The sequence below is a fragment of the Chenopodium album genome, chromosome 24, assembly GCF_948465745.1.
Source record: "Chenopodium album chromosome 24, dcCheAlbu1.1, whole genome shotgun sequence".
NCBI lineage: Eukaryota > Viridiplantae > Streptophyta > Magnoliopsida > Caryophyllales > Amaranthaceae > Chenopodium > Chenopodium album.
Window position 1 is genome coordinate 7,829,667 of NC_137857.1, and position 271,849 is coordinate 8,101,515.

At 33.6% G+C, this 271,849-nt stretch overlaps 34 protein-coding genes, 1 long non-coding RNA gene, 1 other non-coding gene and 2 pseudogenes across 41 annotated transcripts; 27 read left to right on the forward strand and 11 right to left on the reverse strand.

The window, feature by feature from the left end:
• Positions 1-28,342: 28,342 nt before the first annotated feature.
• LOC145612893 (small nucleolar RNA R71) lies at positions 28,343-28,449 on the reverse strand. Its single transcript, XR_014106803.1, has one exon. It is a non-coding gene; the product is annotated as a small nucleolar RNA R71 (small nucleolar RNA).
• Positions 28,450-28,459: 10 nt separating this feature from the next.
• LOC145610491 (uncharacterized) lies at positions 28,460-30,238 on the forward strand. Its single transcript, XM_081665819.1, has one exon. The coding sequence runs from the start codon at positions 28,460-28,462 to the stop codon at positions 30,236-30,238; it is 1,779 nt and encodes a 592-aa protein (XP_081521945.1).
• Positions 30,239-41,439: 11,201 nt separating this feature from the next.
• Positions 41,440-47,326, forward strand: LOC145611307 (vanillin synthase, chloroplastic-like). The gene is made up of 8 exons (XM_081666627.1): positions 41,440-41,706; positions 41,801-41,922; positions 43,964-44,079; positions 44,436-44,509; positions 44,585-44,849; positions 45,504-45,635; positions 46,116-46,251; positions 46,964-47,326. The coding sequence occupies exons 1-8, from the start codon at positions 41,492-41,494 to the stop codon at positions 47,002-47,004; spliced, it is 1,101 nt and encodes a 366-aa protein (XP_081522753.1). The 5' UTR covers positions 41,440-41,491; the 3' UTR covers positions 47,005-47,326.
• A 3,508-nt stretch (positions 47,327-50,834) lies between these two features.
• Positions 50,835-64,022, forward strand: LOC145610292 (protein FIP1-like). The gene is made up of 14 exons (XM_081665615.1): positions 50,835-50,984; positions 51,761-51,852; positions 52,411-52,515; positions 56,033-56,082; positions 56,752-56,818; positions 57,347-57,419; positions 59,859-59,914; positions 60,428-60,524; positions 60,662-60,743; positions 60,862-60,924; positions 62,082-62,141; positions 62,890-62,982; positions 63,350-63,412; positions 63,502-64,022. Exons 1-14 carry the CDS (start codon positions 50,935-50,937, stop codon positions 63,619-63,621), a joined length of 1,071 nt encoding a protein of 356 aa, XP_081521741.1. The 5' UTR covers positions 50,835-50,934; the 3' UTR covers positions 63,622-64,022.
• A 535-nt stretch (positions 64,023-64,557) lies between these two features.
• LOC145611517 (uncharacterized) lies at positions 64,558-73,097 on the reverse strand. The gene is made up of 15 exons (XM_081666856.1): positions 72,309-73,097; positions 70,664-70,918; positions 70,433-70,557; positions 69,912-70,122; positions 69,566-69,691; positions 69,221-69,477; positions 68,338-68,445; positions 67,701-67,842; positions 67,458-67,620; positions 66,674-66,831; positions 66,009-66,332; positions 65,816-65,890; positions 65,588-65,660; positions 65,307-65,464; positions 64,558-64,897 (listed from the first exon to the last, which is right to left on the reverse strand). The coding sequence occupies exons 1-15, from the start codon at positions 72,573-72,575 to the stop codon at positions 64,748-64,750; spliced, it is 2,592 nt and encodes an 863-aa protein (XP_081522982.1). The 5' UTR covers positions 72,576-73,097; the 3' UTR covers positions 64,558-64,747.
• Positions 73,098-73,654: 557 nt separating this feature from the next.
• LOC145612428 (uncharacterized) lies at positions 73,655-76,651 on the forward strand. The gene is made up of 5 exons (XM_081667801.1): positions 73,655-73,837; positions 73,911-74,067; positions 75,648-75,800; positions 76,008-76,183; positions 76,295-76,651. The coding sequence occupies exons 2-5, from the start codon at positions 73,927-73,929 to the stop codon at positions 76,401-76,403; spliced, it is 579 nt and encodes a 192-aa protein (XP_081523927.1). The 5' UTR covers positions 73,655-73,837; positions 73,911-73,926; the 3' UTR covers positions 76,404-76,651.
• Positions 76,652-79,479: 2,828 nt separating this feature from the next.
• LOC145610492 (uncharacterized) lies at positions 79,480-80,118 on the forward strand. The gene has a single exon (XM_081665820.1). The coding sequence runs from the start codon at positions 79,480-79,482 to the stop codon at positions 80,116-80,118; it is 639 nt and encodes a 212-aa protein (XP_081521946.1).
• A 2,894-nt stretch (positions 80,119-83,012) lies between these two features.
• On the forward strand, positions 83,013-85,658 carry LOC145612044 (GCN5-related N-acetyltransferase 6, chloroplastic-like). 2 transcript variants are annotated; one of them, XR_014106518.1, is made up of 9 exons: positions 83,013-83,259; positions 83,463-83,673; positions 83,782-83,834; positions 84,270-84,306; positions 84,409-84,474; positions 84,593-84,697; positions 84,785-84,983; positions 85,083-85,159; positions 85,335-85,394. XR_014106518.1 is itself a non-coding variant. In XM_081667422.1 (9 exons), exons 1-9 carry the CDS (start codon positions 83,153-83,155, stop codon positions 85,398-85,400), a joined length of 876 nt encoding a protein of 291 aa, XP_081523548.1. In that variant the 5' UTR covers positions 83,013-83,152; the 3' UTR covers positions 85,401-85,658. The 2 variants fall into 2 exon arrangements, 1 of the variants encoding a protein (XP_081523548.1); XM_081667422.1 differs by having other exon boundaries at positions 84,785-84,938; positions 85,335-85,658.
• A 79-nt stretch (positions 85,659-85,737) lies between these two features.
• Positions 85,738-91,077, reverse strand: LOC145612043 (uncharacterized). Its single transcript, XM_081667421.1, has 6 exons — positions 89,436-91,077; positions 88,227-88,654; positions 87,899-88,060; positions 87,060-87,135; positions 86,814-86,969; positions 85,738-86,171 (listed from the first exon to the last, which is right to left on the reverse strand). The coding sequence occupies exons 1-6, from the start codon at positions 90,936-90,938 to the stop codon at positions 86,031-86,033; spliced, it is 2,466 nt and encodes an 821-aa protein (XP_081523547.1). The 5' UTR covers positions 90,939-91,077; the 3' UTR covers positions 85,738-86,030.
• A 9,580-nt stretch (positions 91,078-100,657) lies between these two features.
• Positions 100,658-102,127, reverse strand: LOC145612259 (uncharacterized). The gene is made up of 3 exons (XR_014106562.1): positions 101,738-102,127; positions 101,581-101,640; positions 100,658-101,210 (listed from the first exon to the last, which is right to left on the reverse strand). It is a non-coding gene; the product is annotated as an uncharacterized LOC145612259 (long non-coding RNA).
• A 5,559-nt stretch (positions 102,128-107,686) lies between these two features.
• Positions 107,687-113,748, forward strand: LOC145611521 (O-fucosyltransferase 35-like). The gene is made up of 9 exons (XM_081666863.1): positions 107,687-108,382; positions 110,170-110,331; positions 110,410-110,482; positions 110,627-110,697; positions 110,791-110,879; positions 111,437-111,569; positions 111,774-112,006; positions 112,142-112,618; positions 112,978-113,748. The coding sequence occupies exons 1-9, from the start codon at positions 107,855-107,857 to the stop codon at positions 113,174-113,176; spliced, it is 1,965 nt and encodes a 654-aa protein (XP_081522989.1). The 5' UTR covers positions 107,687-107,854; the 3' UTR covers positions 113,177-113,748.
• A 6,852-nt stretch (positions 113,749-120,600) lies between these two features.
• Positions 120,601-121,921, forward strand: LOC145611649 (uncharacterized). The gene has a single exon (XM_081666995.1). It carries the CDS (start codon positions 120,865-120,867, stop codon positions 121,462-121,464), a length of 600 nt encoding a protein of 199 aa, XP_081523121.1. The 5' UTR covers positions 120,601-120,864; the 3' UTR covers positions 121,465-121,921.
• Positions 121,922-134,149: 12,228 nt separating this feature from the next.
• Positions 134,150-139,028, reverse strand: LOC145611812 (MOB kinase activator-like 1A). The gene is made up of 7 exons (XM_081667180.1): positions 138,781-139,028; positions 137,609-137,657; positions 137,419-137,527; positions 136,810-136,903; positions 135,572-135,705; positions 135,299-135,462; positions 134,150-134,562 (listed from the first exon to the last, which is right to left on the reverse strand). Exons 1-7 carry the CDS (start codon positions 138,804-138,806, stop codon positions 134,491-134,493), a joined length of 648 nt encoding a protein of 215 aa, XP_081523306.1. The 5' UTR covers positions 138,807-139,028; the 3' UTR covers positions 134,150-134,490.
• A 3,958-nt stretch (positions 139,029-142,986) lies between these two features.
• Positions 142,987-143,520, forward strand: LOC145610493 (STS14 protein-like). Its single transcript, XM_081665821.1, has one exon. It carries the CDS (start codon positions 142,987-142,989, stop codon positions 143,518-143,520), a length of 534 nt encoding a protein of 177 aa, XP_081521947.1.
• Positions 143,521-151,543: 8,023 nt separating this feature from the next.
• On the forward strand, positions 151,544-152,232 carry LOC145610494 (auxin-binding protein ABP19a-like). The gene has a single exon (XM_081665822.1). It carries the CDS (start codon positions 151,600-151,602, stop codon positions 152,230-152,232), a length of 633 nt encoding a protein of 210 aa, XP_081521948.1. The 5' UTR covers positions 151,544-151,599.
• Positions 152,233-156,169: 3,937 nt separating this feature from the next.
• Positions 156,170-156,969, forward strand: LOC145610495 (germin-like protein subfamily 1 member 17 pseudogene; annotated as a pseudogene).
• A 425-nt stretch (positions 156,970-157,394) lies between these two features.
• On the reverse strand, positions 157,395-162,006 carry LOC145611852 (uncharacterized). Of its 3 annotated transcripts, XR_014106477.1 has the most exons (5): positions 161,861-162,006; positions 161,709-161,773; positions 159,847-160,927; positions 157,789-158,413; positions 157,395-157,604 (listed from the first exon to the last, which is right to left on the reverse strand). XR_014106477.1 is itself a non-coding variant. In XM_081667233.1 (4 exons), exons 3-4 carry the CDS (start codon positions 160,774-160,776, stop codon positions 157,931-157,933), a joined length of 1,413 nt encoding a protein of 470 aa, XP_081523359.1. In that variant the 5' UTR covers positions 160,777-160,927; positions 161,716-161,773; positions 161,861-162,006; the 3' UTR covers positions 157,395-157,930. The 3 variants fall into 3 exon arrangements, 2 of the variants coding, with proteins under 2 accessions (XP_081523359.1, XP_081523358.1); XM_081667233.1 differs by having other exon boundaries at positions 157,395-158,413; positions 161,716-161,773; XM_081667232.1 differs by having other exon boundaries at positions 157,395-158,413.
• Positions 162,007-167,645: 5,639 nt separating this feature from the next.
• Positions 167,646-168,456, reverse strand: LOC145611764 (auxin-binding protein ABP19a-like). The gene has a single exon (XM_081667125.1). It carries the CDS (start codon positions 168,408-168,410, stop codon positions 167,784-167,786), a length of 627 nt encoding a protein of 208 aa, XP_081523251.1. The 5' UTR covers positions 168,411-168,456; the 3' UTR covers positions 167,646-167,783.
• Positions 168,457-170,898: 2,442 nt separating this feature from the next.
• LOC145611480 (auxin-binding protein ABP19a-like) lies at positions 170,899-171,783 on the forward strand. Its single transcript, XM_081666810.1, has one exon. It carries the CDS (start codon positions 170,913-170,915, stop codon positions 171,537-171,539), a length of 627 nt encoding a protein of 208 aa, XP_081522936.1. The 5' UTR covers positions 170,899-170,912; the 3' UTR covers positions 171,540-171,783.
• Positions 171,784-174,627: 2,844 nt separating this feature from the next.
• LOC145612112 (auxin-binding protein ABP19a-like) lies at positions 174,628-175,396 on the forward strand. The gene has a single exon (XM_081667482.1). The coding sequence runs from the start codon at positions 174,640-174,642 to the stop codon at positions 175,264-175,266; it is 627 nt and encodes a 208-aa protein (XP_081523608.1). The 5' UTR covers positions 174,628-174,639; the 3' UTR covers positions 175,267-175,396.
• A 2,637-nt stretch (positions 175,397-178,033) lies between these two features.
• Positions 178,034-178,920, forward strand: LOC145612666 (germin-like protein subfamily 3 member 3). The gene has a single exon (XM_081667988.1). It carries the CDS (start codon positions 178,138-178,140, stop codon positions 178,762-178,764), a length of 627 nt encoding a protein of 208 aa, XP_081524114.1. The 5' UTR covers positions 178,034-178,137; the 3' UTR covers positions 178,765-178,920.
• A 1,795-nt stretch (positions 178,921-180,715) lies between these two features.
• LOC145611877 (germin-like protein subfamily 3 member 3) lies at positions 180,716-181,599 on the forward strand. Its single transcript, XM_081667257.1, has one exon. The coding sequence runs from the start codon at positions 180,809-180,811 to the stop codon at positions 181,433-181,435; it is 627 nt and encodes a 208-aa protein (XP_081523383.1). The 5' UTR covers positions 180,716-180,808; the 3' UTR covers positions 181,436-181,599.
• Positions 181,600-184,146: 2,547 nt separating this feature from the next.
• Positions 184,147-184,964, forward strand: LOC145612412 (germin-like protein subfamily 3 member 3). Its single transcript, XM_081667787.1, has one exon. It carries the CDS (start codon positions 184,222-184,224, stop codon positions 184,846-184,848), a length of 627 nt encoding a protein of 208 aa, XP_081523913.1. The 5' UTR covers positions 184,147-184,221; the 3' UTR covers positions 184,849-184,964.
• Positions 184,965-189,493: 4,529 nt separating this feature from the next.
• LOC145611603 (auxin-binding protein ABP19a-like) lies at positions 189,494-190,120 on the forward strand. The gene has a single exon (XM_081666945.1). It carries the CDS (start codon positions 189,494-189,496, stop codon positions 190,118-190,120), a length of 627 nt encoding a protein of 208 aa, XP_081523071.1.
• A 4,361-nt stretch (positions 190,121-194,481) lies between these two features.
• LOC145612614 (germin-like protein subfamily 3 member 3) lies at positions 194,482-195,267 on the forward strand. Its single transcript, XM_081667951.1, has one exon. It carries the CDS (start codon positions 194,482-194,484, stop codon positions 195,109-195,111), a length of 630 nt encoding a protein of 209 aa, XP_081524077.1. The 3' UTR covers positions 195,112-195,267.
• Positions 195,268-202,635: 7,368 nt separating this feature from the next.
• LOC145612602 (auxin-binding protein ABP19a-like) lies at positions 202,636-203,262 on the forward strand. Its single transcript, XM_081667941.1, has one exon. The coding sequence runs from the start codon at positions 202,636-202,638 to the stop codon at positions 203,260-203,262; it is 627 nt and encodes a 208-aa protein (XP_081524067.1).
• A 925-nt stretch (positions 203,263-204,187) lies between these two features.
• Positions 204,188-205,627, reverse strand: LOC145612479 (MLP-like protein 43). Its single transcript, XM_081667843.1, has 2 exons — positions 205,342-205,627; positions 204,188-204,700 (listed from the first exon to the last, which is right to left on the reverse strand). Exons 1-2 carry the CDS (start codon positions 205,529-205,531, stop codon positions 204,423-204,425), a joined length of 468 nt encoding a protein of 155 aa, XP_081523969.1. The 5' UTR covers positions 205,532-205,627; the 3' UTR covers positions 204,188-204,422.
• A 5,640-nt stretch (positions 205,628-211,267) lies between these two features.
• LOC145612592 (auxin-binding protein ABP19a-like) lies at positions 211,268-212,080 on the forward strand. Its single transcript, XM_081667934.1, has one exon. The coding sequence runs from the start codon at positions 211,336-211,338 to the stop codon at positions 211,960-211,962; it is 627 nt and encodes a 208-aa protein (XP_081524060.1). The 5' UTR covers positions 211,268-211,335; the 3' UTR covers positions 211,963-212,080.
• Positions 212,081-218,045: 5,965 nt separating this feature from the next.
• On the forward strand, positions 218,046-218,702 carry LOC145612298 (germin-like protein subfamily 3 member 3). Its single transcript, XM_081667667.1, has one exon. The coding sequence runs from the start codon at positions 218,076-218,078 to the stop codon at positions 218,700-218,702; it is 627 nt and encodes a 208-aa protein (XP_081523793.1). The 5' UTR covers positions 218,046-218,075.
• Positions 218,703-223,299: 4,597 nt separating this feature from the next.
• Positions 223,300-227,232, forward strand: LOC145610496 (uncharacterized). Its single transcript, XM_081665823.1, has 7 exons — positions 223,300-224,703; positions 224,788-225,033; positions 225,274-225,278; positions 225,407-225,781; positions 225,842-226,064; positions 226,351-226,930; positions 227,003-227,232. The coding sequence occupies exons 1-7, from the start codon at positions 223,300-223,302 to the stop codon at positions 227,230-227,232; spliced, it is 3,063 nt and encodes a 1,020-aa protein (XP_081521949.1).
• Positions 227,233-235,396: 8,164 nt separating this feature from the next.
• On the forward strand, positions 235,397-236,216 carry LOC145611601 (auxin-binding protein ABP19a-like). Its single transcript, XM_081666944.1, has one exon. The coding sequence runs from the start codon at positions 235,414-235,416 to the stop codon at positions 236,038-236,040; it is 627 nt and encodes a 208-aa protein (XP_081523070.1). The 5' UTR covers positions 235,397-235,413; the 3' UTR covers positions 236,041-236,216.
• A 952-nt stretch (positions 236,217-237,168) lies between these two features.
• Positions 237,169-238,382, reverse strand: LOC145612556 (auxin-binding protein ABP19a-like; annotated as a pseudogene).
• A 782-nt stretch (positions 238,383-239,164) lies between these two features.
• LOC145611995 (uncharacterized) lies at positions 239,165-245,820 on the forward strand. Of its 3 annotated transcripts, none has more exons than XM_081667375.1 (13): positions 239,165-239,290; positions 240,119-240,179; positions 240,300-240,776; positions 240,859-240,942; positions 241,065-241,748; positions 241,838-241,975; positions 242,390-242,494; positions 242,569-243,206; positions 243,293-243,476; positions 244,625-244,717; positions 244,823-245,131; positions 245,215-245,287; positions 245,383-245,820. In XM_081667375.1, exons 5-11 carry the CDS (start codon positions 241,149-241,151, stop codon positions 245,051-245,053), a joined length of 1,989 nt encoding a protein of 662 aa, XP_081523501.1. In that variant the 5' UTR covers positions 239,165-239,290; positions 240,119-240,179; positions 240,300-240,776; positions 240,859-240,942; positions 241,065-241,148; the 3' UTR covers positions 245,054-245,131; positions 245,215-245,287; positions 245,383-245,820. The 3 variants fall into 3 exon arrangements, with proteins under 3 accessions (XP_081523501.1, XP_081523503.1, XP_081523502.1); XM_081667377.1 differs by having other exon boundaries at positions 245,029-245,131; XM_081667376.1 differs by lacking the exon at positions 242,390-242,494.
• Positions 245,821-250,908: 5,088 nt separating this feature from the next.
• On the reverse strand, positions 250,909-251,700 carry LOC145610497 (DNA repair protein XRCC3 homolog). The gene has a single exon (XM_081665824.1). It carries the CDS (start codon positions 251,698-251,700, stop codon positions 250,909-250,911), a length of 792 nt encoding a protein of 263 aa, XP_081521950.1.
• Positions 251,701-254,425: 2,725 nt separating this feature from the next.
• On the reverse strand, positions 254,426-256,009 carry LOC145610498 (protein FAR-RED IMPAIRED RESPONSE 1-like). Its single transcript, XM_081665825.1, has 3 exons — positions 255,986-256,009; positions 254,799-255,797; positions 254,426-254,680 (listed from the first exon to the last, which is right to left on the reverse strand). Exons 1-3 carry the CDS (start codon positions 256,007-256,009, stop codon positions 254,426-254,428), a joined length of 1,278 nt encoding a protein of 425 aa, XP_081521951.1.
• Positions 256,010-257,830: 1,821 nt separating this feature from the next.
• LOC145612292 (auxin-binding protein ABP19a-like) lies at positions 257,831-258,676 on the forward strand. Its single transcript, XM_081667665.1, has one exon. It carries the CDS (start codon positions 257,881-257,883, stop codon positions 258,505-258,507), a length of 627 nt encoding a protein of 208 aa, XP_081523791.1. The 5' UTR covers positions 257,831-257,880; the 3' UTR covers positions 258,508-258,676.
• A 1,716-nt stretch (positions 258,677-260,392) lies between these two features.
• LOC145612278 (germin-like protein subfamily 3 member 3) lies at positions 260,393-261,019 on the forward strand. Its single transcript, XM_081667654.1, has one exon. It carries the CDS (start codon positions 260,393-260,395, stop codon positions 261,017-261,019), a length of 627 nt encoding a protein of 208 aa, XP_081523780.1.
• Positions 261,020-269,140: 8,121 nt separating this feature from the next.
• LOC145610499 (uncharacterized) lies at positions 269,141-269,680 on the forward strand. Its single transcript, XM_081665826.1, has one exon. It carries the CDS (start codon positions 269,141-269,143, stop codon positions 269,678-269,680), a length of 540 nt encoding a protein of 179 aa, XP_081521952.1.
• Positions 269,681-271,849: the final 2,169 nt, after the last annotated feature.

Here is a 271,849-nt window from a genome sequence, read left to right on the forward strand (position 1 = left end):
TGGCAAAATTAGGATTGCTATTTATAGGCAATCAAGGTAAGTATGAGTAGCAATTAAGAAAAGAATTGCAAATACTTTGCCAATATCCAGAAATCTAACAGTACATAGCCCATACTGAAGTATGGCTCCAACAGTAACATAGTACATTCTATATTTGCCTAATTTCATTCTGTAGATTTCAGTTTTGGGTATCCTATTCTTTTATTGATTTATTTTATCTAAAGAAGAAATGAATTTTGAGGGGAGTTAGGTTTTTTCTTTTTCTTTTTTGCTCTTTTTATCTGTTTTTCGGTGTAGTTGCAAATTATGATGTGATATTGCTAGTCAACTTCGAAACAGTAATAGATATGGGGTGGGAAGGTTTGGTGAGATACATGACTGATATCAATTTTTACATATAAGTTTTATCTTTTTAAAACTGGTTTTCCTCGTTAAATCTGAAATTATGTTGAAAACCATTTCCTTACATTGTTAGACAATATGGAGAGTTTTAAAATCTGAAATTATATTATAAAAATTGCTTCTCCTTTTTATTTTTTATTGTGGTTGTAAATTAGCAAGTACAAGATGTAATGTACTACAAAGGAAGTAAGGAAGAAAGTAATAGTATTTTTGACCATATGTTATTATTACTTCTATAGTAAGTAAGGACTCTTTGTCAAACTCTTTGTCACATGTCCTATGAAGTACAAATAATAGTAATAACATGGTTTCGTATATTTCGCGTGGCTACAGTTAATAGTAAGATTCTTTGTCGAACCTTTTATCATTTCAACTTATGAATGAAGCTTATTATACATTCTATATATAAAGAGTAGACGGGCACTTGAGAGAGCATATCATCTAGCATTCTAATTTTAAATTTAACTTTTCTAAAAATGGTACGTGTAGGGTGCACCGATTTTAGTTTATCCATTTAAGATTTAAAAATGTCAACAATTTTTTTTATAATGTGTGTCAAATCTAATGACTCTCGTTTTCTGTTTGAAGGCTTATGATGATGCCATCATGAAGTGGATACTAAAAATTGAAGACGATAATAAAGACATGGCGGTATGTATTACCACCTAGTCCTATTAATACTTATTCACATATCTATATGCTTTTGTTTCTAACTTGTTAATTGGGTGGTGTGATTCAGGAGATTCCTGTTGTTTTCTATCATATACTATGGAATCAGTGTGGACCAGGTAAAATCTTTCGAGGTTGTGATGGTCCATCATGGGATATTGTTATTAGAAGGAATAAATGTGGAAATATGATTACTGGAATGTATGTTGAAGGAGGCTGGAAAGAATTCATCTCTGATAATGATATTGAGGTTGGAGACACTTTGATAATGTATTATAAAGGTGAATGCACATTTTATACTCAGATTTTCTCTTGCCATGGTCATGATAAGACCCAATTAGGGATTCCAGTAACACAGACAATAGTCACTCGTAGAAGACTTCCTCTAAATGATGCAGAAATGGAAATGCATTTGAACCAAATGCAACAAGAACTCTCAGAGGCATCATTTACTTATATCTTCAATGCTCGGTGTATTCACCAAGGAGTTATAGTAAGTTTCGAATTTGACAGTCTACATGTATATTTATATGCACTATGATTAAATATAAGTAAGGTTATTGATAAATGGCTAATCAGCTAATCTTATGATTGGATCTTCCTGCCATAGATTGTTCCGATAGAGTTTGCTGCAATGCATTTTTGGACAGCAGATCCATGTACAGTTGTTCTCTTGCGTCATAGAAGGTATCAATGGTGTGCTGAGTTACATGTGGTTCGAGAAAGAGGCAGGATCATATCATGCACCTTATGCAATGGCGTGAACTCATTCTACGAACATGCAAGTGTTGTGATCGGGTTAGGTGCTTTAGTGGTTTATCGACCAGGATATCCACTTCTGTTTGAAGTAATGCTTGGACCAGGATAGTTTTCTCCATGAGCTGCTTTGTTTTGCATGTCATCTTGTTGAAGCCCTATAAATAAGTTGTTACTTTACGCAGTTAAGCAACTGCTAATATAACCACTTCGGATTTGTTGCAAAGTTTATAACCTTGCATATTTAGTGTTTGGTACTATTGGTTAAGAAGCAACTGGCTAGATTATTTATGTAAGAAACTTTTGTTGCAGTTTTCATATTCCTGTAATAAACAATGTAAGGAAATTGTCATGTATTATAAAAGATGTTGCAGTTCTCTTTATCACCTGCATAAATAATTAAATGGACTTTTAACAGGTATCCTTGTTGCATGTAAATCAGGCTAGCTAGGCTGGACAAATATATGTAAACACTTCCAAATGAGGGATACATAGGCTCATATTTAAACCACATTTGTCCTGTAACTCAAATCCTAACCTATACATGTAGCCATTAAGTGCTTGTGTTATACATCACGCTAAACGGAAGAATTCTATACAGAGCACCTATTTATATCTAGAACTTACATTAGCAATGATGAATGGAATACATAGATGAGCATACATAATTTGAAACTCCGAATGTTAACAAATTCTCAAGGGAAGATCAAATACTCTGCACTGACATACAAGGAGACAGTCTGTGCATAGACATTTTTAAATAATCAAGCTGCTTAAATGATCACAACGCTTAATTCTGCCAATAACTTGCATTTCCAGTGCAGCAGTATATAATTTGTATTTAGGCAAGGCACCAGCCAACTTGTCCAGACTGCTGTAAAGTACAATCAGCATGGACATATGACTGCTCATAACTGTCATATATGTATATTGGTAACAAGCTGTTTGAAATGTGGTGAGCACTTATGGATGCAAACTTTACCTGGAACTACTGCCATTTAGACTCCCACTGTAAATGCTTTACCCACATATGTATTATATAAGTAAGACTATATATAGTTCTTTGCCAAACAGCTATGCATTTAGTATTGGGAAAGAGGTAATAGTACAGTGTTCTATATAGGCATTATAATGTATTTTAGAATAGTTTTAAAGAAATGTTTACATAATGTGCATCTCTTTGTTCATTCCATGTAATTATTGCCTGATATAACTATGTATATGCACTTAAATTGAGCATCAATTGTTTGAGACCAAATCTGGTTGTAAACAATTAAATAACAGCATGTATAGTTTGGCCTAATATTGCTAGCTTCTTTCCAGCTATAGCATAATAATCCAAAACACATTGTTGATATATTATCGATAGATGTTTTGCTCAGACTATCTAAGGGCACTTGGAATCTCAACTGACATACAGGAGTACTGATACAACTTCCTGCCACCTAAATGATTCCATAATTCAGAATATGCAAACAGAATCCTGCAAACATTAAGGCTATAGTCATATCCAATAAGCGATGCCATGCTTAGTTGCACTGGCAGGTGCATTATATATTAAGCTATATATATAGATTCCTTAGGCCTTTCGATATGAAATGGCATCCATATCTGACACTATGAATAGGTTCACGCATGCATAACTACAGATTTAGAAATTAAAGGGATCTACCTAACAAGAAACAGGCATCTAATATCATCACTTATAAGATCTATATATAAAAGGAATAGGCAGCAAATGAATTACTCCCATAACAACTCTACTCTATTCATGATTTTGCAACCCCTAAAAAAAACAGAAGAAGCTGTAAAAATTTTAAAAAAGAAAAACAACAGAAGCGAAAAATCAAATATCATAATTGAAGACATAAATTGCGGATATTCTACTGCAGGAAGTAAGAAAATGACTACAAATGTCCCAAGTTATATCACTGAATATCGAACATGCTACAGAAATGCTCTGGTAAATTACTAATCCTTTTCAATACTCTAAATATATGAAGCCTATTTCCTGTATGCAGTGGCATGTACCTGTTTCGGTTCTTGTGTATATGTTCTTTTATCTAAAGTGTAGATATACATGATCATCTTTTAACTATGCATTTGTATATGATTATATCTATGTCTGCGACATACTTATCTGCCTATATTTTTACTCGATAACTGATTGATTACTGCATTATTTCTTTCTTCTTATAGCCCCTGCCAGCCAGTTGGAAGCCTTTTCCGGTCCTGTATGTATTCAACGCTATGATGGAGGCCCAATGTGGGAGGTGGAAATTTTAGGCGCTGATTTCCCTGAAACATGAGCTGTGTTTATGTACACTGGATGGGAGAAATTTGTATCTGACAATCAAGTGATGCAGGGTGATATTTTAAATGTACGCTACATGGGCCGTGCAATGTTCCACATCCAAGTGCTAACTATTTCAGATGATAATACTGACACTTAAATGTGCACCAGATGAAGATCATACAAGGCAGAATAAGCATGGCCATAATGCACTTGAAGTGTGATCTTGCTTCGATTATGAGAGTGCATTACAAGTAGTTTCAGTGTATAAGTGTCTCTTATTTCTCTTTTTTTTTGTTTTTTTGTTTTTTTTTTTTTTTGTGTTCTCTTTTTTGTGTTTATCTTCTTTCTTTTTTTCCCCCCCTTTTCGGGTGTGTCTTTGCCTTGCTTGTGGCTCTGTTGATGTTGTCTTTCCTAAGCTAGATGTCTATGTTTCCGTTCAGGCAAGTAACAAGCAGCTTTAAAATTTACAGTTTCCAGCTAAGTACAATACCATCTCTACTGATGTGCTCCTTGCTCAGTTTTATGGCAATTAGTAATGCTATTGCTTTGGTGTACCTATTCAGCACTATTCTTAGTATATAAGCCTGAATATTCACAACAACTGCTAAGAGATTGATTATATGCTGTGCATAGTCTTCCTAACAACCTGAACACATATAATGAGTACATTTAGAACCACAATTTTCCAATCATAACTGTAACCGTTTATACATTTGAAGATACCAAAAAACCACATTAAAAAAAAAAAAAAAAACCAAACAAACACATAAAACAAGAGACAGCCAGAGCATAATGCATATCCTCATTTTTTAAGTTTACAAAAACAAAGGCTGCTTCCTAACAATTTCCTCTCAAAAGTTATTGGTTACCTGGATTTCTCTGCATTGTCTCTAGTAATGCCTGCTTGCCTTAGGACTTCATAAGCTACTACATTTTTAACAGTGTTCGGTGGATATTGTTCTGGAGGCTTAGCATAAAAAACAGTAACATCTTTTGCCTTCTTGGCTCTGGACAAAGCAACATATAGTTGCCCATGAGAAAAACATGGTCGTGGAAGATGAATGGATACTTGATTAAGAGTCTGACCTTGAGATTTATTAATTGTCATTGCAAAACTTAACTTAATAGGGAACTGCTTCCTTTCAAACTGGAAAGGGTAATTCATAGACCCAGATGGACGGAGATTAATCCTATGTATGAAGACATGATCTCCTTTGTACTGTCCAGTAGCTATTACACACTGAATGACATTTGGGAAGAATCGTTTACAGGTAAGACGTGTACCATTGCACAAACCTGACGAAGGAAGCAGGTTCCTTAGCAAGATAACTGGACAGTTTTCCTTGAGCACAAGCTCATGAGGGCTCATTCCACCCGGACACAAGCTGTTCATGAACTCTGTAGGGTATATATTGCATGAATCATTCAACATAGTGTCAAAACTCTTGTATTTGACAGATCTACCCTGAAATTGCTCTATCATAAAGGCATTAATGGAATCCACTTCATCATTTAACGGTGTCAAGATTGCCCGATTGATAAAACAGTCAGCAGAAAGATTGCCCTGCTTCATTTCAGGGAACGTTGTTCTAAGCAGTTCAGAAGCTAAATCCCCTTCTTTGTCACAAAACTGTGCAATCTGAGCTGGTAAATGTATATAAGCAGATTCCGAATCCTGCAGCTCACCATTCCCCAAGGCTAGTAAGAATCTAGAGTAAGATAAATCCTCTCGAGCTCTAATGTTTTCTACCAACCTGTATTTAATGAATTTAGGCCACAAATATGAAGTCACAATACTGGTCTCTACTGCCTCCTTCATTGACCTGTGAGGTACAACTGGCAACACTTGCCTGAAATCACCTCCAAACACAACAACCTTACCTCCAAACATAGTCTTATTATCACATATATCTTGCAGTAGTAAGTCCAAAGATTCAATATTATTTTTTTTAGCCATCGAAGCTTCATCCCAGATTATCAATGCAGTTTCCTTCAATAACGCTGCCAGACTCCCTTGTTTAGGAACATCACAGGCCAATGAAGCATCACTATCAAGTGGGATTTTAAACCTTGAATGGGCTGTGCGCCCTGAAGGTATATTAGCTGCAGCAATACCCGATGTTGCTGTTGGCAAAACAATCTTGTTCATGAGTCTAACCTCTGCATATAAAGCATTGTATAAAAATGTTTTACCAGTCCCTCCTGGACCATCAATAAAAAAAGCTCCTGGTTTCCCTTCAGTGACATATTGCAAAATACATGAAAATGCAGCATTTTGTTCAGAATTGAGCTTGGACCGACATGAAAGGCACTCTTCTGGGATAGGAGCGTCAAGAGCATCAATTATATCTTTTGTTCTCCTAAACTCAGTATCAGCCTCAGCATTTAAATGCTCTAAACCAAACGCTGACAATGATTTGCCCATAGCTTCAAGATATCCCTCAATCGATCGCACAGTTAACTGGTGAATCTTTAACACATTGGTAGCATGTTTATGGCTGAAATCCTCGGACAAAAAGGGGTAGAACTTAAGCCATAAAGCAGAAGGATCAGCTGTCTGACAAAAAATAAGCACTGTGGCAAATAATCGTCGTAAAGCATCAGGCATCTGCACCTCTGAAGCCTCAGACAATGTTAAGTCTGCAATATCATCATTTTCTATTAAACCTAACTTCAAGGCTGCATCATGAAAAGTAGGATATACATGGCCATTCACAGTTCGAAGGTCCTCAAACGAAGTTGGACCCCTGACATTCAGTAGCAGAAGGCGTAAGAAAAAACGCTCCCCTTCTGCAGGATATACAAATGCCAACCGACCAACAGAAAATCTATCTAAAACTCTTTCTTTCCATTGCTTACTACTTGCTTCCCATCTGTAATGCTCACAAAATTCACCATACAGGTGCCCCGTGCCTCCTTCAGTGGCTGCATTAACTGCAAAAAATTCAGTCAGCTGAGTACATGACCGTTTAGAATTAGCAACAACAGCTTGTAATCTCTCATGCGGATGCAAATGCACAGTTTGCGCATTTGGCAAATGCACTTGCAATGGTAGAACTGGAGGATGCATTTCAAATAAATCGAAACTAAATATTCTCCAAGCAGCTTCACAGGGTGATACCCATCTGCCCGACTGGAATTGCTTGATTTCATCAACAGAAGTATCCTTTCCAGGCACTATATTGAATGACACTCTATCATGGCCCTTATATACATACTTATATAAATATTTCACTGCTCTAATCGTAGAGCAGACTTCGACATTTAAGTGGCAATCAAACAGTGCTAAAAGGTAAGGATTATATGGAATAACCCATTGGTTATCAAGATACGTGCCACATATCTTTACCATTTCTCCGGTATCACGCCTCCTGTAGATAGGATAACCATCTTTATTGTTAGTAGTTTCATCAGAAAACTGTTTTGGATAATTATTTTTACAGACTAATGTACCAGCCTTATTACGCATACATGGACACTCTGGATTTAATACGCCACAAGGACCATGCATCATATGTGCCAAAACAGTTTTACGTAGACTGTTTTTACCTATAGATGGTATTTCAGCGCACACAAACTTATCATAATCAGCAGGACATTTCATTTTCCACTCTGATTTCAGTATAATTAAGAAATGAGCATGTGGTAGCCCTCTTTTTTGGAACTCAACTACGTACACCATTGCAGAGACTTCACTAAAGATTTGTTTTTCCATTATTTCCTTCTTTAAAAGTAATAATTTGGCTCTGAAAATCCTGGCTACTAAATCAGGACGGTCCTGTGCTGTTTCACCAGGAGCTAATTCAGCCTTTATTTCAGGCCAGTTAGCATTACAAGTAATAGTTACAAAGAAATCAGGCTTTCCATATCGCTGAACCAGAGCCATGGCATTGAGGTACCGCTTCTTCATATCTCGAGGTCCTCCGATAAATGTCGGGGGTAAAATCACCCTACGGCCTACATTTTGAGCAACAGTCTCTCCGTAGTCTAATGAATCTAAAATACCCTGATATAATTCAGCCCGTATACTCTGTTGATTATTTCGAAAATAATCCAAACGAGTGTTTTCAATCTTGACATACATGTCAACTATATATTGCTGAAAACATCTACCAGCTCTCAACAACAGGTTTCCAGGGCGAATCTGCAGCTTGTAAGCGTAGTACTCCCTTGCAGAGATGAACTTATCTGCTCTAGTGTTCTTTCTAGATGCTCCTGCACGATAAAAACATTTACAGTTATTCATTACCCATTAACCAAACAGGATACAATAACACAAACTAAATATTATATTTTGGCTTCTCTAAAGCAAACTTACTCTTATCCTCCTCATCAAGCAAATTCTCAGCAGTATGTACAGCACAAGACATTATAGGGTCTGGCAATGAAACAGTTTGTCTTGCTGTTCTATGAGATTGTTTCTTTAAGCCCTGAGTCCAACCACATTCTCCACGAGGGAATAATAAAGGATATTGCAATGGATCATAACAACCATAGTTATGATATATCCTATGAGACTCTTCACCTTTTCCAGAAACTAAGATATGAGGACCTAAGCTATGACTGGACGATGCATCTTCTGGCCATATTACAGCAACATCATCCACAGCAGGAGCGTTGTAAACACGCTGATCCAGCACTGTACTCTGATTCAGTACAATCTTTGTGTCTACAGTGAGTTGCCTTTCCCTAAGTGACCGAAAGAACACTGCATATGGATTCTTCTGAGACACACGCATGAGAATATCAATCATATCTTGCCTCACTTCTGTAAAACATTTAAGTCTATTTTTGCCCTCATTCTGTCCATCATAGAAGTACAACTGCAAATATCTGGGGGCACTATTATCAGGCAATAAATTTGGAACAAAATGATACATCTGTCCATGCATCTTAAATACATATATGCCTTTATATGTTCCTGCATCAAACTTCCCTCCTAAAGAACTAAATGCAAATAAGTTATTGTAAAGTCTAGCATAAGTTCGGAAGTGAACTGCATCTTCATCTCTTGAGGTGAACAATCGCTTAAGTTCTGGAGGGTATTCATTTGTTGCAATTTTGATATCTCCATCACCACAACAGAATTTCAAAGTTTCAAAAGCAAACTTTTTTGCACCACATTTCACACACCATGCAGGAGACGGCAATTTCAGAGGTGCAATTGGAAGTGACTGACCAGACATAGCAGCAGGAATGACTACATGAACACAAATTCCATACATCTGAATAAACAAACCATCCTCAAAAAACACAGCAATGACAAATACATATTTCTATGAAAAGTAGCTTCTCAGTAACTTACACTGTGGCTTAGGTTTTGGCTGAGATTTCCTTTTCTTGTGCACTGAACTACTACATAAAAAGAAAACAGCATTACAACCAGTATCATTTTAAAAAACCTACAACACCGGTTAAAAGACCATCTACCTCTTTGGTTGTAGCTGCACCATTTCATCAAGACTACGCTTTTTTTTAGTTACACGTGATCGTGGTAGTTTCTTAGGTCCGTGCTGTTCACTGAATTCAGTGAAAGTATGGCAATAGAAACCAAGCGAATCAGTCATATGGTTTGACAACACAAACAAGTTATATGTTCTATGGAAATACTGATAAGTACCTTAAGGATGCCTCGGCTACTTCATTGCCACACATAATAGGGACACAATCTGACTGTATTCTGCAAACAAACCTATGCACATTACAAAATATCACAACTTCAGGAAATTGATCCCTGTCAATATATAAGCATACCTATCAGATTGCACCTCCATGGCTCCATTCAGTAATCGATTTCGTCTTGAAATGCGTGACATAGAAGATTGTCCGGCTTGTTGTTCACTTGTAATTAACCTTTGAAAAAATTCAGTTTAGTATTCAACGCACACCCTAGTCCCAAAAAAGCCTTATATACAATTGGCAGAAATGCATAAAAATATACCCATGTTTGTCTAATTTAGACGCCTGTTTGGAAGCCTTTTTCATTCTGTCGTGACTTTTACGTGATAAACACGGAATACCATACTGACGATCTACGAAGTTCAAAATACATATCTTTACTAAAAAAGGTAAAAAGCATTACATGTACATACTAATAATTGCACTAACGAAACCTAATTGCACTATACAATACAATTCATATCACTATGTATATACGAAGTCAGTAATACCCATAAATAAAGACACCACCAATATCTACTAACTTCCAGTTGCAATAATAAAGACACCGATATTTTGCTTCATAATATATACGCTCGAAATCTGCATCCCAAGAACAATAATATACATTTAATTTAATTTGTAGATAACCAGTTTTCTCAGCAAGCACTAAACAGGAGCAACACATCACTGTTGAACAACATATATGATCCAACATATTAATCACAGCTAACATTAATAATATAACTTTAAATATAACAATTCATCACACATAGAGAAATACTACATAGACATTTAAAACCATAGTTTCATTACAACAAAAGAAGCAGCAACTCTATATATGCTGCTCTAATTACCTTACAATATAAACATATGAGCAGCTCTCTGCCTCCATCCTAACAACATCGGGAACAAAACAACAGTCCCAATACCCTAACAGCAATTTCTATACAAATTGTTATAAAACCAAAGGGAATCATCAGCTGCTTTTAAACAGACACAACAAAAGGACACAAAAACCATCATCCCCTGCAGCTATACATAACTAACTAAGCCTACTCAGAACCACAAAACAACTGCCCTAATTCCAGCAAGCTAGATACTGCCTGTCCCGAAGTGCTTGCCTCTAATTCTTGTTCATGCGCCACTTGCAGTAGTTTCTTACGCTTAGCTGGAATAACCGACGGAGTGCTCCTAACAGGAACAAGGGCAGCCTTATCAACTGGAGATGCATTTTCCTCATGAACTATAGGCAATGCAGTAGGAGCTTGTGGAGAACCATGTTCCAATCTGTGAAGATGTGCCTTTAGAAGTAAGTACTTCTCTCTTAGCAAGTAGCACTCTCTGCTCATCTTTGCTGTAGCTCCATAGTTAGCATCAACAATCTCAAGGTTATACTTACAAGCTAAGTAAAACACCGCCTTCTTCGAAACCCTTTGTTCAGCAACGCTTACTGAAGCACAAAACTCACTAAAAATGCATTCCATTCCACTATTACTTCGGGGACAGCTAATCATAACCCACGAGACAAAGCCATGACCCTCAACCCAAGTTGTTTCAATTGTTGTTACAGACGCACCAGTTTTCCGCACAACAATCACCAACACTTGTGCAAAATCAATGGATACATGCACATTGTTCACACCCAAGCCATGCCCAGAGCTCTCCCCTGTAACTGGCTTAGGAGATTTCCCTTTATCTTGCAATAATTCAGCACACCTATTTCTAAACAGCTTCAGACACAATTCATGAAGCCTAAGCTGATCATATGTAAAGTCAGATACCTTAACACCATAAAGAAACATCAGTTTTTTCACAGCCTTATGAGCTGCCCTTTCACGGGATTCCTGAACTGTAGTTGCATCACCACCAAAGAAGGTTAAACGTGATCGATTATTTGCCCTCACAACTTGGACCCAGGCATTATTCCTAGCACTATCAATGAGACCATAAACTGGTGCAGGGAACTGAAGCCAAGCAGTTATCTGCTGCAAAAGAGGCTCAAAAGGAATGTAAACCTTACTGGGTCTTGCAGCCATAACCTGTAATGGCAACATCCATATTTAGACATACAATCACTGCATTGCCATTACAACAGACATTCCCCCAAGGACATTTAAATAAATACCAGCACCGTGCTGGACACTACATCCAAAGCATATGGACCAAAAAACAACTCAGCATCAATGTTATAAAAAAAGACGATACACAGGGTAGGCTATGTACCATTGTGCTACTTAAACCAAACTATAGACATGACACAGAACAACCATAAACAATCTCTTGCTCTATGGACTTTTCTCAGCTGACTTTTATATATACTCTACGGAAAAAGACCTATATACTAAAAAGAAGAAAGGCCTACTCTCATCTAAAAAGTAATCTTGAATACCCAAACAACACATAACCCATAAATTTTTAAAAAGAATAAAAGCCAAATGTAATACATTCCAAGCAACAAAACATAAAGCATTAAAACCAGAATACCAGCAGTGTAACAAACCACACAAATAAAGACATACATATTTTAATTCAAAAGCAAGTAAGCATAATAGAAATGTAAGAACAAATATATTAAGGAGCACACCACCTGGAAAACGACAAGCCCCCAACACTGACAAGGAAATCCACAATGCTTCCAACGTGCCTGAACAACCCACCAAGGAACAAAATCAATCACAGCTACATTTCAAAAAGGAGAAAAATCCCAAAAAGAAGAGAAAAAATTTTAAACAACAAAAGCTTAAAGGCAACATACAAATAAACACTAAATAGTAACCGCACAAGCATAGCTACACTTCATCACGAACAAATAATGAAAATATATCCCATATTTTAACAATCTACAAGAAACAGACTAACTAACTGATAAAAGAAGCACAGAACTAACAAAACACAACACCTCTAAACAGAGCCAAATTTAACTGCTAATCCATGCCTAACAATATACACCATCATACACATACAATGCAAAAAAAACAATTCTTTCAGCCAAATTTAACTGCTCAATTCTCATATAACAAATTAAAAGAAGATTTCTCTTTAAAAAAAACAGAATACAGATCACCAATCTATAATACCAAGATTCTTTCAGCCAAATATAATTGCTCAATTCTCATATAAAAGGAACAAAAAATTTTGCTCAAATAGGCCACAAATAAAAGGGGAAATAAATCAAAATGAAACAAAATAAACAGTATAAGCTGCACTTACAAAGATTAAGCGAATGAATACAGGCACTCCACAATCCTACACACAAACCACAGATAAAAGGGCATTTTTATATATACAAAGGAGAAATAAACCAAGCTAATAACCTCAATATCACCGACTTAAGGAATGGGAACAGTGAAACAGTAGAACAAAGTACAATAGCTCAAGAGTAAACTACCTGCTCCCACTCACAATGCATGCACTACACCTTAAGCCTAATTACTGTAATAATCAAATTAATTGAAACGCATATCATAATGTAACTAATCGTGCATTACTGAGAGCACAAATCAAATACGACTGTACCATCAACAACATAAACAAACATTCAACTCCTAATGAACAATTAACAGGAAAATTTTCTGGAAAAAGGAAAAAAAAAAAAACAAAACAAAACAAAAACATGGCCGTACCTGTCAGTCAGACTCGACAGCACACCAAAACCCACCCATGCAAGTAAAAGGAAAACCACCTATGCAAGAAAACACGGTCAACACAAGCTTGGGCAGAATTGGAAAGTTTTTACAATCAAGGGCAAGAGTGTAAATGCTCCAGTTTTTACTATTCATAAGGAATTACTGTTACTAAGCTACAGTAACTTCCCACTTGAACTTTTATATGGTTTATAGATTTTATTATGAAAGTCAAAAAAAAAAAAAAAAAAAAGTAACCTATAATTGGAATTACATTACACGAACGCAAACACTACTTATCTTTCTACTTCATAGTTCACACCATACACTCAAACTCAAAGGGGTTTTAGCTAGTTTATAGGTTTAGTTCAAAATATCTATACATTTTTCAACCAAAATGAACAACTTATAGCAATATAGGTAGTTGATGTACGTGATACGGAGTATATTGGATTCATAGAGGTGTTGATTATTGGGCGGTCAGTATTGAAACTAGTAGCGATGTCGATCGATGGCTTTGTATTGAGATATTATCGTATATTAGGAGATTTAATAGAATATTTCCTTATATTTATCTTTTATATTTTAGTTAATTCCTGATATCTTTATAACTCTATATATTCCCAATTATTTTCAATGAGAAGGCAAGCAATTCTACTCTAATTATTTTCAACTTCTCTCTAACTTATCATGGTATCAAGAGCAGGTTAATTTTTTTTTTTTTTTTCCCTTCAAAATCACAACCATGGCCGGTGGTGAGACACCACCTTCGTCCCCTTTACCTATAATTGTGGGTAATGCAAAAATTCATGAAAATCATCTATATCGTCAATTTGATGATACTTGTTGGATTATAAATATCGGAGCTACTCATCATGTTACCGGCAATAAATCTTGGTTATTTGACACTCGTTATATTGAATGTCCCGTTGGATTGCCGAATGGTGAAAGTGTTTTTGCTACTTTGGAAGGATCGGTCAAATTATCCGATCAAATAACTATCTCTGGAGTCCTTTTGGTGCCACATCTTAATTTTAATTTACTTTCCGTTACACAACTCAGTGATCAATTAAATGTTGTTGTTCAATTTAACTCATATATGTGTGCTATACAGGACCGACTGAAGCAGCTGATTGGAACGGGAATTAGGCGAGATGGACTATATTATTTCTTTGGCAGGCCGAATATGGTGCAACGGGTGTCTGTGGTTGAAACAACGTCAGATTTGGAGCTTTGGCATAGAAGAATGGGGCATCCTTCGGAGAAAATAGTTAAGTTACTTCCGCACATTAGCAGTAAAAGTAGTTTAAATAAAGGTTGTGAAGTATGTTTTCGTGCTAAGCATCCTAGAGACAAATTTCCCTTGAGTGAAAATAAAACATCTAGAATTTTTGAGAAAGTGCATTGTGATTTATGGGGTCCATATCGACATGTTTCTTCGTGTGGGGCTCGTTATTTTTTAACTATTGTTGATGATTATTCAAGAGCTGTGTGGATTTATTTGTTGATTGATAAAACAGAAGTTTTTCAGATGTTTATGGCGTTTGTTGCTATGGTTGAAAGGCAATTTAATCAAACAATTAAAATTGTTCAAAGTGATAATGGAACCGAATTTAATTGTTTGATTGATTTTTTCACTGCTACTGGCATTATTTTCCAAAGCTCTTGTGTAGGAACCCCTCAACAAAATGGTAGAGTAGAACGAAAACACAAACATATTCTTAATGTTGCGAGAGCCTTGAGATTCCAAGCTAAATTACCTATTTATTTTTGGGGTGAATGTGTTTTGGCCGCAGCTCACTTAATAAACCGAACTCCCACACCTCTTCTCCAAAACAAAACCCCATTCGAAATTCTTTTCAATAAACCTCCTTCTTTTGATGATATTCGTACCTTTGGATGCTTGTGTTTTTCTCATAATCAAAAGACTAAGGGGGATAAGTTTGCCAGTCGGAGTAGAAAGTGTGTATTTTTGGGGTATCCGTTTGGGAAGAAGGGATGGAGGTTATATGATCTTGAAACTAAAGAATTTTTTGTGTCTCGTGATGTTAAATTTGTGGAAGAAATTTTTCCTTTTGGTTGTCCGGATGATGTTAATATTGCTTTGGAAGTACATGATGTGCCGGAAGACATTCACTTTGATTTTGCGGAATATGAATTTGAGGATGCACAGGTTGATTTAAATGGTGATTATAATGGTCTACATACGGCAGGGGGGCTCATGGAGCTGCCCACCCCACTGTCGAGGCCACTCAAGGCCCTGCTCAAGGTACAGAAGGCCACTCCGCGACCAGGGTGCGGGAGAGCTTCCCAGGCCGCGACCTGGCCGCGGAGCAGCCTGTCGCAGCACCTCAAACAGGGCACTTCGCGACCAGGCTGCGGGATAACTCCCCAAGCCACGACCTGGCCGCGGAGGAGTCTGCCGAGGCTGTTTCTTCGACCAGCACAGGTACACAGCCGCAGCCACACACCGATGCCGCCTCTTCTCCATCCGTAGCCCAGCAGTCTGATATGGAGCGCGGGTTTCGAGAAAAATATTGGTCTGTTTTGCTCCGTGATTATGTTACCCACTCGTTTTTGCCAATAGTCCGTCTCCGTCTTCCAATCAGTCTTCAGGTACTCCTTATCCTTTAGCACACTATAAACATTGTGACAAATTTTCTGTGAATTATCGGAAGTTTATTCCAGCTGTTGTTCAAACTAAAGATCCGACAAATTTCAAAGAAGCTATGCAATATGAGGGATGGCGTAAGTCCATGAATGAAGAAATTCGAGCTTTAGAGAACAATGGTACTTGGACTTTGGAGCCTCTTCCCCCGGGTAAAAAGGCTCTAGGAAGTCAATGGGTCTATAAGACCAAGTTTCTTGCTAATGGTGAAGTTGAGCGTCTAAAATCTCGTTTGGTGGTATATGGGAACCATCAGAAAGAAGGTGTAGATTATGATGAGACATTTGCTCCGGTTGCTAAGATGACAACGGTTCGTACTGTTCTTGCTATTGCGGCCGCCAAGAATTGGGAAATTCACCAAATGGACGTTCATAATGCGTTTCTTCATGGTGACTTGGATGAAGAAGTTTACATGAAATTACCACCCGGTTTTCAGATTTTGGATCCTTCTTTGGTTTGCAGATTGAAAAGGTCTCTCTATGGTTTGAAGCAAGCACCTCGATGTTGGTTTGCTAAACTCACCAAAGCCTTAAAACAGTATGGTTTTAAACAATCTTACTCTGATTATTCTTTATTCACTCATACTACTCGTGATACTCAGATTACAGTTTTAGTGTATGTTGATGATTTGATTATTTCTGGGAACGATTCCGCTGCATTGACTGTTTTTAAGGCCTACTTATGTGACTGTTTTAAGATGAAGGATCTAGGTCCTTTGAAATATTTTTTGGGGATTGAAGTGGCTCGTAGCTCTGCAGGTTTATTCTTGTGTCAGCGAAAATATACTCTGGATATTATTTCTGAGACAGGCTTGTTAGGAGCAAAGCCTAGTGGTTTTCCAATGGAGCAAAATCACAAATTGGGATTGGCCACCGGCGAATTTCTTTCTGATCTAGAGTCCTATAGACGGCTTGTTGGTCGATTGATTTATCTTACTGTCACACGCCCTGACTTGGCGTATTTAGTTCATATTTTGACTCAGTTTATGCAGCAACCTCGTAGTGAACACTAGGATGCTGCAATGAGGGTAGTTCGATACTTGAAAGGGACTCCTGGACAGGGTATTTTATTAAGCTCTGATTGTGATTTAACTCTGCAGGGTTGGTGTGATTCAGATTGGGCTGCTTGTCCTCTTACTCGACGTTCTTTATCTGGTTGGCTAGTTTTTCTTGGAAAATATCCTATTTCATGGAAAACTAAGAAGCAACCAACAGTTTCTTTCTCTTCTTCGGAGGCCGAGTATAGGTCCATGTCTTCGTGTTCTAAAGAGCTAAAATGGGTGAAGGCTTTGTTATTGAGTCTTGGCGTGCAACATCCAAAGGCAATTAAGTTATTTTGTGATAATGAGGCAGCTCTGCACATTGCAAAGAATCCGGTTTTTCATGAACGTACAAAGCACATGAGATCGATTGTAACTTTGTTCGTGATGCTATTACTGAGGGGTGGCTATCTACTTCTCATGTTTCGACATCTTCACAGCTTGCTGACATTTTTACAAAGGTACTTGGGAAAGCACAATTTGATTATCTTCTCTCCAAGTTGGGCATTTTTGATCCCCATGCTCCAACTTGAGGGGGGGGGGGGGTATTGAGATATTATCGTATATTAGGAGATTTGATAGAATATTTCCTTATATTTATCTTTTATATTTTAGTTAATTCCTGATATCTTTGTAACTCTATATATTCCCAATTATTTTCAATGAGAAGGCAAGCAATTCTACTCTAATTATTTTCTACTTCTCTCTAACTTATCACTTTGTCTAATTAATAATTGTAACATGTTGGAATATGTCCCGAATCACTTTACCCCTATGAACGTATTGATTTATAGCATATGGTACACATCATATATGATTTTGTTTTAGGGTCTGTTCTCTTGAGCTTATTTTCAGTTCAGTTCATTTCAGCTCAGTTACTAATTTCCTTCTTTTATAAAATATTCAATTCAGTTCATTTTAGCTCAGTTACTAATTTCCTTCTTTCATAAAATATTCAATCCAGTTCAGTTCAGCTCTATTTAGTAAATGGGAACAGACCCTTAGGAGGAGCAAATAATCTTTATATACTCCATCTGTTTTTGGAGCTTGACTTACTTTTCATTTACACGGTTTTCATTGAACATCTTTGACCATAAATAGCTTCGGTTATGTATAAGTGAAAATTATAAAAATTTGATATTTGAAAATTTTATAATTAAGGGGGATATAATAAAATCCGCTAATTTATTTCTAGTGTAAAGTCATACAATGTAGTTAAAGTCATTTTATTTTGACCATGTGTATAGCAAGTGAGCCGAACTTTCAGAAATGGAGGTATTACATGTTTTGACCTATCTAGCTAATAAATGTATAATTATTTTTATTTTTACTTTGTTAATCTTTATTGCATGCAACATATATAGTAGAATGACCTAAATTTGTTGTAATTTTGTTTAAATTTACGAAAGTACTCCATTATATGAAGTATAATTTATGAATGTGTAGGATCTTTATTTTAATTTATGGTGAAATAATCTATAAATCAGGATTTGTATGTGGGTCTGTGGGATGATGTATCCACTCAATACATTTTACGAGTAGTATGTAAAAAAGTTCACATTAACCACTTTGATTAGACTCACATGATATGAGATATTTTTTGCCATCTAATTACTTTAAACGTTAGTACAATAATCTTTCATCAGTTCCGTTTTATCTCATTTAAAATTGTTATTTTAAAAGAGAAACTTTAACCACGAATATTATTGACTTGACTCATCCATGTGTGACATAAATGTACCATGTAAGCACACTCAAAGGGCTTCTACTATTAGCTTTTTCAAAATATATAAACATTTTCAACAAAAAAATGAGCAACATATCGAGTTATAGGTAGATAATGTACATGATACGATGTAATTGGTCAATGAAGCTAGTAGAGAGATGTCGGTAACTCATCTAATCAATTAAATTTAGTTGCTTGTAACATGGTATGTCTTGTATCGTTTTGATTGCTTCTTTCTAGCAAAGTAAATTTACTTGATTTTCTGTTTGGACCTATTTTTATTGTTGTAGCATATAAGATATAACTTTCTACTTAGTTACCTATCCTAATTATCTACTATGTAATCCCTCAAGATTTTAGATATACTTCTTCCTCGATTTTTTTTTTTTTTTTTTTTTTTTTTTTTTTTTACTTGCAACAGTTTGACTTTAACACTATTCCTATGTTTCACTTTGACTAGCTTTGATGATTTTTAGTTAAGCAAAAATATAGTCATGTGGGATCTTATTGGATTCGTATCGATTTATACTATTTTAATATAATATGTTTACATATTGGTAATTAAATATATTAACGATTGAAATAATGCATCGACAAGCGTGAAAATAGAAGTGTTGCAAGTTTTTTTTTATTTTTTAATTTTTTTTTAAGTATTGCAAGTTTTAAAAAATAGAAAAAGTATATAATTAATGTGTTGAAACTCCAAAAAAATTGAATAAATTAAGTTTTAATTATTTATTTAAAATTTTGATTTTGTCATACAATTTTATAAAGATAGATACCTATGTAGAAAACATATTTAATACTCGCATATATATCATAACCATAACCATAACCATAACCATATACTAGTATTTGTTCTAATGTTATGAAAGTTGTAAAAGTTGATACAATCTTTCAATTGAAAGTGGGAGACCATGATTTGGATGTGGGATGAAAATAATAACCACTCAATGCAAAATATCTTAGTTGACCAGAAAACTTCACATTAGCCACATTGATATGACTCATTTGGGTATGAAGTGGGATAAATGTACAATCTAAGTTCTATATTAGGCAAGTATAATACTTCAATTTGTTTCCTTTTTAGTTTGTTTGAAATCCTTTACTAGAAAAGATTCTTTATTAAAAAAAAAAGAAAGAAAAAAAAATGTTGATCATAAATATTTATCAGTTAATTTTATAAGTACTTATGTAAATTTTTATTAAATTTATTCGTCTTAGTTAATATACAATTTTAAAATATTAACTTTTATAATTCAATTATAACATGTAATTAGGGGTGTCAATCGGTTTTGCGGTTCGGTTTTTGGTTCGGTTTATCGGTTTTCGGTTTACAACGGATCGGTTTTTAACGGGTTGGAATTATTATCGGGTTAGTTCGGATCGGTTTTAAATAATTTCGGGTCGGTTCAGTTAGGTTTGTTTTTATTACAATTTCTTTTCGGGTCGGATTCTAATCGGGTTGGGTTATAACTGGTTCGGGTCATAATCGGTTCGGGTTAAAGTCGGTCGGTTTAAAAACGGTGTTTGTCTGTTTAAAGCGGGTTATGGGTCAAAACATATCGGGTCCTAATCGGGTCGGGTTGCAATCGGTTCAGGTCATAATTGGCTCGAGTTGAACTTAGTCGGTTTGACAACTAGTTTTGCCAGTTTTGAATGGGTTACGTTAACGTATATATCCTAGTATATCCTCAACATTCTATAATTAGTTATTCCAATAGCTTTAATTAAGTCCCTTTTCTGTATAAAGATTTTCAGGATCAAATAATAATAACAAATCTAGAGTTAGCTTTTAGATTTTTTTAATACAATATAGTGTTCGGCTTTAAGTTACAGGTTGTAAACGATTTGGGTTTGTCGGGTTTTAGTCGGGTTTAATCGGTTTCGGTTTACAATGGGTCGGGTTGCTATCGGGTTCGAAAGTACTCGGTTCGGATTGTTCTTGGTTTCGGGTTGTATCAGTTCGGCTTGATAATGGGTACGGTTCATTAACGGTTCTCAAACATTCGGATCGGTTCAGTTTCAGGTTTTAAAAAAACGGGTCGGGTCGGTTTATGGTTTTAAAATAACAGGTTCATAGCGGTTCGGTTCCTTTTCGGAACAGTTCGAAACGGTTTGGATTCACCAGTTCGGGTCGGTTTTTGACAGCTCTACATGTAATCTATAATATTCGTGCACAAAGACATGCAAACACTCACATAAAACACACAAAAAGAACGAGGGAGTATCATATATGCTAGCAACATTTTCTTCTTGCAAATTTATTAGGCAGTGTGCATTTGAGTGAACAATAATTGAGAGCTAATAATCAAAGAATTGCATGTACCAATAACCAATGTACATGGTGTTGGTGTCACTAATAATTTACGTACCAATAATTATAGACTTCTAACACTTTTATTTATTTTTATTTTTTTTTACAAATATATATTATTTCCACTCGTATTTTGTTTAGTCAGAATAACTACGATTGTATATTTAAAACTAAAAATCTAAAATGTGGGTCCAAAATCGAAAGAGGGCCATTAGGTGGGGTAGAAGTCCAACATTATGTAAATAAATTAGCCATCTTTGTTGGTTTTTTTTGGGCAAAGGTCAGCGCAGAAGATTCCTAGCTAACCTTAGCTATATTTACCACTTGATTTTAATCATGCATTTTTAATTTATATAAAATTTATCATCAATAATAAAAACCATAGTTTAACAATAATAATAACATTAACATAATGCAATTTGAGGGTACTAAGAACTAGCTAGGTGACATCTTGTCAGCTGTCATAAAATAATGCACATTTATTTATAATTTTACTCTTTCCATTTTCTTGCCATACATTACATCAAAGTCAATATAAGAACTACTGACGACGGCGTCAAAGCAAATCATGCTACTTTACTATTACGAAGTACATAGATTGGATGCATTATTGGGTTGAATTGTACGTCTAACATCACCACACGCATGGTTGGATCAATTGGTCGAGGGAATTGTTTTAAATTACTTATCAGAGGTCTCGAGTTTGAACATTAGAAATGGGACGACTTAAATGTTGAGTATGCCCTTAATAATTGTGGTATATTTAACTTGAATTCAAATTCGTTCTATTGAAGCTCGTATACAGAATGTGTTTTATGTGCATGTGTGAGTACATTGTACATTGTGACATTGGATTGGTAAAGAAGAGAAGATAGTGACCAACTATAGCTTAATGAGTTGACTCATTCATTGTATCAGTATATGATTTCGGGATGAAAATCTTTCTTGATTTGTAAGTTTAGCAAATCAAAACTCTTATCCATTTGTATGTGTTCAAATTATTCTCTAATGCGATTGGGTATATATGTATCCAACCTATTAAAATTTAAGAATTATGATGAGTGTGGTAAGCTCAAATATATGATCACTTGACTAAATAATTAAGGAAGGAAAAACAATCAAGAAATTCGGCAAACACCACCTTGGCACCTCTTTATTTATGTCAAAATAGAAGTGAAAAGTAACAAACATTAAGGCTTCACGAAAAAGAACCTCATTTCAGATTTTCAGCCTCTCATATAGTCATATAATATAATATTTCGTGTATATATAATTTCATGCATGATAAAATATTGGCCTAATTTACGTCACATCATTCATATTTATATCACATTTTGGATAGAGAATTTTATATTAAACAAAATCATAAGATTAAACAATTTAATACTAGTATATATGATAATGACAAAATTTACAATGGGTAGTTACCTTAGATCGCGGGCAAGAATTGCAAATTTACAAGCTAGCATGCATCACAATGGATCAATATGATATATTGGTAGTCACAAACGGAACTAAAGAGTATCGCAAATTTACAAATTAATAATTAATAAGATTAAATTCACTATAACGAGCTAAAAATTTAATTTTGCGTCATGAATAATAACCATACCCTTGAAATTTTAATCAATTAATAATCATGTAAGTTAGATGACATTCACAGTACAAAATAAACATATATGATTCCCTTTATCCAACAATAAGTGAATTACGGAGTAATTCTTTAAATGAATATATACATCTATATTGAATACATACATCTATATTACTCCTTCCGTGTTTTTTTAAATGATACACTTTCTATTTCCGGTCGTTTTTTTTAAGTGATACACTTCCTTTTTTGGCAAAAAAATACATTAAAATATTATATCTCTCTCTTCTCATGATCCCCACACAAACCCACTACTACTTTTTTATTATATCTTTCCTCTCACATTCATTACTTTTCAATAAACTATTAACCCCACTATTCTTTCTTTAATAATTTTTTAATACTCCACTACCCCACTTACCTCTTATTTTATTTAAGTCAATTAAATCGCCTAAAATTAGAGTTAAGTATAAAACAAGGGACTCAATTCTTGCAAAATGTGGGGAAAGGGGACTCTATTTATTTTATAGAGAGAAAAGGGACTGGGCTAGAATGGGTTTGGGTTTTCGATGGGTTCTAATTAAATAAGGGAAAGAATTGAGTCCCCTTGGTTAAAGAATTGAGTCCCCTTGGTTAAATAATTGAGTCAATTTGGTCAACTAAAAAAAAGGAGTATGCACTACAAGAAAACACGCAAATTTCCGATGATTTTTAAAAAATTCCGATGGATCACGCCGTTGGAAATTTCCGACGGCCTTTAAAAGCATCGGAAATCGTATTTCCTAGGGCTTTTCCCATGGCTTAAGCCATCGGAAGTTTCCGATGGATTTAAAAGGCATAGGAAATTTCCTATGGTTTTAAAAGCCATAGGAAATTTCCGATGGTCTAAAACCGTCGGAAAATAAAACATTTCCGATGGTTTTTAAGACCATCGGAAATTTCCGATGGCTTTTGTTAAAAAAAGCCGTTGGAAATGATAAAACATAAGAAACAAAAAAAAAAACCCTAACGCTACTCTCCTCTTTAACAGATAGCCGCCCCCTCCCTTTTAACTCTCATTTACCTTTCTCTCTCCTCTCTTTTCCACTCACTCTCCTCATTTCCCCCCTTCTCATTCTGCTCCCCTTCATCTTTTTCACACTTCTTTTCTTTTCTCTATCCTCTTCTTTTCAATTATGTTCTTTTTCTTGTTTATCTCACTATGATAGACCAAATTTGCAGTTCATAAATCGTTTATAGCAAATATTACAAGAAAACAAGTAATTGGTGGGTTTTTTTTAGGTTTTTTGGTCAAGTTCAACCATGAAAATTCCAGATCTGGAATAAACTATTAACCCCACTATTCTTTCTTTAATAGTTTTTTAATACTCCACTACCCCACTTACCTCTTATTTTATTTAAGTCAATTAAATCGCCTAAAATTATGTGTCGGTCAAAGTGTATCACTTAAAAAAACACGGAGGGAGTATATTACTTCACATCCATCTTACTAATCCCCCAAAAAAAAATAAAAAAAATAAATAAAAAATCATAATTACTATTTTGATATATAAGAGGTCCACACCGATTTTGGTTGTGTGCTTATAAATTTATAATACATGTGAGTATGTGACTATATGACACACCGATTTTTATAATACAAGTGACACAATTACTAGGTCTTGCAAGTGGGTTTCTAATTTCTATCTCACAATAGTGTAAAATCGACGTGGTGCAACAACATAAAGAATGAATATAACTAACTTCTTGATAATATGATTGAATTTTGAGCACTGGGCAATCCTTAAAAATTTAATCTATATACAACATAAAGCATGAATATAACTTATTAACTTCTTAACATGATTGAATTTTGAGTCTTGGGCAATACTTAATAATTTAAATTTACTATAAATATAACTAATCAACAATAATTAGGCCATGCAAGAAAGTTTCAAGCTCACTTTAGTGTAAAATCAACATAATAGAGCTACGTGCATGAACTTAATTAACTAGTCGATGATATATTATTTAAAATTGACGAAGAAGGGGGATGAATCTTACTTTTGAAAAGCATGCATGCATAAAAATTCAATATTATGTTACAAATACGCACACTTGATGTATGCGTATTACTGTATTAGAGTAGTTTTGTTTAGTTAAACTTTCATCTAATTTAACTAACTTTAAGTATAGTGGCTAGCTAGGTGATACATACGTAGTACTTGCGTCATATTACAAATTTTTATTTTCAAACATGGCAATTTATAAAGAAAATGAATCTACATCAGTTATAATAATTTATTATTATTTTTTTTCTTTTGTGTGTCCGAATTGAATAATCATAAAAGGACATATGATACATGAAAAATGATATTCGATCCTTACATGAACTTAATTGAAATTTAAAATAATGTGATGAATAGTTAAAATAAACGACAAATACATAAATTTATTTGAAAATTTTGCTTCTCTCAATAATTAGAAGGAAAATCTGAAATAAAAAAATAATGTTAATCTCTTCGCCATCCCATATACAGAGTAACTATTTCATGATGTTGTCTTTATTGAATTGAATTGATTACCTTGAATAATTATTGTACCCTCGCATATCTAAGAAATTAGGAACATCTTATCAACTAGTTATATGTACTTAATTTTCTTTATCTAATTTAACTATTCTTTATCCCATTCTTTTCTCTATCTGATACACTCCATTTCCATTTATTTATTTATTTTTTTTTAAAATTTGTTGTAGACATGGAGGGAGTACGTATTTAAGACAATCAAATGAGTATGTAGGAGATGAGTTGCTCTAAGATAAAGTAAATACCAAGCTAATTTGATATAATATACTTTCTCTATTTCATTTTAGTTAATACACGTACTTTTTAGCACATGTATGATTCAGCTCAAACATTAATATATAGCTTCACTTATCAATATAATAGGCAAATATTTCAAAATGTTGATATTTGTAAAACATACATTGGGATAAATATATCAATTTAGCAAAACTTGAAATAACTTTTTTTTTTTTTTAAGTATGACAAAAATGAATTATATGAAGTAGTAGTTTATGTAAATAGTGATAAAGCCAAAAAACGTGTAAACTAATAAGAAACATTATAGATCTAAGAAGTGCATATTGGTATTTTATGTACAAATATTACTCAGCGGCTTGACCACTATGACCAGGGCAAAGGTAGCAGTATTGGCCCGGAGTCAAATTACCTAAGCACTGATTTCGTAAATTCTAAAAAATTTCTGATAAGTTTAATTTTAAGATTTTATTTTTTACCTTATTATTATTATTATTTATTTTTATGGTCTGTCATTTAATGGGTTCCCTTTACAATTCGACCCTTTAATTAAATGTATAGTTTATGTAACTTTAGAGCTTGCTAGTTAATTAAATATATTATAATTAAGAGAGAAAACGTTGAACCGATTCTTTATAATAAAGCCAAAACTCTATCTACATATACAAATTTATTTATAAGATAATAATTCCCAAAGTAGGTTATACTAATTTCTAGCAAAAATCTTACAAAAATGTTATTGGACTTTTCAATAGACATCATGTACACGAAAATGTGTTAGCTTACACACATAAGACTTAGACTTACGTGAGTAGCTTAGTAATTTACTAATTTATAGTTAGAATTTGGATACGTCGACCTCATGCATGAACTAATTAAGTTGTCATTTTGGTCACTAGAATATTTGAATTTAAGCAAGGTGGTTAATATAAATGTACTAATTTTCTCATATGTATTTAGTAGTAGGTATTGAAAAAGAAAATTCATAAATTATAATTTTGTCAAATTGATCAAACCATAGAGTTAGCAGCCCTCTTTCAGAGTAGGTCTAAATCTTTCAACATTAGATAACAAACTAAGGAGAAAATGATCTCTCCTTTTTTTTTTTTCGTTATTTGTTTTTGTAGATGAGGACAAAATAGAAGGATCCAATTTAATGGTCATATATGTGAAGATAGATTGAGTTACAAGCAAACCAAAATAATACTTATGTAAATGTATTGACTAGATGATAGATCATTCTAGTCGAAGAGGTATCAGGTTAAATTGTGACTTTAAATCTACTAGGGTTGACTTTAAATGCATATATCTCTCAAACTATAAGTGATTTTGAGGTGATTTAAATTGAAGGTGATTTCTTGTTTCAAGAGCTTTCCAACGATAGGTTATATGCCCAATTCAGATAAGAAACGAGAAAGTTACGGTCGTTTTTACGAAGACCTGATGAAGTTGGAACGATGTTGACAAAGTGCTCGACATAGCACGTCCGTGCCCAAATCCGTGCCTAGACCAGTTGGGCGGTTTTTTTGGAGACGTGCCTGGACAAGTTGGGCAGTTTTTTGGATCTGTTTTAAGCTTAATTGTTTTAGGGATAATTTCCTAAAATTATATCTTTTCTACGACTACTATATGAGTATACTTGGGGAACAATGTTAGGGTTTATTAAGGTTTCTTGAGTTATAAAAGGACCCTTTAATTAATCAATTAGTTCATACCTTTTGCGCCATTAGATTTAGGATTCCTTGTATTATTCTCTCGTTCTTTCTACATTACAATGAAGAAGCTCTCAAATCCCCCACACGTGGATATATAGGTCTAATTTGACCGAACCACGTAAATCCTTGTGTTCTTTGTTCATCTTCTTTATTGTTTTTCTCGTTCTTATTTTCATTGACTTGTTTCGCATTAATCAAACACAAATTACACCCTTATTTCCTAACAATCACTTTTAAGGCCGGACATAATTTAATCATTACGTTTACTTCAATTTTCGAAATGCAAAGTATGTGCATAAATAACACAATTTAATATACATAATGGTTTATACATACTCTTAGTTAGTTTCTATCTATTCCTTTTTGTTTTACATATTTGAAATTTTTTAATACATAAAACCCAACATAAGAAAAACAATACAAAAAATAAACAAAAGGGTAATTTAATCAAATTTTGGCGCCGTTGCCGGGGAATAACGGTTTCATTCTAGTTATTCGTGATTCGTTTTTACTAAGCATTTATTTTGTTGCTTCGGCTATTGTTCCTTGTTTCTTTGATCTTCCGTTTTAGTTTCTTTGTTGCATGCAAACTCGAAGTTTAGGTTCAGATGATTTAACACCTTTTGATTCTGAGATCGAAGCTATTGCAAGAAGACGAAGAGGTAAAAGGAGGAAAAATCGAAATACAAGAGACATGGTTGATCCAGTAACAAAATCTCTTTTGGAGTATGGTATTCCGGATACAACAACCGGATTCCTCTCTAGTATTGTTAGACCACCTGTCACCGCTCAGAGTTTTGAGTTGAAACCCCAATTCATACAATTCATTTCCAATGACTCTTTTGCTGGCTTACCGAATGATTGCCCTGTGACTCACATTGATAGTTTCTTGGAGAAGTGTGACACTATGAAGCTCAATGGTGTCACTGATGATGCTATTAGACTACGCCTCTTCCCTTTTTCACTAAGGGATAGGGCAAGGGAGTGGCTACGAGATGAAGGTATTGGTTCTTTTGATACGTGGGACAAGCTTGCCAAGGCCTTTCTAGTCAAATTCTTGGGGCAAGAGAAAACCGCAAAATTAAGGAATGAGCTATCTACTTTCCATCAATCCAATGACGAATCCCTATATGAGGCATGGAGAAGATTTAAATGATTGCAAAGACAATGCCCTCACCATGGTATTCCAGAGTGGATGTTGATCCAAACGTTCTATAATGGTTTGACCAATGAGTTTCGCATATGCATTGATGCTGCGTCTGGAGGTTCCATCATGACTAAGAACCCAACCGATGCGAAGGATTTGATTGAGAAGATGGCGGCTAATGATAATTACCATCCAAGGGGACGAAACGCTATCAACATAGGTAATAAACATGATGTTGATGCTCTAACCATGTTGACTAGTTCTGTGCAGGCACTAACTCATAAAGTCAATCAACTCCAAGCTGAGTCCCCTCGACCCTCGATGGAAACTTGTCAGATGTGTGGATTGCAAGGCCATACTGCACGGGAGTGTCAACCCAATTATGATGGAATGACGATTGAGCAAGCTAATGCTATTTATACCACGACCTCCACAAGGCCATTTAATGAAGGGTGGAGAAATCATCAAGGGTTCTCATACAAGAACACTAAAGCTATAGCGAATCCTCCATCACCACCCGCTTTTCAAGCAAGGGCACCTATCAATCATCATCCCATGCACCAACCACCACCTCAATCTTCAAATATTGAGTCCATTATGGAGACTTTTGCTACTTCCCAACAACAACAACAAGAGCTTATTTCAAAGCAATTTGAGTTACAAGCAAAGCAGAATGAATATTTTGAAAACTCAATCCAACTGCTCGTTGCTCAAAATAAGAGGATAGAAACTCATATTTCTCAATTATCACAACAAGTGAGTCATCTATCAACTCTTCAAGATCAAGCAAAAGTCCAAACAAAACAATACAATGCAATTTTCGTGAAGAGAGATGAGTTGACTACGGGGGGATTAGAGGAGAAAGTGTGCAATCCAGAGTCGAAAACTAAAATACGTGAGAATGAAGGTCCCAAATATGTTGCTCCACATGCCTATGAGGAACCGATGCCTTTCCCGCAAAGGTTATCAAAAGTCGTGCTCGATAAGCATTTTGGGAAGTATTATGAGACTCTTAAGAAGGTATATGCTACCATTCCTTTTTCCGATCTTGTAATTCAAATGCATCAATTTGCAAATTTTGTGAAAGGAATTCTAGATCATGATCATAATGATAAGAAATTAGAAAGTTTGGTAGGAAAGGAGAAATGTCCTGATCCTCTACATGATAGCTTACCACCTAAATTGCATGATCCTGGTAGTTTTACTATCCCTTGCATGATAAACGAAACATATTTTGATAGGGTCTTGTGTGATCTAGGTGCTAGTGTTAACTTAATGCCTTCTTCAGTGTATGACAAATTAGGTTTGAAAAACCTTAAACCCTCTCCTATATCTCTTCATATGGCTGATAGAACTGTTAGACTCCCTAAGGGTGTAGTTGAAGATGTATTAGTTGGGATTGGTGAACTTGTTTTTCCTGTTGACTTTGTTGTAATGGATATGAAAGAAGACCATAAGATCCCGATTATCTTTGGCCGCCCTTTTCTTGCTACAAGTCAAGCTTTAATAGATGTTCCCAAGGGACAAGTGACCATTAGGGCTCAGGATAAACAAGTTGTGTTTAAGCTTTTCAATGACCATAATTTTACTTTTGACGGTGGTACTTGTTTGAGAATTGATGCTACTAACCCTTTGGTTGATAATTGTGTTTCTAATAGAAATCTTGTGAGAAAAAAGGGCGATATTCTAGCACATGGGTTTAGCTACCTGAAAATGAGTTCGAATACAAATCACGTTAACTTCAATTTGAAGGAGCCATATAGAGGTGAACCCAAAAACAGACAGGATCGTGGAGTATTCTCTCTGCGTGGTGGTGACCCAGGTTGAGCTACTAAAGGAGGTCGAGCTTATGACCTTATAAACAAGCGCTTTTGGGAGGCAATCCAATTTTCTAACCCTTAATTAGTTTTCTTTTAATCTTTTAGCTAATTGTTCTAGTTTTAGCTTGATGTCTAGGATTAAAGTTTTCCTTTTTATTTATTTATTTTTTTATTACTCCTTAGTTGTTATTATTTTTTTTATTTTTTTTTATTTTAGTGTCCTTGTTCTTCTGCATTTGTTTTATTCTCTAGGATTTTCGTTTTCTGCAGTTTGGTAGTCTTAGTGCCATTTTCTTGTATTATTTTGGTATGTTAGGTAGGTTCTATGTACTACCATAGTGTAGTATTTTCCCCTATTATATTTATTCATGATATATTTTGCATTGTGGACATTGCAATATTCAAGTGTGGGGGAGGGTTTTATTCACTATATTTATCAGGCTTTAGTAATTTATAGTGTCACCTTGAATTTCCATTCCAATATGTGAAATAAGTGATTCTCAAAAGAGAAGAACATTTTCCACTATTTTTCATGAATTGATTGACATTGGCTTGAGTAATTCGATAAGAGCGTAAATCCTTTCGATGACAATTGTTTGTGGTAAGATGGTTTCGCTTTCCTCTTGTGCGATAAGTACCTTTTGGAGGGCCACGAACCTCGTAAGACTCAAATCGAATACCCTCCTTCTTGATCGCCCTAATTGAGACTTGCATTTTAGCTTCCTGAGATCGATTACCGAATTGCTTGGGAAATATGATTGAGGCATATTTTTGTTATTTAGAGCTTTCAGAGTCATCTTTAGGAATTTTTCTTTATATGTTACATCCTTCTCTTGATAGCCCCTTTGAGCCTTATTTCTTTCTTGACTACCCTTGTGTTACAACATTATGGTTCCGTAATGCATTGTTTGGATAAGAAGAGTATTTTGTTAAGGCATGTTGATTTGTATGATGAGCTATTCGAAGGAAGGTGGTATGAAAAAAAAAAGAAAAAACAAGGAAGGTTGTATGAAAAAAAAGAAAAAATAAAGTGAATAAAGATATGATATAAAAAAAATGAAAAAAATGAAAAAATGAAAAGAAAAAAAAAGAGTATTGAAAAATGATGATGAGAAATAAAGAAGGGTAAATGTTAATGTTGAATCAATGGAGTTGACAAGGAAGAGCAATGCGTTCATTGTTGGAAATTTGTTGTTTTTAATCTCATGGTTGATATTTCATGATTTCGTGCATATCACATTCAAGGGTGTTATGTATGAGTTTTTGTTGGATTGATTTTAAGCACCACATTCCCAAATTTATATCTCTGTCACCCTATCACCCAAGCTTACCCTTTAAAAGTCCTCTTGATTTTCCTTGCAAATTGGTCACTAAAACGGTGGAGGGCAAGATTTTGTGCAAGTCTTGACGAAGGTCATCAAATCGAAGTGAGGCATTGAGCTAATATGGTTGAGCATCCTTAGGGAAGGTTTAAGCTTGAGGAAAGGAAGTGGCAAGATTGGTTGGTTATTGAAGGGTGCTACAATTTATCGTTTCATCTATGTCATTGATTTGTGATGCATAAATTGAGTTTTGAATTAAAATGATTTTGATTTTCAATTTAATCACTTGGTTGAACATTTTGGTTTGGAAGTTCTTGGTTCGGCTTTGTAGGTATGCCTTTTGAAAACCTTCACGAGACCAAACTCGTCCACTAGGGTAGCCTAGGGGTTTAAAGGCCTTGTTGCACATGCTAAGTGCAATCGTGATTCCTACGACAGTGAGTATTAGGATTTATTGCTTTCTAGGTTAGTTTTGTTTTCTTTCCTCGAGGACGAGTAAAGGTTAAGTGTGGGGGAATTTGATAACACATTTATATACTCATTGTTATATGTTATATTTGAGTGTTTCTATCATATTTTCTCTATATATTTAATCTTTTAGAGCTACATTTCTTTATATTTCGATGTTGCTCTCCTCGTGCTCTCTTTCTTTATTTTGTAGGATTTACGCGTAAAAGAGCACCTTTGCAAGCTAAGTGAGCTAGGAGCGTGTAGGAGATTATGAGCCCAACATCATATGGTCATATTCCAAGCTTGAAGTTGTTTTCGAAGGAGTTTTGTGTAGAAATTGCCTAGCCTTGGCCTGGTCGTGGCTTGTTGCATTAAGCTTTGGCCTGGTCGTGGCTCCTCCTTTTATGCCCAAGAGAAGCCTACCAAGATCAGTAGACACCACGGGTTGGTCGTGGCAAAGTCCTAGCAGCTTTGGGTAACCCGTGGCTATCACCTGACGAAGCATCGAAGCCAAGTTTGAGGCGGTTTGGAAGACCTATTTTAGGAAACTTCTTAACTTATTCCTAGGGATATAAATAGGCTTTGGTTAGGCATATTAGATCACTTTTTGGACTCGTTAAATTGAGTTGAAGAATTCTACAATTCCCTTCAATTTTAGATTTACTTTGTTCAAGATTCTATCTTCAATTCCATTAATTCAAGTATTTCTTCTTTCCTATATTATTATGTCTTTTGATTATTTTGTTAATTTAATTATGAGTGAGTAGATTTATATTCTAGGGTTAGGTTGAACCCTAGTTATGAGTAATGCATGATTTCCCCCAATTCCTTATTTAATTAGATTAATTGCTTTGCTTATTGAATTGTGCTAATTTATCAATGTTAGGTTAGACGTAATTTGATATTGATTGAACCAAGTATCTTATTTATCAATGGAAGTTGAGATTAGATGGTTTGATTAAATTCAATAAGGGCATGAAATTCTCCATGGAAATGGGTAGGATGGATTGCTAGGATTGAATGGATATTGAGTTTAATGTCTCTAAATTGCATGATACCATGGAAATAGGTTTGATTGGATTTTAGAGAAGCCATAAATACTCGGAAGGGGTTTATTGGTATTTTCAAGGGCACGTCCTTCCTTTGAGTATTATTATTTTGATTAATTGGGGTAGGGATTTATCTTTGCATTATTCATACTAGTGGTGATACTTAACTCTGGATGTTTTTATTAATCGAATTATTTCATCTTGATTCTTCTTGTTTATTTTGTTTAGAATTAGATTAGTTGAATTTCACTATTGATTGGTTACTTGCTTAGTAGTTACTTGAGTCTAATTAATTAGTTGAACCATAGTCTCTTGGGATCCGATCCTTACTTGCCCGTCTACATAGTAGTGGTCTTGTTAGGTTATTTTTGTTAGGTACGCGACACGCCTATCAATAAGTCAAAGTTCGATCTTATAAATTAGAACAAAAACGACAATTGATTATAAAAAAAAAAATGGTGGGGCTTGTGAGTGTGTGGTTAGGGTTAATTTTCATCTACACAATGGATGACTCAAAGGATGAAGAGTTGCACTATAGATGACATAATGTAAGTGTTTTCTTATTAATTTTCACATTAAGACTTTTTGCATGAAAAGCTCATGCCTAATTGACTATATGATGACAAATATTACAATTAAACAATATTGTAAACTTAACATTGACACTAAGTTTCTAACTAATCAAAAATAATTTAAACTCCTCATCACTAGGTTAATCCCTCATTTTTCACAAACATTTTAAAATATTAATTTCTTAATTAATATTTGCAATTACATATACGTGTTGATGCTATTTCTAGATGTATTTACAAGATTACTTGTTGTCTTAATGTTGTTATGGAGAAATTTCTTAGGAAAAATTAATGAAGGTACGTAGTCAGTAGTCACGTGTTTACAATTAAAGAAAATGGAAAACATTAGTCCTCTAATTCTAACTTGCCACATAGCATATGAACATTGTTAAACAATAGTGCATATGAGTAGGACTTAATGTATATCTTTTAAGAGAAATTATAGTTTGCAAAATTCTAACTCTAGCTTATGAAATAAAAATTCTATAAATAGTATGTAGTCACCATATAACTCTATTTCACTTCAAAGACTACAAGCCGTATCCTACTAAACTTTGGTTTTGTTTGGTTTAACTTATTTTGTTTAAAATTATACTTCGTATTATTTAAACTTTTATTGCATAAACTCAAATTGTCTCAACTTATACGAAGAGTTACACAAATTTTCTGAACTTATATTATAATTCAAAAATTATACTCGTACAATTATATATTGCTTCCTCCGTTTTTTAGTTGACATCATTTGACTTGGGTACTATTCACAAGCTGCACACTTTGACTAATTTTTGTAATTGTTAGCTACGATAAAAGATAATCATGTGGGATCTTGTTTGAATCGTATCAAATGTATATTTTATAATATTCACTTTTTATAATTTTACAATATCGATAATTAGAGATATTAATCGTTAATAAAATAGCACACTGACAAGAGTGATAATCAAAAGGTGTCAATTAAAAAAACGGAAGTAGTATATCAAGTTATATATTCATAGTGACCAAATTAAACTTGTATATGAATGCATCAGAAGACTTGTAACTTTATTCGTACTTGTTTTCTCTAATTCTATTTGAAACTTTATTATCTGAAATATATTAAGATAAATTAAGATGAATAAAGTTAGAACATAAAGACCTCTTGTAGGTTATAACCGAGCTTTATATAGCTTCATATACGATATACAAGATGAATATGGCCAGCGGGTGAGCGGGCTAGGTAAATTAGGCGAGTCACATCGAGCTCGTCTCATAATTAGCTATGAAGCACGAAGCAGCTGAACCACCCCACTACCCCAGTATAGTACTGGATCAGTCCATGAAGTAGTCAACTAGGTCTAGAAGATTGTAAAAAGGTAGATAAAATCGCAATATAAGGCTAGAGTACTCGGGTTAATTGGTAGAGTCCATTTTGAGTTAGGTTGGTAGCATGAAGTTCGACTCACCCACCCACTAGATGGATCGAGGCGAAGAGTTTTAGAAGCTTATTGTTATGTCATGGACTCATGGGCCGCCCAAAGGCTAGGTCAACCCTAAGTTTAACTAAGCATCTTGGCCACCTCTACAACCTCAAGTAAAAAGTTTTCTATAATGAGACAACGGTCGTTATAAGACCTTTTTTATTTATTTATTTTTTTAACGTTAATTTATTTAAGCACCAAACACCCAAACTATTGTTTAGGATGCAACGCGTGTTATTATTGAGTAATTTTGACATTCAAACTGAGACAATTCTGGTAATTAAAGGGTAATTATGACATGAGTTGCGCTTTAATCTATAGTTAGAGATGTACCAGATAGGGCAGCTACTAATTAAAGTTTGGGGTGCTGGATGCACCTAGGTATAATTCATGGTGTGATGACTTATTTTTACATATATTTTTTTTTTGGGATATTAGATCATGTACAATGTATGTCTATATTAGCTTGATGTATTTAGTATGTATTCATTCCCTAGGCTCTTGTGTATTTCCTAGGATGATTGTAATTGTATATAACCTATGCTATGCAATGAGAATAGCCACGGATTACAATCCTACATGGGAGAATATATTTATCATTAATAGTAAGATATGAGAAGATATTGTAACCCTAAAATTAAAGATCTTGTCTCACATATGAGAAGAAAGACCCACAATTGCACTAATTAAAGATGGGTAAAAGACTTTGTATCGTCATTATACTTAAGCTTACGTTTTTTGGAAAGGAAATTTTATCAATAACTACCAATTAAATCACGTATTTTGAAAACAACTACCTATTAAAAAAGTTTTTTAAAAGAACTACCATAAAGTTATAAAAAGTTTAAGTAGCACTACCATTCTAACAATTTTGACTAGAATCTCTGGTATTTGAGTCTCATTTTTTATCACTTTTTACCTTTATAAAGGGTAATTTAGTCAATTTAGATGATGATTTTATGAGGTAAAGGTAAAAAGTGGAACCTACATGCCAAATATTCTACTTGGAATTATTAGAGTGGTAGTGCTACTTAAACTTTTTACAACTTTGTAGTAGTTCTTTTAAAAAAAATTTTTAATAGGTACTTGTTTTCAAAACACGCGCTTTAATTGATAGTTCTTGACAAAATTTCCTTTTGAAAATTTTAGATTATAGATCATAGCTTACGTATAATTTGCAAAAAGTTCTAATAACGATTTAAGTATGTATGATGTATCATATGATTGATATGAAAACAACAGTAGCAGCCACTACGTAGAGATATTTTTACTATGAATATTCTACACAACTTTCACACAATAATCATAATTAGTTGGAACCGTAATTATCAAGGTAAGTCAAAAGTTTTGGATGAACTACTAAGTGTATCAAATTATCAAACCACAATGCAACCACCATATCTTATCAATGGAATTTAACCAAACTTACTTAGAAAATTCTTTTTTAGATATGAAAAACGTTCCTTTCATACTTTTCTACGTTAGGAAAGAATGCCTGCAGTACACACTTATACACTATACTACTATAGTACGTGTTTTTTGAGCTTATGGTTTTCAAATTCTCCGACACAACATGTCAAGAAGAGATGAGTATACAGCGGAATGGGACGGACGACCATCTTAAAAGCCCGGTCCAGCTCGATAAAAGCTAATTGTACTCAATTTAGCGACTAATATCTTTTTTTAAAGAGTACTTGCAACAATTTGATATTTTCACTATTTATACATTAACTTTGGCTGCATTTTCATATGAACACATAGAAATGAAATGTTATTGTGACATACGTATATTATTATGGGTTTGGTCTTAATATTTTTTTTTTAATTGATAATACTTGTAAGTTAAGAAATCAGATGTTAATTCGTAATTGTACTCCAGAGTACATATTACCATATATATTTATAATTAAACTTGTGCATTGACAAGTGTGGCGAACAACCTACTACATAAAACAAAAGGAGTCCATACAACAAATTTAAAAATATTTTTGGTAGGGAAAACTGTTATCATTATTATGCCGTGACAGCTAAGGAATTCCTTAACAAAATTATAAGGATACATGGAATTATGCCACAATTCCATTTGGATTTTAAAGTATGGTTAATTGGTTATCCTAAAATATTAGTGTAAGCTACTTTCAAAATTTTAGTTTGGGGCCAAAATTCAGTGTGTAAATCCAGCATCATCCTCAGTTCTCTGTCGGCCCAATTATATAATCCAACGACGTCGTTGAGAAAAATAAATAAAATAAAATTGGGCGGCATAATGTGGTCCAATGAAAGCAATACTAGCCCAAAGTATGATTTAATTTGCTAATTGTAGACCTTATAAAATGATACTGGACTTTTTGGAGGCATTTTATAGGATCCTCTTAAGATGACAGATTCTGCCATTCTGGGTTGTTTTACAAGAATCGGAACTAAAATTACAGCTTGCTGCATCATTCTTACAAAACTACGATAAAAATTACTACTACTATTTTATTATATCTTTCCTCTCACATTTATTACTTTTCAATAAAATGTTAACCCCATTATTTTTTTTTTTACAATTTTTTAATACTCCAATTACCCCATTTACCTCTTATTTTATGTAAGTCAATTAAATTATCTAAACTATGTGCCGGTTAAATTGTAACACTTAAAAAAACACGAAGGGAGTACGTGATTTAATACTCATATGAAGTATTTTATTGTAACCAAAAGAATAATTTTTACAGGGTTATTTGATTGTAATCGAAAGTCTTGCTAAGTTTTGTAATTCTAAGTAATTCTTAAGGGTCTGTTCTCATATGTTTATTTTCAATTCAGTTCAATTCAGTTCAGCTTCAGTTCAGTTCAGTTCAGTTCAGCTCCTAATTTCCTTCTCTTATAAAATATTCATTTCGGTTCAGTTTAGCTCAGTTCAGTTCAGTTTAGCTGAGTTAGTCAATGAGAACAGGCCCTAAAAGAAACAAAGATTATGACTTCCTCGTAAAAAACTAAAAGTTTCTAGAGAGTTCAAAAATAAAAGCTAGGTCGTAGAGAAAAATAAGAAGCGGTTTTCATAACTTCTTCTTATGACGCGTTCATTCACTTACAAAGTTACAAGTATAATTCACTTTCTCACTTACAAAGTTACAAGTATAATTTACTTTCTTATGATACCACAAACAATGGCCACAAATGGGGATCCTATACACTAACACCCCTCTACCCCGGCACTCATATAAAAGTTATAAGGCTTAGATTTCTTATCGAACCAAGTTGTCTCAGGTCATGTGGAGTTTTAGTCATATAAGGTAGTTCTACTTAAGAAAACTTTAATAATATAAACGATGGTGAGAATTGGGTTGTGGTGACAACACTTGCTTATGTGTTTTCTTAGGGTGTGTTTTGTTTACCTAAACTTAGGGCCTGATCATATTTACTAAACTGAGCTGAACTGAACTGAACTGAACTGAACTGATTGGAGCTGAACTGAACTGAACTGATTGGAACTGAACTGAACTGAATTGAGCTGAAATGAATATTTTATGTGAGAGGGAAATTAAGAGCTGAACTGAACTGAACTGATTGGAACTGAACTGAACTGAACTGAACTGATTGGAGCTGAACTGAACTGAACTGAAATTAAGTAAATGTGAACAGGCCCTTATATGAACTTAACAACTTTGATTTTAATTTTGATGCTAAATGTACACATGATTGGATATCTTATTAGCCAAAATTATTCATGATTAGCCAAGAATTTTTATTTTTTATTTTTAATAAAAAAAATGTATTGAACTATCTCCTTAAAAAAAAAGTGAACTGAACAAATCTTTAGTAATTTGATTGTCATTATATCTACATTATATGGATTTTTTTTTTCATCAAATTTACCTCATCATATCTATGTAACCTCGTACGTTTTAGAAATTGCCTTAAAAGAGACTCAAAATAGATTCATCATTAACTAAAAGTTAAAAAAACAATTGCGTAGAAGGATGAAATACTCTTACTTAAATTAGTATGAAATTTCAATTATAGTGTAATTTAAAACACTAAAATGAAAGATTTGATAAGAAAAGTTGATGGTGATGGGCAGGCGAATTTGGACTTCAAAAATGTTGCTACTTTAAAGTTTGTAACTAAACCACTAAGCACGAATCCTCAATTCCTGATCACAGTAATTAAGCATACCAAAAAAAATTAAAAAAAAAAAAAAAAAAAAAAATCAATGCCAAAATTTATGAATATTAATGAAGCAATAATCAAAAATCATCCTGCAAAAATATCTCCATGTCAATCCAATAGAGTTGGACATTGTATTTGTGTATATGATGGCTTTGTCTCTTCCAAGATTCGTGTACTTGATTTTCTATCATTTATCAACGAAAATTTGCTAGGGAGTATATACTTGTATTTGACAAATTTAAGGTGAATCTTGGATAATAAGGAAAGGGATGTATCAAAGAGAACAATTTCTAGTGAGAGACCTATTACCATTAAATGGTGTATCGTATTATATTTTTATAATGAAATTCATTATGTACCGCAATTTTTCTCTGTTAGTAAAATTCTCTCTCTAAAAATTCTATTTATCTCTCTAAAATACTCTTTTGTATTTCTAAAAATTCAAAAAACTGAAATATAGAGAATTATACACAAATCAAAAGAGATTAATATATATGATAAATGATCAACAAATCTCCTTAAATTAAAGAGCGAATATTTCAAATAGCTAATTTTAGTTCTTTTTAAAAAGCAACTGAATCATTCGGATGACACCCTAATGCATAGTACGTAGAATTTTCAATACTCCCTCCGTCCCTAAATTACATTCCTCCTTTCTATTTTTGGTATTCCAAAATTACATTCCTCCTTTCTATCTTTGGTAAGTTTTTTTAGTAAATCAACTCTCTTTTTTTGTTTTATATTTAATGCTTTCTCACTCATCCTTACCTAATTTCACTCATAATCCTTGTGCCAAATTACAATGAATATGATTGGTTAAAAATTTTCAATTAGGAGCATGTGATTTGTCCTTTTTTTTTTCAAAGGATTGATGACATATCATGAGTAATAACTATTCTATCTTTGTACTTCCCATTGCATTATCTAATTATTGTTATTTGTCTTATTCTTTTCTCCTTAATTCCCGTGTAAATTTCCAAAGAGGAATGTAATTTAGGGACGGGGGGAGTAGTTAGGTACACCTAAGAATACTTTCAGATCAACTCGTTTAATAAATTTATGAGGAAACCCTTTGGTTCACCATTTTAGAGATAGTGCATTCGGGCACTTTTAAAAATATTTTCCCCAGGTGAAAAGCGATTAATGTGTGATAGGGTGATATGTAAAATTTAGAATTTTCTTCAAAATTTAGATTGAAATAAAAATATAGATAATTTACTAGATTAGTCTATTTATTCATTATTTAAGGAATCTTTATTTATTATTTAGTAGTTTTTTACATTTAGATAAATAGACTTCCATTTCTTCTTCAAAAAAAAAAAAAGATAAATAGACTTCCAAAAATGAGGCTAGTGAAACACGAATACCTCAAGTTTATGAAGTCAATCAATGTGTTTGTTGTTAATCTTGTTATCATTCTCCTTTATGTTCACTTCCATCTTGCTTACTGTATTATCCTTCTCTAGACATCGCCATTGTTATTGGTGCACCGCCAAAGTGTATTTCATTAGCTATCAACATTTCGTCATCTTATATCTTGCCTATACGCAACTCAATTCTGTTGTAATTAAACAACCACATTTTCTCTCCCATCATATGACCTTTCTCTATTGTGGCTGAAGCCACTGTTTTGCCAATGACGATTAAAAAAGTATGTTGCTTCAAAATCTCATGAATGTAGAATTTTAAGGATGGATTATAAGTAATATCGAAATACCATTACATCATCTCATAGCTCGTCATATACACAACTCATCTCTCTTCGACTAAACAACCCGCCTTATTCTCTTCCTTCATACAACCTTTCTCTACAGTCGCTACCTCCAACTATTCGTTACATTACCTAAAAAAAGTATGCCGTTTCACAATCTCATTAAAGCAGAATCTTAAAAAATAACGTAAGATCTCCATAAAATAATTCCAAATAACCCAACCAAAATCCCATCTCAATACTTTCCAAATTCCAAACCAACAAAGCTCACAAAAAAAAAACCATCACTATCTTGCTCACATCAGTATCTATGTCACCTTAACAGATCATTATTTCCCCCATAATATAGGATAATAAAAAAACAAGAATCTTTTAAATTATCTAAACCCATTTAAAAAATAAAATAAAACCCCCATTTTTCTCAAAAAGAATAAAAAAATAATTTTCTAAAAAAACCCAATAATTGCTGTTTTTCCAACCCCTTTAAATTTCAACCCCCATTTCATTTCATCTCATCTCATTTTTCTTCTCAAAAACAACAATGGCTGCTTCTGCTTCTACTCCAACTTTCTCTCTCCTACTACTAGTAGCAGCAGCCATAATCTCCTGCTTCGCAACCACAACCTTATCATCGACCTTCACTGATGAAAATCCCATCAGATTAGTATCAGACGGTTTACAAGACATTGAATCTTCCATTTTCTCTCTCCTCGGTAACAGTCGTCATGCTCTCTCCTTCGCTCGATTCATCCACAGGTTTTTTAAATTTAATGTTAATTTTTTTTGATTGATTGATTGATTGTTTGAACTTTTAAGTGGAAATTTTGATGAATTTTTGATGATTTTTTAGGCATGGGAAGAGGTACGAGACTGCTCATGAGATGTTAACGAGATTTGAAATTTATCGGGAGAATTTGAAGTTGATCAGATCGTCTAATAAGAAGGCGCTTTCATATAAACTTCATGTTAATCGTAAGTTCATGATTTACATTTTTTTTGTATTGTTATTTTACTATCTTTGTGTTTTCTTGTGTTTGGAAATTTTGCTTAATTTAATCTGAATTGTACTCTATATGGTCGGAATGAGTTACGAGGGCAATATAATCTGAATTATTGAATTGTGTTATTATTAATATATGGATGTCCACTAGCTTAGCTGATTAAAGTATCGGGTGTAAGAGTATTAATGACTAATACAGATCGAATGGCGAATGCTGTCACCATTTTTTTTTAATATTAATATCTTTGTGTTTTATTATGTTTGGAATTTTATTTAATCTGAATTATATTATTTTCATGGTTGGAATGAGTCACGAGGGCAATATAATATGAAAGTATTGAATTATGTGATACTAAAGGCCTGTTCTCTTTAGATTATTTTCCGTTCAGTTCAATTCAGTTCTTAATTTCCTTCTCTCATAAAATATTCAGTTCAGTTTGGTTCAGCTCTAATAAGTTTAGTTCAACTCACCTCAGTTCAGTCAATCAGAACAAGCCCTACTAATAATGTGTGGATGTCGACTAGTTAAGTTGATTATAGTGTCGGGTGTGAGAGTACCAATAACTAATAGTCTAATACAGATCGAATGCTGTCACCATCTTTTGTGGCTCTATCTATGTACAAATTCTTACACTACATGAGAGTAGCTTTGTAATAACTAGATATAATCTGCATCTTACAATAAAAAATACACTTTATGTTTTTATTAAATTTAGCTTATATTATCATAACCTTTTCTTTGTTAAATTTAGCTTATTTTACATGTCAATACAACTTGGGGCTTATAATTGTTAAAGTGTTTTGAAGTAATTTTCTTTGAACTTATGTTTTTATTGAAGAGGTTGCCATAATTAAGCATTTGAGCATGTGTTCCTTGTGGGTTTACTAGACTTAAAATCAACTCATGTGTCATGTCAATACAAATCTTTAAGTATAATCCAAGGCTAAGTTGGGATAAATTTCTTACTATGCCATCATCTATTGTCTAACATAATATTTAAGCATCTATTAGGCATCTATTGTCATATCGATACGTAGTAAATGTTTTTATACATTTAGGCTGTATTTTCCTTACCTGACCTTGTCCGAACTTATTGAAACTTGTTGCTGTGAATTGAACTTGAGTAACATTATAAGAACTTATTGCAGTTGTTGTTCTTGTGAATCGAGCTTGGGTAGTTCAAGACATTGTTCAATCACAAAAAAAAAAAAAAAAAAAAAAAAAAAAAGATCATAGGAATATAGGTTTAGTCTTTTAATAAGTCTGAATAAGCTCATTCAAAGATTACCAAGTTCAACTAACAACTAAATAAGCTCATTCAAAGATTACCAATCTCAATTAACAACTAAATATAAGTTGAGATATGGGCTATAAACTTTGACAAGCTGTCTATTAAAGTTAAAACCTTGGACTCTTCTCTTCAGCTGATGTTTTCTGAATTGAAGTGTTTTTTTTTTTTTTTTTTTTTTTTTTTTTTTTTTTTTTTAAAAATCTTGAACTGATTTAAATGTCATTCCAGTGACTGAGTAACTTCATTTCCATCACTTCTTTGAAATTGCTTCACCTAGCTGAATAAAAGCAGTTGATTCCTATCACCTTGAGCTTTAGCATTGAGGTGCACTTTATTATATGCTGGGAATATATTTAATAGCACAAAATTGCTATAGAATTAACATTATAATGCATACGAGTTTCACCAACCATTGTGCCTCTTAAACAAGTTGCCAAATTTTCTTATCGCAATCTTAATTATAATGAGGATGCCAATAATGGTTTAGATGAGTTCTTGAACTTTTATTTACTTCTGTCTTTTTAAACATCACATCATAATTAGCAGTAAAAGGCACTGGATTCCGGAATATTCCTCGTGTTTATACATGGAAATATACATACATTGTAAATGTTTGGTTGATATTGATAGAATGAGTCCTCTAACTATCTATTTTATTTGCAACACATCCAGCTGTTAAACTGACAAACTATTGACCAGCATTTCATATTCTGTTACCTAGAATTTGCTGATTGGACGTGGGAAGAGTTTCAAAGGCATAGATTGGGAGCAGCTCAAAATTGCTCTGCCACCCTCAAGGGAAGTCACAAGTTGACTCATGCTGTTGCTCCTCCATCGGTATACTCTTATTGAAAAACACTTTACCTATTCCCAATATCCCCAAACATATGATTTCATTTTTGTTTTGTTGCCTGTAAATGCTGTAAAGCCTGTAATTACCATTTTAGCAAGATTGAATGGACTACACTGTTATCCCTACGTCTCTCACAAAATTCTTTATTATGAAGTTATGAACCTGTTATCATTAGGCTCGATGCACACAATTTGGCCTCTCCCAAACTTATTATTTTGTTGTCATTTTCTTTCCATTTTGTAAGAATGGGTGTATTCGTAATAGAAATGATATTGTAATCCCACCATTGACGGTCTGTTCTGAGAATCTCATGTCAGTTCAATCCCTTGTGAATTTGCAGCAAGACTGGAGAGCTAAGGGCATTGTTAGCCCAGTCAAAAATCAAGGCCACTGTGGATCTTGCTGGACATTCAGGTCTGCTTATCTTTATATATCTATATGTTTGTATGGTATTCATACCATGTATACTAACTTTTTATGCCGTCTCAGTACTACTGGAGCTTTGGAGGCAGCTTATGCACAGGCATTTGGGAAGAATGTCTCCTTATCCGAGCAACAGCTTGTTGATTGTGCTGGTGCATTCAACAATTTTGGTTGCAATGGCGGTTTGCCTTCACAGGCTTTTGAATATATCAAGTACAATGGGGGCCTGGATACTGAAGAGGCTTATCCATACACAGGAAAGGACGGTGAATGTAAATTCTCAGCCCAAAATGTTGGTGTGCAAGTCCATGGTTCCGTTAATATCACCCTTGTAAGTCACTAAAAATCTTGGCTGTTGTTGCATTATGATTATTGATTCACAGATATAGAGTGACACTATAATTAACAATCATATTAATAATAATCATATAATCTTGGTTCCCTCAAATGAAAAAAAAAAAAAAATCATATTTTCTCAGAGTTCAAACGGAATCAACAATATGTAATTTTTCTGCTTTTTTGTTAGCTTCATATTATAGCGTTTATTTTTTAATTTTTAATATTAATTATTTTTTAATAGAGCTGATTTGGTAACCCATGACCCCATGTTTCATATTATCGGAAGAATCCATGTTAGGATGCTCTACAATAGTAAAGTATACAAATAAAGATATAAATTCCTAAATTGCAGTAGTAAAGTTTACATAGTGAGAGGGCACTGTAAATTATCTGAATATGCTCACAAATGAATGTGAACTAGTTAGCAAAGTCACTGGAAATGTCTCACAAATGAACATGCGAACAAAGATGTGAAAGATGCATGCCATAGTTGGTTAAATGGAATGCTCATTGTGTGTGTGTTATGTTTTATTTGATGTACATGTACCCACTTCTACTACAGTCTATTTTGGCATGCATATTATACTATCTTGCCCCCCTTACCAAGCAATCTCTCTTACTTTATCAACCTTTTTGGCATGTGTAGGGAGCAGAAGATGAACTCAAGGATGCTGTGGCATTTGTCCGTCCTGTGAGTGTCGCATTTGAGGTTGTTGATGGATTCAGGTTCTATAAGGAGGGAGTTTACACCAGTACAACTTGTGGCAGCGCTCCCATGGTGAGTTTTAAGATCAATGCATAACCCTAGGGTGTAGGCTATCATAATTTATGAGATACATATAATTAATTATGCTCAAAAATTTTTGGGTACTTAAAAAAACAAAATTCCTTTTTGGGCAAGTAGGAGCTTCTGCATGTCATTAACCTACAATCGATCATTAGTTGTGAAAGCTACATTCACTAGTTCTTTCTATTCTACTCTCTTCATCTCCAGTTGCCGCCCAAAAAAAAATAAAAAATGAAACATATGAATTCTTTGTGTTGTCGAAAATTAAAAGATCTTCCTCTAGAAAGTAGTAAATTTTTAAAAGCAGAATGTAAGAACGAAAGCTACAAGGAAAGAACAAAATTGACATAGAATATCCCATCCATATGTTACGTAACGCGTACAAATTTTTTTTGAGGCTTGAATGTATTCGATGCTTAGTATCACATTTTCTCATAATGTTGCACTCATCTAATATTGTCTGCTTGGCAGGATGTAAACCATGCTGTTCTTGCTGTTGGGTATGGGGTGGAAGATGGGGTCCCATACTGGATTATCAAGAATTCATGGGGAGAAGATTGGGGTGACAAAGGATACTTCAAGATGGAGATGGGCAAAAACATGTGTGGTAAGTTAAATAAGCTGACCATGACTTTTGTGAAAGAATCTATACTCATAGTCATACTATAAAAATTCTCGTCCTGAACTTTTGCTATGATGGATACGTGTGTAGTACTTCATAGTGTGTTTGGATGAAGGAACTGGAGCGATGGAAAAGGGAGGATGAGTGAGGGATTGGTGTTCCTTATTTGGATATGATATCGGGATAGGGAAGGAATTCCCTTCCGCCTTTAATAAATTAAATCTTAGAAAGATTTGAAGGGAAAGGAAGTATACTGATAAGGGGTGGGAAAGAGAATTAAGGGAAAGGGAGGTTAGGATTGTGCTCCAGTTGGGAAGGAGGCCTAGAAAAGATCAGGCTGCTCCGGATGACCGGAAGCCTCTGAGGTCAGCTGAACAGGCTGATAATTGGTGGAAACGCGGTGGGTGAACTGTATAGAGTCAAAAAATATAAAGTCCAGGATTCTTGCAAGTGAAATCCATACTTGTAAAAGTGAGGATCCAGGCCGCTTTAACCAGGTTATCTAAAGGACGTTAGTCTCCAACGCAGATAGATCACTCCAATATTATCCTGCCCTATTTTATCTTGCTCTCCTCTCCACCCACTTGTCTCCATACCCCCTTATTCAAACACACAGTAAATTTTTATGTTCATATTGAGTTTCTAGCCCTTGTTATTTGTGACTTGACTGGGATTAACTTCCTTTAACATGTTACAGGTGTTGCTACATGTGCATCATATCCCATTGTATCAGCATGAAGCTCCTTTAAAAAAGCATGAAGAATGATTCCAAATTGTGCTATCTTTTGGTTTCAAAGTTCGAGGACGTTGCTACAACCAGATTGCTTATACATAGCTGATGATATTAGGCTGTGTTGCTTGTAAATCATTGTCATTTCCTTTGAAGCAACTCTGTATAAAATATTTATAACTCTGATATAAGAAGATTAAGAACTCTCCAAAAGCATACATAGAATAGTGGGATATGGGATGTACCAAATTGGTGAGTCTCAAAAAAGTACTTGTGTTGTATCTGTTCAGAGTTGGTAATAATAAATTAAGCTCATTTGATACAAGGTAATTAAGTGAAGTAGTAAAGGTAACGTACAATTATATTTTATTAAACTAAAATTATTTTTGTTGAACTGAAATATTACTGAACCAAAATTGTTTTTTTACTGAATATTATTTTTCTAGAGTCTGTGGCTTATTTTACTTTACATAGAATGATTTGTAAGAATGCCAATGAGGCCATGACAGATAAACTCTTCAATTAACAAGTTTTCACGGGACATGTTATCGTGACACGGTGGACCACTGTGTGACGCAGGAAATATTTGGAGTACGGGGGAAGAAAGCGCGTGAAGGGTTTACGCGGTAAGAACACAGGATTGCCCCGTGTCACAGCAGGGGCACCGTGTCATGGGGAATCCCACCGTCAGACGGGGCAGGTTACCGTGACACGGTGGACAGATCCCGTGACGCGGGATTCTGTAATCCACTTTTCCGTCTAAATTCACTTTTAACCCTAATTTCGTTTAGCATTTTTAGTGCCGATTGATAATTTCGGGCCAGTTCTGATTTTTTATTTATTAATTGGGCTAAAATAATAAATGAAATAAATAAAATAAAAAGGTTTGGGCCAAAATAAAAAGAAACTATTTTAACATATTTGGACTATTTTCAACAAAATTTCCCAAAAAAATACAATCTTATCTTAAAACCAAATTAAAGTATATATAGGTATGACACGTAAGTATCACATTATAAGCTCCCTAACAACCTCCCCGGTGAAAAATAGGATTATGTTAAATCACATCCTATATCAACTAAGTTTCCATTTTTTAAACCATAAACTAGAATTTAAAAAAAAAAAAAAGAACCCTAATTAGTTGGCTTGTGAAATCTAATTAGTGTTCAATGCTTCATGTGTTCATATTAGCTATTTAGTTAGTAATTGACTTGTTCCTTTTACTGCTGCTACACTGTGATGGTTAATCTTTCATATACATAATTTACCACCCAAAAAGGGGTCCTGTTTTGAAATTATCACCCATTAAAAACTTTATTTTAAATAACCACCCATTAAATTAAAAAACATTTCAGATTACCACCTTTTTTAATTTTCCGGTGTAATATCCGTTTGAGGGCCCCACATAACGGCTATTAACGGCTAATTTGACTCAATTGACTGCGTTCCTCCCCGATTTCTCTTGTTTATATATTCTCCAACTTCAATTCACAAATTAGGTTTCGTGGAAGTAACTAATTGGGTGTTTTTGTTATTTTTCTGGTAATTGGAGTGATGTTGTCCAAATTTGTTGAATGATTGTTTATTAGGTTGAATAATTGTATCATATTTGTATCAACAACATACATATACAAAATTCAATTGAATAGGGTCAAAATTGCTTACCTCAGTAGTCGCCATTGACATCAGCAATTGTCAGGAGCTTCAAGTTCACGCTTTTGGTCCCCAGAACAGTTCAAGAAGGCGACTTTAGCAGTACATGCAAGTACACCCAACGCATTCAATTTGCAGGAAAAAAAGTGAAGAAATAGGGTTTTGATTCAATTGTATAGGAGTGGTTGAGAATTTGACAGAGAAATAAAGGAAGAAAGAGGGAAAATTGATGAATTTTGAAGAATTCAATGAGGAAATTGGAGAGAGAAGCCGTATTTTGTGTTTAATGGAAGAGTAGAGTGTTAGGTCGAAGAAAAGAAGAAAAAAAAGAAGGGAAGTAAATAAGGTGGGGCCCACAACCGGAAATTACACCGGAAAATAAAAAAAGGTGGTAATCTGAAATGTTTTTTTTAATTTAGTGGGTGGTTATTTAAAATAAAGTTTTTAATGGGTGGTAATTTCAAAACAGGACCCCTTTTTGGATGGTAATTTACAAATTTTCCTAATTTCAACGGAGGGGAAAATTATGGAAATCCAATGGATTGGATGAACTTCGACACCAATAGTAGCTGTACAATCAAAACACACTCAAGTCTCAATCATCAAAATATTCACCTCTATTATCAGATAGCAACAATTAACAAAACTTTTGTTCATATTTCTTCTCAAATTCACCAAGCTAGAAGATGTCTTTCTAACAAATGTAATCTTTCCCACCACATCCAATCATATTTGACCCAAATCACAAACTGATTAAAACAATCAACCCAAAAACAATTATAATTGCAAAATTAAACCCACATAAAATACCCACATATATCTAACCAAAATCACACCCAAAATATTCAAAGAAAAAAAAAAATAACCAAACCTTAAAACATAATTTCCTAGGAATTTAGATACGAAGTGCTTCGTGTAGTGTATTAATTGTCACAAAGTTATAAACTAAAACGGAATAGGATAGGAAACTTATCTATGCGGCTATGTCAACAGAGGAAAGGAGAATATGATGGAAAAAGATGTGAATAGAGAGAGGAAATAGAATGAAGAGACATTATTGAGGCTTGACACTGGGAGAAGATGAATCAGTAAAAAAACATAGAGGAGAAAGGAAGGAGGTCAAAGACATCAAAATATAAAATAGGGGTATAAATGTAAATAAACATTTTTAGGGTTAAAATGGTCTTCACACTATTCATAAGAGTTTTCTTCCACTTTTTATTGAGGCTTGAGACTGTTGAAAGGAGAAGATGGATCAGAAAAAAACTTAGAGGAGAAAGGAAGGAGGTCAAAGGCATCAAAATATAATATAGGGGTATAAATGTAAATAAAACATTTTTAGAGTTAATATGGTCTTCACACTATTCATAAGAGTTTTCTTCCACTTTTTTTATAAGGTAGGGATATGATACCATGCCTTTATTGCTAAACTAGTAATTAAATTTATTCTTAAACTGACGATTAAATTTGTTCATTTTCTTCAATTCAGAGATTGAGATTAATGTCGAATGTGAATCGGATAATGTATTTTTTGAAGAGATATCTGCTGGAGTTAATCTTATGTTGTGGACTCTATGTGTATCTTACTTAAATACTCTATGAAGTCAATTAGATAAATTGAAACATTTTTAAAGCGATTGGTGATAAACTACCTTTAATTCACCATTCTACTTTATTTATATTTTTACTTTATTTATTTATTATTATTTTTTTGGTGAAAATATTTTTACTTTATTTAATCAGTATATGTTTACGTTTTGTATTATTCATAATTGAATTAGGTCTCCGATATACATTGCATATCTTTAATATTTTTTTAATTTATTTGTTATATAGCTATACAATTAATGTATAATTTGTTTTGGACTTACCGTGTATGGCATGGGTCCTAAACTAATCCTAAACTAGTCTTATGACTCTTATATGAAATTACCTAATCTAAACATCTCGATTACTCTATTGCCATCTCTACCAAATACAAAAATCTCTAACGGATTTTCTAAAATTACATGAATCAATTTGACCCAAGCCAAATTAACCAAAAAAAAAATTGACCCAAGCCAAATCCGACCCCAACGAGCCAAATGCAAATGCAATAATGCTAGAGTGGGGGGATATGAGCAAGGGAGAGAAGTACACAACACATGCGCAAAAATCCAACGTTAAAACACCTGAGTACGACACACATTTACTGGATTTACAGACTTTACAATTTATAATTTCATCATCTTTTGTTTCATACTTTCATCGATTATTGTCTCAGATTTCTAAATCTAATCTAAATCATGTCAATCGCTCGAAATTCTTCCTCTCCTACTGCCGCCGAAGAACACCTGTAATTTTCTCTCTCTTCTCCTTTTCAATTACTGTAATGATCAATTCAATTATGTTGATTTCGATCCATTTTATGCTTTTATTTTCATGTGATTTGTGTTGTGTAGTGTTTTGTTGATTTTTAGGTTTAATTTTCCAATTTTTGGTCCTAATTTTGGTTGATTTTGCTTCGACGCGCTTGAATTTGTCGGTTTAGTTGTGTTTTAGTGCAAATTTGGATGAAAGTAGATTGTGCTACTGTAAATTTTGTAGAATTTGTTGTGATATAGATGTTGAAACAATGATTATTAGTGAAATTAAATATTTGAGTGCGGCCGAGTTGTCGAAAACCTCGGTTCCTTGTTAATTTAGTTGTAAGGAGGTTGATGGTTGCTTGTTGGTGAAGTGAATTTTATGCTTTAAAATGTTATACTTCCAAGTGAAGGATTGGCAATTTTTGCAAGTTATGAAGGTTGTAGCATGGAATGTGGATGAAATTAGTCTTTGTTAGTTGTTGAAATTGGAGCTTTGGGCAGTGTATTTACCTTGTTTGAAACCAAATGGAAATGCTTTTGGTGATTATATCAGGTCATATTGGTGATTAATTTGCAAGTGGGAGTATTTTTGGATATACTTACACATCGTCCGAATTCATACATATATGACACTTGTGGTTTGATCGTCTCTACACTAAATTGGTTCCATGGCTACATGTTTTATTGTTTTTATGTTTGAAAATCTTGATCCCTTGGATAAAATATGTTTTCTTCTCTCTGACATTGGTCCGTCTCTTGTCAGATTCTTGGATATACTGAATGATGCTCCATTAGCTGCACATCGGAAGCCCACCAAAATCTATGGGAGTATAGTCTATTGTTTTTTATTGGCAAGTGAACTTTAAATGTGAATATTGTAATTTCATCTTTCTAATGCAGATGTATTCTACAGTCTACAAAGGCATTCTTCAGTTTGTTTGTGTAAAATTAATAATAAACCTCATATTAGAATTACTATAGGAAGGTATAACTAAATTTAGAAACGCATGTCTGCTTGTTTTAGACATTAGTTCATGTGAAACTTATTGTAATGGATACTATGCAATATGCATGCCTTTAAAGTACTAATTGAGATTTTTCCATTGTATCAAAAGTATTTTGTTCATGAATTTGCAAATTAATTAATGGGAGTCCTGATACTGTGATGAAAATATTTCACACCACTAAAGTTATTTACAGATTCATTATCTATGCAAAGAAGCTCTGAATTTTGTATGATCTAAAATTCAGAAACTGAAAATTTAAGGAAACCTAATTGCACACTTACTGTTTCAGATTTGTCCTATTGACAATTTCTAAATGTTTGTTTTGTTTTATTTTTTATTTTTTATTTTTTTTTATCAAGGATATAGTTTGTCTAGTCTAATCTTACATTCCTTTTAATTTAGGCAGGTTATGCCATAGTAGGAGTAGGAGCCCCATGGATTTTTCAACCTCTTGAGGCCTGGATCTCACCACTTCTTTGCAGCTGCAATGTTATTCTTCTATTGATCACAGGTTCATCCAAGTAAACGTCTTTCATACAGGACAATATATGTCATGTTGTGAATTGTATGTGAATTTGTTTATCTTATAGTTTCTTTTGGCTACTTGCATATTTCTTTTTTTGGTGGGTCTAGTAGCTGCTGTCAAGAACATCCATAAGTTTTATCTTTAAGTACATGTTGGATGAGTGAACAAGGACAAAAGTCCGCTACTTGATTCTCTACTTCCTCCTTAAGACGGAACCCTCTTAGTTCTATATCCTTTGAAAATCCTCTTAGATTTAATATTGGTGCATATTCTTGTTGATTTGGAATTGTTATAAGGCTATTGCATTAGCAGGCTTTAGAACGGCCAAAGATGATAGCGTAACTGGCCTTTTCTCCTCTGTTCTGTGCTGATGGCACTGTGTTCTGTGCCCTTCCCACTGAAAGAAATTAGGAAAGGATTGAAGATTTATTAGAATTTTGCTAGTAATAGAATTAGCTTGTGTCCACATCACCAGCTATTGTGATAAGTAAAAGACAATATGAGACATTTTGTGGCATAGACGAGGGCTTTGTTGTGTTAATTTACCAGAGTTTTCAGTGTTGTATCCACAAAGAGTTCTCTTTCAATTCTCATGTAACTCTTTAGGACAAAGTGAGTTGGAGTTTTGCTAATACATCGTGCAAGAGAACATGTGATGGATGGATTTTTTCAGATATCAATATAAAACGTGAAAATCTAACATGGGTTTTGACCTTTTGGATAATGATCAGGATTGATTATTGGAAGCTGTTTTGGCTGGGTTATAATCTAAACTCCATAAATGGGTTTTGGGTAACGATCAGGGTTTGATCTATCTTTTAGAGAAACTGTGGGGAATGCAGTTGTGAATTAGAATGGGAATAGAAGTATAAGAACCTAACTCTCTCAAGATAACTTAATGTGTTTTGTCTGCAGGACTGAACCACTGTTCGAAAGATTGAGTAGTGATAAAGTACTAGCTTCAGTTTACTTTATAACTTAAAGTCTGTTATGTGCTAAAGGGGCTGAAATTGTCAGTCTGGAGTCTTTGTGTTGAAGAGGTCGACCTAGGGGAGAATGACAAGATGATATTGTTGCATGATAGGATTGGCTCCATTTCAGTTATGAATTTTTTTTTTTTGTAATTTTTGATAGAAATTGGCTCTCCATGCTAGTAAAAATTTGAAAGATGAAGGCTCCTTCTAAAGCATTCTTTTGCTTGGGCTGCATTGAAAGAGAAGATTCCAATTAAGGATGTTATTAAGAGAACGAAATGTTTTCCTCGCAAACCTTCGTAGTTTGTGTTTAAGGAGAAAGACTTATCGTTGGCCTTGTTTGTGATTATATGTGGAGGATATTCTTGTAGCTTGGAAAAGAAAGATAAGAAAGGCTGGCTTGCTGAAGAGTGGTAGATGGTTCTTATGGCTATATGGTGGTTTAGAAGGAAAACAGTTAAATGGATTTGTTTAGTTGGAGTCAAATGTTAAGTTTTGAGCTACACTTGACATTTTATATTTTGTAGATAAGGGCATGAATTTGTTGTCAACCCTACTATTATATACTACTAGATTAAGTCCCGTGCCATGCACGGTTTTTACAAAATTTGACAACAGATTATAATGTTGATTCAAATTCTACCAAAAAAAATCCTCATATTTTAGAATGAAATTTAAAAAGTTTGAATTTTAAGTGATACCCGAATCTGAATTAGCCTAACCGGGTGGAACACCTTAAAAAAGTAAAAGATATTGAATAATATTTTATAAAATAAAAGGTATGGAAAGTATGTAAATATATTTTTTTGGAAGTTAATCACAATTATATGATTTGGTGAATATTTATTTAAGAGAGTGAATCACAATTATATGATTTGGTGAATATTTATTTAAGAGAGTGAATCACAATTATATGATTTGGTGAATATTTATTTAAGAGAGTGAATCACAATTATATAGAGAAATGAATATATTTTGGGAAATTATCAATGATACCCTCCAGGTTTTGACTTTTATCAATGATACACCTCATTAAACTTTCATTATCAGCGGTACCCCTAAACTTTTCCCTAAATTACTACAGTAATCATAACGTTAAGTAAACGTTAATTACCATTAGTTGACAGCGATTTTGGGCTGACTTGGCTTGACTAAAATGCCCCCCACTCAACAAGACCCCCTCCAAGCCCAACTAATAGCATTAAATACAAAATTTTTTATCGTTCATCTTCTTTAAAAAAGTTAGTGCTTACTTTTGTTGTGAATTTTGTTTTTTTTTTGTTTAAATTGTTAGGTTTAAGTTAATGTATGCATCTTTGCATTATTTGTTGGATTTTCTGTACAATTTGTAAATGTTGTTAGATTTTGCTCTGAATTATGCTCGATTTCCATATGATCAAGTTTGCATACTAAATTTTGTATTTTGTTAGATATAAATATACATTTTAGTAGGAAATTGTGTTTGTGTTTGCATGGAACAGTTTTACTTCTTAAATGTTGAACCTAGGTTTGAATTTGTATTGTTCTTGAGTATGTGATGTTTTGGTGTGGTTAAATTAAGGTAATTTAATTTGATTTTGCAGAATGTATGAGAAGGTTCTGTTTTGATTTAAGTATAAGGTGCATACTATTGACATTGATGTGGACCCTGATATTTGTAACCTCATGGATTTAATTATAAAATTTGAAGATAGGTTACAAAAAAAGGGAGTAGTTATATTAAACTCTATTTTTGCTTATGCTTATATTGGTAAACACTGGCCAATAAATGATGATGGTGGGTTACTAAGAATGTTTAGAACATTCCCAAATGCCGAATTTTATGAGATTTTAATTAGGACATTCCCAGAAGAAGCCATTGAAGTGTAAGAGTTGAAAGAATTCTGAAAGAGAAAGGAAGAGATGACATAATACATGGGAAATGAAAAAAAGAAAAAAAAAAGTTGGGAGATTAAATGAAAGGAGGGAAACTGAAAGGGAATTTTGGAGGGAGCTTAAATGGTAGGGGCATTTGAGTATTTTCACCTTCCCAACCCATTAAACAAGTCAAAACACCCAACTTAACGTTTCCTTAACGTTGTGCTTACTGTAGCAATTTAGGAAAAAGTTTAGGGGTACCGCTGATAAAGAAAGTTTAATGAAGTGTATCATTGATAAAAGTCAAAACCTGGAGGGTATCATTGATAATTTTCCATATATTTTTTTTAGGAAGTGAAAAAAAAAAATGTTTTGGAGGGAAAAAAACAGCACCAGGAAGTGGCACATGTCATTCCCGGTGTCTGTTTTAGTATTATTTTATTGATTGATTGATGGATGCCTTGTCTTTCTAATGGAATCTTTGTTATCTAATAACAAATCCTTATTTGAGCTATTTATGGCGATAAAACATTATCTATATTTCTGTTATCTTTAATAAGTCTTGGTTGGTGTTAACTATGTGAATTCTGTTTTTTGGCTTTGGGCCTCATAGTTATGGATTACAGAAAATGCTTCTTTGTTGATATAAATCCCTTTGATTGTCTGTGCAGGGATCTTTCAACAATATCTGGTGTACCAAGTACAGAAAATACGATTGCAGGTAATAGAACGATATATTACCATTTTCTGTACTATAACAGCACTTTCTGGTATTGAGATTGTAGAACCTTATCAGCTTTCACTTTCTTGTATTGAAATCCTTGTCAATTTCCACTACTCTCTGTCAAAGAAATGCACTGTCCACTTCAAAGGAGTAGGAAGAGTCTCTATAAGTTACACCTAATTGTCCTGCTCTTCATACATGCTGTGAAGATAGGCCATTTAGTTATCTTTCAATTTCAAGGGCTTATGGACATTACTTCTTGGTGATTGATTTTCGGGGCTGGCTGAAAAAACCTCTTTGAAGTTGTACTGAGTACTGATTTTCCCCTTATCCCACCATCTTGTTAGAGGTATTGGGTTATGATATGATGTGATTTGATTTTGTACGCCTGTCAAACAAATAATGGAGTGATATGGTGAATTGATATATAACTAACTGAGCGACTTTTCTATATAATTTTTTGTTTCAGTTTATGTTAAGTTGTGAATAAGATTATAAGAACATCTGCATTCTTTTGTAGAAACCTGATTTGTGAATCCAAACATCTGAATTCTTTTGTGCAGAGTTAATGTTTCCCTTTACTAATCAGTAAATTTTTTAGCATCTTATGCCAATATTTCTGATTTCAATGGTTGACTTCTTTGTATTGTGATCTAATTACATTAGGGTTACTACAAGCTTAGTCAGAGGTTGAAGCATATTGTTCGCCTTCCATTCGCCACCATTTCATATGGTATGTGTATAAGTATAGTATTTTCTTCCTAAATCATCTTATAAGTTATCATCATCCTTTGACATGCATTTTTGGATCAGAATTTGATATGTCTTGACAATTCCAACAACACTACTATGTCAGCTTGTACTCCTTGAAAGATATGCCTGCATGTATCATGCTTTAGTTAACACTCTTATTAAAATAAAAACAGTTTAACTATTTGATATTATCTGAACCACATTCACAATGCTTTAAAAAAATTGAATTGAGAAAAATATATGAGAGGGAAGGAGGGGGTATTATGAATTCTGATGTATGAAATAGAACATGAACTTTGCTTGTGGAGATATTTTGCCTTTGCTGCTAAGTGCATGTATGAATTTTCTGATAGTGTTGAAATCTCTAAATTTGTTCACGGGGCATAAATGACTAGTGCATACTGTTAGACCTGTGCTCAACATTAACTTTTTGTTTTGTGCTGTCTTGTTTCATTTGTTCTATCTTTATGCAAGGTATTCAACCTATTTCTTGATAATTCTTCAACAGGGACTGCTGGAATGCTTCTTCTTGTGGTTTGGGAACCCAAAATTAGCTTTTTGTCGTCCTCTGCAACACTAAGGTATTTACTTCTCTTCAACTTCATGCTTATATTTTTGGACTTCAATCTTTGCACATGTCAGTTTTTCCCTCAAGTCCCCTCCAAAATAGGGAACATTTTTAGAGCTACAAAGATCTGTCGCCAATTGTGATATGTGGAGCATATATATAATGGGAAATTTGTGGTTTCCTTGTTTGTGCTAACTTTTAGGTTATTGTTGTTGTTGATCAAAGGGGCAGCAAAGCTGATTATATGGCAAATGATGCCAGTTGGTAGTGTTGTGGATTGTGAGATGCAATCAGGAATCAGGATATTGTGAAAGTGTAGAGTACAGACTGTGGCTCCAAATTTAATATGTGAATCAAATTGCTGAGTGAATAGATATTTTTTCAACCGTTGTCCATTGGCATAATTATTAGAAATCTTCCATGAAGTAGATACATTATGTACTGACTGGCAAGCATATCTGATGGACTGATGCTACATTGCTACTATGTGGATAACCAAAATTCTTGGGCATCTTAAATAAGGTAAGCGATGGTGCAGATGCAAATTGTACCTGCCTGATATAGGCCATAACCTTTCTGCATCATAGTGTTCGATTTCTTAATGAGTTTCCTTCTTGGTTGACACCCTTGTTCAATGTTAAGTGTTCATTGAGCTCTTTTGTTTGATACCCTTAACAATAGGTGGCTTGAGTTCTCATACTTTTATAGTTTTACCTTTTTGTTTTGCTGAATAAGAGATATGATGGCAAGATGATGCCTAGAGTTTGTTTTAGTGCTGCCCATATCAAGAGGTATCAGAATTTATTTCTTGGGATGCTTCCTAGTGCAAATCTGGTTGGGTGAATGGAGCCGAAAAATTGTAACCAATATTTATGGTTATTGAAAGTCAACCTCCAAGGATAAACATCAATCATTCATCAAACTTTATGGATAAACCCAGTCATGTTACTTGCTATCTTTGTTTCATCTCAAGTGCCTATTTTGAGTACTTGACTCTCTAAAATGGGCATGGACATTCAAGCCTTCATTTTGAATCAAAAACTATGCAAAATTCTCACCAACTGCCAAGTCTGATAACTAGATATGTAACGAACTATCGCACTAGCATCTGAGTCCAAGTAATATTGGTGTGCACATTAAAAGGTGTATAGTGGATAAGTGGTTTAGCCAAATAAGTAGATTTTTTTTTTCTCTGTTTAAAAAGACTAGTTAATTAAAGTGAAGTTGCTTTTTGCAGTCCCATTATCAAGTTACAGACTGAACACAGTTACAGCCTCTCTAGGGAATTTTTATTCTAAATTTCAATAAATTAAGTGCTAAGCTTGTAGGTAAGAAACATGCCCATCAAGTGCAGCAATATATATCCATGTGGACCTTTTCACTAGAATATGGGAAGGTTGGTTGTATGCAACTTTATTTCTGAAATGATAATGAGTCACCACATGTTGGATTTATATATATTCTTCATATTCCTTCTATCTGTGCATGCCATTTATGCATGTTGCCAGTTTATGTGAATACACTAGATTATTATTTATTAGTTAAAAACAGAAAATATACCAATCTTCAAAATGGGGGTTGATTTCACCAAAAGTTATATGTGCGATATGCCTATTTCATATTTGGCAGTCAGGATTTGAACTCTTATTTGAGTGTATTGTCTGTTGGTATGCGTCTATGATTAGCTTAGTCAGGTTGCTTGGCTGAGGGCTGGGATCCCCGTCCCCAAGTTCCTTGGTCCTTCACCAATTTGGAGTCTTTTTTTTTTTCCTTTTTGACTTAACTCCATTCATCTTCAGAGATAGCTTTTTTTGATTTTTGGTTTAGTCTAGATCTTTAATTTTGCATTACTCTCTCAACATAGTAAATCAGACTCAAGCAATAGGTGAAAACCCAAAATAGAACCATATAATTGACCACCAGTACTATTACTGCCGTAACAACTATTTCCTCTATTATTTTACTTGCAACACAACCTGAAGGCAGTCAGGCACGCACTTTCTGCAATTTTATCAAAATAATTTTAATAACGGGAATAGGGAAGTTTTATATATTGTGTGTATATGAGTAATTTTTTTTTAATCAATTTGCCTGTTTGCATTAACTTATTTGTTCAAATTCAAATCAAGCATGATGAAGACCTAAATTTTACTAGAACATATACTCATCAGAAGAAAGGTTTGGGGCTTACCACCTCTTATTATACCAGTGGTAGCTTCTCAATACTACAAAAGAAAAGGAAAGGAAAGGGAATTTATCTGGAAACATTTAATAACTGCTCCATCAATTAATATGGATAATGTCCGGATGACCTTGGTTTTGATTGAGAAATTAAATTGAGTTTTTTATTTATTTGTTTTTTGTTAATGTATTTTTTTTTTTTTTTCATTATCATTAATATCAAATTATTTATCATATCATGGCTTTCTTGTTTTATGTGTCATGTTTGCAGGATCGTCATGCTGATTGAAGTAGTAATTGCTGGATCCTTTATGGCTGCTTACATTAGTAAGTTTCCTTTTTCTTGATTTCTCAACATCTCTTGTTGTAGGAACTGGCAGGCTTACTTTAATTAATAGGCCAAGCCAAAACACTTTTGTCTGCAAGCAAACTGCTTAAGATAAGCTCAATAGCACAAGGCTTGTTAACTTTGTATATTAACTATACTTCAGTACATATACTATTTTGGACAATAAATTCTAATCATGGTACATGATCTTAAATTTTTAATTGATGGATCATTCTGAAATTTTTGTCTATTACTCCAGTTGGGAGTATTTAGATATTCATATTCATATTTGTAGAAGCACACCTAGAAAATAAAGGGAAGTTTGCGTGTACAAGAGTGGATGTGTTTAGAAGTGAATTCTACTGATTTAGAAGTGAGTTCTATTGATTTTGTTCAATATTAACATTATTATTCCTCGTTTAGATTAGTGCTTGTGCGAACGAGTTGGTTATTTATCCTGAAATGATTTTGCATAGGTTAAATTATAAGAGAATTCTTGACATATTTTTCAGGTTACGTTCACCAGTATAATTCATTGAATTTGGAGCCAGATGTATTGAAATCATTATACTCTCCACTTCAATCATCAAGTTCTATGGAAGGCTTAAGGTAAGATGAATACAAATTTCTAATGGTGTATAGTTTATATGGAGAGACTAGAACTTTGATGTTTTAGAAAGTTTTTCCAGTGAAGCCCTTAAACTTCCAAGAATTATGTCTCCCATCATTTTTGTTAACTATAACAGGTATCATGATGGAAGGCTTTCTGATCAGCAAATGGCTTTACTGCAGTATCAACGAGAAAACATTCATTTTCTTTGTGAGGAGGTAAAATAACTCGTACGGATAATATAATGCTGCAATGAAATGTAGCCTACCAGAGTTTGTACATTCTTCGAATAACTACTCCATAATTAGAATTCTGAAGATGAAAAGTTTTGTGTAGATTTTGCGGCTGCAAGAGTGTTTGTGCAATTACGAAAGAGCTAATGATGGCAGTACTCCTCAGGTAATGTTTAATTTGTCTCAACACTTGAGCATCTCAAAGGTGTTGTCTTCATGTTGTTTTAAAGATTTTTAATTATGAATATATTGCCATATTCAACGGTTTCTGTTCATTTTTGTATGGCCGATTAGTTTTCTTCGTGTTTTATTGTCTACGTCCAGGCTATTTCATGTTTCTTTTAGTGCTACTAAATTGAATCATCATCGCACATTCAAGGTGCTAGTCTGGAAATTCTGTACTGAATGAGTTGGATTTACCTACCCTCTGGTCACTGAATTGGCGGCTTATATATAGCAAATCTTCTTGATGTGGTTGAATTGTAAACGAGGCTTTTTTTAATCAACTGGATGGGTGCTATCTGGTAATTTTTTTTTGTTTTTTTTTTATTCTGAAATGAGCACAAAGTAGTCAACCTATTGACTGTGCTTGTAACTTGTACCCCTCTTAATTCAAGTGTCAATCCAGATAGTTTTCTTTTGATGATGGTGACTTTGGGTTGTCCTGATAAAGACAACTGAGAATATTTGAAATGACTGCTGATATAGCAACAGCTTTCAATGTTGTGAGTTTGTGACAGTTCAACCGAGCAAAGCGTTAGAAAAGAAATAGGTTTTTTGATTGTTCAGTCCTTGACCTTTCCTTAGTGGCAATTTCATCAGGTTGACTGACTATGGATGTCTCAATTTTCTGTCACAATTGTTTGGTTCAGACATGTTAGAAGTACGAGTATTAATGTAACAATGGGGAAGTTAGGTAACCTTGCTGAAGCTTGAGTTTAGGAGATGCGAAGAATTTCACCTTAGCATTACTGTCAACTTCTCTTTAATGAAAAGAATATGTCTACTAGTAATTGAAAAGCAGGCAGGAAATTTAAGGGTATCAAACTAGAATAAATTTGTCTGCTCAATGAGTTCAAATTTGCATGGAGATTTGAATATGTGTCACTGGAATCGGAAATATGTATAAAATTTGACTTTGTACAATTGAAGTTGCAATGTAGTTGACCTTATGGCTCAGTTTAAAAGATAAAGGTGTGATGTGCATATTGTTCTGGTTCTGTAGCTTAAAACATCTTTTCACCTTCATTTAATTAATTATTGAGTTTACAGATTTGAGAATAATGTCTATGTTAATGAGGATCATGCTTACTCCTTTTGCAGGCTGACCTCGCCCATCTGTTGGCCGCTCGTGATCAAGAACTTCGAACACTTTCTGCAGAGGTAAGGACCATTTGACCTTTTATTATAATAATTATGGCACATCCTTTTCCTGTAGGAAATTGGGAAGAGGAAAAAAAAAAAAAAAAGACACCCTTCATCTATTAGTTGTATTGGTTGTTTCTCGGTAGATCTTCACATTCCATACAGATATAGTTCTTGCTAATTTTATGCATAAGCTGCCTCAAGGCTTAGGAATTGCATTTTTGTGAGGTACAATCTGGTTTCCCTGTTACAGATTCAGATTGTCATTGTTCAGAGCATATTTGTCTGAAATTTTCTCAAATTTATCAGAGTCTAATTAAAAACGATGTCATACTTTTAGTTGATAGAGGAAGTATATTTTACATATGGAAAGCTTGATTGTTAAAGGTTGTTGAAAGTTATGTTCCTGCTTAAATTTTTCTTTTTACTACCCCTTCTTTTATTAATGTTTCGATGTGGGCTCTGAAATTCATCTTGAGGTGGTCCTACCCCATCAACAGCATAATATCTACATGGCTGAATCCTGGTTGTTGTGTGCTAATAAGAAATATACTCTTACAAAACAATTGCATAGGATATTGATTGAAATGTATGTCTGAGGGGTAGCCTCAGATGTCCTTAGTACCACCCTTCTACATGTCTCTCAAAGTCTCTGTTTTTCATGGTGCAGTTTTTGTTTGTATCTTTCCAAATAATCAAATATGATGATGTACATCGATTGTAGCAGATTTTTGTGATTGGAGCTAATATTGTTTTTAAAATGTAGATGGATCAACTGCATTCTGAACTACAACTTGCTCGATCCTTGATTGCTGAGAGGGATGCTGAGATTCTGCGTGTTCGCAACACAAACAATCAGGTCAGTTTGTATGTCCTATTTTCAGAAGATTTGTTGTTTAATATATCTGACATTCTATCATCAAATATTAGCATTGATGCTCAATTTTTGATCTTTTTTTGGCTAAATGAAATTTTACAAATGTCTACGCACCAAAGTAATGTAATTCCATTTCCAAACATGGTTTCTTCGTAGATAATATCTGAGTGGTAATGAAGGTTTATAAGAAAATTTGTTTTTTTGTTTCGGACAATCATCAATGCATTACCATGATCAATTACATGGGACTATAATTTAATATATTACCGCCTACCAAACACGTCTTCAGTTAAGTTTTGTTGTGTACTCCAACTCATACTTTGATTATTCTTGTGATATATTAAAACAGTATATTGAAGAGAATGAGCGTTTGAGGGCAATTCTAGGTGAATGGAGTGCACGAGCAGCAAAGGTAAGGGTAACATCCTCCTTGTTATTCTATGTTAGCAGTATAGTCCTCATGAACTAATTGACACTTGTTTTTATGTAACTATGTATCAGCTTGAACGTGTATTGGAGTTCGAGCGAATGTCAAATGTAGATTTGCAGAAGAGAGTTGGTACACTAAGGAACCAGTTAAACGAACTTTCTCAACAAAGTCAGCAGCATAGAGCTCCATAGCTGAGTTAGAGAATTGTAAATGGTTTGATTTTTTGGGTAGCTGTAGATAGATGAACCATCTCAGGGTTTACTCCTAGGTTTGATAATGTATAGGTTAGTCGTTTGCAAAGCCACAAATTATAAAAGTTTTTGTATTTATTTTATTTTTTTAAAAAGTTTTTCTTATGTGCAAAATAGAGAAGATGATAGTAGGCTGGGCGAGCCAGCTCATGTGTTGTGCCTACTTGAGCCCAACCTTGGCCGAAACATGGCTAGGTCAATTTGGCTAGTGGGTCGAACTTATGTTAGTTCTAGACTCTCCATAGTGTAGTACTTGTAGTGTCAACTGTCAAGTGTGTACGTTCATTCATATGTATATTAAAATACATTTTACAAAAAATTTTGGTGCACAATTTTGACCAGCAATATCTTTAATTATGTGTCACTTTTCCTATCCCATAATGGTTTCCAAATTTTCAATTTGGATGTTCCAATATGACGATCTCATTTTTTTATGGTGTTCCAATTTAATTATTTTGTCCTCTCTTTTTTTCCCACTATGCCCACATTCTAGAAAATGTTGTCCAATATATGGTGTTTTTTTTTTCCTTTAATTCAAGATTGGGTTGAATACAACAGAAGCATTCCCTTGACATTTGAATTATGTGCTATTCCAACAAAAATTACAAATACTACAAATTATGTAAGTTCTAAAATCTTTAATTCCCATGAAAAAATGAAAATGGAAAAATTATATACATATACAAGAGTAAACATTAATTACTCCATAAGAGAATTCCAAACTTTTTTTTAATATCAACCACATAAATTAGTGCTTTGATTTTAAGAAAACAGAGAGTTTCATTACAAAACATCAATTGTAAGTAGGTGAATTATACATTTATACTCTCACAATTCTACATATTATGATTTCATATATTAGGACTTCTAGCGATCATAGGAAAGGATGTAATATACTAATATGGTTCTCATTTGAGACTTTGAATATGCTTTCCAGAAATCATGAACCAATACAAAGAAACAGTACTCGTATTCCAAGAGCAATCAGATACAGCATACAAGCTACAAAATTCAGTGGACAACTATTATTCTATTATGAAGTCCAGCAAGAACACCTCATTAGTCATTACAATGGTGTTACATTGGTTGTTTCATTCAAAAAGAGACAACCAAATACGTTGTTGAAGAAGTCACGACCCTTGAATTCTGCTCCCTCACTAAACACAGGCTCCATGTCGTATGTGCATGCTCTTGAGCAGTCAGGGCAATAGGTCACCTGCGAAAAGTGGGAACAAACTGTAAGAGTTCACCAAATGTCAACTATGAAAATATTTTATGAATATCATAATTTACAATTTTACACTACAACAGGTCACCTAGTCGTAAAACATGCTTGTTATTAAAAAAAAACTATGTCATCTTCTCTGGTTATGTTTATTAATCAGGGTACTATTTCTTCTACAGATGAAAAACTGATGTATTGGTATTAGTGACACAAAATAACCATGTAGAACTAGTAACAAGATCCTATTGATTCAACATTGTACACTCGGACATTCTTGAAAAGTTTTCCGCAAGCATGCTTAGGACAGAAAGAAGAATCAAGAAAGAAGATTCAACATTGTACACTCGGACATTGATTAGAAGGAAACACACAAATTGTCAATGACCGCTGTTCTACATACCTCCAATAGCTTAGGACAGAAAGAAGAATCAAGCATGACATCTACACCATAGATTGCCCTGGATTTTGGACTTTGCATCTCTGGATGCACAGCAACTGCCGCCTCAAAGACAGACCGGATCATCTTTCTAAATCTTAGATGGATATCTGACCATTTTACTGCGATAAATAAAAATATTTTTTGATTAAAGTTGGCTCAATGGAAATTACTTTAGCTGAGATCTCACTTATAAGAAAAGTAAAGCCAATATTTGACATGGCTAGGAGCCTAAGATCACAGACCTTGGTGCTCCTGCTCAAACTCTTTCACAAACTCTCTTGTTTGTAGATGATTTAATACCCCGCCGCGATAGTTCTGCAACAATGATACAAAAATTTAGAGTTTCTCAATACAACTAATACAAATTAAAAGCCTTTTTTTTTTTATCTACTTTGAACTTCCTCAGCTCTTGTGCTCCACTCTTTCAAGCCAAGGAAAATAAACAGAAAAGGGTTGTCATCAGAACATACCATAACTGTAAAATGGGTCTCATACTCATATAAGCTTCGCTTATCCAAAGAATATGCATTATTTGATAGCCTTACCTGGGAAAAGAAAGAGCAAAAATGAGATGCTGATAAGCAAATTGTAAACACCTACTATCATGTTTCATGTAACACAGTTCCTTAAGAATATTCATCGAAAGATTTTCAAAGAGCATACCCAAAAGACATCAGCAAGGTATATATCCAGAGGATTAATACTGCGAACAAGAACAATGTAGCGAAGATCGAACTTCTTCCCTTTGAACAAAGATGGATGTTCAATATACTTCTGGCATATCTTTGGACCAGTCTCCATTAGACGAATTATTGCAGTTAAATTACTCGTGATTGTTGTATCTATAGTTCGAGCCATATTCCAAGGTTTCAGTATCCATAAATTATCAAGACCTTCTCTCTCACGTACATAGTAATCTCCGATTAGCTCAGTCAAATGACTTTCTAAATCATATGTAGGCTGCAACCACTCAGGAGTTCCATGTGCCTGTCAGATAAGATCAAAGTTAATGCTGATACTATGGATAACTGCCAGAGATTTAACAGGAAAGATGGATCAGATTTAAAATTTTGTATATTGAATATTGGATTAGAAAGCTACTGCAACAGTCTCTTAATAAAAATAGTGCATTTCCTTTACACTTCCATTTTAAGTAAAGTCTTCCTCTTTCCCCACCATACCATCTCAAATATTTTATTCACATACAATTAGTTGTGCCAAACTCAAATGTAAAATATTTTGAAGGACGGAGAGATTACTAGAGAGCAAAAATTAGTAGGCAATGTTGCTTTTTGGGTGCTAAGTAAAGAAGATGGCAAAAACCTGACCTCTTGCATAGTTTCTGCCAAATGATGTTTCATAACAAGACAAGCTTCATGAGGAAATTGGTTTATGTATTGATCATCTCTTATTCCAACAGCCTTTCTAGTCTCCTCATCCACCTGCATGCTGGTCCACAGAATATCTGCTTCCTTTGGTTCATTAGCTGCATATTACACAAAAAATTCAACTTCAAAAACAGATGCAAACTATGCAAAAGACATTTTATACCAAGCACTTGCACACTTGTACGGTATGGCAACTGCAACCTGGATGCATGGAAAAACAAAATTACTAATATTTTTTAGTTGTTCAAGGGCCTTGGTGTACCATATAGGATTATTAACATACTCATGTAACAACAATTGTAGGTGATTTCTATCAGCTATAAGTATGGTCGTTTACATTTTGAACAAATTATGATATATTACTCAATTTAATACTTGAATCTATATAGCCAGTTAAAGTATACACAGGGAACAAATTGTAGGAGATAAGATGCAAGCAAAAGAAGACAGCGCCAGGCCGCCAGCAGCTACTACCGAACACCAATCTGAGAGCTGACTGACCTCAAAGTTTTGCCAAACAAAATTAAAATGACCTAAAGTCATCAACCATGAGGATTATAATGACCATCACTGGCATCAAATTTCTAATACCAGAATCCAATTTGACACACGACACATCTCAAAACCATTTGTAATCAGGAATATTAATGTGGGACAGATATTTTCAAAGGAAATTTTGAAACAGAGCTACGAGAATAAACTATATGGAAAAGGCAACACTTACTGATTGCAAATTCAGGACGAGTCAAAAAGTCCTGTACATGGGGTATATCAGTATATACTCGTAAAGGTTTTTTATTACAGAGCAGACTTGAAGGTTTCACTGATCCCATAGAAGGCGGTGTAAAGCGTTTCGATTGCAACTTTTGATGATATTTCTCATATCCCTGGCCAAAACATTGAATATTTTAACAAATTTGCAATTTCTTAAAGCACATAATTCACCAAACCCATACTTAAAACATACTTTGATGAAATAATTCTTTGGTGTGTGGAACCAAGCAGTCAGTCTTGCAGACCGTTGTTTATCCTCTCCTATACCTAATAGAAAGTCACGTGTGCAGTCATCTCCTTTCTCAACATCTTGGGTTGGCCACAAAATAGAGAAGCTGAGAATTGAAAGTTGGATTAGAGGCAGTAACATGCATGGATAACAGAGACTTTCACTAGTAAAACCAACCGATGAAGAAAGTAAAAGTTTGTTTAAAGGCATGTTTAGTTTATGCTTCTCCACAGCTGGTGAAAAGGATTCAAAATGGCCTTCTAAGGCAACATAAATACATAATAGCAACTATATTTGCCTTACTAACTTCCTCATTCAAAATAGTTGCACCATTTTTTTTTACATGGTCGCCAATGTATTATTTTGACAATTGTGAATTGGTATAAATTATTAAAAAAAAATGAAAATAAATAAATAATAAACATATTGAGATGCATTGAATGAGAGGATTGAGAACCCAGTAGACTATAATTAATAAGATTTTTTAAGTTTGACCTTCAAAAGAGAAATGCTAAACCTATTCTTAAACAAAGTAATAAAATACTCCATATCTCTCTATATATGTAAGAGGATCATAAAGAAAAATTCTCAGGAAACAAACCTGACAGCTGATGATAAATTTCCATCACGCATGTATAGAAATGGTGCAACTTGAAAATTTGGCACATCACTGTGTCGCAGAGCTGAACCCAGTTCATCCATCACATACCTAAAAGACAAATTCAGAGACAAGTAGTCACTTCCTGCAGAGTGCATGAGAAAGCTGAATATTACTAATATGATCTGATTCAATATATTTTCTGATCTACTATGAACTTATTGTTTTCAAATCTAATTTGAATTCATTTTTTTTAGTGCTGTTATTCGATCATAATTTTTAGAATTGATATTACGAGTATAATATAAATTAAGAAGAGTTTTATTTTACAAGTCATAAAATAGTACTGTGATACTTAAGAAAGTTTTGGTTATGATTTGTTCTAGTCTGAAAATAAGCGACAAGGTCTTGAAATTAGATGAATTAAAGAGGGCCTTAGTAAGCATACACAGGCTAAGTAAAAGTCTTGCATAAAGGTAAGGTTTGTGCTCAGGCATGAGTATAGCAAGTCCTAGTGGCAGCAAAAGGCATCTACCAAATTGCATATATACCAAACAGAATTGGTTGTTGATGTAGCAACTCCTAACATCCCACACCAGGAGGGAGGAGGTTAAGAGGTATGCATCATTAACTAATCAGGAGAAAGGAAGTACCAATGACCAAGAGCAACCTAGATTCTTGGTATCATACAGCATTTTGTGTTTACCTAAACCATATTAACAGATTTTGCAGGTCAGGCACTGACTTCTACACTCTATGCACAAGCACTTCGCAGGAATAGATGGCACTCTTACTGAGTTGCTCTTTAAGGCAGTCAGCACTGAAGACAATAAAATAATACTGTATGAAGTAAACAAATCGTAAACAGATGGGGGGAGTGACCTACCATACAGAGGTTTCATCAATCTTTTCCTCATCTGCAAGTCTGTAAGTCATTAAATACAACCACATAGCATTGAGTACACGATCTGCAAGGGGGTCATCAGGATTCCACTCAGGAAGACGTGGCTGCAAAACCGAGTCGACCACATGCTTATCCATGTCAAAGATCTTTGTTGCTTTGGTACCATTAAGTAAAAAGAGATTAGGAAGAGAATCGAGTATCTCTAGCGCACTTTCTCCAAGGGGGCCTGGTATATCAACCTGAAAAACACCTTTATGGCTTTATAACATTCAAGAATCCAGCAAAGCATCAATGTAGTCTGCAAAACTTTTTGGGAGGGTGGTTTACCTCCAAAGAATTTAGTGAAGGAAACTTCTTTAAGATTTCCAGCAACTCAGGGACAGAATTTTCTTCTATTGGATTTCCACGAATATTCAAGTGTGAAAGATGAGGAAGTTTTAAAGGTGAGAATGCCTGAACGGTGGAAATCAATAGATTAGGTATCAGAGCAATAAACCTATGCAATTGTGTATGAGTACTTAAAGCATACACAATATTTGTGTATAAAAATTGTAGTATCACCTATCAACCCTATGATAGATATACATATAATAATGATGATAATTACAGTATACACAAATGTACAAATAGCTATGGAAAAAAAACAAAACAATCAATTAAAAACTATTACAACCTTATTGTTTAGATTGTGGAAGCATCTATCTGAAAGGTCCAGAGAGGTAATGTTCTGCAGTTGTTCTTCACCGTCATTCCCAGGGTTATCCTTCCCATAAATTTCTCCACAGAATCCTAATGCCCACTCACCATAATTACATGTAAAGTGTGAATTGAAAATCTCTAAGTTTGGGAATGCCTGAAGAAGAGCTTCCTCCATGTTGCTAACACTGGTACACCAAATCTCATATTAAATGAAGTGATTGTAGCAACAGAAAGTTTGGTAATGAACTAACTAACATTAGACTCCCACCAGAGAAATTAAGTGTTGTACTTTTATCTTAAAGTCTTACTCAATGTTCCAAACAAGTGACAAAACTCCAACTTTACTCTGATGTACTAATCACTTATTAACGTCAACTATTATCTTTATCTAATTCTACTTACAGATAGGGATAGTAACTTGATTAATTAATTTTTTTGAGAAAAGTCCTTAAAATCATCTATATTCAACCGGCATGAGTAATAAGACAAACTCACCAATTCTTCAGAACAGGGTTATCATTTAGCCAGAGGGCACGTAGGTTTTTCAATTTTGAAATTTCTTCCAGAACAGTTTCCACCTTTTCTATCTTGTTCCCAAGTAGACTAAGAGCAACTAGATTCTGCATCAGCAACAAAGATAGTCTATTAGAAGCTAACAAAGCATAATTTGAAGATGGTTAATCAAAAAGGTACATAAAGATATAGAGGTAGAAGTGCAAGCACAACCGGACATTTAGTAGGTAAATCCAAGGCCAAAAGATTGGCATCGTCTATATTGAGCTCCTCTAGCTCCAGCCACTGAACCCCGTCATTACCCGACTCTTTTGCTCTACAAATTTCGATTTCCAATATTTCTTCTGCAGTCATTTTTCCATCTTTATCATCCAAATCTTCATTGCCATCTCCACCGTCTTCTTGGCAATCAGCATCAACACACATCAAAGAGGCCATTCTTTCAACCAAACCTGGCACTTCCTCAAGCTGCAACAACCAATATGCAATATAAACAATCAAGTTCAAACGATAGTAAATATGTGTAATACCTCACGTACACGCATCTGATCTTCATTAGAGTTCACTAGTACAAGCAACAATGAAAAAATTTATTCTTAAACATGAATATAGTGTGCTGGCCTTTTATTTACCCAATATAAATAAATAATAAAGATTTATTTTAGGATTTTTTTTTTTTTTTTTTTTTTTTTTTTTTTTTAGGGAACGCTTGCGGGATAGGATAATTCTTTATATAGGGAGAAAAGCTTCTTGTTTCTAGCAGCCAGGAGATTCAAACATGCTCACATATTGATCCATCGGTCAAAACTAGATATGTAATTATTGATACAAATAATGTTTAAAGAATCTCAAATTATGATATATATATATATATATATATATATGGCTTGGATTTGTAGTAAAGTCAATCGTTTTACAAATAATCTGAAACACTATAAACATCTGTAGAAAGTTCAAGAGTTAGGTCTATTCTCTCCACCTTAAGAAAATATTCAGATCAGTTTTTTAAAAACAATTAAGTTCAACATAATTAATTTAAGCTCAGCAAATATCAGATGAAGAGAGCATGATCTTAGTTCATCACTCTTAAAAGTGTGCATATATACAAGGACTTTGACAGGCCCATAATGGCTACAAATGAGCTTTACGTGTTGAGCTTCCGATGCTTATTAGTATTTACTTGTCAATGAAAGCTCAACTGCAGAGCACCAACTGGTTGACAGGTTGAAAACTAGCTAACTAAACAGTATACAAGTATATAAGTACGAACAAGCTGTTTTCGTCTTGCTAACATGTTCAATAAACACACGATTCTGCCAAGCAAATAGCAGATCATAAGAGAAACGAGCTTGATCAACCCGAAATCATGGAATATCATTGTTCATTTCAATCTAACACCATTACAGTCATATAAATTCTTGAAAGTAAGCTCTTATTTTTAATTAACAGAAGAAAAAAATCATTCAACTTCCAAAAAATTGGAAACTTTTAAAATTCCTGACAAAAAATCAATCCTTCCAGAATTCCAGCTAACTACAAAATTAAATTCTTATTGACAACCCCATTTCCTCAAAATTTAAACCCAGTTTCTGACATAAAAATTGCAACAACCCAATATCAACATTCAAATTAAAGTACACTAACAATCACCAATTCCCATTCTTTTATAAAAAATGCACTTACCCAATAATGCTAACTACTTAACAAATACTCTATAACTACGGATCAAATATCGTCTACATCATTGCCTTTCGCGCACTATTTAATTTACACAAAACTAAAAGAACTAAACAAAAAAAACCCACAAATACCCATATCCAAACAGAGAAAATTGAGACAGAGGAAGATAGAAAAAGACCTGTTTGGGGGCATCAGAAAGGCGGAAAGTCCAAGCATGATCAACAAGAAAGACATTGGAGTTTTTGGGCATGAAATCAGAGGTTTGAATAAGCTTTCTTTGGCGACCATCTTCAGAAGGCTCAATCTGAAAGAACTCACCGCCGTCAAAAGTTTCAGAAGATAGCTTGCGAAAGAGTTGAGGGTAAAGCGATTGCGGCAACCCAGTTGCGGCTAATAGCATGCTATGAACTTGCAGGAAATCATTGTAGTTTTTTATTTCCACCATTTTTGGTAGCTTGTTTTTGTGCTAAATGCCGGCGCCCGGCGCTAGTTCAGTGAATAAGTAAAGAGAGAAGTATGAGATAGAAGGTTTTAGAGTATTCTTGAGTTCAAAATGGAGTTGAGGTTTTGCACTCAAAGGGTGAAGTGGGTTAAGCCCAACCTTGGTTTTTTTTTTTCCAATCGATTTCAAGATCTCTTAGAATTGGAAGGGTGCTCTCGCCATCTGAGTTATGCCTCGCTCTCACCCATTTGTTGGTTATGATTGTAGGATTTGTGCATCATGTTTTCAAGTTTCAACGCTTATTATTTAATAAAATTATTTTTATTAATTATATTTATTTTTAAGGTAGTGATATTCAAAATGTTTTTATAGGTAATTTTAATTAGTTGAATTCATTGTGGACACCAACTATTGTGAGTTCGTGATTTAAAAATTGCTCTCATAACAAACGAACAAAATAAACCGAATATATTTATAGTTCATATTATAGTGACATAGTCTACCCTTTGTTAAGGAGTTTTATCTTCAAAATTGTAGCACAAGCAAGGTTGTTGGTTTGTTTTTACCAATTGCCTCTTCAAAGTCTTTATTTTTCTTTTATGTTTGGATAGAGAGAAACGGAGGAAAAGGAAGAAGAGAAATGGAATTTTGCATTATCCTTGAGGCTTGAGCTATATTTATAGCTCATATCATAGTGATGAAAATCGATCTCAGGTGAACATGGAAATGGGAGGATAGCTTTAACCACTTGAGTTATCCCTCACTCTCAACAAGCACTTAAATGAGATAAGCTAACATCAAATAACTATAACGCACTCTAACTCATGTCTCGTCAAAACTCGCCACTCGATACTTGTTACCATGTGTAGAGGTGTCAAAACCACATCCGACCTTAATAAATAAATAAATAAATAAATAAAAATTTCAAACACAATTATTTAGCATGACTCAACTATAAACATTAATCTAACCCACCCAACCTTACTAAACTTGATCCGAACATCAGAATCGACATCTCTAACTTTGTGCGTGGCTCGGGAGGGGGGTTAACCATGGCTTTATTGTTACACCAAAAAAACACATCCTAGAGAGTCCCACTGTCCCAGAGCTCGACTCTGAGTTCCCACCCCTCAGGCCTCAGACAATTTATCGAGTCGGTTCATTCACAGTTCACACAACCGCAACAAAAACGAGAAGAAGATAATGGAGTTTTAGTTTCCCATCTAACACTCTCCTGCTTCCTACTTCAAATTGGTGATAAAAAGGTGAACAATTTTACATTTTTATCTTTACAATTCAATATGGTTGGTTTCAATTACATTATGTTCTTGAATTCAGGGTAATTCGTTTGAAAATGGATACAAATCCGCCTGCTGCAATTGTCGAAGAACCAGCTTCATGGGATGAACTTTACAACATAAACTTGATTCCCTCTGAATTATTTGTCAAATTTCGCAAAGAATATGAAGGCTTTAGACTTGGTGTTAATTTAGAGGTATTTTTACTCTCTTTTTTCATGGGGTTTATTTCAATTCACCTAATTTTATATGTTGAATTTATATATGCTTTTAAATTGAAAGTTTAATCCTTTTTAATTTTCGTGGTAATTTAATTGTTGGGTTTAAATTATACATTCATAAAGATGCTGATTTTATGAATGAAATGGTAATTGAAATTGATGTGGTTGGTTTAGATTGGCATGATTTTGTGGTTGTGGGTGTCATTGTATGAGGTTGAATTATGCAATGTTCTTTGATAGGCATTGGGATGTGTATTGTGTAATACTGTAATGCGTTTTTAGACTGTAGATTAATTGTCTCTTTTGGAATTTTGATTATCAAAGCTTTGGAATTTTGATCATCAAGGCTGAAGTTGTTGAATTATCTTTGCTCTATGCAATGGTTTAGCTCATTGTGGATTTTCGAGTATCTCTCGGTCTCTCCAGTAGTCTCAACCGATTTGGGGACCACCCGGATCACATCATCGAAGTGTAGGCTGTAGTTGATGTGGTTAGAGTAAACGGAATGGAATGAAATTTAATAAAGGAAATGAATGAGAGCAGGGTAATGACAACCATTATTTTTGTATGGATTGGATGTTTTTACAATGGATTGGAATGGAAGTTGTGAGAGGAAGAGGAAGAGACATGGTATGGTCATATGGGTGCATTTTATTCACCTACATTTCACTTATGTAAACTTAATATAGTTGTAAATTAATTTAGGTCACCCTTATTAAGTTTTATCTTAACTTATTTTTCCTAAACTTTTCTTATGTGAGCTTATTTTTCCTAATTTATCTTACCTAAACTTATTTTTCCCGATGAAGTGAAAATAAAGTGAATAGAATATGTCCTTTTAAGTAAGGGAGGGTAACAAGTGGATGAAATCAAATTAATCATATACCACATGGCCTCAACTCAAGTAAGGAAACTATCACCATACCCCTTGAACTATGCAGCCTATAACAAGCTCTTTTGTGATACCATTTCAAATCCTGAAATTTCTTCATACCAATTATGGGGATGGTCGTTCTTCAGTTCTCGAAATAATAACTTTTTACTATTAGTGGGTTGTTCTTGACTTGACATTTAAACGGGGTTGTTTATGGACTGTTGATGCTGCAAGTATCATTTTTGAAATGTATGCAATTTGAGGCCATATAGCCATATAATATACCATTGTACTAGTATTAAGTAGGAATTCACCAGGTCTTAGGACTTAGGATTACTACAGTTACTAGTTAATGCAGAACAATCAGTGTTTTGCGTAGTGTGTGTTTCCTGCATGAAATGTAGTACTAGTTTATGCTTTTCTTGGGAAGTGTATCTGTGGAACAAGGCATGGCAGCTGAGTTAGTAGGTCGGAATTTACCACCTTGATGGTCAATCTTTGTAAATTAGAGTTTGATGGATGCCAGGATTATGGATAGAAATACAATCAAAATTGTTCTTTGTGGGCAGTAGAAGATCTAGAAATTTTTCTCCTTTCTATATTATTTTCTGGTGAGGAAGGGGAATAGAATTGTAACTCATCCGAAAAAGCACATGGCTAATGCACTGATATTTTGATGCAGTTTTATAATTCACCAATCAATGATTTCCAGACAAAGCTTGTACTAAAGCCTTTGTCCAACGAGAGAAAATGGAAGTTCATATATGAGCCCATACATCAAGATGTGCGCGTTCTTTCTAAGAAGATTCCCATAACAAAATTCCTTAATCTTCAGGTTTAATTTTCTTTCTTCTGAGAATAATTTTTTTAAACCTTAAGCGTCAGAAATCTTCATGTTTTACTTTTGCTCAGCAGATATCTATCTTTTATTAGACCTTAAGCATCAGTTATTTGCAGGTTTAATTTCCTTCCTCTCGGCATATCTTCATCTTTGTTAGACCTTAAGCATCATGAGTCTTATGTTGTGACTCATATTGTGCAGGTAGGCATAGGTCATAACTTCTCATTAGGTGCTATCGGGTGGAAATGGAAGCTTACTTCATGTTTGGGAGGAGACAATATATCTCGCATTCGGAATAAAACATCACTTGGATTGTGTGAGGGTGTGGATTTCCGGTTTGGCTGGAGGGCTGATTATGTTCTTCCGGAAATTACCGGGTGAGTCTATAATATTCTGCATTATTCCAATAATGAATGCATTATTGAGGTGGTTTGTTTGCACTGTTGTTACTTTTGGTCTTGAATTAATCTCTTGGTGTGTTTTCATAGTGCTCTAGGCACGGGAGAACCATTATTCAACATGAACTCAGGACGCCTGGAAGCATCACTTGACAGAGTTGAGGCTATCTTCACACATGGAAATGAACAATATCCCTGAGGGAAATGTCAGGGCAGTATGAAAATCCTGCTGTCTTGTATTCATAGTTCTGTACTTGTACAGCTTTATTTTCATCCTTCGCTTTTCCCCCAGTTTTTTCTTGAGATTTAGTCTGTTTTTTATTTGTTGAGAAATAAGCAAAACAAGTATTAATTAGACCTATAATTTAAGCTGGTTCACGTTCTTGACAATTTGTTCCAAGTTCAGACAACTCCGTCACAGCATAGGGCCATAGGCTTCACATTCACTAAATAAACTAGTCTCATAGTAGATGACATGCTGTTTTCACTTTTGAGAATTTCCAACAGCCGGCTAGTTTGTGCTGGCTGTGCATGAACTAATATAAGCAATCAATTTTCGTTCTTACTCTCCTGAATTAAGTGAAACTGTGCAAGTACTGGAAAAGCAGAACATATCGTTGTGGTAAAAGAAAATATGTGGTTAGCTCGTCTTAATCTATCTGTTTTAGTCACGTCGTTAGTTGTACAGCCGAATCGCCTGAATGGCATATGTGAATGATCACCTGCAGTCAATGTCCTATAATCTTGCTTCGAAATTTCCTCTCTTGTATTTTCTGGGAGTTATTCTATCTATTTGTACATGTTACTATGTTAGATGTTACTGGTTGGCACATCAAAATGATGAATACTTTCATTGTCCATCTTGAAGCTCCTCAGTCCTTTTTAGTAGGCCCGCAATCTCAATTGGGCTTTTACTTTACTAGGTCCAAGCCCCATTATAAGATTCAATTTGTTGGATTATTATGGATCCAAATTCTTTCAATCTGATTTGATTCAAAAATTCATTTATAAACCCGATCCGATTTGAATTACTAATTTGGTTTGGATTGCATTCGACTTTTAATTTGACCCAAACAGTAGACACCCTTACTTGTAAACATACTGCCATAGTGTATGCTCATTAGGATAAAGAAAAACAAATTAGGAACCCCTACTCACGAGGGAAATGCATCAGAGGAAATAATTGGGTATAAAGATGAGGAAGTACACAGTAATATTCATGTCATCACTAAGATGAGGAAGTACTATAAATTGATGATCGATGGTGTGGTACGTGCATCACGTACATATAGGACATTAGGATAAAATAGATTTCAAATACTCGGAATTAGAATCAGAACTAGGTTAGATCCCGTGTCATGCACGATGATCTTTATATATAGTTATATATTATTGATTGAGAAATATTATAATTATAAATTAGTCAAGAAACAATAAAAGTATGTGATATATGTTAATTTGATATTTGCAATTTTAATTGTAGCTTCCAATACACAACTAAAACAAAGTAGGCAAAAAAATCCAAGCAATATTTTTTTATTGTAAAATAGGTCACTTATTATTTAAAAATATTTATTTTTGGTATATATTGCCCAATTTTTTTTTAGAAATATTTGTGAATAAATCTTTTATTTTAAATATAATAATTATTACATGTCAATAGGGAATATGTACCAAAAAAAATGTGATTTTTGTAAATGATTTGTTTCCTTAATTAAAATTATTTTTAGAAAAATGAAAAAAAAAATAACTAAAGACACACCAGGAGATGACACGTGTCATTGCTGGTGTGTCTTTTGGTATATAAAGTAGGAAAAATTAGAAATAATAATCCCAACTGTCTAATTTATGTAGAATAATCCCAACTTTTGATTATACTGGAATAATCCGAACTTTTGGGGGTTTTCTTTTCTTCAATCCCTAACCGGTCAACAAAAGTCAATGACCTACTATATCAGGTCACTTGACACGTGGTCAAGCCCTGATTGGTCAATTTTTTCTTTTTTTTTAATTAAAAAAAAAAAAAAAAAACAAAACAAAAAACAAAACAAAAAACTTGAAAACCCAGCCAACCTCCCCCCCCCCACACCGTCCCCCTTCCCCTTCCCCCACCGTGCACCCTTACCTCCACCACCACAGCTAGACCATCTCCTATCCCCTCGCCGAACCGCCGCTATCCCCTACCCATTACGTCGCCGTTTTTCCCCCTCCCCGAAACACCTTCCTCACCGAAACCCCAAGGTTGAAGCCACCAAAACCCCTAAACGCAGCCACCTAAAACCCAAAATCGCAGCCACCGAAACCCAAATCGCAAATTCGAAGGTGGGTTAGGTATTTTCGGGATTAGGGGAAGGGTTTAAAGTGAGTTTCGTGACCGATTTTGGTAGTTTCGAGGTCGGTGGCTGCGGCTGGGGTTCGTAACTGTGGTGTTTGGCGAGGCTGTGGTGGTTGGCGATGGAAGAAGGGAAGCCAACAAAGGGTAGGGCTGGGGTTAGGGGTTTCGGGATGAGGGAAGTCAGATAGGGGGTGGAGATGGTGTTTTCCGGGGTGAGGGAAGGTTGGGGCAGGTTTCGGTCGAATTTCCGGTGAAAGAGGGAGAGGGTAGTGGTGGGGTTTGGGGCTCCGGTGAGCTAGGGTGGGTGGTTGTCTGGTTGATGGTGGGTTATTTTATTTTATTTTATTTTTAAATTTTGTTTTTTTTTTATATATTTTTGTAACCAATTAAATTGTGACACATGTCATTTTAATAAAAAAAAAAAAAATTAACCCATTCAACCGGTAACCGGTATTTGGGATTGAAGAAAAAAAAAAAAAACCCCAAAGTTCGGATTATTCTAGTATAATCGAAAGTTGGGATTATTCTACATAAATTAGACAAAGTTGGGATTATTATTTTTAATTTTTCCTATAAAGTATTGATTGATGGTTAAATTTAAACAAGGTACAACTCTCGATTCATAAATTAATTACTCCATAAACAAAAAATTCTTACAAAAAGCCACGTAAATACACATCACATATTTAAATTAAATAATCTATAATGCTATCTCAAACAGTTTAAAATTCCTAATGACATTTCAAACTCTAGACCAAAATGGAGTTGATGAACGTTACACAAAGTCCATTACATGCATGGGTCCCTAAAATACATATCCGTTACATCTTCAACGGCAAATAAAATTTCCCCAAATTCTTATAAAAACAATTCAAAACTTACAACATTCATAATCAACTTAAACCATTTAATTTCTTTTCAAAAAAATTTACAAGAAAAAATGGCAGCATCAAGTTCTAAGCTAAGAAATTCATTTTCTTTTCCAAATCTTTTACTTTCATGCTTAAACTTGATCTTATTCATACTTTCTACTGCTTCACTTGCTCCTATACTTCTCCTTAAAACACCCCCTACTTCCTTAGGCTATGCTCTTCTTATATCTTCTTCTATTTCTCTTTTATCCTCTTTTCTCGGGTTATACTCTCGCCTTACTCACTTGTGTTTTGTGACATACATTTCCTTCCTACTCGCCTCGCTTGCTAGCCAAGTGCTTAGCTTCATGGCCTTGTTTATGAAGGAGAAAACGAGCCTATCGATGCTCGATTCACCAAGGGATCCTAGAGAGGCAAAGGTGTTGGTGAGGTTGGAATGTGGGATTTTGATGGTTATGTTTGTGTTGCAAGTTGTGGTTTTGGTGGTGAGTTGTGTTATTCATAGGTGTTGGGTGAGGGAGTATCAAGGGTTAGAGGAGGAGAGGGAGAAGACGTCGAGGAAGCGGAGTAGGAGGATAGCTGGAATCGATGAGGAATCGGTGGCGAATGGGGTGGCTAAGGTATCCGAGGACAAGGCTAAGGAGTTGGATGAGAAGGTGAAGAGTAAATTTGGTGAAAAGTGGGTTAAAAATGATTTTGAAGGATAAGATGGTTTGATTTGATTAAGGTTTATGATGTGTAATTAGTTATTTTATTTGCACTTTAATTTCGGTTTGAATTATGAATGTATTACTACTAGTAATCTCGTCTGCTCTAAAGTAAAATGTTCTATTCTCTCTTTGAGTAGATTGACATGAATGACATATTATACCTTCCAAGGTAACAATACTTTGTCAAGTCCTACTTACGTAGAACTTAGTTGCAAGTACGTAGGGTACGTAGTTGATTAATATATTTCTTTTTTAATATTTTAATCTAATCGATATACCATTCCTTCATTTCAAATTAGTTGTAATGTTTTTTTTATCCGCTTAGCAATCCATAAATTCAAGGTGAAATTGGCCACAAACACTCTAAATTATGGCTTAGGTATACCCAACATTCCAAGCCCCTGATAACCTCTATAACACTGACCTGATAACCCCTGTAATGCTCACCAAGTTATCTCTAAGTAATCCCTATAACACTGATGAACTAACCCTTGTAAAACTGAATGAGTAACCCCTATAACACTAACAAAGTAATCCTCATGATGTTAGGTCATACCGTGTGGCCAGCCACATATAAGAATTTGTATTTGCCACATTCTTTTGTAAATTGTATATTACTCCCTCTGTTTTTTTTATATATATACATCAGTTTGATCGGCACATTTGCCGAGACGTTACTTTGACTATTGATATCTTTAATTCTGCATTAGTAAAAATTGTGACAAAATTATATTATGAAACTAGACATTATGACAAATCTAATGTTTTTTTTTTTTGAAACAAAATCTAATGATATATCTATACTATATATTAAAAGGCGTTCCACGTGACACTCTTCAAAGTATGTGTGCCTATGTCACAATGCCACGTCATCATCTAAAGTATATGCGTCATGAAAGCTAGCCACTTCATTTAACAAAATAAAATATGCTTTTAACAAGATTCGAACCTATACCTCCAATACATATAGGTAATACTTTTACCATCTCAACCAACTATTATTAATGTTTCAAGTTTCACATAATATTATAATATTCCTTTCATTTATTAAGTAAATTAGAGGTACTATAATTCATATACTTTTCACAAGATTAAAATAAAAATACATATGATGTAAAAAAAAAAGGTGACATCCAAGGCAACGCTGGAACTACTACAAACACTAGCTATATACAAATAGTCGAACATAATTGTTAAATTAAAGCAAGAAGTACACAAACTAGCAACTCGGGGCATCGCCCGGGGTACACACTAGTTATATAATAATATTTATTTATTTTTTAGAGGTGAAAAAATTAAGTCAATCATGGTACATGAATAGTGCAATTGTCAAAGTGATGCATATTAAAATAAAAAAAAAACGGATGGAGTATTGACTAGCAAACATTCCAAGCCCATGCCCCAATTAGGGACATGCATAAATAGAGAAAATGGACTAGCTCATTGACAGCATAAACAAAAATAAGAGTAAGAGAGCGTCAAAGGTCAAGAAGTCAATAATTGTTGCATAATAGTGAAAGCAATCACATTAATGATTAATACCACTTCGAATAAAATAATTAGCAAATTGTAAGGGGAATAAGATACCGTGGGCAATGGCTGCTACCTGAAAATATCAACTTATGTTTCAGATTTTCAGCACGCAATTAGTTTAAGATTAGAAACAATATACTAATTATAATCATGTCTTTTCTTAGATTTTGGTCAACATTATTAAACTCACTTGGTCAAACCCCTCTCAATGTCTTTTCTTGAGGGAGATTTTAGTACAATTTCAATATAGGTATAAATCACGAGAGTGAGAGATAGCTCAAATGGTTAGAGCTTCCCTCTCGGTTTCAGAAAATTTTAAGATTGATTCTCACCCCTACCCTTGTGGCTCTAAGCATCAAAAATATAGTTATAAATCATTTAAGTACAAGACAATAATCATGTATCATCAATCATCATCACACCCTCTTATAATTTTCAATCGCATATCTTGAGCACCAAGTTGTATCTCTAAATAACCGTGGTGAGATGCAAGCATGCAACACATCAACAAACCCCATTATGCTCACATGTCACAAAACACCTTACTTGATGATCTAAACTTCATCACATACCCCTCAATAATCAATAAGAGGGTGCTTGTTTAGTGGAGTAAGGGTAGAGAAAAATATAAAGGGGGTGAGATAGATGAAATTCAGTGTTTTTTTAGGGACTATAGATAAATAAAATGAGATAAAAATAGGAATGAAACACAATCTATCTCTACAATTTAACACGTAAGAAGGATCAGCGATGTGGTATATTAAGGGATAAGGAAGTTTAAAAAGGCAAAACCGCCCTTAATGTAAAAGGAATGCATGGTAATTAAGAGTAGTCATGTAACTTTGCCACTTATTTCAATCTTATCCCCAATTCATACTAAAGAGCGCAAAAACTTATTATACGCTTATCCCTCCCCATATCCATCTCTCTATTCCATCCTATTATCCCTATCTCTAACATTAAAATGCCTATAAATTTTAAGCGCTTTATACCATCAAAACCTCATAAACTCACACCTAACATACTTCAAAAAACCATCCTTAAACCATATCTTTAACCATAATCATTGAATTAAAAATAAACATAAATAATTGCCACAACCAAAAGGATCACATGAAACTTCCACTTCAATTGAATCAAGTGGAAATGAGATTAAGACAATAATTTCTCTCTCTTGAATTGATGGGAAAGTATTAACTGCCCCGCCATCCAATCCACATGCCCATACAAAATCCATTTACAAATCCAGCTAAAACTTATGGTCATTTCTATTAAAATCTCATTTTTGGGTCCCACATAACTCCACTTAAACTTGATTGGCTTGTAGTTCAAAACGTTGCCATTTCTTCCTCCATCACATTACTTCTTTTTGGCATTTTTCCTGCAGTTTATTACAACTTTAGAAGTATTCAATATGCATCTAATCCACTAAAACTTCAATCTTTCAATCCATTTTTTTTAGCTTTAAGTTTCATTTTATCCATAAACTTTGCACAACATGTTTTCAAAGCTTGCTTTATCCTCTCAACCTGCCTTCTGCATGTATTACTCAACATGTACCGAGCCATGCCGTGGAAGACCCCGTCGCGACATGATCTGTAGAATGTAAGTTATACATCATCCTTTAGTCTTTCTTATAATGAACCTAAATGAGAATCGAACCCCTGACACCTAAATTCTATATTCCGTCTGTCCCATAATAAAAGTCGTACATGTATTTTCAAGGTCAAAGACCATATATTAATAACAGAGAATATATATCATACATCATTAAGTGTAACATGTAACATAAATCATGGTTTTATCAGGGAAATGCAAGCAACACCCTCTCTAGGAGTGGAAGAAGAGGTTGTAAAAAGGCGAACAAATTCGCCAGCTATTCCTGGTTTCGATACAACGATAGAGAGATCAGACCTTCAGTTTACGAAAATGCAGCAATTCGATACAGAGATTAACCAAGAAAGCAGAAGTTTAGGGATGTTTGTAGCTAGAGAAGCAGAGCTTAATGAAGAATATTGGGTATGTTAATTACTTTGATTGTATAAGAATTAATGATGTAAGCCAGATTATTACATGAGATATTTTGGAATTTATATAAATTGGGTTGTCCAATTGTATTTGTGGTAGACAGCAGCCTGGCTTCGTGCCGAAAGTCACTGGGAGGATCGACCAAATGAAAGGTACATTTAACTGTACTCTTTAGTTAGGTGGAATATATACTTCGTATATAAGAAAAATTAAACCTTAATAAAATCCAAATTTATTTTATATCGCGATAATATATATGCAAGTTAATTATTTAATTAAGTTATTAGGTAGTGTAAAAATAGAATCGAGATTGTGAAAATTTTAGTTTATAACTCAAAAGCTAAAAGTTAACATATACAACTAATTTTGCCGAACATGACCTTAGACTTAAATTCCCAAAAATGCCACCAACATACCGTCAAATATGCATATTAACATATCATCACGATTATGAAATTATTAGACTTTAACCAACATTCTTATGTTGTGATCAAATATTAGATAATATATGAAAGTTGAAACTACACACGGTTATATAGCCATGTAACTAATGATTAACACTTACATTATTGTCTTCAACAAATCAGATATGCTGAGAGCTACAAAAGGAAATTCGCAGACCAGGTATATGTTTCAACTTTCAATCCATGAATGAATTTACCCCTTACAATAGAATTTATCACAATTAGTCCTAATACTAATGCCTCTTATAATCATTTTAACTAGGAATACAATGCTTTAAAAAGAAGATGCAGAGGATACCAAGGCCAACAGTCTACATGTATTATCGCGGTATATACTCCTTACAATGAAAGATTTAAATTATACATCGATAATTTGATGAATCTTCTATCATCTTATATGTCATAATAATTCAATTATAATTTCACAATCTTCTATTGCAATGCAGGTAAAGAAGGAAGCCAATAACGTTAAACATACCATACTCAAAAGTGTGGTAGGAACTTTGGATTTGAGTATTAGATACTTGCTGCAAGGAGAATCATTTCCTGGGGTAACAAAAATTAGCCTTAAACTCTTACATTCATCCAGAAGTTAATCGTACGAAAAAAATTCTAAGAAACAAGAAGTTATATTCTAGGAAAGAGTTCAGGCACCTTTATTCTGCAGCATTGAGAAGAAGGAAGCAAGCAGATACGGTTATCTTGCAAACTTATGCGTTGCAAAATCAGCTCGGCGTAAGGGGATTGCCCTCAACATGTTGAAGTTTGCAATAGAATCTGCAAAATCAAAGGGTAACACCTGATAAATATTGAAGATTTTGATAAGAAAAGAACAAAGTAATCCAGATAATTAGCTATTATTTAAAACTTGAAGATTAGGTTCAGAAAGTTGATTTCTAATGTCTTTGTTGAATGTTGTTTTTCGACTTGTAACAGGTGCAGATATGATATTTGTTCATGTTCATAGAAAGAACACACCAGCTCGGCAACTGTATCAGAGATTGGGTTTTGAGGTGAAAATATTGAAATTGAATAGATTGTTAAACTACCTTCATTTCATATTGGTTGCAACTTTGGAATATTTTTTATCTCACAAATAGTACCCAAAGGTGCAATTAATATGAAATAGAGGTAGTATGACAAGTTCATGTTGAAAAGCTCAACCGATTTGTTGCATCATTTCATCAGATTGTAGAAGTTGCAAGCCAGCAATTAGTAGAGGAACAGATGTACCTGCTTAGCTGCAAGACGTAACGAAATCAGACATTCTCCTGCATTATTTCCTACATTCATACTGCAAAGTATTTCTTACACCCGAGCATACCAGGAACCGCGCTCCCAGTAAGGCGCATGCACATATACTACATCATATGTAAATTTTACTGCAACAAAAAACTGCATTTGTTGCATTATGCAAAATGATTGTCCAATTGCAATAGCCTCATAGGAAATCTCCATTGCAAAATTACAGCATGTTTATATATTGAAAATACGCTCTCCAATGATGGTCAAAGCTGTTATTGTGCATAAATGTAGATACAAAGGTCAAAGTGTTTCAAAGTATTCAGAAATGATTACAAAAACAAAAAGAACAAAAGGAAGCATTTGCTTGCTATATTACTGAGGTAACATTATACTGTCAAAGAAATTGACAAAAACATTAGCACCATGTGCTAAAATGTGATCCCTGTATTCTGATCACAAAATCTACCATTAGTCTAGCTATTGACTTCTCTGTACAAAAATAAAATGTTGTAAGGGCAATTACAAGTCACAAAATTGCCATAATAATGGGTTGAACCATTTCACAGTTAGATTGAAACAAAAATATTATCAGGGAATTGTTGCCCTATATGAAGCGATGCAAGCCACCAAATTCAAGAATCAATATGGAGTAAAGGTGGAATAATGCAATGGTCCTTGTTGGAAATCTGGTCTCTTGATATGCTCCAATATTGGAGTCAGCTTCAACCCAACAATATGTAAATGTTGGTTTGAGTGGCCGCTCACAAAAACCTCCGTAACCTGGCCAAAGTAAATCATAGAGATATTAGAGTGACAATCACTAACACTTGAACACCACATAACTTACTTCATATTTCTAAAAAGACCAGATGATAGAGTGTATATTCTAGTCCCAAAAGAAAATTAAAATCTGTTTTGTTGTAGATATCAGAAATGCAAATATAATCTTACTGTTCCCCTTGAGCTGGGACCTTAGGGGTAATTCTTATACTGCGTGTGTTCCATAACTTAGCTTGATCTTCTTCAGTAAAGTGTGTTTTCCATAACTTATTTGGACTTAACCTGAAAGCTAATACCTTATTGGAACCCATTTTCTAGATTTACCATCTCTATCTCTCTCTCTCTCTCTCTCTCTCTCATATTATGGAATACTCTCATAGAGAAGGATAGTTACAGCATTCCAGCTGAATTCTTTTGATCCCAAATCAAATGTGGCCAGCCTCATTAGAGGACAGAGTAACAAAAGAAATTGCTCACTGATATGTATGCAAGTCGCCTAAGCCATGTGCCTAAAAAATTCTCACTAAATTTATAGATTCAAGCACACTAACACACGCATAAAGCAGTACAAACACACACCTGGCTTTGATAATAATATGGTGTAACCAAAGGTAATAGGAAATCAGGCAAGGATTATTGTACCTGTGTGCAACCAAAAAGTTTGAGCAACCTGAGAGACGAGCAGCTATCAGCAATTAATCCCAGTGCCTCGTTTGTAAGGAGACGGCACCAGGAGAGATCCAAGCTCTCGAGATTTTTGCAACGCCTAGCAAGAGAAATGGTGGTATTCTGACCAACCTGTAGAAACAAACATATTAAGAATCCATAATATAAATGGATCGTTCAGATATCTCAAGAACGACGTGCAAAAGAAAGAATGGGCATCACCTTGGAGATGTTATTAAGAGATAATTCTGTCAAAGATTCTCCAGAGGTTTCAAGGAACGCAGCAATAGCATCATCACTGTCACAGAAAGGATGCAGTAATCAGGGGATTTTGCCCTTGGGATCAACCCAAATGAAGATAAGTCACAGACTTCGATATTCTACAAATTTATAAGGCACTGCTAACAAAGTTGGTGATCAGAAAAGCAATGTGCTTGTTAGAGATCCTCCTATCGGGGATCCATGGGTTTAAATTGAGGACTCTTAAGATTCTATTAAGAATATTGTGTTCAAGCCAACCAAATAAAGGTAATCGAGAAATTTACTCCCTCCACATTTTTCCAACACTTGCCTTCAACAACTGTCCAATATTATTTGCACAGGTCTTTGCAAATAAATTCTCTCTCCAACACCACACTTTTCTCTTGATTGTCATCTCTATCCATTACTCTTATGATTGTGCCAAAGGCAAGTGTGCATATACAACAGATAGAGAGAGAGCGAATCACGAATAAGCAATTAACACACATATCAATCATAATTTATGCACCAACATTGAAAGTAAACAAGCAGCAAAAATAGAATGAAAGACCTTGAAAAGCCTGAACAATCCCACAACTCAACTCTCCACAAGACCCTGATACACCTACCCAGATCTACCAAAAAATAAAATAAAACTCAAGCCTCTCCAGATAATTTCCTACATACATTCTTATAGTTTAAACTGAAGTACAACTGAGAACAAATAAGTTTTGTTTGAAAAAATAACACTAAAAGCTCAACAAAATTGGTAAGATAGCAACAGAGTCAAGCATTAAAAAAACTGAAGCACCAAAAATTACCTGAATGGAGAACGACAAAGTTTCAAATCTTGAATACTGCGACAGCCATTTGTAATATATGCCATGCCAATATCAGACAACTTCCCCAGATAGCTAAGATCGAGGACACGTAACTGAGAGCACGTATTGGCAATGACCTTTAGAGAAGAATCGGTCAAATTTCTGCACAAAGGAAAGAAGGTGGTGAGTAGGACATGCTAATTAGTTGAAAGACCACAATGGAGGAAAAAACTTGCCACAAGAAAAGCATAGCAAGCTGAAGATATTGATCCAATTACAGGAAGATGAGAGAAAAAAAAAAATAGTATGGTAGAAAAAATAAACTTACACACAGTTGGCCAAAATAAGCTCCTTCATGTTTTGACCGTTTTCCTCAAATAATTTTTTTATAAATTTGTCAGAAACACTGACCATGCCCCTGAGTGACAACACTTCCAATGCTTTCAGCTGCTGAAGTTTAGGAAGGATACGCATTGCATCTAAAGTCTCACAATCATCAAGATATAATTCTTGCAAAATCAACCCCAGTGAATTAGCAATACTGCCAATGCCAACATCTGTCAAAAGAGAGCATTGACTGAGATTCATAGATCTCAGGGCAGGGGCTGATGATACAAGTGCGGCAAGGCCAGCATCTGAAATACGGCAACCACCTTTCAACGAAATAGTTGTCAATGCTTCCAATCCTTTTGGTACTAAGGCCTTGCGCAACGAAGAGTCAGATACACAATGTCCGCACAGGTCAAGTTGTAAAACCTAATTTTATATGGAAAATAATAATTAGCATTACAATATTTGCTTAATGGAAAAAGATGTGATAATGAAAGAAAGATTGCGAAGCTACTTGTCTTCCCATTGTAGAGTGTACCACGACTAAAAAAAATTTACTTTTCATTTACAAGCAGAAACCAGGTTGTTTGCTTAACTCCCAATGGCCAAGTTAATAACATCTCAGATAATAAAGATGAATATGCAATTGCTTTAAGAATCAAATCTAGCATAGTCAACTGCGGGATGCCTCAGGTACATGTATTACAATTAATAATAAGAAAATAGGCACCAACCAATTGTTACATATTCCTCCTTCAGCAGGAGTACTTTCCAACTTACACATAAAATCATCATTCAAAACAACTCTATTTAGACACCTGACATGAAGCTGCACAACAGAAGGGCTTGCGGTCTAGCTAAAAAGCAACTTTTCCAAACATATACGCACAGGCAGCTAGTACACTAGGAATATCTCACCAAGACCATCAAGGAGAAGGAAACATGAGATCGCAGATACCAATTAGTATGCTTATAACCAGCAGGTAAAGCGTAACTTCTAATATTATGGCCATGGCACAAGTTCAAACATAAGTAATAACCAGGTAAAATAACAGTATGAATGTATGATAAAGTCCAGATTAAGCTCAAATCACACATTTGGAAAAGAACTAAGGATATACAAGCTACTAAGTTACAAAAATTAACTTCAATTTCACCAATACATTGAAAACAAAAGGAATGCACGAGAAAAAGCAATCCATTATACCGTCATGATTTTCAGGTCACAAGCTTCAAACAACTTCTCAAATGCGCGCTCTTTTAGCCACGAACAATCACTAAGGCGTATCTCTGAAGGAGACCCATCAAGAAGAAGACTAAGAAAATGTGGATTCATCTTCCTAGAATCACAAAGCAACCGACTAAGCTTGTTCCTCAATGCATCTGGGACACTGTCAAGAGATGTGATTGCATCAACATTCTCTGCAAGGACATTCAAGCACAAACTTATCAATGAAGGGGCCTCTCGATTCCTGCACTCAGGCTCCCTTTCTTTCCTAGGAGTCCAAGATACTAATGGAAACCCTTCTTTAACAGAACTCGAATCACGTGCTTGACGATTCGAGTTCTTCTCTCTGTCCCTTATAATTTTCATAGCAGTTGAAAATGGTCCAGGCCAATCTTCAACATTCCCAACTGGCTCTTCTGCTTCCATTTCATCATCATCATCATCATCATCATCATTCACATTATTCTCTTCTTCTTCCCGAACATTAAAAAAAGCATATCTCGAAGCATTTCGCCTTGCTATATCTTTATGTTGAGCCCTCAAATTCTTAGTACGCTCCTCAAATACTACATTCTCATGAACATCATCATCCATCTCATTCACCAAACCTTCCATCTCACTACCAACCATAGAAAGTTGAACAGCTAAATCCAATTCTTTATCATCCAATTCGCAATCGCTTTCGGACTTCACACCTTTCCCCTTCTCCCTACTAAACCTTCCTGAACTTACACCTTTTCCCTTCTCTTCTCTACTAAACCTTCTTCTTGAGCTCTTCAATCCCCCATTCTCAAAATCATCATCCTCCTTATTCAAAACAGCCTTTCCCTTTCCCTTTCCGGTAAAGTAACCGCACTCTTCCAATACATTCTTGAACTTTTCCATTGCTGACATGAAATCAAAAGCCAAATTTCCCTCCATCTTTCCCTCATTCTCACAATCACCATCTTCTTCAATCAAAATGTCCTTTCCCTTTCCCTCCTTACCGGTATCGTTTTTGCCCTCATTCGACAAATTCTTCACCACCTTCGTCCCTGACCTTAAACTCAAACACCCATTTTCTTCCATCTTTCCCTCATTCTCAAAACCACCACCTTCTTCAATCAAAATACCCTTTTCCATTCCCTCTTTACTAGAACCGATTTCGCGCTCATCCCCCAAATTCTTCGCCACTTTCGTCCACCCATTTTCTTCCTCAGAACAATCAAAATCCTCCCTCTTCAACTTCTTCAAACACTCTTCCACAATCGAATCACAATCAGAAACCCTAACAATATTCTCATCAACAGAACACAACCCTAAACCATCAAAACAATTCACATCCTTAACTTCATCATCCTCCAAATGAAATTGCATCGTCTTACCAACACTCTCCCTTCTCCGACGCTTAGCGGTGTAATCAGAACCCAAACCCCGGGAATTCTCCTCGGATATCGGCTTCGAAGCGAGACGATTACTTCGACGAACAGGTGGGGCCGACATCGAAGTCAAATTGGGCTCAAAATCGACGGAATTAGGGCTAGAATTGGTTGAATTTGCTAAAGATTGAATGGTTTTGGAAGGAGTAGTGGGTTCAATAAACCCATTAAATTCGGTTTTGGGGGAAGATTGAGGGTTTGGAAATGGGGGGATTTTTCGGGACCTAAGAACCGGCATTTGGGAAGAGAGGAGAGAGAAAATGGGAGGAGTGAAAAAGAGAGAGAAAGGCAGTTTTGGAAGAATGACCGGAAAACGGCTTAGGAATGTTGGGGGATTTTGGAGTGGAGTTGTAAATGGAAGTATGTTGGTGTCTTCCTCTACAAGTTTTTTTTATTTCCCGCCAAGTAAGGGACGGTTCATGTTGTTTTGTGTGTGAGTTTTTTTTTTTTTTTTAATTTTATTTTTGTTTATAATTCTAGTAATTAAAATTGATAGTCATTTCAATACATACGGAATTTTAAATTGGAATGGAATGAATTAAAATTTTTCGAATTGGATTGCTTTGAATGGAACCAAAAATCAAAAATATTAAATTATGTATTTTTTTTTTTGGTGTTTAGAGAGCCACAAGGGCGGGGTTGAGAATCGATCTCAGGATCTCCTGGAATTGGGAGGGGCTCTAACCACTTGAGCTATCCCTCACTCTCTAAATTATATTTTTAAATGTAGATTGTTTATACTAATTAGTTAAAATTATGTTTTCAAACCTTGCATGAATCATGTAAAACTAGTTTTGGAATTTTTTTTTTTTAAATAATCACATTAGCCTCTAAAATTTGCAACATATTTTAGTTTGGATTGTAACAAATTAGATTTAGTGAGAAAATTCAGATCGAATTGCACTAAAATATTGAAAATCGAATTTTATTTTGAATTGTATTAGATTTGGCTTAAATCAAAAGTTGAATGGACACCCCTAAAAACTACAACGAGCATGTAGTTTGGATATAATACATATTGATATACCTCGTATGAAAAGGTGTTGATCTTGTAGCCTCAAGTTATACATTGAAATCTTAAAAACCATAATTCATGTTATTTAATTGTGTGTTCAATTTACATTTTTACAAAAATAAGTTTTATGGTTAATCAAGTTATTTACATGCAGAGTAGAGTGTGTTTATCCCAGGACGCCTCATCTCTGATAATGCGCTTGTAGCTTTTGAGATTTTCCACTTTATGAATCGCGGAGAGGAAGGTAAGGAGGGTAGCATTGCTATGAAGTTGAATAAGAGTAAGGCCTATGATCGGGTGGAATGGGTGTTTCTGGAAAGGGTAATGGAGCGGATGGGTTTCTCGAATGCTTGGGTTGGGTGAATCATGAATTGTTTGCAGAGTGTGAATTTTGCGTTCAAAATTAATGGGAAAATTTCAAGTTCAGTAAATCCTACTAGAGGGCTTCGGCAGGGTGATCCTATCTCTCCGTATCCGTTCTTATTGTGTGCTGATGCTTTCTCATCTCTTCTTGGGAAGGTAGCTCAGGAAAATCATATCCATGGTGCTAGGATTTGTAAGAGGGCTCCTCGGGTGTCACTTTTATTTTTTGCTGATGACAGTTTACTTTTTGCTAGAGCAAATATTCAAGAATGCTCGATGATAGCTAATATTATTAGCCAATATGAAAGAGCTTCGGGCCAAAAAGTCAATCTCGATAAAACTGAAGTTGCTTTTAGTAAAAAAGTGAGTACTAATTGGCGGAATGAAATCATTGAAACTCGGGGGGTTCGTGAGGTTGCTAGACATGAGAAGTACCTTGGATTACCGACTGTTATTAGGAGATCTAAGAGGGCAATTTTTGCGGGTATAAAGGAAAGGATATGGAATAAATTGCAAGGTTGAATGGAAAAGTTGTTGTCTCAACCGGGAAAGGAAGTCTTGATCAAATTGGTGGTTCAAGTAATTCCGACTTATATGATGAGTATTTTTAAAATTCCGGATGGAATTATTGATGACATTCATAGGTTGCTAGCATGGATTTGGTGGGGCTCTATGGATGAAGCTAGAAAGTTACATTGGCAAAAGTGGGAAGATCTTTGCAAGCCGAAAAATCAAGGAGGGATGGGGTTTAGAGATCTTCGGGTTTTCAACCAAGCTCTATTGGCAAAACAATGTTGGAGACTCCACCACAATCATGGTACTCTTCTTCACTCCATTTTAAAAGCAAAATATTTTAAAAATTGTGATGTGTTAGAGGCCAACCGAGGATATGACCCTAGCTATACTTGGCGTAGTATATGGGGTGCCAAATCGCTCTTCCTTGAGGGGTTGAAATGGCGGGATGGGTGATGGTTGTGGTATCTCAGTTTGGGATTGTGCTTGCTACCGGGTAATTCTAGTGTTTGTGTGCCTTCTCCGTTGCCTCATAGTAACATGGAGCTGCGAGTGTCGGACTTAATTGATCATACAAGCCGGTCTTGGCAGGAGGATGTGATCCAAGCTAAGCAAACTTTTGTGCTGCTGATCAGGTTGTAATTTTTTCAATTCCTTTATCGTATCGTACTATAAGGGATGTGATGTATTGGTGGCCCTCTAAAACTGGTGAGTTCAACGTTGGGTCAGCGTATTGGCTTGGCAAGCAAGGACCGCATATGGCTCAATCTACTGATGATGTTTGGAAGATTATATGGATTATGAAAAGCCCTCCAAAGCTCACTCATTGCTTATGGATAACTTGTAAGGCGTTCTTGGCGGTGCATGAACGACTCCATTATCGCCATATGATTGATGATAAATCTTGCTCAATTTGTGAGAATGGGGATGAGTCTATTCTCCACGCTACATTTGAATGTAAGGCGGCACGAGAAATATGGGCAGTAAGTAATTTTACTTCTATATTAGCACAGGCTCCTTCACTTTGTTTTGAGAATCGATTTGTGTGGCTAGCATCGAAGGTCTGTAATGAAGAGCTACTATCTATGACTACTCTAATGTGGGCAGCCTGCTGGTGTCGGAACAAGGTAGTGTTTGAGCAAGAGAATGTATTTGCTATAAGTGTGGCTGCTAACTTGTCAAAATATGTTCATGAGTATGTATTATATGCGAGTAGGGTGTTTATGGGACAGAGTTCTCACAACATCCCATCTGCCAGCTCGTGGCAATACCCATGTGATGGTGTGATAAAAATCAACTGTGATGCACATGTTGGAAGCGTGACAGGCCTGGGTGTGGTGTTGCGAGATGCTGAGGGGAGGCTTGTGGCTGCTGCAGTTAGGGCTGAGCAAAACTACCCGAAAAACCGAAAACCCGAAAAACCGATCCGTAACCGTTCCGAAAATTAGGGTCCCCGATCCGATAACCATAATGGTTTGGGTACCCGTTCCGATAATTTGTTATCGGGTATGATTATGGGTATCATTTTAAAATTAACGGTTACCCGATCCGATCTGAATAAGCATTTTTTTTTTTGCTTTTTTTCCCTACTTAAATCTATTAATATAAATTTAAACTTTTACTTTACTTCATAATCACTTTATAATATCAATGATTAATTATACTATTAATAATTTGGTCAAGATCATATGGTATTGTTGTTAATTAGTTGTAAATTATATCATAATAACTACATAATTAAGTTTAATTATCATTATTGGATATTTTATTGGGTACCCGATAACCGATCCGAAAATCCGGGTACCCGAAGTCCGGGCACCCGAACTTATCGGTTCCAGTTATGGGTATCACTTTTAGTGATTTTGGTTATCGGGTACCCGAACCGTTAGTACTAACGGTACGGGTACTCGTCCCATGCTCACCCCTGACTCTTGTACGGCAGATGCAAGCAAGGTTGTCTCCAGCCCTTGCAGAAGTTAAGCAGACTTGGTTACCAACTGTGCAGCTGGAAAGTGATGCATTGAACGTTGTCAATGGGATCAAGTGGAAGGCAAGGGGTTATAATTAGGGATGGCAATGGGTCCTGAACCCGACCCAGACCCGGTTGGACTCGACCCATATTTTAGGGTCTGGGTCCTTAAATTTTAGACCCGATGGGTCTGGATCGGATCTGGGTCTAAGTTTAATGGGTCGGGTCTGGGTCTGGGTCCAAAAATTGTAGACCCAGACCCGACCCAGATCCGACCCATGGACCCATTTTTAATTTTTTTTTATTTTTTAATAAATGATAAATAAATATTAGTTATAATATTATTTTTAAAAAAATCACTTATATATTATACTACGTTATTAGAGGTTGAGAAGATAGATTTTAGTGAAAGTGAGCAAATAAAATACCAAGCAACCAAGAAATTAAGTTTTTGCGTAGTACGATTTTTTTTTTCTTTCATTGTCTTTACTTTTTAATGAACAAATTATTTATGTGTCAAAAATATGAATACATTTTTTTTAATGCGTCTTTTATTATTTTGAAGTAGTAGTATAATTATAAATTTAAAATATATATACAAAATTATAAAAAAATTAATAAAAATCATAGTTAGACCCATTTTGGACCCATTTTAGACCCGAGACCCGCTAAACCTGATGGATCTGGGTCTAGGTCTGTTTTTTAGACCCAGTGAATCTGGGTCGGATCTGGGTCCACCTTAGAAATTCCGGGTCTGGGTCTGGGTCTTAGTGGACCCGACCCAGACCTGACCCATTGTCATCCCTAGTTATAATAATCCTCTTTGTATGATTTTAGATGTTATATGCTCTCTCTCTCTCAATTTTTTGTTGGTTTTTCAGTTTTTCTGTGTCTCATGTTAAGCAGGCGGGAAATACTCCAGCTCACCACGTAGCTCGGTGGGACTCTTGAGGTTGTAATGAATTTGTTTGTTTAGGCCCTTTCCCCCAAAGACTCGTAACTTTGGCGGAAATTGACCTCCTTTAATAAAATCTCGCAGGTGTTTCCCTCAAAAAAAAAAAAAGTTTAATCGGTGTTGATTATGTTCAATAAAGTTTACCTATAACATAAAAAAAATTATGAAAATCGGGTCTAATAAATCAGGTACAAATAGTTATTAAAAAAAAAAAAAAAAAAAAAAAAAGAGAGAGAATTTAGTGAATTACATGTTAAATGTCTATTAACTGAAAAGGTGTGTTGGAATCTAATATATAATTGTAGAGTCGTTTCAACGTGAAGCCTCCAAAACCCCAACGCTAAATTCTCATGCATTTAGTTTTACTAGAATGTGCACGTGCTAATGCACGTGTGATAATTGAAAGATAGAAAGATATGATTGAGTAAGGTCAAGTTTTCCATAGAACAACTTCGATATTTATAGGAAAACATAGCTTGATTAAAATGCCACAACTTCCACCAATTACGCCACTATTGCTGCACATCAACACCACTTCTTTCCACCACTATCAGGCTTCAAACATGTCCTAAAAACCAGGGCACTTTGAACCTCTTAGAAGCAGTTTCTGCGTTAGTGGTGAAGACTGAATCAAGAGCTAGTTGCGCAAGTTTAGGAAGTTAGTTTATTCAATCTTTTCAAAGGTATTTTTCTGAAATAAAAGGATATTAATTCAAAATAAGATCAGAAAAGATATTTTCAAAAACCACCTTTCCTATTTTTTAACAAAAAAACAAATTCTATCTTTTTAACCAATTTAAGAACGCATTCTACTTATCACAACTCTTAATTATTCTCACTTACATAAAACCTAAAACATAAAATATTTTAGACTTTAATTATCTAAGAAGTCTCTACTCCGAGTCTTCTTTCCTTTGCTTCTACTCCGAAGCTTATGTTCCTTCGCATGAACACTGCAACATGTCTTTTAATCTTGCAACTTAATATAAGCTTCGAATTAATCCTGCAACTTAACATAAGCAAACTACAAAACTTATCAAGACATTAGTCCATTTGTTTGACTTGTGTTATCATCAAAACATTAAGGGCAACAATATGAATTTTACTTTTTAAATTACTAATAAGAATTTAGGAAGCCATAATTATTACATTTACATGAATAAGTATGGACTATAAATAAATGTATCATACAATAATAATGACCCCCCCAAAAAATTACAATTGTCAGTTGGTTTGACCACGATGACTAAATCTTCAAACCCCCCTCTATAATTCTTAAGCTTATGTCGCTGACATGCCTTTTGTAGTTGTCATGCTTCCCGAGCAGTGATACCTAAAACAAAATCAATCACATACTAATAGAGTACAAATTAACAAAATTCAATTACATATGCACTACGACATACTTCGTATCCAAAGTATAACATCATATGAATATATAAGTTGTTTGATAAAGCACATACGTATATTGCATGCTGAATTAGCACGTGAAGTTTAGGAGATGTGGGAGTGTAGGAGTTTAGGAGAGTATGGGATGATGATTGAGGAGGCATAAACTGTAAGTGTATATTAATTTAGTAGTTTTTTTTTAAGAAATTTAAAAAGTGTGTTGTTAGATAAAAAGGAGGGAGTAGTTATTTAGGAGGGAGTGAATGAGAGGGCAAGGTTGGGAAATTTAAAAAGTGTGTTGTTAGATAAAAAGGAGGGAGTAGTTATTTAGGAGGGAGTGAATGAGAGGGCAAGGTTGGGGTTTTGAAGAGCTGTGGTTTAAAGTTAGGAAAAACGACTCTACAATTATAATATAGATTTATTTATTTATTTATTTTTAATTTTTTTTCTTTTTTTGAAAAAACAATAACTACCCATTCAATACTTTATTTATTTATATTTAATTTAACTTTTTTTTAAAAAAATAACTACCCATCCCACTTTTTAAAAAAAAATTTCTAATTATTTTAGCTTTACGTCAATTTCTTAGCAATTTTTCAAAACACTACTAACATTTTTTCTTCAAAAAAAAAATTAAAAAATAAAACACTACTAACATTTTTTTTGTTCAAAACACTACTAACATTTTATTATTTTGTCAGTTACGTTTTTTTTTTACGTAGTAAAATATGCCATGAATTAGCACGGGTGTATAATTTCTTTATCAACATTTCACCATATACTACTAGAAAATTGGTCTTTAGTATCGGTAATTAATCGATACTAAAAGCTTGCTTTCCGATACCAAAGGTCATTAGTATCAGAAATAATTTCCGACACTATACCGATACTAATACCTCCGTGGCTAATGTGTTGGTATCGGTTCTTCAATCCGATACTAAAAAGGGGTACCTTTAGTATCGGAAATATAACTAGTATCGGAAATATAACTAGTATCGGAAATATAACTAGTAACAGAAATTCTGATGCAAATATCTTATCATATGGTATCAAAATCTTCCGTTACTATATATGTATATGGTGTCGGAAATAATTGATACAAAAGAGTTAGATTTTTAGTATCAAATTGGTTTCCGATACTAAAGAATCATTATAGGGTCTGTAATTACTGTTACAATAGTCTTTCCTAGCTTCAAAAAGTCCTTTTAGTATTGGAAATTTCCGATACTAAAGATAGGCTTCAATACAACAAAAGTACTGTAGTATTGGAACATTCAAATACTAGAGACTCTTTAGTATCAATGTCTTCAATATTGTTATATATTAACTAAAGAACCCTGTCCAACTAATTTATATATAATTCAAAATTAAATACATAATTAAAATACTTGTACAAAAGAATTTATATTTAATATCTATTCATATTGTCTCATAATCCATAACCATTATAATAAAAATGCAAAAGTTGCTACTATTCCTTATGAATAGTATTTTTTGGTACTATTACTTATGCGCCCCTAAATTCAATGAATTGTCAATTTTACCCTTTAATGTTTCTGTTTCTTTGGTGGCCTGGCTTTTGGCAGCTGTCTCAGCCAGTTGTCTTCTTTCTCTCCCTTAACTCTTAAGTCTTCTTCCTTCTTCTCCTCTCACTATATTTCTCTCTCCTCCCGTTTCTCTTCTACCCGCTCTCACTCTCTATCTCCTCCATTGGAGCAAAATATGAGGTACAAAACCAAAAATTTTATGATTTAATCTTGTTTATTTCTGGTGTTCATCTCCTGGATTAGATTTTTCCTTTTATTTGACTGATTTAATTTTTGTTCAATTCTGGGCTTTTTCGTTTCCGCAGTTGAATTTTTGGGGTGGTTACAGAAATTCTTCCCCTTTTCTATGATCTAGATTTTTGTTTTTTTATTTTCTGCCTTTTGTTGTTTTAATTAGTGAGGATTTGGGAGATTGATGATTTTCATCAGGTATATATAAAAAATGGAGATTTGATTTCTCAGCATTCTAAAGCTAAGGCCTTATTTATTTTTTTGATTAAGATCGTTAAATGTCTAAGTGATTATTTTCTTAATGAAGGTTGCTAGATAATTTGCTCTGACAAGCAAAGGAGTCAAAAACCCTCGCGTTACCATCTTGGAGCTGTTGCTCTTCGGTAAATTTTCATTTAAAAAAAAGATGACTCTAATATTTTTTTACTAAAAGATTGTATGATTTCAAAATTGAACTAATTGTTTTGAATTATCTTCAATGATTAAACCTTTATAACACACTCCTGATCCAAAATGGACACCATGTATTACTTTATTATAAATTATAAGCAGAGTGCTCGACGATCCGTATAATTTCATACGTAGTTTATGTAATTGTGAACTTGAAATCCTGTATATACTATTACTACACTTTATGCTTTTGATTAGGGATCAATAAATGTTGTTAACAGAAAAAACAATGAGGTATGCTTGTAAAAACAAGAAAATTATCTCAATATTGATCTAAGCTTGTAACATACTATATATTCCGTATTAACTTTGTGGTAGAAGTTATATGATGACACTACAAGTCTGATATCAAGAATTCCTTTTCAACTAATATATTTGGTTTTGGTTAATTGGAGTCTTTCAGGTTAATACTCTAAGGTAGCAACTGCAGCTCATTGCATCAAGCATATAGCGATGACAATTATGACTTCAAATGCAACAGGTTGCTTTTCTTTATCTTGTCGTTCAGGCAAAACAAAATGTGTGCTTCAAAAGAGTTCACTGATATGTAGTATGGAGTAGTAATATTGAGCTTCATAGCTTTTTGGCTTGTTCTTTTACACATTTTGAGATTCATTTTTTATGTCGAGAATTTCTAGGCCCAAAATTCTATATTCTTTGTAAATTATCTATTGATCATGTGCTCTATATAGCTTGGTTTGATTCTTCTTTTGGATATATGTATAATCTATGAATATAATCACTTTGTTTTGTTCTGGATAATTTGGAGTGGAAGTTGTTGCATGTTAAATTGTTAATTGGTTGTACATTATGCTCTGTTTTTTTTTCAATAGTTGTACATTAAACTGTTGAAGGTGAAAAAAAGAGAGATGAGCCAGGAGGAGGGAGAGAGAGAGAGTCTTGGAGAAAAAGAGAGAGATAAGGGTCAGAAGAGAATAGAGCAAATAAGAGAATGAGGGGCAGGGAGAGAGAGATAGAGTGATAAAGAGGGGAATGAGTCAGGAAAAAGAGAAGGGTCGGGAGAGAATAAGAAAGAGAGGGAGGCTTACGTACTAAACCGTTTGAGCTATACGAGAAAAGTGGATAGGTTAGAGAAAAAAGGAACAAGAATGTGAAAGAAAGCAAGGATGAATAGAAAAGAGAAATGAGATAGAGTGATAAAGAGAGAGATGAGTCGGGAAAGTGAGAATGGTCGAGAGAGAATAAGAGAGAGAGAGAGAGAGAGGCTTACTAAACAATTCCAACTATACAAGAGAGTGGATAGAACAAGAAGGTGAAAGAAAGCAACGATGAATAGAAAAGGGAAATTCATGTATCTTTGCTATTACAAAACCCGAACAACAACCACGAATATCACAAAAATGAAGACAACCACGAGTTCTACTTATCTTACCGTCGGGGGAGCACGCGCAAACCATGTAAACCATGTTTACCATTTCACAACTCAAATATATTACCTAAGTACATTACAAGAAAGTAATTCAAAGGCACGACAACAATATCACAATCCAAATTCTCCAAACTCTAACTTCAACCCGGTACCCAACTATAAGTTCTCCAAACAAAAAAAATAAAAATAAAAAACACAATTAAATGAATACTTTATAGTATATCAAACAAAATACATTAGATAAGATGGATAAGTAATGTAGTATACCTTGATACCAAGGCTTAACCAACATAAATTCATTAGCAGGGGATCATATCATATACCTTCAAATATGGAGCAAACTGATCATGTAAATTAGCATAATGGTATATCCAAAGTACTAATAACTTTCCACAAATAAGAAATCAACACCATAAAGAACAATAAAGAGGCTAGCATATTTAAAAAGATACCTTAGCCATGAAGAAGGGGGTTTTGAATTCATAAGAAATTACTCTTGCTAGATCTCCGGTCCCTGCACATATATTTGCACAACCAAAAGTTCAATACAAAAACCAACTGTTATCAAACAAATTGCAATATCAAATAGTTAATATAAAATAAAAAGTGAAAAACTAACTGGTGAAGGTCATTTACAAAGAAGTTGAAAAGCACAAATATGGAAATTTAGTCAACTTCAAAGCAACTACTATGAAAACCCAAAACAATCCAAATCAAAACAAGCAACAAATCGATCCAAATTTAGGGTTCTTAAACTCACCACGATTCACCATTCCCCCAATATCAAAAACAATAAAAATAAAAAAACAACCAAAAACAATCAAACACCAAAAAAAATCAAAATCAAAATCAGATCTATGAAAGAAAAATGAGAGAGATTTCACCTTGCGATAAGTATTACCATCTTCTTGTTGTATGTCATATTTAATTGATTGTCTAAAACCCTAATTAGATTCATAAATTGAAACCTCAAAAATTTAGGGTTAATTTTATAAATTGAAGGAAACTTTAAAGTAGAGAGATAAAAAGAGAAGGAATTACTTGTTTGAGCACATGGTATAGAAGATGTTGAAGCTTGGCTATGGTCGAATTTCGCTTCAGAAATGGTAGCTTTCAGGTTGACTTCGCCGGTGTTAATGGTGATAGTCGCCGCGGCTGTTAGCAGCGCATTGGCCTTTCATTAATGCCTCCCACATAATCAGAGTAGAGAAAGTAGAAGGAGAGGTGGCTGGAAAAGGGTGAATTGAGAGTATAGAAAAGAGAAGGGTTTGTAGCTATTTTGATAATAAGGGTTAAACAAAAAAATTACTTCGTAAAAGGGTTCGCATTCTTCATAATAGTGTAATACAGTACAAGGGAAATAAAATGAATTTGTGCGCCTAAAGGTTTGAACTTTTCTGAAATTTTAATTTACCGCTTCTGAAATTTTAATGTACCGCCAATTCTAGTTATTGATTTTTTCTATAATATAAAAAAATGTACTAATATGTCTAATACGCTTTAGTATCGGAAGAATTTGTTACTACAAGTGTCAATTTGTAACAAAATAATTTTCGATAGTAAAAAATCTATTAGTATCGGAACGTAATTAATACTACTATCTTATTTGTATCGGATTAAAAAAAGTTCCGATACTATAATGAAGTCTAATATTGAGATTGTGTGAAACCCCATGAAATAGTGTCAGAAAAAAATTATCCGATACAATTGACTTTTTTAGTATCGGATAGAGCAAATAACATCAATAGGGGTGTTTGCGGTGCGGTGTGGTTTAACCATATTTTTTAAATTATAATTATTTTTTAAAAAACAAAACTTTTATTTTGTAATTATTATTTTACAATTCAAATGTTAAACTTTTTTTAAGCTTTAATTAGCTAATAGTCGAGGATTAGCTCATATATGTTAGTTCTTTATAAATTTTTTAATAGAAATATAGTATTAAAATCGCAAATCGCATTAAAGTGCAGTTTTTGGTGCAATTTGGTCTAAAATTTATTGGAAACCGCACCAAACCACAAACCGTGATTTGGTCATTTTTAAAAATCGCACCACAATTTTCAAACCGCAAACCGCAGTCTGTACAGCCCTAAACATCATATTTCAGCAGCGCAGAGCAGGGTAAGCAAGGAAGAACAAGTGCCAGCAGATTATTAATACTCAATAGAGCACAGCTAAGCAGGGTTCGGTAGAGCAAACCAGACCACAAGTCCACAACGATTCAACTCAATATAATAGGGTTTAAGTTACAACATCTATATCAACTTCCCGTATTTAAATATATATTTTTTCTTATATTATATATTTAATATCTAACTAATATAATAAAATCCCGTATTTTTAGCACGGGTACACTCTAATGTTGGAGACTTTGGAGTGAAGTGATAAAGAGATCTGTTGGTTTAGATGCTTTATTATTTCCCGCCAATATTGAGACGATTCATGTTTTTTTTTATCAAAGTTCAATATTGGATATCGTGACATATATTTTTTTTAACACTCCATGCTTGTATATATTAAGAGAATAATAAGAATGTTTCAACTTTTGTCCCGTTTTCCCAAAATAATACAACCTTAGCTTCCAATCAACCCTATATAATCCTAAATTTATTATGGATTTTCCAATAATCTTAATGATCGTTTGCAACCGGTTTTTTTTTACCATTCAGACAGCCCAAACACATCTTCACCTCTTGTAAAGTAGAATATGAGAATCAATGTTATATTACCATAACCATAATTTTTTTGGTGTTTACAAAGCCACAAGGGCAAGCTAAAAATCGATCCCAAAATGTCATGAAATCGAGAGGAAAGCTTTAATCACTTGAGTTATCCCTCACTCTCACCATTACTAATATTCACCAGGGATTCAAGCATATAGTATATACATCTTTCAATGAAATATTCTCTTCTGACAAGTAATTCACATACTACAATCCTCTAATAACTTAGATAAAATCAAAGTTGCACAAACACCCCCAAATTGTAGGTAACCTATTTTGGGTTTTGATCATTTTCCTTTTTTTTTTTTTTGTTGTTGTTGTTGTTGTTGTTGTTGCAGGGTTGACAAGACAAGTAGTAAAGAAATGGTCACACAACCACCATTGAAAGGGTGAATAGTCAGAGAAAACTCTCACTATAAGAACTCACAATTCGTAGAAAGAAGGTAAATTGGTAGAGAAGTATAAGAAGGTGATTGAAAGGATTATGTGTATGGTGTGGATTCTTGTGTGTGTATTTACCTATTTATAGTTGTAATGGAGCTTGGAAAAAATGGCTGGAAGATTATAGAAATTCTCTCATATTCTTGTATCCATGATGTTCTAGAAAATTCACGAACCATATTTCTAGTTACTTCCAATGTCAAGAATTCTCTTAATCATTTTCATGGCTTGCATGATACAAGCTAGCTGAAAAATCTAGAGAATTGAGACCAATACCATCATGCTACATGTATTTGGAAGCTTCAAGAACATGAAACAATACTTCATCAAAATGTTGACTAAGCCTATTAAAATTTGGGTCACACCCAATAGGAATAGTCTTAGTTGATATTCTGTGATGGATGAATTGTGAGAATGAGGGAAAGATGGATGAATTTCTTAGTTGATATTCTATGAGAATGAGGGAAAGATATGTTGGGGAAAATGATTATCGGGTCACAAAAAATGACAACGAACTTGAACAAATTTCCAATTCGAGGCCTGAACAAGATCATTTTCCCAAAATAATATTTTGACCTTGATTAAACACAACGGGTATCATGAATTACTAGGAGATACAACGAAATAGTATGTAGTATATTTGTGGTCAAATGTAAACAAAAATCAAAATTTATGATGATGATAATTAAAATTACAAAAGACTTTCAAGAGAAAATAGAAACTAATATTTTTCTTGAAGTTCTCCCCAACATATGTTCTTTGAACTTATTTATATTCCAGCAAAAGAAAACCAACAGACATGAAGAAAATCGCCAACAATTAACGAAGGAAATCGTCGCAGACCAAACACCCAGACACGCGCCCGACCGGGCGGATCGGAGTGACGATCTTTGGTCGCTCTCGCGCGTCGACCGGGCAAAGGTGGCCTGATCGGGCAAAAACCCGGCGAGATTTCTCGCGCCCGATAAGGCGGTGGCAGTCCGATCGGGCGGATGCTCTACCCTTTCCTTCGCTCCTCTCGCGCCCAGTCGGGCGAGCACCACCCTGACCGAGAGGCAGACCGAGCATCAAAAGGTCAGCAACCCTAGCCTCTCTAAACCGAGAATTAGGGTTCTCGTTATCGAGAATTCTTATACTTTCTTCAATATGTTATTTGCTTTAATAATCTTGATTAATTAATTCACAACACCATTGTCTAAGTACCTTAATTAATTAATTAACATGAATAGTCTACAAGTACAACTCTCAAAATTATGCAACAAGATATCCATAAAATCTTATTCTCACAATTGATATCCATCAACCAAAAGGCAAATTTCCATCCATCTTTCCCTCATTCTCACAATTGATATCCATCAACCAAAAGGCAAATTTCCATTCCATCACATGAACCATAAAATCTTAGTTGATATTTTGTGATGGATGAATAAGAATAACAATACTAGCAGTGGTCAAATTAAATAAAACAATGGCGACAGACTGAAACTAGATGGTAAAAATCATCGGTCAAATGATAGGACATGGATTGATTCACTTGTAAAGAATATGATTGAATGGACTAGCTATCTCTTTGGCTATGTTAATTGTAATCCAAGCTATAGAGCTACCATAAATTGAAATGAAGGATCACTAGGATATACAAGTATAGGTTCTACATGGCGAATGCTTTCACTCTACTTACAACACATTTCCACATCACTTTAGATCAACTAATTACGGTGTAATCAACTAACTACGAGGATCAAAACCCAAATAGTTAATTACACATGCACGAGCACCTCTCCTTGCCAAGCTCGTTTGCAATATATCCCTATTGTAAATATAGCTTCCACGAGGAGATACGCCAACCTAGTGGTATACCTAATTATTGTGATCAACATATGCTTGTGCTAGATGGGTAATCTACTTTGTTATTTTTAATGTAGAAACGTAAACATGTCAAGTTTCGATAATATACGAAGTACAAAAAAGTTAACACCTTACACGTTCAATAAACTCTTACATAGGAATACTAATTACGGTAAGGATTGCCTTTATTCCCATTATTTGTGTCATAGCTAGTCCGGCTTTAAGAAAATTCTTCACAACTCACCCCATAGCTTAAATCCCATTGAAAAAATATTGTCATTTTATTTGTTCTTGTGTCTTTTTATCCCCTTTTTGTGTTTTCAATATAAGTAGATAAAGAGAAACCATCCATCTACACATATCGTGCATTCGTGCATAAGATAGACTACACTAATAGCTTACACAAATTCACAATAAACTTACCATATATAAAGATATAATTGATTCGTTAAAGAATTCCCTCAAAAAATTATACTTACAAGTTATGGTATTGTTTTTCTTTTTTTGAAGGAGCAAGTAATTGGTTAACTATATGTGTCATAAGCTTTATCAAAATAATTTACATCTTGTTTTATACAGAAAATTCCAATAAAAGAATGATGTCATTCCCTTAGCTTAGCTTGTGTGTTTTGGTCCTCAATCCGTTCTCCTAATAAATACACTTCATTTTCACAACATAAAAAGTGTTTTGTTTTCCAATGCAATCTTCATTCTTAATAAGTACGGAGTCGGATGCATGCATGGACCACGTAGAAACGGAGTGCCAATCAAAGCTATATTAGTATAGGGAAAGTATTAATGCAGTGTTGTTATGCAATGTATTTGTAAATGTATAACAAATACTAAAATATGAAAAGTCACATGGAAAAGAGAGAAACGAAGAAAGAGAAAGATGTGTGAGACTATTTCTAATTGTATCATTAAAAGTTTATATAATACCATTAGTTATTTAGTAATATTATATATGCGTGTAGTTAGCACATATATAGTACCACTGAAATATTCAACGGTACTATTTGATCACCCAATGATACTATTGATCACTCAATGGTACTACTCTAATAAAATCAAGTACTAAATTACGTGCAATCACACTCTTACCCCTCGTTATGTAATTGTTCTTGCATAACGGAATTCCGTTTAAACAAGCTCTTCCGATATAGTAGCTTTATTGATTAGCTGATATTAGAGATACAATTTTTTTTTGGATGCAAAAATCACATAGTTTGATAATTATGCAAATCAATTATTAAGGCCCCGTTCACTTCACCTTATTTTTGCTGAACTGAAATTATTTTTACTGAACTGAATTTATTTTTGCTGAACTAAAATTATTTTTATAGAAATTAGTTTTTAATTCTAGTTCATTTCAGTTCAATTAGTTTTAGTAAATCGAAACAGGGCCTAAGTCTTTGAATTTCTAATTACCTATATTTGCAATATTACCTCCTTGTCCCTTCTCTTCCTTTAAAAAGCTTGATATATAGAGTAACTTATTGTTTGCACAATTATACTTTCTAGTGTTTGTATAATTATTCTCGCTACAATGTTTATTTGCTTATTTACTTTCATTAATGTTAATTACTACTTTTTTAGACTCTTTAAAATAGTGTGTGGATATATACCCTAAATATATTTGTTTGTAAATCTTTTTTTATTAATGCTATTAATAACTAATTATTGTGACACAAAATCAAACAAGAAGAGCTATCCAAATATAACTAGCTATAACATGCGCATTACGTAGTTAGCCACCTTAAGTCTACATATCTAGCCGTAGTATTAGTAGTCGTCGTAGTAGGATTTTTTTTACCAAAAAAAAATCTCATCTTTTCTTCAGGTCGTGCCCAATTGCAATTATGAACAACACGATTATACAACCACTTTAATCATATTTTTCAAACATTACCATTAAACAACTCAAATTATTCCTTTAATTTCCAGACATCAATTATATAATTCATATCATATCATACAATTATACCGCGTTTTATACCATTTTCTCTCTCCTCCCCAATCACTTTCTCTTCCAACCTTCACTTCCTCCATTAATGGTGAATGGTCCTCCATTAAAGCTCCACTCCTCTTAATCAACCCCCACTAACATCCTACTTTCTCTCTCCTACAAAACCCCTTCACCATTTTCATGGGTTTCCACCATCATCGTTCTTCTTCAACCGATAATGGCGTCCCTCAAATCGTCAATAGTCCTCGCTTCTCGAGCTCCATGACACGCCGTGCTCCTTCCTTCAAACGCGCCGCCAATTCCGCCGCCGTTAACGACGCTGCTTCGACTAGCACAACCCCAACTGGCGGCGGAAATTCTCTCTCTACTCACCATGAAATTGACCTAATTTTGAACTCACCCAGATCTGATCCTGCTACTACGCCTCTTTCCCCTGATGGGTTTGATTCGTTTTGTGAAAAGAAACAAACCCAGAATCAGAATCATTTTGGATTGCTTCATCATAGAATTAAGAAGCATTCTTCTTCTGTTCTTGGATCTGATGCTGTTAAAGGGGTTGTTGAGCTTGGTTTTAGAGAGAGGAAGAAATTAGGTCAATGGATGTTCTTTCTATTTTGTGGGGTTTGTTTGTTTTTGGGTGTTTTTAGGATTTTTGAACATGGGTTATTTGGATCTTCCATGATTGATTCAACCCAGTCTAATCTTCAGGTAATGCTAACTTTTAGTTACAGTATTAAACTACTTTTTTGTTAATATTTTATTGTTATTTTTGTTGGGATTTATGTTAAGAATAGATGGATTGATTTATTTTCTAATTTTAGTGTTTGATGAATTGTTAGTTAGTTGTTTGTTTGATTTCAAGTTTTGTTAGTACGAAGTACTATGTTAAATTGTTAGGCAAGTCAATGGAATGGAGAATAAGGGGGTAGGTGGTTTTTTTGGCCATGCTAGTATGCTTTGTGACTTGTGTATGAGCTATGAAAAGTTGAAAAGTTCAAGGAAATGACTTTTTTGGAAAGCACCAATAGGCCGAAGCATATTGTTCTTAGTGACAATCATTTCTTATCTGAGGGAATTATGTATTTCCAATTGGTGCTTACTAGGAGTATGTAGAATTAGTAATCTGAGTAACTGACCTATAAAGCAATCATCTTCAAGTGTATCGTAATTATGTATTTCATTGAGTTTTGATTAATCTTCGAAATACAAAAGGAGTTGGATAAAAAATGGGCTATGGAGTTGGCATAAGTACTAATATTAGTAATGATTGAAAAATAATCTATAAGGAATTATGGAATACCTATTATACCTTGATAGCTGGTAACTAAGCACTGTAATTTAAGTCTCCCATTTGTCATTGTGGGATAGTGAAGGCAGGAATAAGGAGTGGAGGAATAGTATAGAATGCGAGGGAGTGGAATTCATCATCCATTATTTGTTTGATGCTCTACATGAAATCAAAGGACGAGAAGCTTGGGTGAGGGATTTTTTTTTTTTCGGAACATTCTGTTTCACCATTTACTGTATGGTATCAGGTGAAGAAATTAGAACGAAGATGCATGATGAGGTGATATCTACCCCCTGAAATTCTTTTATCTTTGTAAGTAAGTCAAGTAACTAGCTATGGGATTTGGTGGGGGATAATATCACTTCTTAGTTTATTGATCTAGTTTAACCTTCAGGATCTAAAAGATGGGAATATCTGGAGTAGTTAAATATGGCTAGCAGTGTTTACTGCATGACTTCATGTCCATAGGATTGGGTAAGTTAGATGGGATTTGTAGGGTAAGAGAAAAATGAGTGGAAGATGGGTAATAAAATGTAAGGGGGAGGAATTCTTCATTATGTGTTTACGTTTTACATGAAATGCAGAGGAGGACTGGAGGAGACCTTTAATTTAAGATGAAACTATTCAAAATTACTCTATTCCCCATTTATTTTTTGATTTAAGTGAAGACATTGGGATGATGATGCACAATGAGGTGATGTTTAGCCCCTTGACTCCTCCATCTCTACAAGTATTTTGCAGGAAGTTTATCATTTCTTCTCTTTTCTCATTTTAAGAATCTAGTTTGATCTTATAGCAGTTAAGCACTGAAAGATTCAAATTCTTTATAATTGTTCAAGTCCTTTAGTTGGTTAATACGGGTGGTACTGGTGCCCTTATGATCTCAGGTCTATAGGTTTGAGTACCTTTACTTCTGTACTGACATTGACTCGGTGATCTATGCAGTGTAACTATTTATCTTTATGAGAAAGATTCTCTCTGTTAATGTATAATAAATGTCAAGGCTATTCGACAATACTGAAAATGACCTGCACTTTAGCTGTTTTCTTGTTACTACATGCATGACTAAGCACGGACATGCCATGCAAAATTTTGTTTGAAACTGTTGATATCACAAGGGCCTCCAGGTTTCCTGTTTAAGGGTTGAACTAAGTTAATCTTTTGTTTCTTTTTCCTCCAGTAATAAATTGTCTGCTCTTCGTGTTAGGTTCATTCTGGCTCCCAATTCCTTCATTACCAGGCAGATCAAAACGTTCCTGATTATAGCTACAGAGAAGGAGTAGGTGTTAGACAGGAGAGTGGTGATGTTGAACGGACTCTGATGATGGTGGCCTCTGGTGTAGTGAGTAATGACAATAGTGAGAGTAAAGTAAGTTCGGAACATATTTTCATTTCAAACTCGCTAACTTCACTTGCTGTATCACTGATGCTTAGATTTATATTGTAGTGTTCTGACATATGGTCCAGACCAAGCAGCGGAAACTTCAGCCAGTGCATTGATCTGCCAAAGAAGCATAAAAGTATGAATCTGCATAGAAGTTGTGCATGTATGCACATGGGTTTTAATCCTTTTGCTGTATATTTTATAAGAATTATCATTATGTATGGGAATGTGCTCATTTTAATGTAATGAATCCTCACTATCGTTTGTTTTCCTTTGGCAGAACTGGATGAAAGGACAAATGGTTACATCCTCATAAATGCTAATGGTGGCTTGAATCAGATGAGATTTGGGGTATGGTGGTTGTTTGTTTTTATGGTTCTAATGTAATTTATAAGAGTTATTAGCTTTGACTGTGATCTCATAAGTACTAATTTTAGAGTGCAGATCTGTGATATGGTTGCTGTTGCTAAGATCATGAAAGCCACTCTTGTTCTTCCTTCTCTAGATCACACATCTTACTGGGCTGATGAAAGGTAACATACTCTTTTGTCTATGATCTTCATTTCCTCACTCAACACTCAGAACTAGCCCTTAGGTCCATGTTCCCTCTCCAAGTATCAGTCATACCAGTCAAATATTGGTTTTCCTTGTTACATTTCTGAAGGAGAAGGCTCAGACTTCCCTAGTTACCTTTATACATTTTTTGCTAACTTAGATAATCTAAATCCAGAGTTTGATTCTGGATAAGAGATTTTATATCTCTATTGTTTCCTTATAGTTATGTGTAAGTAGTGGTTGACTTGGGATGATTGGCCTAATCTTGTAATAGACTAGTTATGCATGTATTTCTTTCTCTTTTATGTTTGTGCCTATGCTTCTGTCCTCATGTCAATCTTTCAAAGAATAGCATCACAGGTCATGGCATTTTTCTGCACGCAAAAAAAAAAAAAAAAAAAAAAAAAAAAAAAAAAAAAAAAAACCTGTTCCTTGCATATGTAGATTTTACAGAATAGCTTCCTAAAACAATTACTGCATGCATTGCAAGGTGGTTCTACAACTATAATTAACTGATTTTCTTATGCAATGACAGCGGGTTTAAAGATTTGTTTGATTGGCAGCACTTCATGGAGACATTAAAGGATGAAATCCATATAGTTGAAGCATTACCAAAAGAATTTGCAGATATTGAGCCTTTTACAAAAACACCCATATCCTGGTCTAAGGTTTGATAAAGACATCTATCTTTCAAATTACTCTTTTGTTTAGTGCTTTTGACCCCTTTTCTTAATATGCAAAAAATAAATAAATACTGTTCTTAGAGTCTGAGAGCATGAATGACCAAATAGCACTTCCTTAGTCTTCAACTCTTCATATAGTAGATTATGCTATTATGATTACCGTTTGACTGAAACTATTATATATATCAGGCTAGCTACTATAAATTAGAAGTCCTCCCACTTCTGAAGCAGCACAAAGTAATGTACTTCACGCATACTGATTCCCGGATTGCTAACAATGGTCTCCCCAATGGCATACAAAAGCTAAGGTGTCGAGTTAATTACAGGGCTTTAAAGTACTCATCCCCCATTGAAGAACTTGGGAAGACCTTAGTTGCAAGAATGAGACAAAATGGAGGCCCTTATCTTGCTCTCCATCTGAGGTTAGCTCTGTCGATCCCATTCAGAAGTGCTAGTTGCACTTGCATCTAAATGCTTCCTGATCTATAATACATGTATTCCATGTAGTTTACTACACTAATTCTTAATTTTATTTTATTTTTTTTGTTTCGTGTTAGGTATGAAAAGGATATGCTTGCTTTTACCGGCTGCAGTCATAATTTGACTGCTGAAGAAGATAAAGAGCTTCGAAAGATGCGGTATGAGGTCAGTCATTGGAAGGAGAAGGATATTGATGGATCAGAGCGGAGGAGACTTGGTGGTTGCCCAATGACCCCTAGAGAAACTGCCTTACTCCTGAAAGGATTGGGTTTCCCATCCAACACAAGAATCTATTTGGTTGCTGGTGAAGCTTTTGGAAATGGAAGTATGCAGTACCTCACAGATGAATATCCTAATATCTTCTCACATTCAACTCTTGCTACAGAAGAAGAGCTGGAACCTTTCAAGAACCATCAGAACATGCTGGCTGGTATAGACTATGTTGTTGCACTTGAAAGTGATGTATTTGTCTACACCTACGACGGAAATATGGCAAAAGCAGTGCAAGGTCATAGGCGATTTGATGGGTTTAAGAAAACCATCAACCCAGACAGGTAAAACTTGCTTTTTCTACTTGATTTGATGGGATATATTTTTTTTACTTTAGTTTTTTTTGGTGATTTCTCTTAAAAATCCTATATGAAATTCTTTAAAATTACCATGATAATGGACCTTAGTAATTAACTAATTACTGCTTTGTTCAACTTTATTATATGTAGATATTTTCTATTTTTGTGTACTTGATGTGTTACCTCAACAATATAGTTGCCCTGTATTTTACCCTTCATTTTCTCCTATAATTAATTTTCTTAAGAATTTAGGCTTATATATATTAGTGCCTAAATAAAAAGACATTGATCTTATAAAATCCTTTTCTAGCCCACTTTCTCATATAATTAGAATGCCTGTGCAGGATGAATTTGGTGAAGGCTATTGATGAATATGATGAAGAAAAGCTCACTTGGAAGAAGTTCAGTTCAAAAGTGCAAAAGATGCATAAAGACCGATTAGGAGGTCCATATTATAGGGAACCTGGAGAGTTTCCGAAATTGGAGGAAAGTTTCTACGCAAATCCACTTCCGGGATGTGTATGTGAATCAGCGAAGAAATAGTGATCCGACTAAATGTTTGTTTGAGATAAGTTAAGCACTCGGAGATGAAGAATTCGAAGATTGCTGGTGTCTGAATCATTCTGGGGAAGTTGATTCCTGAGATTCTGAAACGTGGAAGACCCAACTTTGTGGATGTGGAACTCACTTGAACATGTTGCTGGGTACAATTCCTTAAGCTGGGTGCAGAATGAGAACTCGTGAGCTTGTGCTGATGGACATAGGACATTGTGGAGCAGTTCAGATTGATTTATAATCATTTCAAAGGGCTTTATGAAGAAGGGAAATATCAAAAATGATTTCCCTGTAAGCAAGAATTTTGTTCATTTTTATTTTTATTTTTTATTTTCCTCGGTGATGGCTTTTTCTTTTCTTTTTTTTTTTTTCTTTTAAATACGAAATATAGTGTAGGTCCTTTTTTAACACGAAGAAATAAAGTCTGAAGTAATTGTTTGTCACCCAGACTAATGGAATATCTGGGTGAGTATTCAAGCCTGGATATTCAAGCGAATGACAATGAGCCATTAATTTCGCCATTTTTATGTACACACAAGTAACTTATCTGAATATAAATATATAATGTTCAATGAAAATAGCATTGTCAACATTGCTTCATTTAATCTTATCAAAAAAAAAAAAAAAAATTGCTTCATTTAACTTCTACGAAGTATAAGATGATGACCTATAATTTTGAAGAGCCTAATTTCCCATATGATTGTTCTAAATTAACAACCAGTACATTGTTTGTTACTCTGAAAAAGTATTTACTCTGTTTTTTTCGCGAAAATTATTGATATGTGATATTTTTTTTTTCTCATTTGAAGCTTTTTGAGATGAGAAAAATAGTGTGTAAATTATGTTTCATGAGTCAAGGTTGTGATGAGGATTGACTATGATTGTTTAAGTGTTTTGTGGGCCCATAACCCACTACTCCAAGATCTTTCAATGATCGATTCTGCTGCATAATCTGTATTAGTTGTGGTTGATTAAATGTTAAAAGGTTTTAGTACTAATTAAAAACATGGCAATGTCGACATTACATTTATAACCTATGACTTATTATACATTAACATCTATCAAATCGTTTATCCCCAGTTATATTTAAAATATAGATTTAAATTCATACCATGTATTACAGTACTGTATTTCATATTTACATCACTACATGTATTAATTCAGAGTATTACTTGGGCCAAAAATTAGAAGTATTTACTAGAAGAACCATATGGCCCAATTTTCGCATAGTAGAATATTGACCCAATTTTCTTTAAACAAGTAAATTATAAATTAATAATAAATAAAATATAAAAGAATCATGGTCAAAATAGTAACTGAGATGAATGAAATTACATTTGTGGAGTTGGAGTACATAATCAATTTTGTTTACTTTTATATTAGCAAATAACCAAGGTCAAAGCTGGAATTCCTAAATAATTCTTCCAATTTTAAGAAGTTTTTTGGTTAACATTACATAGAAGAAACTAATAAGGGAATAGAAATTCCCAGGAAGTCGGGAACTTTGACTTTTTTACAAATCATATTATGTGTGTGTCAATGAGCCACAAAGACAATGAATTTATCGTACTATAATCATATGACTAGCTACTTCCCTAGCCCCCCTAGCTAATACAAGTAGAAATTAACCGGAATTAAAACTTTTTACCAAACATGCTATGGTCATTTTGTAAAAAGTGTGCAATATCAAGTAAAAGTAACATCCCATAATTACAAAATTCCATGAATACTTGAATTTAACTTTGGTGTGAACCAAACAAGGGCTAGGATACAATTAAAAGAAACAACAAAACACATCATCAATTAAACAATTAGAAAATTAATCAATTATCACCTCACTATAACTTACTTACTCAACCTTCTTCCCTTTTTCTTTGCTTATATTTCCAGAATTCCTGTTAACTTTCAATTTCCTTCAATCCAAAAATTAAACACGTTTCTTTCACTCTCTCTTTCCTTTTACCATTCTTATTTTGAGTTGACTTTTTAGAATTCATAGTCTACGAGTACAATTTAATTTCAGCATCGATGATCAGTGATCATTTATGTACAAAAAAAGAAAAAAAAAAGAAAGGAAATTCATTGTAGAAGCAGCAGGTCAACGCATGCAAAGGTTGTTCACTATGAGCTAGTCAACGTACCATCATCAACAACATTGAAATTTCTATCAATTTCTGCAAAAAATTCAAGTATTATTTTTTTTTAAAAAAAAATGGTATGGATTTTGTGAAAATTTATTTGGATGAATTGGTCCTTTCCTAATCGAAGAGCATGATTCGATCTTCTTCGTTGATTACTCTGACAAGCTCTCTCTCCATCTCTAGTGTTTCTTTTTATTCGTTCATGACGTGTTGAAGTAGATGTCAATTAGATTAGTTGGTTACATTGCTGGATTAAATTATGAGATTAAATTGTGTTTACATTTTTTACATGCCTTTGTTGACTTTTTTTGTGTCAAAAGTATATGCTGTGTTAAGACATTGATTGTTTTTGAACATGTTCATAGTGTTTTAGATGATGTTACACTTATGTGGAAAGATGTCACGTTACCTTAATCTTTCATATGATATTAACTAATTAAGTAGTTTATTTATTCTCTAACATTCTTTTTATTAGCGTTAAACACAAATTTTAAGAGTTAAGTAGGAAATTAGAGGGTGTAAGCTTTTAATTAGTTTAAAGTTGTTTAGAAATTAATATGAATAGAAAATGTATAACACAAAGAGAGCAACGTCACATAATTTAGGTGGGTACGCATAGAAAGAAGATTTTGGCACACTCATTATTAGAGAATATTTTTTCATACTCTACTCATAAAGAAGAGGACACAAATAAATCACGAGAATGTCAAATTCATTTTTTTAATAAGGTTATTTTAGGTAAGATGATATTTTTGAAACAACTTGTAAAGCATTAAAAAAAAAAAAAAAAATTGCTAGAAGAGGATGTTGATTGGTGGATATGTAAAGCAATTTTACTACCAAACATTAATAAAAACTTTTTGATAGACTATTCCGCACCTTATTGGTCGTTTAGTTTTTGGAGCAGAAAGTTGTTTGGTTGATTATAATAAGTTTTACTTTCCAAATGACTCCAGTTTATTTCCATTCTTAGGAGTTTTTAATTTTCATGTTTTTAAACCACATGTATTAAACAACAATCCCTTTTGCATGCACCCGGTGTGCAGTATTTTTACTGTACATCGAATATTTTGCGAAAAGTGACCCTTTTTTGTATAAAAGTGACCCTTTTTCTTATACAAAAGTGCTCCATATTTTCATAAAAGTGACCCTTTTTTTCACAAAAGTGGCCTTTTTTTTCACAAAAGTGACCCCTTTTTTTACATAAAAATAACCCTTTTTCACAAAAGTGATTTTGTTTTTTCACAAAAGTGACCCTTTTATTCACAAAAGTAACCTTTTTCCTTCATAAAAGTGACCTTTTTTTCACAAAAGTAATTAAACTACATATGCAAAACAGAGTATCAAAATTAACGAAACAAACACAAAAATTAACAATAGTCATGAAAAAACTATACAATCACTGAAACAAATCAAAAGTCACCGCCAGAACCACCGTTAGCGATGCCGATCGCGTTGAAACCATTGTTGATTCCACCATTTCCGACCATCTCACCGAGCAAAGCGACGAAATTTACAAAAAAAGTACAAACACTAACCTAGAGTAGAATCATCAACATCATCAATTATCACCAGAAACTAGAGGAGAAAGGAAAATCAAAAGAAGATGAGAAGTAGAGGAGAGAGAAAAACAAAAGAAGATGAGAACTAGAGGAGAGAGAAAAAACAGAGAAAAAGAAGATTGAAGAAGAAAGAGAATCTGTTGAATAAAGAGGAGAGAGAAAATAAGATTTCATTTTTTCCTTGCCAAAATTGGGCCACCAAACTCACGCGTCCTTTTGATTTTCACTAAAATATTGAACACCCGGTTTAATGAAAAGTTTGTGATTAAACAATCACCTTATAGTCTAATACCTTGTCACCAAAAAAAAAAAAAAAAAAAAACAATCACCTTACACAAGAATAACCACATACTCTTCCCATTAACTTTACTGTCCTTAAAAATACTTTCGCTTACATTATAAATTACTTTCGATCTCCTTTTTATTTTTTTGCACCATTTGGATTTTTACATTATTCATACAATAACTTTTGACTATATTTTGTGATTTATCCGTAAGTAAAGAAAGAGTTATGTGGTATCTAATTATATTCGTCTCAATATATACATTTCAAATATCAACTTTTTACTACGTATAATTTTACTAACTTAATTAAAGATATATCTTTTTTTCTATTTTTATTTACCCTTTAAAATTGGCTCATACCCTTTTTATAATTAACATGATGTTCATACTTTTCACTCAACATTTTGTTAGTGGATAAAAATATCTTATCGTTTATGGAATGATAATTGTTTTGGTATAAAATAAGTGCATGTTTTGTTCAGATTATTTCAAGTTAGTAAGTTTAAACAATTTCAATTAAGTTCAAATACCTTGTCAAAAAAAAAAAAAAGTTCAAATAAGATAAATTCAAGTTTAAATTACAACTAAAATAAGTCTTAGTAAGTTTAATAAATTCTAATAAAATAAAATAAATTTAAATAAGTGAAAATTATGTGAATAAAAACATAAAATACACCCTAAATTGATAAAATGGAATAATTTTTGAGGAACGAGATATGGTGATAGTAGTTGTGAATAGGGATGTCAGTGGGGCGGGTCAAGTAGGAGACCCGCCCCATCCCCGCCCCAATGGGGCGGGGATGGGTCTTGGTTTGGCGGGTGGTGGGGCGGGGATGGGGATGAAAACGATACCCGCCATGGGTGATGGGGCGGGGGTGGATTTTAAGTTGTACCCGCCCCATCCCCGCCCCCCCCCCCCCCCCCCCCCCGCCCCACTTCGTACGTGCCCATCCCCACCTCATACCCACATCTATATACTTTTATATTATTTTATAAAATAATTACGTGAAATAAATATTAATTATAATATTTTGTACTACACTTATATTATAAACAAAAATGTGTGTAATATTAAGAATTTTTTTTAATATTATAATCCGTATTAATTATGTAGGATTGTGTATTTAAGACACGGAAATTTGGTGGGTCTTAGGTGGGGATTAGGCGGGTATTTGGTGGGGATTAGGCGGGGATGGATATCCAAGTGGGGGGTGGGGCGGGGATGGTTTTGGAGTTGTACCCGCCGAGGTGGGGATGGGGATGAATATTAGACCCGCCGTGGGGATGGGGATGGGGATGGAGATAAAAATGTTAGGTGGGGATGGGGATGGGGATGGGGATGGGAAGGCCAACATCCGCCCCGCCCCGCCCCATTGACATCCCTAGTTGTGAATTAAATAAGTGCCTTAGTTTTGAATTGTGTTGGGTTGATAATAAGATATTCTCAACTCAAATTGAATGGTTGTTGATGTACTCCGTACCTTACAAATTCTACTTTTTATTTTTAATTTTAGGTATAGATTAAAAAACCCAAAATCTAGGGCAAAAAAACCCTAGGATAATCTTAGTATACAATCCAACTCAAAACCCAATCCACCAATCACGCAAATCAAAAATCCTTTTGAACAACCAATTAAAAAATAATAAAAAAAAATATAAAAAAGATGACATCACCACATAAAATCTCTCCCATACAATTTCAGTCGCTTTCCAACCGTCCACGTGGTACTATTCATCTTCCCCACCCCATCATATCCAACATTCACCTTCTTTTCATTGGTCCACGACTCCCTTCTACCTTCTGGAACCCTCTCCCATGAACAACACACCTCACTTCTTTGCGTCTACGATAAACTTTTAAATAAGACGGGTATACAATAAATATCACTATACTATACGCACATCCTCAAGCAAAAGTTACTGTAGAGTACAAGCATGCTTAGTGGAGTTGGTCGAAAACTTAGCTTGTCACTGAAAGGCTATATTGTTTAAGCCCCACCAATTACATATGTTTGAGAATAGAGGAATTTCCTTACTTTCCTTTTTTTCTCTCAAATATTGACCTGCGGATATGTATCCAGTAAAAAAAAAGTTTATGTTAAAAAAGTTTATATTTTTTTTATACTAAGGCCTTGTTTGGTGGTACTCCAACGTCTTAAGTAGCGGTTTGCGTGCGTTTAGACTAGTCAAAATACTACTAGAAAAAGTTGAGAGTGTTTGGCAAGGTAACGATTCTAGTAGCGGTTGGCGATAGAGCTAGCGTTTAGGTAGTTTTTTTCAAGCGTTAAAAATAGTAACGTTTAGAAGTAGCGGGTTGCGTTTGACAAATTTATTACTTTTAAAACAATATTAATATGAATTTTGATACATTTTGGTATTGCAACCGCTACTTTTCCCAAACACTCATACGATTAACCGTTACTTTGACAGATACATTTACCTACTACTAATTGACTGTACTCGCTACCTTAACAGCTACCCGCTACTCGACCGCTAAAAGCTACCCGCGACGCTACTTTTGCCAAACAGGACCGAAGACATTTATCTGTTATAATCACTTTTAATGTATAATCATTCTTACCTACAGGTCAATCCCTCTGTGTTATTTTAGAACCAATAGTTTATTTGATACTATTTGATACACGTATTGATTTTACCTTGATATTTTTTTTCCTACAATAACATGTAAAAATACAACATATAGGTTGCAAATACACATGGTATGTAACATGTTATATTTCTGTTGGATTAGTTGCAATATATATTGTTATTACATTAGCCTATTATACTTAGCAAAGTATTTATTTACACCAATACACACTTGTGAATAATAATTCCTAAAGCTACCAATACACACTTGTGAATAATAATTCCTAAAGCTAAAAAATTGCATTGATTTGACAAATGTATCGATCAAACTGTTACAACACGAAATAGAAAAAGAAGGTACAATGTACCATGGTGAAAGTTACCATATTTTTTTTTTAATTATGGAGCTTAGATGAAAGATCATACTGAACTGACATTTCTCACAAGTTAAGTCAACTTATCTTCACAGGTCAACAGGTAAGAATAGAGAGAAGGAGGTAAGAGAATGTCTTTAATCCCAAGTCCTTACTTTCAAGATAATTTGTAATTGATGGGGCTCGAACTTGTAAATACGTAGCATAAGTTACCGTAGTACCCTACAATTAGTGAAACTACGAAACTACCCTCACCTCTTTTAAAAAATTTAGGGTACGACCAACCAAACACATCGCACGAGGTATACGCCAACGTGTCCACCTTTAAACGAGGAGAGAGAAAATACAACACTCTCTGAATCCTGATTGGTTAACGGACGAGGCTTCCATCCCCCCCAACACACAACTATTCGTCAAGTCGTCTTTTCCTTTGTTGTTGTTGTTGGGTGGGGTGTGGTAGGCCCCACTTCCCTGCTAACCAAATATTAATGCCACGTTTTGCTTCTCATCCAATCATATTCTTTTAACTGTTATTGCTACAGTCCTCACACGTGTCTTATCCTCCTCACACGTGTCTACCTTAGTACTACAAATCCCACCTTATCTCTCTTTATTTCTTTACCTATCCTATTATACTCAGTGCGCCTCTTTTCTTTGCTCAACAACAAACCAACCAACAAAAAGAAAAAACCAAACCCTAGCTAGTTGTTAGTATTATCAATTACATGGCTGATGGAGGAGGTGGAGAGTGTTGTATAGCGAGGTGGGGTGGTGGTGGCCACGTTGCGGCGAATGGTTACAATACATCGTCCAAGATGGATATGATAATGCTCAAGTTTCGACCGATTGCCCCGAAGCCGGTATCTGGGACTGCACCGGCTTCAGATGGAGGTAGCGGAAGTAATGGAAGTGGGAGTGGGAGTGGAAGTGGCCGCCATGCGAAAGCAGGCGGCCGAGGAAGGAGGAAAACTAATAGTAATAACAAGGACAATAGTAACAATAGTAGTAGTAATAATACTAGTAAGTGCAACAACAATAGTAGTAGGAGGAAGAGAAAGTCTAGCTCACCGGATCGAAAAAATGATCTTGAAAATATTGTTTCCGATAATTATCAAGATCAAAAATCAGATCTAACACTACTTCCTTTGTTTCCTGAAGCACCTGATCTTAGCCCTACCGGCCAAGATCAGGTGCACAACATGCCCTTCTGGCTCAACTTTGATAATAGTAATAGTAATAGTAATAATGATAATATTTGTAACAAAAGCGGGAGTAGCCCGTCTTTTGAGGGTAATTACAACAATTGCCACGTTAGTTGGTGGTAACCAGACCACCAACTAACGTGGCGAGATCTGAGAGCTCCAGCAAATAAGGTGCGTAGTAGAGTTTTCAAGAGATCGACAAGTGGAGGATCGATCGATCTTCAGGTGGTGGATGGTGAGATTTGCATGGGGATGGGACGTTAAAGCCCCGCCCTCGGCTTATGTCGGTAATTATTATTATCATCATATTATATATTCAAAAATTGCCTAAGATCGTATTATTGTTAGTATTATTAGAGATATATTAAGTAAATATTTTGAGTGATGCCTAAGACCTACTAATTGTAAATATTTTTGCGACAACTTTGTTTGGTTTTAGATCTTTTTCATCAAATCTAGCTTTTAATTTTTATATTTTTATTTTATTTTATGTAGTAGTAGAGTTATAGATCATTAGATCTCCCCTTTCCATTATCCTTTTTGTATGAAATTTCTTGAAATTTTATCATCCTTTTTTCCATTCAATTAGATCCAACGAGTACGACCGACTTATAATAATTTATTGTGAGATCGGAGTGACTTTTCTTGACTCGAGATCTTATCGATTGTTATTTGTGTGACTTATTATTGTTGAATACGTACCATGATTATCATGTGGGTGACAGAAGCGATTTAACTAGCAGGTACGAAAATATATTCGTGAAAACAACACTGTATCTTTCAACATTAAATCATTTTGTGGAATTACCGAATTACGTGTCACAAAGGTACAGAAATTCAGATCTGTAAGCCACAACACATCATAAATGATGGTACGTTTCACAAACTTTTACTGTTAATTTCGGTAAATTAATTATACTACGTATTTGTAAAGTAATCAAATACTACGTAATTTCCTAGTAATACGAAGTAACAAGTACGGTACTAAACATCATTGAAATCGGTAAATCTATCTTATTGCATAAAAAAAAAAAGTTATAGATTTAAAACTTGTAATATTACGTCTTTTTAATGGATTTATATTTTTTTTTAACGACAAGAAATTTAAAAAACTAAGATCTTTATCATCATATAATGGTTATTTCTGATAATACTAGTATAATGTATGCAAACTTTAGAGTTTTTTAATAAAGCTGTTACTAATTTTTCTTTTTATGGTTCAACCTTTTATCAAAATATTTATTAGGGGTACGGTCATTTATTTATTATTCCGTAGCATTTTCTTAAAATAAGTAAAAGTTTCGATTTTAAATTAGTGAGCAACATTTTTAGTAATTTCAAAAAATATTAATCCAATTGGTTGTTGCATGAAATTAAAATGAATTTCTATGCTCTTTTTAAAAGAGCAAATCATCACTACCGCGAATAATTTTTTATTGTAATGAAAGATTATTCGTTAATTTTTCATCAATTTTGACTATTTTTCAAGAAAAAAAAAATCATCACTAGTGCTTTACATGGAATATTTCTTCATTTCTTGTACGATTTGTCCATTTGGGGTCATGGTTGAATTGAGTGGCTTGAGCATGATATTTTTTATTTTATTTTATTTTTTTATTTATGCTGGTTACAAATAAAAAGAGAGCACAATTAATAAATAATAATGAAAAATGGAATTATTTTTTTTAAGGAATTGGTCCCTGAATAGTGAAAAACTTGCTATAACTAGATTTTTTTTTTTTTTTTTTTTTTGACAAGATAAATGTACAAATTTTAGAACTCAATATGGTTGAAAAATCCGAAATTATCATACACTCCATGAATTTAATGGATGAAAGTATTTTGTTATGTTGTAAAATTTGGCAACATTGCAAGGGATAACAAAAGTGTAAAATTATATATAAATGGGCAACATTTAATTATCTCTTGTCTTAAATTTTCTTTTTTTTTAATCCCTTGTCTTAAATTTTCTTTGTTACCCTTAATTTCTTTAATTTGCAGCTGAAGTGAGAACCAAAGCTTTATGCATGATAGCAATCATAGCATGCTCTTTTATTAAACTAACAAAAATTCGTCCTTCAAAGGTGAAGCTCATGTCGATTAATTTGTCGTAGTTACGGAAAAATATACTTGTATATATTTTTTAATTTTTACAGAACCTCAATAATTTCATGGTGAAGTTTAAAATTGCAAAATTCTTTAGGGTTTTTCTAATTATTTACAGTATCTAATAATGTCTCAGGGCCTGTTCTCATTAACTGAACTCAGCTGAACTGAACTGAAATGAATATTTTATAAGAGAAGGAAATTAGGAGCTGAACTGAACTAAACTCAGCTGAACTGAACTGAACTGAACTGAATTTCAACGTAAGAGAACAGACCTTCACTCTATAACAGATATATCAAGTACAACTTTTTTTTTTTTAATTTTTTAATTTTTAAAAAACACAACTCTATTTTTTAAATAACTCGGAATATACCTAACTTTGGAGATATTTTATATTCTCCAAAAATAGTCTCATATAATATGAGACTTGACAACTATATTTATGAAGAGCAATTTTTTTATTTTGTAAATGTGCCCCTTACTTTCTCTTTCAAAAAAAAAAAGGATTATTCTGTTCTTCACTCAATTCAGGGAAGCAAAATAAGTCCAAATTATGTTTCAATATAATTTTATTCTGTAGTATGTGGTCTCTCCATTTCTTTTAATTTGTCCTGTTTACTTTTTTATGCATAGTTTTTGATGAGATATCTGAACTTATATAAACTAAGGGTCTGTTCTCATACGTTGAAATCCAGTTCAGTTCAGATCAGCTCAGCTCCTGATTTCCTTCTCTTCTAAAATATTCCGTTCAGTTCAGTTCAACTGAGTTCAGTCCATGAGAACAGACCCTAAGTATTATACAAAGTTGTTCCTTTTGTCATTTTAAAATGCAACAGTTTGATCCAGCGGAGTTTTAATATAACTAAATTGAATTTGTTAAAATATTACATGGGGTATATGTGGATTTTGTTAGAGAATTAATTAAGGCCTTGTTCTCTTCATCTTAAAATAATAAATATCCAGTAAAAAAAACAATTTCAATTCAGTACAAATCAATAACGATAGAGAAGAATGTAATCAAAAATCAATAGAAATAATTTCAATTTAGTAAACTAATTCCAGTTCAATAAAATATTTCACTTTAATAAAAATAATTTCAGTTTAGTAAAAATAATTATCTAAAATAGTTTACAATTATTTATAAAATTAAAAGTAAACTATACTACAAGTAAAGAACATGATATAAAAATAAACTAGGATGATAAAGTAGGAGTGGAGAGTTGGAGACAATGAAAAGAGAGAAATATAAAATAAACTAGGATGATAAAGTAGGAGTGGATAGTTGGAGACAATGAAAAGAGAGAAATATAAAAAAAAAAAAAAAAATAGTGTTAAAATGAAAAGTTTTATTTTAAACACAAATTCTTATATGTGGCTGGTCATGCCACTATAAGGTTACTTTGTTGGTATTAGGGTTACCGATCAGTGTTACATGGGTTACTCGGCCAGTGTTGTTATACGGATTACTTCGTTTTTTTACAAGTGGCTACATTATGTGGCCTACCGCACAAAAAACGTATTGTATTTTAAAATAAGTTGCATTTTAAAACAAACAAATGGAGTATGAAAAGTCTGAAAAGTTTATCATTTGATAGTTTGATACTATGTATCCATATATGTATAAATGCAACAAGATTCTAGACTTCCTTTTAGCTAAGTTTAGTTCACCCGATTTATATGATTTGATTTGAATATTTATTTAAATGATCTTAAATTTTTATTTTATGAACTAATCAAATTGCCTAATTTGACTATTATTTTACCTTATTGTATGAAGGAAAAATAAATTCGAATGGGCCTGTATATTTTATTAATACGTAATTTTCATTATGGAATCAAAATACTATAGCTCGTACATCACATGATGAAGCATGTTTATTATTATTTTTTTTATATAATTTTATTTATTTATTTATTTATTTATTTAATTTGATTTCACTTGAACTTATTTTTCTTCAAATCGGTAATAAGGTAGGTCCTAAAATAAGGTGAACTAAAGATAGTTAACTGAATAACTGACACAATTAGACAAACACAATGTTAAATACAAATTTAAATACTTGTTTTTCTTCTTATTGTGCTATAGTTGGTAGAACAAAAAAATCAAAGATGGATACATCCTTCATTCTTTTAACCTTAGGAGTTTCACGGTTGTTAATGCATATTTTATATATATCATTAATCTCTCTAATCATTTTTAGTTTAAGTTATAAAAGATTGATATGTTGAAAGTATAAATTACAATAGTCTAACAATATCTCGTATAATGTTATATTTTACATATAAATCACAAAAGAAGGTCAAATAATTATGCAGTATTTGTATTAAATTTCAAACATTACAATTAAAAAATAATGGATAATGTATTTTACATTTAGTGGGTAGTATGGTATTTTTAGTTTATTGTAATTTGTGGTATATTGGAATTAAGTTAGTGGAAAATGCCCATAATGGGTCCAAAGTGAGGTGAGAGGATAAAAAAAAAGGGATTTATATATAAAAAATGTGTTTTTTTTTTAGTTTTTATTTTTTTTTGACAAAGGATACAAACCGACTACATATTAATACTAAAGCAAATAAAACTAACCGCGACTTCTCCAGCTATTTGGTGAGCTCGATGAACGCGCTGACGATCCGCCTTATGTATACAACAATACTGAAAGGTTGACCTAAGTTGCTTAATCTTCCTATTGAGCCAAAGGTAAGCGTCGTTACTAAGCCCATTCCCCCGAGAACGGTGACAAGATTATATGAATCAGTAAAAATCGTTAGGGAATGAAAGCCACGATCAAAAGCCCATTGTAACCCATGCATGCAGGCCATAGCCTCCGCGTGTAAAGCCGAACAACATAACCACAAACTCCATAGCGTGCTGACAAAGGTACTTATGCGAAAACTAGAAAGCCCGTCCTGACTAATAAAAAGTCGGATATATTTGAATATAGGTGGTTTTATAAGGAAAATGTTGTTAATTAATTAATTAAGTAACAAGGATTTTTCATAATTAAAGTATTTTCTCTCTTCAACATAAATAAGTTTCCAAACAATTTTTATATTGGCATTTAGAGAGCCATGTTTATAGATCTATAAGGGCAAGTGATGAAAATTGGTCACATGATCTTATGGAATCGAAATAGAAGCTTTAACCACTTGAGCTATCCTTCACTTTCAATAAAAACTACACTATATTCACTGGAAAAAAATGTCTTTATAAACTACTCTAAGTTTGTATTTATTTATAGATTTGATATACATTAAATATGTACAAGTCGAAAGGAATTTTTTGGTTTTTTTTTTTGTTTAAACCAAAACTTGTGGTCTGGTTCTTTATTATATACTACCCTCTCTTTTGCTATTTAACAAAAGCAAAAAAAAAAAAAAAAAAAAAAAAGTAGAAAAAAAAAATATAGAGATAGAGGGACTTTTTTTTTTAATGGGAAGTAATAATATCATTAAATAATAGCCATACGGCATATACAATAATAAAGATCTATAAACCATAGATTCAGAGAAAAAATATCATAACTTTTACAATCAAAATCATAACTAATTTGCATATTAGGCATAGCTCATACTCCTCTGCTTCAAGCTTTACACGAGCAATGATTTTTGATGTCTTTGCATCTTTTCAAGTTGAGACCTCCGCATCTACGCTGATGTTTTGATCGACCGGTTGATGACAAATCCCCAAACCATAGGAATCCAAATCATCTTCCCAATTATTATAAAAACCTAAAAATAAAATTTCCATCCATAGATGAGAATAAAAATCCCAGCAAATTGGGAAAATTTCAGAAAATTAGGACAGACTCTCAGAAATAAAGAGAACAAAACAAAACAAACAAACCAAAACATAAACAATACAAAAAACTAAATTGAATTAAAGAAAAAGGGTCGGAAATAGTCTAATTTTCGAAGAAATAGACTATTTTCAGCCTAAACGGGCAAGAAAACTAAAACCCTGGAAGAGAAAGGATAGAGAAGAGAAAAAGAAAAACGACCGACGTGTGTTTTTTAAAGACAAATAATTCTTTATTAGAGACAGAGGGACTTGATAATATAGATAATTACTTTCTCATAAAATTCTATCAAGTATTCAAAAAAAAGAAAAACCACCCTCAATTTTGTTAATATTGCACTACTTACCTTTGAATAAAGTTGTACAAATATTACACCAATAGCCATTTAATTTAGGAAAACAAATATCTGCTCACGGTGAATATTCAATGTACTCTTACTTTTTAATATTTGTTTTTTAGTTCATGTTTATAATTACATGAATAATGTTGTAATTTTTTTTCCTTTTATCTCTCTTCTTTTTTTCAACTAAAAAAATGTGCCCTTTGCTCCCTCCATGGTGCAATATGAAAAGAACAGGACAGAGGAAGTATGAAGTTTGTTAATTTATAGGGAAGTTCTCTCAAATACTTCCAAAATTTCCTATTTTTGGTATCCTAATGCAAGAGTAATTAAATTTTACTTGAAATTTTTTTAAAGATAAAATTACAATCATATCATAAAGGCTTTGTTTTCTTCAAGTTAAAAAAAATAACATACCGTAAAAGTAAAGGAAATGGCAAATAATACGGAGTAGTAGCAATGTATGTATAATAGACACACTATCTATAACTATCGTATTCTCTCTATTGTTTCGTCTACCCCTGTGGTTTAGAAAAATGCACCGTACTGTGTACCCTTAAAACTTTCAGATACATCATATAACCTCGAGATTTGTTAAAAAAAAAATAAAAAAATGCACCTAATAGTCTAATACCCCTAGACTCATAACAAATGTTAATTTTGCTCGATTGAGACTCCTTGAGCATCAAATTCTATCAAATTATCACAGTCTGATGCTATTGTAATGCTAAAACACTTAATCATCAAGAAAACTTAATTAATAAATCAAATTCTAACACCACAAAGTTTAGGATTTAGAATGATCGATGGAGTTCAAATTTTAATGTAATTTTTGCTTTTAGACGGTTTTATAGCATAAATATAGAGTACTCGTATTACATACTTACATAATAAAGAGAAGTAGACATCTAATTAAGAGTGTCAGTGTGCGTGCACAATTTTAGTTTGATAAGTCTATTATACGTGCATTTGTTAGATGATCAAGGCATTTAATGCATTTTTATACAAACCTCAGGAATACGCGGCACATTTAAAAGTTTTCAGGGGTATACGCTGCATTTTTCTCAACCTCAAGGGTACACAACACAATTTTCCTAAAATTAAACCTCCATTAAGTGTTACTTGTAATGTTGAAATATTTTATATAGTTATTTATTTATTTATTTTTATTTTAAATTTTTTTCTATTTGCAGTGATATGATTCAGGGTTCTTTTTAAGCACTATTATAAAATTTGAGAGCATTCATATTGGAGAATATTCGTATGATCAAATATGTTTTGCTTTATCTGAAAGATGCGTCGTTGAGTAGTAGACGAAATATTACCCCTTATGTATTGATTTACTTATGAAGTGAAAGAGAACCTTCTACTTTCGAACTCGAGTAGTCATGAAGAGAGAATCACCAAAGGTGCTGTTTCTATTTTCTTCATTTTTTCTTTTTTCTAACTTTTGGGGACGGAAAAAGAGCCATAAAGGACAATAGTGTCATTTACATCATTACAATTAAATAATGTTATTGTATTTCGAGTGAACATAAAAAGTTAATACAGGAATACATTTAAAGCAAGATAACGATTAAGAGCTTGTTTGCATTTACTAAATTGAACTGAATAATGTATGAGAGAAGGAAATTAGAAACTGAACTGAACTTAACTGAATTGTTTATGAGAGAAAAAAAAATTAGAAATTGAACTGAGCTGAGCTGAACTAAACTGAGCTGAACTGAACTGAACTGAAATTAAGTTGAACTGAACAGACTCTTATTTAAACAAACGACCTATCATATATCAACAATATTGTTAATCGATTCTAAGTACTCCTTCCGCACTTTTTTTAAAAAAAAAAAAAATCTTTCCATTTAATATTTTTCATAAAGTTTGACCATATTTTGTAATTACTATGAAGTACTCCATCCGTCCCTAAATTACATTCTAACTTCTGGCATTCATTCCTCGTATAATAGAGAGAAGTAGGAATATAAGTTAGGGACGGAGGGAGTACAATATAAAAGGAAAATAATTTATCATGTAGGATAGATATGGTTAGATTTGTTGCAATTTGTATTTTTATAATACTCCGTATTATTTTCATAAATTAATTAATACGAAATTAGAGATATTAATGACTAAAGTTGTGTTAAACACCTTGCAAAAGACAAATGAAAAGTTTTTTTTTAAAAAAGGGAGTAAGCTCATACCATACCATCAAAGTGTTAATTATTAGTACAAAAAATGTTTATTCTGCTTGTCACTAATAAACTCGTTATGATTATACAGAGTAATAAACATCCTACAAGATTTAGTAGCGTCATTAACTAACAAAATCAAGAATACTAGCTATAATCACGCATGCAATTTTATACGAAGTATTAATCAATGGAATTAAGAATAGCATGTGTGTTTTGTTAGAAGGGTTAGTTGACAATGACATAACTTTAATTTGATTATTAATACTCGTACGAACTATGAAATTTTATCTAATTTGTTTATTTCTAGGTCAGAAGCTTAAATGATTAGTGTCAAGGTCACAAATCTGGGTCTTTAGACCAACATTATGTTTGTATTTAATCCTTTCAACATAATTTATCTTATCCATAGCTGGTATGTTCATTATTTTAACTTTCAGCCTCCAATTGTAGATAATAAAGCATACTTAACTTGTAGAACTCACGATATATTGATATAGGTCAATCATGTCTATTATATTTTCGGGTGTATATAAAGCGAATTACAATAGATGTACCAAAAGTTATTATAAGCATTTGCTGATTCATGAGGTTTTATTAGATTACGAAAAAGTAAATACGTAGTAATAAACATTTAAAATATAAATAAAGTGGGTGTATGCAAGATGAGTGTAAATTTACCCTAAAAATGATCAAGCTAATCTAATGTAAAACAAAACTAACCTATTTTTATTGATAAAAATTTCTCTCTTTTAAAACTTAAAAAATTAATTATTTTAAACACCCATTAAGCATCATTCACTCTCAAAATCATTCAAAAAATGTATAATAACTACCTCCGTTAACTTTTAGTTGCAACTTTGGGGTATTATTTGTGAGATATAAAATATTCCAAAATTGCAACTAATTAAAAGTTAACGGAAGTAGTACTACAGTTAAAAGGTTACTCTAAAATCGACAGTCAATGCAACATTGTTGTACACTGCACTTGTGCACACACATTATTATTATTATTATTATTTTTTCATTTTCTATTTAAAAGTCAATTTAAGAATATTGTTGATTCGAATTATATTATTCAGAGGTAAACTATATAGTGAGCTAAGTTGAAACTAATCCAATTTAACGATAAATCTATTTTATTTATTTATTTTTTTTTTTGACACAAACTTAACTATATATAAATCTAAAAATACAAAGTAACCCAAAATTATAAAAATAATAAAGTTGGGCACAAGTTGGACCATACAAGCCTACATATTGTGTTACATAGCCTCGTGTTTATGTGAGCTATGCTTATGCTTAGAACGGGCTAAAAGGAAAGGATGCGTATGTCTTGCTTATCTTATGTCAAATCTTTAATGGCGATGGAGTGTACATGTGATTGCCCGACTTTACAAAAATGGCCTAATTGAACTCAACCCGAATCCAAATCTGACTGGCAAATCTACCTCACTCACCTGTGCTTAGGGAGTCGTGTCTTGTTTTTGGCATGAGCTGGCACGTAAAACTGTGTGTACAAAACCTACAGCTAGAGGTGGCACGTAATCCTGTTTTACATGCAATACAGCTATTCTTGTTCAATGTTTATCATGTGTGTCTCTTTCATTGACCCATAACTTATACAGTAGTATTAAAAAATATCCATAATAAAATTGCAAAATTATAAGCTTTTTTTTTTTTAATTATTTTTTATTAAAGAGAAAAATCATATTGTAAGCTTTCTTGTTTGGTAGAGAAATACATAAGCCAAGTGGCATGCATCCCTTGAACGAGGTTTCTTGTAAAGTTGTAACATTATCTAGTGGAAATTCTAATTTTCTATTTCAAAATATTACTCATAATTTTCAATGGAAAATTAAATAATAATACATAAATTATTAATTTATTACTCCGTACTCCATATCAACTAAACTCAGCATTATTTTCGGATGTACTAGTTGACAATACGCCTAACATTTTCGTAAAAAGGTGGTCTAATGTCCTTTTTGTCCAACCCTCCATTTTCATTCACTTAGAGCATTCCCAACAATGAGCAAAAATTGGTTTCCTCATTCTCTCTCTACCCACTTTCTCTCTCTTTTAACCCATGAGCATTTTTGTAATCATATTTTTATCCCACCAATGATCAAAAAAAATTCTTCCCCATTCTCTCTCTAGTACATCTTCTCTCTTACTTTTACTAATATCCTATTATATTTCTCTCTACTATATTATTTTTAATTATTTTTTTTACTTGCATTGTGGACCCCACATGATTACTATTCATCTTAAAAAATGCTCATCCTATGAGCAATTTTCATTTTGCTCATGAGCATTTTTCAATATGCTCATTGATGGGGAACATCTTCTACCATTTTTGCTCACCATTTTTGCTCATGAGCAAAAAAATGCTCATTGATGGGGATGCTCTTAGAGTCTTTTACTGTATTTTAGATTTGCAAATCAAAGGACGTACTTTCTCCAAAATAAAAATGTAAAACAAAAAATGAATAAAATATGTAAGAGATTAATGGTAATTTTTTCTTTTAATAAAAGAAAAAAAAAAGAGGAAAATCATGCACTAAGGGTGCGTTTGTTTAATTTGGCCCATACTAAAAGTTATTGGCCAATGGCCAAATCAAATCAAGAGAATTGATTTAATCTCGACTCTATTCGTTAAATTTGACACCCTGAAAATGCACTAGTTTAACTACTTGTATATACTTCCTAAATAATTAATTATTAATGAAAATTATTTTATAAAAAAGATATTAATTAAGAATATTTACAATTAGCATGTTTAACAACAATTTACATGAATAGTACATAAAGTCAAACAGTATAAGCTATTCTAGAATAAAGTTACTTACCAAAGAGGAGGGAAAAAAAAAAAGTGTTGATAAAAGAGAATTTCCCATTAGTTTTCATGGTTTTATTCCCATGCCAATATGCCATGCACATTCACCATCAACGTCCCCTTTAAATCAAATTATCCCATGCAATTTCTTGACTTCTTGTTCATCCCAAATTTCTCAATTCTATATATAATTATATATTCAAATGTTGAATATTTAAGTCAAATTCCAATTTTTCGAATTCAAAATTTTCCAAGTTCATGAATCATAAATGTAATTGGAAATTTGGTGGAAGGTGTACTTCCTTTTCGTTTGTGGAATTAACATGCATGATTTTGATGGGTGGTTGCATTTGCTTATCCAATAGATTTTTCTAGTGGTGTCTAATTTTCTGTTTTGATATTTGTATCATTGTATGTCATCAAATCATCCAGTACTAAAATGTCATGGTGCGCCCAATTAATTTTTGCCTCACGTTTATAATACAATTAGTCGTAGCCATCGTACACTCGTACTCCGTACCATGTGCATGATATAATCAATACAGCCCATACTATTGGACTATTTAATTTAGAGTACTACTCGTATCTTGTAAGATCGTTTCATTTGTTCAATTGGAAGCCAACAAATAACATTAGCTGTAACATACACATTGTATAATCAATTGTACTTTGTATAATAAATTGTCCAAGCTTAGGATTCAATAATGTGGTATAAAAAAGTACTCCGTTCATTAAAAATGCTACGGAGTACTGACTCCCAATTTAGGCATATAGCGTTTTCAAATTATCGGATCGGATGTGGATTGAACTCCTTCACTCTTCCCCTTGCCAAACACAACTAGCTATTAAAATTATTCAATAAGCAAGTCACATTGGGTCTATCCGCTCTTTACCTAATGGGCCAAATGACCAATACTGCCTGCATTCCCTTTAGATGTAAAAACTCTTACGGTGTAACATGTTTTTGTGTAGAATTTTTCATCTATCATATTCATAATTTTCCAATACTAAAATTTTTCAAGGACATTGTCATTTTAACTTTGATTTAGTTTGTTTTTCATATATTATCTATGATAAAAACAGTGAATTAAAATTCCTAAAACAAAATTCTCATGTTATGGGCCTAAGTTGTACCAAGGCAAATCATCAAACTTCTTGTCTTCTATAGTTTAGTACGTACATTGTTACAAATCTTTCAACTTGGTTAAACAAGCTAACATTATTGAATTATGATAATATCGGTTGCCGTTTAAGTTATTCATATGAAGTTTATCTATTATCCCTTAAAACTGTAAATTGTTTTAGTAGTTTCTTACATGAGTTGCTTATGTGGTTTAATCGAAGTGACCTACTTCAACAAGCGAGAACGTAGAGAGGCATTATTAGGAGAGTGAACGAGGACCCTGCACACTAGCACCTGCTCAAAACAAGGGTACACAAATGTACCGATTTGTTTGAAGGAAGACAGAAGTATGGCACTTGTTCCCTGAGTCACTTTTGCAACATCGAATTCTGATAGTACAATCAGTCACAGACTCACAGAGCAATTTATCAATCATATTCAAATCCTATGTATAAAAGACTTGATCATATAACAACTTGACAGTAGTTACAATTCACATCTACGCGATCCCAAGTGAATAAATTGCTTCCAACTCCTTTCCCTTCGGCGGAGAGAAGATTTATTCAACAATAATTAAGGGAGCTAGATAACACAAACAAAATAGGAGTAATCACCAATGCAAAGTTGCAAACCCCATGAGTAATTTAATTAGTCAACCAAACACCTGACAAAAATGTGAGTCAAAACATTCTGTGGTCTATGGAGCAACATTTACACATTTAACTAACAATGGGGAATAGACACCAACATTTTACTAGCACTGAAGAATTGACTCCACAAGCTCTTGTAGCGGGGCTAGTTCGCCCTTGTCAATCAAGCGGAATTCCTGTATCATAACAGAAGTCAATCAGAATCACACATTTCACAACTGATACTGCATCAAGGCTTTGAAATAAATTTGAAGTAAGGCCTAATCTAAGAAGCGCAACATTTTACATCCAAAAAGAATTTTGATACAATGGCTTGTTATTAATGATGTACGCTCTGTCCAGACATTCATATCAAGTACTTCCTCCGTTTCTATTTACTTGCAACACATTCTTGTGGCACGTGTTTTAAGGTCGGGTTTATGTAATGTAAACGGATAAATTATTAATTATAATTATTACAAATGATACTTAACCCTATTCTAATCTTCATGTAAAAATTATATTGATAAAATCGCTCGTCTACCCTCACTAATCATCTCCTAAAACTGCGTGCCTAAAAGGTGTGTTGCAAGTAAAAGAAAACGGAGGAAGTATTATTTTTGGATGTCCATAAAAAAGCTGTCATCTTTCTTAATGAAATGGCTTATAACTAGAATTTTTAATATGTTAATATGCCCTTGCTTAAATTATCATAAGGGTTTTTTTTGTTAATCATGCCATATCCTTAATTATGAGAGATTACTATTAATTGCGGATGAAGGGTGAACATGGTACATGATAACTAGGAAGAACAATGCCCACTACCTATGTAAAACATTTCATGTGATAGACGGTAATGCAAAACCCAAGCAAAAAAGAAAGGGAAAAAAATAAATCAATCATAGCTCCAGCCTGAATAGAGAAAAAACTTACCCATGTAAAAAGAACGAAATGCTTAAAGCAAGTATTGAGATGAGCTTCTTCCTTCAAGCTTACAATCTTCTGAAAATGGGAGTGATAGATGTGTGCATAAACACGGAACAGCCTCTTGAAGATAGTCTTAACAACATCCTGGAAATTTGCAGGAAAAGGTGAACCTGCACGACAAAAGTATGAAACAAAAGTGGTTTTATATTTGTTCAGTTCTCATAGTAACCGGGAAAACACACAGACCTATCTTAACCAAATTGAAAGAACTTCTCATACCCAATTTTTGGGGAAATATTGATTCATCATCAAGCTGAGCTTCAATCCAGTCCATCAGATACTCAACATATCTTGGAGCAGACACCTCAATGGGTTTCTTTATGGTAACTCCATCAGCCCATCTATACTCGTATCTGTAGAGAGAATGCTTTATTGTATACTTCAAAGTGACAAATGTGATTGCAAAAATGCTCATGAACTTAAAAAGAAACTTAACTTAAGAAGTGATCAGCAAATTTATTAGGGAACAGAACAAAAGGAAGAAATCAGGTCTAGAAATGTCCATGTACTACAGAGGTATATCTAGGGGATATCATCAAAGAAAAAGAGAACCTACTTCCTTCACTCAAGGTGTAGAGAGCTACAGGTATCTATAGTAGGAAAAAATATATCACTTCACTTAGCAAACTTAGTGTGAATTCCCCCACAGAAAGAATATGTAACTGATGTCAAAAGTTGACGCATAGCCTGCCTATGGTAACAAATTTAGCCAGCTTGTAGATATCGAACGCTTCTCTAGTAATAGTTGAAAATTATCAGATGTTACTTTATGCAAAAGGGATTGAATTATTTTCTTTCTAATTTTTCAATCAAAAGGCAAAGCGCAGGAACTTGTCTCCATCATCCTACATGGAGACAACAGGAAAGAATGGGTTCTACCTTAAACACTGAAGAATGGATTCTCGTGTCTTAGTTGTGGCGGCTCATAAATGACATAAACCCAATTGTTGCATATGTTAGATATGTGGCCTGCTTAAGTAGTTTTAATGACATTTTTCTTTTTTTCTAAAATGCTAAATATTGACTATTTCATAGTTAAGGTCTTACTCCAAAATAAAGGACAGATGAAGTGTACAAATCAAGTTCACGGTAGCAAATGAGATACATGACCATGAGAAAGAAAAAGGATAATTACAATATTCCAAGGAAACCAAGAAATTTTGGACTGCAAATATTACTAAGTTCTTGTGGTGCAAAAAGAGGTGGGCAAAGACATCACCAGCACAATTAATCAAATCACACAAAGCAGAGGAAGCTTAGAATGGTAGAACTTCTATGCTACACATGATCTTCACCAAGCACTCAATGGTCAACATTATCATGCAAATATAATTAAAAACCTAAAGGCCGGAGAATAACATGAGCAAACTGATTATATTTGACTAACTACTGAATTTCAATGTAGCCAAAGCTTGGGAATGCTTCACTTTATTTTTGCCAGGAATTAAGAAACATACTTTGGTCCTGCAGTCATTGTTGGGCAGCTGGTTGCTGTACAGAATTCAGTGAGAGTTCCATACAGAATGTTAACTTGATTGAAAAAGTCCACCGCTGCAAGAAGATTAAATGGATTGTTGTCAATAGACTGAACTTAGGCATATCATATACTCCCTCTGTCCCTAAATTAATTCTTATTTCTAGCATTTATTCCTCACATAATAGAGGAAAACAGGAATGTAATTTAGGGACGGAGGGAGTACTTAAGAGGCATCACAATTGCACATGTCCATTTTAACTTGTAAACTGAAACCGAATATGAGTTGGAGAAAACAGAATAGATGCAGTGGAACTGCAGTACAAATGCACAAGGTAACGACATGGAAGCAATAACCCTATACTGCATTCTAAAAGAATCAAAGTTATAGAAGGAAAATATCCAAATTAAATCACACGACTTCGTGGCAGTAATAATCTCATTTCCTATTCTAACCATCTGTTATCGTGATCCTAAATATTATATCAACAAGCATAAATATGATAGGGCAGTGTGGTCATATAACCGAAATTGTGGCCAGTTAATCAATGACTAAGTAACAACCATAGCAGTAAATGTTCCAAGACTTAACTGTTCACCGCCAGCCATTCATTAAAATCTTCTCCAGGAGGTAACTTCACAGCTTCCCTCAGGTTGCCACTACCCAAGGTAGCGTCAATGTGTTTTTGAAGTTGGGCACCCTGGGAGTTAACACGAAGAAGTATAAATACCAAGTAACGGAACAGCAAAAGACAAGAATACTACTAGGGTTGGAAACTGACCTTACTCCCAGAGGGGGCATTCTTCTTAGGGCGAAAAGTCTTCTGGTTTCTGCAAAGATCATTATCAGAAAACGAAACAAAGTTAGAAGGAAAAAGGCCATTAAGTCCAAAAGACTCAGGTAGAGATCAAGCATGATTTATTCCACAGACAGCGTGATCTCAACGCAGATTCGCACAGACAATCAATTACAAGATGGCATTCCTTAAAGTTGCATCAAAATTTGATTATAAGCCAGCAGAAGCATATACACAAACATTCATTGCGACACAAATGATCAAGGAATCGATCAATGTCTTTTTCTACGCTCCGACTCTCAAGCTCCCAACAAACAAGATACAAATATTCATGTGGACTGACTCAATCAACAATAAACTTACTCCATTAGAATTCTTCAAGAATATCAAACCAATTTATCATATCGAACTTCCGATAGACTAAAACACGTTCGATATCATTGACTAGATGAGTAACACAATATCTACCAGACTACCAAAGCAAGTGCTTCACCAAGAAATTCGAGAGCATGATCACAATGCAATGACACTTCATTAGGACCTAGTAATTTAAGTTATTATGAAGTAATCACTTGATTTAGGTCTAAGCATAATAATCAGAATAATAAGATATGACAACTGGAAAGTGTGGATTCCAATAACCAGCAATGTTTAAAGGTACATTTCGAACAAACATGATAAAACAAATTATATAAAGCAGATTATGTTCCACTAATATATCTTAAAGGGGATTAGGAATAAAGGTAAAAAAATTTCAACAGGGTAATATGCTAAATATAAAATTATACTCAACTACATGCTAAAAAACCCCTTTTGTTTAATTGTATGAATTAATTAAGTAATCCTTCAATAAAAAGATGCAATCTTTAACAAAAAAAAATCAATCCCTAATCAAATTCAACCAAATTAAAATTTGACTACTGTATTGTTCCAACTTAAACCCCAAATAATAATAATAAAAAAATAAATAAATAAAAACCACCATAATTTTTTTTTACATAAAAAAAAAACCCCAGATCACATCAATAATAATCACCATAAATAATAGTTCCGATATCTTCAAAAAGAATTAAACATGGGATTAGCTAGAAATTAAAATAAATAAATAAATTAGAGATCATTATAATACAAACCCAAAAATAAAATCAAGAATTCACCTGCTTCCAAGGCCAAAGAGACTCATAATGATGATAAATTGAAAAAAATTTCAGATTTTATTAATTAATTTTTGAAAAATCAATGAATTTCTGCTATCTGTTGAGAGCAATAGAAGAGGGAAAGGGGGAAGACGAAAATCAGAGGGGTTGAAAAATAAAGGTTATATATACTATAGTTTTAATTAATACTGATAATAGCATTAATTACACCCAAAAAGAATAAAATTAATTAAAATTAAAAAAAGAGTAGAAGTGGGCTAAAAAAGACAGACTGTCAAATCTTACTGTGTTATGTAGACAGGTCGATGTTCTTCCTTAATATGCCATTCTCCATCTCAATATGACCTGGCTTTCTGGATTCTCTCTCTTTCAGTTTCATCCTCTATTTTCTGTTTTCTTTTTTTTTTTTTCTTTAATTTTTTTTTCTATTTTTTTTTAAAAAAAATATAAATAGAGGATGAAATTGTGTAAAATGTGCATCTTGGACCTTGACCTTGGTCAACCAACATACCGGGTAATATTATTGTGTTTTTTTTATATGCATCACTTTGACCGGTACATTTGTCGATATGCTATTTTGACCATAAATATCTTTAATTGTGTATTAGATAAAAATTTTAACAAATTTATATTATGAAACTAGACATTATGAGTTTTATGATGAATCTAATGATATATAATATAATAACATTTATTCATTTTATAGAGGTGAAAAAATTAAGTCAACTATAGTATGTGAATAGTGCAATTGTCAAAATGATGCATATAAAAAAATAAACAGAGGGAGTATGCGAATATCTATGTGATAATCCTAGTTATATTTTATTACTTCCTCTTCTGTTTCTTTATATTTGCAACACTTTTTTAAAATGAAAATGTAGTTGCAACACACTATAAAAAAAAAGGTTTTTATGGTGAAAATTGTACTACTATATTTATTTAAAGCACATGATTCACTTAATTATATTCTTAACAACATCTTAACTCCATATTAATTGTATCATATCATAAAAGGATCTGCTTTTCTTAAATATCGTGATAAAGTGTGTGATGCAAGTATAAAGAAACGGAAGAAATATATTATACTGTAGTATAAATTGAATTCACTTTATTACAGTATTTAAGAATAGTGGACCTCGCATGATATAATACACTTAAAATGGGGTTAAAAGGTTGTTAAGAGCATGATCAAGTGCGCCATGTGCTTTAAATAAAGATAATAGTACAATTTTCTCCATGAAAACTTTCCTTTTGTAGTGTGTTGTAACTACTATGACATCCATTTTAGGGAAGTATTGCAACTATAAAGAAACAGAGAAAGTATGTGTTAAAGAGGGTTGTGAACCATGCTCGTAATGGGCTCATGTGCTTTGGGGTTAGCTAGGTCTGGCGCATGAGTTGCTTGGTTGTCTTGTCATGTTGAAATTTGCAAAGAGTCGGCCAATGTAACGAGTTGCTAAGAGCCAACCTACATGCCATCATGCTTACATGTCTAAGCATATGTTATCGATTTTATTAGCGTGGTTTGTTGTGTCAAGTTGGAAGTGTTATACCTTGTCATGTTTTTCCAAATAATCGGCCCAAGCCCAGCTAATGACCTGAAACACACACAATAACATGCCTTCTCGTGCTTACAATATGATGTGCTCATGTTTTTTTTTCGTTAGGTCGTGTTGTGCCTTGGGCCAATTCGACCTGACCCAGTGTTTTTTTTAGGAAGCCCATCCGGATCCGACTCGGGTAGCACACCTGGATTATGGTGGGTGAGTCTTCCAATAAGAGTTTCTGCATACGGTGAGGCTCGAACCCGAGACCTCCCTTAAGCGACATCAAGTTGCTTACCACTTGAGCCAACTCTTGTTGGTTAACCCGAGACCCGACCCAGTGTTACTTTTAATCTCATTACAATTTTTTTTTTCCAATCCAAGAAACTTTCATTTTTTGTTACGTAAAGTCTAGAAACATATTGAATGAGCAAACTATCTTAAGTAATTATTACTAAACGAGCCAAACATCATTCATAAGCAAAATATTTTTGGTTCAAATTTTGGTATCCTACATAAATCCGCATGTTAATGATAATTTGTAATGCCAACATGCAATGAATATGAATATAAATGTAAAAATAATGTCAATTATGGGCCTGTTTTGATTTGCTGAACTAAGCTGAATTGAAATAAACTGAATTGCTTATGAGAGAAGGAAATTAGGAACTGAATTGAACTGAAATTAAGCTGAGAACAGGCCCTATGTATATATTTATGCGATAATTTTGAGCCTATAAATTTGTTCAAGGCCACTAGATTTGATGACCCAAAGGTAGTTTTTCACTATTTTAAAAGTTGGTACAAGAGAAAACATGTGCTGCTGTGCATTATTTGACTATTTTTCATTATTCTTTATCGCCTTTTTGATCTTCCTTTTAAAAAAACCATGGGACAAATTTAATAACACAAATGGAAAAACAAAAATAGGGCTAAACTGGTTGGACGGATGGCGCAAAGACATTGAAATTAAAAACACAATCCATAGACCTTAATTTGGAAGCCTATTCAAAGAGACAAGGGGGCATACAACATAACTCCAAGAGGCACGAGATGATGTTGTGTAATTGACTAACGTACATAAGATTCCCCAAGTGCATGCACAAAGAGGAACTTGAGCACATGATGTGCTCTGTAGCGTAGCTTGTTTATGCAGCAACATATAGTACACTATAAATGAGTCCTAATACACCTAATTTGACTATACTTCTTGTGTGGCGCATATGGCAATAATTAATTATAAGGTGATCATTTTTGTTGACACATTAAATCCCACAGGTGGGGTACAATACATTTGGTTTTGCTTATTTTAAGATTATGAATATATTTTGTCTAAAAAATAAAAAATTATGAATATAATAATTAGGAAACCTTTATCAATAACTTCATCATTAAAATAAACGAATAGTTACGGAAATGATTGGCTATTTATTATTTTTTTTTTTGAAAGAAAATGATTGGCTACTTATAAATAATGCAAATAAATGACTAATATTTACGGAGTATTATTTACCCAATAAGTTTTATTATAAACAAAATATATAAACAAAAAAATTGAATAGTCTGGGCATTGTCTTAGGTTGTTACTATTGTAGACGTAAGATCCGAGGTCATAGTTGGTCTCCTCATTAAATGGGCCACAATTAGCCCTAAACCTCTCATTGCCTATCACAACTACTTAGAATAAGATCCAAGGTCACGTTAAGACTCCAAGCCAGCCCAAAAGCTCCTTTGGACCCAATTCACTAAACACCAAAGGGTATAAATAGCTCCATTTCCAATTTTCCACCCATCTAATCTCACTACATACTACACTTACTAATATACTATCCTTGACTTAATTTTAAAAACCTATTATAAAATGAATAAATTTAAATTCATTATGTATTAGATTTTTGGTTTAGTCGTCATAATGTCTATTTTCATAATGTCATAGAAGTTAGGAACGCATAGGAACATCTCATTCAAATCTATTAACTATTACTAAAACAGAAGATGATGACATCATCATTGCCCACGTGTCGTTCTCTTAATCAAAATTTTCCCTCGTAAATGCAATGATGATGTCTTTTTTTTTTTGGTAGAGTTATCCTATTTAACATTTTTGAAATTTAAATACTAGAAGCTTCTATCTTATAACTAAAACCTATCAATTTAATCGTAGGAAATCGAAACAATTTTTAATAACACACTAATAAATGATCTCTTACATTAAATTATGAATTAGACGACGTCGAACAGATATTATATCATAGTTTTGATGAAATTAAACGATTTTAAATGACAAAATGTACGTAATTCTTATTTATATTTATGTATAATAGCGATTCATTATTATTAAAATGTACAAATTTAAAATAGTTTTATATAAACTGTGCATCGCACGGTATCTAACCTAGTAAAACTATAAACAACCTTGGGTCCTTGCTCCTTGGGAATCATTGACTTGCACCAACCATTCTATCTAACACGAATCTTCAACCCTTCCATATCCTTCGGCATCTTTTGTGACATCGGTCCAAAGCAATTACAAAATTACCCTTAACTCACATGTGATTCTCCCCAACAAGTCAACTACAAGTCAAGGGCAAAACCGTCAAGGCAACAAATTATTGTTTATTTTATATCCTACAACGTATGGCATCCAATCCAAATCACAAAAATGTCGTCCCATTTCTTAACGTCTCTACTCTCTCTTCTACTCCTCTCCTCACCTTCCGACCACGGCCGTGAACGGAACCTCTCACCACTAGACCAATCTGCTCGAGAGTTCCTAGACACGCACAATGAGGTCAGGGCCAAAGTAGGGGTGGCCCCGATGAGTTGGAACTCAACTCTAGCAAAGGCAGCTGATGATTTTGTAATGTACTATGAGGTCAATAACCAATGCCAAATGCCCGATGTAAGGAACAGCAACAATAAAAAAGAATACGGGGAAAACATCTTGTCCACAATCGGACGAACCGTGACTGCGGTGGATGTTTGGGTTGAAGACAAGAAGTCTTGGTCGTACAAGCAGGTGGTGTGGCCGAAGACTTCGGAGTTGGGTTGCTCCCAAGCTCTTTGTAAGGAGGCTGATTGGTCAAGTTTGACTGTTTGTTTTTATAGTCCACCAAAACCTATTGATATTAAGTCGAAATCAAAATGCCAATATGGCAATAATTATGTGTATAAGATGATTATTCAGGCCCAATAAATGGCATTTTCTTCTTCTATGTCTTTTGATATGATAGTGTTATTGCAAATTGAATAAATTAATGGATGAATGATTAAGCTTTATTTATGCTAGATATGACTTGTAGGTGTTTCTTTGACTTTTTATTTCTGCTCAATTGACCTTAGGGCAAATAGTTTCTACTCCATACATTTTCAAAATTGTGTCATTTCTACTATGTTATATTTTTTTTTTGGTGTTAGTGATAATAATCGATCTCAGCCTCTTAGAATCATCTGAAATCGGGAGGAATCTCTAACCAGCTGAGCTACTCCTCACTCTTATTTCTACTATGATATATGATATGATTGCCTGATTGGGTGGTGTATAGTGTTAATCAATCGTGTTTTTTTTTTTTTTTCATAATAAGACTAAATGGTTGTAGTAATAAACTAATACGAAGTACTAAGTTATAACTTATAAGACAACATGGATTTAGATTGAGGGAAAAAAACTGAGACCACATCAACTAACTACATACTCTGCACTTATATATATACGTAGTATATACTAGTGTGTAGCACGGACGTTGTACCGGGTTGCTACTTTAATTATTCCTTGTGATTATATGTATTTGATATTTTTTATGTCTTTTTTTTTTTTTTTTTTTTTTTTTTTTTTTTTTTTTAATTAGACAGTACCTTGTGATTATCAATTATATACATTTATTTTCATGTTATAACATAGTTGATAATAAGCTTAGATGGTTAAATAACCATCCTTCGAATCCCCTTATCATCATCTTTTTTATATGAAGCAATATTGGGTGACGTGGCATAATGAATTAGGTTGATTGAGTAGTGATGTGGTGGCACAATGAGAGATGGAGTAGGTGACGTGGCGTGGTCTACGTGGCACAAATACTATTTTTTTTTATTTGAAAAACGCTCCTCGAGAGCAATCAATTATCATTCATAGGAAGCTCAAAGTTTAAAAGAGATACAATATTTGACGGAGACGTGGCGTGGTCAACGTGGCACAAAGACGTTCTTAATTAGTAACACCTTCATATTAGTATAGATGATAGAATAATAATTATCAAATATTGAGGGCTTAGGTTAACATTAAATTCAAGTTACGTGGTTTAATTTCAAGTAGAAGTTTCGTATTAGGTCATGAATTTTAATTTAATGTAATTGATTATGAATCAAGTTTTGCTCTTGAGCCATATTGAATTCAATTATCGATAGGCTTATTAAGTGACCAAATAATTATTAGTCACATTTATTGTTGGATCAGTATCAAAATTAAGTAAAGAAAAATTTAGTTTATGTAATAACTTCATAATTTTTAAGTGTAGGTGTACTGTTAAGTCGAAGTTGTTTGCATTGCTCTTTAACAATAGTAATTAGTTCCTAATAGGAAAAACAACACTATTATTAAAATTGATCAATATTATTAGTTAAATATTATTTAGAAAACAAATTTTGAAATTATGTAGATTGCAGGTTAATTAAAAGAACGATAAATCCCTCAAGAGAATATTTAACACTTTTCAATATTTAACTCTTTACTCGTAGTACGTATTAATTAAATTTCATAGCCACAGTAATTTGTTTTCCAATTACTACTCCGTATCATATATCCCATATTCACATCCCATCATATATCTCCTGGATTGTTGGCACATTAATTGCCCTCCACGGGCTAATCGGGTGTTCTATACGATATAATTTTCATTATTTATATAAATTTATTTTTTCTAAATTAAACTTAGTTAAAATTAATTTAATTATTTTCTCTATTGACATGCATGTGGAATTTGCATGTACTATCTCTTAAAAATATTAGTCATACATAATTAGGATTAGTTTGTAAAAGTAATAATAATAAATATTATTTTTTGACGGGAATAATAATAAATATTATTACCTACTATCTTAGTAGCTAATATTATCTAAAATATCTAAAATATGAAATCGTATTTTGCCTACATTATTAATTTATTATCTTGTATAATTATTTATGGAAACTTATTTTAATTTTTCCATCAAGATAATAAGAGTACTAAATTACTAATGACGGTTGACTATTGGACTTACAACAATTTTTGTAAAATAGGAATTACACTAATCTTTATCCTCTTACAAAATATCCTTCGACTTTTTATTGGTTTTGTAATTTATCTCTAGCAACCGACTTTCCTTGAAAATTACGCGTAGTCCAAATTTGTGTATAAATAGGCCAAATTATTTGCTTTAGAGTTTCATACACAATACTCGTTCTTTCTTTATTTTCTCGGTGTTTTTGCGTGAAGAAGTCGTAATGGCTAAACTCAGTAATGTTGTTCATAGTATTATGAGCAAAATGTCATCATTAAGTTGTGTTTCTCATCCTCAGAAATCAGAAAGCAGCAAGAAGAAGATCAAATTCACTACGTCGTCTTCAACACCAGCCGCTTCTTCTACTAAAGGTGTCACGGCTAATCAAGGTGTCGCAACGATAACTCCGGTGAATCACCAAGGCATCGACAACTCGCCATGTCTTCCCAAACTTCCTGCTCAAGTTGTTATGCCCTCTTATTGTCACAAATTTAGTGCTCGGCTATTGAGTAATGAGTATTAGCTTAATTAGCATGCATGACTTAGCTTTCTTGAAGTCATTAAGTGTAATTACCTAGTTTGGATAATATTCTACACCGATCTCTTAAGCATTATGTTGGTGTATGTACTTAAGAAAAAATTTTGTAAGAAGATATATGTTATTAATCAAATCTAAATTTTGAGTTATGACTTACTTGGTAGTTTTTCTTGATTTTTGTCTTAATAATCGAGTTGTTTGAATAATCAAGCTAGGTTTAAGTACAAGTAGTCATGCTTGGAAGTTTAAAATTATCAAACATCGATTGCTTAGGTTAACATTAAATTTAAGTTACGTGATTTTAAGTAGAATTTTGGTATTAGGTCATGAATTTTAATTTAATGTAATTGATGCTGGAGAGTCATATTGAATTCAATCATCAATAGGCTTATTAACTGAAATTATAATTATTAGAATGTATACGTGCTAATGTACGGTATATATGTATGTTATGAAAAAAAAAAACATTACTCGTATAATAAGTGGAAGTTATATATGTGTCTTTTTAAAAAGAATTTATGGATTCTTTAATTTAGAGATAGGGTAGTTATTTTTCAAAAAAAAAAAAAAAAAAAGAAGATTGCACCAAATTTAAGCATTGGTGTTTTGGAGAGTTGTGGTAAACGACACTTATATTATATTATATATATATATATATATATATATAATATATATATATGTATGTATTTTTTTGGGTTGGTAAGGAGAAGGGCCTTATCGGGCCGGAACCTCTCACATGTCATCTCGGCCCAGGTTAGCGAGCTAGACAGTTTGGAAGAGTGATGGGAAGATAAGGGAATCCCACACCCCCCCAAATTGTCACTAGTGGGGATTGAACCCCCAACCTCATGATTGGAAAATACTCTCCTTTCCACTAGATTGCACTTATATATGAGGGACCATAAAAACTTTAAATTATTATGAATAATTTGGTATAAATTAAGATAATTTTAACAAAATTATAAAAATGCTCCCATCGTTCTTTACAATATTTAACCGTAAAAACATCTCATCCAAAACTAGTTATACAATTATAATGCTTATTTAAAAAAGAGATGAACAACCTTGAGCCCTTAGGAGTCATTGTCTTGCACCAACCATTCTAACTACCATGAATCTTCAACCCTTTCATAGTTTCATACCCTTCCGCATCTTGTAATATTTAGGACTCATTGAAATTACAAAAATACCCCTAACTCGCACACGACTTCCCACAATAAGTCAACCACAACCAAGGGCAAAATCGTCAAGTCAACAACTCAGTGTTTATTTTAAATGTCCATCCTAGCTACAAGGGTTACATCCATATTACATACAATGTCGTCCCATTTCCTAACGACTCTACTTTCTCTTCTATTCCTCTCTTCACCCTACGATCACGATCATGCCCGGAAGCTCCCACCACTAGACCGAGTCGCTCAGGAGTTCCTATACATGCACAATGAGGTAAGGGCCGGGGTAGGCGTGCCCCCAACGAGTTGGAACACAACTCTAGCTAAAGCCGCCAATGATTTTGTAACATACAACAAGGTCATTAACAAATGTCATATGCCCGACGTAAGGAGGACCAATAACACCAAGTACGCTCAAAACATTATGTATGTCATCAGTGTAATGGTGACTACGGTTGATCAATGGGTTGAAAATAAGAAGTCTTGCGCGTATAAACAGGTCATGTGGCCGAATTGAAGTCTTTGGAGTTGGGATGCTCCCAAGCTGAATGCAATGAGGCGAATCAAACAAGTTTAACTGTTTGTTTTTATAGTCCTATTTATAGTATGGAATAAGCCGACAAGGCCCCGTACTATAAACAAATATCAAACCCTAGCCCTTTGGAGAGAGGAATCAAGAGATCTACGAGAGTTGTAACCCACAAATTATAAATGAAAATAATTGTTCCCGTATATTTTTCTGCCTCTTTATTATGTATTGCAGGTTTGAATTTTTATGGTTTACAAATTGGTACGCTCGGTGGGACAATTTTCGCTTTTCATCTCCGCTCTCCAAGTTTCAAATCTGTGGGATCTCTGGGGGCATGCCAAATGTGCTTTCAAATTCTACAGGAAAATTTTAAGACCAAGTTGCATTCTATATCAAATCTCCACAACAAGTCTCGAGGGGGCATATGTTGACACCGAAATTTTGTTAATTATTAGGTGTCAGATTTATATAAACTATGAGATAATACTAAAAAATTTAAGATATTATCTTTAAGATCTCGTAGAATATATTATAGCTATCTTGTTTACTACTCTACGACACTCTATATAAAGAGGTCGTCATCTAGGGTTTAATTAAAGGAGGCTCAGATGGAATAAGTTACAAAACCCCGTTTCCTCCCTACTACCAAACATTGTAGGTACATAGTATCGATTAAGCCGACAAGGCCCCGTACTATAAATAAATATCAAAACCCTAGCCCTTTGGAGAGAGGAATCAAGAGATTTACGAGAGTTGTAATCCACAAACTATTAATAAAATTAATTGTTCCCGTATATTTTTCTGCCTCTTTATTTATATATTGCAGGTTTGAATTTTTATGGTTTACAAATTGGCACACTCGGTGGGACAATTTTCGCTATTCATCTCCAATCTTCAAGTCTCAAAACTCGTATTTAATGGGGGCATACCAAATTTGCTTTCAAATTCTACAAGAAAAATTTGAGACCAAGTTGCATCCGATATCAAATCTTCACAACAGGTCTCGAGGGGGCATTTGTTGACACCGAAATTTTGTAATTATTAGGTGTTTGATATATGTAAATAAGGAGATAATATCAAAAAATATAAGATATTTATCTAAGAGCCACGAAAATCCCTTATTTATAGACTAAAAATAAGCTAATTCCATCCCTTCAAGGATTAGGACAAACCCCTAACCTTGCCCCCCAAGTATCCTAACTAGAATAGAAAACCAATCCTAATTGGATTAAGAAACTACTTCAATTAGAATATGAAAACTAATCTTAAACAAACTAAACATTTTCCTAATATACTAGGAAGTTTATAGTAACTAAATAATAGAAAATATACTTAATCCTAAGTGCTTAAACCAATAAAAACCCTCTCAAGTGAAAGGTAAAAACTTACAAGCAAAACTCTAAAAAAAAAAAAAACTAAGTATAAAATTTCCTTCTTCCTTGATATGATAATCAAACAAGTGACCTATTCTTGACTTTTCCCTCCAAGTTCGAACCCTATTGGACTTAAAATTAATGTAATTGGCTCTTCAAAAGAATTACTCTCTTGATTCACATCATTGACAAACTCACAAAGTCACAAGTATAGAGGATTACCTCCACAAAAAAAAAAGGTAAAAGAAAAGAAAAAAAGAAAAAAATAAGAACATGGTATCAGAGCACATAATGTCCCATTATTAAAACCTCAAGAGAAAGGATACCTCCTTTTTTCACGCGTCACATGGTCTCACTTACTAAATACAAAATATAAAAAAAAAACCCTAAAACCCTTATGTATAATAATTATACTTCCTCTGTTTTCTTTTACTTGCAACACACCTTTTAGGCACGCTGTTTTAGGAGATGATTAGTGAGGGTAAACGAGCGATTTTATGAATATAATTTTTACACGGAGATTAGAATAGAGTTAAGTATCATTTGTAAAAATTATAATGAATAATTTATCCGATTACATTACATAAACCCGACCTCAAAACACGTGCCACAAGGCTGTGTTGCAAGTAAAAAGAAACGGAGGAAGTATATAGTTTAGAGGTAGTATTAGATCATTTAAATGAAGGACATTGGTCCATTAAACCATCTTATTATCAATATTAACAAAATTATTAGTATAACATATATATCAATATTAACAAGTGTTCAAATGATTGTGACCCACATAAGTGCAAAGTAGTTGGTTAATGTGGTCCCACATTATTCTCTCCTCTCATTTTGCCTTGCTATCATCTTACGTTTTTCTTTTTCTCTCTCCTTCTTTGGTCATCTATTGACAAATAATGTTTTAATTAGATACTACAATTAGTTTTATTATCATGTAAAAATAAGTTTAATGTATATACTTAATCTATTTCAAAGTTGTTGACAGATTTTTTTTATTTTATTTAATTATTTATTTTGTCACATTTGCTAATTCATAAATTCAATCTTAAATATCTCAATTATAAATAAGTGAAAAATATAAAAAGTTGATATTATAAAATAACACACTGAGATGAATCTAACAAGATTTTACATGATCATTTTTTTTATTTTTAGATCCTATAAGCTAAGAAAATTAAAGTTTGTGATTAGTGTTAAAAGCCAAAATTGAAATGCAGGTAATATCAAATAATAAACATAGATGAAAATCTCATAGCTTTACTAGTATATCATTTGAATTGAAATTTGATTTTTTGATTTCTTTCCGTATAATTTCATTTATAGAAGTAAATCGGAAAATTTTGATTTCTCCATTGATGAGAGGAAAAAAAAAAGAACAAATTAATTTTTTTCTATTAATCCCCCCGTTCAAAAATAATGACACAGTCAAATTTGACACACTTGCCCATGTACTAATTTGATCTTAATTATAAATAATTTAAACATTAGTAATAATTATAAAAATTTAAAATGATAAAAATTTGTACTATATCAATCTTTTTGACAATATTTTACATAATTTTTAGGAAATTTTGACAATTACCACCTTCTATTTTTTTTTTTTTGAAAATTACCACCTTCTATTTTCAAAAACATCAAAAGTTACCACCTTCTTGCCCGTCAACTACCACGTGACGTCATTTTGGGCCCATTCTTTCCCTTTCCTCCCTATTTCCCTCACATTTCTCATTCCTATTTGGATTCTCATCTCCCCTTTCACTTTTTTCCCCCAAACCACCAATAATTGTTCGTCAATTTTGATTTGGAGGAGTGAATTGAAGTGTTTTTGATTGTTTGGGGGAAAAGAAGTGAAAGGGGGGATGAGAATCGAGTTAGGAATGAGAAATGTGAGGAAAATAGGGAGGAAAGGGAAAGAATGAGCCCAAAATGACGTGACGTGGTAGTAGAGGGGCAAGAAGGTGGTAACTTTTGATGTTTTTGAAAATAGAAGGTGGTAATTTTCAAAAAAAAAAAAAATAGAAGGTGGTAATTGCTAAAATGAACATAATAGAAGGTGATAATTGTCAAATTTTCCTAATTTTTAATAATAGGTTAGTAAAAACAATATAGTCAAAGCTAAATTTATATATAATGAAAAAGTCCAAGCGGGTCAATTATCATAAAATTGAGGGAGTAATAAATATAAAAAAATAAATAAAGAAAATCAAGTTTGATTTATTACCATAATTACAATGTGAAAGCAACCATGCATATCCTATCCTTTCTATCCTTGTCACCCTACCTCTCTTCATCTATAAAAAGGACCAACATTTTCCTTAACACTCCATCAACCAAACCAAAAAAACACATACTTCTAATACTCTTTGAAGTAATTAGCAAAATTCTCTAGTCCTCTAAAAAAATGAAATATTTTGCAATTTTCCTCCTTTTGTCTCTTTTTTCTATCATTTCTCAAGCACAAATTGTCGAGGACTTTTGTGTTGCGGATTACACTCTCCCTAATGGTCCGGCAGGGTACTCTTGTAAAAATCCTGCTAAAGTCACATTTGACGATTTTGTTTTCACGGGGCTAAGCGCCCCGGGAGACACAAAAAACGTGTACAAGGCAGCCGTTACCCCGGCATTTTCCTCTGAATTTGCGGCCTTTAACGGTCTAGGGCTTGCCATGGCCAGGTTAGACTTCGACTTAGATGGCGTTATAGCGTTGCATGTGCACCGTACCTCGGAGGTTCTTGTATTGGCTCAAGGTGAAATTATTGCTGGATTCATTTCCACCAATAACACAGCTTATTACAAGAAACTCAAAGTTGGTGATATCATGGTATTCCCACAATCACTCTTGCACTTCCAACTTAACGTTGGTAAAACTCCGGCGGTTGCATTCGTTACCTTGAATAGCGCGAAGCCGGGGCTTCAATTCATCGATAACTCTCTCTTTGCTGGGAATTTCCCTACTGATCTTGCGGTGAAAACCATGCTTCTTGATGATAACCAAGTCAAGAAGCTTAAGAAGGCGTTTGGTGGTAAACATTGAACGTTTTCGTAATTTAATCAATGTAATATTATAAAATTAAATTATAACACCTCTTAGGTGTTTGTTACAATTTCTTTAATAATAAAATAATCTATGTTTGTTTTAATAAATCATTTTGATATCGTAATAAATGCATTTATCCATCTATTGAAAGCGGACCTTGAAAAAAAAAAAAATACTATGTACAGAATCTACAGATCGTAGTTGTGAATAATTAAAAAATTAATAATAACGAACACCCGTTTGATTAGTAAAATAATTATAAAAACAAACACTCAATTGATTCGTAATTATAAGTATTAGAGCAGACATTTGATTCATAAAATGCAAAATTATGTACATTATAAAATTCATATTTTTTAAAAAGTAATTTAGAGATTATGAAAGTATACATTATTTTTAATGTTTCACCAATTATTAAATATGAATCTACGTTGCATCCGTTATTAAAAAAAAAAAAAATCACTTCATAAATAACAAGGAGGTCCCATCGCGGCCAAAATCATGTGATATTACGAGTATCCCGTATGGTTTTTAATTGGAATGGAAAACCATTTTTAAATATTTTATAATGTAACGAACACATATTTTTGTAGTCTTTGAATTATATGCTCAACATTTTACAACCTTAATCATCGAGATATAATTATTGAGATATGCCAAGGTAATGAATGAAGTGTTCTCTTCAATTTATTTCGACTTGATTGATTTCAGAATGCGACTTAATTATAAACAAATTTACTAAGGGCAAGTCTAGAACTACCAAATTCAGACAATTTAACATATGTTCAAAAGTTAATATAAGTCGAAGCTACACACCATTACATCAACACACTCTAGTCAAATTCAACTTATCCTTTTTTCATGACATATTATGGTTTTAAACTGCTTTGCATACATTAAGGAAGTTATTAATTGCTTTTAACGTTGATTGAAAATTGAAATGACAATACATGTGTTCTATTCTAACTTTAAAATTGAGCCCCTAAAAAAGGGAAATGCTTAGGTTATACGAAGTAACTAATTCAATGAGACAAGAGAAGCATTAAATTTAAAAAATTGTGAAAGGAGTTTTTTATGGAAAAGGATAACTAAAATAGAGAGGATTAGGGGCCACATGACTCAATGAATAACTAATAGAGAAGAGAGAAAAACATGTAGAGGGGCGTTATAAATCAATAATTACACTTGTCACTAACGATAATAACAAGTGTCTACAGTCCGTGTTTTTAGACCTTATTAATGACAACTAGCCTTCTGGCCCGTGCAATGCACGGCTTGTTCATAGAATATTGCATTGCGAGATGAGTGAGGAAAAATCAATAAATAATTATGAGTGTAATATGTAACTGAAAACATAATTAAAGAAATAAAAATTTTGGGACTTTAATTTGAAATGAGACTTAATAGAAAGAAGATGGAGGGATTAAAATCAAAGAGAGAATATTAAAAGGTTGAAGTAAAGAGGGGAGATGAAGATAAAGTGTGTAATGAAAGAGTTAAGAAGAATTGTATAGTTAAAAATAAAAAACGACATGAGGCACATTGAGTTGAAGAAGATGATAGGGAAGTGTAATAGAATGATGACATATGTCTTTTTTGGTTTGCTTTTTTAAATACTAAGTATAGATAATAAGCACTCCTTTCGTTACAAATGATCCGCAACACTTTGACCGACACACATGTCAATGCACATCTTTTTTTTTTGTTTGGCATTTGTGTCGGTCAAAGTGTTCATCTCAATCGAAAAGTATACATGTACACAAACTAATCGAATCCATGAAATTAAATAAATTGTCATACATACCCAAATTAATGTATGCAATGCTCTCCTTAGCTTCTCTTTTTTCGGTTGAAAGGACTTGTTAAGATAATATCTCACTTGATCTGACGCCTCTTCCTCTTCAAAAAACTTAGCATTGGCAAATAAAGTAAGAATCTTCTTTGCTAATTAAAGGGTTTGATATCCCCATTTATCTTCTTTTCACCCCCACGATTGATAGTACTTGAGACATTAATGAAGGGTCGATGCGACAACACATTCTCATGCAACCAAGGGCGTCCTAGCAACATTTTGTATGACGTCTTTGTGTCAATCACATGAAAGAGAGTTGATAAAGTTAACTCTCCCATTGTGAGTTCTAGGCGTATATGCCTATTGCACGCTGACTTGTCAAGATTAAATCCTTGGATCACTATGCAACTTTTAGATAATTCATCCATCTTGATTTAACTCTGTCATAGTGGATTTTGGCATGATGTTAACAGCGAATCCACAATCAACTAAAATGGGACTCACTTTTTGTTCACGAATGCACCCTAACACAAATAAGGTTGTATTGTGGGGTTTTGACCCTATCAACAAGTCATCATCTGTGAAAGATAAGACCGCGTTGCACGACATACATTTCGTAGCATCCTCTTAATGTATGACATGATTGGCATGTGTGTCAATCTAATCGAAGTCAAAAGTAAGTCACAAGTCATCAACAAGCCAATTTAATGTATGACATGAGTGACACGTGTGTCGGCCCAACACATCTTTGACCATGCATTAATATTTATAATCATATAAAATTTAGAAGTATAAAAGCTTAATCTAATGAAAATATACACATATACTGATCGAAAAATATTTTACATGGCAATATATGTTTATTTATAAATTAATAAAAAGTGGAGTCAAAGTAAATATATAAACAGTGCAAAAGAAAAATGTATTGCGATTATTACGAGATAGAAAGAGTATTCATCATCGATACTTTTAAACCTCATGTTAAAAAACATTGCACTATATGTTATTGAGGTCTAAAAGTACCAACAAATTTCCCTTAAACTACCAGGTACAAATCTAAAGCCACCCCTACCTCAGGCCACCACCCATTTGGGTATCCACTAATCACTACCTCATCCCTATCTCATAATGCTTATATGCGCCTACAAAAAATTTCGTACCTTTTATTACAGATAAAATTCAGGCCTAGTTCTTTTGGATGTATTTCATTTCAATGCAATAACAATAGCAACAAAAATAACAATAACAATTATAATTCAGTTCATTGCAGTTAGGTTTAGGTCGTTTCAGGTTGTTTGCAAAAAAAAAAAAAAAGAAAAGGTTTAGGTCGTTTCAGCACTTTCAGGTTAATTAGTTCATTTTAGTCCACTTTAGCTCCAAAAAAAAAAAAAAGCTTTAATTGTTCAACAAATCTCATAACCAAATTTATCCTTGAATGTTGGACAAGCTAATTAAAAACAGAGCCTTAGTAATTAAGATTATTCGAACTTCAATCATCTAGTCTAGTGTTTAGGGTAAAACAGTAAAGCCTTGTATAATAACATACTCTTCCCAGATAGGGAATTGTCTAAAAGCACGAGTAATACTTTCTCTAACTACTCTATTGCATTAAAACGTCTTTCTCAAATTGACCAAGTAGTAAGACATTAAGGGCCTGTTCTCGTAGTTTATTTTCAATTCAGTTCAGTTCAGCTCTAATAAGTTCAATTCAGTTTAGTTCAGCTCCTAATTTTTTTCTCTTATAAAATATTAATTTCAGTTCAATTCAGTTCAGTTCAGCTGAGTTTAGTCAATGAGAACATGCCCCACTACATTAAGTGGATTAAATCAACTTATATGATATCATATTACATATTCCTTGACTGTGTCAAGAAGATGGACAAAGTCATTACCTTCTAAGTTAAAAAGTTGATTATATTAACCAACTAATCTTATTATAAAAATAATCAATTAGAGAAGAAAGTTTCGTGATTAATGACTAATTCTACGTACGTCTTTGATCCATAGCCTAGCTTCCCTAAACTCATCTTAACTATAAAAGGCATAATTCAGCATGCAAGAATTATAACTTGTATTAGAAATTAAATTACCCTCACATACATTTGAGTGTAACATAATTTCATAAGAGGAAAAAAAAAAAAGATGGAAGCTCGTTATTTCCTTGCTTACCTTACTGTCTTTGCCATGTCTTCCTACGTGGCCTACGCAACAGATCCTACTCAGTTACAAGACTTCTGTGTCGCGATGAATGACCCAAACAATGAATGTACGTATGTTTTAATCTTGTTCAATCCCAAACGTTGTGAATTTATATATATATTTTTTTTTTTTTTTTTTTTTGTACTTGAACTTCATATTGGTGTTAATTTTTTAATTAATTTGCAGTGTTTGTGAACGGATTGCTATGTAAGAATCCAATGGATGCCAAACCCGAGGATTTCTTTTTCGAAGGGCTAGACAAGCCAGGAAACACTAACAACATGGTACGTTCCAATGTCACACTAGTATCCGCATTACAACTTGCAGGACTCAACACCCTCGGCATATCTTTGGCTAGGATCGACTATGCACCTTACGGCCTTAATCCTCCTCACACTCATCCTCGCGCAAGTGAAATCCTTACAGTCATTGAAGGAACCCTCTATGTTGGTTTCGTAACTTCTAACCTTGCAAATGGAGATAACAAGTTGTTCGCAAAGGTGCTTAACAAAGGAGATGTTTTTGTTTTTCCACAAGGCCTCATTCATTTTCAATTTAATGCTGGAAAAGTTCCTGCTATTGCTATTGCTGGATTAAGCAGCCAAAACCCTGGTACGGTCACCATTGCTAAGGCGGTGTTCGGGGCTGAGCCACCTATCTCGGTTGATGTTCTAAGCAAGGCCTTTCAGTTAGATGATTACATAGTAAAGAAGCTTCAGTCTCAGTTTTGGATGAGCCCTTAATTCTTCCATGACTTTGGAGTATTAATACAAACAGTTGATTTGATATTTCAAATGTAGAACTACAAAATTCAGTATTTGCGTATTTAGAATCATAACCAAGTGATCGATATGGTCTTGGTTTATCAATAATGTTACTTTATTGTGTTCTGAATGTATTTTAATTCTTATTGTATTACATATGCTATTGCACAAGATAATTAATTTTTTTGTTACTGAATTCTTATATATGGAATATTAATACTTGTATTATACTACAATCCACATGGCATAAGATATTCAGGATGGAGCATATGCTAAGTTTTTAGGGATATTATAACATACACACCATAAGCTACAGAAAGTACAGATTTCGAGTAATTTTAGAACTATCAAATTAAATTTTAGAACTTAATAAGCCATGTCGTGTCGTGTTATTTTTGTGCTAGTGCCATCTTTATAACTCACCAAGCCAATACCATTTGTGTACACCTTGTTGAATATGATATTATAAGTAGGAAGAATACAAAAAATTGTTAATTAATCTGTATATCAAAGCATAAGAGAAGGGGAAGACCACATACCCAAGTTTCTAGACTTTTACAAACAGATGAAACTTCAAACAGATGTCTTCTTTTAGCTACATCCTCCTCATGCCTCTGCAGAAAACATAAAAGATGGGGAGAAAAAAAAAAGCTCTAAGCTGAACTGTTGCTATTCTTAACAATGTGATATGAACAAGATACAAGACTTAAAAATGTAACCTATGTGTACAAAAATAATATGAAGTGTGACAAATCTTGGAAAGAAGCAGTCACTCCTGAATAAACTTCGAAGTATTACCATCAGAGAGTCAGTGATGAGTATTTGCGGGTCTCATTTCCCAAAGTTCTCTATCAGAGCCAATTCAAAATCTACTTTTTTCAGATCGTGAGCTAAAGTATGATTGGAATCAGGTTTCCCTGGGTCACATGCTGGAGATTGTCTAAATCCTGATATTTTCCATGTCTTCTATCACAAGATGTTCAGAGTCTAATTCCTTAGAATCTCCTGCTGGAGCTAGTTTAAACTCTGATTTCTTCACGTCTTCTACTGCAGACTGTTCAGTATCTGGTTTGGTTGATTCTTCGGTCCCAAGTTCATGTTTCTTAGGGCCTTTTGGCGAAGACTGTTCAGAAACAGAATTCTTCTTGAATTCTGTCTCTGTATGTTCAGCATTTGAATCCTTTATGTTTCCTGCTGGGGGTCGTTCAAATCCTAATTTCTTATTCTCTTCTGCTGACATCAGTTCACATTCCAAATTATTTTTTTCCTCTGATGTAGGCTCTTCGGAATTTGATTTTTTTGTTTCCTCATTGTCCACATTCTTCTTTACAAACTCAAATGGCTCAAGCTTTGAGTCACTATTCTTGACAGCATTTGTGAAAGACCTCACACTTTGCATTCCGGCTAACCGGCCAGAAGATTCCTGCCAGATAGGGTGAGGTTAAATTTGCATGGGAAGTGCAAATTAAAAAATAAAATAATTTTGGAGAAATAAACAAGTGCATTGCATTAAATTTAATGCAGTGAACGTGAGAAAATCCTTCTCACAAGGCAATGAACCTAGCTAAGCTCTCAAACATTATAGTAACAGGTGAAAAGAAAACAAACATGTGAACAATTTAGCCAACAAGCAGCACACACACACACACACACAAAAGATATGAAGTTTATAGTTTAGGTTAGGTCAGAACATATTTTGCTGGCCGTTAACAACTTTTCAAGCACGTTAACAACTGAATTTGATCTTAGATCCTGATCTCCTTGGTTGTAAGGGAATATATCTAATAAGGAAAATTACTTTAGAGCCCAACAGTGAGAAAAATTCATACCTTCTCAATCACAAAAATCCACATAGTTTAGCAATCAGCATGTTAAATCTTAACAGAAACCTCAGCAAAATTTCCCTTAATATCAGATACTGAATAGTATTTCAATGCATGCATTGAATGATAAGAACTTCAAATACAAGCTTTAGATTCCATCTATGCTGTGTCCATGCATCCATGTCCAATTTTAACAGTGTCCCTGTGTCTGAAGTTTCTGACCTTGACGTGTTAGATACATTGATAACCTAGACGTGTTAGATGCTTGGATTTGTACCAGCACCCAGCACTCATACCAGTGTATGATAAACATACATAGCACAAGCATCACCTTTGAAATTCTATACAAATAAGATAAAAACCCATTGGCATAAGCACATGTAACCTATCCACACCCACCTCTCGGGTGTTGCCTAAGTGATTAGTGTTCATTTGAAGTTGAGATTATATTTAGGGGTGATTAATTTTCCAATTGCCACCTTATAGCATGATCAAATATGTGCAATAGTGCAAGTGAGGGGACATAGAACCATATCGCAAAGACAGATAAATTTCATGATAAAAGCTTGCCACAAAAGTACTGCAATTAGGCAGCCAAGACCATCTTGCCAATTCTCATTGCTTTCCTAAGCCAACTCTGTGAGCATTCACAATTGTGCTTCCACAAATAATTAAGTTATACATCCTGAACTGGCACTAACATTAGAAAGCCCATTTAGCCAAAAGCACAGTAAAGATCTGATCCAGTGTTACAGAGTTATTGAGTAAGGGAAAACTCAAACTTAGACAAAACAAATCACTCTTTGTTTTGACAATTATACTTCTAACTGGAAAAGATTCAACAATCACAAGCTGCTATAGTTTTGACAGTTATAATTTGAGTAATCAGGGTGCATCTTGAATTTATTTTAGAAAGGGAAAATTGCCATAACAAAAGCTGCTGCTTGTGAAATGTGAAGTATATGACAATCAATGGAAATTCTCAACAGGGGAGAGCAAAATAAAATAACAGATATTGAGTTTTTTAACTCACCTGTTCTATCTGGTCAGCTCGATGCGCCAAATCCTCAGCTGAAACTCCCTTGTGAAGATATTGAAGAGCATATAGCAAGTGAGAACGAATATCATCCAAAAAGTGTTCCTTAACATTACAACTAGGGACAGTAGCTTGACATCCAATTGAGTAGAAAGGGCAGTTTACAAGCTTCATTGGACAGACAGTAATGCAATGCCTGTCCATTTCCCTTCTCATGAGGATTTCTGGGCATTTCTGCTCACAAGGAAGCATCTTGAAGGGACAGACAGAATCATGAAGTTCCATTTGAGCGGCACTGAACGTGGCACAACATCCCTCATTTCTACACAACACAGTCCTGAAACCACAACGTGGACGATGTTGTTTAAGTTCTTCCTCAGACTTGAACTTTAAATTGCAATGAAATTCATTCTTAAAATCGACATTCTTAAGGAGAGTTTGCGCAATAGTTTCCCTCCTATCTAACAACCAGAAGCTATTCAACTCCATTTCTTGTACAAAATCGTCGATTTTGTCCTCTCTCATGTCACTAAGCAACCACCCTGAAACCCGGGTCAATATATTCCTCTTGAGAGTAGCAAAATCTTCGATGAGGTCAGAAATTATGTCTGATGGCTGATCAGATTTTTCCTCAGGACCCTCTTCTGAGAGGAAAGATTCTGCAACAAAGGATTCACTTCTCTCCATAAGATAATCCAACATCTCCTTTCTTATCTCAGCAGCAACAGTGCCAGGACTTTTGAACATATCTCCCGTCGTATTGTCAACACATGCAGTAGATAAACCTTCAAGTAAAACTAGTGCCATCTTGTGAACCATTTCCTTATCACAAAGTTCACAACTAAATTTTTTACCTTCCTCATTTACATCTTCAAATTTCTCTTGTTTAAGATCAACCTCAGTGAAAGCTGTATCTGGATCCATCATCTTGAAAACAAAATTTCAACAAATACAAACCCCCTCTTACATAACAATATATAAGAGATTATCTGGAGCTAGAACCTTAACAGCTGTGATGGTAAAATGCTTCACAGCCTTTCGGATTTCAAGTCTTCAACACCAATCATAAACCAACCATCTAAAGCAAGACAGGGGAACAATTAAAATAGGAAACTAAACAATCTTAAAAGTATTCGCACAACCAAACCACATAAGAGTATAAGACAGTGTTACTGCTACATAGCCTTAGGGCTGCCCAGTTCAACTTTTTTTTAAAATTAATTTCACCAAGATAAAAGTTTTTTTTAGCAAAATGTGTAAGCTAAGCATTAAAAAGTTATGTTCAATAAAAACAATTCAGTCCCAACATTAAATGAGTCTAATTAAGCAAAAGTTCAAGAAAAATAAGCCGATTAGACATGGAAACTCTGGGACAATGTCATAAATCAATTAATTGTAGGCTGGATTATTCGATTGTCCAATGTCATACATATGGAGAGTTGAGAATTAGACATCGAATCTACGGGACATGGAAGACTAACAATTGAAAGAATCACTCACACTATCATATAAATAGGTCAAAATTTTCATATCAATCTGTCAATTCTTAGCTAATCAACAAATATGACCCAACAATTTTGAAAATTGCCACAAAACACAGAAATGGCATTACAAATCCCACATTAATTTCTAACAATTTACAATTTTTCTTAACATGTCATGAATTTGTTTACTTTCAAGGTTGACAAATAGGAAACAATCATCTTTGATCAATGTCCAAACATTTTGTATATGCCAATTATAAAAATTACATTGCAATTTTCAATTTAACGCCTAAATATTGAATGCAAAGCGATTAAACAATTAAAATAACTAACAATTAATTAAGCAATCTCAAATTGAAAATAATCAAAACTTACATTTCACCTCAATTTGGTACAAGAACAAAATTCGACCTTAATTTCAAATTGTTTCATCTTTCTTCCTGCAAGAATTAAAAAGTAAAATCATCACATTTTGAAAAACTTAATAGGGTAACAGAAATGAAATTAAATTAAATCGCAATACTTACAGAAATCGAAGAGAAAATCAAGAAAATGGAAAGGTTGAAACCTAAAAGCGGATGAATTTTCGAAAGAAAAAAGAGGTGGAATTGTTGTGATTTGAATTGAGGAGAGAGAAAGTTGTAATTGGATGATCAAAGAGAGCGGAAGGAGATTAATTAATGTCTAAAATTGATTAAATGTTGACCCGTTATCTTAGCTCATTTTTTTTAGTGCTCCTCCATACTTGAGTCCATAGTGCCTTTACTTGGAAAGGCATCTCATGAGATTCTTTTTTTTATTATTATTTTTTTTTATTTTTTTTTTTAATTTTTTTAATTTTTAATTTTTTTAATTTTTAATTTTTATTTTTTACTAAAGAAGAAAATACAAACGGCAAAAATATTATTTTGTCGAGTTAATATTATTTTTTACTCAGAAAAGATGATGTCATAACTCATAAGTGGATATGAAAGTCTAAGTAGTGAAATGACTGTGATGGTGTCATGATATGCCTAGTCGACTTGTACTAGACTATAGGTATTGACTTTAAGGTAAATGTAATGATGCATGTATTTAGGTGGCAAGCTTAATAAAGAAGGTAGCTTTGTTTATTGGCAAATACTACCTCTGCTTCGGATTACATACAACAGTTTCCTTAAATGGGTGCTTCACATTACTTGCAACATCTCATTTTCTTTCCTTTTTTAGTAAAGTTTTTCCTATAAATTTACCAATTTACCCTTACTTTTTTTTAAACACCATATTACTACTCTTAATCTAATTCTCTTAGGATTAACTCTAGTTAACTTTTTTTTTAATCATTCCCACCAAATTTACCCACTTTCTTTTGAATCCCCCATCTCCCAACCACCTTCATTCATTGCATCAACATTCAACTCAACTTGAATATGGTTGAATGCATTCAATTCTGGGTTTTATTTTCCCAGAACTCACACCCACTCAACCCTAAATGTTCATATACCCCATTCTCTCTCTCTCTCTCTCTCTCTCTCTCTCTCTCTCTCTTCTTCTACTGAATTTTCTCCTTTCTCTCTCCTTCATTCTTGGTTTTTTCCTCTCTGATACTTATTCTCACACTGAAAATGGCTTCTTCAAACGAAGAAAATCCAGATCTTCAATGGTACGAGTCTCTTTCTACTGCTACTAAGCTCTCTTCTCCTCGTCCTTCCTTTACGAGGTACATTCCGCGTCGTGGTACTGGTGTCATGAAACCACTTCACTGCGCTTCAATCATAGCCAGGAGGAGGATCAGGGGGGCAAAACTTGTGGAGTACATCTCCAGTGACGAGGAGCAGAAACCAGTGAAGGCTAAGCACTCTAAAAAACCAAATCCTCCTACTGTGGTTGCAGATTTGGTCGAAACCCCTTATGCGGTGGTTGATCTAGTGGAAAAACATGCCTGAGACGATCTTTCTTTGGCTGTAGTCCCTGCTGAACTTGCTGGTGGGGTTCCAGACACTGGATCTAAGACTGGGGAGTCTCAACCCATGGAGCTCACTACTGAGGAGGTGCTGCGCCCACCTGAGTCCCACCCTATGATGGCTAGGAGTGTTGCTGGGCCTAGTTGTGGTGCGAAGCGCATCAGATTTAGGCTCCCTAAAGGTCTTGAGCCAGATGACGTGTACATAGCTTATCTTCAGATCTACTACCCCTAGTACTACATTCCCCCAAATTAATTGGGTAGCGTAATCTCTTAAGCCCTTTAATTTAATTTTTCCCCTGTTATTTCCTGTTATTTATGTATTCCCTATGTTGCTAGGTGATGATTGTTAGCTATGTCCCTTGTTTGAGTCCTGTTTTGGGTTTGATTTGATTACGGATTTGGTTTGTTGCCTTGGATTGATGGTGCATGTGGTGTTGTTGGTGTTCATACTTAAGTAAATATCTTGATAATCTCCATTTTGTTGGGCTCTGAAATAACTATGGTGATGTGTTGTTGGCTAAGATTCATTTTATGGTGTTGATTGGGATGTTATGGGGGGACTGAATGTTGTTACCCTGCTCTTTTTGTCTGTGCTATGTATAAGATGCATGTTAGGTTGGTTGAATACAAGTTATTACTCTGTTTCTTGTGTGCGTTGGTTGGTGATTGATTTAGTTTTGATTCCATGTAGATTGGGACTTAGTTACTTGCATGAACTAGTGTAGAACGGGCTTTGATCAGCTATGGTCAATGGTGGTAGTTGTTGTTTCCTTTTAAAGTCCCTATTGCTAGGAACATATAAGTCCCCTTCTTGCTGTGTCCCATTTAGATGCATTATTGAGTCCCCAAAATTTGTAATGCATCACTGTGATAATGTTCCAAATGATGAAGGGACTCAACTGATAGTTCATTGTTGAGTGTGGAGGCTCTAGTGACTTCTTTTTAAGGTTGCTGTTGAGGTACCCACTATCAAGATTGCTTTGAGTGAAAAAATACCCTATCTGATGGACTTGGTTAAGATTTTCATTCAATCAAAAAGTTGTGTTGCTTACAAAAGTTAGGACACTAATCCTTTGAGCCCTAATACATGACTGGCTAGAAATGAGGACTAAGTATTTACCAAAATACACATAACCAATATTTAAACTAAAACAAAAACAAAAGTTTAGGCTTGCATGGTTATGTGTGGCAGTCTATGAGTCCCAAAAGCATATTCATTGTCCCTTGTTTGCTTAGTCTGCATCGACCTCCATGTTGGCATCTTGCTGCTGGTTGCTTGTTGTTAACACTTCAATTGTGTTCAAATACTCCACCACTGTGTTCAAAAGCTCTCTATATACTTCTAGCAAGTCTGGTAGTTGCCCTAGATTGTCCAAGTGTCTCTTTTTCATGTGTGGTATAACAAAGTTGTTGTTGCCCTTCCATGCTAGTATTTCAAGCATGACAGACTATAGGGTAATCCATGTATACTTGTTCACTATTGGATCAAATGCCTCCCAAGCTTCATTGACTTTTTCTAGTAATTCATCAAGGTTTTTAGGGAATAACTAATACTGAATAAACTGTATGACCCTAAATTGACCTAAGTCTTACACATTTAAGTCTAGACTTTGTGCTGGTTGATACACAAACTCAATTTTGAACCAATGAACCCATATGCTTGACATGCTTCTGTGAATTCTACATCCTTAGGGACTTGGTGTAGCCTAGCATTGTCCCATTGAATGAGGATATCCTTTCGTAATTTGGGGGGCCATTTCTCATGTATAGTTGAAATTACATGGTTAAGTAGCATGTCACACTAGTAGAAAAAAGCAATGGGCCACCGATTCAAAAATCCCCCTTATAGCTTCCTTGTTCACATACTGGACTGTCTTAGTTTCTAGTGTTCCCTTGGCTCTGTTCTTTCTTGTCTTCTTTGCTATTTCATACTTGATAAAAGGGTTCAACCCATACTTCCCATCATGCAAGAGGTTCTTGCTTTCATCATAGAGTGGTTTCCCAACCATACCCATGAACATAGCCTTCAGTTTAAACCTCCTAGACTGTTGAGCTCTATATGGGTTTTCTTCATTTGGTAGCAGATAAAATGTTCTTGTTTCTGGGTTCAAGAAGAACCATTTTTCATCAATGTGGATTGTGTGCTGCATATCTCTGAAAGTAGGGTCCCCAACAGATGAAATAGGGTGAGTATAGCTTAAAACCCAGTTAAATTTAGCAATTTTGTGATTGTCTGTGAGTGCTGGGTGATTAGTTGATGTGTGTGTTCTAAGCCTACCTTTTTTCTTTAATCTGTGTTTCACTGAGGAAGACACATGAAGGGCAGCAGCATAGCTCCTTTCAGTGATCCTCTTATACAGAGGGATAGATACCAACCACTTAAGTTTAGGGCTTATTTAACCAAGTTTTTTGGTCCTAACATCAATATCAATCCCCTCTCCTAAGTGTTTCTTAATTACCTAGAACCATCTAGTTGTTGTTGATATGTGAACATTGTGTTTTCTGGCCATCTTGGATAAAAATCCAAATGGTTGTGAGTCCTCTTCCATGTTCACCAAGATTTCATCAACTAGTAGTCTTTTTTCATCCACTATCATTTCTCTGTTTGCCTTTCTGCCACGTGCTCTTCATCTTGAGTCCCTCTAGCATCTGTTTGTGCATCATCAACATCTGCATCATAACCATTATCTGCATGTTGACCATTGTCTTGCTGGTTTCCCATTTCTAATTCATCATGGACTGAATCATGAAGTCCCATGCTGTAGTAGTCCCATTGTTGATGTTCATCTTCACACAGTTGATGCATTCCATAAAAATCAGATTCAAAGAATTCCATGAGCCCCCCCCCCTTTTTTTGCAGAGCAGGTGAAGGTGATGAAGTGGGGGTTGTGGGTTTTTTGTTTTTTTTGTTTTTTTTTTTTTTCGGTCTTCAATGGAGTCTAATTTCAGTACATATGGATGTTGCTGGAACTAATAGAGCACTTAGAAATTAGGATTATTAACAACTAATTTTAGTGAAAATGTAATTTGGTAGGGCTACCTGTATTTTGTGAACTTAACTTATGTTGGTTTTTGTTGAAAACAGTTGGATATTATCACCCCCTCCTTTCTAATCCCAATTGAAGTGAAGGGAAAAAAAAATGGGTTTATTTGGAGGGGTGACCTCTATAAAAGGGGCATTTTAGTTGCATGCATGAAATGAAAATTTTGAATTTGGGTGAATTTGGCAAAAAGTTTGAAATTTCGTGTAAAAAAAAAAAGGAGGGAAAAACAAAGTCCCAAAACAAGTGGGACACTTTAAGCAAAATCAGAAAAAAAAAAAAGGGTTCCCCCCACATGCGAGCTAAAAGTAAACACGGAAGCACTTTATATTCCTCCATTTTATCTCCCCTAATACTATACCCCCCTTAATTAATCACATTACAATCTTTTGCCTCGGCCTCCGTAAACTTGTCCTTTGTTGCAAGTAATCCTTAGCGGAGGTAGTATACGTGCTGTGAGTAGGCCCATCGCTAAACTTTTAAAAAAATCGGGTGTACAATAATTATTGTACATCCATTATAAAGATAACCTGAAATGAATAAAAGTTACCCCTGAAATGAATAAAAGTTACCCTAATATGCGTTAAAGTAACCCAATTTAAATAAAAATTATCTACGCTTTATTAGTAAAGAATCACATTTTAAATGACTAAAAATCAATTATTAGTGATTGAATGTAATTATGTAATTAAGTTACCTTTATAAAACTTTTCTTGTTGTTGATTTATATAAAAATTGTATTATGTTTAAAGTTACCTATAAAAAGACAAAAAGTTACCCTAAAATTAGCTAAAAGTTACCCTTATACTGCTCGATGTACACTAATATTAGTGTAAACTGGATGTATACAAAAGTTTTTGAAATTTTTAATAGTATTTTGCCAAGTGTCGTTCTGGATTCGCTTTTAGTAATATGTAATAGATATTTAGATAGATAGATTTAAAAAAGCCTCTTCAATATTAACACCAAAAAAAAAAAAAAAAAAAAAAAAAAAAAAAAAAAATATGGCCCCGATTAATTCTTTCGCCCATGGGCCCTCAAAATCTCACAAACAGCCCTGAACATGGTAACATTCACCTGAATAATAATGCCTGAAAAATGGGTTGTTCAAGTTGCTGCCTTGCTAGTCTTGAGGTGGTGGTACATGGTTGTACCGTGAACTTAATATTGCTAAAAATAGCTTATTCTTACATCAAGTTAGTTTTTTTTATTTTTTTTTATTATAAAGTAAAGAGAGGATATCTTATTATTGATCACCCGATTTTAAGTAACTTCTATATTTCATGGTACATATATATATATAAGACATAAAACAAGAAATAACGAATCAATCTGGGAAGTTCGCAGTAGATAATTTAAAATTGACATGATCGCAAGTTATAATACACTTGTTTATTACAATCTTTTAGAATTTATTATAGTAAAATTAAATTTGAAATAATTTGAGAAAGAAATTTTGTTAAATTAGGCTGTGCCGAAGATTCTCTTCATTCGCTTTACTTCTTCATGACTCAAGAGTGTGATTTGTTGGGCTATATTAGCAGGTAAATTTCCAGCGAATAAGGAGGTAGGAGTGAGTTGTAGTGCTGGGTTTGCTCCATTCAAACTAACAAATGCAGTAGCCGGAATTTTACCAACGTTGATTTGGAAGTGAAGCATGGCTTGTGGAAATACCATGACATCACCAACCTCTAATCTTTTATAATATGCAGTGTTGTTTGTGTCAATAAATCCTGCAATGATCGAACCTTTCACCAAAAGAAGGACTTCTGATGTACGATGGGAATGTACTGGAATTACTCCTCCTACGGCGAAGTCTAACCTGGCCATAGATATGCCTAAACCATTGAATGCTGGGAACATGTCTGAAAACGCCAATGTTACATTATTCCCGAAAACATTATTGGGAGTTTTTTCTCCACGAAAACCCGTGTAAACAAAATCATCAGTTGTGACTTTAGCAGGATCTTTACAAGCATATCCTTCTGGACCTCTAGGAAGACTAGGATCCCCTACACAAAAGTCGAGTTCTATGGCATGTGAAAGAGATGATAGTAGACAAAAAAGGAAGAAAAATGAAAGATTTCTCATTTTGAAAGCTAAAGATAGATGGTGAGGGATACTTGATAAAAGGGTACAAAAGATTAGCTTTAATAATGTGTATTTGGTTTCTTGTATGTTCTTAGCGGCAATAGGTACCCTTTATATAGGGAAAAAAAATGGTCTGGATAGCTTGACTTTTTCTTAGATCAAGTTTAATACGACTTGTATCCATATCATGATTGTATTATTTGTATGAAAGTCAAAATTGTACTTCGTATGCAAAGAAGGACCCTTAGCTGCAGCTTGTGATCAAAATTTGAAATTATCGAAAATAATACAATAACTGTGTCTTCATACATAACTGTGTCAAATATGTTTGGGTCATATTCGGGTCAGGTCAAAATCTAGTAGGGTCATGTTCGGATGGTTTCATTTATAAATCAAGCTTAAATAAGTAATTTTATACGGAGTATATATTTTGTTACTGTTATAATCTCTCCATTTTTAAATACTTGCTCCCTTTCCTTTTACGGCCGTTTTTAAGTACTTGTTCCACTTCCTTATTTGGAAAACTTTTATAATATTTAATTTATTTTTCTCAACTAGTGGGACCCAATTTTATTGCTTTTAGATTCTCTCTCCTCCAATTTACCTTACACTAACCCCATCACCTCTTAGAATGAGGGATAGCTTAAGTGGTTAGAGCTCCCCTCCCGGTTCCAAGAGATCTTGGGATCGATTCTCATCATCTGCCCTTATGGCTCTCTAAACACCAAAAAAAAATCACCTCTATATTTTATTATTTTTTTCCAATTTCTCCTAAAACTCCGTGCATGGAGAAATAAAGCAAGCATTTAAAAACGGAGAGAGTAATAAAACTATCAATTCTATTTATGATTTTAATTAGCTACGATTGAAGATGAACAATTTCAATTATAAGGTAATTTTAGTTCGGGACATTATGGGTATCGGGTCTGTTCAGGTCAATTTCGGGTATCGGGTCTATTATGGTTAAACACTTTGGGTCAATTTCAAGTCGGGTAAACTTTGGGTCTGGTCAATTCGGATGTCGGGTTAGGATCGGGTCAACTCCATTTCGAGTCGGGTATGGGTCAAGTCGGTTCAATTTCGGGTTTTGGATCATTTTTTAGGTCAATGTTTTTGGATCAATTTCGGGTCATGAGTTGGGTCATTCGGGTCGGGTTATTGGGTTAGGGACAAAAAAGTCAACTAAAAATAAAATGCATAAAAACACATTCCCAAACCCGACCTAAAAAAATAAAATTTCGAGCCAGGCCGGGCCGACCTGATTTTGGGGCGAAAAAATCTGCCCAAAATCCGCCTATAATCAGGCCAAGCTAAGTATGATCAAGTCTATATAGTCCTGACGAAAAGAACATGATAATACATTATAGAACATGTTTTTTTCAATGTTACTCAAGTGGTTGAATTTAACATTTTTTTTATATACATACATTAAAAGAACATAATTGTATAATGTTAAGAATATATAGTTCAAATTCAAAGAACATAATAATCAAATTCAAAGAACATATTATGCTGCGTTCTTTATAATTTTTATAATGTTCTTTTTCTCGCCCACGTTTTTTGAAATATACCTAATGTTTTTCCGAGTGCACTAACCACGCATTAATTGAGGAGGGGTTTTCTACGTAAAATTCTTGTGTGTTGTTTCTTGTTGTTCCGTATATTAATTTTTCCTGATATTGTGTTTATCTGTTGCTTCATCCCCAATAACTTCTTCGTTTCACAATAATGTTCTCATTTGTTATGTTTAATGGGAAGCAAAACTTGCTGGAGTTGGTTGGGAAGTAAATTTGAGGTCATGACTTCGAACTCCGCCAATTACATTTGCTTGGGAATCTACGGTAGTAAGTTTACATATTAAAATCCTGTATTTGATCTTTTTCGATTTAAACTAGTGAAATCCTTGCAATAACTCGATTTTGATAACTTTGCTTGAACGTGGTACTCATTAGTCATTCCTAGTTGTATTTAGTACTCGTAGATTTAATAATTTTATTGTTTGATGCAACACTGAAATAGGATAATTTTTCTCGTCAAAAAAAAAAAAAAAAAAAAAAAAGAAATAGGATAATTTTATCATGTATTAGAATAATAACCCCCGCTTATGAAATTAACACTTTGAATAATTGATTGATTAATTAGAATATAATAACTATACAATGATGAAGACACAGTTTTTTTTTTTTTTGGTGAAATGTGATGAAGACACAGTTATTGTATTATTTTGGATATATTCAAGATTTTACGCTGCAGCTAAGGGTCCTTCTTTGCATACGAAGTACAATTTTGACTTTCATACAAATAATACAATCATAATATGAATACAACGTAGCAAACTAGATCTAAGAAAAAGTCAAGCTATCCAAACCATATATTTTTTTTCCTATATAAAGGGTACCTATTGCCGCTAAGAACATACAAGAAACCAAATACACATTATTAAAGCTAAGCTTTTGTACCCTTTTATCAAGTATCCCACACCATCTTTCTTTAGCTTTCAAAATGAGAAATCTTTCATTTTTCTTCCTTTTTAGTCTACTATTATCTCTTGCACATGCCATAGAACTCGACTTTTGTGTCGGGGATCCTAATCTTCCTAGAGGACCAGAAGGATATGCCTGTAAAGATCCTGCTAAAGTCACAACTGATGATTTTGTTTACACGGGTTTCCGTGGAGAAAAAACTCCCAATAATGTTTTCGGAAATAATGTAACATTGGCGTTTTCAGACGTGTTCCCAGCATTCAATGGTTTAGGCATATCTATGGCCAGGCTAGACTTCGCCGTAGGTGGAGTAGTCCCAGTACACTCCCATCGTACGTCAGAAGTCCTTCTTTTGGTGAAAGGTTCGATCATTGCAGGATTTATTGACACAAACAACACTGCATATTATAAAAGATTAGAGGTTGGTGATGTCATGGTATTTCCACAAGCCATGCTTCACTTCCAAATCAACGTTGGTAAAACTCCGGCTACTGCATTTGTTAGTTTGAATGGAGCAAATCCGGCACTGCAACTCACTCCTACCTCCTTATTCGCTGGAAATTTACCTGCTGATATCGCCCAACAAATCACACTCTTGAGTCATGGAGAAGTAATGCGAATGAAGAGAATCTTCGGCACAGCCTAACAAAATTTCTTTCTCAAATTATTTCAAATTTAATTTTATCATAATAAATTCTAAAAGAATGTAATAAACAAGTGTATAACTTGTGATCATGTCTATTTTAGATATCTACTGCGAACTTCCCAAATTGATTCGTTATTTCTTGCTATATGTATTGTATATTTACCATGAGATATAGAAGTTACTTAAAATCTTGTGATCAATAAAATTTCCCTTTACTTTATATACTCTCTGGCTTTGTTCATCTCATCTTATATGTAGTAATTTAAACAAAAAATAAATATAAGTCAAGTGAGTTTTTTTAATTGATATTTTTTTTAAGTTTAAGCAATATCAATTATATCAGCAATAAATTTAAATCTAGACCTTTACATGCCCTTCCTGCTGGAAACCTTTATACAAAATATATAGATGATACCTCACATCTCTTCAAAAATATAAGTATATAACTAAAGAAATAAATATTTTGGCTCATAGAGTCATAGCCTTGCTGCTTATGGATTGGAGATGCATCTTGGGCACAAAGATCATTTCCTGGTTCCTCCTTTTGCTAAGCACATCTATGATGCTGATTTGGGCTCCTCCTCTTCTTCTGGGTAGTTCCCTTGGAGGTTTGGTTTCGTCGTTCTGGATGTCTTCTTTTGCTACGGAGCACTTCCTAGGTTGTACCCTAATCTGTTTCAGTTCGTATTATAGCTCTTCCTAGTTTGTATTACTAGTATAATTTCCTTGCTTATGTTGCATGTTGTAGCTTTTCGGCTTTGTTTTAGTCCTTTTCGTCCTTATTCCTTTTCCAGCTCCTTGTTTTGGACTTCTTTAATTTGGGCTGGTACGAGTATTGCTTTTGTTGTAATGAATGATCTAAGGCTATATTGCCAGTAATACAATGTTATTAGTTTTGTGTTAAAAAAAAAAGAGATTGGAAATGAAAAACAAATAATACTTCTACTAACAGAACTACCAATTGTAATTGATTGATTTTTTTTACATATAATCTGGTCGAGCCTCCATATATCAAGTGTCAGATGAGAGAGAAGCAGGGGTTTTAATACGAGTGAATTGGAGGGAAAACGGGTGTATTAAGCAGTATAAGAGGTCACATGCCTCACACACTCGTGGTCAACACCAGAAAAAATAGAGTCAACGCCGGAAAATAGCATTAGGTTGTTTTTGACTAAAAAAAAAATTATAATGTGGTTTGAAGTTGTAAATGTTTTTTTAAAAGGTTGTTTTAAATAAATTGGACACTGTAAAAGATTGTTTCTGACAAATTTTTCGTTGTTTATATATTTTCTCTCATTATGTTGTCAGTAACTAAATTTGGGATGTAAAGCTAAATCGAATAAAAATCTGAATATAGCTAGCTATTACACGCGCATTAGCTGTCTTAATTTGAAAGAAAAGTAAGCAATTTGGAAAAGCACCTCATAGGCTGTGGCATGTCTAAAATCTATCCACATTCCTGCCTGACGGATAAAACCATCCTTGCGCCAACCCCCCAAGGCCTCCAACCCACTTGAGTATCCATATTACCACATATTATATATAAACCCCTAATCCCCACCTCTTCATCCCACCACCCGCCTTAGACCCTCCTCCAAAAAATGTTTTAAAGTAACCCAATAAACTGAGTAATATATTACCAAAAAAAACCAAAACAATTGTTTAATGTTACACAGACTCAAAAAATAAAAAGTTTGTATACATATAAACATAGAAAATTTTTGTTTTCAAGCTACATTTTTAGAAAGTTGAGTGAGTTATTTGCATCTTAGATATTTTGAGAGTCTGTTTCACTATAAATTCACCCACACAATATATAAAATTCAAAAACTAATACATCGATCTAATAATTTATAATTTAGATGAAATTTTTAAAAACTTACATAGAATGTATGTCTAAAAACTTGTATCTAATTTTCAAACATTGAGATATTTAAAAACTTATACAAAATGTCCAATAACTTATACTAGTATTATATCTCTCACCATTGGTTCGTAGTCATGTACTTGTACTACAATAATAAAAAAAGTAAATTATAAGTACATAATTTAACATATAAAGATGGACGGGGGTGGACCAAGTATATATGGCAGCCTAACATCCACCCCGCCCCATCACCTCGTGTGATGGGTATAATTTTTAACCCCATCTCGTTCACCACCTGGCAAACCTAAATCCATCCCCACCTCCTATTCGATCCGCCTTACCGACATTGCTTTTTTTAGGCTCGTAATAATTTAATTAGTTAGCTGTTTTTAAAAGAGTAAACTTATTTAGTCGATTAAATATTTAGAGGAAATATTCATATACTCCCTCTGTCCCTAAATTACATTCCTCTTTCTCTCTATTATGTGAGGAATTAATGCTAGAAAGAGGAATGTAATTTAGGGACGGAGGGAGTATTAAATACAATATTTTGTGTCTTATCGCATATCCACCTTCCACCATTTGTGACTCTCTATATATGAAAAACAAATCATCATGCAACTTGTTAGTCTCGGTTTCTTTAGTAGCCTTAAACGAAGTATGAATAATTATATATTTTCAAGCCTTGCATATTGTTAAAAATAACGCGAAATGCAGGCAAGACAGAAGTTTGAATGTGGAATTTGATGGATCTAGAGTCTAGACACAAGAAAAAACTATAATCATATTCTTTTTTTTTTTTTTTTTTTTTTTTTTGACGGGTGTTATAATCATATTCTTAAAAATGAGTATCCTACATTATTCCATATTCAACCCATACCATTTTAGATACTACGTATTTACTTTCAGAGAAATTAATTTAAGATAATATTATTCAAGTCAATAAAACAATGACGGTGATCAAGATATTGGATTAATTGACTCAAAAGTCTCAAATAATTCCTTTGACTTTCATATATAAAAATAAACAATAGCATACCCTTTTTGAACAATTGAACAAGTCAAGCCATACAGACCAAAAATTGTTCCTCTATATAAAGGGTGCTAATTGCCGCTAAGAAAATGCAAGAAACCAATCCGAAATATAAAACCTATCCAGCTATACTTCAACATTTATACTAGTTTTAACGACCCAACATCACCTTTAATTTCTAGCTATAACAAGCTTTCACAATGAACAATCTTTCATATTTTGTTGTCTTCTTTCTCCTAGCCACTCTGTCTCATGCCATAGAGCTCGACTTTTGTGTTGGGGATCCTAGTCTTCCTAGAGGACCTCAAGGATATGCTTGCAAAGATCCTGCTAAAGTTACAACTGATGATTTTGTTTACACGGGTTTCCGTGGTGAAAAAACTCCTAACAATGTTTTTGGGAACAATGTGACATTAGCATTTTCAGATGTGTTCCCAGCCTTTAATGGTTTAGGCATATCTATGGCAAGGTTAGACTTTGCCATAGGAGGAGTGGTTCCTGTACACTCTCACCGTACGTCAGAAGTTCTTATTTTGGTTAAAGGTTCAATCATTGCAGGATTTATTGATACAAGCAACACTGCATACTATAAAAGATTAGAGGTTGGTGATGTGATGGTATTTCCACAAGCCATGCTTCACTTCCAAATCAACGTTGGTAAAACTCCGGCTACCGCCTATGTCAGTCTTAATGGTGCAAACCCCGCATTACAACTCACTCCTACCGCTCTATTTGCTGGGAATTTACCTGCTGACATTGCCCAGCAAATCACACTTTTGAGTCGTAAGGAAGTTATGCAGATGAAGCGAATATTCGGTTCAGCTTAATAATACTCCTTTCCTGAATTATTTGAAGTTCCAACTAACTACAATTGAAAAATTGTAATAAAAGAGTGTATATTTAAATTATGTCCATTGTATTCCTTCATCTTTTTAATTACTAATAAATAATTTTGCAACATAATTGATATAATATCCTCCTTTTTCTTTGATGCTCATCACTTCTTAGGACAACATATACTTCCTCCATTTGTACAATTTTAGTTGATATTTTTTTTGACATTGACACTATTCACACACTTTATTGTGACTGTGTTTTGCATTTTATAAATAATTAAAAAGTATAGTTACCCTCATATTTTTCTTAAGAAAAGTCATAATACAAAATATACATACTAGAGAATTGAAATAAAGAAACTTAGGGCAATCATCGCCATGTGTTTATTTAACACTCTTCGAAATAGATACCTGTAGCAGATTAAAATACTTACATACTCTAACTTTTATTAATAATAAATAATATAATAATAGTAATAGTTGTATTGTAATTTCTCTCTTCAACAACTATTGTACAAGTATTATTGATTTAACATGGATAGATATGATGATCATCAACTAACTCTAAATTTGCATTGAGATGGGAACATTTTACATTACATAGCTTAAAACAAATTAAATCATATGGAAGATTAATTAATCTCAGTACATCATGTAAATGACCGAATACAAAACAATTAGTAAAGTCCCTAAGGAAGGAACCCAAAAGAAAAGTTTGAATGGGCGAACAAGTTTTAATAGGGTGAATGTATGTATATGTGATCTCTAATTGTCAAAGGGTTGTTCTTGAGATTAACTCAAGAGATTCACCTACTGATGATGAGGCTTATTATATTTTGTATGACATATCTTCGATAACAATTCGAAGGATGCAAACTAGTTCATGCTCCAAGAGATAAGCCAAAGGAAGTAGATGCACAGCAGCGAGCACAGGTTAGGGCAACAAGGACTCTAATATTAGAAGGACTCTAATAAAGTTTACTTTGTTGTATTATATTCTCAGTCTAATCTTTTGTCTAATCATGCAACTGATAGTAGCATACGAAGTATATAACTTTTGACCCTGCATGGCAAAACTCTTAACTAGTGATGTAACACATGAGAACGTACTATAATATTCCTATGCCTTGTATACTGAACTTTATTTCGTTATGAATTAAAAGGGTGAACAAGAAGTAGTTTCATAAGGAACAAACAATTCCCAAATAGAAACATTATCAACGTTGTTCTTGAGTGGGAACAACCATTGCGATGATTAGTTAATCATATATATTGGAGGTGTTACCCTATTATGTAGTGAAGTTTGAGTTTGAATCCTAAACTGGATTGCAGTTTTTCTTCTTTTGGGTGCAACAATTTAAGTTTCCACGTAAAAATCTATCTTTCACTTTTACTTTTTCCTTCAATACATTTTAATTTCCACATAAAAATTTAGAACACCCGTTCCTATTACCCTTTACCCCAACCCATGGCCTCTTGTAAGTATTCCATCTAAAAACCGAACCTATAGCATTGCACTTTAGATACACATGGAAGATGGAACAACACGCAATATAGCTGTTGAAGATTATGCTTGGGAAGTTTTAACTGCTACGAAAGTACGTATATGCAGATTTTTTTTAACCGTTTTGTAATAATAATGAGAACTACAACGAAATATTGCAAGCAATTGTCATTTAACAGACCCCCACGTTTAATTTGGTTGGAGGCCTTGGAGGCTTAGAGCTACATACCACACGTTTTAAGAGAAAATTTATTCAATATTGTACTATTTTATATACTACGCATATAAAAAAATGTCCCCACAGCATGCTCATAGTAATTATAACGTAACAATCTATCTAAATTATTTATTTTTTTATTTTATTTTTATTGTTGCTACTCCCTTCGTTCTTTAATACTTTCTCCACCTTTCATTTTCAGTTGTTTTTAAAAATTTGCTCTATTTCCTAGTTTGAAAAGGTTTTACTTTACAACATTAAATTCATTTCTCTCAATTAGTTGGACCCAATAGATTTAAAAAAAAAAAAAAATTAAAATAGTTGGACCCAATATAATTTTATTTTATTACCCTTTAAATTCTCTCTCCAATTTATCTTCCGCTAACCCCATTATCTATTATTTTCTTCAATTTTTCCTAAAACTCCGTGCATGGAAAAGTGGAGCAAGTATTAAAAAAAAAGAGAGAGTAGTTTAATTGGTTAATTGCAAAGTTATTAAAAAATTCTACATATTGATGCAGATTACCCAAAAAAGTCAATCATGTAATTTGGTAGTCTCGTCGACTTGACTTGGTCTTATATACGTAGTACAAGAAATTTAGAAATAAAATACGAAATGCAGGCAAGATTTCGGAGCCCTAGCAGCTTCAATGTGGTATTTGAAGATAATATTTTAATTTACAATCAAAGAGTAGACTAAATTTCTAATCAACCCATAAAATTTGATATTTTAATTGAAGATGATATCATTTTATCAAACGCAAACATACCATTTCGAGAAAGTTTAATCGAAGATAATATAATATTCAAGTCAATAAAACAACAACGCTGACAAAATTAGAATTAAAAAAAAAAAAAAAAGATTTTCAGCCGCGTCTTAAATACAAACATGTATTTCTTTGACTTTCATACCGAATAAAGAATATCACACCATTTATGAATTGAACAAAACAAGCCGTACAGACCAAATGTTTCATCTATATAAAGGGTACCAATTGCTTCTAAGAAAATACAACAAACCATTCTACAATATTATATCTACACTTCAATACTTACATTAGTATCAAAATTAGGATCTAACTAACACCACCATATCATACACCACCGCCTTTCTAGTTTCTAGCTATTTAAAGCTTTCACAATGAACAATCTTTCATATTTTGTCGTCTTTTGTCTCCTAGCCACTCTGTCTCAAGCCATAGAGCTCGACTTTTGTGTTGGGGATCCTAGTCTTCCTAGAGGACCTCAAGGATATGCTTGCAAAGATCCTGCTAAAGTTACAACTGATGATTTTGTTTACACGGGTTTCCGTGGTGAAAAAACTCCTAACAATGTTTTTGGGAACAATGTGACGTTAGCATTTTCAGATGTGTTCCCAGCCTTTAATGGTTTAGGCATATCTATGGCAAGGTTAGACTTTGCCATAGGAGGAGTGGTTCCTGTACACTCTCACCGTACGTCAGAAGTTCTTATTTTGGTTAAAGGTTCAATCATTGCAGGATTTATTGATACAAGCAACATTGCATACTATAAAAGATTAGAGGTTGGTGATGTGATGGTATTTCCACAAGCAATGCTTCACTTCCAAATCAACGTTGGTAAAACTCCGGCTACCGCCTATGTCAGCCTTAATGGTGCAAACCCTGCATTACAACTCACTCCTACCGCTTTATTTGCTGGGAATTTACCTGCTGACATTGCCCAGAAAATCACACTCTTGAGTCGCAAGGAAGTTATGCAAATGAAGCGAATATTTGGCACAACTTAACAAAACTCCTTTCATGAATTATTATTTTAAGTTCCCAAAATAAAAATGAAATATTGTAATATAAGAGTGTATAATTAAATTATGTCCATTGTATTCCTTTAGCATTTTTGTACCAATAAATGATTATGTAACATATACATATGTTATATCCTCTCTCTGTTCACTTGACTAAAAAAAATATCCTCCCTCCGTTCATAAAGAGAAAAAAAATATATGACATTCTCCCTTTTCTTTGATGCTCAATTGCTCATCACTTCTTAGGACAATACTTCCTCCATTTTTACGTTTGTAGGCCATAATTCAAAATGTACTAGTCACTAGAGAAATACAAAAGCGTAGGGCAATTATCACCACGCGATTATTATCACGTTCCGAAATAGAGACTTCTTGTTTTATTTTATTATTTTTTTTTATATTTATTTTACTTTTTTTATTTTTTATTTTTTATTTTTTTTTTGAAGGGAAATAGAGACTTCTTGTAGCAGAACAAAATACTACTTACATAACTTTTGTCAATACTCCGTACAATAATACGAAGTAATAAATAGTAATAGTAGTATTGTAAGCTCTAAACATCTATTGTATTGATTTAGCATGGATATGATGATCAACTAATTTTTGCGTTGAGATGGGAGCGTTTTACACTACAAATTAGCTTAAAACAAATCATGTGGAAGACCAATTATTCTCAGTATATCATGTAAATGACCGAATACAAAACAATTAGTAATGTTCCTAAAGAAGGAACAAAAAAGAAAAGTTTTAAAGTCGTGTGAATGAAAATATTTGATTTTTAATCCCAAATGGATTGCGATTTTTCTTCTTCAGGGTGCAACAATTTAAGTTTCCACGTAAAATCTATCTTTTACTTTTACTAGTTCAATTCCTCCGTTACATTATAATTACCACATAAAAAGTTAGAACACATGTTCCTACTACCCTTTACCCTAGCCCATGGCCTCTTCCCTCTTGTATCTAAAAACCGAATCTATTGCATTGCACTTTAGATACACGGAATAACAATATAGCTGTTGAAGATTATGCTTGGGAAGTTTTAACTGATAGAAAGTATTTGCATTTTTTACCGTTTTGTAATAATAAAGAAAACTCTTTCTCAAAAAAGAAAAAAAAAACAATAATAATAAAGAGAACTACTAGTAAATATTAAATGCAATTGTCATTTAACAGACCACATGCAAGAACCACTTCAATTTGGTTGGAGCTACATTCCTCATGTTTTAAGAGAAAACTTGTTCAATATTTTCTATTTTATTTACTACGTATATAAAAAAATATCCCCACGACAGGCTAATCATAATAATGTAATAACTAATAAGCTGTCCTAAATTTTTTTATTGTCAACTAGTTTAATTGGTTAACTAGCTACAAAGTTTTTAGAAAAAAAATCATAGGATGCAGACTACGCTAGCTACACCATATGTAGATATGGACCATATCTAACTCTATGAACAAGTCATCATGCAATTAGGGTATCGTCAACTTGACTTGTTATACAAGTAATTTAATAATAAAATACGAAATGCAGGCAAGATTTCCGAAGCCCTAGAAGCTTGAATAGTTTAATGTGGTACTTGAAGAAAATAATTTACTTTATAATGAGTATCCTGAAATTCTAAATAATTTTCTAATCAAACCCATACAATTTAATTGAAGATAATATCATTTAATTAAACTCATTCATACCTTTTCGAGAGAGTTTAATTTAATTGAAGATAATATAATATGCAAGTCAATAAAACAACAACGCTGACTTTGATTTTCAGCCGCATCTTAAATACAAACATGTATTTCTTTGACTTTCATACCAAAAAGAATTTCACACTATTTATGAATTATGAATTGAACAAAACAAGCCATACTGACCAAATGTTTCCTCTATATAAAGGGTACCAATTGCCTCTAAGAAAATACAACAAACCAATCTACAACATTATATCTACACTTCAATACTTACATTAGTATCAAGTTAACGATCTAACGCCACCCTACACCACAACCTTTCTAGTTATCAAAAGCTTTCACAATGAACAATATTTCATATTTTGTCGTCTTTGGTCTCCTAGCCACTCTTTCTCATGCCATAGAGCTCGATTTTTGTGTTGGGGATCCTAGTCTTCCTAGAGGACCTCAAGGATATGCTTGCAAAGATCCTGCTAAAGTAACAACTGACGATTTTGTTTACACAGGTTTCCGTGGTGAAAAAACTCCTAACAATGTTTTTGGAAACAATGTGACATTAGCATTTTCAGATGTGTTCCCAGCCTTTAATGGTTTAGGCATATCTATGGCAAGATTAGACTTTGCCATAGGAGGAGTGGTTCCTGTACACTCTCATCGTACATCAGAAGTTCTTATTTTGGTTAAAGGTTCAATAATTGCAGGATTTATTGATACAAACAACACTGCATACTATAAAAGATTAGAGGTCGGTGATGTGATGGTATTTCCACAAGCAATGCTTCACTTCCAAATCAACGTTGGTAAAACTCCGGCTACCGCCTATGTCAGTTTGAATGGTGCAAACCCTGCATTACAACTCACTCCTACCGCTTTATTTGCTGGGAATTTACCTGCTGACATTGCCCAGAAAATCACACTCTTGAGTCGCAAGGAAGTTATGCAGATGAAGCGAATATTCGGCACAGCTTAACAAAACTCCTTTCATGAACTATTATTTTTAGTTCCCAAAATAAAAATGAAATATTGTAGTATAAGAGTGTATTATTACATTATGTCCATTGTATTCCTTTAGCTTTTTTGTACCAATAAATGATTATGCAACATATACATACATTATATCCTCTCTCTGTTTACTTGACCAAAAAAAAAAAAAAAAAAGTTACATCCTCCCCTTTCTTTGATGCTCATCACTTCTTTGGACAATACTTCCTCCATTTGTACATTTGATTTCTAACATTGACATTATTCACACAAGTTCCTTTAATTGTATTTTGTGATTTATACATAATTTTAAAGTAAAGTCATTGCGTGGCCTAGGGTGTAGTACCCCTATATTTTTCCTAAGAAAAGCCATAATTCAAAAAATACTAGTCACTAGAGATATAAAGAAGCGTAGGGCAGTCATCACCACGCGATTACTATCACTTTTTGAAATATAGACTTCTTGTAGCAGAACAAAATACTTACATAACTTTTTTTAATACTCCGTACAATAATAGTAATAGTAATAGTAGTATTGTAAGCTCTAATTAATTACTATTAGTATTGTAAGCATGGATATGATGGTCATCAACTAATTTTTGCGTTGAGATGGGAACGTTTTACACTACAAATTAGCTTTTTGCCTTGAGATGGGAACGGTTTACACTACAAATTAGCTTAAAACAGATCATGTTGAAGATCAATTATTCTCAGTACATCATGTGATTGACCGAGTACAAAACAAGTAGTAATGTTCCTAACTCCTAAGGAAGGAACAAAAAAGAAAAGTTTTAATAGGTAAATGAAAATATTTGAGTTTGAATCCCAAATCGATTGCGATTTTTCTTTTACTAAGTACAAGAAAAATCGAATAAAAGAAAAATCGCAATCCATGGATTGCAACAATTTAAGTTACCACGTAAAATCCATCTTTTACTTTTACTAGTTCAATTCCTTCGTTACTTTATAATTTCCACATAAAAATTTAGAACACCTGTTCCTACTACCCTTTAACCCAGCCCATGGCTTCTTCCGTAAGAACCGAATCTATTGCATTGCACTTTAGATACATCACATGTAGGGGTGTCAATTTGGGTAAACAGTTCAGGTTTGGGTTAGGTTTATCAGTTTTAGGTTATAACGATTCAGTTTATACCGTGTCAAAATGATTAGCGGATCGATTTGGGTTGGTTTTGAAAATTATCGGATCAGTTCGATTTGGGTTGGTTTTGAAAATTATCGGATTAGTTCGATTTGGTTTTTTTTTATTGCGGTTTCTTTTCGGGTCGAGTCCTAATCAGGTCGGGTTGTAGTCGGTTCGGTTCACAATCATTTTGGGTTAAACTGAGTCGATTTGAATACAGGTTTAGCCGGTTTAAAGTGGGTTTCGGCTTAAACCAGTTCAGGCTTAAATTGGGTCGGGTTGTAGTCGGTTCAGATCATAATTAGTTTGGTTTAAACTGAGTTGGTTTTAAAATGGATTTCGGTTTAAAACAGATCGGGTGAAATCGGGTTCGGTCATTATCAGTTTAGGTCATAATCAGTTTGGATTGAATTTGGTTGGTTTGAAAACGGGTTTACACAATTTGAAGCGGGTTTCAGTTCAAATCACATCGAGTTAAAATCGAGTCTGATCATTATCGAGTCGAGTTAGTCAGATAATGGATAGGAACGAGTCATGTTATTATCAAGTTAAGTCATAAATAAGTTGGGTTTATCAATTAGTGAGTACAAACGAATCAGATTATAAACATATTGAGTTACGGGTTGTAAACGACTTAGTCATAATGGGTTACGGGTCATAAATGGTTTGGTCTCAATTAGTAACAGTCGTAAACGGTTCGGTTTCAACAGGTTACAGGTTGAAAACGGTTCAGTCACAACGGGTTATGGGTTATAAACGATTTGGTTACAACAAGTTAGTTACAGGTTTGAACAGTTCAAGTTTATCGGATTTTTGTCGGATTTAAACGGTTTTCGGGTTAAATGGGTCGGGTTAATATCGGGTTCAGACGTAATCGGTTCGGGTTGTTTTCAGTTTTGGGTGTTAACGATTTGGCTTGATAACGGGTCAAGTTATTAAAGGTTCGCACGAATTTGGTTAAGTTCAGTTTCAGGTTGGAAAAAATTGGGACGGGTCGGTTTTCGGTGTCCAAAAAACGAGTTTTTTACGGTTCAGTTGCTTTTCGGATCGGTTCGAAACAGGTCAGGTTTAACGCTTCTTGTTAGAAACTGGCAGCTCTAATAACATGGAATAACAATATAGCTGTTGAAGATAATGCTTGGGAAGTTTTAACTGCTTGAAAGTATTTTCATTTTTAAATTTTTTACCGTTTTGTAATAATAAAGAAAACTCTTTCTCAAAAAAACAATAGTAATAAAGAGAACTACTAGGAAATATTGCAAGCAATTGTCATTTTACAAACCACATGCATATCAACCACTTAATATTCAATATTCAATAATATAATATTCAAGTCAATAAAATAACAACGCTGACTTATGATTTTGAGCCGCATCTAAAATACAAACATGTATTTCTTTGACTTTCATACCAAATAAAGAATATCACACCATTTATGAATTATGAATTGAACAAAACAAGCGACACTGACCAAATGTTTCCTCTATATAAAGGGTACCAAGTGCCTCTAAGAAAATACAACAAACCAATCTACAACATTATAACTACACTTCAATACTTACATTAGTATCAAGTTAACGATCTAACGCCACCATACACCACCACCTTTCTAGTTATCAAAAGCTTTCACAATGAACAATATTTCATATTTTGTCGTCTTTGGTCTCCTAGCCACTCTTTCTCATGCCATAGAGCTCGATTTTTGTGTTGGGGATCCTAGTCTTCCTAGAGGACCTCAAGGATATGCTTGCAAAGATCCTGCTAAAGTAACAACTGACGATTTTGTTTACACAGGTTTCCGTGGTGAAAAAACTCCTAACAATGTTTTTGGAAACAACGTGACATTAGCATTTTCAGATGTGTTCCCAGCTTTTAATGGTTTAGGCATATCTATGGCAAGGTTAGACTTTGCCATAGGAGGAGTGGTTCCTGTACACTCTCATCGTACATCAGAAGTTCTTATTTTGGTTAAAGGTTCAATCATTGCAGGATTTATTGATACAAACAACACTGCATACTATAAAAGATTAGAGGTTGGTGATGTGATGGTATTTCCACAAGCAATGCTTCACTTCCAAATCAACGTTGGTAAAACTCCGGCTACCGCCTATGTCAGTCTGAATGGTGCAAACCCTGCATTACAACTCACTCCTACCGCTTTATTTGCTGGGAATTTACCCGCTGACATTGCCCAAAAAATCACACTCTTGAGTCGCAATGAAGTTATGCAGATGAAGCGAATATTCGGCACATCTTAACATACTCCTTTCATGAATTATATTATTTTAAGTTCCCAAAATAAAAATGAAATATTGTAATGTAAGAGTGTAAAATTAAATTATGTCCATTGTATTGCTTTAGCTTTTTTGTACCAATAAATGATTATGTAACATATACATACATTATATTCTCTCTCCGTTTACATTACCAAAAAAAAAAAAAAAAAAAATCCTCCCTCTGTTTAAAAAAAAAATAAAAAAAAATTACATCCTCCCTCTTCATTGATGCTCATTACTTCTTAGGACAATACTTCCTCCATTTGTACGTTTGCAGTTGATATTTTTTAACATTGACATTATTCACGCACTTTTCTTTAATTGTATTTTGCGATTTATACATAATTTAAAAGTAAAGTCATTGTGCGTGGCCTAGGGTGTAGTACCCCCATATTTTTCCTAAGAAAAGCCATAAATCAAAATTTACTAGTGACTAGAGAAATAAAGAAGCGTAGGACAATCATCACCACGCGATTACTATCACTTTCTGAAATATTAACTTCTTGTAGCAGAACAAAATACTTACATAACTTTTGTTAATACTCCGTACAATAATAGTAATAGTAGTATTCTAAGCTCTTTTCAACTACTATTGTATTGTAAGCATGGATATGATGGTCATCAACTAAATATTGCGTTGAGATGGGAACGTTTTACACTACAAATTAGTTTTTTGCGTTGAGATGGGAACGTTATACACAACAAATTAGCTTAAAACAGATCATGTGAAAGATCAATTATTCTTAGTACATCATGTAAATGATCGAATACAAAACAATTAGTAGTGTTCCTAGGAAAGGAACAAAAAAAAAAGTTTTAAAGGGTAAATGAAAATATTTGAGTTTAAATCCCAAATGGATTGCGAATTTTCTTTTATTAAGTACAAGAAAAATCGCAATCCATGGATTGCAACAATTTAAGTTTCCACGTAAAATCTATTTTTTTATTTTTACTAATTCAATTCCTTCGTTACTTTATAATTTCCAAATAAAAATTTAGAACACCTGTTCCTAGTACGTACCCTTTACCCCAGCCCATGGCCTCTTTTGTAAAACCGAATCTATTGCATTGCACTTTAGATACATCACATGTAGGGGTGTCAATTCGGGTAAACAATTTGGGTATATCAGTTTTGGTTTATAACGGTTCGGTTTATACCGGGTCGAATTGATTAGCGGATCGGTTTGGGTCGGTTTTGAAAATTATCGAATTGGTGCGATTTGTTTTATTTTTTTAATTGCGGTTTCTATTCGAGTCGGGTCCTAATTAGGTCGGGTTGTTGTCGGTTCGGTTCATAATCATTTTCGGTTGAACTAAGTCGGCTAGAATACAGGTTTTGCCTGTTTAAAGTGGGTTTTGGTTTAAAACAGTTCAGGTCCAAATCGGGTCGGGTTGTAATCAGTTTGGGTCATAATCAGTTTGGTTTAAACTGAGTTAGTTTTAAAATGGATTTCAGTTCCAAACAGATTGGGTTAAATCTGGTCCGACCACTATCAGTTTAGGTCATAATCGGTTTGGATTGAATTTGGTCTGTTTGAAAACGATTTTACCCAATTTGAAGTGGATTTCAGTTCATATCATGTCGGGTTAAAATCGAGCCTAATCATTATAGAGTCGAGTTAGTCAGATATTGGGTAGGAACGAGTCATGTTATAATCAAGTTAAGTCATACAAAGTATATAAGTTGGGTTTATTGATTAGTGGTTTGAAACGGATCAAATTATAAACATATTGAGTCACAGGATGTAAACTACTTAGTCATAATGGGTTACGAGTCGTAAACGGTTCGGTCTCAATCGGTTACGGTCGTAAACGGTTCGGTTTCAACGGGTTACAAATTCAACTGGTTCGGTCAAAACGGGTTATTATAAATAGTTTGGTTATAACAAGTTATGGGGTTGAACGGTTCAGGTTTATCGGAGTTTTGTCACAGTTTTTCGGTTTAAATGGGTCGGGTTACTATAGGCCAGGGTTCAGACGTAATTTGTTCGGGTTGTTTTCAGTTTTGGGTTGTAACGAGTTGGCTTGATAACGGGTCAGGTTAGTAACGGGTCGCACGAATTTGGTTAAGTTCAGTTCCAGGTTGGAAATAATAGGGTCAGGTCGGTTTTCGATGTCCAAAAAATGAGTTATTTAAGGTTCAATTCCTTTTCAGATCGGTTTGAAACAGTCAGATTTAATGCTTCGGGTCAGAAACTGACAGCTCTAATCACATGGAATAACAATATAGCTGTTGAAGATAATGCTTGGGAACTTTTAACTGCTCGTAGAAAGTATTTGCATTATTTACCGTTTTGTAATAATAAAGAAAACTCTTTCTCAAAAAAAAAAAAAAAAAAAAAAATAATAATAATAATAATAATAAAGAGAACTACTAGGAAATATTGCAAGCAAATGTCATTTAACCGTAACAGACCACATGCATCAACCACATTTGGCTGGAGCTACACATACATACCTCATGTTTTAAGAGAAAATTTATTAAATATTTTCTATTTTATTTACTACGAAATTACAGGGTTTTTAGATCCTCAACGCCGGCTAACCCGTCAATGCAGGCGATAATATCTGAGGGATTGTGACAACATGGTTTGTTCTCCAATAAACTAGAGGATAGTCTGAGATCTTTGCACTAGCTAGAGATGGCTGAAGGTTACCCACCTGGATTTATGCGTGTTTTACTTAATAATAGTGGGATGAATGTGATTCCAACGATTATTCTGATTGATGATTCTTGGCATAAGCACACTCATAGATCAGGAATGGCTTGGTTCCTAGAGAGTGGTGATCCGGGGGATCAAGGGCAACATCAGGGGGAGCTAGCAGCATGCGGAGATGAACGCCTGCCTACAAGGTCTACACTGGGCGACAACAAATTGCCAGCAGTAACTATATACACGAACTCGGTGCCTATTATTCTACTACTAAGAAATACACAGGTAAATGATATTGGTCTTGTTGGACGGCAGATCGAATTTGACAGCTGGGCGCATCTTTTGATTGGTGCTGCATCCAAAAGATTCCACGGGACTTGGTGCAGAAAGCTCATGACTTAGCTACTATAGCCTACATTAGTCTTTCGTCCTTTAATAATTATATGTAATTTGCTTAAGCTTATATCAAAACAAAAAAAAAAATTATATCCCCACGATAGGCTCATTGTAATAATGTAACAAGCTATCCTAAATTTTTTTATTGTACTAATATAATTGGTTAACTAGCTACAAAGTTTTTAGAAAAAAAATCTTACGATACAGATTAATTAATCAGAAAGACTTGCGTGGACCTGGTCTACAATAATATTATTGTGGACCCGAGATTTATACACACGCAACTTACGTTATATTGAACACATTGACCCTTATTTTTAACATAGTTACTTTTATTAAAACTTGTATAATGTTAAATATTATTGTGAACTTGAATACGACGTTATGATCCTAATTTTAACACAGCGACCTTTTTTATTCATATTGACCAGTATATAAAATACTTCATTAAAAAATTTACCTCTTATAGCCTATACATTACCCACTTAACTTTTATTTCAACATAGTGACCTTATTTTTATTATAGTAACTTTTTTAGTAACCTTTTTTTTATTAATAAAAAACCAAATTTTCTCTAATATTAGTGGTCCACAATAAATTATTGTGAACCAGGTTCATTTAAAAATTTGTGTTAATTACTACGCTAGCTACACCATATGTAGATATGGACCATATCTAAGGGTCTGTTCTCTTACGTTGAAATTCAGTTCAGTTCAACTGAGTTCTGTTCAGTTCAGTTCAGTTCAGTTCAATTCAGCTCCTAATTTCCTTCTCTTATAAAATATTCATTTCAGTTCAGTTCAGTTCAATTCAGTTCAGTTCAGCTGAGTTCAGTTCAGTTCAGTTAAGTTCAGCTGAGTTCAGTTCAGTTCAGTTGAGTTTAGTCAATGAGAACAGGCCCTAACTCTCTATAAGCAATCCTAAAAAAAAAAAAAAAAAAAAAAAAAAAAAAAACTCTCTATAAACAAGTCATTATGCAATTTGGTAGTCTCGTCAACTTGACTTGGTATACAAGTAATTTAATAACAAAATACGAAATGCAGGCAAGATTTCCGAAGCCCTAGAAGCTTGAATTGTGGTACTTAAAGATAATAATTTAATTTATAATGAGTATCCTAAAATTCTAATCAAACCCATACAATTTAATATTTTTTTTGATGCAACCCATACAATTTAATTGAAGATTATTTAATATCATTTTATTAAACTCATACATACCATTTCGAGAAAGTCTAATTGAAGATAATACGGAGTATAATATTCAAGTCAATAAAACAACAACGCCTGCTTTTGATTTTCAGCCGCACCTTAAATACAAACATGTATTTCTTTGACTTTCATATATACCAAAAATAAAGAATATGACACCATTTATGAATTATGAATTGAACAAAACAAGCCATACTGAGTTACTGACCAAATGTTTCCTCTATATAAAGGGTACCAATTGCCTCTAAGAAAATACAACAAACCAATCTACAAAATTATATCTACACTTCAATACTTACATTAGTATCAAGTTAACGATCTAACACCACCATACACCACCACCTTTCTAGCTATTAAAGGCTTTCACAATGAACAATCTATCATATTTTATCGTCTTTTGTCTCCTCGCCTCTCTGTCTCATGCCATAGAGCTCGATTTTTGTGTTGGGGATCCTAGTCTTCCTAGAGGACCTCAAGGATATGCTTGCAAAGATCCTGCTAAAGTCACAACTGATGATTTTGTTTACACAGGCTTTCGTGGTGAAAAAACTCCTAATAATGTTTTTGGAAACAATGTAACACTAGCATTTTCAGATGTGTTCCCAGCCTTTAATGGTTTAGGCATATCTATGGCCAGGTTAGACTTCGCCGTAGGAGGAGTAATTCCCGTACACTCCCATCGTACGTCAGAAGTTCTTATTTTGGTTAAAGGTTCAATCATTGCAGGTTTTATTGATACCAACAACACTGCATACTATAAAAGATTAGAGGTTGGTGATGTCATGGTGTTTCCACAAGCCATGCTTCACTTCCAAATCAACGTTGGCAAAACTCCAGCTACTGCATATGTTAGTTTGAATGGAGCAAACCCTGCACTACAACTCACTCCTACTGCCTTATTTGCTGGGAACTTACCTGCTGACATTGCTCAGAAAATTACACTTGTGAGTAAAAATGAAGTCATGCGGATGAAGCGAGTATTTGGCACAGCTTAACAAAATTCTTTCCTGAATTATTCTAAATTCCAACATAATAAATTATGTAATTTTTTAATAAAAAATATGTATTTTTAATTTATGTCCTTTGTATTCCTTCATCTTTTTGTATAAATAAATACTCCTTACATATATTTTGTTATTTAATTTATGTTAGATAATGATACATACTTTTCGAAATTCCCCTTTTCTTTGATGCTCATCACTTGGCAGAAATAAAATCACTCTTGTAAATTTAATAGCTTAATTTTTTTTAAACAAATCAATTCATTAGTAAAAAGCCATCTGACATCTACAAATAAAATCTACATCAACAAATACATAAAACTGAATCAAACTAGGTTTCCTTCATCAAAACTACGATCGTTGAAAAGATCTTGTACCGTGGTACATCTCTCGCACACGTCGCTGGAATATACAGCCTTTACGGAGAGACGGTCTAACGATTTTTTGTAGCCGTAAGAATTAATAGCTTGATAGATTAATATTTAGACATGATATGCATTAATGCTAGTGACACGGTGAGTCAGGTGACACCCAAGTCCAAATGCTTGATAATGTGCTTTTATACTGACATTTATCATTTGTGACTCGCTATACACCAAAAACATACAAATATCCTTCCATTTGGAGCTTGTTGCTTTGTGGATCTCATCAACATTTACTTGCCTTATATATTAAAAATTTGATTTACATTTGATGCATGAACTGACGGAATAATTATAATCATTTTTTTAATTTAACGAGTATCATTATGAAACATCAAACATATACCATTAACAATAATATTTAAGAAAATTTCACCAACTATTGTACACAATTTAGTAATTATATACTAAGAGTTGATTGATTTATTTATTTATTTTTTTTAAAAAAATAAAATAAAATTACCACCAACGTTTTTTCAAAACATAAAAAACTCCTACCTCTTTTCCTAAATGATGTCACTGTGGGCCCCACTATCAATCAATCAATTAACCTATACTAAAAGCGAATCTAAAGTGACACTTGTCACGATGTCAGTAAAAAATTTCCCGCCTTTTTTATTCTTTTTTTTTTTCCAAATTTGAATGACTTCCATTTATAATCTACTCATAATACTTATTTCCATTTTCACAACACATTTAATCCAATCATACTCAATTAATTTTTTTTTATTTTTTTTTAACATATATTTTATATGATAAGAATTTTTTAGCTACAAATATATTAACATAGATTAAAATTAAGTATTAACCTATACAAAAAGCGAACCTAAAGTGACACTTGTCACGATGTCATTAAAAAATTTCCCGCCTTTTTTATTTATATTTATTTACTTTTTTGCCAAATTGAATGACTTCCATTTTATAATCCACTCATAATACTTATTTTCCATTTTCACAACACATTTAATCCAATCATACTCAATTACGAGTAATTTTTTTTTTTTATTATTTTTTAACATATATTTTATATGATAAGAATCTTTTAGTTCCAAATATACTAACATAGATTAAAATTAAGTATCGAAATATATCAATATCAAAAATTATTATATTACTATCAATTTTTTTTCCTCCAACTTAAAATTTATTTTAATTAAAAATAGAAAAAATTATTTTGGTAACCTACTTTGAAAATTATACATAACGTTTATAAGAACAACTGAACAAAATCATTTTATAGATTAAAATTTATAGTTTGTCAAGACATAACTTTGACCATCAATATCTTTAACTAGAGACTATTATTTTGTTACAAATATTGTTTTAGGTTAAATTATTGTTGAATCAACATCATTCTTTATAATTTTTGTTGTAAAGTCCAATTATTACCGTGCATGGCTCGGGACTTAACCTAGTTTTTCTTCTATGTTCTTTTGATTCTCACTTTTGTTCTCCCCTCTTCTTCCTCTTTGTTTAATTTAAAAATGTTAATTTACGTAGTTACTCCTTTTAAAAGTTTTACCACACTTTTATAAATAGTGTTGAGACAATTATGCCCCTAAAATATTTTATTACATATTTATAACTCTTGAAAATAGTGTGTGGGATATATATACCCCTAAAAATAATTGTTTAACACTACTAACAATTAAAGTTGTTACATAACGCCAAATGAAAGAACTTCTTGATCATGGCTAACTATGACGTACGTATTGCGTGCGTTAGCCTGCCAAGTACCATTAAAAATAACATTTAAATCATGATGATAACTTTTGGATTAAGCTAAAATAACAACTTAAGGGTCTATTCTGTTCACCAAGCTTATTTTCACTTATTTCAGGTTTGATAAGTTCAGATAAGTTCAGTTCAGGAAAAATAAGTTCAGATAAGTTCAGTCTAGGAAATATAAGTTCAGATAAGGGTTGTCCTAGTTTAAATTAAATTACAACTAAAATAAGTTTTAATAAGTTCTGATAAGTTCAGATAAGTTAAGTTAAGTTCAGATAAGTTAAGTTAAGTTCAGATTAATTAAGTTAAGTTCAAATAAAATAAATTAAGTGAAAATCAGGTGAATAGAACACACCCTTATCTCCTATCACATTGTGTGTAAAATGTAAGGTCCTATTCTGTTCACCTTATTTTCACTTATTTCAGGAAAAATAAGTTTAGATATGTTCAGATCAGGGTTTATAAGTTCAATTAAGTTCAGATAAGATAAGTTCAGGAATAATAAGTTTAGATAAATTCAGATAAGTTGTGATAAGGGTTAATCAGAGCTACCCAAGTTCAATTTATAATTAAAATAAGTTCTAATAAGGGCTAATAAGTTATGATAAGATCAGATAAGTAAATATTAGGTGAATAGAACGCACCCTAAGTGTTCAAATTTTTTTTTTTTTTTTTTTTTTTTTTTTTTTTTTTTTTTTTTTGGGTCATGTAGTAATGATTTGATCTGGAAGATCATGAGATGTATATAGTAAATCAAGATCTACCTCTAATCTAAACCGTTTATTTAATATTTAATATTCAATCTTGACTATTCATGTTATTGAGTATTTTCTACTGACCAAAAGTCAATCAAAATCTTTAATAATGGGAGAGATCAAAATGTAGGGTAGTGATAGGAATAATTAACATTTTTTTTTTTTGACAGGAACTAACGTGTTGGGTAATGATAGGGATAATTACCAAATACGTAGTATTATAATAAAACATTACACTACACGTTGATTCCCATAAATATCGCAAAATGTAGGATTATTTTTTTGTTCGTTGTGAAGCTATGTTAATTTTTTAGGTATATAGTTTAGTATCTGATCTTAAAATTTTTGCAAGAGTCAAACCTAAAGATGTAAGATGATTAGGATTGTTTATCAGAGATTGCCAATTAAAAGACTAATAATTGTAATTTTTAGCCAATTTGAGAACTAACCCATTCAATTTATTATTCATAAGGTTTTTGTTCTAATTTCATGAAAAAGATTTTTGACGAAAACAATTTTAATTAAATGAATTTGTAAAATTTTATAAAGTTAATGGTTTAGAAAAATAAATTGATACAAATTCAATGATTAACTTAGTATAATTTTTTAAAATAAAACATTTGTCAGTTGTGAGTCTTGTGACACATAAAGATGCATATAAAAAACTACCCATTCTGTTTTTATTTTTATTTTTTTTTAACCCACTTTTCAGTTTGAGGTTGATTTCATTTTTCCACTCACTTATATAACTTTTTATATATGTTAAAATTTATTTTGATACCACCTTGCCATTTACCATCTTATCAAATTTTCTTAGAAAAATATACTACATGTATACGACATACGAAAAATTAATTAAAGAGGTTTTTGAGAGGTCGTACAATTGTAAATTTCATCAGATATACAGTTAAGAAAGAAAAATAAAGCTAAGAACATAATTAAATACGGAGTACTAGCTAGTAGATATACTAAATAATTTTAAATTTTAATTTGTGAAAGTGCTGGATCGCACCATTTTTTTTTTTTCAACTTCTACTCTCTTTATATTTTGAGGTTGATTTCTTTTTTGTTCTACTTACTGTGCTTTTATAATTTTTTACGTTTGAAGAGTTTTTTTTTTTATTAATCATCTTATCATACTTTCTTAAAATAATATTCGGTAATTAAAGAGGTTTTTGAGAGGAGAATTGTAAATTTTATCTCATACGAAATATACATTTAAAACGGAATAATTTAAAGTTTTATTTGTAATAATGCTAAATCGCATCAAATTTTCTATTCAAGTCAACATTTACTATTCATTTTGTAACGTGTACAATCATTTGAAAAAAGGAAATAGGATAATACCTTAGAAATTTGCATGCTTTACTGATTTTATAAAAAGGGTGCTAATCTCTGAATTAGTTCATTTATCAAGCCATCTACACCACCTATAGCTCTAGCTTACACAATGAAAAATCTTCCAGTTTTCCCCATCTTTTGTCTCTTAGCTACTCTTTCACATGCCATCGAGCTCGACTTTTGTGTAGGAGATCCTAGTCTTCCTAGGGGACCCAATGCGTACGCTTGCAAAAACCCTGCTACTGTCACAACTGATGATTTTGTTTTTACAGGTTTTCGTGGTGAGAAATCCATCTCAAATATTTTTAGAAATAATGTGACTCTAGCATTTGTAGATGAATTTCCAGCCTTAAATGGTTTAGGCATCTCTATGGGAAGGCTAGATATGGCCGTGGATGGAGTAATTCCATTACACTCTCATCGTACATCAGAAGTTATTATTGTTGTTAAAGGTACGATCATTGCAGGGTTTATTGATTCAAAAAATGTGGCTTACTATAAAAGACTTGAAGTTGGTGATGTCATGGTCTTTCCTCAAGCTATGCTTCATTTCCAGATCAATGTTGGTAAAACTTTAGCTACCGCGTTTGTTAGCTTGAATGGTGCGAACCCGGGTTTACAAGCCACAACCACCTCCTTGTTTGCTGGAAATTTGCCTGGTCACTTAGCCGAGCAAATCACACTCTTGAGTCCTAGGGAAGTACAGCGGATGAAGAGAATGTTCGGCACAACAGCTTAATTCCATACGCCACATACACTTATTGTGTTGTAACACTATATATATCATCTTTGTTTCTATTGTACTTTCATGCCTAAATATTCTGATAAAGATGGTAATACTGATTGTTGCCAATATCATGCATGATGTATGTTAAGTTTCTGAATAATAAAAGTTCAAAACGTCCCTTGCTCATTTGCTACTCCGTAATATTACTTTCATATTTTCATCCAATAAAATCGTCTCATTTCTAAGCTATTTTAATTTTATTGTCAAACTTTGATAAATTGAGCTATAATAATTCTCATTTTAATACTAAAATATTATGGTCATAGAGATATTGTTAGATTGGTCAATGTGTAGTTTTATAATACCATTTCTTATGAAAATTTTAAAAATAACCACCTTTAAATAACCCCTATTTGAAAATAACCACTTTACTTAAATTTTTTTTTTTAATTTATTTATTTATGTATTTAACCACCATAAAAAGGAAAGTTTTCAAAACAAGGCACTTCTGTTATTTTTTCTTACAATTTCGAGCTCGATTTGAACCTTTTAGGAGCAAAATGATCCCTTAAACTTTAACCAAAAAATTAACGGCATGTAAAACGAGACAATTTTAAATTGTTGCTTTATTGTTGATTTCGAGCTCAATTTTGCCCCTTTAGGGAAAAAAAATGACCCCCAAAAAAATTTAAGCTCCATTAATGAAAACCGTCATGTGGTAGTAAATTTATTATTTTTTTCTTTTCGAAGGTGGTTAAATACCAAAAAAATTAAGTAAGGTGGTTAAAATTAAATAGTGGTTTTTAAAGGTGGTTATTTACAAATTAGACTTTTTTATATAATTTTTGTTATTACATAATCAATGATATTAATGGTCAAAATTACAGTTTAAGGTAATTTTTCAATGGTTACAATAATTTTGCAACCCTTGCAATCATTGAATTGAATAATTAGGCCATCATTTATTTGAATACATAATACTAATCATATATATGTATAAAGAGAAAGAGAAAGAGCATTTTGGGTGATAAATTTGTGTTTTCCCAAAATGCCTTTCCCAATATTAAAAATTTCCTCTCTTATTAAAAACTAAAAGTTATATTTTATTTTAATAAAAAAAACTACTCTATCATAACTACTTTTTAATTTTGATAAAAAAACTACTCTGATCTATCATTCCTAAAAAAAAAACCCTACTCTATTATAACTCTTTCATGTTAAAAATTAGTTAACTTTAATTTAAATGCATCAACAAAATTGACGGTTACTTTTTAATTTCATGTTAAATAAATTGATAATTTAATTGGTTGCTTGATTATTTTAATGCCATTGGAATTTTGTTTCAAACTTCTTGCGTGGGTACTCCACAACAAAATGGGAGAGTTGAGAGAAAGCATAAACAAATCTTGAATGTTAGTCGGGTATTACGCTTTCAAGCAAAATTACCAATTTATTTTTGAGGGGAATGTGTTCTTGCAGCCGCACACTTGATTAATCGTACCCTTACTCCCCTATTGCACAATAGAACACCTTTTGAAATATTATTTGATAAACCTCTTTGGATGCTATTCGAACTTTTGGGTGTTTGTGCTTTGCTCATAATCAGAAAACTAAGGGAGATAAATTTACGAGTCGAGTCGAAAGTGTGTTTTTGTGGGATATTCGTTTGGCAAGAAGGGTTGGAAATTGTTTGACCTTGCATTGATTCTAAAGAATTATTTGTGTCCCGAGATGTGAAATTTTTTGAGGATGTTTTTCCGTATGCATGCCTAGAAGGTGTCAATATTTCTTGCAATAATAATGATGAACATGATGTGCATAGTGATTTTATTGAAAATAATTTGGGAATTTACGAAGATGCACAAGATTTGGAAGCTAAGTTGGACTTATGTTTGATGATAATGTGGCTACGGCTGGGCATGAAGAGGAGGCCCAAGTTCGTAGCCCACATAATACTTCTGGGAAACACGCTGAACCAACCCCTATTGGGCCTTCTTCTGGTGTGTCCGCTGGACATCCAGCGACAGCTGTGTCTTTGGTTCAGCAGCCCAATTCGGCTCCAATTTAGCAAGCCACCGAACCAAATCCACTTCAGGAAGACATGGGGCATGGGTTATGTAAGAAATTTCCAAACATTAAGCATCGGAATTCTGTGACACACACAGTTTCTGCTAATAGTCCGTCCTGGCGTCCTCCAACACTTCCTATTCCGATCACCTCTCAGGTACTCCTTATCCTTTAGCACACTACATAAAATTGTGACAATTTTTCTGTAAATCATTAGAAATTTCTTGCAGCCATGATCAAGGGTAAAGACCCGAAATCTTTCAAGGAGGCAATGAAACAGGATGGATGGCGCAAATCTATGAAGGAAGAGATTCGTGCTCTTGAGGACAATGGCACATGGACCCTGGAGCATATACCTCCCGGGAAACGTGCTCTTGGAAGTCAATGGGTCTATAAGAAATTAAGACCAAATATTTGTCAAATGGTGAAATTGAGCGTCTAAACTCTAGTTTAGTGGTTTTCGGTAATCACCACCAAGCCAAAATTGACTATGATGAGACTTTTGCACCCATTGGCAAGATGACTAATGTTCGTGCTTTTCTTGCGGAAACTTGCAAGAATTAGGAATTGCATCGTATGGATGTACATGATGCTTTTTTTGCATGGTGACATAGGTGAAGAAGTCTGCAAGAAGTTTCCCCCCGAGTTTGAAAGCTCAGATCCTTCTTTGGTGTGTAGGTTGCGCAAGTCATTGTATGGCTTGAAATAAGCCCCTAGGTTTTGACTGAGGCAGGTATGTTGGGTTGTAAACCCATTGATACTCCGATGGAGCAGAATCATCGTCTTGCTCATGCTTCCGGTGAGCCGTTTGCTAATCCGGAACAGTATCGTCGTTTGGTTGGTCGTTTGGTTTATTTGTCGGTCACTCGACCGGAGTTGAGTTATTCAGTTCATGTTTTGGCACAGTTTTTGAGTGTTCCACAGGTTTCTCATTGGGATGCGGCCATTCGTGTCCTGCGCTATCTTAAGGGTAGTCCGGGACAAGGTATTTTGTTGCGACCTACGACGGATTTACAATTGACGGCGTTTTGTGATAGTGATTGGGCGGCATGCCCCTTGAGCCGGCGTTCCTTGTCAGGTTATTTTGTTTTCCTTGGTCGTTCCCCTGTTTCTTGGAAGTCTAAGAAACAGCCTACTGTAGCCATATCATCTTCTGAAGCTGAATACAGGTCTATGGCTCTTTCTTCCCGTGAGTTAAAATGGTTGAAAATGTTGTTGTTTGTTCTTGGAGTTAAGCATTCAAAGCCTATGCAGTTGTTTTGTGATAATCAGTCGGCTTTGCATATCGCTAAGAATCCGGTGTTTCATGAAAGTACGAAACATATAGAGGTTGACTGTCATTTTGTTCGTGATGAGTTGTTAAACGGTAATATTTCTACCTCATATGTTTCGACGGGTAATCAGTTGGCAGATATTCTTACCAAGGCTCTTGGACGACAACAGTTTGGTTTTCTTTTACGCAAGCTGGGCATTCGTGATTTACATGCTCCAACTTGAGGGGGAGTATTAGAGTTTGGTTGTTATATTTATGTTAATATTGTATATTTGGCAAGTTTATCTTGTTAGGAGTTTTAGGCAAGTTATGTATTGTGTATATATATGTGATTATTATCAATACAAAGTGCAAGCCGTTTTCTCCAGTATTTCCTTGAGTTTAACAGTTGGAGACGATAGCCTGTTTCAATAGTTTTTCAACAACTAATCATATGCCATATTCTGATAAGTAACGAGAAAATTATACTCATTTTACGAAGAAATGCTGGGATTTCTTGACGCTCGAACGGCTAACGAACACATCTGTGCTAAAATTAGCACGATTGTTCTCTACATAGCAATAAATTATAATTAATAAAATTATTATTAAAAATATTTATTATAATTAATAAAATAATAATAATAATAATAGAACAGAATTGAAAAGTTCTTCAATTCATAGAAATTTGAAAGAACAAAACCTTAGTACTTCATTTAATTTATTTTTATTTTTTAAATTTGCAACACTCCTTTACCAAGACTGACACGAGCAATCCCTACCTTATAAAAAGTGCAAGACTACTCTTGTCAATAGTGTTATGCCAATTTCACCCTTCAAAATGTGTATTTACATATATACCCTCATTAATTATGTTCAAGTTTTTTTAATTAAATAGTGTTTGGATAATTATACCATCTCAAATGTTTATTTACTTATTTGCCCTCATTAATGATAATTACCTCTTTATTTTAATTGTTAAAATATTGTGTGGACATTTATACTCCTAAATATATTTCTTATATATTTTCTCTAATTATACTGCTGAAACTAAAATTTTGATATTAGGTCAAACCGAAAGATATTCCAGATATGGTAACTATAACGCTTACATCGCACGCGTTAGCTGCCCTAATTTAAGAAAAAGTTAAGAGAGTGAATTGACAAATTTTTTTAAATAACTTTACCAACAAAATGAGAAAAGGGTTAAGATGTTAAATTATTTCATGCTTTAATTTGGTTAATTAATTTTTCTATTTACCTTTTCTCTAATCACTTTCTCAAATAGAGTGTTAAAGAGATGTGTTGCAATATTTAAAAATAAAAAAATTAAAAAAAAATAAAAAAAGACCCATGCAATTGGCAAATTAATTAGCAAGGCTAAAGGCTACATAAATCATTTTCCTTGTTATAATTAGCAAGTGACCTATGTAATTAGCAAATTATTAAGCATTGCTTGCAAAAAATATCTTGAAATATTATATGACCAACACGCATTAGACAAAAATATGCGTATATTAAAAAAGAAAATTTTTACTTTTGGTACCTCAAAAATGCTCTGTTGACTTTTAGTACCCGTCTAAAATTTGATTTTATTTTGGTACCTATATCAAATTCTAAAAGTATAGTTTTCGGTACCACTTAACGAATTCCGTTAGGGTTCCGTTAGTAGTGGTAAACTAATAGATTTTTTTCTCGACTTGCGTACTGAAAAATGTTCCATAAAGGTTTTGAGGGCATCTTAGTTTTAAAGAGTCCAAATTGAGCTCGGAATCGGCAAAAAAAACGTAAGTGTCCAGTCGTATCATAAAATATATCGATTTGGGTTAGCTGCAAAAATTGTTCGGGTAAGGTTTTAGGGGTCGGCCTAGTCCTTAAGGGTCCGAATTGAGCTCAGAATTTGCAAAAAAGTAAATGCCTCGTTTGCGTGTCCAATAATATTGATTTTAACATTATTATTTTTAGGGGCTTACAGCTCTTTTCCTCTCACATTTCTTCTCCATTCATCTCTCCTTAATCACCTCCATTTTCATGGCTCTTTTCTTCTCTCCTCCATATCATATCTACTACCAACTTCAAAGACAGAGGTTGTTCTATCCTTGTGGCAGAGCTCTGATAATGGCTTCCGACAAAAAGTGGTTTCCAAACCCCGACAGATACTTCAAATCCGCCTAAAAATCGAGACACTCCATCTTATTAACCACCTTTGACGTCATGGTTGTTGCTGAGAAAGGCAATAATGTTTCAATCTGAGTCGATTATGAATTTCTACGAGTTTCACGCCGGATCTGGTGCCAATATAAAAGAGGAGAGCGAGAGAGAGAGAGAGAGAAAGAAAGAAGTGGAGTAGAAGGAAGCCAGGTTTGAGCTTGAGAAGGATAACAATGGTGGAGCAGTAGTATTGTTGTTCCTTTGCTTTTTGAAAATTTGTTATTATTAATCCCAACTTTGGGTCATTTACTTTGATTAATCCCAACTTTCCATTTTTATTAAATAATCCCAACTTTGGGGAGGGGGGAGGGGGCATTTTCTTCTATTAGGTCATGACCGGTCAACAAAAGCCAATGACCTATTGTTACAGGTAACATGACACTTGTCAAGCCCAAATTTGTCTAAAAAATAAAAAAAAATTTGAAAAAAACCAAAAACTCCTCTCCCTTTCCGTTCATCGGACCACCCTAACCGCCTAGTCTCATCCCCTCCCTCGTTGGCCCACCGTCCCACCCCCACCTTTAGCGTCGCCACTTAACCCGGCCCTTGCATCGCACAACACCACCCTAACTCCCCCCACTCACGAAACACCCCTTCCCCACCATGTCGTTAGGGTTTTCGATGGTTTTCGTGAGTGGGGGAGGGAGATTAGTGGTTTTTGTGATTGGGGGAGGAAAATCAATGCTTTTTGTGAATTGGAAAGGGAGATTGGTGGTTTTTGTGAGTGGGGGAGGGAAATCATCTTCGTGAGTGGGGGAGGGAGATCGGTGCCAGAGAAGAGGGTGGAGGTGAGCCAGGACACTGGAGAAGGCGAACGGATGAGGTGGTTTTGAGGGAATGGGCATGGGGATCTGGTGTTTTTAGGCAAAGGGGAGTGGAGTTGCGGTAGCTTGGGGGTTGTTTTCGGCGACAAGGGATGAAAATGGTGGCTTGGGGGTTGTTTTCGGCGACAGGGGGCTGGGGTTGCAAGTGGTTTTGGGGGAAGAGAATGAGGTTGTCGACGGGGTTACGGAAGGAGATGGTGGTTTCCGGTGGGTGCTAGGGAGGGAGGCAGTAGGATGAAGGTGGCTTGGTTTTTTTATAATTTTTTTTATATTTTAACTAATGAAATTGCGACATATAGCATTTAAGAAAAAAAATTAAAAAAATTAAGTTTTAAACAGGTCACTGGTCATTTGACCTGATAAAAAAAAATGCCCCCAAAGTATGGATTATTCAATAATAATCGATAGTTGGGATTAATAAAAGTAAATGGCCCAAAGTTGGGATTAACAATAACAAATTTTCCTTTGTTTTTTTTTTTTTTTTTCTTTTTTTTTTGCCTCTTCTTGTTATGGTATTATTGTAGACGGACTCATGGTGACTTGGTGAGTCCGTTCTACACAAATTTTTCTTAAAATTAAAAAGTTTGAAGGTGTATAATAAAAATGTAATTTATCTGACTGTATAATCATCCCATGCAGTAATTATAGTTTTCAATTCAATCTATCAAAGTACCAATTATCACAAATAATTATTTTCCATTAGTTAGCTATTTTGTTGAAACATTTAATTTAAAAAATATAAAACCAAAAACTATAATTGAAGTTAGAATAAAATAGGTCGGAGTACACTTGAAGAGATTAAAAAAACAAATAATAATGTAGACCTAAACCATACTCTTATCAAAATCAACGTAACATATTCACCCGAAGATAAAATCAAGGGGACTTGATTACTGCAAATATCGAGTCAATAAAATGATACTTGAATTTTTTTAATTGGTCAAACTGCTGGATTGCTTTATATAGTTTTTACGCAAGTAACATCATTTACTATTCATTTATCTAGGAACACTTGTCTACTTGTCTCAAAGATTATTCCATAACCAAATCTATAAAAAGGGTGCCAATTGTAACTAAGCTTAGTAACCCAATCTACAACTAATACTAATATTTTCTCTCATTCTAAATTATCTCATTCTTCAAGCCATCACCTACACCACCTATTTCTAGCTAGCTTACACAATGAAAAATCTTTCGGTGTTTGCCATCTTTTGTTTCTTAGCTTCTCTTTCACATGCCATAGAACTTGACTTCTGTGTCGGAGATCCAAGTATCCCTAGGGGACCCAAAGGATACGCTTGCAAAGACCCTGCTACTGTCACAGCTGACGATTTTGTTTACACTGGTTTTCGTGGTAAAAAAAGCACCTCAAATGTTTTTGGGAACAATGTTACTTTAGCATTTTCAGATACATTCCCAGCTTTAAATGGTTTAGGAATCTCAATGGCAAGGTTAGACTTTGCTGTGGGTGGCGTAATCCCCATACATTCCCACCGTACTTCAGAAGTTATTATTGTTGCAAAAGGTACAATCATTGCAGGTTTTATCGATACAAACAACATTGCATACTACAAAAAACTTAAAGTTGGTGATGTCATGGTCTTTCCTCAAGCCATGCTTCACTTCCAGGTCAATGTTGGTAAAACTCCGGCTACGGCATTTGTTAGCTTGAATGGTGCAAACCCTGGACTACAACTCACAAGTCTCTCCTTGTTTGCTGGAAATTTGCCTGGTCACATAGCCGAGCAAATCACACACTTGAGTCGTAGGGAAGTAATGCGGATGAAGAAAATATTCGGCACAGCTTAACCTTCCCATGAATCCCATCTTACACTTGTTACATGATACCATTATCTTAAATTTGTTTTTATTGTATTTTAATTTCAAGCTTGATTGATACAAAAAATAATGTTCCAAAAAATTTAATTGCTTTAATAAAGATTTTAAAACTGATTTCTGCTTGTTTCAGAATTTAATTTCATGGTGTACATTAAGATTATGAATAAATAAAATTGCCTCTTGCGTTACTTAAAATAATAGTGCAACCTATGACAATTTTTTATTCTAGCTTCAAATATAAAGTCACTACATCAAAGAGATGCACCCTAAGTTTATTATGCACCCACCCAAGTTGTATAATGATTATGGCTTTACACACACCCGTATGCCTCTATCAGAGCTCCCGGAAGCCTCTAGCCAAAATGAGATGCCATCACGTTCGTATGCGACACCCCTGAAGCTACTACTCCACTGGACGAAATTTTAATTGCATTAATAATTGATAGAGGGTGCAACGTAATATATACAAGTCATAGCCATATGAAAAAGGACCTTGATTCATTCATAGAGCTATCAAAGAAGTTGTTACTCGTAATAAACATTGGAGTTTTGGATGTAACGTGTAAACTATGTGAAATTTATCAATTGATTTGATCATTTTAGTTTAACCGTTTTTCTACTTTATTTACTATTCATGTATATAAATAAATTTAGATATTTAAGGATAAATCTTCGAGTAAATATATATATATATATTTTTGGACAATGGTTATAACTTATAAAGAACAAGGGACCTATAATAATTAATAACTAATATATTATATGATATCAATGAGGTCTTGACCTGATGGTTAAGATTAAGGTCCCGTGAACGATAGGTCACAGGATTGTATCTATCATCCCCACTGTAGTATATGTAATGCCATTGTGACTCACTTGCAACCAAAAAGAAGGGGAAAAAAAGGTATGTTATTGCACAAATACACACCAAGTAGTGGCTGCGGTACATGATGAATTTATGAATTGAAGCAAATTATTCCAAGCAACAATTATAGCGTACATCTTGGTACATACTACAAAGCAAACACGAACGTTTACATAACGGGTGATTTATGACATAAAAGCCTCAAAGCACAAAATAAACTACTTTATTTAAGACATGTATGCATGTATTACAAATCAACTGTAGTTTACTTCTTAATTCCATGGTGATGATCATCGATGTCTTTGGCAGCATTAAGCATGTGATCAAGCAAAGCAGTTGGTTCAGGGGCACCGGGATGGAGTTTTTCGTACTCGAGTGTCCACCTTACTATGCTCGTTTCGCTGTCCTTAGGTATCACCTGGCCTGTTCCGGAAATGGTCTTGTAATCATCCAGCATATCACCTTCAATACATTTATGCTTCACTAATTTCTTCTCCTTGTCAATTTCTTCAACTAAAATTTTTGCTACAAGAGGCTTCCCACCTATATATCGTGATAACCAAAACGAGGAACATTGAACATAAGTGTGTTACCACATTATTAGGTTTAATGCCTCTCTATCTCACTTTCGTGTATCATAAATGTGTCACTTAATCTTATCGATTAACATATTTAACATAATAAATTATCGTTTTTCCCTTTATATACAGAGTATAAGGAGTTGAAACATATATTGAGAATCTAGTAAAAGTTTAAAGCAATGATACAAGTACGACCGTATGACTGAAAGAATTAAATTAGGATAATACAACTACAATATGATAAACAATGGAACTTTTTGAGATTAGTTTAAACAATGGTCACTTGATAAAAGTTATATTAGGTTATACATCTAACAAAAAAGTTTTAAATATAGACATTAAATGAATTCAAATTTCAAAAAAAAAAAAAATAATCTTATACATAACTCATTCCGTTTAAACTAACTTTATTTTAATTGACTTAATTTTACGATTTATAAGTCTTAGTATTATTATGTTCATGCACGGGGCAAAAACTAGTTGTGATATAGAGGGATTATATCTTTTGGCATAATTTTATTAATGATAATTTCGTAGTAAATAACTAAATATAGTTAATTAAGAGTATATAACGACGAAAAGTAGTGAATTTAGTACTTATACCTGTTCTGTACTTCCAAAGGATGATAGAGCCAGGCTTACCAAATTCACCCTCAGCCACATCACAACTTTCTACGAAATGAGGAGCAGCATGAGAGATATGATGAGGTCTACTCTCATATATTTCGTGGTACGCATCTCCTGCACCTGCTCTTATCTCTACCTCGCCCTCTAGCTTACGCTTAAGACTCATATTTTTAATTGAATTCTAAGTTGATTATGATTTGCAATTTATACTATCAAATTTGTATATTCACATATTAATTAGTATTACCGTTGTTGATCTTTTTATAGGGAAGTTGAGGATGAAATTAGGATTATGTGATGGTTAATCAATAACATAAAGTAGCACTATATAATTACTTTTAATATGGACCATTAAATTTTAATGATTGATCTTGTCTATGTACAAAACAATAAAGCCCCCAACAAAGAAAAGAAACAAAGATTATGTTTTTTGGATATTCCTGATTTTTGTCAAATTTATTATCATGACTCCTTGAATTGGAATTGAAAACCAAATTTTTTACTGGCCACAATATATATTCATGGTTAGAAAATTATCCTATTTAAATTCTGTCTAAGTCGAATACCTAATTATTGGAGCTAAGCTTATTTCTTAATCAAGCTTCGATATTTTCTTCAAGCTCGTTTGTTTACCAAATGAATGAGCTTCGACCAAGCTAGTTTGCGAGTTATTTACGTGTGTATCAACTCATTATCATTCCTATGCACAACCCAATCCACGTTTCGTACCGGACCAACTCGTGTTGTGCCTTAATCTATTAACTTGTACTAAAAGCGAATAACCAATGACACTTGTCATTACTTGGTAAAAACATTTCCTGCCACTTTCGCTTTTTTTTTTTTTTTTTTTTTTTTTTTTTTTTTTTTTGCAAAATCTTTAAGTAAACTAATTATACATTATGATATTTTCTTTCCACTTTAACAATCATATTCTATATATACATAAACGAAATATTTTTGCACATCTTTTATAACTGTATACAAAGTATTTATACTACTATTGTCAAAAATATTTATTAACAACCGTGCATTGCACGGGATTTTAATCTAGTTAGTTATCATATCTATATTCTGTTGAATTTTGTTTAGAATGAACCCTGCCAACTGGCGAGTTGAGCTATCATGTCCGTGCTAGGCTCGTGTCATAATTTGAAAATGTTATACGTCCATGCATGGCCTATTACCCATGAGCACGCCTCTCGTGCTGTGCTGCATGTGTCAATGGTGGGATCGTGTTGGTCCGACCATTCCTAGTTGAATTAATTTCTTGATTAAAGTTTGAAACCTACTTGAACATTATTATCACACAAATATTTAACTATAAAGATGGGTCTTGTTTAATTTGTTTTAGGAGTACTTCACACAAACTATATCGAGAAAATAAAATGGGGACAAATTTATTTACTATTGCGTAAGTTCATGATACGTGATTTTAAAGATATCATCGATCAACAGTATAATAAATTGAAACGTGTTATTAAAAAGTGTAATTCAATCATGGAACACATGTTTGTCAAAAGAAAAAAGAAATCATGAAACAAATGGAGTGCAATTTAATGGAAATCTGATCAATGTCATTTTCAACTTTAATAATAAAAATGACAAAATATGTTTAGGGCTCGTTTAGTATTCTTTTTTAGCTTTCAACTTTTAGTTTTTTTTTTTAAAACTAAAAATAAAATATAAGGAATAAAAAAAATGGTTTTTACTTTTTTAGTTGTCAGTTTTCAAAATTCAACATGTTTACGATAAGTTTGATTATATTAATATTTGCACGATCATAGGATATTAGGATATATATCATATGACTTTAAACAAAAAACCAAAAAACAGAAAAGCACAATGTTACCAAATGGGGCTTAGGGCCTATTCACATTTACTGAACTGTGTTGAACTGAAATGAGCTGAACTGATTGGAGCTGAACTAAACTGATTGGAGCTGAACTGAACTGAACTAAGATGTGCTGAGCTGAAATGAATATTTGTGTGAGAGGGAAATTAGGAGTTGAACTGAACTGAACTAAACTAATTGAATCTAAGCTGAACTGAACTGAATTGAAATTAAGTAAATGTGAACAGACCCTTAGTTTTCCAAAAAAGATGAGAAGGTGTTGGGATTCGTGGTCGATAGACAGAGAAAATAAGCAACAACAACAAGATCAAAGTATAGCAAAAGCAACAAGCAACAAACAACAAACTAAGCTACAACAAACAACAGGAACAACACAAGCAATTAAGCCATTAAGGGTATGCAACTTAATTACCCTCCTTAAACACAATCTCACTATTGTACTCAAAGATAGTCGACCGTAGTCGACGCCTATAGTAGAAGCTTTAAGGCAGTGGTTAGTGGTTCTTGTTTCTACATAAGGAAATTCACTACTTTATCAGCTGGGGTATCCCTACAACAGACATAAAGGATTACTAACTATGTGGTTATTTTCAGACCATACATTCTCATGATATGATTTAAAGTTGCCGATGATTGATATGATGAAAAGTTCATACCCTCAACTAATCTATAGGGTATACTACTGCATACATGAAATTTGTTAACGTATATCAAGTATATAGTACCTCAAGAATAATTAATTGGAATTTTTTAGACACATCAAGGATTAGTTGTGATACGCAAACTTCAAGAAATCAAAGTAAAATGCTAATCAACGAAGGATTAAAATTGCATGCAACGCTAGCATTTCATTATAAATTAGGTGTTAATTAAATGTTTGTGTTGGAACCCAATGTATATCACTTGTGAGTATTCCACATTGGAGAAAGAGGAGAGATGGTTCCACTTTATAAGGTAGAGGAGTAACTCCTACTATTGCCAATTGATTTTAGTATGGAAGCTCCAAAGCCTTGTTTGTGGGCCAAACTGTTGAAGCATAAAGGTTTTGATGATGAGGAACTTAAACTAAAGCAAACTCAACTAATAAAGGTTTTCAAGTGTTTGATTAGTTTAGGTGAAATTGATCTTGGTGATGGAAGAAGTAGCTGGAACTAAGAAGACACGAAGAGATCTTTATTGAAGGAGTTAAACAAATTAGAAGAAGAGTTCTCTAACAAGAACTGAGTTCCCTAACAAGAACTTGAAGACAGCAAGCTTAAGTTCTTTGGTGGAACTTAATAAGCTTGGAGCCCAAGTAACCTACCTGAACAAAAGCGCGGCGTAGCAATTATATTTAGTTAAGGTTTTTATCTTTTAGATTATTGTTAATATGTTAATTAGGTTATTGCACGAAATTTATTAGAAGCGTGACAAGTTTTCTTGGTCATAAGTATTAAAGATATATTTTAGGAAAAGATTTTCTAAACAGTTTATTTCCTTTAAATCGGTTTGTTAAAAAGAAAAATCTTTTTAACAAATATCTTTTTAATTTTATTTTCCGGAAAAGATTTTATTCCACTTGATTTACATAAAACTGTGTTTAAAGATAAGTTAAGTTAACTTATTTATCTTTTAGAAAACCTACTTTCTATACGAGTATTACTTGTATAAATAGTAGAGAGCAAAATGGTTTTAGGTTTTTGTGAGTTTGTGGGTGGAGAAATCACTGTGCTATAATTGAGTAAGTTTACCAAGCTTCTAACTTGTCATATTAGTTTCGGATTTTGTGCATTGCTTACCTATCATACTAGGTGTCATACATTTGTATTGGTTGGGTTATTTGGGCGAGATTATTGTTTGCTTTACATACAGTTTTGTGTAAGCTTCTAGCTTAGGTGAAGATGTGAGTTTTGTACTTAGGTGGTACGAGTGATTTGTACTTTAGCAGTACGTGTAGTACTTTGGTGGTACGAGTGAATCTAAGTGTGGTACTTAGATTGGGTAGGATAGGGTCCTATCTAGTAGCAAGTCCAGTGAGGAACTTGTGAAATAAAGGTCCGTGTCTAATAGGTTGTAACTTGGTGTTTGCCCTATTATAGTGAAGTTTGTGTGTTTGAAATCCCTTAGGTAGGGTCAAGGTTTTACTTCCAGCTGGGCCCTGGAAGGTTTCCTCGTAAAATCTGTGTGTTCTAGTAAGATCCTATATGCATTGTTTATTAATCCGCAAAAAGTAGTCATTAGGAACTCAATACAATTCACCCCCCCTCTTGTATTAATCGTCTCAACTAACACAAACTCTCCTCCTCCTTGTTCGGGTTGCCCAAGCCCATTTCATATTATTTCGAAATTTAACAGTTTGATGCTAAGGAAAATAACAAGTGGCTAAGGAAAATCGTTACACCAACTTTAAAACAATATCCCAAGTCTCAACTCCGATCCATCCAATTTAAAAGCTTATACATACAATATACATATATATACTACATCCGTTAACTTTTAGTTACAACTTTGGGGTATTATTTGTGTGATATAATATATTTCAAAGTTATAAAAAGTTAACGGAGGCAGTAATTTACATTAACTAGTTATTAATTATTGATCAATATAAAAATAAAAATCAAAACTTGCATGAGATTATCTTTCAAGCATGTTGTATTACATAGTTATCTGCATATTATTAGGAACAAAAATAAGCTGTAAATCAAACCTAAATCAATTGGTCATTATACAATTATAACAAATAATCAAGTGTTGACCTAGTAGTACGAATTGAGCCTCTAACCTTATAGTTGGCTTGGGGGTTCAATTTGGTATTTTCCATAGATAATGTTTAAAAAAGCTAAATTAAAATTTTCAAAGTACACCCTTTTTACAAAATATTCCCTCCATACCGTCCACATAAGCAAGTTTGTTGTGTTTTTAGTTTTTTTTAAAAAAATCAATCAACACAAAACCGCTAACTATTAGCGGTTTTATCCTTTATGAAACCGCTAATTCGGGTTCGTTTGGCATCACTATGTTTTTCTGTTTTTTGGTTTTTCGTATTTCAAAATCATATGATATGCCATATAATGAATAAAAAATTTGTCTAATTTATTGAACTCATGGTAATTTTGAAAACTGACAACAAAAAAGTAAAAAAAAAACCTTTTTGTTGTTTCTTGTTTTTGATTTTTGTTTTTTTAAAAAAAAAAACAGAACACTGAAAATAAAAAACGATAACAAACAATTAGCGGTTTTATAAGAATTTGTGCATACAATTGTGGAGATTATTTCACCTATCAACTAAACCGCTAATTCAATTAGCGGTTTACTAGTAAATTGTTTTTTTTTTTAAAAAACAAAAAAAAAAAATCATTAATTTAAATGCTGAGTTGGACGGTATTGGAGGAATTTTTTGTAAAAGAAATGTAATTTGGGAATTTTTGAATATTTCAACAATTTTTATGGAAATCACTCAAATAAATTTCAGAAAAAAAAAATAAAAAATTCAGGCCTACTATAAAAAGAAATTTTTAAAAAATTAAACAAAAGAAAATAGAATACTACCCTAAAAACTGTTTGTGTTTATAAGGATAAGGAACTAATTAACATTCTATATAGTGATTTATGCATGATTTTGACATATAATTTTGAACTAATGAGTACAAAGAAACAATTTAGGATATATACGCGTATTGAAAACCTTAGATGGCTTTCTAGACTTTTAGTCACGTACTTTTAATTAAATCCGGTTAATATCAACTGAAAATAAACCTCAGACTAAAAAAAATGAAATAAAATCAAATAAAAAAAAAAACAAAAAAGAAAAAAAAAAGGAAGAAAAACGAAGAAGTCTATGGATAAATCTAAATTCAACGGATTAATAAATGCAACTATGAGTCAATAAAATGCTACTTAAAAATAATTGAATTGGCTATCTCTCAAATAATCAAATTTCTCTTTAAATTATTGCAGACGTTATTTATATTATTTTTTAAGCCGCGTTCAACGTTTAATTGTCTCATACATTTGCATGTTTGGCCAATACTATATAAAGGGTGTCAATTGCCGCAAAGAAAATACAATCAAACCATCTAAATTACAAAAACCTACCTAGCTCTTCATTAATTCATTTATCCTTTCTAGCTTCTAACAAAATGAAAAATATTTCGTTTTTCTTCGTCTTTTGTCTTCTATCCTCTCTCACACATGCTATAGAACTCGACTTTTGTGTCGGAGATCTTAGTCTTCCTAGAGGGCCTGAAGGATATTCTTGCAAAGATCCTGCTAAAGTCACAACTGATGATTTTGTTTACACGGGTTTTCGTGGTGAAAAAACTCCCAACAATGTTTTTGGGAACAATGTGACTTTAGCATTTTCAGATGTGTTCCCAGCCTTCAATGGTTTAGGCATATCAATGGCCAGGTTGGACTTTGCCGTAGGAGGAGTTATCCCAGTACACTCTCATCGTACGTCAGAAGTTCTTCTTTTGGTAAAAGGTTCAATCATTGCTGGATTTATTGATACCAACAACACTGCATACTATAAAAGATTAGAGGTTGGTGATGTGATGGTATTTCCACAAGCCATGCTTCACTTCCAAATTAACGTTGGCAAAACTCCGGCTACTGCCTTTGTTAGCTTGAATAGTGCAAACCCAGCATTACAACTCACACCTACATCCTTATTTGCTGGAAATTTACCTACTGACATTGCCCAGAAAATTACACTCTTGAGTGGTAAAGAAGTAATGCGAATGAAGCGAATTTTCGACACATCTTAATTAATATCCTTCTTCTTAAGTTAATCTTATATTCTAAGCAACCAATTTATCTCATTGTCCAACTTATTTATTTCTAAATAATATGAAAATAAAGGGTCTATGAATGCCCATTGTATTACTTACAGTTTATCCCTCTCTTACATGTTTTGTAATATTATTAAATTTAAAAATTGTATACTTCTTATAATCTCATAATTAATAAAAGTTTATTCATCTTTTTGTTACACTCCCTTCTTCAATTTTTAATTCTTCATAAGTACCGTCGTTTACTTATTCTTATTAGTTATTAATTGACCTATTTTTTAAAAAAAATATACTTCGTACTTATTATTTTCACTCATCTAGGATTATATTTATCATTTTCAAAATTCACTACACCTTCAGCCAAAAAAATCCAACGTAAATATTAATTTTAGCTAGATCGATAGGTGCACTCCAAGGATTCAAAATGGAGTTGAGCTCTATCTATGATATATGCAGGCAGAGTGCGTGGTTATATAGTTTTCTTAGGAGTAGGAGTCCAAAAAATAAGGGAGGCATATCAACCCTAGTTAATAGAATTAGGAAAATTTGTCAAAAAAAACCCCACCTTTGGGCGGTAATCCAAGAATATAGAACGACCTTTGGATTATTCCAAAATAACACCACCTTTGACTCATATCTTCCGTAAATAGAACGTGATCTGTTAGTAACCTGTTTAATAGGTTACCTATGACACGTGTTAAACTGCCAGTGGTCATTTTTTTTTAAAACATTAAATCTGAAAAAAAACCCTTAAAATAAAGAAATAAAACCTTAATTGAAAAAAGAAAACCCCTACCCAACCCCACCGGCCCAACCACCACTCCTCCTCCACTACCCAGTCCCCGTACCCCTGCATGTTGTCTCACCCCTTCCCCGCCATTGTTAGGCCTCCCCCCGACCCCTTTCTCGGCGTCCTTTTCTTCCATTCCCCGTTTCCGTCCTCCCCATCCCATCTCTGTCCTCGATTTCGTCCCTAATCTCTACCATATTTCAAATACTAGCACCCTTTTTCCTTCACTCAAGCTATCTCTTTTTGCATAGGTTATTGTTTGATTAGGTTTCAAGGGTAGCTCGGCGCGCTGTTTCACGGTGATAGGGATGAAGGGCGTGATTTCATGGCGGATTCGAAGGTGATGGTTGTGAATTTATTGGTATCCGTGGAGTTCGTGGTGGATGTGGAGGTTCGTGGGCGGCTGAAATCGGGATCGGGGAAGGGAGCTTTCAGGTTGGATGGTCTGGTGAGGGGTGGTGGTTCCTGATGAAGGAGGGGTTGGGGCAAACAGAGGGTTTAACTTTTTTAATTTTAAGTTTTTAATTTTTTTAAATTTTTTATTATTTATGGGTTTTATTAAATCAAAATTGTCAAAAAAATAATTAAATTAATGATTGTTTGACACGTGTCACTGAATAACTAGAAAAACAGGTTATAGCTTTTTTCGACCATTTAGAGTAGATGTATATGAATGGTCATTTTATTTTGGAATAATTCAAAGGTCGTTCTATTCTTGGAAGACCGCCCAAAGGTGGTGTTATTTTTGACAAATTTCCCATAGAATTATACAAGTTCCCCATACTTTATCTAATGTTTGACTATGACTTGATCAAAGTCTTAACCTTCAATTTGTACAACGTAACATATAACCTACAAGGGGCACTAACCTACACCCACACCCCACCACCACCGAAAATAACCCACACCACCACCCCACACCACCATCGAAACTAACCCACACCAAAATCAATCACAACCATGAATATTAATGTTTGTTATAAGATCAAAGTTGTCCATTTGTTATTTCGGATGATATACTACAAGAGGGGGGTGAATTGTAGTATGTTCCTAGTGTCTACTTTTCGCGAAATAATTAAACTGATTCCTGTTAGGAACTTAGACAATGCAAAGTGGATTTTACGAGGAAACCATCCAGGGCCCAACTGGAAGTAAAACCTCGACCCTCCAAGGGATTTCAAGCCAAACTAATCCACTTTAATAGGGCAAACACACAAGTTACAACCTATTATACTTAGACCTTTACTCACAAGTTTCCGAATGAACTTGTTACACGGTAGGACCCTATCCTACCCAATCTAAGTCCTACACTAAGATTCACTCATACTCCTTGAGTACTTCTCACTCGGCCTCTCACTAGAAGCTCAATCGGCTTCACCCTAGAAGCTCACACATTGCACTCTTACAATACAATTATAATAACGAGAATCCTAAAGAACTCTCACACCCCAATACATAAAACACTCAAAACCCTTTTTCCCAATTACAGATCTCAAAGAATAACTCTAAATACATACCAATGAATAAAGAGATAAAACTAATATGTTGGACACTCAAGATCTGTCTGGAATTGACTGGACGAACTGAAACCAAACCTGACTGGAACTTTGACCTGAAGGTTTGACTTAGCTTCGTGGTGTAGTATGAAACCATTAAGTGCGACCACTAAGCTTCGTCAGCCTCAACTTTGAATGAATACATATGAGCGTATTTATAGTACACCGAAATTATTCTTTTCCTAAAAGATAAGTTTTCTCAAAAGATATGTTTATAAGATATTTTCTAAAAATAAGTTTTCCTAAAATATATCATTTCTTAAGAATATATTATTTCAATAATAATAAGATATATTTACCATAAAATCAGATTTTATTTAAATATTATATTTTCCAAATATACTACTTTATCTTTTTCGAAAGATATACTTTCCATAAAATAAGCTTTTATTTAAAACTTTTTTTTGCTGTAAATGCTTTCCAAAAATAACTTATCTAATTTTACAAAAGGGATTTATTAGAAAATAAATATATTTATTCTGTAAAACCAAATCTCTAAAAGATATGCACGTATTAGGTAAATATATATATCATTAAAATCGACCTTTCACGACGTGCAGACTTAAGTTCTTATTAGGTTCTGGAACTTTGACCAGTCTCTAAGTTCCTGACAAGTCAGTAACTCTAATTTCATTGACTTTCATGAGTTCACATTGGTTCTTTAGACTTGTTCCAGACTGACTTTTATGTCCAACATATTTACATGAATCCTAAAGCGATATACTTTGATTTCTCCGTTTTCATGTTGTTTCTTTGAAACTCTTGTTCTGGAATCTTGTAGTATTGATGTATTCTAGATCTAGGGGTAAGGTTCCACTTCTGGAACCACAAGACAAGTTCCTAAGTGGAACTTGTTGTCATCTTCGCAGTCCAAGCTTCACTCTTTAGCTTGATGTCTGCTTCTGCTAGGAAGCTCCTTGTGTTTACCTGTTAGGGAACACCTCATGAACCTGTTATGGAACATGCTCCGGCTCTCGTGGGAAAACCTGCCGAAAGTTCTTTCTGGATCTTGTTAGAGAATACCTTCAGGTTCCTTCTTAGTTAGGTTTTCGTGGAAAACCTGCTTTAGATTCATTCATTCTCTCTTGTTCCTCTTAAAGTCTTCTATGTTCCAACCCATTGACTTCACCTAAGTCAGTTCATGTCTTCACATAAACACTTAAGAGTACATTAGAGTGAAATTTGTTTGTCATAAACAAACTTCAAGTGAAAGAACCAATAAAACTTAAAGCTTATGTAAATACTCCTACACATATACGACTCATGTATGCATAGTGTACTTACCTCATGAAGCTAACCTATGCAAACACCTATTTACATAGTTACCTTCATGGTTCTTTAGCCATCATCATGCTTATCAACCATAACACTTATCATTGTTCTTGTTCCTCTATTGCTTATCCTATATTGCTCAAGTTCCTTGCTTATATATATACTTGACATTGCTCAGGTTCCTTGTATCCTGTTCCAAGCATAACTTGTTCTTTCTATGCACAACTTAATATATAATCATCATTAGTTTACTTTACAATCATCAAAACCTAATTACTCAATACCATTTCCATGTGTGTTAGGTTAGTTAAATTATTGCGAACATTCATGACAAAGGTAATAATTAATGTTTGTAAAATTGTCTTGAAAAAAATAATAAAATTGAATTAATTACTCCTCCATCAAATTGTTATCAAAACGTTATTTAATCGGTGCATACATCACATAGCATATATAACAGCATATATAGAGGGCTACCCTAGAATACGCACATACTCACATGTATATGAGAAGGTTCTTGTTCTTAATTTTGGTTGATCTTAATTTAATTTGTATGTCATACAGTACAATGATTTACTTGCAATCTATAGTTTAAAACTGTTAAAAAATACAATCAATGATTTTCATTGTATGTATAAACATCAAAATTACATGGTCAATGAACGAATACTATCATTGTTTTAGGTATTACTACCAAATGTAAAAAATAAAAAAAATTAAAAAAAAAATTAAATTTTTTTTTTTAAAAAAAGGTCAAAACAAAGTGCCACCAATAATGATAATTTTCTTACTACATTTAAAAACAATTAACGTTACTAAAAATAAAGATTAACTTAGAATATAATTCATATATAGTATGGTCAAATGATTCAATTAACTTAGAATACAATTCATATATAGTATGGTCAAATGATTCGATTTACAATAAAAATATTTCACTTACGTAACTAGAAAAAACCTTGCAACTTTACAATATGTCAACAAAGTTAATAATAAATTAAACATGTATTGTGTCAAAAATGAATTGCTCCATATATATAGTGAATTAGTGAGTAAACAAATATGAAGTGTTTTATACCAATAATTAAGTTTTTAACTTATAATTTAAACACATTCAATTAAATTTGAGTCTGACGTCTTGCTTTTGCATGTTCGTAAAATCATAAGATGTTACGATTCGTTTCTTAAAGCCCCTATTAAATTATAGTAGAATCTCGATTTGATAAACAGCTGATTAGGCATACAATTCAAGAGGGACACATGTTAATGGATCAAAATGTTACCAAAATATATGAATAAATAAACTAATTTAAAGAAAGAAAGAAAGAAAGAAAAAAAAAAAAAAAAAAAAAAAACTTGAATATAAGACCAGACAACGGACACTATTTTTGACATGATATTCTTTCTTATGTGTAGATCGAGCATAAGCCAATTTCTAATGGGAATACTCTTGAATTCTTGATCTGGTATATTTATTGTATGACAAGTTGACAACTATGTGAATTGGGAAAAAAAAAAAAAGTCTAGTCTCATACTCTTATGCATGTAGTCAACATCGTAGGGCTGAATATCCCTAAAATACCAAAAATAATAATAATAATAATAATAATAATAATAATAATAATAATAATAATAATAATAATAATAATAATAATAATAATAATTCAGAGGTTCTCGACGGCGCAAGACATTGGGGCTCGTGCTGCAGCTCATATCTTCACTAGGGTAGGCTTTGCTATAGCTAGAGGAGTGGGGGCCCAGATTGTATCTCGGTTTCCCACTAATTTATTGTAGGTTGTATGACTTTTGTTTTTGAGATATAATAATAATAATAACAATAATAATAATAATAATAACAATTATTAAATAATTAAAATAAATTTATTTTTGAAGAGCTGGAAAGCCAAATTAGAAGCCAAAAATGTACAAATATAATTTATGCTTAGGTAAGTAAGTAAAGTAACTAATTAACTAACTTTTCTCAAAAAAAAAAAACAAAAAAAAAAAAATAACCTACTAACAGCTAAGTGCCAAAGTAAATTTAAAAAATAAAAAAGAAACATTGAAGTATTAATTTCTAAGTAACCTCTAATTAAAAAACAACGCTGTACATTCTCTGAAAAATAGTTATACAAACAAATTCAATAGAATATAATAAATGCAACCTTTGAGTCAATAAAATCATACTTAAAAATCATTGATTTTGATTAAACAAATAAGTTCAATAAAATATAATTTACGCATAGTCGGTAAACGATTGACGTCGTCTCGAGCAAGTGACTGAACAATTCTTAATACTCTGGAAAGAGAGCTGCCACTGTGCCACGTAAGCATGCAAACTTGGCAAAGTTCTATATAAAGGGTATCATTTGCCACAAAGAATATACAATCATCCCATCTACATTACAAAAACCTATCTCTTACTTACATCCATTATCCACCATATTTTACGACTAATTCTAGCTTACACAATGAACAATCTTTCAATTTTCGTTATCTTTTGTCTCTTAGCCTCCGTCTCACAAGCCATAGAACTCGACTTTTGTGTTGGGGATCCTAGTCTTCCTAGAGGACCTAAAGGATATGCCTGTAAAGATCCCGCAAAAGTCACAACTGATGATTTTGTTTACACGGGTTTCCGTGGTAAAAAAACTCCTAACAATGTTTTTGGCAACAATGTGACATTAGCATTTTCGGATGTGTTCCCAGCCTTTAATGGTTTAGGCATATCGATGGCAAGGTTAGACTTTGCAGTAGGAGGAATAATCCCAGTACACTCCCATCGTACGTCAGAAGTTCTTCTTTTGGTAAAAGGTTCAATTGTTGCTGGATTTATTGATACCAACAACACCGCATACTATAAAAGATTAGAGGTTGGTGATGTCATGGTTTTTCCACAATCTATGCTTCACTTCCAAATCAACGTTGGTAAAACTCCGGCTACTGCATTTGTTAGTTTGAATGGTGCAAATCCAGCACTACAACTCACTCCTACCTCCTTATTTGCTGGAAATTTACCTGCTGATATTGCCCAAAAAATCACACTCTTGAGTCATAAGGAAGTAATGCGGATGAAGCAAGTGTTCGGCACAGCTTAGTAATCGTCTTAAGCTACTCCTGTATTCTTTACACTTATTTTTAAGCTCACGGTTTATTTAATTTAAGTGTCCAACATAATTGTTTTTAAAGTTTTGGGGAATAAAATAAAGGGTATACATATGCGCCTTGTATTACTTGTAGCATGTCCCTCTATTACATGTTTCGTTATTAACTAAATTGTTGTATTTCATGAATTATTGAATCATGATTGTATGCTTCTTATATTCACATGATCAATAAAATTTGTATAAAATTTTATTTTTACACTCGTTCCCATCCCTTTCTTTGCTGGATGTTTAATTAATGGCTTTTCACTTTTGAAAACGTAATAAATAAATGAGGAAGTTCCAGTTTATCAATTTGATAAACAAAATTTGTTTATCAAATGGCAAAACGGTAAATAAAACAACATAAATGCACAGTCATCATGACATTTTCGTAAATATATCAACAACCGTGGGACCCATATTTAATAAAAAGTTGTTGATTTATTTACAATTGTGCCATTTGATAAACAAATTTTGTTTATCAAATTTATAAACTTGAATTTTCCCTAAATGAAGGTCCTTTTAAAATAATAATAATAATAATAATAATAATAATAATTAAGATTAAGGCTGGAGTTGGCATTTAATTCATTGGATCAATATGTGTAATCTAGGGTTCAAATTAATTCGTATAAGAGACTATTCTCGCTTATAAAGAAATCAAACTTTCTCCAAAGAAAAGAGAAAGAAATTAAAAAAAAAAAAAAAAAAAAAAAAAGAAGAGAGAGAAAGAAATTAAATAAAAAAAACAAAGACAAAAAGCAAAAAAAAAAAAAACTAACCATAGAATAAATCAAAGACATATAACTATGAGGATTACCTCATCTAAAAGCTTAACTAATGATTGAATTGAAGCCCAAGATCGATTTATATACTCTATCATGCTCTTTTATATAGGGCTTGTTAAGTTTGAAGTGTGGATGCGGCATCATGAGCTCCATTATACCACGTTAAAGGGTATAAACGACGGCTAGTCGTCGAAAGCTATATATTCATCGGAACTAGGTTGATCCTTTTCTTGTATATATATATATATATATATATATATATATATATATATATATATATATATATATATATATATATATATATATATATATATATATAAAGGTTCCGAGTCTAATCCTTTTTGCAATATAGTTTTATGATGGAATCTCCTTGAATTTGTAAAGTGGGCTCTCTCTTAGTGACGGTGCGATACAAACCCATATTTAACATTGTATTAGAGTGAGACCCACAATCATTTTGTTACTACATGCTTTTGGTATGAAATTTCCTAGACTTTGTCTCTTGATGACAGATATGACCCATACCCATATTTACAATAAACATTCACACCAAAATAAGAAAATAGAATAAACGAAACCTCTATATATGAGTAGATAATTAAGTTTTTTAAACGGGAAAAATAATTTCATTAATAATTAGTCATACAACATCTACAATGATAATATACATCTATAAACCACAAATTTAGAGAAAAGAACATAACTCTTACAGTCAAAATCATAACTCTTTTGCAATTTCGATATAGCTCATACTCCAACGATTAAAGCTTGATGTGAGCATTGATTTTGATATTTTTTTATCTTCTCAAGTAGAGCGAGCTAGCTAGAATTTCACATCTGATGTTTGATTATAGAGTTGATGACAAGACCTAAATCTGGCCTGGCCTATGTGAATCCAAATTACCTTTCCAATAATAAAAACCCTATAAATATAAATCTCATCCATATGTTAGAATCAAAATTCCAAGAAATTGGAAAGAAGACTCTCATAGAAGGATAGAACAAAGCAAGAAAACAAAAAAAAATAAAAATAAAATAAATAAAACTAAATTGAATCAAAGAATAAGGATTAAAAAAATAATCTAATTTTCGAAAATTAGATTATTTTCGGCCTAAACGAAAGCCGAAAAACCCTAAAAGAAAGAGATCGAAGAGACTTGAGGAGCTAAGCTTTAAGATAACTAAACACTCATAATAATCTATAAATAAAGTAAAGGAATAACCGCTGACATCATATTGTCCACGTGGCAGCTTTATAAGAAAGATTTTCCCGCCTAAATAAAAATTTGACGTCATTATATTTGGTTTCAAATTTCATATTTAATTTTTCCTCCTTTCAATTAATCAAGCTATACTCTTTAATTTATTTGTTTTTCTTCTATCATCAACCATTGTTATCTAATATATCTTTTCCCTTATGCTTCATCGAACAAAATACTTTGATGTATAAATTTTTTTTATTTTCCTTTATATATTACAAGTTTAAAATCATTTTTTATTTGCTTAATTAAAATCGTATATTAAAAACTCACTTTTATGTATATGCTTAAATTTTCATATTCAGTTTGTTCTTCTTTAAATTTAAATTTATAATATTAGCATTTACAACTAATGATTATGTCTCAATAATTTTTTTGATATGTAAGAATACATAAAATATATACTCTATATTTTAAAGAAATCCGTGCATCGCACGGGACTAATCTAGTAGGTAACTAAAATGAAATCCAAATCTTAATGTGAACATCAATAATTGAAATTCAATATTATTAACATTTTGAGTTTAAGAAACTTATAATATCTTGAAAGTAATCTATAATTCTTTCGCTGCTCAAATTGTCATTTTAAAGTCATACGTAATGTAGTTAGCAAATGGAAATTCAAGTTATTCTTCCTTCACTCTAGGAATTGGAATATGGAATTATCTTCGTATTTGCCAGAACTTAGATACACGAATTGACCAAGTCATCGTGTATAATACATTCAACATGTATGAATCAATAAAAATCAATTTTGTAAATAAAAATAAAAACTTTTGTATACACTGTATTGCAAATTTTAATAGAAAGATAAAGGAAGGAAAACTTGTAGCAACTAGCAAGTAAGAAACAAACTAAATTCACGGAATTATATATCTTCAATAATTGAGATTTGATTTTCATTTTTTTTTTGTTGGTGTATATTTAAAGAAACCACAAGGGCAATCGGGCTTTAAAATCCTAGGAGACGGGAGGGAAACTCTAACCAATTAAGCTATATATCCCCTCACTCTCTAATTTTAATCATTTAAAGTGTGTATTTATCAATAAAGTATATAAATGTTTATATGTATTAGGGTAAATTGTTTATATGTTGACCCTTATGAGGTTTTGATGATGATACTAAGAATTGAGCAAACTTCCTTTTAATAAGGATTTTCTAGTGTTGTGATGTTGGCAGGTTCAGTAAGCGTAGAGGGCTGAAGTAGGAACTGGAACAAAGGAACTTTAGAAGATCCATGAGGACAAGTAAAGAACAGAAGAAGAGTTCCAGCAATGGAACTTCCCGAAGTTTCTCAACAGGAACTTCAAACGGGTTGTAACGACCTGGTTTTGGTGTAATGCTGGGGCAAGCCTCAACAATCAAGGATCAACACAAAGATCAAGATATTAACCGAAGAAGATGGACTTCATAACTTATAGTTGTGTAAAAGATAAGTTTGTTTTCGTAGGATGATGTAAACATATAAATGATAATTATGCATGGAACTTATTAGAAATCAGATAAAGCTTGGCAAACTAACTAATTCGTAAAAGATAATTATAAAATCTTTTATAATTGATTTTTATAATTGAGTTTTATAAAAAAGTACTTAATTGATTTTATCTTATAAAATCTGGTTTAACTTGGTTTTATCTTTTTTATAAAATCTTATCTTTTAACAAAAACGAATTTGATAAAATTTGGTTTTCATAAAAACGAATTTAAATCTGTTTGGATTCGGTTTTAAAGAAGATAAGATCAGATTTATGTTTGATCTATCTTATTTGAAAAAACCCTAGTTTGAGAAGCTGAGGAACTCCTATAAATATAGAAGTATTTCAGCTTAGCAAAATGAGAGTTTTAAGCGTGAAAACCACTTAGTGCTTAAGAGTAAGTTTGCCAAAGGTTTAAGCTTTATCATTTTGATTTCGGGTTTCATGTGTAGCTTTCCATTTATGTGTTAGAGTGTGTCTTTGAGTTGTAATTGGTTTTGGGGTGAGATCGTGAATTCTCTTAAATTCACACAAGTGTATGAGTTTGAATTCTCTAAAATTCGAGTGGTAACTGTGAGTGCACAGAGAGTGAAAGGTACCTGAGAAGTGTCTTGGGTCACCTAGGAAGTGTCCTGGGTAAGGGGAGAAAAAGGGTCCTGAGAAGTGTCTTAGGTCTGGTAGGAAGTGTCCTATCACAGAGTCAAGTGTCCGTGGTGGAACTTGCAAAGCAAAGGTCTGTGTAATAGGTTGTACTAGGAGAGTTGCCTATTATAGTGGAATTTGTTTATAAGTCCCAATAGGGCCGAGATTTTACTTCCAGTTAGGCACTGGATGGTTTCCTCGTAAACTTGCTGTGTGCTTAAGTTTTCTTTACGTTTTTATTGTTTATTTCCGCTTAAGTTCCGCGATTGGAACCTACTACTATTCACCCCCCCTCTCATAGTAGTTCATCTAAACTAACAATTGGTATCAGAGCAGGTTCTCACGAAATTACAAGCAACCTTGTAGAGTAAAGTTCCTGAAGAAATGAATGCACACGAGAAACTTGAAGAAGGGTATTCCACCCAAAGACCACCAATGTTCAATGGCAAGTTTTATTCATACTGGAAGAATAGAATGGAGATATTCATCAAAGCTGAAAATTACCAAGTATGGAGAGTCATTGAAAGCGGTGACTTCGAGGTAACAAAAACCAATGCAAACAAAGAGGTAATCCCTAAACCACTAGCTGAATTTGATAAAGAAGATTATGAAAAATTTGAGTTAAATGCTCAAGCTGTGAAAATCTTGCATTGTGGACTAGGACCTCATGAGCACAATAGGATCATGGGTTGTAAGTCTGCAAAGCAGATTTGGGATTTACTACAAGTAACACATGAAGGAACGAATGAAGTTAAACGTTCCAAAATAGATCTATTAATGTCAAAATATGAAAGATTTGAAATGCTACACAAAGAATCCATTCAGGATATGTTCACTAGATTTACTATCATTGTCAATGAGTTAGAATCATTAGGCAGGTCCATACCCATTGATGAACAGGTAAGGAAAGTCCTTAGAAGTCTTCCTCAAGATGAGAGGTGGAGATCCAAGGTCACTACTCTGCAGGAATCCAAGGATTTCACCAAGTTCAACCTTGAACAACTTAATGGATCCCTGCTCACTCATGAACTTCATCTTGGAGCAAATACTGAAAGTTCTAAGAACAAAAGCCTTGCTCTAAAGGCTTACGAATCAAGTGAATCTGAAGATGATGACATGGAGACAGCCATGCTGGTACGAAGGTTCAGGAGGATGCTGGGAAAGAGAGGAGAGAAGAACAGGAGAGGACAGCCAAGTTCCAGGGAGATCAAATGCTTCGGTTGTGGTTCCAAGGACCATCTCATCAGAGACTGTCCTCAACCTAAGGAGGATGAAAAATCGAAGCACAAGGGGAAAGAACCAAACAAGTATTACAAACCATCGTTCTCCAAGGAGGATGTCAGAAAAGCCATGATGGCTGCATGGGGAAATTCTGATTCTGAAGAAGAAGTAGAAAGAGAATCCTTAGAAGAAACAACCAACCTATGTTTAATGGCCAAAACTGATGAAGAAGCTCGTCTGAAGGAACTTGAATCTGAGGTATGGTATGACTATAGACAACTCAAACATTTAAATAAAGGAAATCTTATGGACATTATTCTGGAACTTCAAGATGATTGTAAAGAACTAAACAGGTCGAAGTTCCAAACTGATAAAGCTTTAAATATTTACAAAGAACATAGTGAATGGGTAGATAATATGAAAACTGACATACAAACTAGATTCTTTGACTTATATGATAAAAATGTCCTTCTAAAAGAACAAGTTGAAAAACTGAAACATGATAATATTCTGTTGAATGTAGAGTTAGCTCAACTGAAACTTGGAATTGACACCCCTGACTCTGAAGTTCCTATTGCAAGCCAACTTCCAAATTTTGAGAAATTAAAATCTGATTTTGAAGAAGTTAAAATAAAAAATCAAACCTTGGAGGAGGAACTTGCCAGAGCCAGGAAAGGCAAAGAAGTGCTTAATAATGGAATTCCATCTTGGATAACTAATATCCATAACAAGAATAAAGAAGGACTAGGTTATAAGAAGAAGTCTAGGAGAAACAAGAAGTATGTGGATCTACCTAGTCAAAAACTATGTTACTATTGTGGTAGTACAGGACATCTTAAAGCTGCATGTCCTAAAAGAAATAAAGATACTCTTAAGAATATTGAGCATGCTGAACAGGTATGGTTGAAGAAATCTGAATCTTCTTCCAAAACAGTGGAACCCAAGGAAACCTGGGTTCCAAAAACTAACGCTTAGTTTTCATGCAGGTTCCAGTGAGGGGGAACAACACTTGGTACCTCGACAGTGGTTGTTCTAAGCACATGACTGGAGACAAATCTAAATTTCTCTCACTGGATGCCTACTATGGTAGAACTGTGACCTTTGGTGATAATAAGAAAGGTTAAATCATTGCTATAGGTAAAGTAGGAAGGTCAAGTTCCAATGCTATTGAAAATGTCTTTTTAGTCGAGGGTCTTAAACACAACTTGTTAAGTATTTCTCAATTTTGTGATAAAGGTAACTCAGTTAGCTTTACTTCTAATCTTTGTAGAATCATTAACAATGACACTAACAATGTTATTCTTGAAGGAACCAGAAAAGGGAACACATATATTGTGGATCTCAATGAAGTTTCAAGTAGTAGTTTGACTTGTCTTAGTGTCATTGAGAATGATCCCTTATTATGGCACAAACGATTTGGCCATGCTAGTTTTTCTTTGCTTGATAAACTTAGATCAAAAGAACTTGTGGAAGGACTTCCAACCATCAAGTTCCTAAAAGATAAAGTCTGCAGTGCATGTGTTAGAGGTAAGCAGACACGAATATCTTTCAAATCTAAGAATATGGTAAGCACCACAAAACCATTGGAACTTATCCATATGGATTTGTGTGGTCCTATGAGGATACAAAGCAGAAGTGGAAAAAGGTATGTGATGGTTATTGTAGATGATTTTTCCAGATATACCTGGGTTTTCTTTCTTGTAAGCAAGGATGATATGTTTGATCACTTTTTTGCTTTTGTGAAGAAAGAACAGAGAAGAACAGGTCATCAACTGTTTCACCTAAGGTCAGATCATGGAACTGAGTTCGAAAACTCAAAATTTGATGAGTTCTGTGATGAACATGGGATGGACCACAACTTCTCTGCTCCCAGGACTCCACAACAAAATGGAGTAGTTGAACGAAAAAACAGAAGCTTGGAAGACATGGCAAGAACTATGCTGATTTCCAGTGGACTGCCTAGGAACTTCTGGGCAGAAGCAGTAAACACAGCGTGTTACATATTGAACAGAGTTTCTATTATTAGAGCAATAACCAACAAAACACCTTATGAACTAATTAAAGGAAGAAAACCAAATATTTCCTATTTTAGATCTTTTGGTTGCAGGTGCTTTGTACACAATAATGGAAAGTGAAACTTGGGAAAGTTTGATGAAAGAAGTGATGAGGCTGTATTCTTAGGATATGCCTCAAATAGATGATGATGATTTCGAGATAGGGTTAGTAAGAAGACATGACCCTGATGAGGAATCAACAATATCCATGAAGCAGCAAAACAAGAATCCAGTAGCTGAAAAGCAAACTGCAACTGAAACAGAAGTTCCACAAGAGGAACATCCTGAGCCTGAGAATCCAGAACCTGAGAATCAGGAACCACTGAATCAAGAGACAGGAAACAATGATGTTGAACCTGAAAAGTTGTATCCAATCAAAGACTTTACCCCTAAACGTTGGAAACATCAAAAGTCTCATCCAGTGGACGTGATTATGAGTGACATAACCAAAGGAACTCAGACCAGGTCACAGCTAAGGAACTTCTGTGCATTTTTCTCGTTCCTATCTACGTTGGAACCAAAGAACTGTGATGAAGCCTTACAAGATGCTGATTGGATCATAGCCATGCAAGCTGAACTAGGAGAATTCGAGAGAAACAAAGTTTGGCACCTAGTTCCTAGACCGGAACACCAGAAAGTCATAGGTCTAAAGTGGGTGTTCAGAAACAAGCTTGATGAACATGGAATCATAGTAAGAAACAAGGCTAGGCTGGTTGTCAAGGGGTACAATCAACAAGAAGGCATAGACTTTGATGAGACATTTGCTCCAGTTGCCAGGTTAGAAGCTATACGCATTCTTATTGCTTTTGCAGCTTTTATGGAGATTAAGTTGTTTCAGATGGATGTCAAATGTGCATTTTTAAATGGTCTATTAAAAGAGGACATCTATGTGGAACAACCTCCTGGATTTGAAGATTCAGATTTCTCAAATCATGTCTATAAACTTGATAAAGCTCTCTATGGGATGAAACAAGCACCAAGGGCATGGTATGAGAGGTTGTCCAAGTTCCTGTTAGATAATGATTTTAAAAGAGGTAATTAGACAAAACTTTGTTCTTGAAATCTAAAGGAACTGACATTTTAGTTGTGCAAATATATGTAGATGACATTATTTTTGGTGCAACTAACGAATCTTTGGTGAAGTATTTTGCTGACCTTATGAGTGGTGAGTTCGAGATGAGCATGATGGGTGAGCTAAACTTCTTTCTTGGATTGCAAATTAAGCAAACAGAGAAAGGAATAATGATTCACCAACAAAAGTATGTGAAGGAACTCATAAAGAAATATAAGATGGAAAGTTCCAAAACTATAAGAACACCTATGGGAACTAACACCAGACTGGATGAAGACACAGCTGGAACTTGCATAGATCAGAAGATGTATAGAAGTATGATAGGTTCCTTATTATATCTAACTGCTAGTAGACCTGATATATCTTTCAGTGTAGGCTTATGTGCGAGGTTCCAAGCAAATCCAAAGGAATCTCATCTCAAGACAGTTAAGAGGATACTTAGGTACCTCAAAGGAACTGATGATTTATGTCTCTACTATCCAAGGAATGAATCAATTGATTTAGTTGGATACACAGATGCTGACTATGCAGGTGATTTAGTGAATAGAAAGAGCACATCAGGTATGACTCAATTTCTTAGACCATGCTTAGTTTCTTGGGGTTCCAAGAAATAGAATACAGTTGCCTTGTCCACAGCAGAAGCTGAATATGTAGCTGCTGCAGCTTGTTGTTCACAAATGTTGTGGATAAAACAACAAATATGTGATTTTGGTTTAAAATTTGAATGTGTTCCAATTTATTGTGATAATACTAGTGCTATCTGTATATCTAAAGATCCAGTGCAACACTCTAAGGTTAAGCACATCCACATTAGACACCACTTCTTAAAAGATAATGTGGAAAAAGGCTATATTAAGTTGGAATTTTGTCCTACTGATAATCAAATTGCTGATATTCTAACTAAGCCTTTGAGCAGAGAACGCTTTGAGAACATGAGACTGGAACTTGGGATGATCAAGCTGAATTGATTGCAACTGAAGTTCCTAGATATGGCATTGTCAATTAACAAGATCAATTAGAAGAATAAAACATCTATCACAAATTTGGTGTGATAAACATAACGGGAATGTCACCGTTGGTAAATTCTTGGAGGTTAGTGCAATTAACACTTATTTAAAACTGTACATATTATTCAAAGCAATGTAGACTTGTATGTGACTTGTTCCATGAATTTTATTTTTGAAAAATTAATTTTTCTTTTCGAGAAGATTTATCTTCTAGAATTATCTTATTATAAATATAGTGTGAAAAGATAAATTCTTGATTTGTAAAAATTCCATCCAGATTAGTTTTCAAAAACAAGATAAAATTCATTGTTCCTAAACTAATCCCTTCCACTTCAATACACCGCTTCAAAAATTTACTCCCTTATAAATACTACCCAACCAACCCCATTAACTTACCGTCACATCAAATTAAAGTCTAGAACTCTCTCAACCACATAATTTCTACAGCTAAACCACATCAAAATTTCTACAGCTAAACCTCAATCAACCATGGCCGAAGAAAACCCTAAGAACCAAGAAGAGCAATCACCTCCCAAATCACCTAGCCCGCAACCACTCAGCCAAGAAATTCCTGTTGTGCTACTTCAAACCACCTCAGAACCAAAAAATACCAAGCCAAAAGCCGTTGAGGACACTGCAACTTCCTCTACTGGAAGTTTACCCAACGTTCTTGATCGAATCGGGTTATGGAAGAAGAGGAAAGCCGAAAAGACGGACAAGTCACTCGAATATCAAATTCTTGAAATTGATATGATGGCGAGGGACGAGGAACCTGAGGAAGAGAAAGAACATTCTGATGGGGAAGAAGATGAGAAGGCATTGGGAAAATTTGCTGACAGGTATGTTGTAGGCTATAGAATTGATGATGCATGGTGTAATAAGGTGAATTTTGAATTTCTAGATCTGCTTAAGTTCCAGGGTTGGGATTTCATGTTTGCTGTTAAAGCTAAAAATTATTTGTATCCGTTGGCTATGGATGAATTCTGTAAAGAATGTGAATTTGAGGATGGTGTGTGTTATAGCAAAGTTAATGGTGTGGATGTTGAGTTTGATGCTGCTAGACTAGGGTCTATTCTACAAGTTCCATGTGAGGGGTTTGATACTTACATGAAAGGGGCTGTGACAGTTAAGGTAGCAGGGCACACTAAAACTGAAATCATAAATTACTTAGGGGGTAAAAAGGGTGTTAGCGTGATGAATCACAATGATCTCTCTCCGTTGCACAAATTGCTGTTTAATTTGGTAAAGAAGTCCTTGGTTCCGAGGACTAAAAAAAAAATGAATTGTGCTACTTAGATATGGCCCTAATCTTTTGCATGTCTAAGAGAATTAAAATTAATTTCCCAGCAATTATGATCCAACACTTAGAGCACTGCATAGAAAAGGAGATAAAGGTTGGATATGCTGCGATTCTTGAATCTGTGTTTGAAGATTTAGGTGTGCAATTGAGGGATTTCTATGGGCATATGAGGGAGAAAGGAGAAAATGTGATTAATGAAACCACTCTGAGAGGGTTGAGTCTTGCTGTAGTGAGGGGGAGGTGTGTGAGGTATGAAGCTGCTCAAAAGAAGAAAGAGAAGGAAGAGGACTCACAGGTGAGAGTTCCTGTCAGGAAGAGCAGAAGGCTCTCTGTTGGAACTCAGGCTAAGACCAGTGCTGCTGATCCCCTAGAGTTGAGTGAAGGTGATGGAGGAGCTGATGAGTTGGTAGCTGACTTGTCTAACAGACTCATGCAGGTTGAAGGGCAGCTCCGTGACTAGACAGGGAAGGTGAAGGCTATGGAGAGGACTGACGCTGCTCAGGCCAAGGAATTCCACAAAGCCATCTCAAGCCTTGAAGCGAAAATGAAGAAAGCTCAAGAAGACAACAAAGCTGATCTTGAGAGAATTTTACAAGCGCTTGATGCTTGATCACCTATGCAGCCTACCCTAGCCATCCCCTAATTTCATATTTTCTGTTGGTTTTTGGAACAATGATCTATTTTTAATTGGATGTTTTTGAACTTTATTTGCTTTTGAATATTTTGGAACTTGGTCTGTAATATTTTTAAGTACTCTGGATGGTTGGTTTTATTAAATATTATGGAACTTTGTCTATACTTGCTTGCATTGTTGAGAATAAACAGGAAAATTTGTGTTAAAGTACTAGCTTAAGAGAGCTAGCCAGCGCTGCTTCCAGCTTCCCACATTCGATGAATTGCCTGTGGGGCTGTGAGTAGATGAATAAAACTTTGAAAAGTCAAGTTTTTGATGATGCCAAAAGGGGGAAAAGCAGGAGCAAACTTGAAAGCTGAAGTTGTTCTAGTTCCAGTTGAGTAAGTAACAAAGGTTTCTCTTCTCTAAAAATTTTCTTTCTTTTCTGTTTGTTTTTTTATTCTTTTCATTCTGTTATTTATGTTCTGTTTTGTTTCTTTGCTTTGCTTATATGAGAAAAAAAAATTGAAAAATGAAAAATAACCTTCTGTTTCTTTACTTATCATCCTCAGAAGTTTGCTCAGTTTGTCATCATCAAAAAGGGGGAAATTGTTGACCCTTATGAGGTTTTGATGATGATACTAAGAATTGAGCAAACTTCCTTTTAATAAGGATTTTCTAGTGTTGTGATGTTGGCAGGTTCAGTAAGCGTAGAGGGCTGAAGTAGGAACTGGAACAAAGGAACTTTAGAAGACCCATGAGGACAAGTAAAGAACAGAAGAAGAGTTCCAGCAATGGAACTTCCCAAAGTTTCTCAACAGGAACTTCAAACGGGTTGTAACGACCTGGTTCTGGTGTAATGCTGGGGCAAGCCTCAACAATCAAGGATCAACACAAAGATCAAGATATTAACCGAAGAAGATGGACTTCATAACTTATAGTTTTGTAAAAGATAAGTTTGTTTTCGTAGGATGATGTAAACATATAAATAATAATTATGCATGAAACTTATTAGAAATCAGATAAAGCTTGGCAAACTAACTAATTTGTAAAAGATAATTATGAGTTTTATAAAAAAAGTACTTAATTGATTTTATCTTATAAAATCCGGTTTAACTTGGTTTTATCTTTTTTTTTTATAAAATCTTATCTTTTAACAAAAACGAATTTGATAAAATTTGGTTTTCATAAAAACGAATTTAAATCTGTTTGGATTCGGTTTTAAAGAAGATAAGATCAGATTTATGTTTGATCTATCTTATTTGCAAAAACCCTAGTTTGAGAAGCTGAGGAACTCCTATAAATATAGAAGTATTTCAGCTTAGCAAAATGAGAGTTTTAAGCGTGAAAACCACTTAGTGCTTAAGAGTAAGTTTGCCAAAGGTTTAAGCTTTATCATTTTGATTTCGGGTTTCACGTGTAGCTTTCCATTTATGTGTTAGAGTGTGTCTTTGAGTTGTAATTGGTTTTGGGGTGAGATCGTGAATTCTCTTAAATTCACACAAGTGTATGAGTTTGAATTCTCTAAAATTCGAGTGGTAACTGTGAGTGCACAGAGAGTGAAAGGTACCTGAGAAGTGTCTTGGGTCACCTAGGAAGTGTCCTGGGTAAGGGGAGAAAAAGGGTCCTGAGAAGTGTCTTAGGTCTGGTAAAATAGACAATATTGTCAAACTTACCTACCTAGAGGCCTTTAATTTTTTTTTTTTTTATTATTATTGATAATGATGTTTGAGTCTTGAATTCGAGCAGCAACAAGAAGGGACGAAATAATTAGCTCATGATGAACAGATGAAGGATTATGTTAAATTTCAAGACAATATGAAATAGGCCTGGGCAATCCGAACAAGGAGGAGGAGAGTTATTGATAATGATGTTTGAGTCTTGAACTTGTAAAGTGGGCTCTCTCTTAGTGACGGTGCGATACAAACCCATATTTAACATTGTATTAGAGTGAGACCCACAATCATTTTGTTACTACATGCTTTTGGTATGAAATTTCCTAGACTTTTGAATCTCCTAATGACAGATGTGACCCATACCCATATTTACAGTAAATATTAGCACGAAAATAAGAAAACAGAATAAATGAAACCTCTATAAATAAGTAGATAGTTTTTTTTTTAAAATTTTTTTACGGGAAGAATAATTATACTAATAATTAGTCATACGACATCTACAATCATAATATACCTCTATTAATCACAAATTTAGAGAAAAGAACATAACTCTTACAGTCAAAATCATAACTCTTTTGCAATTTTGACATAATTCATACTCCAACGATTCAGCTTGATGTGAGCATTGATTTCGATGTCTTTCTATCTTCTCAAGTAGAGCGAGCTAGCTAGAATTTCACATTCTATATTGATGTTTTGATTATAGAGTTGATGACAATACTTAAATCTGACTTGGCCTATGTGAATCCCTTTCCAATTAATTAATGGAAACCCTAAAAATATAAATCTCATCCATAGGTTAGAATCAAATTTCCAAGAAATTGGAAAGAAGACTCTCATAGAAGGATAGAACAAAGCAAGAAAAAAAAATAAAACTAAATAAAACTAAATTGAATTAAAGAATAAGGATTAAAAAGAATCTAATTTCCGAAAAATTTAGATTATTTTCGGCCTAACGATAGCCGAAAAACCGTAAAAGAGAGAGATCAAAAATACTTGAGGAGGCAAGCTTTAAGATAATTAAACACTCACAATAATAGGTAACTAAAAGAAAATCCAAATCTTATTGTGAACATCAATAATTGAAATTAAATACTATTAATATTTTGAGTTTAAGAAACTTATAATTTCTTGAAAGTAATCCATAACTAGTGTGTGGCCCAGGTCTAGGATTTTTTTTTAAAAAAACACTTGTAATTGAATAGATAGGTTCATTATTTATTATTCATTTATTTATTATTTGTTTATAATTTATAATACTTTTTCATTAAACATTTGAATAAATTATTTATGGAGCAACTATTGATTAATTATACAAATGTGTCCCCGTCAAAAAAAATTATAAAAACATGTTCTTTGTTTATAATTTATATTATAATGAAAATAAAGACATAATTATTGTCAAAATAATTAAATAACTAAACTTAATTTATAACAATAGTTATTTTTTCTTGCTTGTATGTATTGCCTCGATTAGCATAATTAGCAAATAATGGGATCTTTTTTTTAAAAAAAAAGAATTGTAGTTATTAAATATAAAAATCTCCATCCAATTTATATCATCAATAACTATATACTAAAAGACACACCAACAATGACACGTGTCATGTTCTGGTGTGTCCTTAGTTTTTTTTTTTTTAGAAAAATTATTATGGAAACAAATCTTATAAAAATGAAAGATTTGAGGTATTCTTCCACAAAAAAATTAAAAAAAAATAACTACCATAAATTTAAGAAACAAAAAAAATAAAAAAAAAATCACATTCTTCTCATAATTTAAAACATACATGGTGTAATGTCCAACGCTACAAAAATTATACTAATGCAATTCTTTAGTGAAATAAAATATATATATGAAAAAAAATATGCACATAAACAAATGCATAGTTTCAAATGCCCCAATCATCGATCACCTTTTATATATACCCGGGTGATAGAGGTAGGTGTATAGGTGTACCCAAGGTAATTTTTTTGCTTATTTAATAGATTTTTCCTTCTTATTTTTAGGGTTAAAAATGAGCAAAAAAGAAATTAAAAAATATATTGGCTAACATACATACTCTTTCATAAACTCATCATAATATTTTAGACAAATTTATATTGTATAATTAAACGTACTGTTAATATAAAACAATTACTAAAAGTTACCGTGCATGACAGGGACCTAACCTAGTAGGTATATATTTATGAGTTGAATATAAAAGCATGATTGATATATGGATGATATGGTAAAACGCCTATTGCATATTTTTGTGGTTATGAGTTCGAATCTCATGATAGACATTTTTATTAGAATATGCTCATAGTTGGAAGATGACATGGCGAGGGTGCCACGTGGCACATAAATGGTTTTAGGAACGCTTTTTAATAGATAAGTATAGATATAGATATAGATTTAGATGCTTTCGCTGTTCAAATTGTCATTTTAAAGTCATACGTAATGTAGTTAGCAAATGGAAATTCATGTTATTCTTCCTTCACTCTAGAAATTGGAATATGGAATTATCTTCAATTCTTTATATTTGCCAGAACTTAGATACACGAATTGACCAAGTCATTGTGTACAATACATTCAACATATATGAATCAATAAAATCAATTCTATAAATAAAAAAAATAAAACATAAAATAAAGATTTTGTATACACTGTATTGCAAATTTTAATAGAAATTAAAGATAAAGGAAGGAAAACTTGTAGCAAGTAAGAAACAAACTAAATTATTTTTTATTGCATACCAATTTACGGAATTATATATGTTCAATAATTGAGGTTTGATTATGATGTTTTTTTTTTGGTGTTTAAAGAAATCACAAGGACAAGTGATGATAATCGGTCTTTAAAATCCCACGAGACGGGAGGGAAGCTCTAACCAATTAAGTTATATATCCTTCCCTTTATGATTTTCAATCATTTAAAGAGTGTATTTATCAATAAAGTATATACATGTTTTATTTGTATTAAGGTAAGTTCTATATATATACTCCCTCCGTCCCCAAATGATAAACCCTAATGGGAAAAAATCACGAAAATTAAAAAACTTAAATAAAAGTTGTACAATTACATTGAAAAGATAAATTTACATTGAGTATGTAAAATATTAGAGAGATAAAGTAATAAAAGTACATTGAAAAACAAAATTTACATGAGAAAGTTAAATTTGCACAAATATTATTGTAATTGGAGGAAATTTTGATAAAAAATTGATATTATTGATAAATAACTTTGAGTCAACGAAAAAAAAAATAGATAATTGATAAATAACTTTGAGTCAATAAAATGATGCTTAAAATAATTGAATTGGTTAAACAAGTGGATTTCTCAAATAGTCAAATTTCTCTTAACATTATCGCATACATCATTTATTATTCTTCTTCTAAGCCGCGTAAACCGGTTAACTGTCTCGTAAACTTGCATGCTCAGCCAATACTATATAAAGGGTGTCAATTGCCGCAAAGAAAATACAATCAAACCATCTCCATTACAAACACCTACTTCTTTACTACTTCTCTCATTTTATCCATCATTTGTACAACCTATTTCTAGCTTCTAACATAATGAAAAATCTTTCGTTTTTCTTCATCTTTTGTCTCCTATCCTCTCTCTCACATGCTATAGAGCTCGACTTTTGTGTCGGAGACCTTAGTCTTCCCAGAGGACCTGAAGGATATGCTTGCAAAGATCCTGCTAAAGTCACAACTGATGATTTTGTTTACACGGGTTTCCGTGGTGAAAAAACTCCTAATAATGTTTTTGGGAACAATGTGACATTAGCATTCTCAGATGTGTTCCCAGCCTTTAATGGTTTAGGTATATCTATGGCCAGGTTAGACTTCGCTGTAGGAGGAGTGATCCCAGTACACTCCCATCGTACGTCAGAAGTTCTTATTTTGGTAAAAGGTTCAATCATTGCAGGGTTTATTGATACCAACAACACCGCATACTATAAAAGATTAGAAGTCGGTGATGTCATGGTGTTTCCTCAAGCCATGCTTCACTTCCAAATCAACGTTGGTAAAACTCCAGCTACCGCGTATGTTAGTTTGAATGGTGCAAACCCAGCGCTACAACTCACTCCTACCTCCTTATTTGCTGGCAATTTACCTGCTAACATTGCCCAGGAAATTACACTCTTGAGTCGTAAGGAAGTTATGCGGATGAAACGAATCTTTGGCACAGCTTGATATCCATCTTTACCTACTCATGTGCTCTTAATAATTATTAGCTCCCGATTTATTTCAATGTCTAACACAATTTTTTATAAATCTGTGATAATAAAGGGTATATACATATAACCCTCTTTACATGTTTCGTAACTACAAAGTAATTGTAAAATTTTTATAATGTATACTTCTTACATTCTCAAGATTAATAAACATACTGTATATTTATCTTTTCTTTATACTCCCTTCTTGATATTTACATGAATCTGAGTCTACCCTTCATGTGCTAAGGCTAGGTTCGTTGTTTTAACTATTGCGTAAAATGAATGCATGGCTTTGCTCTAGGAAAAAGGAGAGCTATCCTTAAAGATGCAAGTGAAGAGGGACCAAGTGCATGAAGTTTTATTTATCCAAGTAATATAATTGCATAGACGTGCATAACAATTAATGTTATCATAATCATGATTCTACTTTAAATCGGAACAGGCTAAGAGGTAGAATTGAATGTAGAATCGATTTTAAAAATTTGGCAAAAGCATGAAATTATACTCAGCTCGACAGTAATTTACTATTTTTTTATATGGAGATTATGAAATTAAATTTATTATTTTTAGCTCTAATCCAATACAATATTGTCAAACTTACCTACCTAGAGGCCTAAAGCTATTTTTTTTTTTTTTAATTATTATTGATAATGATGTTTGAGTCTTGAATTCGAGCAGCAACAAGAAGGGACGAAGTGATTAGCTCATGATGAACAGATGAAGGATTAGCAATGAGATAGAGGAAAGACCAAAATAGGAAAGAGAATCATTAAAATTAATAAAATAGGAATGAGAATAGAGATTTAGTCAACCTTACTTTTATATGGGCTATGGCTCAATATATAGTCAGACTTATTCAAAAGTCCAACTTCTAGGCTTTAGTAAGAATCGTTAAAATCATGTTAAAATTGCAATTTTGCTAAACATGGAATCATCAAACCAATGCTCAATAATACAGCAATAAATACTTGCCGGAATATATTTTTCAAGATTACATAATCTTACGTATAACTCAATGTACTTTTTTACAAGTTTGACAATGTATGTAACTAATACGAGAATAATTTTATGTGCACAACACATCAATAGACAACATTTATATACATCAATTAGTGCCACCAAATATCCTCTTCAAATTCTTTGCTTGTGTAGCATCAAGTAAAGTGATTTTCTTGAGAGAGATTGTTCCCTCTAGGGTTTTCCCTTGGGAGGGTTTTTCCTAGCCTCTTTTGCTAGGGTTTTTTCTTTGTTTTTTCTTCAATCTTTCCCTATTTCTCTTAATCTCCTTCATTCTTGATTTTAATTTGTGAATTTTGTAGGGGCTTCCACTGGTTTTTACCGGTGGAAAGCCCTAATTTCTCTTTGATTGCTTTTAATAAAAAGATATCATCCTTAAGATGGTGTTCTTGATAGTGATTTTTATTACTTGTTTATTGAAGAATGAAAATCGAAGGTTTCGCAATTTCTACCGGAGTTTAGAAGACCACGGAAGTATATTATTCATCCTAAAAATTATGCATCTGCAGATCTTATGCCGAATTAGAGCGAACCCACATATTGTATTGCTTCGGATGAAGTTTTTTGTTAAGGCTATTATCAATTGATTCTGCGATGTTATTTTTAGGGTTTTATATATTTTTGTTGGAATTTTAAATTTCTCAAAAATTGATTGTAAGTGCCGTTTGGCTATTTTATAAAAGAAATCTTTAATCTTCTTGTCAAAAAAAAAAAAAAAGTGATTTTCTCAATCACATCTGTAGGTAAGTCATTGGCAAATAGAGAAGTGGTAGTAGTTTGAAAATTAGGGCTTGCACTATTCAAGCTAACAAAGGCAAGAGTGGGAGTTTTACCAACATTAACTTGGAAGTGAAGTAAAGATTGAGGAAACATCATAATGTCTCCCTTGGTTAATGTTTTATAAAATGCTTGATCGTTTGAATCTATAAAACCCGCAAGTATGTATCTCTCCTTCAATAACAAGGATAAGTTCTGATACCCTATGTGAGTGGATTGGGACGACTCCACCCACACCAATGTCTAACCGTGACATGGAAAGGCCTAACCCATTTAGAGCCGAGAAAGTCAAATCAATTGCTGATGTCACGGATACACGAAATAAATTTGTTAATGGGTCTGCCGCAACACCCAAACCAGAGAAAACAAAGTCATCCACTATTAAGTTTGCCGGATTCCTACAAGGAAACCGGCTGGTGTACCTGGAAAATTAAAGTCTGCAACATAAAAATCAACAACACTAGTAGCAGAAGATAACGAAACAAAGAGAGAAATGTATAGGAAAAATTTGAGAATCTCCATGTTTGAAGAATATAGAATGGATAGTTTTTTCTCTTGGTTTTAGAAGTGTTGCCTAAAACTATGAAAATTTTTATGCTCTATAAATAGATCTAGTACGTGCAATTTGGTGGAAGTTTTCAATTGAAGGGTTTTTTATATATATATTTATTTTTTAAAAAAAATTAAAAAATACCACAATCTATTGTTCACAATTTGTACAATATAACCTCAATTTTTTTTTAAATTGTATTTACCACTTAGCTCTCTCAAAAACCAAAAAAACTCCCACCACTCACGGTGGGTCCCACTAACATTCCTTCAAATTTCACCTTTCTTCTTCCCTAACCATCCTAATTAACCAATTATGCACTCAATTTTTCATTGTCGTTTAGTTTGAAGAAAAAATTAGCGAATTAAAACCCTAAATAACGCCTAATTGATTTGCAAATTGATATTAAAACTAGACAAAGTGGAAGAAGAAGGAAGAACAGATGTGAGAATTGAGGGAAATAGAGGTACAATTGGTAGTGGGACCCACCGTGATGTCATATAGAGGAGTTGGTGGGAAAAAGTACGTGGTGGAGTTTTTTGAGAACTTCTCAGTCTCTAGCAACTAGAGACAAGGAAATGTCTAGTAAGGATAAAGTTGTAAATAGACTATATTTGAAGACATAACATGCATCATCCATTTGGTAAGGGCATAAAGGTAAATTTGTCTGAGGCTTGTTTGAGAAGCTTTATGTTGAAGGGGCACGACTTTTGAAACTCCACATACTCCTCTGTTTTAGTCTGTCTGTCAGTCTCTATCTCTCTCCTCTAAGGGTTTACGAGATTACGTAGAATTGATCGGAATTCGGTGTTGTCAACGGCGGTGGAGCGAAATTCGTCGGTGGTGTTGCAAATTAGTCGTCGGTCTTGCGTAGGAGAATCAGGTTTGTTTTTCGCAACATTGGAACCCTAGTTTTCTTTCATTTTGGTAGGATGTGGTCTAGTTATTGCGTATTTGCTACAATGACGGTGTTGAATTGAGTTTTAAAACCCCCAATTTTTGTGGTGAATTGATAATTTAGTATGATAAATACCCTAGAAGTTGTTAAATTGTGGTGAATTATGGTCGTTGGTTTGCGATTCTGTGTGAAAAACGTGGGATGTTTGTTTCAATGCTTGTAATTATGAAAATGTGCAAAATGGTGCTTAATTATTTTTTAAAACGAAGAATTTGTTGATGAATGTTGTGTGTATGTGTTTTGTACCCCAGAATTTTAATTTCATTGATTTTGATTATAAGTATTCTCTTCCAAAGCCTAATGTTGTTTTAATTGATGAGTGTAATTGGATGTTTTATTGGGTTGGTTAATTGATGAGTGTATATTGATGAGTGTAATTGGATGTTTTATTGATGAGTGTATATTTGAAAATGTAAGAGTTTGAATTTGTTTTTTTTAAATGGGGGTAGTTAATTGTTGTAAAGAATATTCCACGATCATGTATAAGTTGGGGTAAATAAGACTGTAGTTGGTATATATGTAAATGATAGTTGTGGGTACAAATTGGTAGATTGTTTGTGTAGAATTGTGTGTTAAGGATGTGTATAATTGAGGTAATTGATCTTGTTCATGGTAAAATCAGGTTATGTCCTGTTGTAGTTGGTAATGAGTGTGAATAAATGTCACTGGGATTTGTTATGTGTCGTTGTAATTGAAAGAATTTTTGAGAGAGGTTGGGTTTGATGTAACGGGGATGTTGTGTCATTGTTTCAGGTATACAGACATGGTTCGTAAAAGGAATGCTCCTGCAGTTGGTAGCAGGGCAAAACTAGGGGTGAGTTGTTGAATTATTTTGATTGATAAGCTAAATTGGTAATGTAGTTGTGCTGTTATGTTCTATATATGGTGGTCAGGCGAAGAATGTGATTTATTGTGTTTGTTTTGGTGAAAACAGATAACTATGAATGAAGTAGTTAAGGGGGGGCTCGGGGTTTTAGCCAAATCAAAACCCGGGGCGGCTACCGAAAGTAGTGGTGTTGCTGAAAGAAGACCTAAAAGAAGTCAAACAATTGAACCAGTTGTGACTCCTCAACTAAGTTACATGGAGAAATTGATTGCTGAAGGCTTTGGTGGAGGTATTGATATGGACGAGCCCGAGGAATCAAAACATGAAAGTAATGGGCGTGGCAGGGTGACTGAGGAAGATGCATCTGAAACGGTAGGTAGTTACCAACATGAGGATGAATATGTTGATGATGATGATGAAGCAGAGCTTGTGAATGTAAAGAGTAAAAGAGCAAAGGGTAAAGGTGTATTGGAGAGGAGTAGGCGTTCTGCTTCTGATAAGCTTGGCGAAGTGAGGGCAGCAGTGTTGGGGTGACTTGTTGATCCTCTGCCACAACAATTGCAGCAGCAGCAACAGCAGCAATTGGTAAGTGGTTTGGGTATAGAATAGCGGGTTAATATAAATTTGAAAATGATTTGTTTGTGACCATTACTGGTTTTGTTTGTAGGCACCCGATAATCGACCTTTAGGAGTTATAGTAAAGGAGAAAGAGAGGGTTGTTGAAACCCAAGTGTTGAATTGCGTGAGGAGGGTATGTTTGTTATAACCGTTCTCTATTATTTGTAAATATTTAGACTATGATTGGTTGTGCCTATTTTAACTTGTCAAGTATTTACATTTTTTGATGTTGAGTATTGTTTTTCATCTTAACAGCCTGCGAATGTGGTCTGCCGCGTAGATGCATTTTCAAAACTGATATCTGAATTGGATGATTCAAGGGTGAATGTGGTGCAGGAGATGGGTTTTGGTGCACTATTGAATCTTAAAATTACTCGGTTGGACCGGAAGTTTTGTTATTGGCTGCTTACAAGGGTTGATCCAGATAGCAATTTATTTGTATTTGGAGATGGGAAAGAGCTGCCTTTATGTCCTGTACAGTGGAATTTAGTCCTTGGAATTCCCTTCGGGCGTTCCGTGGTGCCTTTGGCATGTGATGGGGTGGATGAAAATATGCAAGCAAGAATAAGAGCGATAGGTGGATGGTTTGGGACTGTAGATCCTAGTGGGAGGACACATTTATCTATTGGAGAAGCTGAGAAGGCGTTTGTGATGAGGATGGATGGAACTAAAGGACAGTCGAGAACGGCGGAAGATGTTTTGCATTTTAAGTCAGCCTTCCTTGTTGTTGTCTTAGGGCAGCTACTATGCCCCACCACTGATGGTGGGAATCTGTCAATATCATTGCTTCCAGCAGTTTCAGTTGCCGCGGAGGCGAAGAATTATAATTGGTGTGAATTTGCCTCTGATTGGTTGATGACTTATGTGTCGAAGTTTAAGGTTAAGTTTGATAAGTATGGATTTGTGTCCGGATGTGGTGGATGCACATTATTTCTTATGGTTAGTGATCTTTTTTGTTTTATAAAATGGTTTGTGTGATAATAATTATAGTTGTAGTGTTGATCGATTTGTGTTTATAACTTGTGCAGATTTATTACATTGATCATTTGAGTCGGACTCCGCTGTTTTGGAACGAGACTCCTCGGATCAATGTGTGGACACAGTCGGCAGTTATGGATGTTATTGAAGCTGATCGGAAGGTGACGGGTGATTTCGGGAAGCTGAAGGTAATAAAATGGTTATTGCTATCGTTAAAATTTTCAGTTTTGGAGGTGAAGATGTCTAAAAAGTGTTATTAATGGAGACCTTAAAATAGTAGTATCTCATTATTTAAATGTTGTAGGATATTGTCATCAAATGGAACCCCATCAATTTAAGTGCTGAAACCATAGTGTTGTTATTGCACCTTGGATTTTTTTGTGGAAATTGATATTTTTGTGAAAAATAAAACAAAATTATCAAGATTATATGATAGCTATCATACATTCATAAGGGCGCAATGCCTAAATAACAGTTTGATAGGTATCATACACTGTTGAGGTGAATTTCTAGGGTACAAGAGTAATGGTGGTAATAAAATTGTTATTTGTAACCATACAAATTTGGTATGAAAGTGATATAGGTTATGTTATTTTTGGTAGTCTGTTGATGTTGCGTACGGAGAGAGGCATTCCCGTATAGCAAGGGATAGAAGGATTTCACCTGATTTGATGGGGAGGTCTAGCAAGGATGTGATAGTACGGAGGGTAAGTTACATGAAAATAAATGTCTTTGCTTAGAATTGAACTGAGTTATTTTGATATTGAATTGTTTTTTGTAGGTTGTGAGATTGCTTGATCCTCGACTAGAGTACATTGAAAGCTTGTTGGAGAAGCTGCTGAAGAGAAAGCGTGCTAAGCCGTCTGGGCCTTCTAAAAGAGTGGAGGAGCCTCTTGAGCAAACTATCAACAGAATAGCAGCAGAAACTATTCTTTGTGATGTAAATGGTGTTGAAACTGAGATGAACAATGACTCAGTACTAGGGGTTAATAATCAAAATGCAGGAAGGGACAATGATGTTGAAGATGGAGGAGATAGGGAATTGAGGAGGCAGAACCTTGATGCAGATGGAGGAGGTGGCCAAGGGGTGTTGTCAAATGGTGGAGGAGGTAAAGAGTATGTTGATTTAGAGGTAGGTGGCAATGGACAAGGGTCAAATGGAGGGAATGGGAATGCAGAGGCACTGGGAGAAGATGCCGGTACAGAACTGCCAAAGGATTCAAGTGACAAGGGTGGTGCAGAGGGAGAAAAAAGTCAAAGTAAGGTGGCTACTATGAAAGCCCCAAAGGAAAGGAGTTCAAATAAAAGTATTCGAGCGGAAGTTGTTGTACCTGCTGAGAAGGCTTGGGTTTTGGGAGTGGTAGCGAGGAAGATTTTAACAATGATCAGGAATTTCAGCCCTAGGACAGACAAGACTCGGTAAGTGAATTTTTTATATTGAATTCATGTTTTAGAACGTAATTGAATTGGTAAATACTGATTTGAACGGTTAAATGTATGTTCAGGGGTATACCGTTGATCGAGTGCCAGGGCATGGATGCTACTACGGCGGACTGTCATGGAGTGTTGTTCATGCGAGATAGGGTTAGCTCTCAGTACGTGAGGATGGCTGCTAAGCTGTACAGCTGTGAATGGGCCAAAGAATTTGAGGGAAAAAGAAGGAGGATTATGATTGATGTTACTTTTACGGTAAGAAAATTAGTTTGTCAAAACATGTTCAATTTGTGTTGGGGATTAATCCATTTGTGGAGTATTTGTGAAAGGTAGTTAAGTGTGTTGTTGTTATGATTGGGAGTGTGTGAATCTGTGCTCATGTAATTGGTTAATTTGATGTGATGTTGTAGTTGATTTTTAGATGTAATATATTCTAGGTTGTCTTAACTTTTAAGCTTTCGTTGTATTTTTGTTTATGGGTTGTTTTGTAATTGGTTGTTGTACTAATTAATTTCTGGTTGCAATTATTATGCAATTTGTTGTATTTGTTTTTGGGAAGATTTTGGATTTGGATTTCAATTAGTGTTACAATTTTTATACATAGCTGACTATATTTTTTTTAATGAATCCACATAGTTATCCTTAATTTTATTTATTGAATTTGAATTATGTGTGAAAGTGACTTATTAAAAACTAAACAGTATGATATTCTCTATACTAAACTAATATTTCAAAGAAGAGCATAGAATTAATAATTTGATTTACAAGTTATCATTGAAGGTTGACGTTTTAATTTGGATTATCAATTCCTATCCTACAGATCACATGCATGCCACTAGTTTATTATCAAAATTAGTTTAGCTTATTGGTAATTAATATGATAATGATATGAGTTATTTAGTTAATGTTTTACAACTTAGATAGAATTGGGGTTATATGAATTGTTATCCTAGGGGTCTGCTAGTCTACTTAAGTATATTAGGCAAGTATTATTTTGATGCAAGTTCCCAAGCTTATATCTATCACACATAAATTAGATGCATCAACAGATTAAGTCTTTTCAAATGATGTTTATGTTAGTATGATTTAATCAGAGGAGTTATGAGTGCACTAACTATTGAGGAGAGCCTCTAAGTCAAGCTTCTTGGATTAAGTTACTCCTCTTAATCCTCTTTGTGTTTGATTTTTTAGCAAAATATTCAATTTTTGCTATAAGATTCTATTGTGAGTGAAAATATGTGGTGTGATTGAGCTTTAGCGTATCATTTTCTGTGATGGGTATTTATCGAATTTGTTTGTTTTTGGGTATGTTGTGGTTTATGCATTGCCTTGTGATTTTTTAAAGTTGAATTATCAAGTACTTGAATTGGCAGTGTAAAAAGGCTTGTCTGTATTTGTGGCAGGAACGTGTCATTGCGGGGGAGGAAACGGCAAAGGTGGCAGCAGCCAAACATGGGGGGAATTTGAAAGGCGTGGGCTGCAAAAATCTAGCAGCGGTTAGTGCCATATATTTGTAAAGTAGTATCTGATTTCAAAAGTTATGAGTTATTGCCATTTATCTTATAAAGGAGTGTATGTCCCCTGCTGTAAAAATGTTGCAGTTGTTTCTTCCTATTATTGAGAAGGAACACTGGTGGTGTGCTGCATTTGACATGATTGAGGAAAAGATTTATGTTATTGACTCTATGTCGAGCGATGGTGCAACAGAGCATAGTGCAGTGTTGATGAAGCTGGTAAGACTTAGACGCTTAATGAGAATGAATTTAGTAAACTGCTGGTGTTCATCATTTCTACATGCATTGTGTAGGCGTGTGCAGTTGATGTGTTGCTGAAGACCTTTGACAAGTCGTGGGCTTCGCCTACCGTAACAAACTGGCCCACCCAAATGTGGAAGTGAAGCAAACTGACAAGTAAGCTTGATTTATATGCGCTAATCCCTTACAATGTACCATTTTTGGTGCTTATGTTGTTTGGCCTTCGGTGTTTTTTGCAGTCAAAGTTGTGGAATTATTATGTTGTTGTGCATCAAGGAGTGTGCATATGGCTTCATGGAACGTTTTCTAGTGGTAAATGACTTGCACAAACCTTGTTTGTAAAATGTGTTATAATTTTTTTTAACAGCTAGATAAAATAGTAAATGTTTTATTTTGGTAAATCGCAGGAGAGCTTGAAAGATGCTAGGGACGGTCTACTATTTGATGACCTGCATAGCGAATTCAACGAATTGAAGCCAAAATTTGAAGAGTTGGTTGCAGATGTGAAGGAGTTGAAGTAGGTGTACATCTGTGTAGTGAATGTGAAGAGTAGTTAATGTGAACTTTTGATTTTTTTTGGTTCGTGTATCATGAATTATTACGGTGTTGTGCAGGTGGTTATTTAGTTTGGTTTTTTTTGGTGATATTAGACAGTTGGTACATGTTTCTGGGTAATGGCTTGATTTGAAATCGCCATTGAATATTAGTATGCTTCAGGTTTAGACTTTCGTAACAAGGATATCAAGGATTTGGTTAGGAAGTATTTACACTTAGTAGTTTGTTGATGCATTGTTTAACAAAAATCTGTGTGACGACTTGTTTGTTTTGCATAGGTTGCTAGAATGTTGGGATTTATCTCATCATGTAATATTGATATAGTATATTTACTAATTATGTTGGGATTTATCTGATCATGTAATATTGATAGTATATGTACTAATTATATTGGTATTTCATGTTCTAAAAGTACGTTTGATATATCTTGCATATGTTGATAGTAAGTGATTTTTACTACGTGGCAAATTAAACGTAAAATAATTTTGCACAACGATAATTACGAACATAGAATAAATAAATGTAGTCTTGAACTATTACTCAATACATTTACTAGGCACTAAAAATAAAATTAAAACTCCGCTACTCCGTCATTAACTTGGAATTGAACCTAAACATTAACCGCGCTACCTACTACATCATGAAGTTGGAATTGAACCTAAACATGAACTCCGGTACCTAGTACATTAATAACCTTGTCCGCTACCTACTACATAATGAACTCTACTACACATTAACTTGGAATTGAACCTAGTTCAAACGTTAACTCCTCTACCTAGTACATAAAAAACTCGAAATTGAACCTAAATATTAACTCTATTACATCATGAACGCTTGGAACTACATCACTCCGAAACATCCTCATCTGATGAGGTATCGAACACCGACTTACCATTAATTGAACGATTTCCCCTCTTGAGTGTCAACATGGCCACTGCTGTGTTGAGTTTTATGCCAAACTCTTCTGGTAGTTCGAAAATACACGGGGGCTCCGTAAAAAGCAAATCAACCCTACCGTTGGCATCAACTCCGTTGAGGTGGAGCATTTTGTTCCGAAAACTCACGTAAGCCTCCTCGTTGTTCCTAAGTACAGCACACATATCCATAGAAGAGAAGTTGATCCACTCGAAAGTTATGTCAACCTTTTCTTTTATGGTTGAAAACTTTCTTCCAAGGACTAACAAAGCCCATGGAGCATAATGATGCTCCTGCAACTTGTTCATAATCTCATCATACCAAGAAGTTAAAGGCATGAACAATGTCAAAAATCGAATCAAGTGTCGGTAAAACACGGGTTTTGCAATGCACTTAATAATGGTCTCCCTAAACTTTTTCAAGTTGAAACCAAAAGCCATTTTAAAAACATCAAGTAAGTAGAATAAGAAGCAAAATGCTTCTTTTCTAAATTTCCTTGCCTTTTGAAGACCTAATGGAGTGAGATAGGGTTTCGAAGGGTCAAATTGAGTACCTGAAATGCCTTCTGCTCCACTACGGGCAAAAGCAGCTAGAAGATGACTTATCATTAAGCGGGACGATCTTTCCTCTATGGCTAACGCACCAATTGTGTCCTTCACGTCCCTCTCTGTTGGGTGTTTTAAGAATTCCATAACGGTCGGGGTGTAGTTAGTTTGTTCCTCAACATCTTATTCCTCAACTATATCTTCGACCTTGTGTTCTTCATGCAGAGGAGCTTTTCCCTTTTCCTCGTAAGAAAGCCGTCGTCGAACAGCAACGGAACAAGGAGGCAACACCTTGTGGTTGTCGTGGAATGCATGGTTGGGTGGAGTGGAATCCATTACAGAATGTTTTTGGAGGAAATGTGTTATTTTGCAAGAAATTAGTTTTCACGTACACAAAGAAGGATTTTTTGTTGTAGTAAATACTACTACAACATGAACTCACTGATGTTTGGCTTCATTTATGGAGAATGGTGGTTGGTTGACTTGAATACTTAGTTTAGTGTTGTATCTAAAATATGTTGGTTATAAGTCATTCGTAAGTCAAATCAATTTATGGAATTGGTGCACACTACTTTACTTATTAATCTTCCGTTGAGATTTTCATATCCCAACAATTTCACTTCGTATGCAAACCATTGTAAAAATATGTCCCAAGATACCAACAAAAATATTTTATATACCAACTTAGGTGCAGGTACAAAATTAACTACGCGTGCCATTAAATGAGGCACACTCTTCAAGAACTCTTTTGGTCTTAATTTAAGGAAAAAGTGAAATTGAATGAAGTGTACTTTCATTTAACGTTGTTCATGAAATTAGATTTATGGCTTATTCGTCTTTATAGTTCATCAAATTACTACATTTAATCCTCATCGCCTATCACGTAATAACATTCATCATGACTACAACATAAATTTGGAATCAACTACTTTACAGTAGTAGTAGTACATTAACGTTTATGAAATTTGTAAATAATTGGTAGTAGATTATTAGTGCATTAAGTTGTACTTAAGTTACTAGTAGTACGTTTGCTTTTACTGAATTTGTAAATTATTAATAGTACATTAACTTATAAGTGCATTTGTAGATTATTAAATTTGTACGCTAGTTATAAGTTAATTATTATAATGTAATAGTTCTACGTTCGCTTTTTAGTACATTTGTAGCCATGTAAATAAGTGTACCAACAACTGAATTTTTTATACCAACTACAATACACAATGCACTTAACACCAACTTACATATATTTCATACAAACGATTTTGTTCACCTACCATGTACTATCTTTCGTTACTATTATATCATAATCCTAAACCGTAGTAACTATTAAACCAGAATTACAAAATGAAGGGATCCTAGTAATATTAAATTACATCTTAAAATAAAGAAAAACAACAAGAACACCCAGAGCAATTGTAATTCGCTTAATAGACCTTACAATACCACGAATATCAACGACGCAATTGCAAACTTCCCCCAATCCCACCTCAACTAGTCTTTTCGGTATCATTACATCTGACCAAATGAGGTTGTCATCTTCTACCCACTTGAAAGAGTTGCACCGTCGGCACTTGTAGTAAGGTCTACCCGGGTTAGTTGAGGAATCGGAGAACCTGATGTCGGCTATAACCGAAACACAACAAGGGCATCGGTATGCCTCCACCCACAAGATGTTCAATTCACCTTCCGATTCGTAAATTCCGGGCCGCCGTGGAATCATTTGGTTCATGGTCGATGGTGATGTTGTGGGCTATGGCTTGTAGTTGTTGGGAGGGTTTTTAGAGTCTGTGCAAATGATTTCTCCACAACATATAAAATGAACAAATAATTAATAAGTAACCAATTTGGAAAACCCAATTCTAATTTAAGAGGTAATTTTGAAATTTAAATTTGGGATTTCAAAAATTGTTGAAAATGTTGCATTGGGGGGAAATGTCCCGCTTTCCACTAGGACTCATTAGTTATACCTCGTAAATTGCACTAATGAAGTACATTTGTGTCAGATGTTTTTTTCCTGGAGTACGAATTGCATAAAATACCAACACACATATATATAATACAAACAACACCTTATAAAGTACATAATGGTATTACTTGTCGTCCATTTTATGCAAACAAATAAGGTCCACATACCAACACATAAATTTTTCAAATACTGTTGTCAATTTTGTGAAAACCCTCTACAATAACCAATCTATACTCCCAATGTTTAAAGATACGTTTTCAATATGCACCAACCTATGCGAGGTGGAGAATATAACCACTCCCAACAACTTATCATATTATACCATGTCAGATAAAAATGGACCCAAAAGGACACCAAATGGATTAAGTAATATACCAAAACAAATTGTACTTTTTTGGGGAAAAACTAAGTCTTTAATATGCAACTAGTCGTTACATTGAGGTGTAAATACACTACTACTACTGAATTTTAAAACATATTATCCGAAAATTAGTAATGGCCACAAAATATTGTAAGCGAAACAAACCATCAATTACAAATCGTGTTTATCAAAAGCAAATTCAAAGATTAAGTGATGTTCAACCCAAATTACATCCCAAGAACTGTATGTATTTCGATCCGATAAAGCCAAACAACCCAGAAATAGATTACACGGGTTGCAAATACTACGTCGACGTGTTTTCACTCTCAATTGAACACCCAATTCCGGATTACATTGTCCAACAAGAAATGCTTGCATCAAGAAAACAGAAGGGCAAATTTTTAGGCCACAAAGAGCAGCTCATGAAGACGGCTGATGGGAAGGTAGCACCATCGCACTTACCTCACATAGAAGACCTTGGTGACTACACGGGGAAGGTAGGAGCGTTTTTCGAGTGGTGTTTTAAACAATTGGAGGTTGGTGAACTTGTCCCCAAGTACATATTACCCATTTTAGATCCAGAGCCGGTGGTACGACCTGAGTTCACACCGTGTTTCCGGCTGCCCACATCGCCAAATTATTTGTTCATAGGCACCTTCACAGACACCTTGCACTTAATGGTAGTACATACCGAAATTTACGATTTCAAAATTAAGGTCGATTCTCATGAATTGTCCAAAACAGGGAGAAGGTATCATGCTGTTGAGGTAAGTTCGAGTACAGTAGTTGCCCAAAATAGAGATCCCATTTTTATTGGCGAGTACATCGTAGTTTGGAATGCTAGGGGTATGACTCGACAATCGTTCGTACAAAATTTCAGTAAAATTGACGAATTACTTAATCCTGTTGCTATTCTAATCACTGAAACTCGTACACCAACCACAATGATCGATCGATTAAGCAAAGATTTACCAATTACCTACTGTTTTCATGCTTTTGGTCAAGAAGAAGGTCCCGGGGGAATTGTGTTAGGATGGAATGCTACTTACTTGAAGCCGCGGTACTTGCATAGAGAAAATGGCATTGAATTTGGTCGTCTACTTGAGGTACAATTCAAGGTAATTCAATTATTTTCAGTTATTTACATTTCATGTAAGTAATTAAATAAATTTAATTAACGTCCATTTCACTTTGTTGCAGACATTTCGGACAGACGGTACTGAGAAATATGAGACGTTCGAGGTAGAGGAAGACGAAAACAACGACGCCACAGAAATAGTTCTTGAATTAGAGGAATATTAAGGGCCTCAAAAAGATGTACTAATTTGTTTGTTTGTTGTTTGATGCCTCAAAACAAACCAACACGACATCAAATCTGGAATTATCTGTTATTAACTAATGTTACGATTTTTATTCTATTTGTTGGTATTTCAAAAACAAGTATGTTGGTATAATTAATCACTTAGTCAGTATGATCAAATATCAAATACAACAATCAGTAGGTATATTAAAGACTTTTGTTGGGATACACATATTATTAAACCCAGCTGAATTACAATTACTACCCACCATTGCAAATATACTCTAAGCACTAGTAGTCACCTAATCCCGCAGTGGTTAAACGAAATCTGCAATGCCTACCTACTAGACTGTTATCGTTGCACTTCACAACCTTCAAGTCCCTCTCCCATGAATCCGTGTCGTTGTTGTATTGTTTTGAAACAAACAACCTAATTGGCATGAGACTTTCCCATACCATCCCAAGGGAAGCCTTCACTTCGCGCCCAGAAGTGAAGGTTCGAATAGCATTTCGAGAATCGGATGTGTCAAAAATATCAGTCACCTCATTCACTACCACAAATGCAACATTGTAACTTGTGGCCAATTCTTTCATCTTCTTTGCTGCTGCAATTAACACCTTTCTACGGTCGATGAAACCTTCGCTGGTGTTATCATGGTGATGTCTAAACAAATACGCAATTGAATCAAGAACTACGAACCTAATGTGCCTGCAGCTATCATGTGAACTGATGATCATGGCCTCAACTTGATTCAACACCAACATTAGGTCATCTGCCTTGCTTATCTTCTTCACTTGTACCAAACTAAGTGGATCTTCCCCATCAAAGTCTTCACTTTGACGCAATGTTAAACTAAGCTGGTACAACCTTTCCGCCGGGAATATGGGACAAGCTTGAATGTAAATAGATGACCCGTAAAGCCCTTCCGGTGATATAAACAAGCATGTAAGAAGTAACTGTAAGCATAATTGAGTCTTCCCGACACCGCTTTCACCATACAACTCTGTCACTTGTCCCGTTGCTATACCCCCATTCAACATAAGATCCACTCTTCCACATTTTGTTCTAATTTTTTGGTTCATTTTTTGTAAATATATTAGGCCCTCAGTATTTTCCTTTACATACATCTCTCTCTCTCTCTATTATATATATGTTGAAGAGGTTAATAGGATAGGATGGAAATAACTTTTAAGATTACTCTTATCCATTTCGAAGAATCATGTGTACGTTGGTATTGATTACGTGGATTCTGGGTTCATGTTTGCATGTTGGTATTCATTAAGTGGTTGTTGGTATACAATTAACCATTTAGTATAATTTCATATAAAATTGGTACGTACCAGTTTATGGAATTGGTATTAAATAGGCAATAGTTGGTGTCACCATTTTTTCCAGAAACGCAATTACATTACAATCACCATCACCATCCCCAATTAATGTGTAAAACCCTCAACGTTGAAAGTTGTTGGTGAAGTACTGCAACGTCGCTGTGTTGGATAAGTGGATTCCACCCACGGATGAGTAATTGGTTGCAGGTAACGGTAACAAGTTGCTCACATTAGTACCCTGCCACCAATTGAAACTGGAAAATGATTCTTCTTCATCTATTTGTAATACTAATATGTAATGATTATGCCACGACAACTTACCGACTGAATACACTCTCCCACCTCTTGTTCTGTCCCAGGTGTAAAATTTGCTCCACCACCAGAGCTGCATGGAACCAGATAATGTATCGGTATGCCACCAGGACCAACAAAGAATGCTTGATTATAAGCTGATCCGATTTGACCACCAAAAAAATCCAAAGGATGCCCATCTCTTCCTCCAACATGCCATTGCATACATGGTCCCTGCTGCTTTGTCACCCCAAACAACAACAAAACAAAAACACGATGAAAATAAAAACAGTAGATTGGTGCTTTATCACTCATCTCACAGAAAAGTACAAAATGCAACCCCTCACCCTCCCTGCAATGCAAACAACTTTGGAGTCCTTCCTACAACGCAAATAGCAGGTCCAGAAACATGATAATATATGTCAAAAGATCATATGCAGTGATGCAAGATGTACACACAAACAGACCTAAACTATCTACCTGTGCATCAATCATAACGGATCAGGATATCAGCTCAGAACAACCTGTTTATTTACTTATCTGTTAAGTGAGTTAACTATCCTATAAATCCATTTACAAGAGCTTGATATTATTTAATTCCAGTAATTGAGATCAACAACAAATATCAAACCAAACCTTGCACACATTACTAATTGAGATCAATTACTACTCTACACACATTATCAATTTCACTAAAAAGTAGTACTAACTTACCACTGCAGTGCTTGTGCCCTTGGCACCTTCACCTTCTTTGGTAACATTCTCCCGTTCACCCTCACCTGCAGATTCACCATCACTTGACACGGCTGCTCTCTTTCTACCCTTCCCTTTTCGGGTACTTTTTCTCCTCTTTAAAACAACAACCTCGTGCTCGCTATCACTTGACAATTCATCACTCGATGTTTCTAAAACCTTTTTCCCCTTTCCTTTGCCTGAGCTCTTTCTCTTCTTAGGACCCAGTTTTTTTTTCTGCTTTTGTGGTGCCTTCTTCCTTGCCCGACTGACCGGATCTTTCAGATTTTCATTCCGTATGGAGTTCGGAGTGCTAGTTGGTGTAGGAGAGTGAAATAAGGCAGTAGGAGTCGCTGGATTACTAGTGGATGGAACACTACCTTCAACACCCTTGTTGACAGAGGTTGGAGTACCAACAGCTTTGTTGTTTTCTGGTTGGTTTTCATCACAATTACTCTTATTATTACCTACCATAGATTCAGCCCCTACAGCTTTCCTTTCCTTCTCATCCAACCGCAAACTAATTGCTGCAATTTGCTCCATCAGTAAAGCAATATAATCATCTGAAACCATTGCACGAAGCAGAACAGGTTCAAAGGCCAACATAGCTTTGTCATACCGCTGAACTTCTTCATTTTTTGAAGGATCGTGGTACGCTACTTTGACCATAGTATGCTTCCGCTGCATGTCTTTCCGCCACCTATCAAGAACATACTTCTCGGGAACAACACCATTCAATTGAATATCCAACACTTTAACAATATGACTACAAAGTATTCCATGGCACTGAAAATGTTTGCAGTCACACTCAACATTACACGTTTCCATGTCATAGGTCACTACAACATTCCTCTTCTCATTCTTATAGGGAATTTCTTTCTTCAAAAACTTCGACCATACCCATATCCGGTCCTCTATAACATGTTCCACCACGGTATCCGATAAGTTCCTTCTACTAAAGGACCGTCAAATACATCACTCTAATGCATTGAAGCTGAACCTCCTCAAACTTGGCATCTGTGTAAAGTTTCTGGTACGTACGCTCCAAAGCAAACTCCGTCATCAAAGGACGGACAAAACGCCTACTGTTTGCATCTGCCTCAGCCTCATCCTTCGCCCTACTCTCCATGGCCTTGCAATATCTTGGGGCAAACAAAAATAAACGAGTGCTCCTCTTTAAATAGCCATCAAAGAAGCTATTCATACTTTCCACCCTCTGTGTTGTTTGCATTCCTGCCCAGAATACATGTTTCAAGTATGCCGGTATCCACATTTCTCGCTCCTGAAACAAACCTGCAAACAAACAGCACAACCATTAACATTAAACAAAAAACCTACATTAGAAAAAAAAACAATAATTAAAATAACCGACAACATACATACCTTCCAGCCATTCATAGCAAACTTTTCCCTTCAATTTATATTTCTCCATCGCAGCTTGCCAAGATTCCTCAAACTACTGCCCTGTCAAACTATTATAAATAGCATGCTTAAGGACCACCTTTATTTCTTTATACTTCGACAATGCACCAAGCTTCTGTCCAAACTTTTGCATTATGTGCCACATGCACCAACGGTGGTAGGTACCCGGCCTAGGAAAAACTTCTGCAATAGCCTTCCTCATAGCTAGGTCCTGATCGGTCATGATGGCAGCCGGGGCTTTGCCTCCCATACACGCATGTTTTAAACAACCAAACAAAAGTCTCCGTATCTTCGTGAGACAACAAAGCACATCCCAACAACACACTTTGTCCATGATGATTTACTCCTACAAAATTTGAAAAAGGCATCCGATACTTATTTGTCATATACGTTGAATCAAAGCATACCTCATCCCTAAAATACTCATATGCAACCCTACTACGAGCATCAACCCACATTACGTCCTTCAACCTCCCAGCTCCATCTACTTGATGCATATGAAAAAAAATTTGATTATCTTCAGTCATCTTATGGAAATATTCCAACATTGCCATAGCATCTCCGTACCTTAACTTCAGCCTTGTCTTTCTATTCACAATGTTATACATATCTTTTTTTGAAAATCCCGTATTCTCGTACCCATTTCTTTGGTGAGCTAGGTTATTATAAATTTGAGGAATGGTAGATCCTGCCCCATAATCATTATCAATTCTTGCCTCAACCGTCTTTGAAATTTTTTCTTTTTTAAACATGGAAATATGATTAGAGTCACTAGGTTTTGGACTGTGCCCCTGGTGCTCATTCACAACCTTCATCACTACCCATTCACCTACTTCATTCATAGCTGCATACAAGAAAACAGGGCAGTTGCACTTTTTAGACTTCTTTTTCACCAAAGGCTCTACATTCACAACTACCCTTTTCCCATTAACAACTCTCCTATACCGTGTCAACCCATAACACTCACACTTCCACACATAATTCCGGACAGTTTTCGCTTCCCCAGTTTTTAAGGGCTTTCGGCCACCTACACATACAACACCAAAACCTTGTTGTTTGCCATAGGTCCTGTAGTACTGATTCACTTCTTCCCATGAACAAAAAACCATTCCCACAGAAGGTGCATCAACTACCTTCACACCACCAGCATTTTCTCCAGCATTTTCTCTAGATTTTTCTGCACCACCATTCTCCACCACCTCATCAAGTCCCTCTCCCACATTCGACCTTTCTTTAACTCTGGTAACCACACAATCATCATCCTCAACATCATCCTCAACCTCATCCTCATCATCCTCCACATCTATATCCTCAAAAACATAACCCTCTTCACCAATAACCTCATCATCATTATCATCAACACAACGATTACTATCACCATCTAAATTAACCCCAACATCATTGTTCTGCATCAACAAATTATAAATATATACCAACGTTCACTGATTTTATACCAACTACACAAATAACAGATACATATACCAACTAACAAATAAATAATACAAACAACAACACATTCCAAATTCACACCCATGTACAGCATGCCCCACAACCTTCTTCACCTAAACACAATTTTACTCGGGTAATTTGAAACCAATTTTGAGCAGACAATTCCCATTCCTATATTCATTTGCATTTGCAATTTTCGGATCAAAAAAGACATAATTTCAACAAAAAAACCAATCCCACACACCTAAATATCGAAAACGTAAACAATTTCAGAACATGCATTACACATAAATCAACTACATTTACCATTTTCATAATAATTTGCATATCAATCAACAACATTCAACAACGATACTACTAATTGTTCGATAAGGATCAACTTACAACATTCAGTGCGCGCTTCACGTTCGTCGTCACTGCATCCTCCATCAAGCTCCTCCACGCTCACCAAAATTGGGGATGAAAGACCTGCCCCGGGAAGAAGAAACACACTTCCTCTCTCTTGTTTTTGGACCTTCACAGTACGCCAAAAAGAACCTTCACTTTCTCTCTCCTATTTCTTCTTTTCTTTTGTTCATAGTATTTACTCGCAATTCCAATACTACCCTTACCAACATATGCATGTATGTTATGTCATGACATAGTGGGTAATGTCTGTTATGCCCTTACTAGAGCTTTCATTGTCTCTAGTAGCTAGACCCTGAGAAGTTGCGGAGTTTTTTAGGTTTTTGGGAAAACTGGGTGGTAATATACACACAAAAAAATAAAAAAAATAAAAAAAAAAACAAACAAAAAAATGAGGTGGTATTGTACAAAATGTGAACAAAACATGATGGTAAATTTTAAATTTTTATTTTTTATGCATGATAATTCAATGTGATATGACTGTCATGGCTTATGTGGATTTTCGTTGTCAGATGTGTTCAAATGTTCAACGGAGATGAAAAATGAATGTATTATGTAATAGGAAATTATTTACCATTTTTCATCTATTATTTTGCATAAACAAAATTATTTACAAGATGGAATTTCTTGATTATTTGATGAAAGTTTCTGTTATTCAAACTTTAAACGATCAACAAAGATCTGGTATTGGTCAGGCTGTCCTCCATATATAACGCATTATAGAAATTCTTGAATGATCAGTATGTAGTAGTGAACAAATACAGCAAGATAGTTGGACAAAGTTAATTGCAATAAAAACTTGATTTGATCAATTAAATGAAATTGTCAAAAAAAAAAAAAAAAAAAAAAAAAAAAAAAAAAAAAAAAAAAACAAAAAGCAAAAAAAATGATATTGTCAAGATTGATACTTGATGCTTAAAAAAGATTACATTTTCTTTCAGAAAAAAAAAAAGACACAAAAATAAGACAGAATATAATTAAAGCCTATCTCTAACATTATTTTACCTTTTAATTACATTATTGACTTCTATATAGTGACTTATGCATGATTTTGACATATAATTTTAAATTAATTAGGAATACAAAGAAACAATTTAGGATATATATATATATATATATATATATATATATATATATATATATATATATATATATATATATATATATATATATGCGTATTGAAAACCTTAGATGGCTTATCCAGTTATGTAATTTTAATTAAATTCTGTTAATATCAACTGAAAATAAACCTCAAACTAAAGAATGAAATAAAATCAGGAAAAAAAAATAAAGAAAAAATAATGAAGAAGAAGAAGAAGAAGAAAGAAAGAAAAAGTCTATGAATAAATATAAATTCAACGGATTAATAAATGCAATTATGAGTCAATAAAATGCTACTAAAAAATAATTGAATTGGCAATCTCTTAAATAATCAAAATCCTCTTTAAATTATTGCATACGTTCTTTATATTAGTTTTTAATAAGCCGCGTACAACGGTTGTCTCATACATTTGCATGTTTCGCCAATCCTATATAAAGTCAATTGCCCAAAGAAAATACAATCAAACCATCTACATTACAAAAACCTACCTAGCTCTTCATTACCTCATTTATCCTTTCTAGCTTTCTAACAAAATGAGAAATCTTTCGTTTTTGTTCGTGTTTTGTCTCCTATATTCTCTCACACATGCTATAGAACTGGACTTTTGCGTTGGAGATCTTAGTCTTCCCAGAGGACCTGAAGGATATTCTTGCAAAGATCCTGCTAAAGTCACAACTGATGATTTTGTTTACACGGGTTTCCGTGGTGAAAAAACTCCCAACAATGTTTTTGGGAACAATGTGACTTTAGCATTTTCGGATGTGTTCCCAGCCTTTAATGGTTTAGGCATATCCATGGCCAGGTTAGATTTTGCTGTAGGAGGAGTTATCCCAGTACACTCTCATCGTACGTCAGAAGTTCTTATTTTGGTAAAAGGTTCGATCATTGCAGGATTTATTGATACCAACAACACCGCATACTATAAAAGATTAGAGGTTGGTGACGTGATGGTATTTCCACAAGCCATGCTTCATTTCCAAATCAACGTTGGCAAAACTCCGGCTACTGCCTTTGTTAGTTTGAATAGTGCAAACCCAGCACTACAACTTACTCCTACATCCTTATTTGCTGGAAACTTACCTGCTGACATTGCTCAGAAAATTACACTCTTGAGTCGTAAAGAAGTAATGCGAATGAAGCGAATTTTCGGCACAGCCTAATTAATACCATTTTAAGCTAATCTTATATTCTAAGCCACCGATTTATCTCAATGTCCAACTTATTTATTTCTAAATAATATGAAAATAAAGGGCATATGAATGCCCATTGTAATTTTTGTAGCCTATCCCTCTCTTACATGTTTTGTAATTAATTATTATTTTAGTGATTGTATACTTCCTTCTTATAATTTCATAATTAATAAAAGTTTGTTCATCTTTTTGTTATTCTCCCTTCTTCAATGTTTAATTCTTCATAATTATTGTCGTATACTTATTTTTATTAGTTATTAATTGACCAATTTTTTTTTCTTTAAAAAAAATACTTCGTACTTATTATTTTCACTCATTCAGGATTATATTTATCATTTAAAAACAATTAACGTTACTAAAAATAAAGAGTAACGTTACTTAGAATATAATTCACATATAGTATGGTCAAATGATTCGATTAACTTAGAATACAATTCATATATAGTATGGTTAAATGGTTCGATTTACAATGTAATTATACCGGAATTTATATATTTCTCCTAACTTTTATTTTTTAAATATTTCACTAACGCACCTAGCAAAAACCTTGCAAATTTTCAATATGTCAACAAACTTAATATATACGAGTAATAAATATGAATTGTGACAAAAATGAATTGGCTGCATATATATAGCGAATTAGTGAGTAAACAAATATGAAATGTTATATATCAATAGTTAAGTTTTTAACTTATAATATAAACAAATTCAATTAAATTTGAGTTTGACATCTATCTTGTTTATGCATGTTAGTAACATCATAAGATGCTACGATTCGATTCTTAAAGCCCCTATTAAATTATAGTAGAATCTCGATTTGATAAACAATGCAAACAAAGTAACAAGAGGCCTGGCCTGACTTAATAATAAGCTGTTTAGGCATACAATTCAAGAGGGACACATGTTAATGGATCAAAATGTTATTAAAATATATGAATAAATAAACTAAAGTTAAAAAAAAAATAAAAAATAAATAAATAAATAAATAAAAAACACAAACATAAGACCAGACAACAGACACACTATTTTTGACATGATATAATTTCTAATGTATAGATCGAGCATAAGCCAACTTCTAAAGGGTATACTCTTGATCTATATTGTGTGACAAGTTGACAACTATGTGAATTGGATCGAAGAAAAAAAAAAGTCTAGTCTCATACTCTTATGCATGTAGTCAACATCGTAGGGCTGAATATCCCTAAAATACCCAAAAATAATAATAATAACAATTATTAAATAATTAAAATAAATTTATTTTTGAAGAGCTAGGAAAGCCAAAATGTACGAATATAATTTACCCAAAAATGTACTAACTTTTCTCAAAAAATACAAAAAATAAAAAATAACCTACCAACTAGCTAAGTGCCAAAGTAAATTTTATTTAAAAAATAAATAAATAAAAAAAAGTGCAAAAGTAAATTTCAAAAAAATTAAAACATTGAAGTATTAATTTCTAAGTAACCTCTAATAAAAAAACAACACTGTACAATCTCTCAAAAATGGTTATACAAATAAATTAAATAGAATATAATAAATGCAACATTGGAGTCAATAAAATCATACTTAAAAATCATTGATTTTGATTAAACTAATAAGTTCAATAAAATATAATTTACGCATAGTCGGTAAACGATTGACGTGGTCTTGATCTAGTAAATCAATGAACAATTCTTAATAATCTAGAAAGAGAGCTGCCACCGTACCACGTAAACATGCAAACTCGGCAAAGTTCTATATAAAGGGTGGCATTCGCCACAAAGAAAATACAATCATCCCATCTACATTACAAACAACCCATCTCTTAATTACATTTTTAATCCATCATTTGTATCATCTATTTCTAGCTTACACAATGAACACTCTTTCAGTTTTCGTTATCTTTTGTCTCTTAGCCTCCGTCTCACAAGCCATAGAACTCGATTTTTGTGTTGGAGATCCTAGTCTTCCTAGAGGACCTGAAGGATATGCTTGCAAAGATCCTGCTAAAGTCACAACAGATGATTTTGTTTACACGGGTTTTCGTGGTGAAAAAACTCCTAACAATGTTTTTGGCAACAATGTGACATTAGCATTTTCGGATGTGTTCCCAGCCTTTAATGGTTTAGGCATATCGATGGCTAGGTTAGACTTTGCAGTAGGAGGAGTAATACCAGTACACTCCCATCGTACGTCAGAAGTTCTTCTCTTGGTAAAAGGTTCAATCATTGCTGGATTTATTGATACCAGCAACACCGCATACTATAAAAGATTAGAGGTTGGTGATGTCATGGTTTTTCCACAAGCTATGCTTCACTTCCAAATCAACGTTGGTAAAACTCCGGCTACTGCATTTGTTAGTTTGAATGGTGCAAATCCAGCACTACAACTAACTCCTACCTCCTTATTTGCTGGAAATTTACCTGCCGATATTGCCCAGAAAATCACACTACTGAGTCGTAAGGAAGTAATGCGGATGAAGCAAGTGTTCGGCACTGCTTAATATTCATCTTAAGCTACTCCTGTATTCTTTATACTAAATTTTAAGCTCACGGTTTATATAATTTCAGTGCTCAAGATAATTGTTTTTAAAGTTTATGTTAATAAAATGAAGGGCTTACATATGCCCCTTGTATCACTTGTAGCATATCCCTCTGTTACATGCTTCGTACTTAACTAATTTGTTGTATTTCATGAATCATGATTGTATGCTTCTTTTATTCTCTTGATCAATATAATTTGTATAATACATTATCTTTAAACTCGTTCCGATCCCTTTCTTTGCTGGATGTTATATAAGTGGCTCTTCACTTTTGACAACGTAATAAATTAAGGTCCTTACGATGAAAAAAAAAAAATTAAGAAAGGACTTGGCATTTAATTCATTGGATCAATATGTGTTATTTAGGGTTCAAATTATTTCGTATAAGAAACTATTCTTCCTTATATAAAGAAATCAAAATTTCCTAAAAAAAATGAAAGGAAAAAGAAGTTAAAAAAATAAAAGAAAAAAATGTTTTTAAAAAAAAAAACCAAACTAAACATAGAATAAATCAAAGACATCAATGGATAACTATGTTAAAGGATCACCTTATCTAAAAGCTTAACTGGTGAATTGAAACCCAAGATCTATTTATATACTCTATCACGCCCTTTTATCTAGGAGCTCTTTGAGTTTGAAGTGTGGATGCGGGAGCATGAGCTCCTTTATACCACGTTAAAGGGTATAACCGACGGCTGTCTGTTGGAAGCTATTCACGGGAACTAGGTTGATCCTTTTCTTGTATAGTAGTCAATAACTATATACTAAAAGACACACCAGCAATGACACGTGTCAATTTCTGGTGTGTCCTTAGTATTTTTGTTTTTTTTTTTTAAAAACAATCCTTTCATAAAACTTTTATATTTAAGGAAATTATTATATACAATAATAATTTTCATAATTAACCATATAAAATAATTAAAGATCTTTTACATTCTATGAGTTTTGGCAACATTACCATATAATTATTTTTAAAAAAATGCAAACTTTGTGAATTTTTTTTAAGAATATATAATCTTAAGAATATACTAGACAAGAATAATTACTAAATTAGGAAAGACAAAAAAAACCTATATAATTTATACATACTTCTTTGATTAATTGTAAAAAATAAAAAGAATACATCAATTTTGTCTTTGAAAAATTAAAATGACGGGCATCAAATTAGTCGATAAAATGAATGTTAGCGAATGATTTAAAAACGTTCGCCAATTACCGACCGTTTTTAAAATCAGTCATTCAACATAACTTTAATATACTCATTCGACTAAAGTACTAAACAACTCTTTCACGTAATATTAATACAAGTATTTAAATATTTTTGTAAAGACATGAAATAAGAAAAAAAAAATAACTATTTTTTGGTAAAAAATTGCTCACAATAGTCTTAGAAAATTTTTTAATTAAAAATAATGTTATTTAATGATGAAAATTAAGATATACCGTGCATGGCACGGGACCTAACCTAGTGTTATATATTGTTTAACGCTAAGAGTCTAATCCTTTTATTCCAATATAGTTATGATGGAATCTCCTTGAACTTGTAAAGTGGGCTCTCTCTTAGTGACGGTGCGATACAAACCCATATTTAACATTGTATTAGAGTGAGACCCACAATCATTTTGTTACTACATGCTTTTGGTATGAAATTTCCTAGACTTTTGGATCTCCTAATGACAGATGTGACCCATACCCATAATTACAGTAAATATTAGCACGAAAATAAAAAAACAGAATACATGAAACCTCTATAAATAAGTAGATAGTTTTTTTTTCTTTTTTTTATTACGGGAAAAATAATTATACTAATAGATAGTCATACAACATCTACAAATCATAATATACCTCTATTAACCACAAATTTAGAGAAAAGAACATAACTCTTACAGTCAAAATCATAACTCTTTTGCAATTATGACATAACTCATACTCCAACGATTCAGCTTGATGTGAGCATTGATTTTGATATCTTTCTATCTTCTCAAGTAGAGCGAGCTAGCTAGAATTTCACATTCTATATTGATGTTTTGATTATAGAATTGATGACAATACTTAAATCTAACTTGGCCTATGTGAATTCCTTTCCAATTAATTAATGAAAACCCTAAAAATATAAATCTCGTCCATAGGTTAGAATCAAATTTCCAAGAAATTGGAAAGAAGACTCTCATAGAAGGATAGAACAAAGCAAGAAAAAAAAATAAAAAAATAAAAAAACTAAAATGAATCAAAGAATAAGGATTAAAAAGAATCTAATTTCCGAAAATTTTAGATTATTTCGGCCTAAACGATAGCCGAAAAACCATAAAAGAGAGAGATCAAATATACTTGAGGAGGCAAGCTTTAAGATAATTAAACACTCACAATAATAGGTAACTAAAAGGAAATCCAAATCTTATTGTGAACATCAATAATTGAAATTAAATACTATTAATATTTTGAGTTTAAGAAACTTATAATTTCTTGAAAGTAACCCATAAATAGTGTGTGGCCCAAGCGATGCTCTGGGCTTTTTTTTAAAAAAAAAAAACAACTTGTAATTGAATAGATAAGTTCATTATTTATTATTCATTTATCCATTATTTGTTTATAATTTATAATACTTTTTCATTAAACATTTGAATAAAATATTTATGGAGCAACTATTGATTAATTATACAAATGTGTTCCCGTCAAAAAAAAATTATAAAAACATGTTCTTTGTTTATAATTTATATTATAATGAAAATAAAGACATAATTATTATCAAAATAATTAAATAACTAAAATTAATTTATAACAATAGTTATTTTTTCTTGCTTGTATGTATTACCTCGATTAGCATAATTAGCAAATAATGGGATCTTTTTTTTAAAAAAAAGAATTGTAGTTATTAAATGTTAAAATCTCCATCCAATCTATATAGTTACATATTTATGAGTTGAGTATAAAAGCATGATTAATATATGGATGAGATGGTAAGACACTTAATGCATATTTTTGTGGTTATGAGTTCGAATCTCATGATAGACATTTTTATTAGAATATGCTCATAGTTGGAAGATGACATGGCGAGGGTGCCACGTGGCACATAAACGGTTTTAGGAACGCTTTTTAATATATAACTAGTGTGTGTCCCGAGCGATGTCCCGGAGTGCTATTTTGTACTTTGAACTTTTTTAATATGATAATTATGTTCAACTGAGTGTGATTCGGGCGTTACCTCGGATGTTATGGTTTTTTTTTACCTCATATGTATATATTTTCTAATCTTGTAAAAATAAATAAATTAAATAACCTATAATTTGAAAGGAATATATAATGTTAATTATGTGAAATTTAAAACACTAATAAAAGTTGGTTGGGATGGTAAGTGTAAAACCTTTATTTGTTGCAGGTTGCGGGTTCGGATCTAGATCAAACCATAATTTATTTTGTTAAATGAACTTGTAAGCTTATGTGTCGCATGCACTTTGAATAATGACGTGGCATGGTGACATGGTTTCATCTACGTTGAAGAGTGCCACGTGGCACCGTTTCTTTAAAAGGAACGCCTTTTAATATATAGTATAGATAAATATAGGGAATTTTTGACATTGCTACCGGGGAAAACATCCGTCTTCACATTTGTTACCAGTTTAAAGTTTTTTTTTTTACTTTGCTACCACCTAAATCAGAGTTTGTAAAAAATCACTACCACTTAACGGAATCCGTTAATATTCCGTTAAGTTTATTAAAAAAAAAAAACAATACAAAATTAAAAAAAAAAAAACAGCCATCCTTAAAAAGAGCCCAACCCCTCCCGTCAGCCACCCTCCCACTGCCGCGGCCGGCGCCGGCAACCCCACCACGACCACAACCCTCATCACGAACCGGAAACCACTGTTGCTGCCTCGATCTCGTCCCCCACCACGAACCAAAACCACCGGAATTGGCCCCTTAAGCATATTCACTCAAAGCTCCATTAAAATGGAATCAAGAACAAAACTCATCTTCTTCCTATACTTCCTCCTTGATCTTACAACATACAAATTCAACAACCATTTATTATTTTCTAAATAACCCAAAATTCTCAAAGAGAATACTGAAATTTTTTCCAGAAAACTAAACGAAATTGAATCACGAAATTAACCTGAACTGGAGCCGCGTAAATCGAACCCTAGAATTGAATAATTCATCTCAGCGTTGACAATTAAAGCTAATTTTTGTAGAATTTGATAACAAATAATCCTATAATTTTAGCAGGTAGTTGTGTGTAGTATATGTAGCAGCAAGAAGATTGCCATGGATTTGTTGTAGTGGTGTATATTTGGTGATGGTGGGGGATCGATCCGGTGGGGGAAATGGATATATGGTGGTTTTGGGTCCGTGGTGGGGTTGTGGTGGGGTTGTGGTCGGGGCAGCAAGAAGAGGAAAAAGGAGGGGGAAAAGGCTGTGTAGATGGGGGTAAAGGAAGGGGGTGAGGTCACCGGCGCCGGCCAAAACTTTATGGTGACTGCCGGCAGGGGTAAGGGGGGCTGATAGGGAGGGGCTGGCAGATGAGGTAGGGATGGAGGGTGGTTGCAATGAGGTGGCTGGGATAGAATGGTGGCTAGAAGGTGGCTAAACGGTGAAGTGGACTCATTGACGGAAATAGTAACAGAATAAGGCATTTGGTAGTAATTTTTAACAAACTCTGATTTAGGTGGTAGTAAAGTAAAAAAAAAGTTTTAACCGGTAGCAAATGTAAAACATGGTGTTTTTAGTGGTAACAAACGTCAAAATTTCCTAAATATAGATATAGATATAGATGCTTTCGCTGCTCAAATTGTCATTTTAAAATCATACGTAATGTAGTTAGCAATTGGAAATTCAAGTTATTCTTCCTTCACTCTAGAAATTGGAATATGGAATTATCTTCAATTCTTTATATTTGCCAGAACTTAGATACACGAATTGACCAAGTCATTGTGTATAATACATTCAACATATATGAATCAATAAAATCAATTCTATAAATAAAAAAAATAAAAAATAAAATAAAAATTTTTGTATACACTGTATTGCAAATTTTAATAGAAATATAAAGGAAGGAAAACTTGTAGCAAGTAAGCAACAAACTAAATTATTTTTTATTGCATACCAATTTACGGAATTATATATGTTCAATAATTGAGATTTGATTATCATTTTTTTTTGTTGTTTAAAGAAATCACAAGGACAAGTGATGATAATCGGTCTTTAAAATTCCAGGAGACGGGAGGGAAGCTCTAACCAATTAAGTTATATATCCTTCACTCTCTGATTTTCAATCATTTAAAGAGTGTATTTATCAATAAAGTACATACATATTTTATTTGTATTAAGGTAAGTTCTATATATATACTCCCTCCGTCCCCAAATGATAAACCCTAATGGGAAAAAATCAAGGAAATTAAAAAACTTAAATAAAAGTTGTACAATTACATTGAAAACATAAATTTACATTGAGTATGTAAAATATTAGAGAGATAAAATAATAAAAGTACATTGAAAAACAAGATTTACAGGGGAAAGTTAAATTTGCACAAATATTATTGTAATTGGAGGAAATTTTGATAAAAAATTGATATTAATGGTACTTAAAAAGCAAATGGGACTATCAATTTGGGACTAAAAATAGGCCATGCGGGGCTATCATTTGGGGACGGAGGGAATATACTGTATTAGGTACTCCCTCCGTCCCTTTTTTGCATATCTATTTCTAAAATTACACGGGAATTAAAGAATTTGGAATAAAACAAAGAACAATAAAACAAAGCACAATTGGAATTACAAGACATTAAGTGATATCTTTGAATAAAACAAAGATTGAATAATATTTAGTGATGCACATGTCATCAATCTTTTGAAAAACAAAAGGACCAATAACATTTTTTGGTGAAAAATAAAAGGACCATTCATTTTCTTCTAAAGTGATGCACATGGATTCTGAATTTTTTAAAGGCATTAATAAGAGTGATAATGAGAAAATAAGAGTGAGAAAATAGAGAAAGTATTAATTACAAATTGAAAAATAGGGATAATTTGAGATATTTAGTAAAAATTTACTTACTAAAAAAGGAAAGTAGGAATGTAATTTTAAAATATCCAAAAAAAAAAAGTCGGAATGTAAATAAGAGACGGAGGGAGTAACTTTTAATCATTTCAAGACTAACTTTTAATCATGAAAAAAAATGTAACTTAAAATATTGTCATAATTATTAAGTGACTCCGAAAAAGAAAACAAGTAGCCAATGGCCCTGTTCTTTTGAGCTTATGGGCAGAGCAGAACAGATTTCAGCAGAGCAGAGTAGATTTCATCAGAGCAGAGCAAATCAGAGCAGATTAAAGCAGAGCAGAGCAAAGCAGATTTCATTATTATTATTATTATTGTTAATATTATTATTACTATTATTATTATTATTATTATTATTATTATTATTATTATTAGTATTAGAATTATTAAATATTATTTAATTATTATTTTTATTATTACTAAAAATTAATAATATTATTTTTATTTTTATTATTATTAAAAATTAATAATTAGTATTATCTTTAAATACTAATTTTATTAAAAAAATCAATTATTATTACTATTATTATTATAATTAATATTATTAATTATAAGTATTACTATTACTATAATTATCATTATTATAGTTACATTATTATTACTATTATTATTATTGTTGTTAAATATTAATTTTTAATAATATTATTTTTATTAAATATTAATTATTATTATTATTGATTATTATTTATTATTTATTATTATTATTATTATTAAATATTAATTATTATTATTATTATAATAATTCAATATTAAGTATTATATTTAAACAGAGCAGTGCAGAGCAAATTGAAGCAGAGCTGAGCAGAGCAGAGCTGAGCTGAACAGAACAGAGCAGAGCAGCTCTAAACAACGGGGCCTTATATTACTATTGCATAATCTGACCTCTTCCTCTTGTATGCAATTTGAAAATATAACATTGCTGAGCTTGTTACAAGGTCTACATACCTTGAATATAAGACCAGACTTCAGGCAATTTTTTTTTAATAATTCTAGTCTCATACTCTCATGCATCTAGTCAACTTTGTGAAGCTGAATGCCGGTGACAAATTATAATACAGAAAATATAATTTTACTATTAAATGATTTAAATCATACGAAGCATCTTTCAAGAGGAAAGTCAAGCTATATTACTAGTATTACAGTATTACACTATGACGGATATATTTTGAAGTATAATACTGTAATAATAAGTACCAAAAAAATACAATCAAGCCTAAAAACTGAAAATGTTTTATTAATAATTATGTGCTATCTCCGTTCCTTATTGATAAACCATTATGGTCAATTTTAAGTCCCAAAATGATAGTCTCATTTGTTTTTTTTAAGTACCATTAATACCGAGTATTTTTTTTTTTTTTTTATCAAAACTCCATCTAATTTGCAACAATATTTGTGCAAATTTAACTTTTTCATGTAAATTTTGCTTTTTCATGTACTTTTATTACTTTCTCTCTCTACTTTTTTGCATACCTAATGTAAATTTACTTTTTCAATGTACTTTTACTACTTTTATTTATGTTTATTAATTACCATAAAAATTGTCTATAAGGGAATATCAATAAGGGACGGAGGGAGTAAAAGAGAATGAAAACCTACGTGTAATTTTGTCATGTAGTCTTAAATTAAGTATTTCATTAGTTAATAGGTAATACTCCGTAATATATCAAAAATGTTATACATAGCCCTTTAAGCTATGTATAAGCATTAAATACACGCTAGAAAATCGTACTAGTAAGGAAATCATAAAAATAAACGCAATAATTACACTGTTTTTGTCATGCATTCTTAATTTTATACAATTTTCAAGAGTGTGTTAAATTATTGAGGATATATTTAGGAAATATTAGATTATATTTGGTGACCATATTTTTGGCTAGAATAATTTTTGGAGATATTTTGATTAGTTTCCTAATTCTGTCCTATGTGGGTAATCTTGTATTATATAAGCTTTGTGTTTTTATACAATTTAACATGGTATCAAGAGTAGGTTAAATTTCTTTCGTTTTTTTTCCTAAAATTTCTCGAATATGGCCGGAGATGATGTTCCTCCGCCACCCCCGCCACCACCACTGACTGAAATTAAACCAAATTCCCCTTTTTACCTTGGTTCTCAAGATCGGCCCGGGGACTTTATAACCCCTACTCGATTGAAATCTGACAACTATGATGAATGGGCTGCCGATATGCAAACCGCATTAGAAGCTAGATGCAAATTTGTGTTCTTGGATAGTTCTATTAATGCCCCTCTTTCACCATGTACACAGTCCGATTGGACGACCCTCAATGCAATGTTGATTTCTTGGATTACCAATACTATTGATCCGGAGGTACGATCTTCTCTTTCTAAATTTCGTGAGGCTAAACTACTGTGGGAGCATCTAAAGAAACGATTTGCTCAAACTAATGGCCCTAGAATTCAACAATTACGTTCCTCGATTGCTAAGTGTGAACAATCCCGTAGTATGTCTGTCTCGGTGTATTATGGCAAATTACATTCTTTATGGCAGGAGTTAGATCATCATGAGCCCTTACTTTCTTGTTCTTGTTGTTCGAAGTGTATTGTGTAGGAGTTTATAGGTACTACGCAGCGGAAATAACATGAATCATATTCATAAAGCACCTAAACCAAGGATCGCATGCATAACACACAAGACACATAATCATACCTTTGAAGCGTGAATTCCACGAAGCTATTCGACATGCAAATCAGGGAGAGAATAAAGCCCCAAGTGTTGCTCCTCTACTTAGTCCACGAGATTCGAACGAGCCGTCCACCAATACTAGATTGGTCGAGTGATTGAGGAAAACCGCGATCACCACCTTTTCGGACAACCGACCACCGCACGAACCACCACTACCACGAGACACCACCGTGCACTGGGGAGGAGGAGAGAGCCGTGAGAGAGGAATATGAGAGGGGTTGAGTTTCGTGTTTGCTAATTCGGGTTTGATCAAAAGATCAGTAAATTGCTTACTTGCAAACCTAGGCACCTAGTCTATTTATAATCTCATTATAATTAGACTAGGGCTCGAAGCCCAAAACTCTCTAATCCAATCCATATGGCCGGCCACCTAGAGTGATGAGGCCCATGATGGGCCTCGTCCTCTAATGCTCGATCTAGCCCCTTTGTGTGACCTTATAGGATCCGTCTAATTGGGCTTTGGGCTATTTTACTAGTCCAAAGATCGTAAGTACCTCTAGCTATGGCAAAACGACGACCCAAATGTCCGGACTTAATTATCTCCATAATTTGATCCAATTAATATATAGTAATTGCACACGACGAAGACATAACTCCTTCAATCTCCCACTTGTCTGAGACAAGGGTGCAATATTCAAATTCCTTAAGTCAATGTATATGTCAATTTGATAATATGATTGCATCACATGTCGAGATCATATTAATCTACAAATCGTTTCTTGAAATCTGAGTTAGAATTACAAAAAATAAATGATTACAGAGTAATGCATTTGAACGCGGCCACGTATTTTCTGAATTCTTCCTCTTCAAGCGGCCATGACACATTTCCTAATTTAATAGGTAGACTCTATCTAATCTTGTGGCAACAAGCCTCCCACTCAACTTCTGAAATGACCGGGAAACACCCTTTATAATCTCCAGTTACGGGCAGACGTTTGAGTGTACCACAGCCATAACATCCATTGAATGAAATTATGTTCCACTCATGTCAAAGGAATCCACTAATATATACGGAAGCTCTATACTTGAACTTCAAAGTAGGTCAATAGTTCGATCATGCATCATTCATGCATATCCAAGTGATTGACCGAGCATCACTATGCCCCTATAGCCCATGAAACTGCGCTATCCAATCAATCTTACATGCTAGTCCATTCATTGAAATCATTTATGTTCACTTTAATGATTTCGAACTAGGAACTTAAATAATATATGAATTTTGTTCACCTGTGGGGTTTCATTCAAAAGGTCATCAACCTAGTGAGCCCATCAATTCATAATTATTTTGGACATTTTATTTAATTTCCAAAACCATAATTAAATAAGAGAAATAATAATTTCTATTTTAAACATAATTCTGCAAATTGATGTATTTTTCATGTAATATGTTTTCTCAAACATACACAACTTAAATTGAATAATTTGCTTCAATCCAAAACTTTAGTATGACTCTCACACCATAGTCTATGGAAGGGGTTTAGTGATTTATCACTCATAATAAAACTTTGCAGAACGTGACCTCCTGTTGGTCAATGATCTCATAACTGAGGCGATATCTCATACCCATTTGTTTGGATTTGTGGTGTGACCCTGGCTCCTTTGTTCTTGGGCAAAGGTGACCCTTTAGTCACATGACATTCTAATCCGAACTTCCTCTAAAACTATCCGACTATAGCTTAATACACATATTCTGACATTGAGCATGCAATAGTGCTCTGCTTTGAACTCTTCAAGCTCACTGTACTTCTCCATACTGACAAAATTGTGCATCTAGATCAACTTCTAGAATCATCTTGCTTGTTTGGAAAAACTTGCATCCGTAAAACCTTTTGACAACTTGTTTACCTTTAACACCATAAACTAGAAAAATTCCTTTAGCGCTTCTCAAGTACTCAAGGATTTGTTCTTTGTAGCTTTCCGTATGCTTATTCTGTATTTGCTTGAAACTTGCTACACATGCACAAGTCATATGTAACAACTTGCTTTGTACATTTCATGGCACATGTAATGGACCCTTTTGCAAAAGCATAAGGT

Excerpts from the sequence above, each read along its gene's own strand:
- LOC145610496 (XM_081665823.1), top strand. The coding sequence starts at position 223,300 with ATGAATGCACACGAGAAACTTGAAGAAGGGTATTCCACCCAAAGACCA. Across the intron at positions 224,704-224,787 it reads TTGACACCCCTGACTCTGAA|GAGGAACTTGCCAGAGCCAG; the intron begins GTTCCTATTGCA and ends CAAACCTTGGAG. Across the intron at positions 226,931-227,002 it reads GGGGTACAATCAACAAGAAG|CTTTTATGGAGATTAAGTTG; the intron begins GCATAGACTTTG and ends TTGCTTTTGCAG.
- LOC145611995 (XM_081667375.1), top strand. The coding sequence starts at position 241,149 with ATGGGTTTTGGTGCACTATTGAATCTTAAAATTACTCGGTTGGACCGG. Across the intron at positions 241,749-241,837 it reads GATGCACATTATTTCTTATG|ATTTATTACATTGATCATTT; the intron begins GTTAGTGATCTT and ends TAACTTGTGCAG. Across the intron at positions 241,976-242,389 it reads GTGATTTCGGGAAGCTGAAG|TCTGTTGATGTTGCGTACGG; the intron begins GTAATAAAATGG and ends TATTTTTGGTAG.
- LOC145610494 (XM_081665822.1), top strand. The coding sequence starts at position 151,600 with ATGAAATATTTTGCAATTTTCCTCCTTTTGTCTCTTTTTTCTATCATT.
- LOC145611852 (XM_081667233.1), bottom strand. The coding sequence starts at position 160,776 with ATGATGGATCCAGATACAGCTTTCACTGAGGTTGATCTTAAACAAGAG. Across the intron at positions 158,414-159,846 it reads GAGCTGACCAGATAGAACAG|GAATCTTCTGGCCGGTTAGC; the intron begins GTGAGTTAAAAA and ends CCTATCTGGCAG.
- LOC145612592 (XM_081667934.1), top strand. The coding sequence starts at position 211,336 with ATGAAAAATATTTCGTTTTTCTTCGTCTTTTGTCTTCTATCCTCTCTC.
- LOC145611480 (XM_081666810.1), top strand. The coding sequence starts at position 170,913 with ATGAGAAATCTTTCATTTTTCTTCCTTTTTAGTCTACTATTATCTCTT.
- LOC145612428 (XM_081667801.1), top strand. The coding sequence starts at position 73,927 with ATGGATACAAATCCGCCTGCTGCAATTGTCGAAGAACCAGCTTCATGG. Across the intron at positions 74,068-75,647 it reads GACTTGGTGTTAATTTAGAG|TTTTATAATTCACCAATCAA; the intron begins GTATTTTTACTC and ends ATTTTGATGCAG. Across the intron at positions 75,801-76,007 it reads CAAAATTCCTTAATCTTCAG|GTAGGCATAGGTCATAACTT; the intron begins GTTTAATTTTCT and ends CATATTGTGCAG.
- LOC145612412 (XM_081667787.1), top strand. The coding sequence starts at position 184,222 with ATGAACAATATTTCATATTTTGTCGTCTTTGGTCTCCTAGCCACTCTT.
- LOC145610499 (XM_081665826.1), top strand. The coding sequence starts at position 269,141 with ATGGCCGGAGATGATGTTCCTCCGCCACCCCCGCCACCACCACTGACT.
- LOC145612614 (XM_081667951.1), top strand. The coding sequence starts at position 194,482 with ATGAAAAATCTTCCAGTTTTCCCCATCTTTTGTCTCTTAGCTACTCTT.
- LOC145611601 (XM_081666944.1), top strand. The coding sequence starts at position 235,414 with ATGAAAAATCTTTCGTTTTTCTTCATCTTTTGTCTCCTATCCTCTCTC.
- LOC145611517 (XM_081666856.1), bottom strand. The coding sequence starts at position 72,575 with ATGGTGGAAATAAAAAACTACAATGATTTCCTGCAAGTTCATAGCATG. Across the intron at positions 70,919-72,308 it reads TTTCTGATGCCCCCAAACAG|CTTGAGGAAGTGCCAGGTTT; the intron begins GTCTTTTTCTAT and ends TGGTTGTTGCAG. Across the intron at positions 66,333-66,673 it reads TGGCAGAAACTATGCAAGAG|GCACATGGAACTCCTGAGTG; the intron begins GTCAGGTTTTTG and ends CTTATCTGACAG.
- LOC145610497 (XM_081665824.1), bottom strand. The coding sequence starts at position 251,700 with ATGAACCAAAAAATTAGAACAAAATGTGGAAGAGTGGATCTTATGTTG.
- LOC145612292 (XM_081667665.1), top strand. The coding sequence starts at position 257,881 with ATGAGAAATCTTTCGTTTTTGTTCGTGTTTTGTCTCCTATATTCTCTC.
- LOC145610498 (XM_081665825.1), bottom strand. The coding sequence starts at position 256,009 with ATGGGAATTGTCTGCTCAAAATTG. Across the intron at positions 255,798-255,985 it reads GAATTGTCTGCTCAAAATTG|AACAATGATGTTGGGGTTAA; the intron begins GTTTCAAATTAC and ends TTGTTGATGCAG. Across the intron at positions 254,681-254,798 it reads ATGAGTATTTTAGGGATGAG|ATACGGAGACTTTTGTTTGG; the intron begins GTATGCTTTGAT and ends TGTCTCACGAAG.
- LOC145612602 (XM_081667941.1), top strand. The coding sequence starts at position 202,636 with ATGAAAAATCTTTCGGTGTTTGCCATCTTTTGTTTCTTAGCTTCTCTT.
- LOC145612112 (XM_081667482.1), top strand. The coding sequence starts at position 174,640 with ATGAACAATCTTTCATATTTTGTTGTCTTCTTTCTCCTAGCCACTCTG.
- LOC145611521 (XM_081666863.1), top strand. The coding sequence starts at position 107,855 with ATGGGTTTCCACCATCATCGTTCTTCTTCAACCGATAATGGCGTCCCT. Across the intron at positions 110,483-110,626 it reads TCTGCCAAAGAAGCATAAAA|AACTGGATGAAAGGACAAAT; the intron begins GTATGAATCTGC and ends TTCCTTTGGCAG. Across the intron at positions 112,619-112,977 it reads AAAACCATCAACCCAGACAG|GATGAATTTGGTGAAGGCTA; the intron begins GTAAAACTTGCT and ends ATGCCTGTGCAG.
- LOC145612479 (XM_081667843.1), bottom strand. The coding sequence starts at position 205,531 with ATGAGTCTTAAGCGTAAGCTAGAGGGCGAGGTAGAGATAAGAGCAGGT. Across the intron at positions 204,701-205,341 it reads CCTTTGGAAGTACAGAACAG|GTGGGAAGCCTCTTGTAGCA; the intron begins GTATAAGTACTA and ends CACGATATATAG.
- LOC145611764 (XM_081667125.1), bottom strand. The coding sequence starts at position 168,410 with ATGAGAAATCTTTCATTTTTCTTCCTTTTTTGTCTACTATCATCTCTT.
- LOC145612666 (XM_081667988.1), top strand. The coding sequence starts at position 178,138 with ATGAACAATCTTTCATATTTTGTCGTCTTTTGTCTCCTAGCCACTCTG.
- LOC145612043 (XM_081667421.1), bottom strand. The coding sequence starts at position 90,938 with ATGTCGGCCCCACCTGTTCGTCGAAGTAATCGTCTCGCTTCGAAGCCG. Across the intron at positions 88,061-88,226 it reads CTTATTTTGGCCAACTGTGT|AAATTTGACCGATTCTTCTC; the intron begins GTAAGTTTATTT and ends TCCTTTGTGCAG. Across the intron at positions 87,136-87,898 it reads CTTTGTCGTTCTCCATTCAG|TGATGATGCTATTGCTGCGT; the intron begins GTAATTTTTGGT and ends TTTCTGTGACAG.
- LOC145611603 (XM_081666945.1), top strand. The coding sequence starts at position 189,494 with ATGAACAATCTATCATATTTTATCGTCTTTTGTCTCCTCGCCTCTCTG.
- LOC145612044 (XM_081667422.1), top strand. The coding sequence starts at position 83,153 with ATGTTTTCAAAGCTTGCTTTATCCTCTCAACCTGCCTTCTGCATGTAT. Across the intron at positions 84,307-84,408 it reads AAAGGAAATTCGCAGACCAG|GAATACAATGCTTTAAAAAG; the intron begins GTATATGTTTCA and ends CATTTTAACTAG. Across the intron at positions 84,939-85,082 it reads AGAATCTGCAAAATCAAAGG|GTGCAGATATGATATTTGTT; the intron begins GTAACACCTGAT and ends GACTTGTAACAG.
- LOC145612298 (XM_081667667.1), top strand. The coding sequence starts at position 218,076 with ATGAACAATCTTTCAATTTTCGTTATCTTTTGTCTCTTAGCCTCCGTC.
- LOC145610491 (XM_081665819.1), top strand. The coding sequence starts at position 28,460 with ATGTTGATCCAAACGTTCTATAATGGTTTGACCAATGAGTTTCGCATA.
- LOC145611649 (XM_081666995.1), top strand. The coding sequence starts at position 120,865 with ATGGCTGATGGAGGAGGTGGAGAGTGTTGTATAGCGAGGTGGGGTGGT.
- LOC145610492 (XM_081665820.1), top strand. The coding sequence starts at position 79,480 with ATGGCAGCATCAAGTTCTAAGCTAAGAAATTCATTTTCTTTTCCAAAT.
- LOC145611812 (XM_081667180.1), bottom strand. The coding sequence starts at position 138,806 with ATGAGTCTCTTTGGCCTTGGAAGCAG. Across the intron at positions 135,706-136,809 it reads ACAATGACTGCAGGACCAAA|ATACGAGTATAGATGGGCTG; the intron begins GTATGTTTCTTA and ends TTCTCTCTACAG. Across the intron at positions 134,563-135,298 it reads ATTTCGTTCTTTTTACATGG|GAATTCCGCTTGATTGACAA; the intron begins GTAAGTTTTTTC and ends GTTATGATACAG.
- LOC145611877 (XM_081667257.1), top strand. The coding sequence starts at position 180,809 with ATGAACAATATTTCATATTTTGTCGTCTTTGGTCTCCTAGCCACTCTT.
- LOC145611307 (XM_081666627.1), top strand. The coding sequence starts at position 41,492 with ATGGCTGCTTCTGCTTCTACTCCAACTTTCTCTCTCCTACTACTAGTA. Across the intron at positions 41,707-41,800 it reads TTCGCTCGATTCATCCACAG|GCATGGGAAGAGGTACGAGA; the intron begins GTTTTTTAAATT and ends ATGATTTTTTAG. Across the intron at positions 46,252-46,963 it reads GATGGGCAAAAACATGTGTG|GTGTTGCTACATGTGCATCA; the intron begins GTAAGTTAAATA and ends AACATGTTACAG.
- LOC145612278 (XM_081667654.1), top strand. The coding sequence starts at position 260,393 with ATGAACACTCTTTCAGTTTTCGTTATCTTTTGTCTCTTAGCCTCCGTC.
- LOC145610493 (XM_081665821.1), top strand. The coding sequence starts at position 142,987 with ATGTCGTCCCATTTCTTAACGTCTCTACTCTCTCTTCTACTCCTCTCC.
- LOC145610292 (XM_081665615.1), top strand. The coding sequence starts at position 50,935 with ATGTCAATCGCTCGAAATTCTTCCTCTCCTACTGCCGCCGAAGAACAC. Across the intron at positions 56,083-56,751 it reads TACAGAAAATACGATTGCAG|GGTTACTACAAGCTTAGTCA; the intron begins GTAATAGAACGA and ends TAATTACATTAG. Across the intron at positions 60,925-62,081 it reads ATGATGGCAGTACTCCTCAG|GCTGACCTCGCCCATCTGTT; the intron begins GTAATGTTTAAT and ends CTCCTTTTGCAG.